The 288358-nt window shown below is 39.3% G+C and overlaps 1 protein-coding gene and 1 long non-coding RNA gene across 2 annotated transcripts; one reads left to right on the top strand and one right to left on the bottom strand.

The window, feature by feature from the left end:
* The first annotated feature begins 2172 nt into the window (after positions 1 to 2172).
* Positions 2173 to 2958, top strand: LOC101904573 (spectrin alpha chain, non-erythrocytic 1-like). Its single transcript, XM_059888815.1, has one exon. The coding sequence runs from the start codon at positions 2283 to 2285 to the stop codon at positions 2673 to 2675; it is 393 nt and encodes a 130-aa protein (XP_059744798.1). The 5' UTR covers positions 2173 to 2282; the 3' UTR covers positions 2676 to 2958.
* An 11260-nt stretch (positions 2959 to 14218) lies between these two features.
* Positions 14219 to 217786, bottom strand: LOC132345787 (uncharacterized). Its single transcript, XR_009495340.1, has 3 exons — positions 217642 to 217786; positions 207062 to 207197; positions 14219 to 20976 (listed from the first exon to the last, which is right to left on the bottom strand). It is a non-coding gene; the product is annotated as an uncharacterized lncRNA (long non-coding RNA).
* Between the last annotated feature and the right edge of the window lie 70572 nt (positions 217787 to 288358).

Raw genomic sequence — 288358 nt, forward strand, 5'->3', positions numbered from 1 at the left:
ATTTCTGCAAGAAACATGATCCTTTTTTCCGTATTAGTTTCCATTAATAAATTTGGGAGTTTCATTAAGTCTAGGAATGAGTTGTGCAAATAAATATCAGTCCCAGAGTTAATGATTATCTTTTCAAAAACAATATCATCTTCCAACCTCCAAAAGTGCTTTCCTGGAAAATAATTTAAACAATGATGTATGATTAAAACCCAATCCGTCTCCTTCCCAACCTCTGCCCACTATCACTTGGGGGTTGTTTAGTCACTAAATCTGTCTGACTCTTTTGCAACCCCATGGACTGTAGCCCACCAGGTTCCTCTGTCCATGAGATTTCCCAGGCAAAAATACTAGACTGAGTTGCTATTTCCTTCTCCAGGGGATTTGCCAGCTGAAGGATGGAAACTGCATCTCCTCTGTCTCCTGATTGGCAGGTGGATTCTTTACCAGGGCACTGCCTAGGAAGCCCATAGATTATAGATACATAAATCTGCATATGTATAACTTGATATAATAAAGCTGATGCCAGATGTGCATGCATGCTGTCTCTCAGTCCCGTTTGACTCTCTGTGACCCCATGGTCTGTAGCCCAGCAGGCTCTATTTTCCATGGGATTGTCCAGGCAAGAATACTGGAGTGGGTTACCATTTCCTCCTCCAGAGGATCATGCTGAGTCTCCTGCATTAGCAGGCAGATTCTTAACTACTGAACTACCAAGGAAGCCCCCATCTACCCTCACTATGCCTGCACTAAAGTAATTCCATCAAAGCAAAAGGTAAGTTGAATTTTAAATAATTCTAATATCTTCTTATTTGAGGTCCCACCAGGTTACTGCTAGCTTGTTTGTAATCTAGCTGCTTTTTTATTGCTTTCAGCAGATTTAATATCAACTGCCTATCTATTGTCAATGTCTTTAAAACTCTTTGACTGGGTCCCTAATGGAAAGACATTAGATGACAAGGCAAGTGATTTCCCCACCTTCATTTTGGTGTCTGACATCTTTAATGTGATTAATGATGTGACCAGGGAACCGAAATCACTTGTCACCACTGGATTGCTAATACAATAGCCAAAGCTCAAAGGTGAGGAAGGAATGAGAACAAAAGTCTTCTCTTATTTCTGTTCTCTACTTCATCAAGGAGATAAACAACCTACCTTGTGTGAACCTCTTTGTAATAGCAAACATTTTGTAACCTAGTCAACACTAAAGAAATGAAAAATGTGTTTCATTTGGTGTGTGCATGCTCAATTGTGTCCATCTCTTTGCAGTTCCAAGGGCTGTAGCCTGCCAGGCTCTTCTGTCCATGGGTTTTCCCAGCAAGAATACTGTAGTGGGTTGCTATGCCCTCCTCCAGGGGATCTTCCCAACCCAGGGATTGAACCCACTTCTCCTGAGTCTCCTGCACTGCAGACAGATACTTTACCACTGAGACACCAGGGAAAGCCAAAATGTCTTTATTTGGTTCCATTTTTGTGATGAATGAAAAATAATTATTTTAACTTTAAAGATTAAGAGTCAATTCTAGGTGATTGAATGATGGCTATAAAATAGAAAAGAAATAGCTGGATCTGCACCTTTAAAAAGGACTAAGAAGAAAGGTAGATTCACCAATGGAAGTGATTGGCTCATGTTGATAAAAAGCCCAGCAGAAGCTTTTGCTTCAGGCACACATAGTCTGTCTTGTTCCTCCTGTCTTTCTCTTCCTCTCTCTACTATTTCCCCTTTCTCCCTCCATTTCTCTGCTATAATTTTCTCTGTTGTTTTCATAAGTCTGGAAAATAACAGAGAGAGAGAGAGAGAGAGAGAACTTCTTTTCTCTCATAGTAGTAAAATCCCCAAATTGATGTAAATGTGGCTTGGACAACTTGCTTAGTCTTAGAGGATGAGAATATGTATATTGATGTGTTTATATGAGACCAGACATGGAGCAGGGAGAAGCAGCTCACTGAAATGTGCAACATACTCACAAGGGTGGGAAATTGTGATGGTTTTTCATACATAAGAGGAAAAACCAATCCTTAAGAGTCAAGCAATAAAAATAAACTATCTACCAAAGGAGGAACAAATGATTTTTTTCTTCTTTATTTTTTTAAATTATGAAAAATATGATAACACATTTATAGGAGACTTGGAAAATACAGAACAAAATTACATATAGTTCTACTATATATTACATTTATTTTTTTGGTGGGGGGGAGTCAAGTCATTTATTTGTCTTTTACATGAAAACAAAATTGAGGGAGGGTGAACAAGAGGGGAACTAGCTGGCTGCTTAGATTTTTCTGTAGTCGGAATGGGGCAGCCGGCCTTGAGACAGGAATTGGGGGAGCAGCACAACCTGGAGCAGCAGATCCAGGCCAGGAACACGACAGGAGTGACCGAGGAGGCCCTCAAAGAATTCAGCATGATGTTCAAACACTTCGACAAGGACAAGTCCGGCCGGCTGAACCACCAGGAGTTCAAATCCTGTCTGCGCTCCCTGGGCTATGACCTGCCCATGGTGGAGGAAGGGGAGCCCAACCCTGAGTTCGAGGCCATCCTGGACACTGTGGATCCTAACAGGGACGGCCACGTCTCCCTGCAAGAGTACATGGCCTTTATGATCAGCCGTGAGACCGAGAACGTCAAGTCCAGCGAGGAGATTGAGAGCGCCTTCCGGGCCCTGAGCTCCGAAGGGAAGCCTTAGGTGACCAAGGAGCAGCTGTACCAGAACGTGACTCGGGAACAAGCCCACTACTGTGTCTCCCACGTGAAGCCTTACGTGGACGGCAAGGGCCGCGAACTCCCCACTGCTTTTGACTACGTCGAGTTCACCCGCTCGCTCTTCGTGAACTGATCCTCTGCTCCTAGGTTAGCCTGGCCCACGCTGCTTGCCCTACCGTCGCCTTGCTGCATGTCAACTCCTCTCTGTGCTCTTAAGAAAAATATTCCAGACAGTGTTGCTTTCCAGTGTAACCTTAATTTGCTTAGCTTGGTTTAAGATTTAGTATATATTACAATTATTTTTTAAGTAAATTAAGATTTTTAGTTGGAGTTTTAATATCAAACTTAAAAAATAAATAGAATGAATGAACAGAGAAATAAAATTAATATTCACTCATTAACAGAATGAATATATAGTAGAAGGATATAGTAGACCTGAACTATGAACCAATTCAATACAATTAAGATTTATATAATTTCAGAGGACAGTAGGATCCTGACCCAGGGATCGAACCCACTTCTCCTGAGTCTCCTGCATTACAGGCTCTTTACACAGCTCTTTACTCTTTATCATTGCAGATACTTTACTGCTCCTAGATTACAAACTAGAAGACACTGGAACATATCTATGGACATAAAACAAGGTGAAAATTTTCATGGTCTAAAGGTATTAAAATCATACAGTCCATTCTTTTATCACTGTAGAATTATGTTAGAGATCAATATAAAAAAAAAGAAAAAGAAAGTTGCTCAGTCATGTCCGACTCTGCAACCCCAGGGACTATACAGTCCATGAAATTCTCCAGGCCAGAATACTGGAGTGGGCAGCTGTTCCCTTCTCTAGGGGATCTTCCCAACTCTGGGATCAAACCCAGGTCTCCCTCATTGCAGGCAGATTCTTTACCAGATGAGCCACCAGAGAAGCACAAATATCAAAAGATATTTGAAAATAACCCATATATTTTCAAGTTCAATGTGACATTTACAAAGAGAGATCTTTGACTTAGCCACTAAAGCCTAAACAAGGAACAAAGGACTTTTAAAAAGAAGCTGGGTTTGCATTTGGTGACACAAACTTTTTTCTGTAGAGTTATATGGACAGATGGGCATTTTCATTCATGGTCAATGGGAAAGTAAACAAGAATTTTCCTGGAGAGTAATTTGGAAACATTTTAAATATGAATATATACCATCCTAGAAATTTTTACTAAAGAAACAATAAACCTTCACAAAAATGCAATTAGAGATGATGTGTATCTCATTGTATACATGACCACAAAGAACTGGCAGCAATCTAAATGTCAAAAAAAAAAAAAAAAAAATAGAGGAGAAGATTAAAAAAAAAAAAGGAAAGTGCTATTTTAAAATTTACATGTTTATTTGTCTATTATTGATTTATTTGTATAATCTGAAAAGAGGTTAAGAGTATACATCAAGAGGCTAAGAGTATCAGGATGCTTGAAATATGGGTGGGTTTTTCCGCCTCCTTTCTGCTAATCTTTATTTGCTAACTTTCCCTCATTGATATAAAGATGTAGTTAACTGTATAGTATTTGTGTTCTGAGACGAGAGTAGCTCGAACACAGATTCTTGATTCACTGCAAATACCCTTTCTAAAGATGTCCTTTTCATTATAGGGGACTGGAATGCAAAAGTAGGAAGTCAAGAAACACCTGAGTAACAGGCAAATTTGGCCTTGGAATACGGAATGAAGTAGGGCAAAGACGAATAGAGTTTTGCCAAGAAAATGCACTGGTCATAGCAAACACCCTCTTCCAACAACATAAGAGAAGACTCTACACATGGACATCACCAGATGGTCAACATCGAAATCAGATTGATTATATTCTTTGCAGCCAAAGATGGAGAAGCTCTATACAGTCAACAAAAACAAGACCAGGAGCTGACTGTGGCTCAGATCATGAACTCCTTGAAGAAAGTGGGGAAAACCACTAGATCGTTCAGGTATGACCTAAATCAAATCCCTTATGATTATACAGTGGAAGTGAGAAATAGATTTAAGGGCCTAGACCTGATAGATAGAGTGCCTGATAAACTATGGAATGAGGTTCGTGACATTGTCCAGGAGACAGGGATCAAGATGATCCCCATGGAAAAGAAATGAAAAAAAGTAAAATGGCTGTCTGGGGAAGCCTTACAAATAGCTGTGAAAAGAAGAGAAGCGAAAAGCAAAGGAGAAGGAAAGATATAGGCATCTGAATGCAGAGTTCCAAAGAATAGCAAGAAGAGATAAGAAAGCCTTCCTCAGAGATCAATGCAAAGAAATAGAGGAAAACAACAGAATGGGAAAGACTAGAGATCTCTTCAAGAAAATTAGAGATACCAAGGTAACATTTCATGCAAAGATGGGCTAAATAAAGGACAGAAATGGTATGGACATAACAGAAGCAGAAGATATCAAGAAGAGGTGGCAAGAATACACAGAAGAACTGTACAAAAAAGATCTTCACGACCCAGATAATCACGATGGTGTGATCACTCACCTAGAGCCAGACATCCTGGAATGTGAAGTCAAGTGGGCCTTAGAAAGCATCACTACAAACAAAGCTAGTGGAGGTGATGGCATTCCCATTGAGCTATTCCAACTCCTGAAAAATGATGCTGTGAAAGTGCTGCACTCAATATGCGAGCAAATTTGGAAAACTCAGCAGTGGCCACGGGACTGGAAAGGGTCAGTTTTCATTCCAATCCCAAAGAAAGGCAGTGCCAAAGAATGCTCAAACTACTGCACAATTGCACTCATCTCACATGCTAGTAAAGTAATGCTCAAAATTCTCCAAGCCAGGCTTCAGCAATACATGAACCGTGAACTTCCTGATGTTCAAGCTGGTTTTAGAAAAGGCAGAGAAACCAGAGATCAAATTGCCAACATCCGCTGGATCATGGAAAAAGCAAGAGAGTTCCAGAAAAACATCTATTTCTGCTTTATTGACTATGCCAAAGCCTTTGACTGTGTGGATCACAATAAACTGTGGAAAATTCTGAAAGAGATGGGAATACCAGATCACCTGACCTGCCTCTTGAGAAATCTGTATGCAGGTCAGGAAGCAACAGTTAGAACTGGACTTGGAACAACAGACTGGTTCCAAATAGGAAAAATAGTACGTCAAGGCTATACATTGTCACCCTACTTATTTAACGTATATGCAGAGTACAGCATGAGAAACGCTGGGCTGGAAGAAACACAAGCTGGAATCAATATTGCCGGGAGAAATATCAATAACCTCAGATATGCAGATGACACCACCCTTATGACAGAAAGTGAAGAGGAACTGAAAAGCCTCTTGATGAAAGTGAAAATGGAGAGTGAAAAAGTTGGCTTAAAGCTCAACATTCAGAAAATGAAGATCATGGCATCCGGTCCCATCACTTCATGGGAAATAGATGGGAAAACAGTGGAAACAGTGTCAGACTTTATTTTGGGGGGCTCCAAAATCACTGCAGATGGTGAATGCAGCCATGAAATTAAAAGACGTTTACTCCTTGGAAGGAAAGTTATGTCCAACCTAGATAGCATATTGAAAAGCAGAGACATTACTTTGCCAACAAATGTCTGTCTAGTCAAGGCTATGGTTTTTCCTGTGGTCATGTATGGATGTGAGAGTTGGACTGTGAAGAAGGCTGAGCACCGAAGAATTGATGCTTTTGAACTGTGGTGTTGGAGAAGACTCTTGAGAGTCCCTTGGACCGCAAGGAGATCCAACCAGTCCATTCTGAAGGAGATCAGCTCTGGGATTTCTTTGGAAGGAATGATGCTAAAGCTGAAACTCCAGTACTTTGGCTACCTCATGCAAAGAGTTGACTCATTGGAAAAGACTCTGATGCTGGGAGGGATCGGGGGCAGGAGGAGAAGGGGATGACAGAGGATGAGATGGCTGGATGGCATCACTGATTCAATGGACGTGAGTCTGAGTGAACTCCGGGAGTTAGTGATGGACAGGGAGGCCTGGTGTGCTGCGATTCATAGGGTCGCAAAGAGTCAGACATGACTGAGTGACTGAACTGAACTGAACTGAAGTAATAACCATATTAAGATGGGAGGCTGGTGAGCAGGACATATAATACTTGTAAGGTGTCTTCAGGGTCTGAGAATCAGCTGGAAACTTTTCTCATTTATGATCTAAGCCAAGGGATCAGACCCAGGGGAGAGGACTTACCTATGTTTGGGGTTTCCAAGGATGCTTCAGGTTACTTAGTTTCTCAAAGAAAATCAGCAAACAGATGCCTGGGCTTCTCTTCCATAAAGATCACACCTGTCCACTTGGTGCATGTGGTCTTCTGACCTAGAGGCCTGAAGGAAATTACACAAAGGATAAAAATGCCCTGGCCCTGAAGTGGGGAAAGGATTGCCACTTGTACCCCAATTTCACATTGTGAAGTAAAATTGATTCCAGATGAGATGATGTAAGTATTTAAACACAAAATATACAATAGTTAAAACATTACAAGAAATTTAGGAAGAGTATTTGTATAACCTTGTGTGACACAAGGTTATCCTAAGCAAGGGTAAGGATAATGCCTAAAAGCCTTATGTAATATTCCATTATGTAAAAATTAAGCACCTTTCATGGCAAACATACCGTAAGCAGAATTTAAGAGAAATGAGAAACAGGAAAATATTTTTAATACCTATGTCAGATAAAGGGTTAATATTCCTTGTATTAAAAGATCTCCAGAAATAATTAAGAAAAAGAGAAGTGACTGAAGGTAAAAGTGACACAAAGGCAAAGACAAAAGAAGAAATTCTAAAGGCAAATAAATATACAAAAATTTTCTCAACTTCTCTATGGTTTAAAGGAATGCAAATAATAACAATAAGATGTCATTTTTTTTATTCATATCATATAGAAATAATGATATAGTAAGAATACAGCACTGATGGGAAAAAAAGGATATATAACCTCTGATAGGAAATAATTTGTGAATTGCAATGATCCCTCTTGGAAAGTAATCAGGCAAAGCTATTAAAATTGTAAATGTTTTTTACCTTTGACTTATGAATCTCATTTTGGGAATCTATCCATTAGAAATGAACATCCTGAAGAAGCAAGGAGAACTACAATCCCACAGTGGCTAGAACAAAAACCACATTACAGAAAGTTCATCAGGATGAACAAGGAGAAGGTTATGTCCCAGATGAAAGGACAAGATAAAACCCCAGAAAAACAACTAAATGAAGTAGAGATAGGCAACCTTCCAGAAAAGAATTCAGAATAATGATAGTGAAGATGATTCAGGATCTTGGAAAAACAATGGAGAAGATGCAAGAAATGTTTACCAAAGACCTAGAAAAACCAAAGAACAAACAGAAATGAATAATACACTGAGGGAATCAATAGCAGAATAACTGAGACAGAATGACCTGGAATACAGAATGGTGGAAATCACCGCCACAGAACAGAACATAGAAAAAATAAAAATCCATCTTTTCTATGAACAAAGATGTCTACTGCAACACCATAGTGAAAGATTAAAACAAAAAATAAAGAGACAACAATATGGGAAGTGCTTAGATAAATTACAGCACGTTTCCTCCATGCAATAGTCCATAGCTACCAAAGAATAGATTAGAGCAAAGATTCCCAAAGTGTGGCCTTTGAACTCAGCATCACCCAGCAACTTGCTAGAAAAGCATATTCTCTGGCCCCACACCAGGACTACTGAATTGGAATCTGTGAGAATGAGGCCTAGTAATCTGTGTCTTAAGAAGTCATCCATTGGCCAGCTCTATATCAATTGCCTTGAGAAGTCTATATTGCTAAATAAGAAGATTACATTTCAGAGCCATATATTTAATGTGATGTATTAAAACAAAGCAAACATCTATACAGCATTTACTTTTTTGACATGAACTTATAATTTTGTATGTAAAAGCAGAAAGCTATGCCAATAACATTTTTTAGGGTAGGAAAGGAGTAGGCTGGGAGAAATAGTGGCTCTTTTTATGTATCTTTGCTTATTTTTCACTGGAAACAGTGAACATAAACTTTCCTAATTTTAAAAAAGTGCTTACATAATAAAGAAAACAAAGTCATTGAGCCTAGATTTTCACCTGACCTAGATCAAACAGACTCCAAGCTATTTGGACATCAACTGGTAAGATCTTCCTTTCACCAAGCCTTCATTGGTCTTAAGATCTAGCTACTGATTACCCTGGCATAATCCTTTATTAAGCAAACTATTGAATAGGTAGGTGGGTCAGAGCAAGGATTTTTGGATTTTACATGAAGGGTCACAAAAGCATAATTTCTCCAAGTTGCCTTTATAAAATTAAGACTCATCCACTGGAACTTCTCAAAAGGTTACAATCACTGTAAGCAAGCTATATAGATGTCAACAGCTACAAGTTTATACATAGTTTACATAATGTAAAAAATTTGCCCACTAGTAATTTATCCCAATTTTTCTTTCCATCATATTTTCAATTTTAAGTTTGGAGAAACAATGGTTTCTTCTTTAAAGCCTTACTCATTTATTGAAATGCCATTTTTTAAGTCAGAATAAGTTAAATGTTAAACTGTTATGTTTTTTGGCTAAGATTTTCCCTCCAAGAACAACATATTCCAATACTGTTACTTGAGATTGGTTTTATCTATATCTGAAGTTTGTTAGTTTGTTAGAAAATGCAAGTATTAATATTTGCAAAGTTCTAGCAAATCACAAGTACATGATTGTGGGATCTAAAAGTTACATCCTAGGAAGTCACAAAAGTTACAATATGGGCCAGGATAATCATGGAGATGATATAAATTTAACTTGTAATGTTTACTTCTTTTAATTACTTAGCTCTTTTAATGTAGTCAATAGTCTGATGAGCTCTGATTATGGAGGACTCAGCTAAAAATACTTTTAATTAATCACCTGCAAAATTCTAAGATTTTAGTTCTCCTATGTACCCATTTTTTTCCATGGGGCATTTTGATTTGACTTTTGCATATTTCTGGAAAATTAAGAATATTAACTTTCCCTTTAAAAACCTATATTCCACTGAAAGGAAACAAGATTTAAAAGTCTCACAAGCTTGAGAGAAATACTTTCATTATCTGATATGCCATGGTGGTCTAAATGAGAATTTTCCAATTTAATCTGATAGAAAAGAAGCCTTTTGCCACTTGACTTAAAAAAGATTAGATATATAATTTAATTCCGTTAACAAGGTCCACTGTAATTCTTTAGAAGTGAATCTCTTTTAATCTTCCAAGTTTATTGGTTCATTACTGTTGCAAAAAATTTCTAACCCACGATTACATCTGTGCCTTTCTTCAGAGCTACTCAGCATGCTGAGAAAACCCAACTTTATTACATGTTTTAGTTCTCAGCAGATCCCAACAAATAGAGAAAATCCTTTCTGACTTTTATCTAAAATGTTTGCTCTGCATTAGCATATTTCACTAGGGTATTTTTCTTCTTTCAACCAAGTATTTGAGGACCTACTATGTGCCCGTGCTTGCTAAGCACTTGAAGTGCATAAGGAAAACCAAGACAAGGATTTGACATAAGTAGGTTACAGTGAAGGTCTCTCTCTATATATAATATTTTTTGCCAACTCAATATTTATTACTTAATCAGATGCTTGATTTAATACCCATGCTATTTGCTACCCTATTAATAACTGATTAATGCATTTTACTATTTTGCTCTAAATGTTTTACTACTCTCCAAGGGAAATTTTTGGATAGTTCCCTTCACTGAAGCCAGATAGTCATTGGCACCCAATCAAGGAACAGATCCTATGTTCCTTCCAAAATTATTTGACTTTATTTCTATAACACCTTTTCTTTTATCAAAAAGTATCTGGAAATGAGGAGAATATTTTTATTTAAATGTTAGGGATTTGTACTTGCATAATTTAAAGCAGGGCTTTCCAGGTGGCGCAGTGCTAAAGAATCTGCCTGCCAATGCAGGAGACACAGGAGACGCGGGTTCGATCCCTGGGTGGGGAAGATCCCCTGGAGAAGGAAATGGCAACTCACTCTAGTATTCTTGCCTGGAGAATTCCATGGACAGAAGAGCCTGGAGGGCTACAGTCCATGGGGTCAGGAAAGAGTCAGACATGACTGAGCTAGATCTAGAATTTAAAACACCATACCTTATCCTGAAAGGATTTATACATTGTGCTGAGAGAGCTTATCACTTTTATCTGAGGTGTTAATGGAAGCTCAAATTGTTAAATTAGATTCAGATAACATATTCATGGTTTGCATTAACAAGAAAATAAGCAGACAGTTGAATAGATTCAGAAACTGCTTGTTCAAAGCAGTGAGTATTTTAAGTGTCAAGAAAAAAATATTGTAATTTTAGTAAATAATCTTTCCAGTTTAAAGTCTCAATGATGATCATAGGATTTTTGTGCTCATTAAATCTTAGTTTTATCCTTAGTCCTAAAAAGACTTTCTAGTAGAGGGAGGAAGAAATCCAATTTTGAAGAATTCATGTTACTGAAATTCCCACTAGTTGTTAATTTCCCCCCTCCACCAGAGGCACAATCAGACTCTACAGGTGAGAGAAAGCAGCTCCTCCTACAAAGTTCATCCTGTTAACTAGAGGAAGGACAAAACTTTGGAGCTGAAAGAGTTCGGATTCACTACCCCAACCGATACTTCTCCTGCTAAGTTGCTTTGGTCGTGTCTGACTCTGTGCAACCCCATAGACAGCAGCCCACCAGGCTCTCCCATCCCTGGGATCCTCCAGGCAAGAACACTGGAGTGGGTTGCCATTTCCTTCTCTAATGCAGTAAAGTGAAAGTGAAGTCACTCAGTCGTGTGCAACTCTTTGCGACCCTGTGGACTGCAGCCCACCAGGCTCCTCTGTCCATGGGATTTTCCAGGCAAGAGTACTGGAGGAGGGTGCCATTACTAAATATCCCATATTTGTTGTAGGGTTACTCAAAAGATACTTCCATGCATCTGCAACAACAAACTTTTTAACAAGTCTGATGCCATTCAATAGGAATTTTTTCCTGGAAACTTTCTTTAACTAAAAAATACTTTAAAACTCTCGTTACAATTCTTAGAAGGGAGATTTATAGAACCCACACTGAGGTTTCCCAATAAAACTATGTGTGTGTGTATGTTAGCCCCTCAGTCAGGTCTGACTGTTTGCAATCCCATAGACTGTAGCCTGTCCCTTTGTCCATGGAATTCTCCAGGCAAGAATACTAGAGTGGGATGCCATTCCCTTTTCCAGGAGATCTTCCCAACCTAGGGATTGAACCCAGGTCTCCTTCACTGAAGGCAGATTCTTTACCACCTGAGCTACCAGGGAAGCCCTCCCATTAGAACGGTATTCAAAATAAATAAATAAGAACCACCATCTCCAATCAATGGTTAGGAATGAAGATGCTGAATATGATAACCTGGGTTTGACTTCTAGCTGTGTCATCTTGCACACATTACTTATTCTCACTAATCTCACTAAGCCTCGGGTTCTTCACAGGTTACATGAAGATAAAAGTAGTACCCATCTCAGAAGGCTATTCTTGATGATTAGATGAAATACGGTGCTTATCAGTACAATGCCCTGCACATAGTTCCCACTCCATAAATTAATGATTAAATAAATAAATATGTGCTTCTCTTTGGTCATTTTCAATATTTTTATACTCTATTATTTTTCTTAATAGACTTTAAGGGATAACAATGTTACTGCCATTTTCAAAGAACCAGATGAGCATTTATCTTCTCCAGCAGTTAAAAATTTTTTGCTCTCTTTTTTCATAAATAATATCTTTTCTATTTTTCCTCTTCTTGCTTTTTCTTTTTTCTGGCTTCTTTAATTTTTTGCTTTCTCTTCTGAGGTAAGCATTAGGACTCTGATTACAACCTGTAGGTTTGTGTATGATGTGTCTCATTAAATTGCTTTCTAAAGAGTTTGCAGTATTCACTGTCTTCTCTTGGATTAAAGAATAATCTGGGAGTGAGTTTCTTAGCTTCCACATAGTTGAGATTCTTTTTGATCATCTTTTAATATTTAGATTACTCCATTTGTTTGAGAACACTTTTTAATTTAGAGTCATCTTAAAAAAAAAGATTTTTCTCTTAATAGTTAAAATTTTTCTTATCATCTAAGGGAATTTGTTTTTATTTAATAATTCTGATAGACCTTAAAGATTTCCCAAGAAAAATTTCACAGGCTCAATGCTGAGAGGCATGCAACAATGAGTAAAATCAAAAGAGAGTCCATATTTAAATGTCTGGGCATTCAATCTATGTTGCTTTATTGTACATCTTAACTGTCTAAAAGGAACCAAGATGGAGAGAATTTAAAGTATTCCCACTTGCTTAAACGCCTTACTCTTCTCAGTTTTAATAGAAAGCGTTTATAATAGAAGCTTGTCCAAGGAATTTTCTGGAAATAAAGTTAATAAGAACTCAAGCACCAAAGCAGAGTGCTGAATGCAAAATGAGGCCAGCAGACTGGGTGCAAAGAGTATGGAGATGGTGAAAATCAAACCTATGTTTAAATAGACATTTCTCCAAAGAAGACATACAGATGGCTAACAAACACATGAAAAGATGCTCAACATCACTCATTATCAGAGAAATGCAAATCAAACCACTGTGAGGTACCATTTCACGCCAGTCAGAATGGCTGCGATCCAAAAGTCTACAAGCAATAAATGCTGGAGAGGGTGTGGAGAAAAGGGAACCCTCTTACACTGTTGGTGGGAATGCAAACTAATACAGCCACTATGGAGAACAGTGTGGAGATTCCTTAAAAAACTGGAAATAGAACTGTCTTATGACCCAGCAATCCCACTGCTGGGCATATGCACCGAGGAAACCAGAATTGAAAGAGACACGTGTATCCCAGTGTTCATCGCAGCACTGTTTATAATAGCCAGGACATGGAAGCAACCTAGATGTCCATCAGCAGATGAATGGATAAGAAAGCTGTGGTATATATTACACAATGGAGTATTACTCAGCCATTAAAAAGAATACATTTGAATCGGTTCTAATGAGGTGGATGAAACTGGAGCCTATTATACAGAGTGAAGTAAGCCAGAAAGAAAAACACCAATACAGTATACTAACACATATATATGGAATTTAGAAAGATGGTAACGATAACCCTGTATACGAGACAGCAAAAGAGACACTGTTGTATAGAACAGTCTTTTGGACTCTGTGGGAGAGGGAGAGGGTGGGATGATTTGGGAGAATGGCATTGAAACATGTATAATATCATATATGAAATGAATCGCCAGTCCAGGTTCGATGCATGATACTGGATGCTTGGGGCTGGTGCACTGGGATGACCCAGAGGGATGGTACAGGGAGGGAGGTGGGAGGGGGGTTCAGGATGGGGAACACATGTACACCCGTGGCGGATTCATGTTGATGTATGGCAAAACCAATACAATATTGTAAAGTAATTAATCTCCAATTAAAATAAATAAATTTATATGAAAAAAAGAAGAAACCAATAAAAAAATAAAATAAAAAAATAGTAAGTACACCATCTGAATCATATATATGAGATATCAGGATAAGGAAACCCTATCATTGTGGTGAGAAAGCCCAGGAACAACTAGTTTAACTTCCAAGATACAGCCAATAACTCTAGATGCAGAAACCTTTGTATTAGTTCTAGAAGTTTATAATTTAATCCTCAGTCCCAGAAAAGCAAAGCATTTTATCCTGGATTGAGAGTTCTCTCCAGTTTTATATTGGATTGTAGAAAGAAAAGACTAGTTTCACAACTTTAGGCAAGTGGTTCTCACTGATCTTATGTTTCCTCATCTGCTATATAACTAACAGGTGGCAAGAGCCCTGATTATATAATCTGTATGGCTAGTTTGTGCTCTAGCATTTTACAATTCTTTACAGGCAGGTTAACATGTGTCTATTCTAAGCTTTAAAGGGAACCCTCTTACACTGTTGGTGGGAATGTAAATTGATACAGCCACTATGGAAAACACTATTGAGGTTCCTTTAAAAACTAGGAATAAAACTACCATATTACCCAGCAATACCACTACTGGGCATATACCCTGAGAAAATAATAATTGAAAAAGACACTTGTATCCCAATGTTCATAGCAGCACTATTTACAATAGTTAGGATATGGAAGCAACCTAGATGTCCATCGACAGATGGATGGAAAAGAAGTTGTGATTATATACAATGGAATATTACTCAGCCATAAAAGGACAGCAAGGAGATCAAACCAGTCAATCCTAAAGGAAATCCAAATCCAAATCGTCAATATTCATTGGAAAGACTGATGCTGAAGTTGAAGCTTCAATAATTTGGTCACCTAATGTGAAGAGCACACTCATTGGAAAAGGCCCTGATGCTAGGAAAGACTGAAGCAAAAGGAGTACGGGGTGACAGAAGATGAGATGGTTGGATGGCATCATTGACTCAATGGACATAAGTCTAAGCAAACTCCAGGAGACAGTGAAGGACAGGGAAGCCTGGTGTGCTGTAGTCCACGGGGTCACAAACAGTCGGATGCAACTGAACAACAACAAAAAAGAAATGCATTTGAGTCCGTTCTACTGAGGTGGATGAACCTAGACCCTGTTATACAGAGTGAGGTAAGTCAAAAAGAGAAACATTTCATATATTAATTCATATATATGGAATCTAGAAAAATGGTACTGACAAACTATTCACATGGCAGGAACAGAGACACAGATATAAAGAACAGACTTGTGGACACAGCAGGGGAAGGAGAGGGAGGGGCGAACTGAGAGAGTAGCATACGCATTACCATATGTAAAATAGATAGCTGATAGGAGGCTGCTATATAACACAGGGAGTGCAACATGGTTCTCTGTGACAACCTAGAGGGGTGGGGTGGGGTGGGAGGTGGGGGAGGGGAGGTTTAAGAGGGAGGGGACATATGTATACCTATGGCTGATTCATGTTGTTGTATGGCAGAAGCCAATACAATAGTACAAAGCAATTATTCTCCAGTTAAAAATAAATTCTGATCCAAAATAGCAGGGCCATAATAGAATTTACTAAAATAGTTTTGGCCAAATACACAACACCCTGAAGTTTCAAGGAGATCCAACCAGTCCTTCTAAAGGAGATCAGTCCTGGGTGTTCTTTGGAAGGAATGATGCTAAAGCTGAAACTCTAGTACTTTGGCCACATCATGCGAAGATTTGACTCATTGGAAAAGACCCTGATGCTAGGAGGGATTGGGGGCAGGAGGAGAAGGGGACGACACAGGATGAGATGGCTGGATGGCATCACCGACTCAATGGACGTGGGTTTGGGTGAACTCCGGGAGTTGGTGATGGACAGGGAGGCCTGGCATGCTGCAATTCATGGGGTCACAAAGAGTCGGACACGACTGAGCGACTGAACTGAACTGAACTGAAGTATTACTTGATAAGACTAGTTTTCAATGAATCCTGTCACTGATAAATTAAGTATTTGCATATAAAGATTAATCATGTCAAGTTATTTTGTAATTCAGAAATTTTATTTTCCAAAAAGAATAAAAAGAAAGTAAACTCTGATTACTTAAAATGGGCTTGAGAAATATGTGCTAAGGGTTTTACATGTGCCAAATAAGTGGAAATCATGAAAATAAAAATTCTGGACTATCAGTCTAGAGCAGGTGCCGCTGGTTGCCTGCCCATATCCCTCGGGTCCTGTTACTTCAGTGTGCTCCTGTGCAAATACCAACTGGCAGAATCTGCAGTTCTTTGCCCAGGAACCTTTGAAGACTTGGAAGTCTGCCATGACTAACACTTCTACCCCAGGGAACAGTCTAAATCAACGGCTGAATGGAGTTGCACTGTAAATACCCAGCTTGCTCCCCCAGAAGGCAAGGTATATTTCACACTGTTTTTTCAGAATTTCCCAGAGGTGTTAAGATCAGTGACCAATAGCAGTGGCTGTCTTGATATATCACTGGCTTCATATATAGCCACCTCACCTTCCTTGAGTGTTTTCCCACCTTTCCTACTCATGTTTCCCGCACCTACCAAACAAACTACTTGCACTCAAGTCCTTCTCTTATCTCAAAATCTGGCCCTAGAGGGCTAGAGGGACCCAAACTAAGACTGACTACCAGAAACAGATTGATCTCATTGTGCAAATAAATCTTATGGTTTTGTCCTTTCATTTCAGTTCAGTTTAGTTGCTCAGTCGTGTCCAACTCTTTGTGATCCCATGAATCGCAGCACGCCAGGCCTCCCTGTCCATCACCAACTCCTGGAGTTCACTCAAACTCATGTCCATCGAGTTGGTGATGCCATCCAGCCATCTCATCCTCTGTCGTCCCCTTCTCCTCCTGCCCCCAGTCCCTCCCAGCATCAGGGTCTTTTCCAATGAGTCAACTCTTCGCATGATGTGGCCAAAGTATTGGAGTTTCAGCTTTAGCATCATTCCTTCCAATGAACACACAGGGCTGATCTCCTTTAGGATGGACTGGTTGGACTTCCTTGCAGTCCAAGGGACTCTCAAGAGTTTCTCCAACACCACAGTTCAAAAGCATCAATTCTTCGGTGCTCAGCTTTCTTACCACCCACTTAAATACACACTCAGGTTCTTTGCCCCAAATTAGGAACAAATTGTTCAGTTCAGTCACTCAGTCACGTCCGACTCTTTGTGACCCCATGGACTGCAGCATACCAGGCTTCCCTGTCCATCACCAACTCCCGGAGCTTGCTCAAACTCAGGTCCATCAAGTCAGTGATATCATCCAACCATTTCATCTTCTGTCGTCCCCTTCTCCTCCTGCCTTCAATCCTTCCCAGCATCAGGGTCTTTTCAATGAGTCAATTCTTCACAAGTGGTGGCCAAAGTATTGGAGTTTCAGCTTCAGCATTAGGCCTTCCAATGAATATTCAGGACTGATTTCCTTTAGGATTGACTGCTTTGATCTCCTTGCAGTCCAAGGGACTCTAAAAGACTCTTCTCCAACACCACAGTTCAAAAGCATGAACATTTTGGTGCTTAGGTTTCTCTATAACTCAACTCTCACATCCACACATGATGGAAAAACCATAGCTTTGACTAGATGGACCTTTATCAGCAAGGTGATGTCTCTGCTTTTTAATATGCTGTATAGGTTTGGCATAGCTTTTCTTCCAAGGAGCAAGTGTCTTTTAATTTCATGGCTGCAGTCACTATCTGCAGTGATTTTGGAGCCCAAGAAAATAGTCTGTCACTGCTTCTATTGTTTTCCCATCTATTTGCCATGCAGTGGTGGGACTGGATGCCATGGTCTTCATTTTCTGAATGCTAAATATAAGCCAGCTTTTTCACCCTCCTCTTTCACTTTCATCAAGAAGCTCTTCTGTACATCTTCATTTTCTACCATAAAGGTGGTGTCATCTGCATATCTGAGGTTATTGATATTTCTCCCTGCAATCTTGATTCCAGCTTGTGCTTCATCCAGCCCAGCATTTTGCATGATGTACTCTGCATATAAGTTAAATAAGTGGGGTGACAATGTATAGCCTTGATGTACTCCTTTCCCTATTTGGAACCAGTCCATTGTTCCATGTCCAGTTCTAACTGTTGCTTTCTGACCTGTGTACAGATTTCTCAGGAGGCAGGTAAGGTAGGCTGGTATTCCCATCTCTTCAAGAATTTTCCACAGTTTGTTGTGATCCACACAAAGGCTTTGGCATAGTCAATAAAGCAGAAGTAGATGTTTTTCTGGAACTCTCTTGCTTTTTCTTTGATCCAACAGATGTTGGCAATTTGATCTCTGGTTCCTCTGCCTTTTCTAAATCCAGCTTGAACATCTGGAGGTTCACGTTTGACATACTGTTGAAGCTTGGCTTGAAGAATCTTGAGCATTACTTTACTAGCACGTGAGATGAGTGCAATTGTGTCATAGTTTGAGCATTCTTTGGCATTGCCTTTCTTTGGGATTGGAATGAAAACTGACCTTTTCCAGTCTTGTAGCCCCTGTTGAGTTTTTCAAATTTGCTGGCATATTAAGTGCAGCACTTTCACAGCATCATCTTTCAGGATTTGAAATAGCTCAACTGGAATTCCATCACCTCCACTAGCTTTGTTTATAATGGTGTTCCTAAGGTCCACTTGACTTTGCATTCCAGGATGTCTGGCTCTAGGTGAGTGATCATACCATCATGATTATCTGGGTCATGAAGCTCTTTTTTGTACAGTTCTTCTATGTATTCTTGCCACCTCTTCTTAATATCTTCTGCTTCTGTTAGGTCCATACTATTTCTGTCCTTTATTGAGCCCATTTTTGCATGAAATGTTCCCTTGGTATCTCTAATTTTCTTGAAGAGATCTCTAGTCTTTCCCATTCTATTGTTTTACTCTATTTCTTTGCATTGATCACTGAGGAAGGTTGTCTTATCTCTCCTTGTTACTCTTTGGAACTCTGCATTCAAATGGGTATATCTTTCCTTTTCTCCTTTGCTTTTCACATTTCTTCTTTCCTCAGCTATTTGTAAGGCCTCCTCAGACAACTATTTTGCCTTTTTGCATTTCTTTTTCTTGGGGATGGTCTTGATAACTACCTCCTGTATAATGTCACAAACCTCCATCCATAGTTCATCAGGCACTCTGTCTATTATATCTGATCTCTTGAATCTATTTTTCACTTCCACTGTATAACCATAAGGGATTTGATTTAGGTCATTCAAGCTGGTTTTAGAAAAGGCAGAAGAACCAGAGATCAAATTGCCAACATCTGCTGGATCATAGAAAAAGCAAGAGAGTTCCAGAAAAACATCTATTTCTGCTTTATTGACTATGCCAAAGCCTTTGACTGTGTGGATCACAATAAACTGTGGAAAATTCTTCAAGAGATGGGAATACCAGACCACCTGATCTGCCTCTTGAGAAATTTGTATGCCGGTCAGGAAGCAACAGTTAGAATTGGACATGGAACAACAGACTGGTTACAAATAGGAAAAGGGGTTCGTCAAGGCTGTATATTGTCACCCTGTTTATTTAACTTATATGCAGAGTACATCATGAGAAACGCTGGACTGGAAGAAACACAAGCTGGAATCAAGATTGCAGGGAGAAATATCAATAACCTCAGATATGCAGATGACACCTCCCTTATGGCAAAAAGTGAAGAGGAACTCAAAAGCTTCTTGATGAAAGTGAAAGTGGAGAGCGAAAAAGTTGGCTTAAAACTCAACATTCAGAAAACGAAGATCGTGGCATCCGGTCCCACCACTTCATGGGAAATAGATGGGGAAACAGTGGAAACAGTGTCAGACTTTATTTTTCTGGGCTCCAAAATCACTACAGATGGTGACTGCAGCCATGAAATTAAAAGATGCTTACTCCTTGGAAGGAAAGTTATGACCAACCTAGATAGCATATTCAAAAGCAGAGACATTACTTTGCAAACAGAGGTTCGTCTAGTCAAGGCTATGGTTTTTCCAGTGGTCATGTATGGATGTGAGAGTTGGACTGTGAAGAAGGCTGAGCGCTGAAGAATTGATGCTTTTGAACTGTGGTGTTGGAGAAGACTCTTGAGAGTCCCTGGGACTGCAAGGAGATCCAACCAGTCCATTCTGAAGGAGATCAGCCCTGGGATTTCTTTGGAAGGAATGATGCTAAAGCTGAAACTCCAGTACTTTGGCCACCTCATGTGAAGAGTTGACTCATTGGAAAAGACTCTGATGCTGGGAGGGATTGGGGGCAGGAGGAGAAGGGGCCGACAGAGGATGAGATGGCTGGATGGCATCACTGACTCGATGGACGTGAGTCTGAGTGAACTCCGGGAGTTGGTGATGGACAAGGAGGCCTGGTGGGCTGCAATCCATGGGGTCGCAAAGAGTCAGACACGACTGAGCAACTGATCTGATCTGATATGATCTGACTAGTCTGGTGGGTTTCCCTACTTTCTTCAATTTAAGTCTGAATTTAGCAATAAGGAGTTCATGGTCTAAGCCACAGTCATCTCCCAGTCTTGTTTTTGCTGACTATATAAATCATCTCCAGCTTCAGTTGCAAAGAATATAATCAATTTGATTCCAGTATTGATCAACTGGTGATGTCCATGTGTAAAGTCTTCTCTTGTGTTGTTGGAAGAGGGTGTTGCTATGGGTTCTCTTGGCAAAACTCTGATAGCCTCTGCCTGCCTCATTTTGTACACCAAGGCCAAACTCGCCTGTTATGCCAGGTATCTCTTGACTTTCTACTTTTGCATTCCAGTCCCTTATGATGAAAACGACAACTATTGTTGGTGTTATTTCTAGAAGGTCTTGTAGGTGTTCATAGAACCATTCAACTTCAGCTTCTTCGTCATTTGTGGCTGGGGCATAGTCTTGGATTACTGGAGTCTTATATCTGCAATCCAAAAAGTAAAACCCACTTACAAAAGAAAAACAAACATGGATGCAAAACTTAACACTCACCATGAGAGCAAAGAACAGGACAGAAACTTTTTTCACAAATAAAGATATTATAGGATGGGGGAATGAAAGGAAGAGAATTAGCCCTTTGATTACCATGTTCCCTACTCTCAGGAGAATTCTGAAGATAAAAGACCTGGACAAGCATATTGTAGCAGGGTAGACATGAGTTAAGGGTTCATTCGGCTGAATAGTAGTTCTGAAACTAAAAGCAAAAATTGTGGCCGGGACACATGGATATAACATGCATGTAACACAAGTGGTTGGAACATAGTAGGAGCTCAGTGTGCATCTGTAAATATATAGTGAGAGATGGACCAGGCAGGTCTTAAAGGCTAAGACAGAGGAAGTCAACCCTCTATAACTAGCTCAAGACTAGTTAGAAAACTAAAAAGTCATTCATGTTGATCTATGGCAGAAACCAACACAATATTATAAAGCAATTATTCTTCAATTTAAAAAAAGTAAGTCAAAAAAATAGTTGAAAAAACCCATCAATACTTAGACTAAGATGCATCTGTAAAAATAGGTCACCCATATATGTTACAGGTACTCAGACTCTATAAGGTAGAACTTTTGTGTTCTAAAGTATTTTCATTGATTAAAAAAAGAAGAAGAAGAAAAAGTCATCCCATATTATCCCCTCCAGTTAGCAAGGAAGCCTGCTTGCTCAAAAACTCCACATTTATTGTATTTTAGAAACTTGGAAATAAGAATAGAAAGGGGACAGACATTCTCCAAAAGAAAGAAAGGGAAACTCCCATCATCCCAATGATGTTCTCATTATAAAGTACAAACCAAAGGCAAACTTAAAATGTTATCTTCAGAATGACTAAAGAATTAATTACTGTTGTAATATCTTAGTTCTTATGTATGAGAGCCAAAATTATAGCTTCCCAAATGTCTGTTCTCATATCTCTGAATAACTCATGAACACACTATAGGTCACAGGCATGCTACTTGTACCTGAGCATTATGGAGCCCCTCATATTAACAGGCCTGTTCCTAGGTCAAAATATTCTGAAGGAGGCAAAAGAAATATAACATTCAACCAATCCTAACCTTTTACATCACCTCTAGTTATAAAGACTTTGCTCATTCTCCTTCCCTTTCTTCTTCTCAGGTCTCTTGATAAATCTACTCCCCACGATTTTATCGTTGTGAATTTGGAGAACAGGTATAGTGGTATCTGACTGGAGGAAAGAGGATACCTCTAAAAGCAATGGACACATGGTTTGGGGCTTGGTAAGACAGGAAGTGAAAAAGTTGACTTAAAGCTCAACATTCAGAAAACGAAGATCATGGCATCCAGTCCCATCACTTCATGGGAATAGATGGGGAAACAGTGTCAGACTTTATTTTTCTGGGCTCCAAAATCACTGCAGATGGTAACTGCAGCCATGAAATTAAAAGACGCTTACTCCTTGGAAGGAAAGTTATGACCAACCTAGATAGCATATTGAAAAGCAGAGACATTACTTTGCCAACAAAAGTTCATCTAGTCAAGGCTATGGTTTTTCCAGTGGTCATGTATGGATGTGACAGTTGGACTGTGAAGAAGGCTGAGCGCCGAAGAATTGATGCTTTTGAACTGTGGTGTTGGAGAAGACTCTTGAGAGTCCCTTGGACTGCAAAGAGATCCAACCAGTCCATTCTGAAGGAGATCAGCCCTGGGATTTCTTTGGAAGGACTGATGCTAAAGCTGAAACTCCAGTACTTTGGCCACCTCATGTGAAGAGTTGACTCATTGGAAAACACTCTGATGCTGGGAGGGATTGGAGGCAAGAGGAGAAGGGGACGACAGAGGATGAGATGGCTGGATGGCATCACTGACTCGATGGACGTGAGTCTGAGTGAACTCCGGGAGTTGGTGATGGACAGGGAGGCCTGGTGTGCTGCGATTCATGGGGTCGCAAAGAGTTGGACACGACTGAGCGACTGATCTGATCTGATCTGATCTGAAGACAGGAAGTAAAGGGAGAGAATGAAACATTCAGGGATACTATGGTATATAAAAAATGAGAGAGGAAGGGGGATTTTATAACGTGTTGAATTACAGACTGTGATTCAAATATAAGTCATTCTAATATTTGTCTGGAAGTATAGGTTTAAAGTACAGTGTAGTATCAGAACAGTAACAGTATAGTATAGTATGGTACATACCTGCTCAGTGACTCAGTCATGTCTGACTCTTTGCAACCCCATGGATTATAACCCCCCAGGCTTCTCTGTCCGTGGGATTCTCCAGGCAAGAATACTGGAATGGGTTGCCATTTCCTATTCCAAGTATGGTGTGGTATGGTATATGGTATGGTATGGTATGGTATGATATGGTATGGTATAGTATTGTATAGTATAGTATAGTTACAGTATCATCTGGAATACTAGCCTAAGTTTCTTTCTCACCCGCTTCCTATCCTGAAACTATATACAATAATATTGATGGGTCCCCAGAGCACTATCAGGACAAGAAAAATAATTTATTAGAAAACCAAACTACCAAAGAGGCAATAAGCTATCATCTTTTCATCAACCACAATATCCCTCTGTCTCTAAAAGACAGATGTTTAAAGAGTGAAAATTTGAATATTTTATCTGGGAAAAGTGGGAATTTTATTTCAGCTTTCTGTGCATCACTAGGTTGCTGGAAATCATGGAAACCTAAATTACATAGGCAACAATTTCATGCATTGAGACCTCTCATAAGAAGAAACCAGCAATCCAATGTCAGCTCATATTATCCTCAACATTAACAAGGTGGCTGTAGAGTCATTCTAAGAAATGACTTTCTGCTCCTATTAGCAGACTTATTAGACTTTAGCTTCTGCTTCACAAGCATGTCACGAAACTAGTCTCCCAAAATGTGTATTAAAATGATACATCTTCCTTGCCAGTGTTTATACTCAAGTCAAAGTCTTTTTTAGAAAAGAACAAGAATACAAAAAATCTGAAGCCATGGCAGTTTGCACCTCTCCAGCAAAAGCAATCATCAAGGCAAATATTTATTGTTTGAGTTGTTGAATATAGATGTGTGGACAGAAGTTTAATGTCCATGCAATCTGTTTCCAGTGCATCAGCCATCACATTACAAATGACAAACAGGATTCTTTCTTGTTTAAAATGTGTCCCACACGCTCAGAATCAATCTTGATCAGCAGACTGTGGTATAATTTGGCAGTTCAGAGATGAGAAGATTATGGACACATTTCAATTAAAAAATAAATTCAGGAAAGACAACTTGTATGCATGATGTATCTAAAAATGCTTCTGAAAGACATTTAGAAATCTGCCAAGTCAACTCTGTGCAAAGAGTCTGGTCTACTTTGTCAAACAAGATAATGTAGATAAATTACGAGAAGCTACAGATAACCTTCCATTTTTTATACAACAAATTCCTGAAATATATTCAAAAACTGAATGTAAAAAAATAAAACCATCTGTGGAACCTTAGTTCTACCCATTACTAGTTAAAAGAACTTAAATTATTTAATGTCTCTAATTCATACACTTATACATTCAACACACATTTACTTCCTTCCTGTTATATGTCAGACACTGCTCTAGGGCTTGGGAAGTTAACAAGAGTTACAATCTCTGCCCTCACATTTTGAAATGAGAGAGGCAAAAAGGAGAACTGAAGACAAATGTATATCAGAACATGAAAATGTTAGAAAGAAAAATAAAACAGACTAGAGAATAGAATATGAATGATTGGATCGGGTATGTAGGTATTTAATAGATATTTTAGATATGTCCCGGTAAGGTGTCACCAAGATTACCCTGATGATAACCTGAAGAAAGTGAGGGAACAAGTGTGGATATTCATGGAAAGAAATGGCATTTCATGAGTGGCAAGTGCAAAGTCCCTGAGGCAAGACCATGAGGCAAAAAAAGAGATAAGGAAGGCAAAAGCAGAGAGGTAAAGGGCAAAGTGTTAGAAGAAGAGGTCAGGAAGTAATGGAATCAAACCTGGAAATAGACTTCTTAATTCATAGTAAAGACCCTAGAAAGAATAAGAAGTTATTAGAGGATTTTCAGAAAAGAGGTGATATCATCATACATTTGACAGGAATAATAATTTTTCCCCATGTGTGCTTAGTCATAAGTCATGTCTGACTCTTTGTGACCCCATGGTTTGTAGTCCATCAGGATTCTCCAGGAAACAATATGGAGTGGGTTTCCATTCCCTTCTCCAGGGGATCTTCCCAACCCAGGGATTGAACCTGGGTCTCCTGTATTACAGGCAGATACTTTATTGCCTGAGACACCAGGGAAGCCCATACATATGACAGGAATAATAACAATTCTTCCTCATAAGTTTACTGTAAAAATTAAGATAATTGACATAAAATGCTTCCTATAGTGCATAGCAAAGCTAAACATAAAACGTTAGCTGCTATAATTATTTTTGTTATTCAGATAGGGATTAGAAGAACATAATTAAAAAAGAAAATCATTGCACAGGTTGAGCTTTTTTAAATTTTTTCTTTATCCTTAAAAAATCAGAGTAACAATCCAAGGAAGGAAAGAAGAATGATAAAGAGATGCTTCAGTTCAAATATCAAGTGAAGATAATTTCTGATACATTTAAGGGCCTTTTTTAAAAAGTGGAGAAAAAGTTTTAAAGTACAAAGCAAAAGGATATGAAAATTTCCAGGTAAATGTCTCAATGCTCTAAGAACAAAAATAATTGGAAATCTATTTGAAGCAATTTGAATTGATGTTTCTTCCAACTTAGGGCCAAGAAGCAGCAGCAAAACTATTTGGAAGACTTTCAGCAAAGAGCAATACATAGTAAACAGAAAGGATTTGTTGTAAATAGATTCCAAGAAAGCTACTAATAGGCCTCCCTGCTGTGTGAGCAAGATGACTGAAACAAAATAAAGCAAACCTAAAGGTATTATTGCCGAGTTAAGCGGCCAGGCATAAAAATGTAGTAGCTGGATCTCAAAGAAAAAATAAACAGATCATGCTTAAAACATCATGAGAGTCAAAGGATGTTATATCTCTCCCAGTATATCATGACAGGTGTACAATAGGCATAAATGATATAAATATTGGAGAAGGATTTATGATTTGAACTCCCAGTGAACCTTCAAAGTACAGGATCGCACTTCACACACAGCCCAAGAAATAGTATATTGTATCTTTCGTTTTTATATCATTGTATGTATTTTATTGTTTTAAAAAGCATTTATTGATTACCTTTTATGTGCAAGGAGCTGTGGGAAAAAAAACTGCATAAGACACGGTTCTCATCACCCAAGAAACCCACAGATAACTAAGGGACACAAGGTATAGTCTCTATTTCACTGAACATAAGACACCATCAATTGGAATTAAAATAATAATTTTCTAGGAAAAAAAGAAAGTCAATAAATATACATGGTTTTTAAAATAAATTCCAATTTAAGACACATTAAAATCTGAAATAAATGGATACCTTAATATGTAAATATCTACATTGACAGGAAGCATAAGTGTCAAAGATGGGTTTTGAAATAACTGGATGTTATAGGAGCACAAAGGAAAAAGGTATTACTACTGGGTTAGAGGCGTTAGTAAAACCCAGATGATGCTAACATTTCAGCTGGGCTTTAAAAAAAAAGAAATAGAAAGTCTATAATGGTAATGATGGGGGAAAAAATATTTCAGGCAAGTTTAAATGGTAAGTAAGAAATGCATTCCAGGCAGATGAAATAGAACTTACAGAGTAAAAAATTACTTTGCACAGAGGAGCAGCTCATAAATTCAGATTGACTAAAGGAGGTTCATATTGGATTCAGTTGTAAGGGTTTTAAATATTAAATAAAGGACTGTAAACACTGCCTTGTCAGAAACTAGGAAGTTTTAAAACAAAGTATGCATTGTTCAAGAAGAATAACAAAACGCAATCCACAGTGAACTGGAGGGAGGCTGGGCTGCAAAGTTGAAGAGCAAAAGAGAATTTTCCATAAAACTCCAGGCCAGATAGGCCAAACCAGACCAGGCAGGTTAAAGACAGATGGTTGTGTCTATCTCTTTAGTGTGCTTTTACTCATATGCTTATAATTAATACATAATAACATGACATCAAAAGAATAAGAATTATGATTCAGATTTTAAAGAGGAAAAAGCCAAGAGAGAAAATTTGTGACTTTTTTTTTTACTACATACCATTCGAAAAATTCTTCAAGAGATGGGAATACCAGACCACCTGATCTGCCTCTTGAGAAATTTGTATGTAGGTCAGGAAGCAACAGTTAGAACTGGACATGGAACAACAGATTGGTTCCAAATAGGAAAAGGAGTTCATCAAGGCTGTATATTGTCACCCTGTTTATTTAACTTATATGCAGAGTACATCATGAGAAACGCTGGACTGGAAGAAACACAAGCTGGAATCAAGATTGCAGGGAGAAATCTCAATAACCTCAGATATGCAGATGACACCACCCTAATGGCAGAAAGTGAAGAGGAACTCAAAAGCCTCTTGATGAAAGTGAAAGTGGAGAGTGAAAAAGTTGGCTTAAAGCTCAACATTCAGAAAACAAAGATCATGGCATCCGGTCCCACTACTTCATGGGAAATAGATGGGGAAACAGTGGAAACAGTGTCAGACTTTATTTTTCTGGGCTCCAAAATCATTACAGATGGTGACTGCAGCCATGAAATTAAAAGACGCTTACTCCTTGGAAGGAAAGTTATGACCAACCTAGATAGCATATTCAAAAGCAGAGACATTACTTTGCAAACAGAGGTTCGTCTAGTCAAGGCTATGGTTTTTCCAGTGGTCATGTATGGATGTGAGAGTTGGACTGTGAAGAAGGCTGAGCACTGAAGAATTGATGCTTTTGAAGTGTGGTGTTGGAGAAGACTCTTGAGAGTCCCTTGGACTGCAAGGAGATCCAACCAGTCCATTCTGAAGGAGATCAGCCCTGGGATTTCTTTGGAAGGACTGATGCTAAAGCTGAAACTCCAGTACTTTGGCCACCTCATGTGAAGAGTTGACTCATTGGAAAAGACTCTGATGCTGGGAGGGATTGGGGGCAGGAGGAGAAGGGGACGACAGAGGATGAGATGGCTAGATGGCATCACTGACTCGATGGACGTGAGTCTGAGTGAACTCCGGGAGTTGGTGATGGACAGGGAGGCCTGGCGTGCTGCGATTCATGGGGTCGCAAGGAGTCGGACACGACTGAGCGACTGATCTGATCTGATGTTAAAAGATAAATTAAGTGATACTAAAAATTTTAAGTATATTTGAGCAAAAATAATCAGAATCGGGCAATGCCAAATCTTAAGCGGTTAAGAGTACTCTGCCAAGAAGATCCTGGAGAAAGACTTACAGAGAGAACATGCAGAAAGCAAAGTATTACATGGCTATAGCCTAAGGCTTAGTTGGCTGTGATTGGTTGTCCTTAGCATATTGATTTTGGAAACTTAAAAGCATTTATAGGCTTAGTTTGCTCATGTAGGCCACAACATTAGAGCCTTCTTAGTGTAAGGAGGCCCTTGTTTAATTAATTTAACAGTAGGCTAATTTCTAGTTAGCCCCAGAAAACAATTCAACTGCCCCCAGAGGGAAGATCTGATATTCTTATCCCAGCCTATCACCTAACTTCTATAATTTTCTGATCAGAAATTAAAGAGGGAATGCTTTAGGATGAACTGGATGTTCCAACTTGAAAGACAAAAAGGACTGTGAGCATAACGTGCGCAGTCCTTTGCTAAACAAGGATGGCTATAGTGACTCAGAGTTCAATCTCACGCTCTTGTTGACAATTTGGAGGGCTATGACAGCTTTTAAAGGCATTATCTCCATGCCCAGCCTGCAGCCATGTAATCAGAAAACTAAGACAGATGGCTGGGTGACTGCATAGGATGAGAGGTGAATCAAAATTTTGGCTATTTCATTAGTAAAATCAAGTTTATGGTGACCTGGAATTTCACGTTCCTATTTCAAAGAATAAAATATTTCTGAAGGAGATTAGATGTGTACATATGCTCAAAAGAAATTTCATTTAATGATGTTGGACAAATTACCAATCAAAACAGTCTAAATTCTCTAAGCATTGCTTGCATAGTGACACTGTTACTCAATTTGCAAGAGATTTCTTAGATAATAGAGCTAAAAAAAATAAGAGTCTTTGGGACAACTCTATCAGAGTCACCTTGTGTACTCAGTCACTAAGTTGTGTCTGACTCTTTGCAACCTCATGAACTATAGCCTACCAGGCTCCTCCATCCATGGGATTTTCCAGGCAAGTATACTGGAGTGGGTTGCCATATCCTTCTCTAGTCAGAGTCACTTTGAGTGATCCATAATTCAGATTGCAAATCAGGTGGAACAGAGTCAGGTTTGGAAATACATGTCAATCAGATTTGGAAAACACTGCCCCAAGATACACTGTGACTAACGGATAGTTCACACTGAGTCATGAGAAGAGACTAGGTTTTTTCTCTTCATGCTATAATAATTTACATCTTCAAATATATTCCAAGTCATATTCTTTGGCAAGAAACCAATCGCTATCTTTCAAAATAACTACACTAATTTTGATACTAAACACATAAAAAAACTGTGCATTCTTTTCTGTCTGGTATCTTTCATGATGATCCACATCAGGTTTTATAGAAGTAGCATGTTCCTTTTTATTGCTGAGTATAATAAGAAGGTTGGGAAGGAAGAGCAATCCAGACCACAAGTAGGGTTTTTCAATCATGAAAAGTATTTGTAATTAGTAAATATTTACATATTTGTGCACAAATATATGTACACTTTCATGTATATGCATCCTATAAGGCTCATATATGGATTCAAGATTATTCTATTTATAGTTATACAGTTTATGATGACATTTTATTGGTTTGCGACAACTTCTGTTTATACTAAGTCCCCCAAAAGGTGTTGTGTTCAATAAAGAAAAGAACAAAAAAGTCTCATTTTTGCCAAGTTCTTTGCAGGATGGCCCTGATAATCACTGCATTAATGATGGATCCACTCCATGGTTCTAGTAAAAGACCTATGGGTTCATGAGTATTCTAATGAACAAAACACAAATGTTTCATAGGAATTTTGTATAAATTCTAAAGAATTCATCAGGGAATATGCTGGAGAAAAAATATTCTAAAGCAAGTCTCTACAAACTTTTTCCATGGAAAGTCAGATAGAAAATAGTTTAGGCTTTGTGAGTCATACAGTGCCTATCACAACTACTCAACTCTGCCACTGAAGCATAAAAGCAGCCACAGATGTAGGTAAAGGGACAAGCACATCTATGTTCCAACAAAACTTTATTAAAACAGGCAATTACCAACACCCATTAGAACCTCCAAAATCTAAAACACTGGCAACACCAGCATCTGGCAAGTTCATGGAACATTAGGGATTCTCATTCCTTACTGGTGGAGATGCAAAATGGTAATCACTTTGGAAGACAATTTGGTGGTTTCTTACAAAAGTAAACACTCTTACCAGACAGTACAGAAATGATGCTCCTTGATATTTACTCAAGAGTTGAAACCTTATGCCCACACAAAAACCTGCACACAGATATTTCTAGCAGCTGTATTTATAATTGCCAAAAATTCAAAGTAAGCAAGATGTCCTTCAGTAGGCGAACTGCTAAACAAACTGTGGCAATACATACAATGGAATGAAAAAGTGAAAGTGAAAGTCACTCAGTCTTAGACTCTTCATGAGCCCATGGACTATACAGTCCATGGAATTCTCCAGGCCAGAATACTGAAGTGGGTAGCCTTTCCCTTCTCCAGGGGATCCTCCCAACCTAAGGATCAAAGCAGGTCTCTTGCATCACAGGCGGATTCTTTACCAGCTGAGCCACAAGGGAAGCCCAAGAATCCTGGAGGGGGTAGCCATTCCCTTCTCCAGGGGATCTTCCCAACCCAGGAATTGAACCGAGGTCTCCTGAATTGTAGGCAGATTCTTTACCAACTGAGCTATATTACTCAGAAATTAAACGAAATGAGCTATCAATTCATGACAAGGCATGGAGGAACCATAACTACATATTACTAAGTGAAAGAAGAGTTAGTCACTCAGTCGTGTCTGATTATTTGCGACCCCATGGACTGTAGCCTTCCAGGCTCCTATGTCCGTGGAATTCTCCAGGCAAGAATACCAGAGTGGGTAGCCATTCCCTTCTCCAGGAGATCTTTCCCACCCAGGGATCAAATGTAGTCTCCTGCATAGCAGGCAGATTCTTTATCATCTGAGCCATCAAAGAAGTCAGTTTAAAAAGGAGATATACTGTATGATTCCAACTATATGATCATTCTGAGAAAGACAAAACTATGGGAACAACAAAAAGATCAGTACTCAAGGGCTGGTGAGGAGAGATGATAAATGGGTGGAGCACCGAGGATTTTTAGGGCAGTGAAACTATGCTATATGATATGAACAGTGGATACATGACATAATGCATTTAGCAAAACTCACAAAATGTACAAGATAAAGAGTCAACTCTAGATTTTAGTTAATAAAAATGTATCAATATTGGTTAATCAAGTTCATCAAAGGTACTAAACCAATGTAAGATGTTAATAACAGGGGAAACTGTGAACGAGGTGAGAGAGGACATGAGAACTCTCTACTTCCTGTTCAACTTTTCTGTGAACCTAAAACTTCTCTGATAAAACAAAACAACAGGCAATGGGCCGGATTTGGCCATGGGCTATAGTTTGCTGCCCCCTGATCCATAGGATGAAGACATCATCAGAGAATACTTGCAGTTCATAAAGTTGTCTGTGTGAATGTCACTAACTTCAAAGAAATTCATTTAATATGGCTTTCAGAATTCTGTTTGGAAAAGCATGATAGCACTACTGCCAATTACATTCAGATTTTCATACTCGTATTTCGATAGCAAAATGTTAGCCATTATAGTCATGAAACTGAACCCATCCACTTTTCATAAAACTCAATGGTTAAGCATATTCTTTTTGCTCCAGCACTGAGAGGACCGCCCACAACCCACAGAGTTCCTGTGCAAGGGACCTAGCACATCTTAATGCAACACAAGCGGTGCTCCAAACACAGATGTCTTCAAGTCCCAGCTTCATCTAGGGGGCTTAAAAAGATTAGATATTTATTGCCATCTTAAATAGTCTCAGTGCCATATTTTATGCTTTAGAAATCTGTATCATCTAGAGCTTCCACCTGCCATGTTGCCATCAGTGGCACAGGAAAAATTCCTAGCATTTTTAAATTTTACTATAAACTCAGACTTCCTTAACTCCATAGTCACTTCATAGAATCAATGTCTATTCCATTTTTAAAATACTAATCAAATTTATTTTAGTTCACATAGTAACATGTATTCTTAGTAATAATCCTATAAATAATGTTTTATACTTAATGTTATAGTGAAAACATTCAATGGTGTCTTTAATATTTTAAATATTTATTTTTGTGTTTCAAAATATAGCAATAGAATTTACTTCAACCTCAATCACCAATGCAACTAAATCCTTTTATTTTCTTATAATTTGCCATAAGTAACAGATAATGCAACGCCTATAAAGGCACAACAACCTTTCTTGGGGAAAGTCGGCTTCTTATTGCTGCAATGTTTGTGAGATTTGTCAAGAGTCAAGACAGAATTTTAACTAACACAGGATCCATCTGCTGCTAAGTGATCTGAGACGTGTAGAAGACAGGCTACAGTTGCTCTGGGAATCATAAAATGCATATTTCTGCCCCCATTTTGTTATTTTCAACAGAGTATGCTCATTAACAATGGGATAGCAGCTGAACGTCAACCATTTTGTGTAAGGATCAGATTGATTCACTTCTAAGGGTACGATGGCTGAACTGGAATGAGAGACTTGGCGTTTCAGTATCTGTACACATAAGCTATTTACCACTCACAAAAGACGAAAAGCTTTCTTTCCTGATCGTATCTGTAACTAGGCCAGCAGCCATTTTGAAAAGAAACAGGTATGTATATTGTGGAAAGCGTAGAATAGAAAAGAGAGAACCAGAAAAAGCTCTTTTAGATAGAAGCAGCATCACTGAGTTATGAATTGAGTTATTTGTAAAGTGAACTCATCTTGAGAAAGTATAAATGACCTTTACAGAAGTAATAGAGACATCTGTGGGCTTCCCAAGTGGCTCAGTGGTTCAAGAGTCTGCCTACCAATGTAGGAGATACAGGAGACACAGGCTTGATCCCTGGGTCAGGAAGATTCCCTGGAGAAGGTAATGGCAACCCACTCCAATATTCTTGCCTGGAGAATTCCATAGACAGAGGAACCTGGTGGGCTACAGTCCATAGAAGCCACAAAGATTTGGACACAACTGAGCACTGAGCACGGGAGACATCTACTACCAGCTCCTGGCCACATACAATGCTAGAACAGAAGCCAATACATAAACAAAACAAGGTTAATGCATTAACAAGGACCCAGTGTCAGATAACTGCAGTTTTTCCCAATTCACCTCTCTCTCTCTTTTTGTCTCCAAATTTTATGTGTAGGAGGAAGGCAGGAGGGAATGAAAGCTTGCAAGAAGAATTTTGCCTTGTTATTTTGCTAATTTAATGTTCAGCATCTGGTCCACCTGCTGCTATGTATGAGCTACGGTGATCTGACACTGATCATGGAATGCTGATTGAAAAATAATGAAGAGTCGACTTCAGATTGAAATTCTTTGCGGGTGAACTATCAACATTCAAGCTTATTAAAACCAGTCAATAACTCACCAAATTTTTGCTTTTGAGTTATTTTAACAGATGGCTGCTTTATCTTCTTTCATGTATCTTTCATAAGCTCACAAACAGTGCTTATTTGCATTTTCTTTACATCTTAGAAAATAATTGCTGTGGTTCTTCACTTTTATTCCCTCCTGCATTTAAGTTGAATTTTTTTAGGTTGGAATTTTTGTCTGAGCTTTTCCATTTTATAGTGGCAAGGTTAGAATAAGTTAGTAATAATTAAGTGAGGGTCAGAGGCATATGTAATTTTCGACAGATGCTCAGAAACTCAAGTTGCCTTAGGAAAACATGCCACCCATTTCTTCAGCTGCAAAATGTGAGCTTCTGTGTTTGCCATACTCAGAATCTGCTTACATAAGACAATTTTTCAAAGTTAGAGAAAGTTTAAGGCATTATGGTGACTTTTTCTAATAGTGATGGTGACTTTTTGTAAATGCAAACAGATAGTTCAGCAATTATGACAAAGTCACGTCTCTGAGCGCTCCTAGGGCAAATTCTTCCAATGGCTCAATGCAATGTGCACATCATCCTAAATCTAGAAATATCTAGTGAATGTCATAGTGGCACATTACAGCAATATGAAATTTATTCCAATTAGTTGAAATTTTTTCTCCTTTTGTCTAGCCTAATTTACTTCTAGAAATACTTGAAAGAATTTTTTTCTCTCATGCACAAGGCTTTCCTTCAATCAAGGATAGTAAGTGCTATATGAGAGAAACAGGAGCCTTGATCTGTTGGGAAGTAACAGAAAGGCTTATATTGTGAAAGTGAAAGTCACTCAGTCGTGTCGGACTCTTTGCGACCCCATGGATAAGTCATGGGGTTCATGGAATTCTCCAGGCCAGAGTACTAGAGTGGGTAGCCTTTCCCTTCTCCAGGGAATCTTCCCAACCCAGGGATCGAACCCAGGTCTCCCACATTGCAGGCAGATTCTTTACCAGCTGAGCCACAAGTGAAGACCAAGAATACTGGAGTGGGTAGCCTATCCCTTTCCCAGTGGATCTTCCCAATCCAGGAATCAAACTGGGGTCTCCTGCATTGCAGGCGGATTCTTTACCAACTGAGCAATGAGGGTATATTGTGAAGACGTGGTCAATTAATTGCAATATTCATGAAACTTCTCAAAACAATAAAAAGGAAATTGGTAGTGGGTCTGAAAATATTATAATTACCATTCAAAAATACAAGCAAAGTAGTTTACCCATAAGCTAGTTTGCTAATTCTGAAGCCAATTAGTCACAATACAATCAAAATTACCTGAAGTACTCAGAAATTAGAGACTGTTCTTGTTACACTCCCCATTTGGTAGATTGGTTATATTAATGGTCCCAGATAATGCCTCCCTACACTGTGGCTCTTAACTACGTGGTCCTCTCCCACTCTGCCTCCTGCTGTAGCCATCTAACTTATCTTAGCCAATGGGATACTAGCCCTGGTGCTGCAAGGACAGGTTTTTGATTGGGCCAGATCACTCTTGGACTCTTGGACCACCAGATAAACATTCTTTGGCTAGGCTGATGAAGAGATATGAGATCTATGAACTAAAACCAAATTGTCCAGCTAAAGCCATCCTACTTAAGACAGCCTTCTGCTTACCTGCTCATGGACCAGAGATGCGTGAACCAGGGCAGTGTAGATCAACCCAGTGTCCATCAATAGAAAGAGTAGCCAACCCATAGACTTATGGGAAATAATAAATGTGTGTTTCAAATGTCTTTGTTTTGAGGTGATTTATCACACAGTATTATTATGGCAATAAATAATGGATACACCTCGTTATGGTCTGAAAATCTTTCTGAAAACTTACAAAACCACCTCTATGCCTGAATACATTGTGTTGCTAAACACAATAATTTTCTCCATTTGTCTCTTTTCCCTTCAATAAATTAAAATTAAATGTTTCATTACTTCCTGAAATATCTCTCTGTTATTACCATTACCTGCATTTCCAGTATAATACATCTGTTAACTGGAATTACTATTCAACTTTCAGGTCAAATTTTTGCAGTTATCTAATATGCTTTCTCCTAAAAGTAGTCTTAAGACTTGAAGGGGCACTTCTAAAAAAAGATGAGGTTTAATCAGAGAAAAATACCTTAAAGAGTTTTGAGGAAATAAATTAAAAAACCAAAGAAATAAAACTATTCAATATTTCAGGATATCAAATGCGAGTTTACATAGAGAATAAACAATTCCTTGTTGCTACATTTCTTTTCTCTTTTTGAGTTTTCAATAAAGGTCAGCCTGATGACAACTAGAACCAATCTGTTTCTTGTCATTATCAGTCAAAGGGTCCTTTAAAGGGACCCTCCATGCCTTGCCAAGTTTCTCATATCTTTCTCAAGCACAGTACTATATCAACATTAGTATGATATGCTCATTATACATCTTTGCATCAAGGGATTGGAAATCACCAATTTTTCTTTACAGAAGGGAAATCTGGGGCATTGAAGAGGTGAAGTCAATTGCTTCTTGCTCAGCCTCTCAGAATCTTGTTTTACCCTTTGATCACAGATCAGATGATGTTGTTGGGCACAGAAAGTTTTGGGCAATTTGATACTGTCCTCAAATACTAGTTTTCTTCCATATTTCTGTGAGAGTAGAGAATACAGAATCAGAAAACAGAAATGATTTGTCTTTATCTTAAATCCATCAACCCAAATACAGGCATATGCAGAATGGGTTTTAAAATTGGATTCTTTACCAACTGAGCTATCAGTGAAGCCCCACCTTATTTCTAGTGGGTTTATAGCATGCAAGGAGAGTGTGGGATACATACAAAGAGATATAAGATTGCCAAGCAAATGGCCACTCCTTATCAATAAGGATAAAACTTGTTAATGATAATGATAAAACTTTATACAGATTCTTACTCTAAGTCAGACTCTCTGCTAAGTGTTTTCCAAACGTTTAATTTAATGCTACAACAACCACGTGATTCAATGGCAAATACAAGTAGCTGGCATATCCAAGAGTCATTTCTCTCTCCTTTCTCTCATACTATCTTCAACTACTGTGGCGAGAAAAGTGAAATATTCAGTTTTTCCAGCTTTCCTTCTTGTAAGACACGGCCATGAGGTAATGTTCTGCCCAAGTATATGTAAACAGAAGTTGGTTCAGGAGATTTCTGGGAAAACTTTTGTTTTCTTGATTAAAAGAGACAGCCATAATTACATGATTCTTCCCCCTTTCTGTCTGTCTTAAGTGCAGATTTGATGCCTAGAGCTGTGGCAGCCATCTTGTCACCATATGGAAAAGGACAACAGGACTGCAGAGATGCCAACACTGTTATCACTGAACCACTAAACCAATCCCAGGAGCCACCTACCTCCTCATTTCTCACCATGGTATAGAAAATAAACCTCTGCTTACTCAAGTAACTGTTAGTCAAGAGTTTCAGTACTTCAACCCATAAACATTTCTGATACTAATTTCAAATCCCATATTTGTTTCTTTTTTTTTTTATTTTTGGCAAACCTGTAAATTAGTGTCTTTAATTCATCTCCAACCAGTCCATTTTGAAGGAGATCAGCCCTGGGATTTCTTTGGAAGGAATGATGCTAAAGCTGAAACTCCAGTACTTTGGCCACCTCATGCAAAGAGTTGACTCATTGGAAAAGACTCTGATGCTGGGAGGGATTGGGGGCAGGAGGAGAAGGGGACAACAGAGGATGAGATGGCTGGATAGCATCACTGACTCGATGGACGTGAGTCTGAGTGAACTCCGGGAGTTGGTGATGGACAGGGAGGCCTGGCATGCTGCGATTCATGGGGTCACAAAGAGTCAGACACAACTGGGCGACTGAAACTGAACTGAATGTTAAAGTCCAAAATAAATCAATACAGTCAATTAAAATGTATGTAATATCTAAATGTGAAACATATCAGCGAGGTTTAAACTGTGCTTCGTTTAACATTCAATAAATTGAAATTAGGCTATGAACAGATATCTTAGTAACTTCACGCATTAAAGCAGTCTCTTAATTTTGGACATCCATTCATTCTAAAATATATACAAAAGTATACAATGAAGTATTCATACTTTAGGGGGCTTCCCAGGTGGCTCAGTAGTAAAGAATCTGTCTAGAAATGCAAGTTTGATCCCTGGATTAGGAAGATTCTCTGGAGAAGCAAAAGGCAACCCACTCTAGTATTCTTGCCTGGGAAATCCCATGGACAGGGGAGCCTGGCAGGCTACAGTCCATAGCGTCACACATGATTGAAGCAACTTAGCATGCACACATGCATTAAAGGCATAGATTTTAAAATGTAAATAATTAAATAAAATATTAAATACCCATGCAAAATACCCCATATATTCATTCACCTGGTTTTCATACATATACTCAAGTCCTTATGTCTAGGAAGGTGCTTTGTATTTCTGTTTCTTATCCAATCCCATGTTCTTAAGCAAGCCCAGTACTGCCTCTCCCTCTGTACTCAACACTAAGGTAAACATTCTTTCAGTAATCTCTCCAAAACTTCCAACACCAATCTTATCCTAGATTCCAAGTGCAAGTAAGCTGCTGGTTATAAATTGAAATTAATTGATTGCTGATTTTAGTATAATGACTACCAAGAGAAGCAGAATTAGCAAATGGAATTACCAAAACACTTACTTTCATTCAGCCATAGGTGGATATAAAAGAACTGAGACCAAAACAGACATTAAAGTATAAAATGAATGACTTTCAGGGAGTGTATTTTCTCAGAGAAGACCTTGCATCCATCCCTTAACCTCTGAGGATGCTGTAATACTCAAACCATTCCTAATTTAGAGAACTTTAGAAATATCAGAATGATTTAATGTGGATTTTTAAGCATTTGCACTCGCAAATGCTGGTATCATAGAAAGAGTTTAGGTTTTAAAGCCAGATGAACACTTCGCCAGCTGACACACCTCGGGTGATTAACTTAAGCATCTTTGACCATCAGGGTCTCTTCTGTAACTCAGAGAGGCTGTAGAGTAAATATACCATTTTTAAAGTATTGTCACAAACTATGGTATATATTGTGTGTATGCATGTGTGCTCAGTCATGTGCGCATGTTCCTCTGTCCATGGCATTTTCCAGGCAAGAATACTGGAGTGGTTGCTATTTCCTACTCCAGGGGATCTTCCCAACCCAGGGATCAAACTATGTCTCCTGTGACTCCTACACGCTGCTGCTGCTGCTAAGTTGCTTCAGTCGTGTCCGACTCTGTGCGACCCCATAGACAGCAGCCCACCAGGCTCCCCCATCCCTGGGATTCTCCAGGCAAGAACACTGGAGTGGGCTGCCATTTCCTTCTCCAATGCATGAAAGTGAAAAGTGAAAGTGAAGTCGCTCAGCCGTGCCCGACTCTTAGCAACCCCATGGACTGCAGCCTACCAGGCTCCTCCATCCATGGGATTTTCCAGGCAAGAGTACTGGAGTGGGGTGCCATTGCCTTCTCTGGACTCCTACATGGCATATATTAAATATTCAATAAATGACTATTATTTTTATTCACTTATCATTTTGATACACTATCTCATTTTTAAGTATCTTTAGACACAGCTAGAAAAAAATTCACAGTATATGATTTTTATACTTACTCAAAATGACTTTTGGCCTCAAAATTAAATCCTCTTTTATAACCTATAACTTTTAAGTATGAGGCTAGAAAACTGGTGAGAGCAGCCACGGGTCATGATGAGATCCCTGACTGAGCTGAGTCAACACTGGGTAAACTCCAAGTTCAATGAGGACAGAGTGAAAATAAAATAAAATCACAGCAACTACTGTTTGCTCCATCTGCTTAAAATGTGAGGAAAGTGAATATGGGGTATCCTTTTAGCCTTCCCTTTATTTGTTTAGTAAATGTGAGACTGGTCAAGGAGCCCATGGTACATTTCTCAGCGTGGGTCACAAAATATTAGCTACAAATGAAAAAAAAAAAAAAAATCCAATACTCTCTTTTTAGCCATTCTTCCCTCTCAACTGTTCATGTAACAAGTATTTGAGCTCCTTCTGTTTGTTAGGCAGTGAGCATACAAAGGTTAATGAGATTTAGCTCCTGCCCCCATGAGAGCTCCCAGTCTGGTTATGATGAGAAACCTTTAAAATCTGACTGCTGGAGCAACCACGACGAGCAGCAAGGGGAGTTGAGAATGAAAGCCTGGAAAATAAAAGCACTGGAACTCAAGTTATTAATCAAAGGGATAACATGAAAGGTCTCTCCCTCCTCTGCCTCCCTGATAAAGCTTTTGGAGGCCAAATGTGGGAGAATGGATCAAGGCAGAGAAGACTAGCCAGGCTGGGATTGAACTAAGATTATGAAACCTGCCCAAGAAAAACAAACAACTATGGATAACGTGGCCCATCGAGGCTGATTCAGAAATCCCCAATGTCCACTCTGCCAAGCAGTCTAGGCGGCGAGCCTACAAACCCAGCTCATGTCCCCATGAGATGACCTTAGCCCAAGTAGAAGTGATGGCAACTGTGTCCTGGGGACATAGCAGAAGGCTCCTTGGTTATCAAAGCCAACCATGGATACTTTGTCTATGGTCACTGTGCTTCTCCCTGCAACAGCTGAGTGAGCAGAGATGGAGGAGTAAAAGTGAGATCATAGTGGGTAATAGTGACATGCAAGTAAGAAACTATAATGCAATGCATTGTGGAAGCTCTGATTAGAGAGCAATGACTTCACCTCAGTCCAGGGATCAAACACTCACAGAAAACTCAGAAGACTTGTCACCTGGTGGTACTTGGAGGAGGATGCAGAGATTTCATGAAGCTGGTGTGTGGAGCAGAGAGCCAAGGAGAGAGCATGCATGTCAGTGGAAGAGCAGGAGGTAGGAAAATGATTGAGGTGCTCTGGGAAAGATGCACAGTTTGACATAACTAGAGTGCAAATGCTCTGTGTGCAGGGGAGGTGGGGGCAGGGCATTGTAGGGGTGGGAGTGAGGAGAGCAATGAGATAAAAAGTTAAACCCACACTGGTTATGGCCTTTTACAAATAACTAAAGGGTCAGACCAGATATGCAGATGATACCACCCTTATGGCAGAAAGTGAAGAAGAACTAAAGAGCCTCTTGATGAAAGTGAAAGAAGAGAGTCAAAAAGTTGGCTTAAAGCTCAACATTCAGAAAACTAAGATCATGGCATCTGGTCCCATCACTTCATGGGAAATAGATGGGGAAACAGTAGACACAGTGGCTGACTTTATTTTTCTGGGCTCCAAAATCACTGCAGATGGTGATTGCAGCCATGAAATTAAAAGATGCTTACTCCTTGGAAGGAAAGTTATGACCAACCTAGACAGCATATTCAAAAGCAGAGACATTACTTTGCTGACAAAGGTCCATCTAGTCAAGGCTATGGTTTTTCCAGTAGTCATGTATGGATGTAAGAGTTGGACTATAAAGAAGGTTGAACACCGAAGAATTGATGTTTGTGAGTTGTGGAGGTGGAGAAGATTCTTGAGAGTCCCTTGGACTGCAAGCAGATCCAACCAGTCCATCCTAAAGGAGATCAGTCCTGGGTGTTCATTGGAAGGACTGATGTTGAAGCTGAAACTCCAATACTTTGGCCACCTGATGCAAAGAGCTGACTCATTTGAAAAGACCCTGATGCTGGGAAAGATTGAGGGCAGGAGGAGAAGGGGACCACAGAGGATGAGATGGTTGGATGGCATCACTGACTCAATGGACGTGAGTCTGAGTGAACTCCGGGAATTGGTAATGGACAGGGAGGCCTGGCATGCTGCGGTTCATGGGGTCTCAAAGAGTCGGACACAACTGAGCGACTGAACTGAACTGACTGAAAGGGTCAGACCGACTATGTGCCCATGCTACTCAAATATGTTCCCCAAAAGGCCATGTTTTTAATTTCCTTGGTAAAGAACCTGCCTGCCAATGCAGGATATGTAAGAGACATGGCTTGGGATGATCCCCTGGAGGAGGGCATGGCAACCCATTCCAATGTTCCTGCCTGGAGAATCCCATGGACAGAGGAGCCTGATGAGCTACAGTCCATGGGGCTGCAAAGACTTGGACATAACTGATGCAACTTAGCACGCATATATGGATTACATAAAGAATCATTTTTACATGAAAATCCATATTTGTTTTCTTTCTTGAAAACCCAGATGTGGTAATGATTTCAGAGCCACATGAGATCCAGCTGGCCATGGACCCTGCCCCACGCATGTCCCTTGTCCTTTTTCCTGCAGAGTCTGGAAGCCATGAGAGGTTTTCAATCCTGCATTCAATCGAAATGTAGCAAAAGTGTTTTATAAGAATACTGATAAGATAACATTCATTATCTGTTCAACAATGTGAGCAAAAAACAGAAGGGATATCACAGAAGCTCTACTACTGCCAGCATTTTAACAGTTTAAAAATTCTCTGTTGCCTGTGCAATTTTCAATAGTATATAAAATGGACTTCTGAAATACAACTATCTTACTATCAAATCCTTCTTTTCCTCTCCTTTTGTAAAATAATTTTTCCAATTCCAGAGCCTATTCCCCAGAAAGCCATGGAAGATAAATTATTTTATTGTGCTGAATGCACCTTAAATAATTCAAATCCAAACAAACTATAAACTTAAAATCACCCATCAATGATGTTTTAAAGCACATTAAACACCTAGCATTGCTCCAATTGTTTATATAAAAATTTATCCTAATTTGTAGTGTTTGCAAAGCCCTTCAGCATACATGTTGCTGTGGCATGTGGCCTCAATACTTAAGTTGAGTTTAATAGTACCAGCATATTTCATTGCAGTGCAGTGAATTAAAAATAAATTAATATTTCATCCTCAGGTAATTTTTAAAATCCAGAAAATCTTACTGAAAGAAATTTATTAAAAGAACTAGGAGTTTGGTTGGCTTAGTTTAGCTTTTTATTTATTTACTAACCAGAACAACTTAGACATTCTCCATGATGCATGCCTAAGTATAATATGTAAAGCTTCTTGAGAAACTGAGGTTAAAAAATCTTCTAAAGTAAAATAAATTAACCAATAAAGAATATGAACAGATGTGTCTTATGCCACCACAACAAATGAACTGGAGGAGGGGAAAACTGATTGACAAAAAGATAGATCTCTATTTACTGTGTGCGTGTGCTCAGTCGCTCAGTCATGTCTGGTTCTTTGCGACCCCATGGACTATAGAGTTCCATGCTCTTCTGTCCATGGAATTTTCCAGGCAAAAGTACTGGAGTGGGTTTCCTTTCCTACTTCAGGGGATCTTCCCCACCTAGGGATGGAATGTGCATCTCCTGCTTGGCAGGCAGATTCTCTACCACTGTGCCATCTGGGAAGCCCCTTCTATTTACTGAGCACATTCTAATATCAGGTACTATTCGGGGCTTCTTACATATTATACTTTTAAACCTTACAACAAATCTATGAGAAGTTTAGGTCCCCACACGGGTATACCTGTGGCGGATTCATTTCGATATTTGGCAAAACTAATACAATATTGTAAAGTTTAAAAATAAAATAAAATTCAAAAAAAAAAATGCAAGTCACATGACATTTACCCATGCTTATATAAAAAAAAAAAGAAACTAAGGCTCAGAGAGGTTAAGTAAGATGTGCAATGTGTCACAGATGCAAGCAGCACCCAATTTCGAACCCATGACAAAGCTATGATATGTATATATCTAAATGTAGCATGCCGCTGCTGCTGCTAAGTCGCTTCAGTCATGTCCAACTCTGTGCGACCCCATAGACGGCAGCCCACCAGGCTCCTCCATCCCTGGGATTCTCCAGGCAAGAATACTGGAGTGGGTTGCCATTTCCTTCTCCATAAATGTAACATACATACATATATATACCTATAACAGACTTACAGTAGTATATTAGTTTCAGATATATAACATAGTGATTCAGTTTTTTTATATATTATGAAAGCCTCATCATGATAACTCTAGTCACCATACAAAGCTATTATAATATTTTTGACTCTATTCCCTATGCTGTCTTAAATGAGATCAAATATTGGGCACCTGAACAGACACTGTCCCTGTAGTTGCACAGTTAAACGTGCACTTTCCTGCTATAAGAAACAGCAGTGAATACTCACAAGCTATCCATCCAGCTAATGCATTGAACTGAATTAGGGACCAGAGGCCATTGAAGAGAAATCCATAAACCAGAGACCTTCTTTACTTGTTTCTTTAATATTTCACTAGGTTTGAGGAAAAGCTGGCTAAACAACTCCACCAAAGTAGCAATAATTCCACCCAGACATTCTTGTAAGCAAAGGAGACAAAAAGACTCAAGGATAAGAATGATGAAGCTGCCAAACAAGACGAATGTAATGGCGTCATGGAGCAACGTGAGAAGTGAGTGAGCTACAGAGAGAGGGCTACACTGTGGAGGCCAGGAAACCAAAGGCGGCTTGCTGGGACTAAGCTCTGAACATTAAGACCAGGTCAGAAAAACTCAAAGAAAAGCTCTCTGAGAGCAGACCCCTTTCTGATGGCTTCATGTCATTTATAGATTTGCACAGGTACACAGTTATTTTCAAAACCTGCTATTAGCCTAGTACAAAAAAAAAAAAAAAAGGAAGAGCAGGAAATAATATCTTCCAAAAAAAAAAAAAAAAAAAGACAGGTAATAGCAGTTATCAGAATTTAAATGGAATCATTATCCTACTTGATGTCAACAACTCTGCTGTAAATGGGCACATTTCCAGAAACTTGACATTTATTTTATGTCCAGATTTCACAATTTTTCTCAGTTACAATAGCATTTGCAAGGAGCTCTTATCTTCCTGTCTATATATTGTCTTAGATTTTAAACCCTTAGAGGCAATGATATGTTTTACATTTACTTTTTTGAAATCTGCTGCACTTTCTTCTAAATAACTCATTGCCTTTATAAAGCAGATCATATATTTCAATAGATTTTTCTATTATATCATTATATTTCACTCTCACTGTCTTGTGGGGACATTGGGCATTATCCCAATTATATGCTTAAATTTCAAAAGAATAAATAGTTTCTCAAGAACCACAACTATTCAACCAGAGTGTTGGGGCAAGAAGCTGAATCTTCTAACCTATGGATAAATGAACCCAAATTGAGATTTATTTATTTTCCAAGAAGAAAAAAAGCTGCACTGATTCTCATGTAATCCTCTTAAGTGTGCTCAGCCTAAATCATGAGTCAAATGGCAGGAACCCATGAGCAAAATCTTTAGGACTTCTTTTATAGCCCAGATATTTTTATAAAGGGAAGTGTAACAAATTGCTTAAGCAGTTGGCAGAAATGTGAGTTAGATATTTTCTTTGTGGAAGAAATTAATTCTTATTAGGTAGGTGTTGAAGTTTCAATTAATACAGTGGCCTATTGAATAGCTTATATATAAAATAAAGCAAAAGTCATTGCTATGAACTGAATATTTGTGTGCCCTCAAAATTCATTTGTTGAAACCAAAACCCCAACATGATAACATGATGGTATATGAAGTCTTAGGTAATTAGGAATATGGTAACAAGATTATTAGGGTTAGACTGCATTATGAAGGTAGAGCCTTCATGATGTGATTCATGTGTTCATGCAAAGAAGATGAGACATGAGAGCTCCCTTTTTGGGCACTCACCCAAGAAAGCCATGTGAGGACACAGACAGGAAAAGGGCTCACACCAAAAATCTGACCATGCTAACACCCTGATCTTGGACTTCTAGGCTCCAAAACTATGAGAAATAAATGTTTCTTGTTTTATCCACTTAGTCTATGGTACTCTGTTGTAGCAGCCCAAGCAGACAGAGGCAATCACACAGTTAGGCAGGTGCCATGCGTGGCCACAATATACAAGCAGCCTAGCACCAGTTCCTTCTATCAGGTGGTCACTGTTATCATTTGAGATTGTGATCCTATAACCTAAACAACGAACCTCCCAAGTGGTGCTAATGGTAAGGAACCCACCTGCCAATTCAGGAGACATAAGAGATGCAGGTTTGATCCCTGGGTCAGGAAGATCCCCTAAAGGAAGGCATGGCAACCCACTCCAGTATTTTTGCCTGGAAAACCCCATGGACAGAGGAGCTACAGTCCAGAGGGTCACAAAGAGTTGGTCACAACTGAAGTGACTTAGCACGCACACACTGAACTCAAACAACAATTTGTTCTTAATTCTTTCAAAAGGCACTACACTGAAAATCCTAGTAATTATAGGTCCTAAAATGCCACAAAGTAAAGAACTTTACAAAACCATCTATCAATTGAATCACTCAAAAATTTTATAAGTAATGTTGGCTGGTTAAGTCCATTAGATGATTGCTTCAGTATATCATTCACTATTCAATTGGATGTTACATATTATTCTTGAAAATAAAAGCAAACATTTAAAAAATAAAAGACCCCCTTGGAAACACTCTTAGTGAGACATAATACCTAAACACATTGCTTACATAGTGAGAGTATTAATATATTTACAAGGAAAAAATATAGGAAGTATCTAAACACAATAAGCACAAGATTCGAGAATCCAAAGGGATAGATGGGTCAAACATTTTTCCATGCCATTATTTGAACGTCAACATGCACATAAATTAGTAAAATGTCTAAATTAAGTGCCAGTACTAAGTCATTCAACCAGAAACAAGGGGAGGTAAATACGAAGTCAGTACAAATCAGTGGGCCCTGCTGAGTGGAAAGAGGATGGGGTAAATCCCACATCTACCCTTCCTAAGGAGACTTTTCTCCCCGCTGGGTCATAATTAAAGTATTCAATATTTAATCAAAAATATTAACTGAACACTTACAATGTTCCAGGCATTGTCCTTGATACAAAGAATAAAGAAATAAGACAGAGTAGGTCTTTGATTTAATAGAACTTGCATTCCAGTGGGGGTAAATAGGTGAGAAAAATGTAAACAAATAAACAGGAATGAGACTCTGGGTTTGATCTCTGGAAGACCCCGTAGAGGAGGACATGGCAACCCACTCCAGTATTCTTGCCTGGAAAATCCCATGAACAGAGGAGCCTGGAAGGCTAGAGTCCATAGGATCACAAAGAGTTGAAGACGACTGAAGAAATCTAGCATGCATGCATGTTTCCAGTGACGGTACCTTTAGTTCACAAGTTAACTGACAGAGTATAGGCTGGTGAAGTGTATGTAGATAACCTGGTATCACCTATATCTCTCTCCTAAATTCCTATTTTATTCCACTCACTGCAGCTGCCCTAGCCTAATTTTCTGATAAAAAGCCTAACCTTTTCTGGAAGGAACCATAAAGAGCTGTCCTACGGCTACAGTATCAGAAAATGTAAATGTCATTTAACGCTTTACAAACTACATTCACATACATTGTCCAATTAAATCCTCACACCTAAGAAGATAAGCAGAATACATACAGAGAGAGATCCTGCCTCATTTCCATCTCCCTGTTCGTGCATGCTAAGTCATTTCAGTTGAGTCCAACTCTGTGCAACCCCATGGACTGTAGGCCACCAGGCTCCCCTGTTGATGGGATTCTCTAGGGAAGAATACTGGAGTGGGTTGCCATGTCCTCCTCCAGGGGATCTTCCTGACCCAGGGATCAAACCTGTATCTCTTGCATGTCCTGGATTGGCACGTGGGTTCTTTACCACTAGTGCCACCTGGGATGCCCCTTCCACCTGCCTCAGTTCAGTTCAGTTCAGTTCAGTCACTCAGTCGTGTCCAACTCTTTGTGACCCCATGAACCACAGCACGCCAGGCCTCCCTGTCCATCACCAACTCCCAGAGTTCACCAAAACCCACATCCATTGAGTTGGTGATGCCATCCAACCATCTCACCCTCTGTTGTCCCCTTCTCCTCCTGCCCTCAATCTTTCCCAGCATCAGGGTCTTTTCAAATGAGTCAGCTCTTTGCATCAGGTGGCCAAAGTATTGGAGTTTCAGCTTCAACATCAGTCCTACCAATGAACATCCAGGATTGATCTCCTTTAGGATGGACTGGTTGGATCTCCTTGAAGTCCAAGGGACTCTCAAGAGTCTTCTCCCACACCACAGTTCAAAAGCATCAATTCTTCTGTCCTCAGCTTTCTTCATAGTCCAACTCTCACATCCATACATGACCACTGGAAAAACCATAGCATTGACTAGATGGACCTTTGTTGGCAAAGTAATGTCTCTGCTTTTGAATATGCTGTCTAGGTTGGTCATAACTTTCCTTACAAGGAGTAAGTGTCTTTTAATTTCATGGCTGCAATCACCATCTGCAGTGATTTTAGAGCCCCCCAAAATAAAGTCTGACACTGTTTCCACTGTTTGCCTAACCATGCCCTATTTCCTACTGGGGAATTATCTGTATCCATTGTTTGTAGTCTGGGTAAGATTGTAAATTCAGGTTTTATAATTTATAAATCCAAGATTATAAATCTGCCACTAGAACCCAAATTGACTGGATTATTCCACATTGTCCTAGCACAACAAGCAGACGAACATATAACCTGAACCCTGTCAAAACTCTGTCACAGAAATTTTACTATTAAGTGATCAGTCCTCCTAATCTGACTCTTACCTACTTCTATAATATATAGAACTTGAGCACTGTTCACAGTTTACTTTAAAATGCCAATAACACCTTAATATGATAGCATACTATGAGAGTTGGACTATAAAGAAAGCTGAGCAACAAAGAATTGATGCTTTTGAACTGTGGTGTTGGAGAAGACTCTTGAGAGTCCCTTGGACTGCAAGCAGATCCAACCAGTCCATCCTAAAGGAAATCAGTCCTGAATATTCATAGGAAGGACTGATGCTGAGGCTAAAACTCCAATACTTTGGCCACCTGATGTGAAGAACTGACTCATTGGAAAAGACCCTGATGCTGGGAAAGATTGAAGACTGGATGAGAAGGGGAAGACAGAGGATGAGATGGTGGGATGGCATCACCTACTCAATGGAAATGAGCTTGAGCAAGCTCCGGGAATTGGTGATGGACAGGGATGCCTGGCGTGCAGCAGTCCATGGGGTTGCAAAGAGTCAGACACAACTGAGTGACTGAACTGAACTGATGGTAGCATATATTAACACATAGTAAAGATAAATAATTTCTTATTAATTGCCCTAAAATGGCATAAAAACATTTTCTGGGTCATAGATCCATTTATGAAACTGATAAAAGGTAAAGATTTCTTTGGGGCAAAAAAAATGCACGTTCATACAAATTTTTTACAATTTCTAGAGAATCAAAGATTCCCCTGAAGCCCATTCACAGACCTCTTAGAAATCCCTCGGCTCATTGAGGCTTTTTTGGTTCATTTCACATGGCTGTCATACCAGCCTACCTGTATACACAAAAATGGATAAAGTACATTGGCATTTGTGAGAACTGAAATTTACTTAATTTTCAGGTTGGAGATATTAGACAATAAAATAGATGACCGAGTTCCAAGTGGCAATTAGGAATCAAGAAAAACCTTGACATAACCAATTTTAAGTCTATCTTCCTTCTCTACTTTTTATTTAATTTCTGCTTTATTTATTGTTGGTGGTAGAAATGTTTGCGCTCTTGTTTTTCATGTGCTTTCTTAGTAATAACTTACTTCATCTGATGTAAAATGCAAATGCTTTTCTTCTGATGTTTCTTCGGATTCCCTTGTGATCTCTGATGCAAAATACAGGTGCTTACTCGCCACATTCCAAGTACTTTGTCTTCCTATCTATTGACTGTGAAGATGGGGCCGCACTTGAAATATTACACAGGTAATTCAAGATTGAACAGAGTACGGATTTTACATACTGAGTAGAGATTCTAAACTATCTTTACAACCAGCATCTTGCAAGACAATTTTTAGACTATTTCATAGTCTAACATTTGATAATACATTTTATGTATTTCCCAGGCAAGAATACTGGAGTGGGTTGCCATTTCCTTCTCCAGGGGACCTTCCAGACTCAGGGTTGAACCCAAGTCTCCCACATTGGCTGGCGGGTTCTTTACCACTGCACTATCTGAGAAGACTTTTTAAGGCCTGTTGACCTTCTTTATCTTTCTTACAGCAAACTGTTTCTAAGCAGTTTTCAGGTCTTCTATTTCTCAGGTAATTTTCACCAAGTATTTTGGTCAACATTATAACCTGCAGGTGACAAAGCCAACTCTGAGACATACTGCCTTAGGCAAAAATAGGAAAGGCAGTACTATTGTCTTAAAAAAAACTGAGGGGGTCGACGATGATTCTTCCTTCTGACACAGCTGAATTCAGGGTTTCAAACAATAATGTCAGAGATCAATCCTTCTGTAGTTTGCACAGTGTTTCTCTGTATTGGCCTCATCATTTGATGGGTTCTTTCCAAGCGGTGGCTCACAACACCTCCAGGCTTACATTGCCCTTGCATTCTCCTTCCCAATTTTACATTCTTGCATATTTCCAGAATTGAGTGCCATGTATCCAACTTTACTAATGTGCTCATCTCTGAACCAGTCTGGACATAGGGATCAACTCTATACAAATTACATGAGTCAAGCACTGAGAAAAGAGAGAGAGATCAAGATGGCAGAACAGAAGGACATGGTGGTCACCTCCTCCCACAAATACATGAAAAATACATTGACATGTGGAACAATTCTCACAGAATACCTACTAAATGTTGGTGGAAGATCCCATACAACCAAAACTACACCATCACTGCATAACCAGGTAGGATGGGCAGGAAAAAGAAAAAAGGAATCAGGATGGGATCTTTGAACCCCTGGTAGGGAACTATAAAAGAGGAAAGGTTCCCTCACCCTGGGAACCCTCTCCACCGCTGGGAGATCAGACAGGACAGAAGGGAAGCTGCAGAAGCGCAGAGGAAAGTGCAGCAGCAACAGACTGTGGCTGGCAAAACAGAGAGAGACCAGCACAGCTAGAACTGGCCACTCCCACACCCAAGAAATACATCTGCTGGAGCACACGTGGGCTGGGTACTGAAAATGGGGTTTCAGGGAACAAACCTGGAGAGAGGGCTATGGTTGGTGAGGAGAGACAGCCTGAAGTGGCTAGAGTGTACTCCAACTCACAACCCAGGGTATATGCAGGACGGAGCTTGGGTCTACCATAGGAGCCCCATGGTTAACTCATGTGCAAAGCAGTAGTGGCCTGCCCATAGCAGCTTCATTCTTCATGTGCTCACAGAGGGTGCGGCTCTATGAACTCGAGGAGCAGCAAGCACCAGGTGTTGCCCATGCATGAAGGTGGGGCTGAAACCTGATCCAGTCCCCAGGGACTGAGCAATTTAGGAAGCTGGGCTGAAATCTGAGCACAGAGGCTCTAAGATTCACTGATTGACTCTTGCCTGTGGCTGTGTAAGCCCTGCACCTGCGGGACATCCAAGCCCATTACTGTTGTTTCCATGGCTGGGGCGGACCTGGCGTTTGCAGCCGCAGGGTTTGCGGGCGCAGGCACGGAGAGGTGGGGCCGGTGTCTGGGCTGATACCACAGCTCCTACTGTGGCCGTGGCCCATAGGTGACTTCATGCAACTACAGCAGGTCCCAGGGCCTGACTTCAGTGGACATGTGCTAGTGGCTTTCTGAGCACAGTGCCTGAGGGACACGTGGGCTGATTGCTGGCATTCCTATGGTTGAGGGAGGGCCCAGGGCAGTGCCAACAACAGTGTATTTTGTAAGCCAACACAATGGGTGACAAGCAACACCACACAGAGCAGTTCCTGATGGACACCTCCTGTGTTGTGACAGATGAATGGATAAATATGGACCGATGTGGTACATATATACACTAGAATACTACTCAGTCATAAAAAAAGAATGAAATACCATTTGCCGCAACATGGAAGGACCTAAAGATTATCATGCTAAGTGAAGTCAAACAAAATACATGATGTCACTTATTTGTGGAATCTAAAACAATGATACAAATGAACTCATTTACAAAACAGAAACACGCTATATTGTGTGGGTGTTTGTGCCTTGTAATCAAATGGAACCTAAAACAGACACAAAATGATTCTTTATCTTCAGTCTTGAATGAGAGAGGATGCTCTATCAACCAAAGAGTATTTGCTATGTATGCACTTAAAGCTTGTAAACTCTATCTGGCTACGTGTTGTTCTCCTGCCTATGTTTCACAAACATAGAAAACAAACTTAAGTTTACCAAAGGGGAAAGAAGATCATGGGAGGGATAAATTAGGACTTTGGGATTAACAGATACAAACACCTATATATAAAATAAACAAAAAATCCTACTGTGTAGCACAGGGAACCATATTCAATATCTTGTAATAAACCATAATGGAAAGAATATCATATACACATAACAATTCTAACACAGTATTGTGAATCAACTATTCTTCAATAAGGAAAAAAAAAAAAAAAGAACTGAGAAAAGATACTGTGCTTAAGGGAAAATTATAGTGTGATTATCAAAAAATTGGAAATTATCAGACTAAAACTAGGTGCTAGACAGGAGTAAGTATATATCTACCCCACAGAGTTTACTAGATTTAAGTACATAGCAAACACTCTACGGTTGATACAGCATCCTCTCTGATTCAAGACTGAAAATAAAGAGTTTTTTTGTGTCTGTCCTAAACAGGCTTCATCTGATTACAAGGCACAAATATCCACACAATATAGTTCAAGTAAACATTGGTTTTATTTCATTCTCAAGCAATCTCACTGTCAGAATTACAGAAGGGTCCCCAGAAAACCTGGAGATTGTCAGGCAACTACAAGTATATGGGAGTGCTGGGGCACAATCCAGCAGGTAGAAGATAGGCAGTGTCTTCTACATAATATGTGTCTTTGTGCATATGTATGTCTCTTTCAGGCTAAAACCAAATTTTCATGTAAGGAAAATGGTAAAGAATGAGGCAATCTGAATAAAATAAGAATTTTGTTCTTCCATCTTAAAACAAGATAATTAAAAATGCTTAGTATTATAAAGTACATAATAATGGTTATAATTGGTAGAATTTGAAGTTTTAAGGGATAATGAAAGTAATGAACTTTTAACCCCCCACCACGTTTAAGAATTTCTAATATTAAAATACATTAATATTTACATATCTTTAAAATTCATACTGGAGTTAATACCAAGATAGTAGATATTCTATTTAATTAACTATTAATATGTATCTCCAAAAGCAGCAAAACAGTAAATATTATAGTCTCAGTTTCTAAAATTCACTAACAGTAAAAGAAAGGTTTTTATCATTTTAGCTATATTTTCCTTTTGCTCTGAATCTGTTGATATTAAAAAATGGAAATGAACACATTTTTCCATTAGATTCGAGTAAATTGAATCAACCACCCAGAAATGTGGGATTCTAGTGTATGTTATTTTTCAATATCCTGTGTAAAATTAACCAACTATCAAGAAAAGCCCAATGCTATTTACAACAGTACCTTTTAGAAGAGGGAAAACCAAAACTGATTACACAGCAGCATGTAGAAGATCTAGCAGTAGAAAATCTGCCAAATGTTGTCTATTTGTTTTTATGACTATGTGTATAGAAGTTTATATTCCTACACGGGGTTGGTAGCTATGAATAGAATACAATGAAATAATGCCTCTTTTAAATCTTAAATCTTTCCTTAATTTTGGCAGTTTAGGGTGATTAATTGTGGTCATAATAAGCCACATTGATGTGGCTATTGATGTGAAATCTCTATTGCATGAAGTAAAAAAGAAAAATTTCTAAGAGTCCCCCAGAAAATGCATTATCTCCAGTACCATAAGGTTTCTAGGATTACTTTTCTGAATTTGCATCTACTAGAACCCATAGAGACATTCATCTTCTTGGGGAAAACTACTTTTGCAAAGTAGTTAGGACAAAGAGTTTAACATCAGACAGAGTAGAGGTTAAATTCTTCCTTTTCCACTTACTGGCTATGAGATTTGGGACAAATTATTTAACTCCTCTCAGCCTGTTTTCCTTATCCACAAAGTGGGTACTTACCTTACGAGTTGTGTGGATTGACTGAGACAAAGTGTATGAAACACTTAAGATAGTACCTGCACACAAAAAATACTCAATTGGTAGCCATTGTTGAGAAGGAATTCATGATTAAAAACAATAACGTAAGAAAATGGGGCCATTCCTACTTCTGAGCTTATAAATTAGACTGCTTTTATAATACATACTGTAATTATTTTCCATATTTGTCCTACCCAACCTCTCAGTACAGTGAAAGTAGTGATTTTGTCTTATCTTTTCATCCTTAATTCAGATATTGGCACATACTATGTCTTAATTACTTGTAAATGGAACTGAAACTGAAAATTCCTGCAAGTCCATTTTTCCTTCTAGAACTATGCAGTTCTTCATTCTGTTTTATGTAGTTGAATTACATAACATATATTGCCCTTTGAAACCTTTATTCAAATGCCAGAAAAAAACAGGCATTTGTAAAACAAGCTATGCCATGATTTTTAACTTATAGAGGAGCTTAAAATCTCAAAGCAAGCACTGAGTTAATGTCTAACAAAACCTGACTGCTATTACATCTTATGTTCTTAGCACGTGATATAGCAAAAAGAAGCTGCAATATTTTTTGAGATTGTGCATCAGAATTTTTGGTTCTGGGCTCCAAACCTTGCTGCATCAATTTACATTCTGAAGGTTATCTTCAGAGCCAGAAGAGAAAAGAACAGAAAGACTTAAAAGACTTTCTCAGGGTTGAGTTACTGAAAACCCCTACATTTTAAATTTGGCTTCACCTTGATAATAGGACTCTGACTGTGGTAAGAAACAGCCTTAATTCTTTTCCCCTTGAAAATGTACTTTTCCAGTGTGGGAGAATGCATTGAACTATTTTTAAAGTTATGTTCATGGATATTTCACAGACTGCCTTGACTTGTGGTCCTGAAAGGGTTAGCGTTCCTCTCCTTGGGGATCCTGACTCAACTCTAGGACCAAAAATCAGCCAACTGAACTGCATCCTAGTAAGCAGCTTAGAGCACCTACCGCTTGTTTCTAAAGGTGCCTCAGAGACTTATCTGGCCTAGATAAAACTCAGCAAACATAGAAAAATGGGTGCTAAACTGCAGAGCAGGGAGAGGTTGAAGTCAGATAATCTAACACCTGCCTGGAGAGGAAGGAAGAAGTGTTTATTCTGATCTGGGGCAGAAAAGGGGGTGATAAGGTGAAGCTGCAATATTGAGGAAGAGAAGGAACTTCAAGGTGAAGGGCATAGTGGGGAAAAGAAGGTCATCAGTGGTCACTGTGGATAGGGATTCTAATCAACTTTTGTAAAATATTCCAAGTTACAAACCCAGAAAATCTCCTGCTTTGGATGAAATGAGTGTTCCTGTTTAAAACATGCACCAGCATTCTCAGACTGACAATGTTGGGATGTCCCTTAAGTTCTATCCTGGATCCTCTTTTCTTTTCCTTTTATAATCCTTCTGCCCTTGGCCAACATGTCCATGTCACATGACTTCAATTAATTTACATACCCTGATGATTCCAAATTTTTATCCTCTAAGCTTGACCTGCCTACCTAACATTTCAATATAAGTATCTCAGCTTAACCATCCCCTTTGAAGTGGAACCCTTGGTCATCCCACAAAATCTGCTTCACTTCAATTTTCCTTGACTTAGTAAATGATGCTACTATAATATCTATTTCCTTCTGTTTTCCCTGACAGCATCCACGTTGAAATAACTGTCCTACCTTGTCTGGACAACTCTTGTCACCTCAAATGGTCTTCCCTTTGACAGCCATCCTTGTCCTCCTGACATCTATTTTCCATACTGCTGCCATAGTGATCTCTATTTTCTTTCAGGGAATGGTGTTTGATACTGTCACAGTCCTAAGTAAAGGCTTTACATGGTTTAGCTTTCATGGTTTACATTTGCTCTTAGAATCTAATCTCAAATTCTTAATGTACTCTAAAGGCCCAGCACAACCTGGTCCCTTTCAATTACCAGTTTCCTCTCCCTTCTTAAACTCCAGGCATACCAGTGCCTTAAATATACAAAGACCCACCTGAGTGCCAGGGACTTTGCAAACACTGTTTTTCAACCTTAACCCTCAAGCATCTTTACAGGGTAACTCCTGCTCATCTCTTAAAACCTAATCTAAACGCCACTGCCTCAGGGAAGACTTCTCTACATCCTGGACCAGAATAAGCATGCTTTTAGTTTCCTTTTCCTTTTCCCATACTGTAAACATAAGATTCTTCATACAATTTTTGTGTACAATCAACCTTGTTTTATGGGACTTTGCTTTATTAAGCTTTACATATACTTGAAGATTTTTTACAAATTGAAGATTTGTGGCAACTCTGTGTCAAGCAATTCTATTAGTGCCCTTTTGTCAACAACATTTGCTCACTTCATGTCTCTGTGTCACGTTTTGGTAATTCTCCCACTGTTTCAAACGTTTTCATTACTACTACATTATCATTACATTTGCCATGGTGATTTGAGAGCAGTGGTCTTTGATGTTACTATTGAAACATCAACATTGTTTTGGAGCGTCACAAACCTCACCTGTATAAGACCATGAACTTAATAGATAAATCTTGTGTGTGTTCTGACAGCTCCACCAACTGACTGTTCCCCCATCTCCCTCTCTTCTCAGGCCTCCCCGTTCTCTGGCACCCAACAATATTGAAATTAGGCCAACTACTATGGCCTCAAAGTGGTCAAGAGAAAGGAAGAATCATGCATCTATTACCTTATCGTCAAAAGTTGGAAATGATTAAGCTTGGTGAGGAAGGCATGCCAAAAGCTGAAATAGCCCGAAAGCTAGGCCTGCTGTGCCAAACAGTTGACTAAGTTGTAAATTCAAAGAAAAAGTTCTTGTAGGAAATTAAAGGTGCTAACTCCAGTGAACACACAATGATTAAAAAAAAAAAAAAAAGTGAAACAGTCTTATTGTCAACATGGAGTAAGTTTTAGTGGTCTGGAGAGAAGGTCAAACCAACCACAACATTTCCCAAAGTCTAATTCAAAGCAAGACCCTAACTGTCTTCAATTCTATGAAAGCTTACAGAGGTGAGAAAGCTGCAGAAGAAAAGTCTAAAGCTAACAGAGGTTGGTTCATGAGCTTTAAGGAAAGAAGCCATCTTCATCACATAAAAGTACACGGTGAAGCTGCAAGTATTGATGGTAGAAGCCACAGCAAGTTATGCAGATAATCCAGCTAAGATCATTAACAAATGTAGATGAAACGGCCTTATAGAGGAAGAAGATGCCATTTGGGACTTCCATAGCCAGAGAAGAGAAATCAATGCCTGGCTTCAAAGGTTGAAAGAGTAGGCTTCATATTGATGTATGGCAAAACCAATACAATTTTGTAAAGTAATTAGTCTCCAATTAAAATAAATAAATTTACATTAAAAAAAAATTCCAGAGCAGAAAAAAAAAGAAAGAAAGAGTATGCTGCCTCTCTTGTTAGGGGCTAAGGTAGCTGGTGACTTTAAGTTGAAATCAATACTCAGTTACCATTCCAAAAATCCTAGGGTCCTTAAGGATTATGCTGAATCTACCCTGCCTATAAATGGAACAACAAAGCCTGGATGACTGCACATCTGTCTACAACAAGGTTTACTGGATACTCTTAGCCATTGTTGAGACCTACTGCTCAGAAAAAAAAAAAGTTCTTTCAAATTATTACTGCTCATTGATAATGCACCTGGTCACCAAAGAGCTCCAATGGAGATGTACAATGAGATGACTGTTGTTTTCATGCCTGCTAACATATCTGCAGCCTGTGGATCAAGAGGAAATAATTTCGAAGTTCAAGAATTTCAGTGTTAAGAAATGCATTTCATAAAGCTATGGTTGTAATAGACAGATGTGGGCAAACCATTCTAGATGCCATTAAGAACATTCATGTTGCTTAGGAAGAAGTCAAAATATCAACATTAACAGCGTTTGGAAGAAGTTGAATACAACCCCCATGGATGACTCTGAAGGATTCAAGACTTCAGTGGAGGAAGTCACTACAGATGTGGTGGAGACAACAAGAGAACTAGAATTGGAAGTGGAGCCAGAAGATGACTTAATTGCAGCAATCTCATGATAAACTTTTAACAGATGAGAAGCTGCTTCCAATGGATGAGCAAAGAAAGTGGTTCTTCGAGAAGGAATCTCCTGGATTCAATCATGAAGACTGTTGAAATGACAACAAAGGATTTAGAATATTACATAAAGTTAGTTGATAAAATAGCAGCAGGGTCTGAGAGGACTGACTCATATTTCAAATGATGTTCTACTTCATGAAAAGAAGAGTCAATCAGTGTGGCAAACTTTATTGTTGTCTTATTTTAAGGAACTGCCAGAGCCACTCCAACCTTTACAAATTACCACTCTGATCAGTCAGCAGCCATCAACATCTAGGCACAGATGATGACCAGAATTTTTAGCAATAAAGTAGTTTTTAATTAAGGTACATACATCATTTTATTAGATAAGGCTACTGCACACTTAATAGACTATAGCATAGTATAAACATAACTTTTATATGTATTGGAAAACCAAAAAATTTGCATGACTTGTTTTATTGAAAACCTCACTTTATTGCAGTGGTCTGGAACTGAACCCACAGTACCTGCGAGGTATGCCTACGCTGTCAATCTCTTCCTAATTAGCCTGTGAGCTTCGACAGAAACAGGCAATATCTGTAGTACCATATACTGAATGCTCAGTCACTGGCAAACCATTTGGCATGTACTTTGTAGAGAAACAGTAAATTTGGCATTTTTAGAAAACTCACTAATGAAGGAAGCAAGTATATTGAAAGGTTAACTAATGACAGCAGCTCTATTAGGGTTCTCCAGAGAAACAGAACCAACTGGATAGAGACAAAGAGAGATTTATTATGAGGAATTGGTGATGAAAACACCAAGTCTCAAGATCTGCAGGGTGAACTGGCAAACTGGACACCCAGGGGGGCTGGTGGTTTAGTTCCAGTCCAAGTGTGAAGGTCCAAGAAGCAGAGGACCAATGCCCTAGTTCAAGAGCCCCCAGGCAGGAAGAATTCTCTCTTGTACTGGGAAAAGTCAGCCTTTTTGTTCTATTCAGGTCTTCAACTGGTTAGATGAGGCCCACTCACATGATGGAAGGCAATCTTCTTTACTCAATCTACTGATTTAAATGTTAATCTCACCCCAAAACATCCTCACAGCAACACTCAGTACAATGTTTGACCAAGTAATCTGGGCACGTGTGGCCCAGTCATGTTGGTACATAAAGTTGCTATATTAGCCAAATAATCCCATGGGTTTGGCTTTTTATTGAACATTAAATGTCCTTATATCTCCAAAATATTAATGTCAAAGCCAAAATCCTAACACACAAAGGGTTTTAGGAAAGTCAATTTTCTGACACGTTATTGCACGACTTTATGATTTTCTTTTCCTAACTGCTGAACTGCATTATACTTCAAAAACATAAAAGCCTAAAAATGATAGTGGAACTAATCATTAGATGTTAGATGGCCCATGGACTCCCCCTACATCCTCCCACCACCACAGACAATGCCCAACAAATAACACAAGTCTTTGTTTTTCTGAAGCTGGACAGATAAAGAAAAAGAAATTTAGACCTAGATACTCAGTACAATTTTTCGCAGAGTCTAAGGGAAATAATTTTATTTTTTTTTTATTTTTTATTTTTTTGGGAAATAATTTTAAATAAAAAGTTAGCTGGGTTTCCCTGGTGGCTCAGCTGGTAAAGAATCTGCCTGCAATGCATGAGACCTGGGTTCAGTCCCTGGGTTGGGAAGATCCCCCAGGGAAGGGAAAGGCTACCCACTCCAATATTCTGGCCTGGAGAATTCCATGAACTGTATAGTCCATGGGGTCACAAAAAGTCAGACAGGGATTCTTTTAAAGTATGATCCACAGTCTCCAGCTTTGTTTCTCTTTAAGTCCTACCTCATCTTTCCATCCTCAAAATATAAACCCATACCCTCAAATTGAAGAAATGCTCAGTCTTGTCATAGGGTCCACTGCCTTCCCCTATCCATGGCTCACAGCAAAATACAATTACATATTCTAGTACATTTTCTGTGGAGAAGGCAATGGCACCCCACTCCAGCACTCTTGCCTGGAAAATCCCATGGACGGAGGAGCCTGGTAGGCTGCAGTCCATGGGGTTGCTGAGGGTCGGACACGACTGAGCGACTTCACTTTCACTTTTCACTTTCATGTATTGGAGAAGGAAATGGTAACCCACTCCAGTGTTCTTGCCTGGAGAATCCCAGGGACAGGGGAACCTGGTGGGCTGCCGTCTATGGGGACGCACAGAGTCGGACACGACTGAAGTGACTTAGCAGAAGCAGTACATTTTCTGAAGAGTATTCATTCTATAAAAGGGGGACAAAGAGCTCCAGCAAAACACCGCACAATGGAAGAGTTCTAACACTCCTAATCTAGCTGATCTCAATGACTTTAAATACATTGGGTTATTTCATTAGTGAGCTCTCCAAATGCTATGGACTGAATGTGTATGCTGTGGTGGTCAATGGGAGGGAGAAGGGTGGACTGGGAGTTTGGGGTTAGTAGATGCAATCTCTTATGCTTAGAATGGATAAACAACAAGGTCCTACTGTACAGCACAAGGAACTATATCCAATCTCCTGGGATAAGCCATGGCAGAAAAGAATATTTTCAAAGAAGAATGTATATATGTGTATAAGTGAATCTCTTTGCTGTATAGCAGAAATTAGCACAACGTTGTAAATCAACTATACTGCAATTTAAAAAAAAAAAAAAAGGTCACATGCTGAAATCCTATCCCCCAATATGATGGTATTTGGTTTGGCCTTTGGGAGGCAGTAGCAACCCACTCCAGTACTCTTGCCTGGAAAATCCCATGGATGGAGGGGCCTGGTGGGCTGCAGTCCATGGGGTCGCTAGGAGTCAGACATGACTGAGTGACTTCACTTTCACTTTTCACTTTCATGCATTAGAGAAGGAAATGGCAACCCACTCCAGTGTTCTTGCCTGGAGAATCCCAGGGACGGGGGAGCCTGGTGGGCTGCCATCTATGGGGTCGCACAGAGTCAAACACGACTGAAGCGACTTAGCAGCAGCAGCAGCAGCAACGAGGGTGGAGTCTTCATGAATGGGATTAGCGCCCTTATAAAAAGACATGAGGGAGCTTGCTCGCTCTCTCTCTCTCTACTCTCTGCCACTGTGAGGAGGCCATATACCATGGTGGCACACTGACCGTGGACTTCCATCCTCTAGAACCATGTGAAATAAATTTCTGATAAGCCATCCAGTTATGGTATTTATCTTAGCCCAAACTGACTAAGACACCAAATATACAATATTTATTGTGTCCCTACTACATGACAGGCACGATTCATTGTGAAGGGGCCACCACCACCATAAGGTAAAGACAAGCCCCTTTCACACTTTCAACTATCAGAATGCTATATATATGCCTGCCTGGCTCCTCTGTCCATTGGAATTCTCCAGCTATCAATACTGGAGCGCGTTGCCATTCCTTTCTCTAGATCTTCTCAACCCAGGGATTGAACCCCAGTCTCCCAAATTGCAGGCAGATCCTTTACTATCTGAGCTACCAGGGAAGCCCATATATATACACATATACATGCAAATACACTTTTCAGAAAAACAGTACTTCCCCAGATGTAAATTTACCTGCAAAAGTTTCCCCTTCCCACAGTGCAGATAGCCTTTTACAATTCAATACAGAGCAAGCTGTCTGCGTTTCTCTCTATGCCCTCTCTTGTTCATACCAAGTCAAGTTATACTTCTGCCTGAGAAACTTGCAGACAGCATCATGTACACACAACACAAACATCTACCTCACATCGCCACGTCTAGGTACAAAATGACCTGAAAAAAAAAAAACTTCGAAGTTAATTTTTTTGTTTCTCCTTCTACCATTGTCCAAACTTCCCACACCCCCACTTCCCTACAACTGGTCTCTATAGATAGAAGGGGAACAGAAGACAGTAAGAAGGATGGGCTTTCTTTACAGTTACACAAATATATACCATACATATATATACATATATATAAAACACTATATATTTTTTAAATTTATTTTTAATTGGAGGATAACTGCTTTATGATATTGTGTTGGTTTCTGCTATATAACAATGTGAATCAGTCATAAATATACATATGCCCCTTCCCTCTTGAACCTCCCTCCCACCTTCCACCCCATCCCACCCCTTTATATATACATATACATACATACATATATATGTATGTATTTACACAGTCAAATGATGTGTCTTAAAATAACATGTAACATTGTCAGAGAAAAGCTCTTTTCCAAATGCAACTCTGCATGACAGACTTTTCAAGTAGGCTGACACTGCAGTCCCTGAGTTCTTGAAAGGTGACCTTCACCCCCAACTACATTAGTCAGCAATTCGATTTTCTCAGTATCTTAAAGAGGTGATAATAGCTGCAAATTGTCCTGGCATATGCTACCAACTGCTTCTTTAAAGCAACAGTTACACAACTTGCTTTCTCTCAATTTGATTAAAAAATATATATATATACATATATATATATTCTTTTGTAACAGTTGTTTTACATTTTCAAACTCAAGTTTGGAATTGAAAGTTGGAAACTCACATATGCAGGAAGATCCAGTAGCAAGCTTCAACTAAACATATTAATCTTACAGATACATAATTTTGCCTTTTCTCAATCTCATTATTTTTTGATAACTTGAAACGCTATCCTATTTGATCATGTTTAGGTTGTCTGTCATTGCAATTTCACACTACATCTCAAATAACACCACATTTTTTTCACAGAATGTTCACATCTCTAATTTCCCAAAAGCCTCACAACCACTGTGAGTATAGTAGGTGGGGTGGCTAATATTAACCACAGTTTAGAAGAGATGAAATGGAAGCTTAAAGAAATTAGAGTGTGAATATTCTCAAAAACTCTGTCATGAGTCCCTGTTCTTCCACTACGCCAAAGAACTCTTCTACTATGTCATCCTAGATTCAACATGACATGATGGCCTCATAAAATTCTAACTTTAATTCCTCCTGTTTAGAGTGCTGAGCTTGTGAATCCAAAAGTCTCTTGACTATTTTTTGCTGTATCAGTTCAGTTCAGTCGCTCAGTTGTGTCCGACTCTTTGCAACCCCATGAATCACAGCACTCCAGGCCTCCCTGTCCATCACCAACTCCCAGAGTTCACTCAAACTCACGTCCATCGAGTTGGTGATGCCATCCAGCCATCTCATCATCTGTCGTCCCCTTCTCCTCCTGCCTCTAATCCCTCCCAGCATCAGACTCTTTTCCAATGAGTCAACTTTTGCATGAGGTGGCCAAAGTACTGGAGTTTCAGCTTTAGCATCTTCCTTCCAATGAGCACCCAGGACTGATCTCCTTTAAAATGGACTGGTTGGATCTCCTTGCAGTCCAAAGGACTCTCAAGAGTCTTCTCCAGCACCACAGTTCAAAAGCATCAATTCTTCGGTGCTCAGCTTTCTTTATAGTCCAACTCTCACAACCATACATGACCACTGGAAAAACCATAGCCTTGACTAGATGGACTTTTGTTGGCAAAGTAATGTCTCTGCTTTTGAATATGCTGTCTAGGTTGGTCATAACTTTCCTTCCAAGGAGTAAGTGTCTTTTAATTTCATGGCTGCAGTCACCATCCACAGTGATTTTGGAGCCCAAGAAAATAAAGTCTGTCATTGTTTCCACTGTTTCCCCATCTATTTCCCATGAAGTGATGGGACCGGATGCCATGACCTTTGTTTTCTGAATGTTGAACTTTAAGCCAACTTTTTCACTCTCCTCTTTCACTTTCATCAAGAGGCTTTTGAGTTCCTCTTCACTTTCTGCCATAAGGGTGGTGTCATCTGCATATCTGAGGTTGTTGATATTTCTCTGGCAATTTTGATATTAGCTTGTGCTTCTTCCAGCCCAGAGTTTCTCATGATGTACTCTGCATATAAGTTAAATAAGCAGGGTGACAATGTACAGCCTAGATGTACTCCTTTACCTATTTGGAACCAGTCTGTTGTTCCATGTCAAGTTCTAACTGTTGTTTCCTGACCTGCATACAGATTTCTCAAGAGGCAGATCAGGTGGTCTGGTATTCCCATCTCTTTCAGAATTTTCCACAGTTTGTTGTGATCCACACAGTCAAAGGCTTTGGCATAGTCAATAAAGCATAAATAGATGTTTTTCCAGAATTCGCTTGCTTTTATGATGACCCAGCAGGTGTTAGCAATTTGATCTCTTGCTCTTCTGCCTTTTCTAAATCCAGCTTGAACATCTGGAAGTTCATGGTTCATGTACTGTTGAAGCCTGGCTTGGAGAATTTCAAGCATTACTTTACTAGCATGTGAGATGAGTGCAATTGTGTGGTAGTTTGAGCATTCTTTGGCATTGCCTTTCTTAGGGATTGAAATGAAAACTGACTTTTTCCAGTCTTGTGGCCACTGCTGAATTTTCCAAATTTGCTGGCATATTGAGTGCAGCACTTTTACAGCATCATCTTTCAGGATTTGATGTAGCTTAATGGGAATTCCATCACCTCCACTAGCTTTGTTTGTAGTAATGCTTTTTAAGGCCCACTTGACTTCACATTCCAGGATGTCAGCTCTAGATGAGTGATCATACCATCATGATTATCTGGGTCTTGAAGATCTTTTTTGTACTATTCTTGTGTTGTATTCTTGCCATTTCTTCTTAATATCTTTTGCTTCTGTTAGGTCTGTACCATTTCTGTCCTTTATTGAGCCCATCTTTGCATGAAATGCTCTCTTGGTATCTCTAATTTTCTTGAAGAGATCTCTAGTCTTTCCCATTCTGTTGTCTTCCTCTATTTCTTTGCAATGATCACTGAGGAAGGCTTTCATATCTCTCCTCGCTATTCTTTGGACTCTGCATTCAAATGGGTATATCTTTCCTTTTCGCTTTGCTTTTAGCTTCTCTTTTTCTTACAGTTATTTGTAAGACCTCCTCAGGCAGCCATTTTGCTTTTTTGCATTTCTTTTTCTTGAGGATGGTCTTGATCTGTGTCTCCTGTACAGTGTCACGAACCTCCATTCATAAGGCACTCTGTCTATCAGATCTAGTCCCTTAAATCTATTTCTCACTTCCACTGTATAGTCATAAGTGATTTCATTTAGGTCATACCTGAATGGTCTACTGGTTTTCCCTACTTTCTTTTAGTTTTTAATTTTCCTTTTGCACACTAGTAATATCTCTATTTTGCCAAATCGAATGATCAGTTGTTAGCTATTTGACTGAACCTACTAGCAGCCCTTAAAATTATAGATCACTCTATACTTCTTTTGTTTGGGATTTTTTTCTTCCAGTTTCACTGAGATATAACTGACATATAGCACTGTATAAGTTTAAGGTATACAGTATAATGATTTGACTTGCATATATCATGAAATGGGTACTGCAATAATTTTAGAGAATATCCATGATCTCTTATAGTTACAAAATAAAACAAATTTTTAAAAATTCCCTTGTGATGATGACTCAGTAATTATTCTCAACAACGTTCATATATAACATAGAGCAGTATTAATTTTATTTATCATATTGTATATCACATTCCTAGTACTTATTTATCTTATAGCTGAAAGTTTGGATCTTTTGACCACTTTGATACAATTCCCTCTCCCCTGACTCCTTGCATGTTGCAACCACAAATCTATTCTCTTTTTCTATGTGTTTTGTTTTGTGCCTGTTTTCATGGTATAACTGATCTACAACATTATGTTAGTTCCTCTTATACAACATAGTGATTTGATATTTTTGTACAATACAAAATGGTCACCATGATAAGTCCAGTTACCATCTGTCACCACACAAAAATATCACAAATTATTGACTATATTCCTCATACTGTACATTTCATACCAGTGACTCATATATTTTGCAACTAGAGGTTTGTACCTCTTAATTGCCCATGTCTATATCTCTCTTCAGAGAAAAATGTCCTTCTTGAAATATATACTTAACCTGGCTTCTAGAATACCACACTACCCTGAGTCTTTCTCTAATCCTCTACCTATCAAGGCTCTATCCTCAATCTATTTATCTTTCCAATCTATGTTAATTCACTAGTCACACATTCAACTTTAAATATCATCTTACACATATACACTCAAACATAAACCTATTTGTAACCTTTCATTTACACTCCAAATTCATACACACTACTTATTGAACATCACCCCTTAGATGTCTAATAGGAAACTCACTTTAAAAATGTCCAAGATAAAACACTTTAACAAAACTTGCTTTAAAATCTCCAAATTTTCTCTTCCCTTATGCTTCCCCTTCTCAACAAATGGCAATACCTCTTCCTTCATCATGAAGGTCAAAATTACTGGAGACATTCTTGACTTGTCTCTTTTCTACAACCCATGCACCTTACCTATGAGCAAAGCCTATGGATTAAACTTCTGACTTATCCTGATTTCCTTCTCTTTTCACCACCTTCATCATCACAACTCTAGTAAAATGAAAGATGCTATTGGCCTAATGTTGTTATTGCACAAATTATTTAAAGGTACTCACTTTGAGCAGGAAGATATTTGGATGTGAAAACGAGACATCTGTGAGATTTAGAAAAAAATATGCACCTTCCATGAGCAAATGGCTTGGCCACAGATTACTCTGCAAAGATTGGGAAAAGGCTCTCCTTCCTGTAGGTGAAAACAACCCTGTGCCAGGGCACAAGGCTGGGAGAGCAGAGCTCTAATATAATATAATACAGAGCTCTCTCTGTATATTAGCCCCTAATTGATGCTCAACCTACACAACTATACTTAGCAGCTCTGAGTGAAACTACCAACACCCTTCATCTAGAAGACTGCAATCACTTCCTGTTCACCCAACAGGTGTCCCACCATATCCAGTTCTCCATGAAACTTCCAAAGTGTCACTTCTGAATTATAAAACTCACAGGACTCTCTCCTCGATCAAATTCAAGTCAGCTCCTCTCAGTCCACTTCTCCACTAGGCCCTAAACTTGGCCTCTGCCCTTGGCATACAGAGTCCAGTTTTAACAAGAAAACTTCTCGTTGGACATTTAGGTTGTTTCCTAAATGTCTTAGCTATTGTAAATGTTGCTCCAATGAACACTGGGTTACATGTGTCACTTTGAATTATGGGTATATGTCCAGTAAAGGAATGGAATTGCTGGATCATATGATATCCCTATTTTTAGTTTTTTAAGGACTCCATTCTGTTCTCAGTGGCTATATCAATTTAAATTCCCACCAACAGTGTAGGAGGGTTCCCTTTTTGGTGCTCTGTAATGACCTAGAGGGAATGGAGGGAGGCCCAATAGGGAGGTGAATATGTATATATACTTATAGCTGATTCACTTCATTATACAGTAGGAACTAACAATATATTGTAAAGCAACTATACTCCAATTTTAAAAAAAGAAGAAACCTGCTGGATCAATTTGGTAAGATTCTCTCATCCTCAATATCTAATCAAATTCCTCACCCTCCACCTTGGGTTCTGATCACCCTTGATATCGCTCTGGCCAGACTTCAGCAAGAATCCTGTCAAGTCAGTTAGCCAGTATCCCCCAATCCCTTGGGAATTTTCTATCCACTGATCCTCGCTCTGTTCCTTGGCTATAAATCTGTGCTTGTCCTTGTTATATTGGAAGTTGAACCCCATCTTTATCCCCTCCTGCAAAATTCCCCTTGCAGAACCCCCCTCTTGAATAAAGTCTTATTGTCTTTAACAACTATCATGATGAATTTTTCTTGAACAAAGTGGATCTTAGCATACCCTGACTTAAAGATTGCCAGTGACCTCCTACCACACTTAGAATAAAACGCAAACTCCTTATCATGGCCAACAAGGCCTTGCATGCTATTATTTTTCCTCTTTCTTCACTTCATCTTTCTACATTTTCTGCCATATTCACTCTTGTTTAGCCATACAGCTTTCTTGCTGTCTCTCCAGCACACCAAGCTTATTCTGCTCTGGGTCTCTATAGCTGTTGCTTCTTCTACACACAATCACTTTTTCTAAGACCTTTACAAATATTGTCATTTCAATTTACCCCAGTCCTCTTTAAAAAGTTGCTTCCTAAGTGCCCTATATCTAAAATAGCACACACATACACACACACACATAAACTTTCACTCTCTATCCCTCAGCCAGCTTTACTTGTTTTCATAGAATTTATTATAACATGATATATTTTATACTCATCCACTTTTTTTATTATTTGCTTTTCCTTCTAAGTTGTAGAGTTGTTAAAGGGGAAAGTATCCATCCTATCACTATATCCTCCAATGTCTAGAACACAGACTGGCACTAGTAGATACTCGATACTTAAATGAATGAATCAATGAATGATAACTGCCAGGCTTATAAACCACCTTTACAAATGTTTATTGACATCATTTTATTTAAACTGATGAATGTCTTTGTTACCTAAATGGCTATATTTTAAATGAGTTTTTTCATTTAAATTAGAAAATGAAGGTAATCGATTAGTAGTACATTTGACTCAAATAGAAGATAATATGAAAAATGTATATATTGAAAACAAAATAGCATCACAATTAGCTATTTTTCTAGTCAAAGATTCTGAGTGTGGGCCTTCCTCTATTAAAAAAGATTACATGGCACTGGAGAACTGATAACTCACTAGCACCAAACTGACTTTCTTCTTTTGCATAAACCAAAGCAATCAAGAGAAAAACTAAAACAGAGAAAGCTTGTTTTACTTATGAGGATCAAAGTCATTAAATTCCATGCCATTAAACTATTTAAAATTATCACACACACAATAGTCAGCTTCTATTGGTATGCCCTGTACTAGGTGGTTAAGCCTTTCACGCCTCTCGTTCTTTAAGGAATAAAAGCAATTTGCTCAGGTTCACACAACTGTTCAGGGTGGATTAATACTTGGTACAAGATTTTCTTTTCCTATCCCAGGGCTCTGTATACTAAATTAACCATCTCCCCCATTTGATATCAAAACTGTATTTGCCAGCTTTCTATGCACCTGAATCTGTCTCTGGCCTTCCCTAAAGTGATAAAATATTCCCAAGTCTCTGGCCATGAATTGCACTCAAAGCTTACCCATGGGTTAAATCAAGGTCTAAGAGAATAACAAATTTTACAGTCCTTAATGCAAAGTCAATTACACCACAGGGTTCTTTTTTTTAGAGCTTACATCATTTGCATATGTGAAATGAAGTTGATGTGCAGTTGAAATGACAGAAACAGATGCTTCTGCCATCACTTAATATGAAACATAATTTTCCATGCTGGTGAACAGAAGGCTCTCAGTTGCAGAGGCTATAGGTACAAAGGGTCTTACATTTTAGAATCTTATCAAGTATAAGAAGTCTCTAAACTTCTCCCCAAACACATTTTGTTTTGTTCATTTAATGCTGTGCATTCCAAGGTGTTCATTGGAAGAACTGATGCTAAAGCTGAAACTCCAATACTTTGGCCACCTCATGCAAACAGTTGACTCTTTGGAAAAGACCCTGATGCTAGGAGGGATTGGGGCAGGAGAGGGGACGACAGAGGATGATATGGCTGGATGGCATCAATGACTCGATGGACATTAGTCTGAGTGAACTCCAGGAGTTGGTGATGGACAGGGAGGCCTGGTGTGCTGTCATTCATGGGGTTGCAAAGAGTCAGACATGACTGAGAGACTGAACTGAACTGAACTGATTCCTATATTGGTTTGGGTTATAAACCTCACTGCTTAATGCTTGTTCCTAGGTTGGTAGTCCCACTCCTGTTTCTAAGATTCAAAGAACCTGATTGAAAACCTGAGCTTCTAACCACCCTGCTGCTGCTGCTGCTGTTAAGTGGCTTCAGTCGTGTCCGACTCTGTGTGACCCCATAGACAGCAGTCCACCAGGCTCCACCATCCCTGGGATTCTCCAGGCTAGAACACTGGAGTGGGTTGCCATTTCCTCTCCAATGCATGAAAGTGAAAAGCGAAAGTGAAGTCACTCAATTGTGTCCGACTCTTTGCAACCCCATGGACTGCAGCCTACCAGGCTCCTCCGTCCATGGGATTTTCTAGGTAAGAGTACTGGAGTGGGTTGCCATTGCCTTCTCTGACCACTCTAGGCCTGATAAACACTGCTTTGTTACAAATGGTCATCATAGCAATAAACAGAGTATTCCAAAATCAAGATAGATTAATATATTCACATAAAACTTAGACAACTTAAAATATCCAATTTGGGATCTTTAAGATAAAAAATATTCTAAATCCACTACAGTACAATGGTGAATTAAATGTCCATATTCAGCAGATTTTCCAGCCTTAATTTAGACATCATTCAAAAGTCATTTGTCATGAGGAAGCAATATAATAGGGTAAGAAATTTGGTAATATCAGTATATACTGCTGGGTTCATATCCTACTTCTCCCACTTACGAGTTCTATGGCCTTGGACTAGAAACCTGGCTCTTCTGTGACTCTGCTTCATAGTCTGTATTAAAAATAATAATAATGCCTTCCAAGGCTGTTGTAGAATTAAGTAACATGTGAGTCCATCTGGAAAACTCAGCAGTGAGTTCATTTGGAAAACATTTCTATTTTTGTTCTAACACTTTTGGTTGCCCATGCACCAGGTATTATGCCCCTTTTCCTATTTTCTGGAACAATCTGCCTTGCATTATGAAAGCTGGAAGCATCAGAGTCTCACCTTCTCATGCATTTTTGAAGCTCAGAGTTGGACATGTGACACAATGGGAATTCTGTTTAAAGGTTTGAGAATAGTTTGACTTCTTGTCAAAAGATCTGTGAGGAGAAACTTCCCACATTTCCACTTATATATATTTCATGGATGTAATTGTATGAGGACATGATGTCTGAAGCTAAAGCAGCCATGTAGCCTCTATGAAGGGATAATCCTAACAGTGAAAATCAAGCAACCCAGAATGGTGGTGCTCCAAAGGATAAAAAAGCTTTACCCTCTGACAGTATCAATGATCTTCTGAACTTGCTAATCCTAAAATCCGCCCTGTGTCCAGAATCCTTGTTGAATGGTTAATAGTCTTTTTATGGCTTCAGATTCTTTTAGCTGTATGTTGTTAGAGGGGAGAGCCCTGTAACTGTTACACGTCTAATTATACTGTTTCATAAATTTATGCTTCCCCAGACCAACTTATGTTTGTCTACTTGAACATTACCTTTATTATTCAAAGTCCAATGAAATTTTTAACACCTGACAATCTCATTCCAAGAGAAGATAGCCCTGCTCCAGTTCATTAACTTTTATTATCTATAGCAGTGGTTCAAACTGCTTGTTACTGAAAAGAATTATTTGAGGAACTCGTTAAACATTTAGCTTCCCAGACTCTACTTTCAGACTTATTAAATCAGTCTCTGGAAGAAAGAAATCTGGAAATTTGCATTTTTAGCAAGCTACGCAAATAATTGTGGTAAACCTCTAAATTTAGGAAGTTGCTGTTGTTGTTTAGTTGCTTATTTGTGTCTGATTCTTTTGTGACCTCATGGACTGGAGCTTGCCAGGCTCCTCTGTCCATGGGATTTCCCAGGCAAGAATACTGGGATTTCCACCTACCAATGCAGGAGACATAAGAGACATGGGTTTGACCCCTGGGTCAGGAAGATCCCCTTGAGAAGGGGCATGCAACCCATTCCAGTATTCTTGCCTGGGAAATTCCATGGACAGAGGAGCTTGGTGGGCTATGGTCCATAGGGTCGCAAAGAGTCAGGCACAATTGAAGTGACTGGAGTGGTTTGCCACTGGAATCTTTCTGACCCAGGGATCAAACTCATGTCTCTTGCCATGACAAGCAAGTCTGTACTATTGAACCACCAAGGAAGTCAAATTTAGGAAATACTGGTCCATATCGCACTAATACTTAGTTTATATGTTCATTATCTAACCCCATAACTAGGTTTGTAAGCTTCTAGAGGCAGAAACTCAGAGAAGGCAATGGCACCCCACTCCAGTACTCTTGCCTGGAAAATCCCATGGACGGAGGAGCCTGGTGGGCTGCAGTCCATGGGGTTGCTAAGAGTCCAACATGACTGAGTGACTTCACTTACACTTTTCACTTTCATGCATTGAAGAAGGAAATGGCAACCCACTCCAGTGTTCTTGCCTGGAGAATCCCAGGGACGGGGAGCCTGGCGGGCTGCCATCTATGGGGTTGCAGAGTCGGACGTGATTGAAGTGACTTAGCAGCAGCAGCAGAGGCAGAAACTAAGCCTTAAGTCAAATGTTTCAGTTTTCTGGGCATATTTTCTGTATTCTTCTAGAGTAGGATTACTCAAAAATGTAGCCCAAGACCATGTCAGGTCTAGAGATTATTTTAGGTGGAGCATTATATTTTGATAAAATGAATAATGTAATATGCTTATTTTAAAGATATGACCTGATATCTAATTTAAAAAGTCATTAAGCAGTAGCAAGGGAAAAATCATCCCTAGGAAACTAAATAATAATAGAGGTCCATGAGAATCACTTTGTTATATCAGACACCAGGAATTGCTCAGAATTTATTTTCATATTTACCTTTGCTTTATTGCACATAATATTCATTTAGACAAAAATAATATGTAAAAAGAGTTAAGGTAGAACTCAAGTTGTTGAATGTTGAGAAAGATTGCTCTGTGGGACTGTGGTATATAGATAACCTTAATTTTATTAGCCAGGACAGTAATCCCTTTAATTAACTGGGGGGAAAAAAAAGAAAGGCAATCTACCTTTCAACTTGGTGTGCTGCCTTGCACCAAGTATTGCACATAGTAAGAAATGCATTAGTATAAAGGAAAATAAAATTGCAAATTTTACCCCCTCAATAGTGTATCTCTAAGGTCATTCACATACTCAGTCCTTCAATCATTCAACAAATACTCACTGAGCATTGGCTATGCAGCAAGCTCTGTTCAACCAACTATTTGGATGCTACAGTGACTGTGTAAAAAAGCTTGAAATGTTCATTTTTAACAGGTGATCTGAATGACTGTGATGAGCCTTCAGGTTTAAGAAGCACTAGTCTGTGTTACATGAATGTTTAGTCATATATTCATTAACACTGTCCTCATGAAACATATATTTTCCATGTGGGGAAGTAGGCAATAAACAACTGAGCAAATACATACACAATATGACATAATAAATACTACAGAAAAAATGGACTTCCCCAGCGGCTCAGTGGTAAGGAATCCATCTACAATGCAGGAACCTCAGGAGACTTGAGTTGGATCCCTGGATAGGGACGATCCCCTGGAGGAGGGCGTGGCAATCCACTCCAGTATTCCTGCCTGGAAAATCCCATAGACAGAGAAGTCTTCTGGGCTATATAGTCCATAGGGTTGCAAAGAGTCAGACACAACTGCAGCGACCGAAAAAATAAACCATGGTAATACCAATTTCAGGCAGGTGTTATTCAGTATTCAGTTATTCAGTTATTTCAGGTGGTGTTATTCAGTAACCATGAAGGTGGTACTTGAACAAGATCTGAAGAAAGGAAGAGAGTGAGTCATGAGACATCTGGGGGAAGAGTGTTCCAGAAAGAGAGACAGAGGAAGGCCCTAGAACAGGAGCTTAAATGGAATGTTTAAGGAACAACAAAGAGGCCAGACAGGGAAGTTGAGCCACTGGATGGAAATAGGAAATGAGGTTAGTGAAGTAGCAGAGGGGCTGAACTTGAAAGACTATTTGGCCATTAATAAGATTTGGAATTCTTCCAGGTATAAAATAGATGGCTAGTGGGAAGTTGCTGTATAACAGGGAGCTCAGCTCAGTGCCCTGTGATGACTCAGAGGGGTGGGATGGAGGGTGGTGGTGTGGTAGGAGGGATGTTCAAGAGGGAGTATATGTATACTCTAGTATGTATACTATATTGTGTGTGTGTGTATTCCATATATATATATACATAGCTGGTTTATGCAGTTCAGCAGAATATAACATATTCAAGCTATTAAATATGTTAATAGCTACTAAATCTATTAAATATGTTTAAGCTACTCCAATTAAAAAAAACTAAAAAAAAAAAAGAATAGTCACACCACATACTTCTAATTGAAACTTTGCAACAATGGCACCCCACTCCAGTACTCCTGCCTGGAAAATCCCATGGATGGAGGAGCCTGGTAGGCTGCAGTCCATGGGGTCGCTAAGAGTCCAACATGACTGAGTGACTTCACTTACACTTTTTACTTTTATGCATTGGAGAAGGAAATGGCAACCCACTCCAGTGTTCTTGCCTGGAGAATCCCAGGGACAGGGGAGCCTGGTGGGCTGCCATCTATGGGGTCACACAGAGTCGGATATGACTGAAGTGACTTAGCAGCAGCAGCAGCAGCAACATTCATTTACATCCTGAGTTTGACTAATCTAAAAGGTACTTCCCAGGTGGAGCTAGTGATAAAGAACTCACTCGCCAAAGCAGGTGACAAAAGAGATGAGAGTTCGAACCCTGGGTCGTGAAGATCCCTTGGAGGAGGACATGGCAACCCACTATAGTATTATTGCCTAGAAAATTCTATGGACAGAGGAACCTGGTAGGCTACAGTCCATAGGGCTGTATAATCTAACTTATGTTTTAGAAAACTTATTTTGCCTGCAACGTTGAGTATAGACCATAGGAAGAGCAAGTGTGGAAGCAGGGAGACAAGTTAGATAAACAGGCTGTAATGTGCACAGAAAATAAAATTTTATCATAATAAAAACAGTAAGAAATGGATCAATTTTGTATGTGTTTGGACAGTAGAGCCAACAGGATATCCTGAAAAATTAGGAGTCGGTTTGGGGAAAATAGAGCAATTAAGGATTATTCTACATCTTTTGTTTTTGTTCTTAGTTTGCTCATATTTTATTTTTGCTAGGTTTTTTTGTTTGTTTTTATCTGAGCAACTGGAAAGAAGGAATTTCCATTTATTAAAATAGAGAAGACTCTTAGAAGATTAATGCTGGGGAGAAAAGGACAGAAATCAAAGCGTGGTTTGAGACATACAATACTAAGTTAAATAAGTCTGATCAGATCAGATCAGATCAGTCGCTCAGTCATGTCCAACTCTTTGTGACCCCATGAATTGGAGCACACCAGGCCTCCCTGTCCATCACCAACTCCCAGAGTTCACCCAGACTCACCTCCATCGAGTCAGTGATGCCATCCAGCCATCTCATCCTTTGGCGTCCCCTTCTCCTCCTGCCCCCAATCCCTCCCAGCATCAGAGTCTTTTCCAATGAGTCAACTCTTTGCATGAGGTGGCCAAAGTACTGGAGTTTCAGCTTTAGCATCATTCCCTCCAAAGAAATCCCAGGGCTGATCTCCTTCACAATGGACTGGTTGGATCTCCTTGCAGTCCAAGGGACTCTCAAGAGTCTTCTCCCACACCACAGTTCAAAAGCATCAGTTCTTCGGCGCTCAGCCTTCTTCACAGTCCAACTCTCACATCCATACATGACCACAGGAAAAACCATAGCCTTGACTAGACGAACCTTTGTTGGCAAAGTAATGTCTCTGCTTTTGAATACGCTATCTAGGTTGGTCATAACTTTCCTTCCAAGGAGTAAGCGTCTTTTAATTTCATGGCTACAGTTACCATCTGTAGTGATTTTGGAGCCCAGAAAAATAAAGTCTGACACTGAAGTACATTGAAATAGAAACAGTAAGTAGGCATTTGAATCTGAGTCTAGTGTTAGGAAGGAGTCAAGGTTGGAGACAGAAATTTTGGAGTTGTTAATACTGAGAAGGTATTAAAGCCATGCTGCTGCTGCTGCTGCTGCTAAGTCGATTCAGTCATGTCCAACTCTGTGTGACCCCATAGACAGCAACCCACAAGGCTCCCCCATCCCTGGGATTCTCCAGGCAAGAACACTGGAGGGGGTTGCCATTTCCTTCTCCAACGCATGAAAGTGAAAAGTGAAAGTGAAGTCGCTCAGTCGTGTCCGACCCTCAGCAAACCCATGGACTGCAGCCCACCAGGCTCCCCCATCCATGGGATTTTCCAGGCAAGAGTACTGGAGTGGGGTGCCATTGCCTTCTCCAATTACAGCCATGAGATCTGATGAAATCACAAAGTGAGACAGAATAGAAAGGGACATTCTAGGTATGTAGCCCTGAGATGTCCCAAATAAGTTAGGGAGATGAAAAGGAACTAACAGACTGAGGAAAAGTGCCCACTGATATAGAAGAAACATCAAGAAAGAATGGTGTCCCCAAAGCTAAACTGAAAATTAGGAAATGAGCACCTGGGTCAAATGACCTGAAAGGTCAAATAAGATAAGAACTAGGGATTGGCTACGAGATGAGCAAAAGGACAGTCACTGATGAGTCTGATAAGCACAAGTTTGATGGAATGAGCAAAGAAATGCAAAGGAGAATAGAAGGAAAGAAAGTGGTCACAGGTGACAGAAACTGTCTTTCCAGAAGTGTTGTTATACATGCATGCGTGCATGCTAAGTTGCTTCAGTCATGTCCAACTTTATGACCACAGCCTGCCAGGCTCCTCTGTTTGTGGGATTATCCAGGCAAGAATACTGGAGTTGGTTGCCATGCCCTCCTCCAGGGGATCTTCCTAAACCCAGGGATCAAACCCAAGTCTCTTATGTCTCCTGCATTGGGAGGCAGGTTCTTTACCACTAGCACCACCTGGGAAGCTCATTGTTATACAGGAGATATGGAATGAGAGAGGAGCCAGAGGAGAAAGTATAACCAAGCATTTTTTGGTGTATGATGAAACATAAGTCCATACAATTAGGTTAATAAAAATTACAATGGAAAAACTAATTTCTGGAAAAGAGAAGAATTGCTAAAATGATATTTTTGAGAAAGCACAGGAAAATAGGACTCTCTGCACTAAGGAAACCAGTTTTTCCATAGTAACAGAAAAGAAGGCAGGATAAGTGAACACAAATGCATACAAGCTCACACATGTAGTTCAGTTCAGTTCAGTTCAGTTCAGTCACTCAGTCGTGTCCAACTCTTTGTGACCCCATGAATCACAGCACAGCAGGCTTCCCTGTCCATCACCAACTCCCAGAGTTCACTCAAACTCACGTCTATCAAGTCGGTGATCCATCCAGCCATCTCATCTTCTGTCGTCCCCTTCTCCTCCTGCCCCCAATCCCTCCCAGCATCAGAGTCTTTTCCAATGAGTCAACTCTTCGCATGAGGTGGCCAAAGTATTGGAATTTCAGCTTTAGCATCATTCCTTCCAATGAACACACAGGACTGATCTCCTTTAGGATGGACTGGTTGGATCTCCTTGCAGTCCAAGGGACTCTCAAGAGTCTTCTCCATCACCACAGTTCAAAAGCATCAATTCTTCAGTGCTCAGCTTTCTTCACAGTCCAACTCTCACATCCATACATGACCACTGGAAAAACCATGGCCTTGACTAGATGGACCTTTGTTGACAAAGTAGTATCTCTGCTTTTTAATATGCTATTTAGGTTGGTCATAACTTTCCTTCCAAGGAGGAAGCATCTCTTAATTTCATGGCTACAATCACCATCTGCAGTGATTTGGGAGCCCCCCAAAATAAAGTCTGACACTGTTTCCCCATCTATTTCCCATGAAGTGATGGGACAGATGCCATGATCTTAGTTTTCGAAAGTTGAGCTTTAAGCCAACTTTTTCACTCTCCTCTTTCACTTTCATCAAGAGGCTTTTTAGTTCCTCTTCACTTTCTGCCATAAGGGTGGTGTCATCTGCATATCTGAGGTTACTGCATCAGCTAACACCCCGTGAAGTATGAAGTGAAAGTCACTCAGTCATATCTGACTCTTTGTGACCCTATGGACTATAGCCCTCCATGGAGTTCAGCAGGCAATAATAATGGAGTGGGTTGCCATTCCCTTCTCCAGGGATCTTCCCAACCTAAGGATGGTAACCAGGTCTCCTGCACTGCAGGCAGATTCTTTACTGTCTGAACGACAAGGCAAGCCCTAGTACCAGGCCTCAAATACCCAAAATAATCTATGTTTCATTTGACAAGAAGAAAAGATGAGCCAGTATTCTGTTTTTCCTCCAATAGCCTTTACTAGAAGATTTTAAATGGATCCAAGTTTTGAAGGAACTTAAATTTACAGAGGTGTTCTGATTCAATCAGAAAATAGCAATTTCAGGTATGTAATCAATCAAAACTATCTTTGCTTCAAAAGCTCCCTAACAATGAATGAAGGAGGAGCAAAGCTGGAAAGTTACTTCCACTTAAGTATATTACTCTTTCTTTTTATTGTTATCTATCACAACGAATCATAACATAATAATGAGTCATCTCCTTGACTGCAGTTGGTCCTAACTATAGGATGAGGTGATAGATCACGGCCTGGCTTAATCAATGATGATATATCCCTTTCAACTTTACAATGGAATTTGACTTAAGAGTCCCTGGTACCTTTGAAATTGAAATGACCATTTAAAAGCCTATAGAAATATGTAATACACTGAAACGGTGTACATCTGGATGGGATCCGAAAAGTGATTGGTTTAGCCTGTTACCCCACCTCAGGCCAAGGTCCCTAGAATGCTGAAGCATCAGTTCTGGATCAGGGTCGGACTCAATCCACATCCAAAATTAATTAATGATACAGGAAAACTTGAACAAGGTTGACCGTTAAGCCCTTGAGAACAACTGAGGCTTGCATTTCTTATTCTGATGAGCTAACAACAACAACAACAAATATAATAATGAAACTACACAATCTTCAACTTTAAGCTAATTTTTCCACTGACCACAAGTATACACAGCATTCTCTCAATATTCAATAGCTTAAAAATACTACTTCTAAGTGCAAAAACATCTTTACTTTATTTGAGAATATTTGATATTTACATATAGAATCAGAAACTTTGCACACTTGATCCAAAAATGATGGCTGAGCCAAGGCCTACAATTAATTTATTTTAATTAGTTGTTGGGAATCAGTCATTCTTCTGCTTCCGATGTTAGAGTTAAATCATTTCTGCCTCTTTTCAAATGAATGACGCAGAGTCACCCGACAAGCAGACCAATTCTTTTGGGCAATACAAAATTAAATTGTTTAACTTCCAAATATTGAAAACTTTTATAAATAGAACCTAAACTTTACTCATCATATCGTTACCAATCCTTCGTCATGGCTCAATGAGAATATAAAACACTTAACTCTGAAAAGATATGTCATGATGTAACACGTTTTGGTACATCACTTTCTGAGTCATTAATAAATATACAAATCTACACAAAGTACATGTCATTGGAAAACCAAGCACAGGAAGTATCTGATTGACTTGCAAGCACCTGATAATCAGGAGAGATGATGTCTTGAAGGACAAGTTGAGCTTTTGAAATGTTCTATCCTACATGAATCATTAATATTTCTTCAATTATTTAGGACACAATTTTTACTTTTCACTGGAGGCATCATGAGATTTATAATAGTCTCTTCAGTGGTCACATTACCACTTCTGTTTACCTAAATAAAACTGTATCTTCTTTTATGTATGTGCCCACGACCACATTGCAACACTTAAGACCAAATGCACAGTGCAGCAGGCTTTGTAACATCAACCACTTCATTTTTCTTAGTCCCCACGGATATCAAAAGAAAATATTTTAGCATTTTTAAATACCTGTGTCATAAAGAACTGCAGCAGAAATAACTGGAACTAGAATCATGTCCACTATAATTATCTGATATGTAATTCCACATGCAAACTAGAGTAACACAAATACATAAATGATTCTAGTCACAGTTTTCTATCCATGGAACCACATCTAGCTTTTCTTCACTTTTTTCCTAACTAGAAATTTCATGGGTGAGTCAGAACTCAAACTTAAAAGATAGTGAGGAGGGAAAAGAGTCAGAAAGTCTTTGAAAAAAGCTATTAAAAAAAAAAAAAATCCTGGACTTCCCTGGCAGTTCAGTGGTTAAGAATCTGCCTGTTAACGCAGGAGACATGAAGTTGATCCCTAGTCCAGAGGATCCCACGTGCAATGGAGCAGCTAAGCCTGTGCACTACAACTACTGAGCCTGTGCTTTAGAGGCTGAGAGCTGTACCTCCTGAAGCCTGCTCGCCCTAGAGACCAGGCTCTAGAACAAGAGAAGTCACCACAGTGAGAAGCCAGTACACCTCATAAGAGAGCAGCCCCTGCCCGCCAAAACCAAAGAAAGCCCTTGCACAGCAACGAATACTCAGTGCAGCCAAAAATAAGTAAATAAAGAAATAAAATAAAAAGTTTTAATCGTAATTTTCTTATCTATAGTAACAGAAAACAGTTCTGTCTCCATAATGTCATCTAATACTATACATGGGAAATTAACAGCATAAGTCAAAAGCTTTTCACTAATTCTAGAAGCACTTCTGGGTTCAGACCTTTCTTCACTCCTTATGTCCTGTTTATGGTTGGAGAAGGCATGGAGGGCACTGATTCTCAGAACTGATTATGCATCAAAAACAGGTCTGTTTATCTAGAATCTGCCCACCCCATCAGGAGAAGATTGGCCCCACAGCTCCTGAGGACTACATGGCTTTGATTTCATTATTCATGTTCAGTCTTCCTATTACAGCAGCGTTCAGAAAGCAGATTAAATGGAAACATTTTGAGTTTCCATTTTGTGGTATGAATACTGACAGTAGCTTGTAACACCTGCTGTAGCGAGCCCTGGTGACCATCCACACATTACCATGTGAAAGGTAGGAGCAAGATACTAGTATCTACCGACCCAACGTGTGAACACAGTTCCCTCTGCTCTTGCTTTCTGTTCTATGTTCCAAGAAGGTTACGGCTTTAGATAGTCAATAGATGACATATTCAATCTTCTGTAGACCCAAGTACACCCAGCAGTATTTTTCATGAAAAAATATCACTATATTGTTCCCTGAATTGATCAGTAATGCACTGAAAACTGGTTTTTATACATTCTAATGGCAACATAGTTTAGTAAAGATGGCCCTGATGATCAAAGACCTATAACTTACTCTAAGCCACCAAACATTTAGGATTGCAGAACTGTCATTTTTCAGGTTCCCTTGCGGGTATATGGGGATGGAATCTGATTACAAGCAAATGCTATGCGGTTCTGACTGAGAGAGTCCTGGATACACGTTTACAGGAGATGGTCAAGGGCAGCATGCTCTTTCCAGTCTATCACTATGATGCTCCTCCCCACAAGGCTACAGGAAATAAGGCAATGACATTGTGAGATAAGTTCACTGGAGATTGTGGATTGAGTCAAGTCTCAAAGCAGAATTTAAACAACTGTGTATCCCAGCAGGCCCAGTCTTTTTTAGAGCTTTTACCTGCATTTGCTTCAGCAGAAGCGGGGACCCTGCTGTCACCTTTCCATCCCACTCATGGTGGCAACTCTGGAAACCAGACGGCACATCTAATTGGCTTATTCACTCTGAAAACACACACACATACACACAAAGACAGAAAGAGAGTCTACTTTCAACAGCACAGTTTTTTGTTTGTTTGTTTGCTTTCCCTGCTTACTGAGGCAAAGCTCAGTACCTTTAAAAAATAAGAGATGTGTTAGTAAGTATAAGGCGCACTACAGTTCCTTCTCTGAGAACATTTTACTGTAGAAGTTCTCTAATTGACCTTTATTTAAATGAATCACTAGATTAAATGATCTGCTCCATTCCCTCTAACAGACTCACCAAACTGACTAATATCCATGGATTGACGAAATTTGGGGCATTTCTCTAATACTCTACCTAATTATGGGCCCACTAATTGGGCTGTAATTTTAGCAAGAGTCAACTATGTTTCTTTGTTCCTACTCTATTTAGACCAACAGAACTTGTTAAAGTAATTAAAGCACTTATTAAACTACTGTGGAGAGAATTCCCTGGTGGTCAAGTGGTTAGGGGCTTCCCAGGAGGTAGCACTAGTGATAAAGAACCTGCTGCCAAAGCAGGAGACATAAGAAACATGGGTTCAATCCCTGGGTCAGGAAGATCCCCTTGAAGAGGGCATGGCAACCCATTCCAGCATTCTTGCCTGGTAAATCCCATGGACAGAGGAGCTTGGTGGGCTACAGTCCATAGGGTCACAAAGAGTCAGACACAATTGAAGCAATTTAGCACACACACACTCCAGAGGTTAGGACTCATGGCCAGATTTGATCCCTGGTTGGGAATCTAAGATTTCACAAGCTGTGAGCTTAAAAAAAATTTTTTTAAATATCATGTAACCACAAAAATATGAGTCCAAAAGAATGAAAGGTGTTTTTTTATGACAACCAAGTTGAATGTTTTGAAAAGATTTTCTAAATAGGACCACAATTAAAAATTTTCCTATTAAGTATGAATGAGATTGTGGAGGGTCATAAAGAAATCTAGATAGAGTCTGGAAGCTTCACAAATATTTTTAAATCCTGACTCTTTAAAGAAATAGAAACTGGAAACAAGATATGAATGACACAGCCTCATGGGTGCAGGTTAGTCAAGAAAAAGAGAACTCCAGTCAGTGAAGCTCCCCTCAAAGGCCTCAGATTATATTAATGAGATCACCAAAGGAATATATATTTATTTTACACTAAAACAAAATAGTATGTACGCTTCATTTTTTCATGATCCCCTCTTTACATGCTATGCTATGCTATGCTAAGTCACTTCAGTCATGTCCGACTCTGTGTGACCCCATAGACGGCAGCCACCAGGCTCCCCCATCCCTGGGATTCTCCAGGCAAGAACACTGGAGTGGGTCACCATTTCCTTCTCCAATGCATGAAAGTAAAAAGTGAAAGCAAAGTCGCTCAGTCGTGTCCGACTCTTAGCGACCCCATGGACTGCAGCCTACCAGACTCCTCCGTCCTTCGGATTTTCCAGGCAAGAGTACTAGAGTGGGATGCCATTGCCTTCTCCACCTCTTTACAGGACTTTTTCAATTAATCCACCACCCATTGTTTCTACTTACTTTAGTAAGGTCCTCTTTTATTTTGCTAATTTAACCACATTTCACTTCCTCCTGTTACTCTACTTCCCCCAAGGCAAACCCCTCTGAATAGTATTTATTAAGAAAGCTCTCTATAGCATGACTAAAAAATGCTGGCAACTATAAAGATAGCAAGTCTTTGCATTGTAACTGTGAGTAGTGATAAGGAATCCTAACAACCTGCATACATTAAGATTTCATTCTGGCTTCAATTTACTTCTAACCCTGTTATCATCTCATGACATTTTGCACTACTAGGGGAAGAGGTTGGCTAAAGTTGTTGGTACAGATGTAATTTATGGCAATTTAAACTGAGTCAAGAAGTTAATAACTTTGAAATAATGCATGCACCTCACACTGAGTTTAATCAGGGCTTATTAAAGATGAGTTACATGTGCCTTTTCGCCCTTCATGTATCCTCATGTAGAAACAAGTTTACCTATAATTAAGCAAAAGCCCTCACAATGCTCTTAATATTTTCTAAATTGTGAGCTTTCTGTAAAAATGACTTGTCAGAACATAAATGGTTAAAATGAAGATTCCCGCAGCTCACCTTCATCACTCCTCAGGGACATTATCAGCTAAAAGCACATTTTTCTCCGCTCTGAAAGTACAGAAAATGACACTGTTGTGAAGCCTCCAGGACTCCTCACTAAACATGAATATTCAGTACCAAGAACAGAAGCTTCAGCACATCAAATTAAATGTAACCTTAAGAAGAGCTTATCATTTTTGAGTTATTTGCATCTTTTCCCCCTAGACTTCCCTTCCCAACTGTGGAGGATGACTGGGCATTTCTACCCAGTCAGCGTGAACTTCAAATGAATTCTTTTGCTGGGGCTACAGAGTGGGCACTCTGGCTGGTCACCTATAACAACCATGCAACCGCCAGTGAGTCAGTATTCTGTGGATAAGGTTATCACTGACAAGCCTCGAGATACTATTCAAGTTCTGTGAGAGTAAGTATGTGTTAGGAATTCTCAATTAGGATTGTTTGGTTACAAGTATCAGAAACCCCATTAAAGATGATTTAAGCAGCAGCAGGCACCCCACTCCAGTATTCTCGTCTGGAGAATTCCATGGACAGAGAAGCCTGGTGGGCTACAGGCCATGGGGTTACAAAGAATCAGACATGACTAAGCAACCAATGCTTTCACTTTTCTCAGGGATATACTACACTTAACCTGGAAGTTACAGGGGAGCAAACTGGCCTCAGGCATAGATGGTTGAGGGGTTCAAACAATGAGGTCGTATCTCTTTCTCCTTATGAATCTCTGCTCTCCCAGAAAACCCTCACTGTATAAGGGCAGCCATAATGCATGTTGTACTGAGAGCCTGCAAATTCAGTAAAAAGAACACCACTAATTGCCTGTGTCAGCCTCTGGATTGTTAAGGTCCCTGATTGCGTTACATGTTTTTGGCAGGGTACCCAGGGCCAAAGAATCAACCCTTTCGGAGACCAGGGTATGGGAAAAAGACCGTTCCCCCAAAAAACGGACGCAGGACAAACCAAAAATAAACTTAATTAAATAGTCAACATCCACAAATACCCCGTAAAAGAGTCATCAGACAGGGAGACAGCCAGGGAGGATACATATGAGTAAGGACAGGGATGCAAGCTTTGGAACCAGAGTTCTGTCTTTGAAAACTGTTTACCACCTACAAGCAGTGAGTCCCTGAGTCAGTCATCTCTCTAAGCCTATTCTCCCACCTGCAAAGCAAAAGCAAGTCCCAGCTGGCAGGCACTTGGCATAGGGCCTTCCAGAGAGTAGATATCCAGTACTGTGTGCTCAGTTTCTAAGTAGTGTCTGATTCTTTGTGAGTTGCCATTTCCTTCTCCAGGTGACCTTCCTGACCCAAGGATTGAATGTGCTTCTCCGGCAACTGGCAGGTGGAGTCTTTGCAACTGTGCCACCTGGGAAGCCCAGACATCAAGGGGTAGTTCTTATTTGGGTGCAGCAAAGGAGCCAAAATAAGGATATCAAACCAGTCAACCCTAAAGGAAATCAAACTTGAATATTCATTGGAGGGACTGGTGCTGAGGCTGAAGCTCCAACACTTTGGCCACCTGATGCAAAGAGATGACTCATCGGAAAAGACACTTATGTTGGGAAAGATTGAGGGCAGGAGGAAAAGGCGGTGACAGAGGATGAGATGGTTGTATGTCATCACTGACTCAATGGATGTGGGTTTGAGCAAGCTCCAGGAGATGTTGAAGAACAGGGAACCCTGGGATGCTGCAGTTTATCGGGTCACAAAGAGTTGGACATGACTGAGCAACTGAACAGCAATCAAAAAGAAGCAAACAGTTGGAGAGATGAAAAAAATGTAAGTTTACTCCCTCTGTGCTGTGCTTCAACACTGAGTTGTGTCCAACTCTTTGTAACCCCATAGACTCTAGCCTGTCAGGTTCCTCTGTCCATGGGGAATTTCCAGGCAAGAATATTAGAGTGGGTTGCCGTGCCCTCCTCCAAGGGATCTTCCCATCACAGGGACTGAACTCAGGTCTCCCACATTCCAGGGGATTCTTCACCATCTGAGCCACCAGGGAAGCCCCTACTTCTTCTCAGTTCAATTCAGTCACTCAGTCATGTTCGACTCTTTGTGACCCCATGAACTATAGCATGCCAGGCCTCCCTGTCCATCACCAACTCCCAGAGTTCACCCAAACCCATGTCCATTGAGTCGGTGATGCCATCCAAACATCTCATCCTCTGTCGTCCCCTTCTCCTCCTTCCCTCAATCTTTCCCAGCATCACAGTCTTTTCAAATGAGTCAGCTCTTCACATCAAGTGGCCAAAGTATTGGAGTTTCAGCTTCAACACCAGTCCTTCCAATGAACACCCAGGACTGATCACCTTTAGGATGGACTGGTTGGATCTCCTTGTAGTCCAAGGGACTCTCAAGTGTCTTCTCCCACACCACAGTTCAAAAGCATCAATTCTTCAGCTAGTCCAACTCTCACATCCATACATGACCACTGGGAAAACCATAGCCTTGACTAGATGGATCTTTGTGGACAAAGTAAAATCTTTGCTTTTTAATATGTATCTAGATTGCTCATAACTTTCCTTCCAAGGAGTAAGCGTCTTTTAATTTCATGGCTGCAATCACCATCTGCAGTGATTTTAGAGCCCAGAAAAATAAAATCAGCCACTGTTTCCACTGTTTCCCCATCTATTTCCCATGAAGTGATGGGACCAGATGCCATGATCTTAGTTTTCTGAATGTTGAGCTTTAAGCCAACTTTTTCATTCTCCACTTTCACTTTCATCAAGAGGCTCTTTAGTTCTTTACTTTCTGCCATAAGGGTGGTGCCATCAGCATATCTGAGGTTATTGATATGTCTTCCGACAATCTTGATTTCAGCTTGTACTTCATCCAGCCCAGCATTTCTCATGATGTACTCTGCATATAAGTTAAATAAGCAGGGTGACAATATACAGTCTTGATGAACTCCTTTTCCTATTTGGAACAGTCTGTTGTTCCATGTCCAGTTCTAACTGTTGCTTCCAGACCTGCATACTGCTTTCTCAAGAGGCAGGTCGGTTGGTCTGGTATTCCCATCTCTTTCAGAATTTTCCACAGTTTATTGTGATCCACACAGTCCAAGGCCTTGGCATAGTCAATAAAGCAGAAATAGATGTTTTTCTGGAACTCTCTTCCTTTTTCCATGATCCAGCAGATGTTGGCAATTTGATCTCTGGTTATTCTGCCTTTTCTAAAACCAGCTTGAACATCTGGAAGTTCACAGTTCACGTACTGCTGAAGCCTGGCTTGGAGAATTTTGAGCCTTACTTTACTAGCATGTGAGATGAGTGCAATTGTGCAATAGTTTGAGCATTCTTTGGCATTGCATTTCTTTGGGATTGGAATGAAAACTGACCTTTTCCAGGCCTGTGGCCACTGCTGAGTTTTCCAATTTGCTGGCATATTGAGTGCAGCACTTTCACAGCATCATCTTCCAGGATTTGAAAGAGCTCAACTGGAATTCCATCACCTCCACTAGCTTTGTTCATAGTGATGCTTCCTAAGGCCCATTTGACTTCACATTCTAGGATGTCTGGCTCTAGGTGAGTGTGAGTGAGCATACCATCATGATTATCTGGGTCGTGAAGATCTTTTTTATACAGTTCTTCTGTGTATTCTTGCCACCTCTTCTTAATATCTTCTGTTTCTGTTAGGTCCATACCATTTCTGTCCTTTATTGAGCCCATCTTTGCATGAAATGTTCCCTTGGTATCTCTAATTTTCTTAAAGAGATCTCTAGTCTTTCCCATTCTATTGTTTTCCTCTATTTCTTTGCACTGATCGCTAAGGAAGGCTTTCTTATCTCTCCTTGCTATTCTTTGGAACTCTACATTCAAATGGGTATATCTTTCCTTTCCTCCTTTGCTTTTAGCTTCTCTTCTTTTCACAACTATTTGTAAGGGCTTCCCAGACAGCCATTTTGCTTTTTTGCATTTCTTTTTCTTAGGGACAGTCTTGATTTCTGTCTCCTGTACAATGTCACGAACCTCCATCCATAATTCATCAGGCACTCTGTCTATCAGATCTAGTCCCTTAAATTTATTTCTCACTTCCACTGTATAGTCATAAGCCATTTGATTTAGGTCATACCTGAATGGTCTAGTGGTTTTCCCCACTTTCTTCAATTTAAGTCTGAATTTGGCAATAAGGAATTCATGATCTGAGCCACAGTTAGCTCCTGGTCTTGTTTTTGCTGACTGTATAGAGCTTCTCTAACAGGGAGTAAATAAAATGACCATATTTGCTTTGAAATATTTCAGAATAAAATTTATCATAAACTTATGAAATAGAATTATATTTAAATATCAAAGGAGTGTTATATGATGAGTATTACAATGACATTTACAAACCAAGCATGTGCTCAGAGTGTGTAGTTGCAATAAATACACGGCAAATTTTTTCAGTCTCAATATTCAAATTGATATTTAATATACACTAAATAATTATCACTACTCAAAATGTGTTTCTAAAAACAGAACTAGGAGAAGGCAGCAGCAAAGGCGTGTGGATGAGCAAGGAATAGAGGCTATTTAGAGGTTGAAATCCAATTTATGGCTCTCACAGTAATCTCCTCTATGATCTTGACTACCAGTCCATTAACTTCCCAATGCTCGCCTTATCTGGGAAAGAAAAAGCTAGTGAGCTCTAATCACCTCTAAAAGACAGTTTGTGTTTGAGGCCATGACACGAAAAAGAAAGAGGGTATATTTCAATCCTTAAATTTCACCTCAACTCCCAGGACAATTTTATTAAATGAGCAATTAATTAATACACACCTATTCTCATCAGTTGTACATCCATGTTAATTGGGCTTTAATAAGTAAGATCAAATCTATTAAATAGGCAAATTGTATAGTTAACAAAGGAATTCAAATCCACAGAATCACAGAGCTATAGAGACAGGTAATCCTAGAATTGAACTGCTGCTAAGTCACTTCAGTGTCCGACTCTGTGTGACCCCAGAGACAGCAGCCCACCAGGCTCCCCTGTCCCTGGGATTCTCCAGGCAAGAACACTGAAGTGGGTTGCCATTTCCTTCTCCAATGCATGAAAGTGAAAAGTGAAAGTGAAGTCGCTCAGTCGTGTCCGACTCTTAGCGACCCCATGGACTGCAGCCTACCAGGCTCCTCCATCCATGGGATTTTCCAGGCAAGAGTGCTGGAGTGGGATACCATTGCCTTCTCTAGCCTATTCATTTTATAGATTTGGAGAATCAGAACCAAGTTCATATCTTCCAAGCCTGAATTCTCTTCTACCATTCCACTTGTGAGATTTTCTTTTTAAGGTTCTAGAGTCTTCTTTTAAGGCAGTTATAGATCTCTCAACTACAAGGAGTGAAATTGAGTCCCCCTAAAATTGAGTTCCTGTGCAAAGTTTAGGACTAACCTCTCTATCCAAATTGTTCTTCTCTTTCTTTCCCAACACCTGTTCCTCTCAAGATTAAAAAATATCAAAGAAAAGGGGCAACTGAAACCAAGCAGGACTCTCTGGGGCCATCCCAGGCACAAAGTCCTTCCATGTCCCCCATTTCTTGTTTTAAAGGAAAAAGGTTTCTGTCTCTTAGACCTCCCGGGAGTTCCAAAGGGCAGATTTAAGTAGTCACTAATTAGGGAAGTAAAGAAGTGCAGAGAAAGAATAGTGCAGAGATGAGTCTTGGTCTTGGCTCCCTGCAAGAGCTATACAGAACCACCTGATACACAGTCCCTGAGTGCTTCCACAGGAACTAAGGCCCCCAGTCAGGCGGAGCAAAACCGGCTGGGACCAGAGGCTGATAACTGAGATAGCTGAAACACCACCTGGTTACCTCATCACCAGCAAATCAGAGGAAGGTCACACACCCTGCAGACCTCCCTGCAAACTTCTATTAAAACTGTTCCCTGAAAACTACTGGGGAGTTCAGGTCTTTTGAGCATGAGCCAGTCCTTTAATTTCTCCACTCCAAACTTCAACATTTCAGTTTGCTTGACCTCACTGTGCACTAAACACACAAACTTGGGTTCGACAAGAAAAAAAAAAAAGATGTAACAGGCAGTGCTGAACACTGATGGTCCAGATTAGGGTTTGGTTGAAAAGATGTCCTTGAGATGAGATACTGGGGAAAGCCATTAACCACGGGGACAAATGAAAGAGCAGAAAGATAAAGAGATATTCAGAGAACTTTAACTTAATAATCTCCACATCCCACAAGTACAGCACATGGTTATCTACAAAGTAAAGAATCAGGTAGATGGACATCAGTGTGAGAAATAAATGCTAGAATGCAATAGAAATGTTCACTTTACTAATCAATAAAAGGTTACTAAATTAGCAATTGGCAAGGAAAATATTCAATAAAATGTCATCATATCCACAATGATTTTGAGTACCTACAAGCAAATTCTAAGCAAAGAAAAGATGATTATTAGCAAGTAATATGTGCTAAATGCCTAGAAAATCAACAAACTCATTGTGTTTAATGATAGACAAAAATTATTTTTTAATCTTAAATATACAGCCTCTGTAACCTAATCTTTATGGCTCAGAGAACAACTGCTAAAAAGTGATTTGAGTAAAACTCTTGAGATTCTAGAGTAAAAAGCTAACAGATCCTCTCTCAAAAAGCATTGATAAGACTGAAAAATAAAATTATCCAAAACTAACATTTCAGAATTTTGAAATGGACCAAAGGTAAAATTTCACTGGAAATGGACTGATGGCATATCACAAATTGAGATGGGTTTATTCTAGAAAAAAAGCCTAAATCTTGGGTCATAACTGTAGGCGTCTGTGGGGTTTTAGCCTGGAACTGCTTCCAACCCCCCACCCAGCACCATCAGCTACATAGATCTACTAGGGTCAGGGCAAGCTGTGAAAACCAGCAGTTTTATTGCCTGAAAGGGACACTGACTTAGAGAAAAAGTTAAAAAAAAAAACAAAAGTGCTCCTAGGAACTGCCAAAAAGAGTAGTGCTCCCTTCAGCAGCACATATACTGGAAAAAAAAAAAAAAGAGTAGCCACCTTGATGTTAACAGGATGGGGAAGACCAAGATCACAGCTGACCTGAGTCAATGATCCTAGATAGCGCTAGTAAAAACAGGCGGACTAGCTAGAAATTTAACAGGATGATTCAGAGAATGAGAGTCATGTATTGGGTTTTGATAAGCTACTACATACCCCTGGTAACCTGAGACTGCACATAAGGACATGGTCAGGCAAGAGGGAAATCACACACACTTTGCTAATTAGGAGGTCATGCACACGTGCAGAGGTAAAACAAGAGGGCTGAGCAATGACACTTGCCCTGGTGGTCCAGTGGCTAAGACTTCGCCTTCCAATGCAGGGGATGAGGGCTTGATCCCTGGTTCTTAGGGAACTAAGAATCCCGCATGCCACAGGGAGTAGCCAAAAATTAAAAAAAATAAATAAATAAACACAACATTGTAAATTAACTGTACTTCAATTTAAAAAAAATTAGAAGAGGACTGAGCAGTAAATAAAAGTCAGGGAAGATTTGTAAACTGATAGAACTTTGAATGCATCACCCCAACCACACATATATCCATTGGCAAAGGGTGGAAACACTACCAATTTGAAATGTTTGAACATGAAGGAAATGTTACCCCTAAATATGCTACTTTGGCACAAGGATTATTTTGAATTGAAGGCAGTTGAGAAGCAGATAAAAGAAAAGATCCCTGCCTTCTTTCTCTCTGCCTAAAAGCAGGACACAAGTTTTCAAAGATGTCTCTCCTCTCCTCTCTACTACAAAGGATGAAAGTCTGTCATTGGAGACAACTTTAGACCCTATTAGCCCAATGCCTTTTATCTACCATTATTTTCCCATATATTTACATTCCTATAGTTTGATGCTCTTGAGGCCTATAATTGCTTTCCTTTGTCTGTCATTTCTTTACCAATTTATTGTACTTTGTTGGAGGTACATTATAAGTCTGAATTCTAAGCCAGGTCTCTGAGTTACTCTTCCTAGAACTATATATATATATATATATATATATATATATATATATATAAATTAACTTATGTTTTTATTTTATCTTATTAATCTTTTATTATAGAACCTCAGACAAGAATTTAAGATAAATAGAGGAAAAAATTTTCACCCCTACAAACAAAACTTTGGCCAAACACTGGCTGAATATCAAGTCATGCTTGCTTAAGAGTGACTCCAAGGAAATCAGATTTTAATATACATACAAAACTTAAGGAAAAACAGTGAAAAAAAAAAAAATGCTAAACAGAGACATCAATGGCTACACATCAAGGGGGAGACAGACTCCACAGAATTAGTCCAGGCAGCTTCCTTGAAAAACAAAAAAAAAAAAAGAGCAACAAAAAATCCAGAAAGGGAAAAATCAGAATACAAAATTATATTAAAAATTTCCAGTTTCAACAACAAAAAATATATGTGGAAAAAATAGGAAAGTTTGATTCTTCTTGGGGGAAGAAAAAAATAGGCAATTAGAAATGTTTCTGAAGGTTCCCAGATATTGAACATGGCAGAGAAAGATTACAAAACAGCTGATAAATATATTTAAGATACTAAAAGAACCATATTTAAAGAATTAAAGGAAGTTATTATGACAAAGACATATTAAATAGACAATTTCAATAGAAAGCATTTTTAATGAAAATCCTGGAGTTGACAAGTACAATAACCAACTACTAAATCTGACTTTAGGAAAAGTAGAAACAATATTCTTTCATTTACTCTTTCATAACATTCCCTAAGGCCAATATAAATAAAGACAACAAGAAAATAAATTACAGAACAATATCCCTTATGAATATAGATGTAAAATTTCCTCAACAAATATTAGCAAGTCAAATCCAATAATATTTGATAATGATTAAACACCATGGCTAGAAACAGGGAAAGGAGAACTACAAGGCTGCATATTGTCACCTTGCTTATCTAACTCCTATGAAGAGTACATCATGCAAAATAACAGGCTGAATGAAGCATAAGCTGACATCAAGATTGCCAGGAGAAATATCAATAACCTCAGACATGCAGATGATACCACCCTTATGGCAGAAAGCAAAGAGGAACTAAAGAGCCTCTTGACGAAAATGAGAGAGGAGAGGAGAGTGAAAGAGCTGGCTTAAAACTCAACATTCAAAAAACTAAGATCATGACATCTGATCCCATCACTTCAGGTCAAACAGAGAGGGAAATAATGGAAACAGTGACAGACTTTATTTTCTTGGGCTCCAAAATTACTGCAGATGGTGACTGCAGCCATGAAATTAAAAGATGCTTGCTCCTTAGAAGGAAAGTTATGACCAACCTAGACAGCATATTAAAAAGCAGAGACATTACTTTTTCAACAAAGGTTTGTCTAGTCAAAGCTATGGTTTTTCCAGTAGTCACGTATGGATGTGAGAGTTGGACTATGCAGAAAGCTGAGCACCGAAGAATTGATGCTTTTGAATTGTGGTGTTGGAGAAGACTCTTGAGAGTCCCTTGGACTGCAAAGAGATCCAACCAGTCCATCCTAAAGGAGATCAGTCCTGAATATTCATTGGAAGGACTGATGCTAAAGCTGAAACTCCAATACTTTGGCCACCTGATGCAAAGAATGGACTCCTCAGAAAAGACCCCAATTCTGAGAAAGATTGAAGGCAGGAGGAAAGGGGAGACAGAGAATGAGATGGTTGGATGACATCACTTGACTTGATGGACATGAGTTTAAGCAACCTCTGGGAGATGGTGATTTACAGGGAAGCCTGTTGTGCTACAGTCCACGGGGTCGCAAAGAGTCAGACATGACTGAGCAACTGAACTGAACTGAAATACCATGACCAAGTGGGATTTATCTTTGAAATGTAAAGTTGGTTTTCTATCTCAAGATCAATCAATGTAATACGTTTATTAAAGAACAAAAATCATATGACCATCTCAATAAATACAGAAAAGACATCTGATAAAAATTCAACATATTCACAACTTAAATTCAACCAAAAAGGAAAAGAAGACAGTCTTCTTCAACTTGATAAAGAGCATTTAAGAAAATATATGACTAATATCAAACTACACTTTGCTTTCCCATTAAGTTTGAGAACAAGGCAAGACTGTCAGTGTCTGCTCTGCTGTCATCTCTTCTATTTGACATTGTACTGGAGTTCTTGCCAGTGCAATAAAGCAAAATAATAATAAAACAATAATAGAAAGGAAGAAGTAAAATGAAAAAAGTAAAACTGTAAAAATTTCTTCCTGCACAGTAAAATCTTTATAAAATTCTAGCAAATACAAAAAACACTGCTACAACAAATAAACATATCAGCAGGTTCACAAAATACAAGACTAATATTTAATAACTCATTGTATTTTACACATTAACAATGAGCAATGAGAAAAGGATGAGGGGAAGGGACAGTTAGGGAGTTTGGGATTGACATGCACACACTGCTATATTTAAAATGGATCACCAATAAGGTCCTACTGTACAGCACAGGGAACTCTGTTCAATGTTACCCAGCAGTCTGGATGGAAGGGGAGTTTGGGGCAGAATTGAGACATGTATATGTATGCGTGTGCTCAGTCACGTCTGACTCTTCCCAGTTCCATGGGCTGTTGTAGTCTGCCAGGCTCCTCTGTCCATAAATTTTCCAGACAAGAATACTAGAACAGGTTGCCATTTCCTACTCCAGAGATCTTCACAACCCAGGGGTTGAACTTGGGTCTCTTTTGTCCCCTGTATTGGCAGGCAGATTCTCCACTCAGTAGAATACTATTCAGCAACAAAAAGGAACTAACTACTGATCCATGCTACAATTTGCTCAGAAATATTATCCAAAAGACAAAAAGATTATATATTGCATAAATCCACTTAACTGAACTGTTCCAAACAAAAAACTGAAGAAATAGGCAGTAGATCAATCACTTTCAAGCAAGGAGGTAGGAGCAGAAATTGACCAGCAACAGGCAAGAGAAATTCTTTGAGTTGATAGAAATGTTCTAAAATGGAATTATAATTGCAAAATCCTATAAATTGACTAAAATCATTAAATTTTACACTTAGAACAGATGGATTTGATGGTATGTGAATTTCACTTTAAGAAAGCTACTAAAGTAAATGATAGATAAAAAATTAAGTGACTAGGGGTATAATTCAAGCCACTTGCAAATAATATGGCCTGAAATTATGCATAGGACTCTATCCTTCCTTGATTTCCCTTACAGTAGGGGATGGTGCAATCAGTTCTCTGTCAACTTCAAATCATGATTTGGAAGAGATCTGGGAACTTAACTAAATAAAGGAAACAAGTGACACAAGTTGTTTTAAACAAGTCTTTAAAATAAAGTTTTAAAGACCAACTGAAAACCTAAACCACAGTGTATGACCATAAAAAGATTAAGATCACACACAGGTCACTGAGCACTAAATTTCATTACACTCCATTTTAATCACAGATAATAGATAAATGAAACCATGAATGCTGATATCTCTGAGCCCTAATGTGAGCATCAAAAAGAATCTGAGTCAATTGTTCTAAAAGTCAGAAAATTTAAATATTCACACTTTGCATCCTTCTCTCTTTCCACACAAAGAAACTGATAAACTGAGATTTCTGAAGTCACTGTTTTCCCAGATAAAATACTTCAGAAATTCTTTTCCCACATTTGTAACAATTTAATAATTCTCATTTCTTACCTGAGAAAGACAAATAAGACTTTTCCTCTTTCTAAGGATTAAATTGGGGTGAGGAAAGCAGGTTTCTCTAACCCTACATACATTCAAACAAAATATGGATGTTTTACTGATATTTATTGATACTGGACTTATAACCACAAAACTTTAAAATACTATCATATTAGGCATTGAAGACTTTGAAATGCTTAGACACAAATATTTAATGGGCAGTGTTGTACGCACTGAGCAAGGGTTTAAAAGCAAACAGTTGCTTACAGAATGTGTATTGTTATGGAAGCTGCAGTAAGGACAAAGAAAATAAGATTAGAAAACATTATCATAATGGATAAGAGCTCATTTACAAACTCCATACAAAACCTTTCTTCCTTGAGTTATGCTTAAAATCAACCTGATCTCCTATTGTTATCATCAAGTTCAAAATAACTCTCCTGAGGTTTTAGGAGCCAGGTTGATTTTTATATTTATCTTGCTTACCCAGGATTCTCATTGAGCCTGAGTTACAGGATGTGGGGAGGAGTATTACAGAATCTGTAACAAATTGACCTTATTTAACAATACTAAGAGATTACCAAAGATCTTTAATACTAGCGCTTGATTTCTATTTTTATAAAGATGGACTCATTCTGCTTTTCAAAACTAAGCTGGAAGGCGATCAGTTCAGTTCACTTCAGGTGCTCAGTCATGTCTGACTCTGCGACCCCATGGACTGTAGCACACCAGGCCTCCCGGTCCATCACCAACTCCTGGACTTTACTCAAACTCAGGTCCATTGAGTCAGTGATGCCATCCAATCATCTCATCCCCTGTCATACCCTCTCCTCTTGCCTTCAATCTTTCCCAGCATCAGGGTGTTTTAAAATGAGTTAGATCTTCGCATCAAGTGGCCAAAACATTGGAGTTTCAGCTTCAACATCAGTTTTTCCAATGAACATTCAGGGCTGATTTCCTTTAGGTTGGACTGGTTGGATCTCCTTGCAGTCCAAGGGACTCTCAAGAGTCTTCTCCAACACCACAGTTCAAAAGCATCAATTCTTCTGCATTCAGATTTCTTTATGGTCCAGCTCTCACATCCATACATGAATACTGGAAAAACCATAGATTTGACTAGATGAACCTTTTTTGCAAAGTAATGTCTCTGCTTTCTAATATGCTGTTTAGGTTGGTCGTAACTTTTCTTCCAAGGAGCAAGGGTCTTTTAATTTCATGGCTGCAGTCACCATCTGCAGTGATTTTGGAGCCCCCCAAAATAAAGTCTGACACTGTTTCCCCATCCTTTTGCATGAAGTGATGGGACCAGATGCCATGATCTTAGTTTTCTGAATGTTGAGCTTTAAGCCAACTTTTTCACTCTCTTCTTTCACTTTCAGCAAGAGGATCTTTAATTCTTCTTCATTTTCTGCCATAAGGGTGGTGTCATCTGCCTACCTGAGCTTATTGATATTTCTCCTGGCAATCTTGATTTCAGCTTCTGCTTCATCCAGCCCAGCGTTTCTCACAATGTACTCTGTATATAAGTTAAATAAGCAGGGTGAGAATATATAGCCTTGATGTACTCCTTTCCTGATTTGGAAACAGTCTGTTGCTCCATGTCCAGTTCCAACTGTTGCTTCCAGACCTGCATACAGATTTCTCAAGAGGCAGGTCAGGTGGTCTGGTATTCCCATCTCTTTCAGAATTTTCCACAGTTTGTTGTGGTCCACACAGTCAAAGGCTTTGGCACAGTCAATAAAGCAGAAGTAGATGTTTTTCTGGAACTCTCTTGCTTTTTCAATAATCCAACAGATGTTGGCAATTTGATCTCTGGTTTCTCTGCCTTTTCTAAATCCAGCTTGAACATCTGGAAGTTCATGGTTCACATACTGTTGAAGCCTGGCTTGGAGAATTTTGAGCATTACTTTACTAGTGTGTAGGACGAAAGCAATTGTGTGGTAGTTTGAGCATTCTTTGGCATTGCCTTTCTTAGAGACTGAAATGAAAACTAACCTTTTCCAGTCCTGTGGCCACTGCTGAGTTTTCCAAATTTGCTAGCACATTGCATTCAGCACTTTCATAGAGTCATCTTTTAGTATTTGAAATAGCTCAACTGGAATTCCATCACCTCCACTAGCTTTGTTCATAGTGATGCTTCCTAAGGCCCACTTGACTTCACAATGCCAGGATGTCTGGCTCCAGGTTGGTGATCATACCATAGTGATTATCTGGGTCATGAAGATCTTTTTTGTACAGTTCTTCTGTGTATTCTTGCACCTCTTCTTAACATCTTCTGCTTCTGTTAGGTCCACACCATTTCTGTCCTTTATTGTGCCCATCTTTGCATGAAATGTTCCCTTGGTATCTCTAATTTTCTTGAAGAGATCGCTAGACTTTCCCATTCTATTGTTTTCCTCTATTTCTTTGCATTGATTGCTGAGGAAGGCTTTCTTATCTCTCCTTGCTATTCTTTGAAACTATGAGCCATGTCATGTAGGGCCACCCAAGACGGTTGGGTCATGGTGGAGAGTTCTGACAAAATGTGGTCCACTGGAAAAGGGAATGGCAAACCACTTCAGTATTCTTGCCTTGAGAACCCCATGAACAGCATGAAAAAGCAAAAAGATAGGACACTGAAAGATGAACTCCCCAGGTCGGTACGTGCCCAATATGCTACTGGAGAACAGTGGAGAAATAACTCCAGAAAGAATGAAGAGAGAGAGCCAAAGCAAAAACAACACCCAGTTGTGGATGTTACTGGTGATAGAAGCAAGGTCCAATGTTATAAAGAGCAATATTGCACAGGAACCTGGAATGTTAGGTCCATAAATCAACACACGTTGGAAGTGGTCAAACAGGAGATGGCAAGAGTGAACATCAAAAATTTTAGGAATCAGCGAACTAAAATAGAGTGGAATGGATGAATTCAACTCAGATGACCATTATATCTACTACTGTAGGCAAGAATCCCTTAGAAGAAATACAGTAGCCATTATAGTCAACAAAAGAGTCCAAAACGCAGTATTTGGCTGCAATCTCAAAAATGACAGAATGATCTCTGTTCATTTCCCAGGCAAACCATTCAATATCACAGTAATCCAAGTCTATGCTCTGACAAGTAATGCTGAAGAAGCTGAAGCTGACGGTTCTATGAAGACCTACAAGACCTTCTAGAACTAACACTCAAAAAAGATATCCTTTTCATTACAGGAGACTGGAATGCAAAAGTAGGAAGTCAAGAGATACCTGGAGTAACAGGCAAATTTGACCTTGGAGTACAGAATGAAGCAGGGCAAAGGCTAACAGAATTTTGCCAAGAGAAGGTACTGGTCATAGCAAACACCCTCTTCCAACAACACAAGAGAAGACTCTACACATGGGCATAACCAGATGGTCAATACTGAAATCAGATTGATTATATTTATTGCAGCCAAAGATGAAGAAGTTCTATACAGTCAGCAAAAACAAAACTGGGAGCTGACTGTGGCACAGACCATGAACTCCTTTTTGCCCAATTCAGATTTAAATTGAAGAAAATAGAGAAAACCACTAGACCATTCAAGTATGACCTAAATCAAATCCCTTATGATTATACAGTGGAAGTGAGAAATAGATTCAATGGATTAGATCTGATAGACAGAGTGACTGAAGAACTAGGACAGAGGTTCATGGCATTGTACAGGAGGCAGGGATCAAGACCATCCCCAAGGAAAAGAAATGCAAAAAGGTAAAATAGTTGTCTGAAGAGGCCTTACAAATAGCTGTGAATAGAAGAGAAATGAAAGGCAAAGGAGAAAAGGAAAGATATACCCATTTGATTGGAAGGCAATGAGAAGTTTTAATAGAGAAATCCTTAGTCACATTCACTTTAAGACAGGAATGGGCTGTGAGCACAGACTAAACTTTCAAAATAAAGCTACTTGTGAAATAAAAGAAGCCCTCTTGATGTGCTGTTCTGTTTGTTAAAGGTACAGAGCTCAAAACTGCATCATCAATGCTACAAATAGCCAGAAGTATGGAGTACACGTCTGTGGGACATCTCTCATAAAGACCTCCTGTGTATTCTTAGCACAAGTGAAGAGGAGCAAACCTCTCTGTTCACTGACTGCTTTTCTAGATTATATCCTGTCCATATATTCATAAGATGATTTACTTTTCCCCTCCACTATATAAAATTACAGCCTCGTATTTTCATTTGTCTGTTTTTAGATGTTGATGTTATTACTGCTTTCTTGAGTCTTGAAGTTAGCCATCAATAAGAAGACATTAAGGTATTTGTGTTTATTTTGATCTTTCTGGATACTTAGGATAAATAATGTTTCAGTGCAAAGACCTCTGAGGTCAATTGACTTGAGTAGAAGTCTAGGTTTTGTCACTAACCAGCTGTGAAAACTGGGGAAATTTCCTTAATCTCTCTAAGCTTCTCTAGAGTGGTGGAGAGATGATTTTTTAAAATGGCATATATAAACTATGACAAAGCCTGACTGAGAGGGTTCATTCAGTAAGACAAACAAGAGGACATTTTCATAATTAAATCTGAGTGTTTGATCTTAGGAGTTACCTGACTCCTGCAATTCAGTTTATGCATTATGGAACAATTAAGGCTGTAGAAAAATGCATTATACTGAGAATTATCCAGATCTTAATGCCTGTTCTACCAAGGAAGGGGTGAGCAAACTATTGCCCAGAGGACAACCAGTCTACTACCTGTTTCTGCAAATAAAGTCTCATTAGAACACACTATATCTAATAATCACATACCACCTATGACTACTTTTACTTTGCAAAGGCAGAGTTAAATAATTATTACAGAAACTGTATGGCCTATAAAGCCAAAAATATTTACTATCTGATTTTTCTGAAAAAGTTTACTTACCCCTCCTGATATTAGAGCTTGCTATGCAGGCGCATACAGCAAAACCAGTACCAGAACCTATATAGTCAGAGATAATTTCAACCTTAATCATTCAAACTTAATCTACTAAGAAATTATAAGCAGGGAAAAAATAAACTGTGGCTGATAACACTTTGACAAAAAATTCCAGGAGAATATGCCATGATTATGATTCCAGTAGAATTTCTTAAAGATCCTACATTCTGATTGGAGGGTAGGGAGATGTTGAATGTAAAGTAAAACTTTCTTAATGTATTTTCCAACTTAAATTATCAACACTCAAGTAATTTGCAGAAGAACAAGTTTATTCCAAAACAGACTTATTTCCTGAGTGACAGCTAGGTATCAAAGAATCTACAGAAGTGTTATCTCACGGGCACTGAGACATTTTTTATGTATATCTGTTTTTAAAGTTTAAACAATGAACACTGCACAAAAGACAGAGACTCATGGAAAGATAGCAGTCTATCAGCCTTTCTTAATCAGTATTTCATGAGATCATTAAGAACTGATGGTCCAAGATATCCGTTATATATAGTGAATCAATTTATCTCCTATGTATCTAGAATGGTAGTAGTATACTATCCTTAGGAGAACTCAGAAACGAGTAGCTCAATCATTTTCTACACACCTTCCGTTCAGTTCAGTTCAGTTCAGTCGGTCAGTCGTGTCCAATTCTGTAACCCCACGGACTGCGGCACGCCAGGCCTCCCTATCACCAACTCCTGGAGTTTACTCAAACTCATTGAGTCAGTGATGCCATCCAACCATCTCATTGTCTGTCATCCCCTTCTCCTCCTGCCTTCAGTCTTTCCTAGCATTAGAGTCTTTTCCAGTGAGTCAGTTCATCGCATCAGGTGGCCAAAGTATTGGAGTTTCAGCTTCAGCATCAGTCCTTCTAATGAATACTCAGGATTTTCTATTATGCCTTAGTTTTTTCATAGAACACTAGTAGACAAAAGCTGGTACTTACTGGGTTGGACTATGATTTAGTCACACTTTCTTGACAAGATGTATAATGCCCTACTCTCTGTCTCCAGACTTGACCATCAAGGAATGTCTATGGGTTGTGAATTAGATCTAAACCAACTAGGATGACAGATTATAAAGAAACCACAGAATCATCACAGCTCTGGAGTTAAACACATACTAATGGTGAGACTTTGGTAAACTAAATATAATGCTTGCTGTGCTGTGCTTAGTCACTCAGTCATGTCTGACTCTATGTGACCCCATGGACTGTAGACCACTAGACACCTCTGTCCATGGGGATTACAGTCCATGGGGATTCTCCAGGCAAGAATACTGGAGAGGGTTGCCATACGCTCCTCCAGGGGTTCTTCCCAACTCAGGGATTGAACCCAGGTCTCCCACCCTGCAGGCAGATTCTTTACCATCTGAGCCACCAGGGAAGCCCCATAATGGGCTTACAACTTAGTAGGGGCTCAATAAATGATCATGGTTATTAATTTTTCCTACAACTACATCCAATTCTCAAAATCATCTAGTAGAAAGAACCATCTTGCTTTAAATGCACCATACCATAATAGCCAACCAAAGTCTTGTAAGAGAATGTTTAGAAGATGAGAATGAAGGAAATACTTGAGAATATTTTAGATTTTCAGTAAGTTACTGAGTCAGAAATCAAAGATGTAAGTGACTAAAGAATCACTATTCTTACCATCCTTACTTAGAAAATAATGCAATTTTATAATGCCTGAATTTTTAAACATGGATTTAAATCTTAATAGAAGAAACAATGTTTTACAATTCTAAGTAGAGTATAACCTTTATTTTTTTTAATTTATTTTATTTTTTAACTTTACAATATTGTATTGGTTTTGCCATATATCAAAATGAATCTGCCACAGGTATAAAAATTCTGAATCACCATTGTGTATACCTGTAACTTACCCAATATTGTACATCAACTTTTTCTCAATAAAATTAATTGGAGGACCAGAGCATATAGGTTTATTGTTATACGAAAGTGAGAAGACTCTTCATGCTACAAGAAAATTTACTGGTAATTAGGAAAATACAAATAAAATGAAAATGAGAGAACGTTTCCACACATTTTTATTTGTAAAAACTAAAAATAAATAATAAATATCGATTGTTACCAATGGATACAGATAAATACTCTCACACAGATAGAACTATATATTGGTTCAGTAGTTTCAGAGGGTAATTTAATATCTGTTTTTTGTGCACATCTTTTCACTCAGTAATTCCACTTCTATGAATCCGTGCTGCAAAATTCTGACATGTTTGAAGATATGTGTTCAAAAATATAATTGTATACTTTTTGCAATTAAAAACAAACAAAAATTCCATCAATAAGGAAATGTATACAGCAATTATGATTATACTATGTCATGGACACAATACAACCATTTTAATCATGAAATAATTTTTATATGCTACTTTGAAAAATCATCCCAGATATACTGTTAATTGTAAAGAGACTTTAAAAGAAACAAATTCCAGAACAATCTCCACAGTATACTATTATTTTTGTTGATAGGGTGCATTTGTGCACATGTGTGCACATACATAATTCCAACTGCAAAGAAAAGTATGAGGAAAGAGATATACCAAACAGATAATAGGATTCTATCTGGGAAAAAAAGGATGGACTTGGGAAAAGGTGAATAGAGAAGAGTTAATAGTTTTACACTCTACTTACTAATTATTTTAAAATTATTTAAAATTTCCATCAAGCACACACTACTTTTGCAATCATAAGTACTTTGAATCATTACTAACAGATATGGTATCTATTGTTCCTACTTAGTTCAAATATAGATCTAGAAGTTCCACCTAATAATGAAGGTTTCTATCAATATGTCAGAAAATCCAGTTTTTCAAAAGTAAAGAACAATAAACATTTTAGGATAACTATACCGACAAAGAAAAGGATGCCTAATTTTAAATTCAGCAAGCACTCATTTAGTACTAGCAATGTGTCAATCATTGAGTTCCTTGGCATTGAAAGATTAATAAAACATATAGACCCTTGCTTCAAGGAGTCCTCAGGTTAGTTGAAGCATCTGGCATATAGACAGATTGCTTCAATATCCTAGGACAAATGCAGAGATTGAATCATCAAAAGGCTATAACAACAGTGAAGAGGAGGCCCAGAAAGGAAGTCTGGATAATGTCTGCTCATAAACTCTAAGGAATTATCTCTAGGAACTGAGAGTCATCCATCTAACTGCAAATAAGCCCAATTAAAAACCAAAACACTAATAACTCTTCAGTATATTTTTCTACTTAAGGAGTAGAAAATTAAAGATCCATGTCAATACCATGTTACACTTTAGCTTACTAAGAACAAGTTAAAAGATTTGGAGTTACATGTTTATTTATTTCTTGTTGAGTTCCCACCAATATGTGTGTCACACTAAGTCACTTCAGTCGTGTCCCACTCTTTGCAATCCTATGGACTGTAGCCTGCCAGGCTCCTCTGTCCATGGGATTCTCCAGGCAAGAATACTAGAGTGGGTTGCCATGCCCTCTTCCAGGGGATCTTCCCAACCCAGGGATTGAACCCGAGTCTCTTACAACTCTTGCATTGGCAGGCAGGTTATTTACCACTAGTGCCACCTGGGAAGCCCTGCCACCAATACAGTCATAGGCAATTATTCAGTCATTTATAGTTTATAAAGCATCTACACGTACATCATTTCACGTCCTCCTTACAATTTTTGTGTTAGATGGGAGGAATCTTTTCCACTAAACAGATTAGAGAAGGGACGATTACAGAGGTTACAGTAGACTGTACCTAGTCAGATGACATTCTGCCAAAAAATGGGGCATTTTTCTTCATCTGAAGGAAGATTCTGGATTTGAAAATACAATATTTAATAATTAGAGAAAATATAATAAAGTGTTTCTGTTTTCTCCATAACAAACAGCAGGACTTTTTAATGCCTTGCTTACATGATTACAGTAATTATCGTGGTAACAAGAGTAAAACATACTGTTAGAAAAGGAAAAAAAAATATCACCCTAACTTCCCTGAGAACCTCTTAGAAAACACTTAAAATGGCACCTTATATTTTTTCAACTCTTAATTATTTCATGCAATTGTCCCTCCAACCAAAGCTCCTTTTACTGATAATTTAATTTTCCATTTCCATGAATTACTTCACCAAGTTACTACATCAACTGTGTGACATTCAGGAAACTAAACACAAAGTAGTTTATTTAAAAAAGGAAAGATTTAGAATCACTTAATATAAATTTCAAGAATATGTATGTTTCGGGTATGTATTGATCTAAGGGTTCAAATAATGACATAAGGACCCAGATCCTTTCTTCCCACTGGTTCTGACCTCCTCAATGTTGGCATCAAATCTCAGAGGGCAAAATAATTGCCAAGAGTTCCAGACTACAGGCTTCCAGGTTCAAATCCAATAGGAAAAGTGCTTATACTTATCTTAGCAACCCAAGAAATTTTTGTTTTGCCTCATTGACTTTTATTGAGTGACATATTTATTCCTAAACTTTGGTCAGAATAAAAGTGATGCTTTTAATGGTTAGGCATAAATCTCAAGTCAATCCCTGAAACTAGGGATGAGCCAATGTCACACAAAGTACACAGAACGAGAAGGAAAACAAAGTGTATCTCCCCAGGAAAATCAGCTTACAGTTGCCAGAAGGAAACTTAATGGATTTTGAAAGGCAGAAACAATAGTCATTCATGACAGATCCACATCGGTCTTATATTAAACTGCAAGCTCAATTTTGTATTAACTGAAGCCTGAATGCTGATTTTGAAGCATAAAGGTACATAAGGGTAAGAAAAGATGCTATAGATCAGGTTCCCTGAGAAGCAGACTCTGAAATGGAGATCACTTGTATGAATTTCACTGGGACATGCATTTATCAACTTGTAAGTGGGAAAGGAAAGAGTACTGAGCAGTGGAAAAGTTTGAGCTCTGAAAATGTTGGTCTTAGTCAATCCCACAGGGAACTCTGAAGCTAGTATGGTCTCCAGAGCTGTCCTGAATTGAGGCAAGTAATTGACTCCCCACATTGTCCAGTATTGAATATAGGTTGCTCCTATATCCAATTACTGGATATAACCTTAGGTGAGACAACAGCCTTCCCTGAATTGAGTTCCTGGGAGACACTCAGTTGCACCCTTCCAGCAGACAACACTACCAAAAGCTGGGGGAAAGAGCAACTTGATACTGATGTAGCTAATCTCGACAGCACACTGCAGCATTCAAGGGTTTACCTCGTGTGCTACCCAGATCCATTGGTAGTGATAGGCAGCCTCCCCGATAGCTCAGCAGGTAAAGAATCTGCCTGCCAATGCAGGACACACAGGACATTTGGGTTCAATCCTTTGGTCAGGAAGAACCCTTGGAGGAGGAAATGGCAACCCACTTCAGTATTCTTGTCTGAAAAATCCCATGGACAGAGGAGCCTGGAGGGCTATAGTCCAAAGAGTCAGACATGACTGAGTGCACAAACACACAAATATGCACTTGGAAACATCTCCTTTAGCATTTTGGTTGCTCTCTTTTCCTGGGAAAACTTTCAAGTAGAAAGTTAGTGGGACAAACTATAGCCCTCCACCACTGCAACTATTCTCGGGGCCTCAACCAATATTTATCATCTCCTTCCTTTACTACCAATTCAAGATTCTCCTCCGCCTGCCACAGCTAGTTCCTTTGCCAGTATAAGCCCATTTTCATCACACCTTTCTCAGGTTGCTGCCCTTGTCCACTTATGGTCAAAATTAGGCAGCAGAATACCAAGAGGTGCCCCCTGGATGTGTGTTTGAATCTGGTGTGTTCATTATATAAACACAATCCTACTTCCTCCTGATGATGATAGTCAATTATCCTTACCAGAGTGGTTCCCCCCCACCTCCGCTTTCTAATTTTTTGGCCCAAGGATATCACAGTGACTGGATCCTTAGTCATGGGTTAGAACTCAATGGGATGCTTTCTGGGTCTTCTGGTAGATGGATTCTCCCTCTGAGACCATAATCTCTAGACTCATAGAACCCAGAGGTATATGAATAAGAAAACAAATTTCTCAAAGGGTCTCAAAGTAATAGGAAGCAGGTCAACTCCTACTACCACTCTTTGGTTTCCAGACCTAAGCAGTTGACCTTGCTGGGGACACAGCATCATACAATGGTTATTGATTAAGAAAGATTGTATCTGATATTCTGTGCCCTTAGAAAGCTGTTCATTCATTACTTCATTACTCTGACAGGCCAGCAAATCTTGGTACAGGATGGAACAGTGAATAAATGGTCAAGCACTCACAGTTGCACCTCCTTTGTTGTAAAGTGGGTCTCTTGGTATGAAGCCATACTATGTGGAATTCTATGTCCATGGATTAAAGACTACTCACCCCTTGGATAGTGGAAATAGCTGAATCACTGTGGACAGGAAACTCAAAACCATACCCAAAATGTATTCCAATCCCAGTCAACATTAATCTCTCCTCATTCCATGGTAGAAGGGGTCCAATATAAACAACCTATTGTAATAACTATAAGTGGCTAGTTAATCTTTTCAAAGAATGGTGACAAATCAAGGGTCCAACATTGTCTCTGTTGCTGGAAGATTAGACATTAATCAGCAGCAACAAAGCTGAATTACCTGGGTGGTGCTGACAGGCTTCTAGACATCTTCAGGTATAATCACTGTTATCTATTTAGTTGTTTTATAAAATTTAGTACAAATTTTCTCTATCAAGCATTAATATAATGCAAAATCATTAATACAATGATTTCAGTAAAGGTGCAGTACACTAGATTAATATATCAGAAATAAACTGCTTTTTTATGCACTAACAATTTTAGCTATCAGGAAGAAAAATCAAGAAAAAAATTATATCCAAACTCTACTCTAGATTTTTAATTTTTGCTTTTATGTATTTGTTACCAATTTTGTACCTTTAAGAACCCAATCTTCAGTACCCATTTTTCACTAGGGAGCGAGATTACTGGCTTGACTGCTCTCTCTCCCTTTGGACTCTCCTTTTTCTCCACCAGGTCGCCTGTGTCTCCTCCCTAACCCCTCTCTACTCTACCCAACTCTGTGAATTTCTGTGTGTTCCAGACTGTGGAGAACACTTAGGGAACTGATTACTGGCTGGATCTGTCTCCCTGCTTTTCATTCCCCCCTTTTATCCTCCTGGCCACCTCTGCCTCCTTCCTCCTTCTTCTCTGTATAACTTCATGAACATCTCTGAGTGCTCCAGTTGTGGAGTGTACATAAGGAAGTGATTACTGGCTAGCCCACTCTCTCCTCTACTGATTCCACCTCATCTCATCTGGGTCACCTCTAACTCCCTCCTCCCTCTTCTCTTCTCCATGTAACGCTGTGAACCTCTCTGGGTGACCCTCACAGCAGAGAAACTTTTCATCTTTAACATAGATGTTTTATCAATGGTGCTGTATAGAAGGAGAAGTTTTGACACTACTGTAAAAATAAGACCGATAACTGGAAGCAGGAGGCTTAAGTCCAAACCCTGACTCCAGGGAACTCCTGACTCCAGGGAACGTTAATTGACAGGAGCTTATCAAACGCCTCCATACCTACACTGAAACCAAGCACCACACAAGGGCCAACAAGTTCCAGGGCAAGACATACCAAACAAATTCTCCAGCAACAAAGGAACACAGCCCTGAGCTCCAAGATACAGGCTGCCCAAAGTCACCCCAAAACCATAGACATCTCATAACTCAATACTGGACACTTCATTGCACTCCAGAGAGAAGAAATACAGCTCCACCCACCAGAACACCGACACAAGCTTCCCTAACCAAGAAACCTTGACAAGCCACCTGTACAAACCCACACACAGTGAGGAAATGCCACAATAAAGAGAACTCCACAAACTGCCAGAATACAGAAAGGACACCCCAAACTCAGCAATTTAAACAAGATGAAGAGACAGAGGAATACCCAGCAGATAAAGGAACAGGATTAATGCCCACCAAACCAAACAAAAGGGGAAGAGATAGGGAATCAACCTGATAAAGAATTCCAAATAATGATAGTGAAATTGATCCAAAATCTTGAAATCAAAATGGAATCACAGATTAATAGCCTGGAGACAAGGATTGAGAAGATGCAAGAAAGGTTTAACAAGGACCTAGAAGAAATAAAAAAGAGTCAATATATAATGAATAATGCAATAAATGAAATTAAAAACACTCTGGAGGCAACAAATAGTAGAATAACAGAGGCAGAAGATAGGATTAGTGAATTAGAAGATAGAATGGTAGAAATAAATGAATCAGAGAGGATAAAAGAAAAACGAATTAAAAGAAATGAGGACAATCTCAGAGACCTCCAGGACAATATTAAACGCTACAACATTCGAATCATAGGGGTTCCAGAAGAAGAAGACAAAAAGAAAGACCATGAGAAAATACTTGAGGGGATAATAGTTGAAAACTTCCCTAAAATGGGGAAAGAAATAATCACCCAAGTCCAAGAAACCCAGAGAGTCCCAAACAGGATAAACCCAAGGCGAAACACCCCAAGACACATATTAATCAAATTAACAAAGATCAAACACAAAGAACAAATATTAAAAGCAGCAAGGGAAAAACAACAAATAACACACAAGGGAATTCCCATAAGGATAACAGCTGATCTTTCAATAGAAACTCTCCAAGCCAGGAGGGAATGGCAAGACATACTTAAAGTGATGAAAGAAAATAACCTACAGCCCAGATTATTGTACCCAGCAAGGATCTCATTCAAGTATGAAGGAGAAATCAAAAGCTTTACAGACAAGCAAAAGCTGAGAGAATTCAGCACCACCAAACCAGCTCTCCAACAAATACTAAAGGATATTCTCTAGACAGGAAACACAAAAACGGTGTATAAATTCGAACCCAAAACAATAAAGTACATGGCAACGGGATCATACTTATCAGTAATTACCTTAAACGTAAATGGGTTGAATGCCCCACCAAAAGACAAAATGGCTGAATGGATACAAAAACAAGACCCCTACATATGTTGTCTACAAGAGACCCACCTCAAAACAGGGGACACATACAGACTGAAAGTGAAGGGCTGGAAAAAGATTTTCCATGCAAATAGGGACCAAAAGAAAGCAGGAGTAGCAATACTCATATCAGATAAAATAGACTTTAAAACAAAGGCTGTGAAAAGAGACAAAGACGGTCACTACATAATGATCAAAGGATCAATCCAAGAAGAAGATATAACAATTATAAATATACATATGCATCCAACACGGGAGCACCGCAATATGTAAGGCAAATGCTAACAAGTATGAAAGGAGAAATTAACAATAACACAATAATAGTGCGAGACTTTAATACTCCACTCACACCTATGGATAGATCAACTAAACAGAAAATTAACAAGGAAACACAAACTTTAAATGATACAATAGACCAGTTAGACCTAATTGATATCTATAGGACATTTCATCCCAAAACAATGAATTTCACCTTTTTCTCAAGCGCACATGGAACCTTCTCCAGGATAGATCACATCCTGGGCCATAAAGCTAGCCTTGGTAAATTCAAAAAAATAGAAATCATTCCAAGCATCTTTTCTGACCACAATGCAGTAAGATTAGATCTCAATTACAGGAGAAAAACTATTAAAAATTCCAACATATGGAGGCTGAACAACACGCTGCTGAATAACCAACAAATCATAGAAGAAATCAAAAAGAAATCAAAATTTGCATAGAAATGAATGAAAATGAAAACACAACAACCCAAAACCTGTGGGACACGGTAAAAGCAGTCCTAAGGGGAAAGTTCATAGCAATACAGGCATACCTCAAGACACAAGAAAAAAGTCAAATAAATAACCTAACTCTACACCTAAAGCAACTAGAAAAGGAAGAAATGAAGAACCCCAGGGTTAGTAGCAGGAAAGAAGTCTTAAAAATTAGGACAGAAATAAATGCAAAAGAAACAAAGGAGACCATAGCAAAAATCAACAAAGCCAAAAGCTGGTTCTTTGAAAGGATTAATAAAATTGACAAACCATTAGCCAGACTCATCAAGAAACAAAGGGAAAAAAATCAAATCAATAAAATTAGAAACGAAAATGGAGAGATCACAACAGACAACACAGAAACACAAAGGATCATAAGAGACTACTATCAACAATTATATGCCAATAAAATGGACAACTTGGAAGAAATGGACAAATTCTTAGAAAAGTACAACTTTCCCAAACTGGACCAGGAAGAAATAGAAAATCTTAACAGACCCATCACAAGCACGGAAATTGAAACTGTAATCAAAAATCTTCCAGCAAACAAAAGCCCAGGTCCAGATGGCTTCACAGCTGAATTCTACCAAAAATTTAGAGAAGAGCTAACACCTATCCTACTCAAACTCTTCCAGAAAATTGCAGAGGAAGGTAAACTTCCAAACTCATTCTATGAGGCCACCATCATCCTAATACCAAAAACTGACAAAGATCCCACAAAAAAAGAAAACTACAGGCCAATATCACTGATGAACATAGATGCAAAAAATCCTTAACAAAATTCTAGCAATCAGAATCCAACAACACATTAAAAAGATCATACACCATGACCAAGTGGGCTTTATCCCAGGGATGCAAGGATTCTTCAATATCCACAAATCAACCAATGTAATACACCACATTAACAAATTGAAAAATAAAAACCATATGATTATCTCAATAGATGCAGAGAAAGCCTTTGACAAAATTCAACATCCATTTTTGATAAAAACTCTCCAGAAAGCAGGAATAGAAGGAACATACCTCAACATAATAAAAGCTATATATGACAAACCCACAGCAAACATTATCCTCAATGGTGAAAAATTGAAAGCATTTCCTCTAAAGTCAGGAACAAGACAAGGGTGCCCACTTTCACCATTATTATTCAACATAGTTCTGGAAGTTTTGGCCACAGCAATCAGAGCAGAAAAAGAAATAAAAGGAATCCAAATTGGAAAAGAAGAAGTAAAACTCTCACTCTTTGCAGATGACATGATCCTCTACATAGAAAACCCTAAAGACTCCACCAGAAAATTACTAGAACTAATCAATGATTATAGTAAAGTTGCAGGATATAAAATCAACACACAGATATCCCTTGCATTCCTATACACTAATAATGAGAAAACAGAAAGAGAAATTAAGGAAACAATTCCATTCACCATTGCAACGGAAAGAATAAAATACTTAGGAATATATCTACCTAAAGAAACTAAAGACCTATATATAGAAAACTATAAAACACTGGTGAAAGAAATCAAAGAGGACACTAATAGATGGAGAAATATACCATGTTCATGGATTGGAAGAATCAATATAGTGAAAATGAGTATACTACCCAAAGCAATTTATAGATTCAATGCAATCCCTATCAAGCTACCAACGGTATTCTTCACAGAGCTAGAACAAATAATTTCACAATTTGTATGGAAATACAAAAAACCTCGAATAGCCAAAGCTATCTTGAGAAAGAAGAATGGAACGGGAGGAATCAACCTACCTGACTTCAGGCTCTACTACAAAGCCACAGTTATCAAGACAGTATGGTACTGGCACAAAGACAGAAATATAGATCAATGGAACAAAATAGAAAGCCCAGAGATTAATCCACGTACATATGGACACCTTATCTTTGACAAAGGAGGCAAGAATATACAATGGATTAAAGACAATCTCTTTAACAAGTGGTGCCGGGAAAACTGGTCAACCACTTGTAGAAGAATGACGGATTAAAGATCTCAACGTAAGACCAGAAACTATAAAACTCCTAGAGGAGAACATAGGCAAAACACTCTCCAACATACATCACAGCAGGATCCTCTATGACCCACCTCCCAGAATATTGGAAATAAAAGCAAAAATAAACAAATGGGACCTAATTAAACTTAAAAGCTTCTGCACAACAAAGGAAACTATTAGCAAGGTGAAAAGACATCCTTCAGAATGGGAGAAAATAATAGCAAATTAAGCAACTGACAAACAACTAATCTCAAAAATATACAAGCAACTCCTACACCTCAATTTCAGAAAAATAAATGACCCAATCAAAAAATGAGCCAAAGAATTAAATAGACATTTCTTCAAAGAAGACATACAGATGGCTAATAAACACATGAAAAGATGCTCAACATCACTCATTATCAGAGAAATGCAAATCAAAACCACTATGAGGTACCATTTCACGCCAGTCAGAATGGCTGTGATCCAAAAGTCTACAAGCAATAAATGCTGGAGAGAGTGTGGAGAAAAGGGAACTCTCTTACACTGTTGGTGGGAATGCAAACTAGTACAGCCACTATGGAGAACAGTGTGGAGATTCCTTAAAAAACTGGAAATAGAACTGCCTTATGATCCAGCAATCCCACTGCTGGGCATACACACTGAGGAAACCAGAAGGGAAACACACGTGTACCCCAATGTTCATCGCAGCACTGTTTATAATGGCCAGGACATGGAAGCAACCTAGATGTCCATCAGCAGATGAATGGATAAGAAAGCTGTGGTACATATACACAATGGAGTATTACTCAGCCATTTAAAAAGAATTCATTTGAATCAGTTCTAATAAGATGGATGAAACTGGAGCCTATTATACAGAGTGAAGTAAGCCAGAAAGAAGAACACCAAAAATACAGTATACTAACACATATATATGGAATTTAGAAAGATGGTAACGATAACCCTGTATACGAGACAGCAAAAGAGACACTGATGTATAGAACAGTCTTATGGACTCTGCGGGAAAGGGAGAGGGTGGGATGATTTGGGAGAATGGCATTGAAACATGTATACTATCATGTATGAAATAAGTCGCCAGTCCAGGTTCAATGCACGATACTGGATGCTTGGGACTGGTGCACTGGGACGATCCAGAGGGATGGTATGGGGAGGGAGGAGGGAGAAAGGTTCAGGATGGGGAACACATGTATACCTGTGGCGGATTCATTTTGATATTTGGCAAAACCAATACAATATTGTAAAGTTTAAAAATAAAATAAAATTTTAAAAAAATAAATAAAAAGTAAGCATTGAAAATATCACAAGAAAAAAAATTTTTTTTAATTAAAATAAAATTAAAAAAAAAAAGAATAAAGACTTAAATGTAAGACCTGAAATTGTAAAACTAGAACAAAACATAGTCTGTCCACTTTTTGACACTGATCTTAACAATATTTTTTTGGATATCTCCTCGGACAGGAGAAATAAAAGCAAAAATAAAGAAATGGTATCTATTCAAACTTAAAAAGTTTTTGCACAATGAAGGAAACCATCAACAAATCAAAAAGACAACCTAATGAATAGGAGAAGATATTGGAAAATTATGTTTGATAAGGGGTTAATATGCAAAATATACAGAGAACTCACACAACTCAATGTCAAAAAGACAATCCAATTAAAAAATGGTTAGACTTGATAAGCAGTTTTTTTAAAAAGGACACAGTTGACCCAACAAACATGTAAAAAATGCTGAGTACCACTAGTCATCAAGGAGATGCAAATCCAACCACAGAGAGATATAACCTATATTCCTCAGAATGGCTGCCGTCAAAAAGACAAAAAATAAACAGTGTTGCTGAGGGTGTGGGAAAAACGGAACTCTAGTACACTGTCGGTAGGGATGTAATTTGGCACAACTATGGAAAACAATCTGGAGGTTCCTCAAAAAGTATAAAATAGAACAACCATGTGATGCAGCAATTCCACTCCTGAGTATATATCTGAAGAAAATAAAAACACTAATTTCACAGTTCCATGTTTTCATTATTTACAATAGCCAAGATATGGAAGCGACCTAAGTGTCCACCAACAGATGAATGAATAAAAAAGACAATAGAATATTGGCCATAAAAAGAATAAAGAATGAAATTTTGACTTTGCAACAACATGGATGGATCTGGAGAATATTATGTTTAGTGAAATAAGTCAGAAAAATAAAGATAAATACTGTACATCTTCATTATATGTGGAACCTTAAAAATAAATGAATATTGTTAAAAAGAAACAGGCTCCTAAATATAGAGAACACACTAACTGTTACCAGTGGGAAGAGTGGTGGATGGAGGGACAATATAGGTGACAGGGATTAAGAGGTACAAACTACCAGGATTAAGTAACAAGGATGTAATGTATAGCATAGAAAATACAGCCAATATTTTATAATAACTTTATATGAGGTATAATATATAAAAATATTAAGTTACTATGTGGAACATTTAAAACTATTAGAATTAGAGTTTTCCTCTTTATGATTTAAATGATGAATGGAAGATGAACTAATTTTAAAAATTAGAGGATTTCTTATGCTTCTCTTAAAGAAATGTAAATGGTCTAAACATGCTAACAAGTCAGAGGTGGAAGAAATAAAAAAACTAGAGACAAATACCTACTGCTTATAAGAAATGAACTTTAAATACATAAAACAAATAAGCTAAAATAAAACAGATGGAAGATGATACTTTCCATAATTTTTGGATTAGATAACACTAGTCAAAAGAAAGCTGTGTTGAATATATTAACTTCAGCGTCACCTTCAAGAAAAGGGACTGCCCTGGAATATAAGAGGATGTAACTGACTTGATGGATGTGAGTCTGAGAGAACTCCAGAAGTTGGTGATGGACAGGGAGGTTTGGTGTGCTGCAATTCATGGGGTCGAAAAGAGTCAGACACGACTGAGCGACTGAACTGAACTGAACTGAATGAGTCTGGAATGTGAAGTCAAGTGGGCCTTAGGAAGCATCACTACAAACAAAGCTAGTGGAGGTGATGGAATTCCAGTTGAGCCATTTCAAATCCTGAAAGATGATGCTGTGAAAGTGCTGCACTCACTATGCCAGCAAATTTGGAAAACTCAGCAGTGGCCACAGGCCTGGAAAACGTCAGTTTTCATTCCAATCCCAAAGAAAGGCAATGCCAAAGAATGCTCAAACTACCGCACAATTGCACTCATCTCACACGCTAGTAAGGTAATGCTCAAAATTCTCCAAGCCAGGCTTCAGCAGTACATGAACCGTGAACTTCCAGATGTTCAAGCTGGTTTTAGAAAAGGCAGAGGAACTGGAGATCAAATTGCCAACATCCACTGGATCATCAAAAAAGCAAGAAAGTTCCAGAAAAACATCTATTTCTGCTTTATTGACTATGGCAAAGCCTTTGCCTGTGTGGATCACAATAAACTGTGGAAAATTCTGAAAGAAATGGGAATACCAGACCACCTGACCTGCCTCTTGAGAAACCTGTATGCAGGTCAGGAAGCAACAGTTAGAACTGGATATGGAACAACAGACCGGTTCCAAATAGGGAAAGGAGTACATCAAGGCTGTATACTGTTACCCTGTTTATTTAACTTATATGCAGAATACATCATGAGAAACGCTGGGCTGGAGTAAGCACAAACTGGAATCAAGATTGCCGGGAGAAACATCAATAACCTCAGATATGCAGATGACACCACCCTTATGGCAGAAAGTGAAGAGGAACTAAAAAGCCTCTTGATGAAAGTGAAAGAGGAGAGTGAAAAAGTTGGCTTAAAGCTCAACATTCAGAAAACGAAGATCATTGGCATCTGGTCTGATCCCTTCATGGCAAATAGATGGGGAAACAGTGAAACTGTTATTTTTTGGACTCAGGACTGAGCAACTGAGCTAACAAATGAGTCCCTTCTACAGACCCAGAGGATTCAGGAAGATGGTAAGTTTTAAGTTTCTCAGGTATTTTAACTTAAATGTCCCCATTCTAAGTCAGCATCCTGCTCCTTCCCAAACAGGATCTTTACTTTGCACAGCAGAACTGCTGGCCTTGAGAATATTGTGATTCTCTTAGGAGTCCCATTTTTATCCTGTATTCAGTTTTCTCATTTCTCTGGCTTTGAGAGATGAGAATTTCTTTACATCATACTACTGAGGTCCTTGAACTTCACACTTAAGTCAGTGATCAGTCACCTGCAGCCTCACACTCTCTTCAATGTTTCCATGGCACTCAGCAGGAGATAACCAACTCCACAAACCATATGACTACTACTTTCCCTAAGCCTTTCAAATGTCTGCAATATTGAATTTTGTAGTATTTCCTTCTCTCAGCATCTGATCTTGACTCACCACTAAAGGATATTTGAATACTTGCACTAATACCACAGGCTATCTACACTCTACCTACCGGTGGTGTTACAATATTTATTGCCAACCAACTGGTTCAGTTTAGTTCAGTCACTCAGTTTTGTCCGACTCTTTGCGATCCCATGAATTGCAGCATGCCAGGCCTCCCTGTCCATCACCGACTCCTGGAGTTCACCCAAACTCACATCCATCGAGTCCGTGATGCCATCCAGCCATCTCATCCTCTGTCATCCCCTTTTCCTCCTGCCCCCAATCCCTCCCAGCATCAGAGTCTTTTCCAATGAGTCAACTCTTCACATGAGGTGGCCAAAGTACTGGAGTTTCAGCTTCAGCATCAGTCCTTCCAAAGAACACCCAGGACTGATCTCCTTTAGAATGGACTGGTTGGATCTCCTTGAAGTCCAAGGGACTCTCAAGAGTCTTCTCCCACACCACAGCTCAAAAGCATCAATTCTTTGGTGCTCAGCCTTCTTCACAGCCCAACTCTCATATCCATACATGACTACTGGAAAAACCATAGCCTTAACTAGATGGACCTTGTTGGCAAAGTAATGTCTCTACTTTTTAATATGCTATCTAGGTTGGTCATAACTTTCCTTCCAAGGAGTAAGCGTCTTTTAATGTCATGGCTGCAATCACCATCTGCAGTGATTTTGGAGCCCCCAAAAATAAAGTCTGACACTGTTTCCACTGTTTCCCCTCTATTTGCCATGAAGTGATGGGACTAGATGCCATGATCTTAGTTTTCTGAAGGTTGAGCTTTAAGCCAACTTTTTCACTCTCCTCTTTCACTTTCATCAAGAGGCTTTTAGTTCCTCTTCACTTTCTGCCATAAGAGTGGTAACCAACTGGGATCAGTACCAAAATCTCATTTTAGGGTCTACTTGTCGTTTATATTCTGCTGATTTCAACTGTCTTAAGTCAAGCTCACAGACTCTGAGGTTAAATTTGCATTCAGGTAGTTTATTAGGAAATGCGTTCAAGATAAAATTCTGTAGGAGCAAAGGATATATGACTGAGTAGGAGAACTTGAACTGTGATGGAGTTGAAACAGACACTTTATCTGGTACCATGAGGACCTCTGAAGGTGAGATTTCCTGAACAGAAGCAAGAGAATGGAGCCCTTACTTCCCAAATTGGTAAATCTCTGGATGTGGGCTGTCCCTGAGGTGGGGCTTAATCTTGGGTGTAATTGCCTTTGCTGAAGGAAATGCCTTAATAGGCACTCAGCTGTGAGCTGTCAATAAGGAGTTTATGACAAATTATACATGTATACTATAAATTCTAATTCAACTTCTAAAATGAAGCTGATCATATAGATGCCTTGATGCTAATGGTAGAAGGTGCTAAGGAGAGACAGGAAGAGAAATTAGGTAGCACATCACAGATCTACCAACATAGTATTGAGTGAAAAGGGGTAAAACAGTTCACCTCATTCCTATTTTTAGTACTGTGAGCTTCGTTAAAAAAAAAAAAAAGTACCACTACTGCTTCACCTTCTTGGGAGAAGAGCCAGTGATAATAAGCAAACCCTTCAGTAGGAGTTTTTGGCATCTTCCTAAAAGAACCAGAAAGAATAGATCCCCCTTACTTGACAGTTGTCAAATGGTTACACACTTATTACAGACATGTAATTCTTTTACTTCAGATTGCTCAATGGATGCATCAGTCTATCAGGGATGGAAGAGAAAAGGTCAAGGGAACAAAGAGTCTAGCTGATATGCATTTTAAAATCAAACAAAACCATTTCCTGGATACCAATTTCTCTTCATTGTTAACATGGGCTCAACATTTCTGTTTTATCCTCATTGAACCCATATTGTAGGATTGGTCTACTCAATACATACTAATTCAGTGGAAAGAATTTTTAATGTGTAAACAGAAATGTGTGTCTGATCTTTTCCCCAATAAACATTATGTGGAATAAGTATTTTTGGATCACACAATTTCTTTTTACCTTCATATAACTCAAGTCCCTTCATAAGGAAGTTTATCTCTTTTAGAGTCATTATGAGCCAGACCTATGCAAAAGCAAAGAGCTGCCCTCCCAACAGGGATTGCTGCCTGACTATGTAACCTCACCTACACAACAGGGAGGGGGGCACAGTTCTTGAGGCACCAGCCTACTGTGTTCCTCCTTTGCCTGATAAAGAAATAAAGCCACTCTTTCTATCTCCTCCATAACTCTGTCTCTGTATTTCTGTTTGGCATTGGTGCAAAAAGAGCCAAGATTTTGGCAACACCCCCAAAGAAATGTATAAGTTTCATTTCTTTGACTAAAGCTGGCTTTACTCCAGATTCTAGTCCAAATTACTCACCCCATACATTCTCCACATGGTACCTAACAAAGTCAAAAGAAGCTATCCACACCCAACAATCACAGGTTCCACATACACCTATAAAGTAAGCATTGACAAAGTACATGCCATGAAATCCATATAATTCCACATCTTCAAAGAGTTTCAGAATAGAAAAACATCTGCCTTTACATCCCAAAGAATCACTGCAGGACTCTGATGCATGGGTTACTAACACCAGAGAAATGAGATAACTAACTGCATTTGTCTGCTCAGGCTGCCATAATGAAGTACCATATCCTGTGTAGCTTAAATATCACAAATTTATTTCTCATTGTCCTGAAAAGTACAAGATCAAGGTGCCACCCTATATAGTTCCTGGTGAGGGCCCTCTTCCAAGTTTGCAATTGGCCACCTTCTTGCTATGTCCTCACAAGGTGAAGAGAGAAAGAACTTTGGTCTCTCTTCTTATATGTACACTAATATTATGATGGGGCCCTTACCCTCATGAAATCACCTAAACCTAATTAACTTTCAAAGAATCATCCAAATACCATCACATTGAGCTTAGAGTTTCAACATGAATTCTGGAGAAACATTCAGTCTATATCACTAACACACTCAGATTCAAAATTATGTACTTTCTTCGTCCTAATTTCAAGACTGTTTTCTGTACATTAAACAAATGCCTACATTAGCTGCTTAATGAACAAGAATTAAAATTGGTCACAAAAGTATATTTTAATAATGATTTTTAAACACAGATTCAATAATAAATAACCGGTTAGATAAATGCTTTTGTGATATGGTCTTGAATTTAATTTTGTATTTTAATTGAACATTTTATCAGCTAAACATTTTACATTATACAGAAAGCTCATGCATTGAGAAAATATGGTTAACTGAATTGTTTGGTCAGCTAAATATTAAGGGAGAAGATCCTTTAATTAAATAATCTGTGTGCTTTGAATACAAACACACCCACCAATACACACTTTATCTATATCAATCTATATCTAGTTAGACATACATCAGTTGAGTTCAGTATCTCAGTCGTGTTCAACACTGCGACCCCATGGACTGCAGCATGTCAGGACTCCCTGTCCATCACCAACTCCTGGAGTTTACTCAAACTCATGCCCACTGAGTCCTGAGTCCGTGATCCAACCATCTCATCCTCCGTCATCCCCTTCTTCTCCCGCCTTCAATCATTCCCAGCATCAGTGTCTTTTCAAATGAGTCAGTCCTTCACATCAGGTGGCCAAAGTGTTGGAGATTCAGCTTCAGCATCAGTCCTTCCAATGAATATTTAGGACTGATTTCCCTTCAGATGGACTGGTTGGATCTCCTTGCAGTACAAGGGTATCTCAAGAGTCTTCTTCAACACCATAATTCAAAAGCATCAATTCTTCGGCGCTCAGCTTTCTTTATAGTCCAACCCTCACATCCATACATGACTACTAGAAAAATCAAGCCTTGAATAGATGGACCTTTGTTGGCAAAATAATGTCTTTGTTTTTTAATATGCTGTCTAGATTGGTCATAACTTTTCTTCCAAGGAGTAAGCGTCTTTTAATTCCATAGCTGCAGTCACCATCTGCAGTGATTTTGAAATCCAAAAAATAAAGTCTGTCACTGTTTCCATTGTTTCCCCATTTCCCATGAAGTGGTGGGACTGGATGCCATGATCTTAGTTTTCTGAATGTTGAGCTTTAAGCCAACTTTTTCACTCTCCTCTTTCACTTTCATCAGGAGGCTCTTTAGTTCCTCTTCACTTTCTGCCATAACGGTGGTGCCATCTGCATATCTGAGGTTATTGATATTTCTCCCAGCAATCTTGGTTTCAGCTTGTGCTTCTTCCAGCCCAGCATTTCTCATGATGTACTCTGCATATAAGTTAAATAAGCAGGGTGACAATATACAGCCTTGACATACTCCTTTCCCTATTTGGAACCAGTCTGTTGTTCCATGTTAGAACATGTTAGAACTGTTCCAACAGTTCTAACTGTTGCTTCCTGACCTGCATACAGATTTCTCAAGAAGCAGGTCAGGTAGTCTGGCATTCCCATCTCTTTCAGAATTTTTCAGAGTTTGTTGTGGCCCACACAGTCAAAGGTTTTGGTGTAGTCAATAAAACAGAAGTAGATGTTTTTCTGGAACTCTATTGCCCTTTTGATGGTCCAACAGATGTTGGCAATTTGATCTCTGGTTCCTCCACCTTTTCTAAAACCAGCTTAAACATCTGGAAGTTCATGATTCACGTATTGTTGAAGCCTGGCTTGAAGAATTTTGAGCATTACTTTACTAGCATGTGACATGAGTGCAATTGTGCAGTAGTTTGAGCATTCTTTGGCATTGCCTTTCTTTGGGATTGGAATGAAAACTGACCTTTTCCAGTCCTGTGGCCACTGCTGAGTTTTCCAAATTTTGCTGCCATATTGAGTATAGCACTTTCACAGCATCATCTTTTAGGATTTCGAATAGCTCAACTGGAATTCCATCACCTCCACTAGCTTTGTTTGTAGTGATGCTTCCTAAGGCCCACTAGACTTCATATTCCAGGATGTCTGGCTCTAGATGAGTGATCACACAATCGTGAATATCTGTGTCATGAAGATCTTTTTTGTAAAGTTTTTCTGTGTATTCTTGCCACCTCTTAATATCTTCTGCTCCTGTTAGGTCATACGTATAGCCATATATATGCTGTATAATTTAATATTTCTCAGTGCCTCAGTGTCTTTCAAGGCTTTTAGAAGACTTTGACCAATAATAATTATACCATAAATACAGACGATTAACATTAGGTTGGTTTGTACATATCAGAAAGTATATTTGTATATTTTTCATTTTATGAAAAAGAGGCAGAAACTTAGAGTCCTTCTTTAAATAAATGTAATACATATTGTGTAAGTCCAACCAATTAAATGCTCCAAGATTACCAAGAGAACACTCATCTGTTACCTAGAATGACAAAAACTTAACACAAATACAATATCATAAAGTACGAGGTGAATTTACTTGTAATGGCACAGTCATGCTGGCTTTGGTCTTCCAAGCTACAGAATATTCAGTAGGTTTTGATAATAACTATAAAGGGGTTGTTCAATCTTGAAAGATACAACAACCTTGAACTAAAAGGCATAAATCGTCTTTCTTTGACTAGCACTTACACTTCCCAAAAGCAAGGATTTTATTGATGTCATTCAATATGAAACATGTCTTAAATCCCCTTCTTATCCTCTCATCTCTTACTCAGAGCTACTTGGGAAATGACAAATTGCCTTTATATCCATCCCATATACAGTGCCTAGCTCCTGGCCCAATTTGTGATTCCCAGTCCTTGGTCCAGTCATCGGTCTTAGTCTAACAACTGGCTCCATCTCTGCAAGACAGAATTCTGCAAGTATGACTGGGGCTGAGATAGAAAAATAAATAGTCAGGATGCCGGTATAAGAATGAATGGAATCCAATAAATCAGGTTTACATGTAATGAAAGTTAATTCACAGTAGTCTACTTGACCAGTTTTTCAATGTATGAGGTCCTCAAGAACAATATGTTTTTCCAAAGCCCTTTTCTCCTGAGCCCACCAAACAGAACAAACATAGTCTTTCTCTTTACCAGACCATAAGTCCATCTTTTATGCAGCATCCAGGTTTCTCACTGTTCAACTGACAACTCTTCCATCCCAATTTCATTTGATTTTCTTCTTCTCAGGGGCATAATTCTTGACTCAACAGTTTTCAGAAGCATATATCAATTAATCTTCAATAATAACTAACTTCATTTAGAAAAGTCTTTTTATTTTTCATATACCCTTGAGCTAATTCTGAAAATCACTGGCTACTCATACATATGATTCCTCAGCTGGGTGCTTAACTGTTAGTCTCTGAACACATTGAACAAAACAGAGAAATCATCAGTCTATATTCATGTCTGATCCTCCCGTTCCCTATTCTGCAATAAACAATGGGCTTGTAAATTTTTATTGGAACTGACAGATGAAGGTTGTATTTTTCTTATGTCTCCAAAAGAATCCCCTTCCCCAAAAAATATTGGTTAAAAGTTATAGTTGGTTAAAATTTTTTGTCAGTTTGCTTTAACTTTAAATAAAATAAAAAAATATTCTCACCCAAAGCAAGATAGAGAAAAATAGGCAATTACAGCATATTCTTGGCTTTTGATGTATTCAACTTCAAATTTTTCATCCTTTCTGTACAATTGCTATGCTGAGAACCATTTTTTTGTTTCTGTTTAACATTCAGGACAAAGAAATGTACATGCCTATAGACCTATTTTGTCTAGAAATAAAAGTAATGAATGAGAGCCACATTTGAATAACAAGAGTGGACTAGACATGAGAGAATAGAACAGGCCTAGGCAGCTTCAATTCTCCATCTTAAAATTACTTACTATTGTTGAGAATAATAGAACATCAAAAGGATAAATTCAAAACTCAAATTAGTTCCTGTCCTCCCAGGAGAGACTGCCTGCCTGATTCTGATCTGTCTTTCATGAGTCGTTTCTCACTCAAAGTTACAATTTCAAGGGCTAGAGTGTCATTCCAATATGCAAAGGAGCATTGGCATTAATGAGAGTTATATTTAGAAATCCTTCTACTGTGAGATAGAATGTAACATTAAACTTGTGAATTGTAAGGTCACGACAAGGACATATTGACAAGCTAAAGTTATAAAACTATGTAAATTAGCTACTTGGGTAATCACAGGCTCTACAAATCTTTTGCTCAAATTAAGAGACAAGTTTGTTCATTTCTCCCACAACTCAGGATCTGAAAGAATACGGCTATGCTATATTCTGCTAACAAACCATCCCCAAATCTTACCAATTGATTCATAAAAGCCAAGGTCTATTTCTATCTCACACCACATGGCTGCTTTACAGGGCTTCTCATTCTGGATGGAAAGTGATTGAGAAGAACCCATCTCAAATGTTGCTAGTCACTTTGACAATGGGAAAATATAGCTAGGGTGTGTTGCACCAGTGATTAACTGTTTCTGCCTAGAAATGACTCTCACTCTTCTCTAACAAGTCATTGGCTAAAACAAGCCATAGGCATGACAACCAACCATAATAGGGGCAGGGAGGTACAATCTCTCCAGGTATCCAGAGTAAAAGATGACCACCAGAGCAGTGGTCACAAGAACAAAAGTCCCTTAGAAATGTATTAGTTAAAGGAGTCATGCAAATACAAAATATACAAATAAGTAAAGGAGGTATGTACCCCACTGGAGTAAGGATACGGAGGAGATAACCAACAATGTGGTAGAGTAATGTGAGGGGAGCAAAATTAATTAGAAAGTCCATTTTAGACAAGCTGGTCAGTTGACCAGATAAAGTTAACAGCAGATACAATTTTGATATTTTCCCATTGTCTTTTACTCAGGGAAATGTTAACCAAAACTACACGACTTGGCCAGGCCCACTTGTCTGAACTGTTTCATAACATAAGGTCCCAATAAAGAACATGGTGCTGCCACAGAACACTAACAAAAAGAATTCTGGAAGGACCAAAAGAGGGAGGAAATGACCAGCCTCCCAGAGTCCTTTTCGCTGGAATCCATCTTGGCTGAGCAATGCTACACACCAGGAAGGACTCTGAGTCAGAGTGATTGGCCAGAGACAACCTGGAAACTAACCCCCTTACTGTAAAACCGGAGCTGTAAACCAGGTGGCACAGCAGTTCTGCTGGGCTCCCTTGCCCTGCTGCTCTCTGCCCAGGTCGCCTCAAAGAATTACTCATTTTCCCCTAGGTATCTCTCATGTATATGAGATATATATGTCAACAAACTTCTGTTTGATTTTCTCTTGTTAATCTTTTATTATGGACATCTTAGTTAAGAACTCAGAAGAGCAGAGAAAAAAATATTTTTCTTCCCCTTGTGGACTTAAAAAATATTCACAACCTAAAAGTTGAGAGTTATGTTTTATTCTGTGGGAATTTTTAAGACAGCAAGCCCAGAAGACAGCATCACAAGTAATCCTGAGAGAACTGTTCTGAGGAGGCAACGGGAAGAGCCAGATCATACAGAAGTTTTGCAACAAAGAGCAGGTAATCTGAATGTCAAAAGATTATTGTTAATTAAAGAAAACCAGATATTCCAAGTTAAGGAATTTAGTGTTTTTCTATGTATGGGAAGATGGAAAATTCTGGGCTCAATGAAATCATTCCTTTGATATGAACCTCAGCTATCTGGGGTCAGTATCCTGTGTTTTCACATCTTGAATTTCTTTGGGGCACACCGTAGTGAGTGGCTACAGGCTGATGACTGCTAGATCACAGGTATTCTTCTTGAGTTCCCTCAGGGTTCACCAATTCACCATCTGTGATGACTGTGATATCCTTTGTTTATTGATATGGCAGGAAATATTCCATTTCTCACCCTGTATATGTATGGACTTCATCAGTGAAATTCCTTCCCTCCATCCCACCCCCACTGGCTTCTAGATAGGTTCCTCTTCTGAGAGACACAAGGGTGAAATCAGAGAGAGGTACAATAGGGAAGTCACCGAATCTTTCCTGATGGGACTGCTGCTGGCTGAGCGCATCCCACAACTATGGTTACAATTCCATAGCTGTAGCCAAGTAGCCCTCACTCCATGCATTCTCTTTCTTCCCACAGAACTGGCCAAACCCTCACAGTTACTTCAGGCCCAAGAATGGTAACTTCCTAATGTTTCTAGCCACTGGGTACTGCACTATCTGATGTGGTTTCCCTCATTGCGGTGAACTGAATTGAGTCCCCACAAAACTCACGTGAGAGGACACTGAGAAGGCAGACTTCTGCAAGCCAGGAAGAGAGCCTTCATCACAGCCCAACCACGCTGGCAACCTAATCTCAGACTTCCAGCCTCCAGAACTGAGAGAAAATAAATACTTGCTGTTTAAACCACCTTGACCACGGTACTGTGTTATGGCAGCCTGAGCAGTATTAGACACTAACCTATACTCTTATAATAATCCCTTTATTAAACTCTTCTCAAATTATCCCACACAAGCATCTCTTTTCCTGCTGAGATTCTTACTCATACAAAATATGTATTTTGAATTCTCATTTGTTTGCACCTATAATTTCTCTCCAACTTATAATTTCCTATATACATGACAGCTTAATTATGACTTAGAAAATTAGAACAAACTTTAGTTTTAAAGGGTAAAATATTTAAGCAAATATACCATTTATGTTTTATTTAAGGCACAGTATAGCATAATTATTCAGAGAACAGGACTAGAGGTTTAGGCAGACTTGGAGTTCACTCCCATTTCTCTACATAGTAGCAGAGTTACTCTGCCAAGTGACTTCTCTAATGTTCAAGTTCCTCATCTGTTAAATAATAATCACAATCTAAATTATACTCCAATTAAAAACATTGAAAAAATCTTAAAAAAATAATCACAATCTGTTTTATAACCAATATGATTATCATAGGGTTGCAAAAATAGCCCAAAATGAAACAGAAAAAGCTATTACTATTAATCATTATTACTATTATTCTCTTATCATTAATCCTTTTATGATATTGCCATTTTGGGATGCTCCTTGAAACCTGAGCATATCCATGGATACTAGTTTTCACAACCCTCAAAGCCCATGGGATTCTTACATCAAGGAGAATAGATTAGTACCCATATAAGTGCTCCAAAGGTAGCATGAACTAAGGCCAGGAGGCATCCTGCATCTTGCCTAATAACATTCCCTTTAGAAGGGAAGTTAATCAATGCCTTATCACCCTTAATGAAGTTCTCATATTAAATGCAGGACACTTGATATAATTTACTTTAATTAATTACTTTTCTATGCTTAGAGAAAGTGCTTGAGGAATTATTTGTTCTGCCTGAACTTTGTCTTTTTATCTTTTTTGTCTGCTGCCACATCAGACATGGATATGTCCAGAACAGAGAGCTGAAAAATACTAACAAGCACCAACTACTACCTCAGCAACTAACATAAGACTTATTCACACATCACTTAATTTTTCTTTAATAACATAGAATTTTCTATGGCTCAGGCAATAAGCATCTTATAGGAAAGTCAAGTTAGGCTCTGCAGTCTGCACATATTATGAGCCTCTGCAATAGGAAAAAAGATTTCTCAGCAGGCAGACTGAATCATGAAAAGTCTGAAAACCAACAATTTATGCAACAAGGTTATGCAACAAGGAAGGTTTAGCTTTTTAAATTCAATATTCAAAAATAATTTCTAATAAATTGCTGCTATGCATGACCTTGAAAGATACCTAATCAACCCAACTTCCAAGATGAGAATATTAAACAAATGAGATGTATGACCTTGATCAAGTTCCTTAGCCTCTCTGATTTTTAGATATCTCATTAAAATGGGGCAAAAAATGGAACACAGACCAAGGGCTGATGAGAGAATGACATGAAATAAGGCATACAAACTAGTTTCCTGATGTACAGGAAAATGCTCAATTATTGTTAGATGTGTGTGTGTGTGTGTGTGTGTACTCAATCATTCAGTTACATCTGACTCTTTTCTGCCCCATGGACTGTAGCTCACCAGGCTCCCCTGTCCATGGGATTTCCCAGGCAAGAATACAAGAGTGGGTAGCCATTTCCTTCTCCAGGGGATCTTTCCAATCCAGGACTCAAAACTCAAACATCTCTTGCATCTCCTGCATTGGCAGGGGGATTCTTTACCACTATTGCTACCTGGGAAGCCCAGTTGTTCAATAGGCTATTATTATGATATCTTATATCCATTCTAGCCCTATTACACTATGATCCATTGCCATTTAGAAAATCTGACTCATCCTACAATAAAAATGGGCTACTCATATTGCTATATGACTACTCTTTCAGTTTAAAGCTTTCAAATAAACATTTGTATCCCAAGAAAGATTTGACAGTTTTCAGGTTTTAAGGTTATCCCATGTGGGTATGTCCATGAAGATCACTGGCTTATTACAAACAGCTGTGAAAAGAAGAGAAGCGAAAAGCAAAGGAGAAAAGGAAAGATATAAGCATCTGAATGCAGAGTTCCAAAGAATAGCAAGAACAGATAAGAAAGCCTTCCTAGCAATCAATGCAAAGAAATAGAGGAAAACAACAGAATGAGAAAGACTAGAGATCTCTTCAAGAAAATTAGAGATACCAAGGGAACATTTCATGCAAAGATGGGCTCAATAAAGGACAGAAATGGTATGGACCTAACAGAAGCAGAAGATATTAAGAAGAGGTGGCAAGAATACATAGAAGAACTGTACAAAAAAGATCTTCACGACCCAGATAATCACGATTATGTGATCACTGACCTAGAGCCAGACATCCTGGAATGTGAAGTCAAGTGGGCCTTAGAAAGCATCACTACAAACAAAGCTAGTGGACGTGATGGAATTCCAGGTGAATTTCTAATCCTATTTCAAATCCTGAAAGATGATGCCGTGAAAGTGCTGCACTCAATATGCCAACAAATTTGGAAAACTCAGCAGTGGCCACGGGACTGGAAAAGGTTAGTTTTCATTCCAATCCCAAAGAAAGGCAATGCCAAAGAATGCTCAAACTACCGCACAATTGCACTCATCTCACACGCTAGTAAAGTAATGCTCAAAATTCTCCAAGCCAGGCTTCAGCAATACGTGAACCGTGAACTTCCTGATGTTCAAGCTGGTTTTAGAAAAGGCAGAGGAACCAGAGATCAAATTGCCAACATCCGCTGGATCATTGAAAAAGCAAGAGAGTTCCAGAAAAACATCTATTTCTGCTTTATTGACTACTCCAAAGCTTTTGACTGTGTGGATCACAATAAACGGTGGAAAATTCTGAAAGAGATGGGAATACCAGACCACCTGATCTGCCTCTTGAGAAACCTGTATGCAGGTCAGGAAGCAACAGTTAGAACTGGACATGGAACAACAGACTGGTTCCAAATAGGAAAAGGAGTACGTCAAGGCTATATATTGTCACCCTGCTTATTTAACTTATATGCAGAGTACATCATAAGAAACGCTGGACTGGAAGAAGCACAAGCTGGAATCAAGATTGCTGGGAGAAACATCAATAACCTGAGATATGCAGATGACACCACCCTTATGGCAGAATGTGAAGAGCAACTCAAAAGCCTCTTCATGAAAGTGAAAGGGGAGAGTGAAAAAGTTGGCTTAAAGCTCAACATTCAGAAAACGAAGATCATGGCATCCGGTCCCATCACTTCATGGGAAATAGATGGGGAAACAGTGGAAACAGTGTCAAACTTTATTTTGGGGGGCTCCAAAATCACTGCAGATGGTGACTGCAGCCATGAAATTAAAAGACACTTACTCCTTGGAAGGAAAATTATGACCAACCTAGATAGCATATTCAAAAGCAGAGATACTATTTTGCCAACAAAGGTCCGTCTAGTCAAGGCTATGGTTTTCCCTGTGGTCATGTATGGATGTGAGAGTTGGACTGTAAGAAAGCTGAGCGCTGAAGAATTGATGCTTTTGAACTGTGGTGTTGGAGAAGACTCTTGAGAGTCCCTTGGACTGCCAGGAGATCCAACCAGTCCATTCTGAAGGAGATCAGCCCTGGGATTTCTTTGGAAGGAATGATGCTAAAGCTGAAACTCCAGTACTTTGGCCACTTCTTGCAAAGAGTTGACTCATTGGAAAAGACTCTGATGCTGGAAGGGATTGGGGGCAGGAGGAGAAGGGGATGACAGAGTATGAGATGGCTGGATGGCATCAATGACTCGATAGATGTGAGTCTGAGTGAACTCCGGGAGTTGGTGATGGACAGGGAGGCCTGGCATGCTGCGATTCATGGGGTCGCAAAGAGTCGGACACGACTGAGCGACTGAACTGAACTGAACTGAAATAGAGTATAATAAAACTAACATAAATTTAACCTTAAAAAGCTTGGAGAAACAGGGAAACCAGGTTTTAAACATTAAATATTAAGTATCTACTAATTTGCCCAAGGATTCATTTTAACTGTTAAGTTTATAACTTCAAAAAATGATCCAGTAAAAATTAATCAATAAACTAATAAAGAAGTTCTCATTCATATTTTGAGGTTTCTGAGTTTTATGATTTGCATTTGTTGTTCAGTCACTCAGTCATGTCCAACTCTTTCTGACCCCATGGACTGCAGCACACCAGGCTTCCTTGTCTTTCACCATCGCCCAGAGCTTGCTCAAAGCCATGTCCATCAAGTCTGTGATACCATCCAACCATCTCCTCCTCTGTCATTCCCTTCTCCTCCTGCCTTCAATCTTTCCCAGCAAGAGGGTCTTTTCGGATGAGTCAGCACTTCGCATCAGGTGGCCAAAGTATTGGAGCTTCAGCTTCAGCATCAGTCCTTCCAATGAATATTTAGGACTGATTTCCTTTAGGATTGACTGGTTTGAACTCCTTGCAGTCCAAGGAACTCTCAAGAGTCTTCTTCAACACCACAGTTCAAAACATCAATTCTTCAGTGCTCAGCTTTCCTTTGGTCCAACTCTCACATCCATACACAACTACTGGAAAAACCATAGCTTTAAATAGATGGGCCTTTATGACCCAGCAATCCCACTGCTGGGCATACACACTGAGGAAACCAGAATTGAAAGAGACACATGTACCCCAATTTTCATTGCAGCACTGTTTATAATAGCCAGGACATGGAAGCAACCTAGATGTCCATCAGCAGATGAATGGATAAGAAAGTTGTGGTACATATACACAATGGAGTATTACTCAGCCATTAAAAAGAATACATTTGAATCAGTTCTAATGAGGTGGATGAACCTGGAGCCTATTATACAGAGTGAACTAAGCCAGAAAGAAAAACACCAATACAGTATATAATGCATATATATGAAATTTAGAAAGATGGTAACAATAACCCTGTATACGAGACAGCAAAAGAGACACTGATGTATAGAACAGTCTTTTAGACTTTGTGGGAGAGGGAGAGGGTGGGATGATTTTGGAGAATGGCATTGAAATATGTATAATATCATATATGAAATGAGTCGCCACTCCAGGTTCGATGCACGATACTGGATGCTTGGGGCTGGTGCACTGGGATGACCCAGAGGGATGGTATGGGAAGGGAGGAGGGAGGAGGGTTCAGGATGGGGAACACATGTATACCTGTGGCAGATTCATTTTGATATATGGCAAAACCAATACAATATTGTAAAGTTAAATAAAATTAAATTAAAAAAAAAGACTAGAATATGACTTAGTCACACCTGTCCAGTTCAGAATACATATTATTTTATGGACTTTTCTTCATTATGCTGACAATGATAACCGGTAGGAAATAAATAACAAAGGAAGAAAGGCTTTTAAAAAGAAAATATGTCAAATACATTACATTTTTGTAAATCTGACTTAAGAGTAATCTTATTTTAAAAGAATAAATAAATTTATATGAAAATTAAATAAATAAATAAATAGATGGGCCTTTGTCAGCAGGTAATGTCCCTGCTTTTTAAAATGCTGTCTAGATTTCTCACAGCCTTTCTTCCAAGGAGCAAGTGTCTTGATTTCATGGCTGTAGTTAACCATCTACAGTGAATTTGGAGCCTAAGAAAATAAAGTCTCACACTGTTTCCATTGTTTTCCCATCTATTTGCCATGAAGTGATGGGACCAGATGCCATATTATTTTTTTGAATGTGGAGTGCTAAGCCAGCTTTTTCACTCTCCTCTTTCACCTTCACCAAGAGGCTCTTTAGTTCCTCTTCACTTTCTGCCATCAGGGTGGTGTTATCTGCATATCTGAGGTTATTTATATTTCTCCTGGAAATCTTGATTCCAGCTTGTGCTTCATCCAGCCTGGCATTTCGCATGGTGTAACCTGCATATATGTTAAATAATCAAGGTGACAATATACAGCTTTGACGTACTCCTTTCCCAATTTTGAACCCAGTCTATTGTTCCATGTCTGGTTCTGTTCCTTCTTGACTTGCACACATGTTCTTCAGAAGGCAAGTAAGGAGGTCTGTTGTTCCCATCTCTTTAAGAACTTTCCATAGTTTGTTGTGATACACACAATCAAAGGCTTTAACGTAGTCAATGAAGCAGAAGTAGATGTTTTTCTGTAATTCTTTAGCTTTTCTGTGATTCAATGGATGGTGGCAATTTTATCTCTGATTCCTCTGCCTTTTCTAAATCCAGCTTGTAAATCTGCAAGTTCTTGGTTCACATAATGTTGAAGCCTAGCTTGAAGGATTTTGAGCATTACCTGCCTAGCATGTGAAATGAGTCTGGTTGTGCAATAGTTTGAACACTCTTTGGCATTGCCCTTCTTTGGGTTTGGAATGAAACTGACCTTTTCCAGTCCTGTGGCCACTGCTGAGTTTTCCAAATTTGCTGGCATATTGAATGCAGTACTTTAACAGCATCAGCTTTTAGGATTTGAAATAACTCAGCTGTAATTCCATCACCTCCACTAGCTTTGGGCATCGTGATGCTTCCTAAGGCCCACTTGACTTGGCACTCCAGGACATCTGGATGTAAGTGAGTGATCACAACAGCGTGATTATCTGGATCATAAAGATCTTTTTTGTATAGTTCTTCTGTGTATTCTTGCTACTTCTTAATATCTTCTGCTTCTGTTAGATCCATACCATTTCTGTCCTTTATTGTGCCCATCTTTGCATGAAATGTTCCCTTGGTATCTCTAATTTTCTTGAAGAGATCTCTAGTTCTTTCCCATTCTATTGTTTTCCCCTATTTCTTTGTATTGATCACTTAGGAAGACTTCCTTATCTCTCCTTGCTATTCTTTGGAAGTCTGCATTCAGACAGGTATATCTTTCCTTTTCTCCTTTGTCTTTAGCTTCTCTTCTTTTCTCAGCTATTTGTAAGGCCTCTACAGACAACCATTTTGCCTTTTTGCATTTCTTTTTCCCGGGATGGTTTGATCACCGCCTTATATATAATGTTATGAACCTCCATCCATAGTTCTTCAGGCATTCTATCAGATCTAATCCCTCGAATCTATTTGTCACTTCCACAGCATAATTGTAAGGGATTTGATTTAGTTCACACCTGAATGGCCTTCTGGATTTCCTTACTTTCTTCAATTTAAGTCTGAATTTTGCAATATTATTTTTTAATAATTCTGAAATACATTTTCAAAAACATTTTTTAAATAAGGAGGGGTTATAATCCCAAGGAGCCTACTATATAAAGAAATGTTTCTGAAGTGGATTCACTCATGCCAGATAGTTGGGTTGCCCTCAGACAGTGCACAATCCAGTTTTTATTTCCCCAAACAGGACCCAAAATGTAAGGAAATAAGCAGATGATATTCCAGCCCTTTTCAATATTTTTTAATTTTTTAAATTTTCTTTGGAAAGAAAAGGAATGTCTTAAAACAAAAGTAACTATTTCTGCTTTGGAAGTTAATTGTAGTTATATAACTTAAGGAATAAAGGCTGTCATATAAAAATACAATTCAAGCAAATTTGGGATGCTAGTCAAGATAGTCCACTTCTACAATGAAATCTAAAGCTGGATGAATTTTGAGCTTTCCTATAAGATCAGAATAAAAAAATGATTTAATATTGATTTTCCCAGGATAAATGTTCACAAGACAAATTCTCAGTATTATGCCATGAACAAATCCCTCACACCTACACCCATTCTCAGCTGGAGTTAACAACTATAGAATTAACAAAGTGATTGTCCCTCAAAGGCTGTGAAATAAAAGGGCTCAATATAGGATCCTTTAAAACACTTTCAAAATCTCCTGAATGTGGACTGTTCCACAGGATAACCTTCCTGGACTCTTCAAAAGTCAATTTCATGAGAAACAACCACACACACCAAAAAAAAAAAAAAAAAAGATTTTAAATAAATAAAACAGAAGCACATCTATTAAACAGCTAAAATTTATAAAAACTTATTTTACATAAAGTAATTAGCCTCCAATTAAAATAAATAAATTTATATTTAAAAAACTTATTTTACAAAGTGTTGGCAAGGAGGAATGGGAATGCTCATACACTGCTACTGAAAATGTAAAATAGTACAACCACCTTGGAAAACTGTTTTGCAATTTCTTCAAAGATTAAATATACATCTGCTACATGATTCAGCCATTTCAATCCTAGAAATACACCCAAGACAAAAAAAAAGAAAGCATATGTCCATACAGAGACTGGCACACAAATATTCCCAGCAACTTTATTTGAAACAGTCAAAACACACAAACAACCCAGGTGTCCATGAACAAGTAAATGGAAAAACGGCTTGCAGTTGATAGACCCACAAAACGGAATGCTATGCAGCAATAAAAGAATGAACTACTAATATATGCAAAAAACAGGGAGGAATCTCAAAATAATGATGCTGAAGTCAGACACAAAATGGTACCTACTGTATGACTCCATTTATATGAAATGTGAGAAAATGTCACTAATCTCTAGTGACAAAAAGATCAGTTGTTGCCTGGGGGGTGAGAAAGGGAAGCAAAGAGGGCATACAGGGAAAGATCAGAGAGGGGAATGAAGCTTGAAGGATGATGTATATGTTCACTGTCTTGATTGTGGTGACAGTTTCACAGTGCAAACAAGTCCAAACGTTTAAATTTACCAAATTGTACAGTTTAATGCGTAAACTTTCATGTCAGTTATACTTCAGTTTTTTTAAAAATGAATTTCTTTAGAATAAAAAGACTGAAAAGCCATTACAATGTGTGATCATTCACTGGACCCTTCTTTAAAAAATCATATAAGATAATTGTAGGACATTGAGGAAATTTATCTATGGATTACATAGATGTATAGAATTCAGGACTTTTTTCTTAGGTAAAACTACAGTAGTATAAGAGATTCACTCAAAAAGATTTAGGATGAAGAGCGATTTCTACAGATTAAATAAAAAATACTGAGAGAAAGGAAGAGAAGCAGTAAATCTGATACAATATTACCTGCTAAATCTAGGTTAAAGCTAAATAAATGTTTATTTGACAATTCTTTTAATTTTTGTATTTTTGAAATTTGTCATAATAAATGGATTAACACCCTACATTATTTTCTTTCATTTCATTTTTGTCTTCATTCAGGAAGCAATAACCCTCAGTAGGGAGTATTTTTTAAATATCCTCCTATGTAGCAGAAAACGATAGCCATAAAATCTTCAATCGTTTAATTGGTAAAAAATCATTTTCTCTTTGAGATCTCTCCACAGATGTCAGCATAGGTTGTTAATAAAGCAACTAACAATAATAATGATCACAGCAGTGAACTACCGTTGGCACTAACCATGTTAGACTGTTCCACAGTCTTTACATACATTTGAGCTCTCTCACCTCTCATAACATAATTCACTTAACAATCTGATACTGTAGATACTACTGTCCTCATCCCTATATTGCAGGTGAGAAAACAATAGAAAGAGGGTTAACTAGCTCATTCAGAGTTACACAGGATAACAGGAGGAGTGGGTACTCAAGACCAGCAGTCTGAGACTAGAGCTTTTGCTCTCAAGTTTGAGGTCACAAATTACAATGCCACTAAGTAGAGGCCAAAAGGGAATAACCAGGTAGGAACTCTGACAAATTGGTGCATGTGTCCTCTGCTTCTTGGCCAATATTGCCATGATTTTTTTCAAGAAAAGCCAGAAATACGGATTTTTAGGTGAAGTGTCATGTTGCTTTTGTTTGATTATTGGTTTGTTTACATTCATGACATTCCTTTTTAACAAACAGTGCTGTTAAAAAAGCAAAATTTTTTAAAGAATTCATTTGGCCCATACATGCCGGTTTGCAATCTATGGCAAAACAATTAAAGTTCCTTAGCACTGTGGCCTTAAGAAATAATTAGGAATTTCCCCCAAAAAAATCTCTTTTGAGGATTCGTGATCCAAACTGTTGATTCACAAACTGTCCCTCATATATGGAGGGCACACATAGAAAGAGGCAGATCACTCCAGATGGCAGGCAGCTGTTAAAATAAGCAAGGGAGCCCTTTCTGCCTCAGCTGCTGCCATGGCCTGTGAAGGAGCTTGTGGTGAAGGTGGGGCAAAAGAAAGAAGCAGGTGCTGAAGTTTACTCTGGACTGTACCCAGCTTCCCAGGTGGCACTAGTGGTCAAGAACCTGCCTGCCAATGCAGGAGACTTAAAAAATATGGGTTAGATCCCTAGGTCAGGAAGATCCCCTGGAGAAGGAAATGGCAACCCAGTCCGGTATTCTTGCCTGGAGAATTCCATGGACAGAGGAGCCTGGCGGGCTACAGTCCATGGGGTTGCAAAGAGTCAGACACAACTGAAGCATACCCACCCTGTAGAGAAGATAGAAACATAGATGTCACCAGTTTTGAGCAGTTTCTTCAGGAGAGGATCAAGGTGAACAGAAAAGCAGACAATCTGGGCAGCAGTGTCGTAACAATCAAAAGAAGCAAGATCAAATAAATAAATAAATAAGAAGAAACAAGAGCAAGATCACTGTAACTTCTGAAATGCTCTTTCCAAAAGGTATTTGAAATATCTTACCAAAAAATGTTTGAAGAAGGATAATCTACATGATTTGTTACGCGTAGCAGCTAACAGCAAAGTTACAAATTGTGCTGTTTCCTCATTAATAAAGATGAAGAAGAGGAAGAAGATGAGGATTAAAACTCAATCTGGAATATTTGGATAAAATTTATCAACCAAAAAAAAAAAAAAAGCCAGGGAACTAACAGAGATTTGTCTTGAGGGACTGCATGATGAGTAGCTCTCTGCACCTGCTTATATAGAGCTTATCTAGAGGCCTTTTTCATTCCAATCCCAAAGAAAGGCAATGCCAAAGAATGCTCAAACTACCGCACAATTGCACTCATCTCACACGCTAGTAAAGTAATGCTCAAAATTCTCCAAGCCAGGCTTCAGCAATACGTGAACTGTGAAATTCCAGATGTTCAAGCTGGTTTTAGAAAAGGCAGAGGAACCAGAAATTGCCAACATCTGCTGGATCATGGAAAAAGCAAGAGAGTTCCAGAAAAACATCTATTTCTGCTTTATTGACTATGCCAAAGCCTTTGCCTGTGTGGATCACAATAAACTGTGGAAAATTCTGAAGGAGATGGGAATACCAGACCACCTGACCTGCCTCTTCAGAAACCTATATGCAGGTCAGGAAGCAACAGTTAGAACTGGACATGGAACAACAGACTGGTTCCAAATAGGGAAAGGAGTATTTCAAGGCTGTATATTGTCACCCTGCTTATTTAACGTACATGCAGAATATATCGTGAGAAACGCTGGGCTGGAAGAAGCACAAGCTAATATCAAGATTGCCGGGAGAAATATCAACAACCTCAGATATGCAGATGACACCACCCTTATGGCAGAAAGTGAAGAGGAACTCAAAAGCCTCTTGATGAAAGTGAAAGAGGAGAGTTAAAAAGTTGGCTTAAAGCTCAACATTCAGAAAACGAAGATCATGGCATCTGGTCCCATCACTTCATGGGAAAGAGATGGGGAAACAGTGGAAATAGTGTCAGGCTTTATTTTGGGGGGCTCCAAAATCACTGCAGATGGTGACTGCAACCATGAAATTAAAAGATGCTTACTCCTTGGAAGGAAAGTTATAACCAACCTAGATAGCATATGCAAAAGCAGAGACATTACTTTGCCAACAAAGGTCCATCTAGTCAAGGCTATGGTTCTTCCTGTGGTCATGTATGGATGTGAGAGTTGGACTGTGAAGAAGGCTGAGTGCCAAAGAATTGATGCTTTTGAACTGTGGTGATGGAGAAGACTCTTGAGAGTCCCTTGGACTGCAAGGAGATCCAACCAGTCCATCCTCAAGGAAATCAGTCCTGGGTGTTCTTTGGAAGGACTAATGCTAAAGCTGAAACTCCAATACTTTGCCCACCTCATGCAAAGAGTTGACTCATTGGAAAAGACTCTGATGCTGGGAGGGATTGGAGGCAGGAGGAGAGGAGGACGACAGAGGATGAAATGGCTGGATGGCATCACTGACTCAATGGACATGAGTTTGGGTCAACTCTGGGAGTTGGTGATGGACAGGGAGGCCTGGCGTGCTGCAATTCATGGGGTCTCAAAGAGTTGGACGTGACTGAGCAACTGAACTGAACTGATAGAGGTGTTAACAGGATTCTCATACTCGGTTAGGATGGTCTCAACCACACACACTGCTCTCTCAAGTCTGCATCCCTGAATGCCTCTGGCTGTGCCAGGTGTGGGCAGAGTGGACATTCTGGGGTAGGACATGGGTAGGAATGAAGAGCCTCCAAGTGTCTCCGTCCAGTTCACATGTCAAAAGTCAGTCACATCCTCTATGACCTCCTCCAACAGAAGTTAAGAACTAAGTTCTTTGCTCCCATCCGTTGATCCTGTTCAGTGATCAGTCTGAAACTGGAATCTCCATCATGCCAAAACACTGGATGGGTAACAGATTTGGTGGAAGGCACACCAGTACACACAGAACCTAGAGTGTGCCTTATCTCACCACCATTGCACCAAGGCCCTAGGACTACAGTACACAGCAGGGACAGCTAACAAGAAAATCCTTTTCTAAACTCTGTCCTTGCCCAGCCTGGCCTTATCAACTTTTCCAGAAGGAAAGGCAGAAATGAAACAGATCACAGTCTCTACTTGCTCTGCTCAGTGAGCCCAACAGACAACACAAATGCTCAGACACCATACCTTTATCTCACCTTGAGCTGTCGTCCTCAGCACCCTGTGCAGGATTAGAGCCTTCTGGGAGCCTCACTGCCTACATACCCTTTGCTCTGCTGTCAGTCTCACAGCTCTCCTCTTTCTCCTTCCATGACAGAGCTCAGCAACTCTCCAATGGGCCTTCATTCACAGCCAAGAATAAAGGGGAAAATGGGAGTGAAAGAACATAAAAACTATCCTAACATGAGCATGATCACATACAAACCTCCACAAGCTAACACTAGCAGATGGTGACTGCAGCCACGAAATTAAAAGACGCTTACTCCTTGGAAGAAAAGCTATGACAAACCTAGACAGCATATTAAAAAGCAGAGACATTACTTTGCTGACAAAAGTCCATCTAGTCAAAGCTATGGTTTTTCCAGCAGTCATATATGGATGTGAGAATTGGACCATAAAGAAGTCTGAGTGCTGAAGAACGGATGCTTTGGAACTGTGGTGTTGGAGAAGACTCTTAAGAGTCCCTTGGACTGCAAGGAGATCAAACCTCTCAATCCTAAAGGAAATCAGTCCTGGATATTCATTGGAAGGACTGACATTGAAGCTGAAACTCCAATACTTTGGCCACCTGATGTGAAGAACTGACTCACTAGAAAAGACCCTGATGCTGTTAAAGATTAAAGGCAGAAGGAGAAGGGGATGACAGAGGATGAGATGGTTGCATGGCATCACTAACTTGATGGACATGAGTTTGAGCAAACTCTGGGAGTTAGTGAAGGACAGGGAAGCCTGGCATACTGCAGCCCATGGGAATGCAAACAGTCAGACACAACTGAACAACTGAACTGAACTGAACTGAAGTTAACACTTCAGAGCTGGCAGTGCCAAGTAAAAACGAAGTTCATAGTAACAGTAATGTCTAAGCACTTACTATTTGCAAGATATTAACGCAGGAACTCTCTGAACACCATCATCATAGAGTCATTTCACAGATGGAGAAACTGAGTCAGAATGAATTTATATGCCTGTGGTCAAGAGTTTACCTTTAGTAGATGCAGCACCTAGGATTCAAATCCAGATGTCATTCCAGTGCCTGAATTTTTTTCTATAGCTTTGTATCTCAAAGACCAAAGGTTTGTGGTGAAGAGGCGAGAAATGAGAATTAGAAAAGAGAACTAAACTTTCAGAGTGGAGATGGATACCTCTCTATCCTTTGCTCCAGCCCCCAGCCTGCCAAAAAGACTGAGCTATTTCTCCCAGGCTTACCTAGTATCTCTGCTTCAGAATCAGCCGGGGAGATAATTTAAAATGCAGATTCCTGGGCCCCACTCCAACCCTAATAAATTTACATCTCTAAGGCAGAGACCATCAATGTGTATTTTTAATTGCTCTTCCAAGGTGAATGTTCTCCAGGTAAACTTCTGGATTTGATGATTCAGAAAAGGACCAAGGCAGAGTCTAAAAATCTTGAACAGAAATTTAAAGGCAGAAGGAGACTTTTTAAAGTTGCAACACAGAAGGGAGATTTTGCTGTCAGACATATAATTTTTAATTCTCTAAGAGAACAATTATTATCGACAAACATCTGAAGGAAATATAGGCCATTTATTTTACATGTTTTGACATCTGAAGAAAATGACAAGCTAGAGGGAATAACAGGTTTAAGTTTGGCAGCAATTAGTTAATTTGTGACTGATTATTAAAAAATAATATATGCACCTCTGTGCTTCTCCAGAGGGGAGAGTTACAAATTACTATGGCTGTTGTTGCTGCTGCCATTGCTGGTGTTATTGTTGTTTTTAAAAGATTGCAGCCTTCAGATGTTTGTGAATATTAATATTATTTGAGGTTTGTCAGGTTGCCATAGCTACCTTGGTTCCCTTCTGCCAGCAGGACGTGATGCCCTGGGAATTAGAACTGAGTCCACAATGTAAATGCAACCTGGGGAGCTGCCTCACTTTTTCCCACAACTCCACACCTTGTTCTTCAGATACACTGACCAAAATACAGCTGCCTCCAGCCTGCCAGCCTTCTCACGCTTGTGTTTTCTCCACTCAGTTGTCCTCCCCATCTCCCCTCCATTCCTCTAGGAACCCTCCACTGCTCTTTTAAACCCTTGGACATGGATTCTCACTCAACCCTTCTGGCAACACTTCTTCTACCTTCTCTCCTAAGCTGAAACCTGGCTTTTCCCAGATAATCATAACACTGAGCTCTTGTGTACACAGATGCTGGTGATGTCATGTTTCCCCGCTAATCCACCCCTAGTTCCATCTTCCCCATATCTTAGGAGCGAGAAGTAGATAAGTATCAATCTCAGTGTTTCTGCTGCTTCTGCTGATTCACCATTTTCATTCCAGGACCCCACCCTCCTTTGTACTTCCTCATCTGGTCATGCCATCCTCCTCTGGTCTTCCTCTTTGTTTTCTAACCTCTGGGGGACCTCCAGGCTTTCCGGTCGGTCCTGTCCCCTCGCCCGCACTGAGAGATTACACAGGACTACACTAGACCCCAGCCACTGCCACTCTGGCTCCTCTACTCCGAAGCTGCTACATTTCCATCTTCAGTTCCATCTCTTGCTGATTTAAGTTTCACCTACAGGCCCTGAGCCAATGCTGCCAGCACTGATCACTTTTCCTACAACTTGACTGCATTCTTTGTACAACCCAAAGCAACAGGGTGTGGTACTTTAAGAATTTGGTGTCTGGATTAAACCCCACAGGCAAAGTCCTGGCTTTACCACTTACTACTTCTGTGGTTGGGGCAAGCTAACAAACCTTTCCAGGCCTCAACTTCCTCATCCATAGAATAACAATAATATCACCTATTTCACAAGGCTGTTACCAAGACTGAAAAAGAAATCTCCTTTGCATAATTTAGACTGTTTGAAGGTAAGAGAAAACCCAACTCAGACTAGCATAAGAAACAAGTATTTTATTGGTTCATTTTCCTCAAAGTCCAGAGCAAAGATAGGCTTCAGGCTGGGATTGATTCAGTGGTTCAGCCACAGAACAAGGATATTATATCTCTCCCTCTGTTCTGTCTTCTAAGTGTCAGGTTCAGTTTAAGACTGGTTCTCCCTCATGGCTATAAGAGACTATCATTGGGTTATAGGCTTTCTCATCCAAAGCCAAAAAAGTAAAGAAAATGATCATTTCCAAAAGCTCTCCCAGAATAGTAACAGAGAACTTTTCCAGACATTCTCAGGAAACCCCTCAGTTCCCATTGTCCAGATGCGAATAACAACTCCATTCCTGAGCCAATGCCTGAAGCAGAGGAATTACTAATTGGCTCAGACCTGCTCAAATGGACCAATTGCTGTAGCATAGAGAAGAGATTACAAATCCTGGAAAGTATTTATCTGCCTATAAACTGTACATTAAATATGAGATAATGGAGAAGGGAATGGATGCTGGGGAAATGACCTAACACCCACTGCACAGAGGCAACTCCTTGGCTAATGATGGGCAATTGCGATTCATTGCAAAGAGTCGGACACGACTGAGAGACTGAACTGAACTGAACTGAAAGCTAACATCAGCATGTATTATTATGTCATTTTTACCTTTGAGGACTACTTCTGATTCTTCTGTGTATTATCATTTATTATTCACATGATTGTTTCTCTATATTCTCCCATCCTCAACTTGTCAATCCTTAAGGCAGTGTGCTTTACTGATTTTTACTGGCAGCTTCCCAGGTCCCAAATGCTGTACATAGCAGAATGCATAAGAAAAACTGAGCTTCAGTAAATGCTAATTAAATACATGAATACGCAATAAAAATGGTTCTACCCAGTGACAAAGCCTCTCTGGCGGGAGTTAAAGATTATGCAATGTTCCTATGCCCTTCAGTAAAGAACAACTTAATACATTTAACAAATATTCTTTCTTGTACAAAATAATATTACTAACCCACCGCTGGTTATCCAGGCACAGAGAGTGAATGTCTTTGCTATTTTCTAACTGATCAGTAAGAGCTTATTCTTTACCACAACTACACACAATTTACTCTTTTCTCAGGTTTCTTTCACAATAACTTTTGAAGTAGGTGACTCCATTTGACCGAACTATATGAAATATAAAGAATACTGTGAGACATGTGATTTGCTTTGGTCACGGTACCCTCATGATGAAAGCTAAGAAACCTTCAAGTCAGTATGTTTTAACTAAGAGTTATATGTCTCAAAACCAAAAATTACCAGGAAAAACTCCCATACTACACAGCACAAAGTTATAAGATATTTATGTAGGAAAAAAATTTCCCTGTTCGGATTATTATTTTAAATGTCCCATTTTCCATAAAATAGGCTTCAATTTTAAAACCATATAGATATATATGCCTTATTCTGCGTTGTTTTTTTCTCTTAGTAAATAAAATCACTTCCAAAAAAGTTTATTTTAGTGCTTTTAAAATTAGGTAGTATTAGCAATTCCATAATAATGCAACTTAATGTAATTTTTAGATAGACGTGGTAAATGGCTCAATATGTGAGTTTTTTAAATTTTTTTGTATTTCTTTTAAAGACTGCAGGATTCCAAAATTTTATTGTTACCCAAAAATTATCTGACTTAAGAAAACTTGAAAATGTCTTTGAGAGAAGAAAAGCATGTGGGAGACTATGAAACATACTGGCAGCCTAACAGTAAAATATGGGGAAATGCGGATTCCCTATCTTTTAACTGAGAGGCTGCAGCAATGAAGAACCTTTACTTCTTGTCCGTGGAGACCATGCAGTGAATTTTAAGAGTGAAACCTGATGAAAGAGTAAAACAAGAAATGTTCAGAGAATATAAATTACTCAGACTAGCTGAACTTCATGTAAAAGATAGTAATAAATTTAAAATCATAATTATAGCACATGAGTTCAATCCAGGTAATACTACGTATATAAAGCTTTCTTACACGTTTTATATCTAATTACCCACATGCATGACCAGTCACGTTTTTATTTCATGTGCCTCTTAAAACTGCCACCTTGCTTACCTCTAGCCACAAGCTTTTCACCATCCAATACAAAATAAAGCCCCAGAAAATAATGAAACAACAGGATGGATAGTTAATGCAGTGAACAGTACTATATCCCCAAAGAATTGGATGCCTGATGCAACTCCATGGAGTAGATATTGTTACCTGAGGCCATGATGTTAAATGATCTTTCTTTTTGGTTCCGAGTATTGGAAATCGGGTCCCAAAGCTCCTGATTGCACTGTAATGTGAGGTCTAGCCAATAACTCTCTTTCCCAAAGCAAAATCCAGCAGAGAAAGTGGGCACCATTAATTTCACACATCCAGCTAAACAGCCACAAGGCTGTGTGATGTAAGTTATCCTATTATCTCTGTTGGATTTGGGTGATGAATCACTCCAGTGAAGCTTCTGGTGTTTCCCCAGTGATCAGCCTGCTTGGTGGAGCGATCAAAGTTCATTCAAACCCCTGCAGTCTCCACTCTGGCTTCTTGGAAGACCCTAAGCACAGAAATAATTTAGGATGCAACCAATACAACAGAAAGAGCCTTAACCTCAGTCATGTTTACAAATGAACTCTTTGAGATGCTCAATATCACTCAGTATTTAAAAGGAAAAATTAAGAGAAAAATTAAATACCTTTTTTGCCCATAAAATTTGCATACTATGAATTTTTTTAAATGTCTCATTTGTCAGTAGGTAAATTGATGCACTCTTGATGGATTTAAATTTTAAATATGCATACACTTTGAGCCAGTAATTCCATTTCTATAAATGTATCCCTACAAAAATATTCACAGACATATGCAAAAAATATTATAGTGTTGAATAAGTAGCTACATTTATTATAGTAAATCCATGCAATAGAATGTCTTGAAACCTTTAGAAAAAATAGGGTGAATCTATCAGACTTCCCTGGTGGCTCAGACGGTAAAGCGTCTGTCTATGATGCGGGAGACCTGGGTTCGATCCTTGGGTTGGGAAGATCCCTTGGAGAAGGAAACGGCAATCCACTCCAGTACTATTGCCTGGAAAATCCCATGGACAGAGGAGCCTGGTAGGCTACAGTCCATGGGGTCTCAAAAAGTCGGACACGACTGAGCGACTTCACGTTCACATTCATATAGATAATGATATGGAAAACAGCCCAATTTTATTACAGAGTGAGGAGAAGCAGTTTGATAACAAATCTATAACATGATTCCATTTTCACATGATGAGATTCTATTTGTAAAAAAGTTGTATACATATTTTTTCCTTGAATACGTATAAATTTCTGGATGTACTCACAAAATACACACAAAAAATGATAGTCTGTGGAGTGGGAGGAGGGTCAATGTTGGATACAACAGGACCTTAACTTTTCATTGAAAATTTGAAAATTTTTGAAAATTTTTATGATGAGAAGGGCAAGAAATTCTCTTCTCCAATGTCTTGGTTATATGAGGGTGAATATAGATGATATAAATGTCCAGCATAAAGAAACTGTCAGACATCAGGAACCCATGACTGTTGGTTTTCCCATTCAAACATGAGTGTTTATGTACACACACACATACACACAACTCACTCCTTTCAACACCTTCTGAACCCTGACATCATTTTACATGCCACCAATCTTTCCATATGTCTCCATTATCTTTTAGATATCCTTATTTCCAGATAGAATTGAAGAAAAGCAGCACAGGGAGATGATTTAATTTGGACACTGTTGTCCCCTAATACCTAGCTTAAGTTTTTTCAAAAGAGAAAGGTAGTATTTTATTTTCCATTTTCAAAACAGAGGGAAATAAAATGTTCCCAGGTATTATCAGTGACATAGGAAAATGCTTCATCCTGCTCCCTACTTCAATCAATCTCGAAAGAAATACTGGGTGGGAACACTTAAAACATGCCTTGACTGTTATTGAAAACCACAAGAATGATGAAACTTTATGCATAATGATGTTGAAATAACCCTCTGTGAATTGTGGGGATTCTGACAGGCAGTGAGATTTATGACTCCTTTCCTCCATTCCAAATCACAGAACAGTAAAGAGAGTAAAAAGCTAACTTCCAGGTCAATCATCTACAAAATAGATGTTGATTTCACAAGCCAGTGGTGAAGAAAGCTTGAATAAGCATCCTCAACATATTTTTACTTATTTATAGATCATATAATCACACCATTGTACTAATAATTTAAAACATTAGCAAATATAAAAGTAGACATTAAAATGGATAAAATTGAAAATATATTGAAAATCAAGCATCTAGTATTTTTTTCCCTCATTCACCCAATAAGATACTATTCAAATAGCTCAAATAGCAGCTATCATGGTGTCTCATACGTAATTAAGAAATTTACATTCATAGTATCACTCAATATAATAATGAGTTATTATACCAATGAAAATTTTCAGGACATGCTTTCAGCTGAAATGCCTCCTCAGATGGACTAGGAGTATATTATTTAATTGAGAAAACAAATAATTCTACATCATTTGTTGTGAGTGGGGGGAGAGTATAAAACAAAGAGGTCTCCTTCCCAAAATGTCAACAGTGCCAGGTTTGAGAAACTTTGCTCTAAAGAAGTCATCAGTGGTATGTCAAAGAGGACTATCAGATGAGTTCATTAGCACTGTTTGTGACAGTTTCATAATCTGAGACTCATTACATTACAGTGTATCCATTCATTGGAATGCTGTAAACATTAAAATTATGTTGTGCAAGAATTTTTAAGACTATAGAGAAATGCTCATTATATTTATCCTAAAATAATATATTTCGTATGATCAGAGCATTGTACAAGTATACACACACTTGTGTATAGTACTGGAAAATACTTTGAAAGAGTACCAACCAAAATATTAATATCATTTATTTTACCATTTATTTCTGAAGAGTGGTAAGGAGTTTGTGTGAAAGATACTTCACAATTAATGTCATTATAAATATCTACACTATTTACCATCCTGAGGAGGACAGTTGATATAAGCCATTACCTCAAAAGCTGTACAAGCTTCCTAAGTATATAAGACTTTGTACCCTCTCTTCAGAATGTGTCATTGGAAGAGTTTTACTTCCTGACATCCAGTTCTTCTACGGTAGAAAAGAGGACCTGCAGGTGTTTCTCACCAGGTGCCTTTGCGATGGCAGCAGGCAGAGTACACTGGGCATTTTTGCTCAGTGCCAAAATAGTACCTACTATTCTCATTCCTTCTCTTTAAAAGCCTTCATTGTTATACTATGATTCAAAAGTAGATTTACTCGCTTCCACCCACATCAAAAACAGTACGGTCATGACACTCTGCAAATTGAATAACTGTTTCCAACATCATGAACATTCATCCCCAGTTGAGAAGGTTTTCTGAGTAAGAGACATTATGATATCATTTGCTATGCAGCCTTATAGCTTCCATATTGGGATTTAAACTGCTGGTGTTGCCAATAAATTACTGCTATTTTAGTGACCAGTAGCCTTATGTGACAGAGACGGCAATGCTTGCTTGGAAAATCCCATGGACGGAGGAGCCTGGTAGGCTGCAGTCCATGGGGTCGTAAAGAGTCGTACACGACTGCACGACTTCACTTCCACTTTTCACTTTCATGCATTGGAGAAGGAAATGGCAACCCACTCCAGTGTTCTTGCCTGGAGAATCCCAGGATGGGGGAGCCTGGTGGGCTGCCGTCTATGGGGTCGCAGAGAGTCGGACATGACTGAAGCGACTTAGCAGCAGCAGCAGCAGCAGCCTTATGTGAAGAAGAAAGCAAAATGGCAACAAGTTCTCATAAATTACACAATATTTATATCAACCAACAAAACTGATTAGTTTTGCTCACCAGTATAACAGAACGTCTAATCTCCATTTGGCCACTTTATTTGATGTCAATATAATACAGTTAGAATTTTAAACATTTTACAGTACAGCAAAGGAAAAAAGAAAAAACCTCTCCAAAAGAGATAGATATAGATTTACAGAAAATTCCAAATAATTTGAGTAGACACTGCTGCCCTCAAGGAGGTGGAGCTCAACTCCCACCTCTGAATGTGAGCTGCTTAGTGACTTGCTTCCAAAGATTAAGAGTGCGGAAGGATAACATAAGCAACTTCACACTGGAGATCCGGACAAGTCCTACCCCTGCCAGTGGATCAAGGTTAACACTATCAGTGATAAGTTATGCTCACAGTACACTCTCTTCATACGATATGATGACAATGGCATTTTACGTCTATGATCTTCCTTCCACAACCATATACTAATCGGGGGAAAAAGCTTCAAACAAACCCCCAAATGAGAGACACTCTATAAAAAAAGCTTGATGTAAAAACTGTTAAGGCCGTTAAAAAACAAACAAAAACCCCAACACAAACAACTAAACAAGAACAGAAAGTCTGAGAAACTATCATAGACCTGAGAAGGTCAAGGAGATATGTAATTCGTACCCTGAATGATTCTGTAACAGGAGAGGGTAGTATTGAAAATCTATTAAAATTTGAATAAAGTATGGAGATTAGTTAGTAGTAATGAACTGATGTTGGTTCCTTAGTAACAAAGGTACTACAGTAAAATAAGATGCAAATAATAGGAAAAACTTCGTGAAGAGTAAATGGGAACTCTTACAATATTTTTGCAACTTTTCCATAAATCTAAAACTATTTGAAAATTAAAAGTTTATTTAAACAAAAATAAATTTTAAATTATAGCAAAAAAAATATGTCTTATTCAGTTCAGTTCAGTCGCTCAGTCGTGTCCGACTCTTTGCGACCCCATGAATCGCAGCACACCAGGCCTCCCTGTCCATCACCAACTCCCAGAGTTCACTCAGACTCACGTCCATCAAGTCAGTGATGCCATCCAGCCATCTCATCCTCTGTCGTCCTCCTCTCCTCCTGCCCCTAATCCCTCCCAGCATCAGAGTCTTTTCCAATGAGTCAACTCTTCGCATGAGGTGGCCAAAGTACTGGAGTTTCAGCTTTAGCATTATTCCTTCCAAAGAAATCCCAGGGCTGATCTTCTTCAGAATGGACTGGTTGGATCTCCTGGCAGTCCAAGGGACTCTCAAGAGTCTTCTCCAACACCACAGTTCAAAAGAATCAATTCTTCAGCGCTCAGCCTTCTCACAGTCCAACTCTCACATCCATACATGACCAGAGGAAAAACCATAGCCTTGACTAGACGGACCTTTGTTGGCAAAGTAATGTCTCTGCTTTTCAATATGCTATCTAGGTTGGTCATAACTTTCCTTCCAAGGAGTAAGCGTCTTTTAATTTCATGGTTGTAGTCACCATCTGCAGTGATTTTGGAGCCCAAAAAATAAAGCCTGACACTGTTTCCCCATCTATTTCCCCTGAAGTGATGGGACCAGATGCCATGATCTTCGTTTTCTGAATGTTGAGCTTTAAGCCAACTTTTTCACTCTCCTCTTTCACTTTCATCAAGAGACTTTTGAGTTCCTCTTCACTTTCTGCCATAAGGGTGGTGTCATCTGCAAATCTGAGGTTATTGAGATTTCTCCCGGCAATCTTCATTCCAGCTTGTGTTTCTTCCAGTCCAGCATTTCTCATGATGTACTCTGCATAGAAGTTAAATAAGCAGGGTGACAATATACAGCCTTGAAATACTCCTTTCCCTATTTGGAACCAGTCTGTTGTTCCATGTCCAGTTCTAACTGTTGCTTCCTGACCTGCATACAGATTTCTCAAGAGGCAGGTCAGGTGGTCTGGTATTCCCATCACTTTCAGAATTTTCCACAGTTTATTGTGATCCACACAGTCAAAGGCTTTGGCATAGAATTTTTTTTAAATTCTAGGTAAAACTGAACATTAAATCTGGAATTAATTAGATAACAAAAGAAGAGCAAGAATCATTTTATGCTAGCAAATTTAGTAACTAAGATGAACAAATTTCCTGAAAAATGACAACTTACCATGACTGAAACAAAACAGAAAATATGAATTCTGCTATTAAATAAAATAATTTGACTTAAAAAAGAAGAGATATTGATTTGTGTTTTTCTTTTTTTATAGTCTTTATCAGGTTTGCTATTAAGATTATGTTAGCCTCATAAAATAAGAAGTGTTTTGCCTTTTTAATTTATGATAGAGTTAGTATGAGATTTGTGTTACATTTTCCCTAAATGTGTGACAGACTGCATCAGTCAAACTATCTCAGTCTAAAATTTGGGATGATGTTTAGTAATGAATTCATATTTTCTGTTTTGTTTCAGTCATGGTAAGTTGTCATTTTTGTAAATTATTTTCAGAAATACATAAAAAGAGTAACACACTATTAGCAAATAGGTTTATCTGAGGTATGTAAGGTTGGTTTAACTCTTGAAAATCAATATATATAATTAACAATGTTCAAAGTAAAAACAAAAATTCATATGACAATCTCAATAGATGAAGAATAAGCATCTGACACAACATAACACCCATTCATGGGCTTACCCAGTGGATCAGTGGTAAAGAATCTGCCTGCACAGGAGTCATGGGTTTCATCCCTGGAGTGGGAAGATCCCCTGGAGGAGGGCATGGCAACCCACTCCAGTATTCTTGCCTGGAAAATCCTGTGGACATAGGAGCATAGCGGGCTATAGTCTATGGGGTTGCAAAGAGTCAGACACAATTGAAGCAACTGAACACAGACATACACACGCACACACACAACATCCATTCATGATTAAAACCCTTAGTCAACTAGGAACAGGAAAGAACTTCCTTCATCTGATATAGGGAATATATGAAAAATCAATAAGTGACCTCATATCGAATGGTGAAATACTGAGCACTTTCTCACTAAACAAGGACTAAGACAAAAATGGCAATTCTTACTATACCTATTCAATAGAGAGCCCATCTATTGTAATAAGGCAAGGAAAAGAATTAAAGGGCATACTGATTAGATAGGAAGAAGCAAAACTGTCCCTCCTATTTGCAGCTGACATAATTGCTTACTTGGAAAATTCTAAGGAATCTATAAAACAGCTATTAAAGAGTAAACCTGAAAATTTTGCATGCTATAAGAATAATTTACAAAAATAATTTGCATTTACATACATGGCATTCAAATAATTTTTAAAATGACTTTTAAAATTATATTTACATAGCATTAGAAAATTAGAAAACAACTGGGACTTCCTTGGTGGCCTAGTGGCTAAAACTCTGAGCTCCCAGTGCAGGGGGCGCAGGTTTAATCCCTGGTCAGGGAGCTAGATCCCACGTGCTACAACTAAGACCCAGGGCAGCCAAATAAATAAATAAAATTTTTTAAAAAAGATAATTAGAAAATAATTAAGAATAATTTTAACAGAGTAACATCAAAATCCTGGGCCAAATAAATAAATAAAATTTAAAAAAAATAAAATTAGAAAATAATCAAGAATAATTTTAACAGAGTAACATCAAAATCCTGGGTAAAAAAATACAAAGCATTGTTGAGGGAAATTTTAAATTAAAATTATATATTGAATAATTTATATGTATCTATTTATATATATATGAAATCATGAACTGGAAAACTCAATATAGTTTAGATGTCATATTTTCCCAAACTGATGTACAGATTTAATACAACCCTGCTTAAATTTCAGATGACGTTTTTGTAGAAATTAACAAGCTATGGAAATTCAATGACCTAGAATAAACAAGGCAATTTTAAAATAGAAAGAACAAACGGAGGACTTGACTACCTAATTTCAAAACTTACTACAAAGTTAAGCAACCAAGCTAGGGTGGTACTGGCATAACTTACATAGTTATTGGATACTTCACAGAGGAACCAAAGCAAACTAATGGAGAACTGAAAATCTTTTCAGTAAATGGTGATGAAACAACTGACATGGGAAAAAATAAACCATGACTGCTACCTAATACAGCATTCAAAAATTAATTCAAGGTGCGTCAAAGACCTAAAGTAAAAGCTAAAACAGTAAAGCTTTTAGAGAAAACATAGGAGAATATCTTCATGACTTTGGTTAGGCAAATATTTCTTGGGCAAATCATAGAAAGTAATAAGTATTAAATTTTGTGTGGCATGGTGAGTTTAACCCTCACACACTTTTCAGGGAAAGAATAATCAAGTCCAGGATTATGGACAGCAACTCAAATCTCACTACTCTCTTGGGCAGCATTAAGATATATGGTTAGAATAAAGCTGAAGAAAGGGGGAAAATAGGATTAATCAGAAAAATATCAGAAATTATTAGAAAATAAGAGAAGCTTTAAAGATGACTGATGAAGCAATGAAAAAAGACTGATTCTTTGGAAAGATTAATAAAATAGACAAACTTCTGCAGTCTTCACAAGGAAAAAAAATGAAGGAATTTTTTAAACAACCAATATTAAGTCATGAAAAGGAAAACATAGAAATACAAAGATAATTGGGGGTTTTCGAAAATTTCAAATATGTACAGACGACCCAGAGGGATGGTATGGGGAGGGAGGAGGGTGGAGGGTTCAGGATGGGGAGCACGTGTATACCTGTGACGGATTGATTTTGATGCATGGCAAAACCAATACAATATTGTAAAGTTAAAAAAAAAAAAAGACATTTGATGATATTATGGAGTTGTGAAATAAGATTGACCATATTATGAAAATTGTGACTGGAAGATGGGTACATGGTAGTTCATTATACCGTTTTCTGTACTGTCATAAATGTTTGAAAATCTATTTTGCAAACTTAAAAATAAATTATTTTTTTTAAAAAAAGTAAAAAATAAAATAAAATAAAATATCAATGTAGTTTTCACCAATAAAAAAAAAGTATGCTAACAAACCTTGTATCCATTGGTCAGTCTCAATAATTGCTAACTCCTGGATAATTTTGTTTCATCTCTGTCTCCTATCACTGCCCCCAGCCTAGATGATTTCGAAGCAAATCTTAGACATCAAATGATTTTATCTGTAAATATTCAGTATGTACCACTAAAATGTATCTCTTTTTAAAGATAGCCACCATATCATCATAATGCATTCAGTATTTAGGTTTCTGTTTTTGTATTTCCCCAATCATCTTAGAATTTTTTTTTAGTGTGCTTGAAACAGAATCCAAATAATCTCTATATTGCTATGAGTTGATAGGTTTTCCCTTTCTCTTTTAATACATGTTTCCCTTCTCTTTTTATCTCTCTTTTCTTCCTTGTAATTTTTTCCTTTTTTTTTTTTTTTTTGCTGAAGAAATTATCTTTTGTCCTGTGGTTTGACCATAGTCTGGATTTTGTTGATTATATCCTGCAGTGTCATTTAGTATGTTTCTTTGTTCTCTTCATTTGTTAAAAACTGGCAGTCGAATCCAAAAAACACAGAAAATTCAAGCTTCACTTCCATCAGGATCTGATTCTCTGCTTTTGTGATGTAACAGCCATTGATAACCACTGGCCACATTAATTCATTGATTGGAGATGAAAACTGGTGATATTCTATCATCAAAATAATGATCAGAGAATATTCTGTACAGCTTCATACTGAAAAATCAATAACTCTAAATTAAATGAACTGTTCTCTTGGAATATCTATTATGAAAACAGTCTTAAATCAGTAAGAAACTTTAACAGACTAGTTACCACACAAGAAATTTAGAAGGTAATTAATGAAACACCCGTGTTTTAGGTACTCATTTACCCAAACCTTCAAGGGACAATTAATTCCTTTGTTATAAACAACTTCAAACCATAGAAAAAGATGAAAAACTTCACAGTCCATTTTATGAAGCAATAACCATTTTGATATGAAACCCAATAAGAGTAATGAAAATGACAAACCAGTTTCATTGTGAAGATAAAAGATTATTATTAGCAAAATGAGCACAGCAATATAGTAAAATAATTTAAAATCATAATGAATTGGGATAGATCCAGAAACAGAGAGGTGGTTAAATGTTAGAAAATTATTTATATAAAAAAATGGATGTTCCCCCTCATTTCAATTGTTAAATATTTTTCTGGATATTCTAGTTAGGGCAAATAAAATATACAGTTGTTTAAAGTTTGGAGATGATATAACTATACACCAGAAACATCTAAGATTTCAGTCTAAAATTTGTTACCAAAAAACAAACAAACAACTAAGTAGGCTGAAATAAAATCAATATACAGAAACATTTTGACTTTCATATTTCCAAACAACCAGATTGAAAGAATAATGGAGTAAAGAATAAATACTGTAAAGTCAATAACAATTAAAATACAAAATATCTAAGAATAAACATTTCATAAGATTTAAATAAAAAATGTTTTAAATGTAAAACTCTAAAAAGTTTTAAATCCCTTGAATTCTTGAGGGAAATCTAAAAGGTGAACAAATAATAGCATACCATATTCCTAGACAGGAAGATCACACATCATAGAAATGTTATTTCTTCTTAAATTAATCTATAAATGTAGGGTAAGCTTAACTCCAAAGTTTATATGGAACAATAAACAAGCAAGAATAGCCAGGAAAAAGATATGAGGAGGGAAAAGGCAGAGTACTGAAAGGGACTGGCCCAAAGAGGCATGAAAACATTATGAAGCCACAATTACTAAAACAGAGCAGTAGCAACACATGAAGAGATAATCAGATCAATGGATTAAAACAGAAGTGTAAAAATGAACCAAATGAATACAAAAATATAGTATTAATAAAGAGTTTCTTAAATCGGTAAGGAAAAGATGGCTTACGCAATAAGGGCAATGGGTTAGCTATCTGGAAAACTGGATTCACCCTTATACTTAGATAAAATCCCCCAAAGATGAAGGATTTTATAAACATAAAGTGTTAGAAGAAACCATTTGCAGATTCTTTTAGAATCTCAAATTGGGAAAGATAACTATGACACAACATCTAAAGAAAAACTTGATAAAAAGACAAACTAGGCAAAGGCACTTAAAACTAATAATATAAAAGCCTAAAGGCTTTTCAAGTATGTGAAATATAGAAAGAGTTTCTCAGAGCTTGAAAGTGTCTCCTCTGTGACACCCTTGTCGAAACAATGTGCTAATTACTTTTGCCATATTGATAGGTGAAAAATAATCTTTCCATGTAACTTAAGTTCATGCTATGTATTTTTAAGTTAACATGTAAATTCATTCAAGGAAAAAAAGACTACTTTCCATAGTCTCCATAGCTTCTGTTGCAGGGGTACACAAAGTTTTCAAAGTGATTTCAGTGGAAATACACCCCAAATTAAACTCTGAGCTGGGCCCAAATCTCACTCTGCAACTTCATAAATTAATTATTATTGTTACTGAACTTGAGAATATCCATCTGCAAAGGATTGCTGGTAATATCTACTGTGAACCCTGTGAGGGTTCTCACTAAAAAGAAAAGGAGACATTTGTGAAGTTCTGGGCACGGAAAGAGGATTTGACAGGTATTACCTTTCTTACCTCTTTCTTTTCCTTGCCCTCACACCTGGGCAGTTACATTTCTTCAAAGCTGATGTGGGTGGGGAACACTTTAAAAACCACCTCAGACTCGCAGAATGTTCTAAGGGGAAAGGGGATCAAGGAACAGCTAGTGGAAACCTTTAGCTTTACAGGCAGTAAAAGAGCCCTTTCAGGGATGTTTCTGGAAGAACATCCTACGAAGATGTGAAGGAATAATGGCTAAGTTTTCTCCTATCTTCCCGAAACTGTCAAAAACACAAGTCATCGCCAAAACTCCAACTCCAAAGGTCATAGGAGTTTGGCTGCTTTTCCCATGTCCCATGAAATCTATAAATTAGTCTCCTCCACAAACTATCTAAGGCAGCAATCCAGAAGTTAAAAAAGAGTCACAATTTTTTGCTTGCTTGTCTTTTCTAGAAATGCATAAACAAGCTTAGAAGAGTTAAAGCTGAGAATGCCTCTTGGACACAGCACAAGGGCTCCACCTTCAGCTCTCAGACTGAAGAGGAATTCTTCAAAAATTCTGCTGCCTGAGTCCTCAAAAAGTAGATGTAAAATATAATCTTTTCTCATGAAATTGAAACCACAGAACCTTTCACTTTTAAATATTTCAGTCCAGAATATGTATCTACTGTCCATAGATGAAATGAAAGGTAAGAGTCTTACTGTGTATTATATTGATATTAAATAGACAAGATTTTAAAATATATTATGTTTTCTTTCAGTTTTTCAGAATGCCTGTCTTGATGTCATTTTCTTTATAGCTGCAGCAGAGTCTGATAAGATCTTTCATTGTAATTCTCCCATGGTTTCACTCCACTGGACTTATGGTCTTGTAATAAAGGGAAAGGTTAATTCTTGCCTGGCAGGACTATCCATAAATTACCAGCAGTTTTTTAATATCCCATTAAATATATGCCAGTTTTTGAAAGGAAATTCTATTTTGACAAAGAAAAGCAAAATTAAATTCTATAAAAAGGCATTAGTTGGGCCTTGAAGATTGATATCTACCAATTTATAATGGTAAGGAATACAAATTTACACACACACACAAATAAAAAGCAAACTACCTAAAGATATCCACATCATTTCACAGAAAAAAAACTCCCAAATCTAAACTCAATTCTAAAACAGTTGACATAATTACATAACAGAGTGAACTTATCTTCCACCGCATAATCTGTTAAAGGAAGGTGACCAAGTACCCACTTCTTTACAAATTATAGCATGTAGGAAGGAAAACAGTCATTTTCTACATTAAAAGGTATCAATAGATTCAGATTATACAAATACACAAACACTATGTCTTTCAAACTCCAATCATAAGAGTAAATTTGTTGTTAATTTTCTCCCCCTCACTTTCTTCTTGGCTTAACCCAACTCGGATTTCTGTCTCAGCAAAAGAAAGTCATAGACCTTCAGGGTTAGAGAACTGCGTCTGGGTAAGGAAAACTAGAAAATTAAACTTAAGTTATACCCTGGAAAGTTTTTACATGCATCCTAATGACACCCAGAATTCTCATCTTTTTTGCCCTTAAGCTATTTACAAGCCTGAAATGAGATGCTGACACAGAGAAATGTGAGTTTTGTGTGTTTTGAAGTGGGGGTTACAGCAAGGACTGAAACTAAGTTCAAACTTCTGTTTTTTCAACACCCAAAACGTTTCCAAATTGTAGGCAGTTTTAGGTTGTAATGGTGAGAACTCTGAACTCTGAACCCAAAGTTTCTGAGTCCTTGGCCATATAAAATCTCTTCTGTAAGAGTGAACGGTTGAAATCTGTAGAACATTGCTATGCGCCTAGATTCTTTTCAAATATATTAAATGTTTCTAATTTTCATAATCATCCAATAACTTAGTTTTCTTTTCCTTTTTCTTTAAAGTATAGTTGCTATGTAATATTATTTAAGTTATAGGTGTACAAGATGGTGATTCGCAATTTTAAAGTTTATGCTACATTTATAGTTATTATAGAGTATTGGCTGTATTCCCTGTGTTGTACAATACATCCTTGTAGCTTATTCTATACATAATAGATTGTACCTAGTTCTTTTACTCGTTGTTCTATCATTGAGAAAACCAAGGTTTAAATAAATTAAATAATCCCAGAGTCACGTAGGTTGACTAAACAAGCCCAAACTCTAAACCCCATGTTCTGTACACAATAACCCTGGATGTAGATAAGTATCCATTAAATAATTTTTTATAAATTTATATTTGGCAGACAATATACCGGATGAAAATGAAGCACAGAACTGTTAAAGGACTTGCCTAAGATCTCAGAGCAACTTCACAAATGCTAGAACTAGAGCTCTTGCCCTGAATCTCAATCCTAAAGAGTAAAAACAGGATAATAAAATGAAAGAGCCCCAGCTCTGAATGCAGGTCCACATTCACATCCCAGATCTACCATAGGCTAGCTATGTAACCTAGATGAAACTACCCATCATTTCTTTTCAGTAAGTTCTTTTTAGTGATTTGAGAATAATAACAGTTTTTCAAGCTGTTAAAGTATTAAAGCTACTATAAAAAAATCTAGAACAAAGTATTTATGCAAGTACTATTACTTTTCATTCCAGGGAAACTTCAGTTCAGTTCAGTTCAGTTCAGTCACTCAGTCGTGTCCGAATCTTTGCGACCCCATGAACCGCAGCACACCAGGCCTCCCTGTCCATCACCAACTCCCAGAGTCCACCCAAACCCATGTCCATTAAATTGGTGATGCCATCCAACCATCTCATCCTCTGTCATCCCCTTCTCCTCCTGCCCTCAGTCTTTCCCAGAATCAGGGTCTTTTCAAATGAGTCAGCTCTTCACATTAGGTGGCCAAAGTATTGCTGTTTCAGCTTCAACATCAGTCCTTCCAATGAACACTCAGGACTGATCTCCTTTAGGATGGATTGGTTGGATCTCCTTGCAGTCCAAGGGACTCTCAAGAGTCTTTTCCAACACCACAGTTAAAAAGCATCAATTCTTCAGCGCTCAGCCCTTTTTATAGTCCAACTCTCACATCCATACATGACCACTGGAAAAACCATAGCCTTGACTAGACGGTCCTTTGTTAGGAGATCTCTTAGGTCTTTTGCCCACAGTGAAAAATTGTCCCTCAACTTTCAGCAACCTTGGTTTTTCCACTTGCTCCAAACATGAGAAATTTAAATCATTCTTTTCTTCAGTCAGTTGGCTGATATGTCCCGTCAGCTCAGTATTTTGTCTTAGTAGTCTTTCAGTTAATGAGCCGCAAGAAGTACCTGGAGACATTAAGGTAGGCTCTTCCCCTGGCTGGCCAGTTAATTTTTGTAGTTGTAAAACAGTTCTATCAATATTTTCCTGAACCCAAACAAAATCTTCATCATCTGCTGTTTTAAACTGTAGTCTGTTGGAGGCTTTCTGGGCTAGATGTAGTTTTGAAGCCACACACTGAAGTTTTTGTCTGATTATTTCCAATTCATGATTATAGCCAGTTCCTCCTCCATTCACTTCATTTTAGGATAGCTTGGTTCCTTTGTCTCTCCCATTTTCTGCTGAAGAACCCAATTTCTGGTTCGATCATTGGTTAAACTCCATGTGGTTGGCTCATTAAGATTCTGATACAGAATTCTTCTACTTTCTCGTTTTTCTTCTCGTTCTAGTTCTTGCTTCTGGAATTCCTGCATAATTCCTTGCAGTCGTTTTCCTTCCAGGTCTAGCTTATAAACTTGCTGCCTTTTTTGTCAAGTACTGAAATAAAAATGACTTCACCGTTTTAACTCAAAAAAAAAGAAAAAGAAATTTAACATCCTAGAACAATGAACCTGGAGAATGGTTGTCCCCAAGTATCTAAAGAAAATACTGTGGTAGGTGGAAAAGTAACAATATATGCCCAAGCTCCCTTGCTTGAACCTATCTTCTTCTTCCTTGCCTTATTCTTCTCCCTCCTCCTTTATTTCTCTCTCTCTTTCATCTACACACACAGTGTCCCAAATGTGAGAAAAAATAGTAAATTACATTGTTTCACTCAATGGAAATGAGAAGAAATACAAACCATACAGAAAAATAATTCAAGTGTTGCTATATTTTTGAAGATTAAAAAAAGTTTTACAAAGACAAATAATTACCCTAAGGCTAATTATTTCAATTAAAAAAAAAGGAGTTATGATATTAATGCCTTTTAAAGTTCTCTCCTCACTAGATTCATCTCAGATTTGGAAAACAGCCACATCTACACAGGTCCTTTATAAAATGAGAAAGAATCCAGAAGTGAGTAGTTAGATTTCCATTACTGAGACAAGATAAAGAAAGAACTGTTCACCACTCTGAAATCTATCATCAAGACCATTCCTTAGCAGAAAACCTCTGCTGCTGCTAAGTCACGTCAGTCGTGTCCGACTCTGTGCGACCCATAGACGACAGCACACCAGGCTCCTCCATCCCTGGGATTCTCCAGGCAAGAACACTGGAGTGAGTTGCCATTTCCTTCTCCAATGCATGAAAGTGAAAATTGAAAGTGAAGTCACTCAGTTGTGTCCGACTCTTAGCGATCCCATGGACTGCAGCCTACCAGGCTCCTCCATCCATGGGTTTCCAGGCAAGAGTACTGGAGTGGGTCACCAGTGCCTTCTCCAGAAAACCTCTGGATTACATTAAAAATACATTTCCTTTCCACATCACGATTCATCCAATTTTGAGAGCAGGACGAGACCTTACGGATTATCTAGCTACAGTAGAACCTGCCTAACTTTTGTCCCGTTTCTCTGAGAATTAACTCCCTCCAAATAATAGAGTGGACCTCTCAGTTATGTTTCTAACAAATGACTCTCCCCTACCTGTTCACAGGCATGGATTCCTGAAACAAGGTGAGAGAATCTGATTAGACCTGAACTTCCTGAACCTCGCAAAGGTTCCCTTTACCCAAACATGCTAATTAGCCTCTGGAATAAACTAGAAGCTAAAGAAGCCATTTTTTATCATGGGCATACCAACTCAGGGAAAAGAGTCTACAGTATTGAAGGGAAAAAAGAAAACGGATAATTTAAAAAGAGAACATATATAGAGTGAGAGATGGGAAAAGATGAAAAAAAAAAAAAAAAAACCTCTTCAGATCCTACCACTTTTCTACTTCCAGGTATTAATGTTTCAGAAAATAAACACTACTTTCTTCTCTTGATTTCCATGCCAACTCGTGATTCATCATGGTCACTTCTTTCACCTTAATTTATAGTTTCTGTTTCTAACAACTAAATGATCCCTCACTAAAATAGTAGATCAGTGCTCTCTTCCATTGACATTTTACAGATCAGAGAGAGGCCCAGAAAGGCAATGCTCCTGCTTACTCTCACACACATAATTAGCAGAACCAAATTCAGCTCTTTTGTTTGCAACTCAAGTCTTTCTACAAGACAGATTTCCATTTAATTCCCTTAAATGCTGAAATAAAAAGTATGCCAACCTCAAATACCATATTTCATAAAAACCTCAGGTCCATCAATTGTATGACACATCAAACATTACAAATATGACACACTGCTAAGATACCAGTGATAGTAATAGACATACCTATTTCATATATATTAACATGTGAAATAAAAAGCTCACTTGAGAAGTTGTGAAAACAGTAAAATAAGGGATTAGGGGCAAGTTTAAATGTACTAGTTGTGGCCTCTGTTTGGGAAGAACTAGACGTAAAATTTCAAGTAGCAAAATAAAAATTGTGAAATTCCTGTTTTGAAACCCACTTATGTTGCCAACAGCAGAGAATCTTCAAGTCAAGAATGTTTCAAAGATGGACAGAAAAGGCACTTTTGAATTCTCTCTTGATTTTTAAATCCCCAATTTGGTTGATGTAAGAGTCATAATGCTGTGCTATGCACTGAAATAGGGGAAATCAAGGTGGGAAGAGAATATGAGGAGAGAGAGAAAAAGTAGAAACCCCAGTCTAGCCCTCACGCATTACTCTTTAATTAATAATATTTATGATGTCCCCACTCTGGCTCAGGCACCATTTTAACACTGGTCCTATAGCACAGAGCAAGAGATGACATGTCAGTCAGCACTAATATTGTAGGAGAGGAAAGAGATGATAAATAACAAAATAAAATCAAAATGTCATGGAAAAATATTAAGTAGTATATGCACTCAAGAAAAATAAAGCATAGTAAGGAGAAATATCAATAACCTCAGATATGCAGATGACACCACCCTTATGGCAGAAAGTGAAGAGGAACTCAAAAGCCTCTTGATGAAAGTCAAAGTGGAGAGTGAAAAAGTTGGCTTAAAACTCAATATTCAGAAAACAAAGATCATGACATCTGGTCCCATCACTTCATGGGAAATAGATGGGGAGACAGTGCAAATAGTGTCAGACCTTATTTTTTTGGGATCCAAAATCACTGCAGATGGTGACTGCAGCCATGAAATTAAAAGATGCTTACTCCTTGGAAGAAAAGTTATGACCAACCTAGATAGCATATTGAAAAGCAGAGACATTACTTTGCAAACAAAGGTCTGTCTAGTCAAGGCTATGGTTTTTCCAGTGGTCATGTATGGATGTGAGAGTTGGACTGTGAAGAAAGCTGAGCACCGAAGAATTGATGCTTTTGAACTGTGGTGTTGAAGAAGACTCTTGAGAGTCCCTTGGACTGCAAGGAGATCCAACTGGTCCATCCTAAAGGAGATCAGCCCTGGGATTTCTTTGGAAGGACTGATGCTAAAGCTGAAACTCCAGTACTTTGGCCACCTCATGTGAAGAGTTGACTCATTGGGAAAAACTCTGATGCTGGGAGGGATTGGGGGCAGGAGGAGAAGGGGACAACAGAGGATGAGATGGCTGGATGGCATCACCGCCTTGATGGACATGAGTCTGAGTGAACTCCGGGAGTTGGTGAGGGACAGGGAGGCCTGGCGTGCTGCGATTCATGGGGTCACAAAGAGTCGGACACGACTGAGCAACTGAACTGAACTAAACTGAAGGAATCACTCCCTGAAAAAACATACACTTTAGAAGTAAGTTTCACATGCATGATATACTTATCAAATCCTATGAGAAGCAGGTAACAAAATGCCAATGTGAATTGTTTGGACACTTAGTATACCAGAATTCAGAGATACTCTCCCAAAGTTTCCCTTTACCCCAAAGGTTCCCTTTACCCTTGAACTTTGATCTACCAGCCAAAACTCAGCAAAAGTCAATTCAAAAGTCCAGTACTTGGCAAAGAACAGCTGCTGAGGTTGTCAACCCAGCAAGCAGGAATCAGTTGCACAGAAACTCAACACCTAATTTCCATGGGTACCCAGGACCAGTCACTAGCCTTTCTTGCTCTATAACTGAATCTTCAAATATTCTGTAAGGCAAGGTTTTGCATATGCATCTATGCATTCACAGTCTCAAATTCAGTGTTCCTCTGTGTCCTTCATGTCACATAGTGCTTTCCTTACTAAGACCACCTCTTCCTAATTGGTTATCCAAAAGGTTCTCTTCATTACCACTCAGAGTAACTTATGCAATTCTTAGGACAGCACGCTGAAGACAAGTCATACCTCTGTCACCTTTTAGCAAAGATTACTTTGCTAAACATAAGGTTTAGCAAAGATTATTTAATTATCAATTATGGAGAAAACAAAATTCAAAACTTCTCAGAGACTGAAATTTCTTTCCAGAAGCACTGAAAATAGTTTTTACTTAAAAACCACACTAACATTTATTAATTTGCAAAACCTCAAGCAACAAGGACAATGAAATAGCATTCACGTTGCCCTAATTTTCCAATCTCCAGAGAAAATTACTCTTAGAAGTCTCATGTGGATTCTTGTACAGTGATAAGGTGCATTGTTTAACACATATATAAATGGACATGGGATTTTTTTGTATTTACTGTCCTCTGTAATTCACTTGTTCATTCAAACATTAATTGTAGATATCTTTTTCAGTAAGTAAATATATATGTTTTCTGGCTACATAGAACTTAATCATATGGGGATACTGTAATACATTAAACTACTGCCATATTGATGAGAGTTTGAGTTCTTTCCAATTTTCACATATATAAAAATGCTACAAAGAACATTTATTTGCTTGGTTGATGTATGCCTGAAACTTGAACTTCTAGGTCAAAGGAAATGTACATTTTAAGTTTATCAAGAGAGTCATATGTCTGTAAAAATGACTGTACTAATGTGGATACCATTGTCATTATAACAGACAGCCTATTGTCCCATAACTGCACCCACACTGGTTACTATCAATCATTTTCATATTTAAGTATCTGATCACTGAAAAACAATTATATTATTACAATGTTTCCCCAAAAATCATAGTATTCCTCACAATAATTATTCCATTTAAATTTTAAAAAAAAAACCATTTTGCCCTTACAAATAACAGATGTTGATGGTAGAAGATTAAGAAAATAAAGACTTACAGGATAAAATATCAAGGGACTTCTGGGGCAGCTAAGATGGAAAGCTGACAAAGGTTCTTTCTCCTACTGATTTACAACTAAATATTCTGAACAGAATGCAAAATATACTACTTGAGGACTCTGAAAAATAAAAAGTAACAGGTGGACTGAGGACTAAAATCAAAATACAAATGTCTTAAAAGTGGGAGGCACCAGTCACAAGGAACCTCCTAAGAGGAGAGAAAGCTAAAAGTCTGAGAAAAATAAATCTTTCTGATCAGAGGTGCAAGGAAAAGAGAACCTTGGGATCCAGGAAATATGGAAGAAATCTCAGAGGAGACAGTTGAAGAAAGAGATTCCTCTAACTGTGTAAATGAAGTCACATAAGGTCTGGACTTGCCTCTAAGCTGTGCACACACAGAACAGACCCAAAGAAAAGAGCAAAGGTTTCAAGAGGTGAACTACCATTAAAAACCTTTGCGCCAATCCAAGACTAACCCCAAGAGGCATATGTGCCAGACTGATCCAAAAAGCACAGCAAGGGCTTAAAATCCAAACTGACCTTGGAAACACCACCATCAGAAGGAGCTCAGAACTTGTGATTTGGATGTAACTAGGTTTGACTGATTGCCTACTTGAACGACAACAAAAATAACACTCTGAGAATTTAATAGGACCCGAGTCTATCAGCACAATATTCAAAACCTCCAGGATACAATGCAAAATTATTCAACATACAAACAACCAAAATTATCTGACCAATACTCAAGAGAATTAACAGCCAACAGAAAACAAGCCTGAGGTGAGCAGATGTTGGAATTATCATAGACTTTAAGGTAGCTAGTATAACAATCTTCCATGAGACAAAGGTAAACACTACTGAGATTAAGGGAAAGGTAAAAGTTCTCAGAAGCAAAATTAAAACTATAAAAAAAAAAAAGGACTTCCCTGATTGTCCAGTGGCTAAGATTGCTGCCAGTGCAGAGGGTCCAGGTTCAATCTCTGATCAGGGAACTAGATTCCACATGCTATAGTGAAGATTCTGTGTGCCGCAACTAAGACCCAGGGCAGCCAAATTAATGAAATAACTTTTCAAAAACAAATGCAAATTTTAAAACTGAAAAACACAATAATTTAAATTTTTTACATTAACTGCATGGCTCAATAGTAGAATGGAGGTGAAAGAGGAAAGAGCTAGGGAAATTAAAGATAGAGCAATAAAACGTAGGCAAACTATAGGACAACACTAAAAGATTTCATATATTATTTCACATATTATTAAAGTCCCAGAAAGAAAGGAAAAAGAAATGGGTGCAGAAAAATATCATCAAGAATCCTGTCATCCATAATCAGTTTTAATATTTGATATAGACTCTTCTAGACTTTTTTCCATTTATATAAACACACACATATATACACATACACATACACATACATACACACACACACACACACACACACACACACACTACATATTAGATTACCTGCTGCTGATAAAATGTTTTTTCCTTTGTTAATAAATTATGAATATTTTTATATTTCAATGCTTATATGTACATCTGCATAATAACTTTTATTAATTGGTTAATAGTTCAATTGGGCTTCCCAGGTGACTCAGTAGTAAAAAATCCACCTGCCAAGCAGGAGATGAGGGTTCGATCCCTGGATGGGGAAGATCTTCTGGAGAAGAAAATGGCAACCCACTCCAGTATCCTTGCTTGGAGAATCTCATGGACAGAGGAGCCTGGTGGGCTACAATTCATGGGATCACAAACAGTTGGACATGACTTAGCAACTAAAAAACAAAAATAGTTCATTAAATAATGAAGCCATAATTGTGTTATTCAGTAAGCTACCACTATTTATTTCCCCCTCTTTTTTAATTATTATAAAAATTCTACACTTATCCTTAATGCTAAATCATTGCCACATCTTTATTATTTCATTTATATTCCTAAAAATAAAATTACTGCATAAGAGGATATTAATCAACCAACATTCAGTCAACTAATATTTATTGAGCATTTAGTATAAAGTAGGCACTTTCTCTGAACACTTGCCAAATCTAAATATAATCAACAACAGTCAATCTTGAATGACAAAGTTGAAAAACATGCATATCTTTGGCTTCAATGGCACAAGAAAATTTTCTCTCAAGGGGACACTGATGGTGCAAGACCAAATATCCAAAAAATTCTTTAAGAGTCAACAATGAAACCACTAAATTAAAAATACAGGGAACACACTGATTCACTTTCTTGCATATTCTTTACTTAATTAATATGAAGTGTTTTTTAGCATCTTCAAAATTGGCTCATGTCAGAGCTACCCATTTTGTCTCAATCAAAATTGGCTGCAATTATTTAACCAATTCTGCCAAACAACCAAGTGAGTGAGAGTCACTCAGTTGTGTCTGACTTTTTGTGACCCTGTGGACTGTAGCCCACCAGGCTCCTCTGTCCATGGGAGTCTCTAGGCAAGAATTCTGGAGTGGGTTGCCATTTCCTTTTCCAAGGAAACAACCAAATTCTACTAATTTTAAGATTGCTTTCTAAAGGTTCTATAAAAGGGCAAGGAAATCATGTAACTCAAATTGGGACTTGAACCCACTCGGCTGGGATTCAACCAGTCCAACACCAGTCTTCCACCTGAAATTACATACCTGGTTTCAGGACTTAATGAAGCTCAGGTTCTTGATGTCTCATTGCAGAAAGAATTCAGTGAGAGACAAAGTGATAGGTAAGAAGTGGATTTATTTGGGGAAATAGACTCCACAGAGCATGGGCCATGTTGTAAGGAGACAGCAACCTTGAAATATGGTGTGTTAGCTTTTATGGGCTGGGTAATTTCATAGGCTAATGAGTGAGAGGATTATTCTAACTATTTGGGGGAAGGGACAGAGATCTCCAGGAATTGGGCCACTGCCCACTTTTTGATCTTTGATGGTCAGCCTTGTAACTGCCTCCGTGCCTCTGGGTGTGTCATTTTGTGCTGATGTGTTACAATGAGGATGTACTGAGGTTCAAGATCAATGAACCTCAATTTGTCCACCATTTTGGATCCATTTGGTTCTAATCAGTTTATGTCCTGTCCTTGGGTTATGTTATTCTTTCATAGGCTGCAACTTACTCTGTGGCCTGTGGGATCCTCCCAGACCAGGAATTGAACCTGTGTCCCCTGCATTGGCAGGCACTGTGGCCTGATGTTATTCTTTCATAGGCTGTGCTCTGCCCCTCTTGTTTCATTAGTTAGTTAGTTCAGTCTCTCAGTCGTGTCTGACTCTGTGACCCCATGAATTGCAGCACGCCAAGCCTCCCTGTCCATCACCAACTCCTGGAGTTCACTCAAACCCATGTCCATCAAGGTGGTGATGCCATCCAGCCATCTCATCCTCTGTTGTCCCCTTCTCCTCCTGCCCCCAATCCCTCCCAGCATCAGAGTCTTTTCCAATGAGTCAACTCTTCGCATGAGGTGGCCAAAGTACTGGAGTTTCAGCTTCAGCATCATTCCTTCCAATGAACACCTAGGACTGATCTCCTTTAGGATGGACCAGTTGGATCTCCTTGCAGTCTAAGGGACTCTCAAGAGTCTTCTTCAACATCGCAGTTCAAAAGCATCAGTTCTTTGGTGCTCAGCTTTCTTCACAGTCCAATTCTTACATCCATACATGACCACTGGAAAAACCATAGCCTTGACTAGGCGGACCTTTATTGGCAAAGTAATATCTCTGCTTTTCAATATGTTATCTAGGTTGGTCATAACTTTCCTTCCAAGGAGTAAGCGTCTTTTAATTTCATGGCTGCAGTCACCATCTGCAGTGATTTTGGAGCCATTATTACTACCTAAAAGCTGATTCCCAATAAAGTAATCCATTCTTCTGTATTATTTTAAGAACTAATCTTTATGAAGATAAAATGTAATGTTAGTGGGAGAAGAGCATAAAACATATTATTAAGTTGTGATATTATTATCTTTTGGATGGGACACAAGTCCTCAGTCATGTCTGACTCTGCAACCCCATGGACTACAGGCCGCCAGGCTCCTCTGTCCATGGGATTCTCCAGGCAAGAATACTGGAATGGGTTACCATTTCCTCCTCCAGGGGATCTTCCCAACCCAGGGATTGGACTCAAGTCTCTTGCATCTCCTTCACTGGCAGGTGGGTTCTTTACCACTAGCGCCACCTGGAAAACTAGATGGGATCGGAATGCACAACTATTTTGGTGTCACTTCTTCCTTTGTGACCTCACTTTATCTTGGATATACCACTAGTACACGACATACTCAACAATTATCAGATGATATTCTTTGAAGTCTGTCTCTCGTAGTGTACACTGAACCCTATGAGGGCAGGAAATAAATCCTATTCATTTTTATATTCCCACCAGTTAACTCAGAAAATGCTAGGTATGTGTATGCTGATTTTTTAAAACATATTTTGGTCTCCTTTCTCTCTGCAAATCTAGAAGATATTCCACTTAAAAATAAAGTTAACTAAAACAATGTATGGTTGCCAGATAAAATACAGAACACCCAGTTATATTTGGATTCAGAAAACTTTTTTTTTTAGGAACATGTTATGTCCCAAATACCGCATGTTTATCTGAAATTCAAATTTAACTGGACGTCTCATATTTTTATTCACTAAATCTGGCGACTGAAATAACTGGAGATTTCCTAGAATATCACTCAGACCAGAGTAAAACTTTCTCCCTGATCTAGAAAGTAAGGGTTCCAAAAATCTCCATAATTGGACTGCAGGACTTTTCGTCTAACATGGGGCAACATAAGCCACCTTATCAGGGATGCTATATTGCTTAACAGTTTGGACAATGTCACTTTTGAGTCTTTGCCTTTTTTCACATTATCCCTGTGTCCCTGTGCTTCAATTTCTGGAGTCCTTTTTGCTGGAAGAATTAGAAAAGTTTTGGATTTTATCAACTCATCTGAACCAGTGAATCTTGCGGCTTTGAATGGTCCATCTCTCCATGGCCGGTTCCCTACCTTGCTCTGGGACAAGACCCTGGTGGGTACCCCCAGGGGAGATTCTTTGTACAAGACGCATATGTATATCACAGAAGCCACATTAGTGCACAGCCAGGCTCCGTCTCAGAAGCTATTTTGTAAGCACAGATTTATTCTCCCGCAGACAATTCTTTCTCGATTACCTTCCCCAAATCCCCAACTGCTGCCAAGGTTAATGCAGGCCCTGACTCTGGCTGTTGATTCTTATTAATTAAGCCAATCAATGATCTTCTATCATAAAGTGTCTGTTTTTAATATAACCTATTTGATGAGGCTGTATTAATTTAGAAGAAATATGCACTGGCATTCTGGCATGCACTTTTCCTAATTATCTTACAGCCCTTGTTCAGCAGTGAAATTAGTCTCTGGTTATCACAGTTAATGGATGCCCACAGCTCTGAGCTAAGTGATCTCCACCAGTCACCTGATCTTTTCTTGCTCTCAGCTGCATAAATATGATGGCACTATCTATGCCGTCCCTAGTGAATGCATAATTTGAACGTGGGTGTGAATGTTTTAACAAAATCTTCTGCTTCAGGGCAACAAGATGACACTCTATTCTGGTATATTTCTTTAAGTGGATGGATAACAAGATTGGGAAAACAAGGCTGTGAGAGGAAAAGTTACACCGTAACAGGGGCAAGACCAGGAGACAGCTTCTGAGGATACATGGCACACTTGAAACTGGACCAAGCAGTTAAAGGTCAGAAGACAGATTCTCCATCAGAAGCAGAAAAGGGCATAAAATTCACCATGTCTTCACTGACAGTGTTCTTGAGCTCTACAATGCCTCTCCTGCGTTTTCTACCTTTCTCTTAGAAACTCGGTGAAGGGCTTCCCTGGTGGTCCAGTAGTTAAGAATCCACCTGCCAATGCAAGGACCATGGGTTCCATCCCTGGTTCAGGAAGATCCCACATGTCTCAGAGCTACTAAGTCCGTGCACCACAACTACTGAGGTTTCACAAGGGAAGCCACTGCAGCAGGAAGCCCACACATCACAGCTAGAGAGCAGCCCTCCGTCAGTGCAACCAGAGAAAGCCTGCAGAGCAACTGAAGACCCAGCACAGCCAAAAAAAAGGAACTCCATGGAGTGCTTAGTCAAATTATTAACCTTTCCTCTACATTCCCATTCCCTACATTCATTCATTCACTCATTCATTCAATAAGTATCTACAAGACACCAAACACTGTCAAAGGCACTGGAAGTAAACCTGATGATAAAACAGAAATAGTCCTTCTCTCATAGAACTTCAGTCTAGTCAATGAGACAGACAATCCAACAAGTTAATTAAAACCACTAATTACAAATTGTTAAAATGCTAGAAGACTCTTTTTTTTAATTAATTTAATTGGAAGCTAACTACTTTATAATATTGTAGTGGGTTTTGCCACACATTAACATAAATCAGCCATGGGTTTACATGAGTTGTTCCCCATCCTGAACCCCCTTCCCACCTCCCTCCCCATCCCATCCCTCAGGGTCATCCGAGTACACCAGCCCTGAGCACCCTGTCTCATGCCTGGAACCTAGACTGGTGATCTGTTTCACATATGGTAATATACATGTTTCAGTGCTATTCTCTCAAATCATCCCACCCTCGCCTTCTAGGAGAAGAATCTTGAGAGTCCCTTGGACTGCAAGGAGATCCAACCAGTCCATCCTAAAGGAAATCAGTCCTGAATATTCATTGGAAGAACTGATGCTGAAGCTGAAACTCCAATACTTTGGCCACCTGATGCAAAGAACTGACTCATTGGAAAAGACTCTGACACTGGGAAAGATAAAAGGTGGGAGGAGAAGGGGACGACCAAGAATGAGATGGTTGGATGGCATCACCGACTTGATGGACATGAGTTTGAGTAAACTCTGGGAGTTGGTGATGGACAGGAAGGTCTGGCATGCCATAGTCCATGGGGTTGCAAAGAGTCGGACACGACTGAGTGACTGAACTGAACTGAAAATGCTAGGAATAAAAAAAAACTAATTAAAAAAAATTTAACAGGGTTCTCTGATAGAAAGGGCTTCCCTTGTGGCTCAGCTGGTAAAGAATCTGTCTGCAATGCGGGAGACCTGGGTTCGATCCCTGGGTTGGGAAGATCCCCTGGAGAAGGGAAAGGCTACCCACTTCAGTATCCTGGCCTGGAGAATTCCATGGACTATATAGTCCACGGGGCTGCAAAGAGCTGGACACAACTGAACAACTTTCACTTTACTTCTGATGGAAAATGACCAGGAAGAACCAACTTTTGAAAAGGTTCTCCGGGAAGGGCTGTCTGAGGAGGTGATTAGACCCAAATGACCACAAGGAATCATCCCTTCTAAGCACTGAGATAGAACAATCCAGCAGAGGAACAGCAAATACAAAGGCCCTCGGGCATGAATAGGCATGGTATGTTCCAGAAGCCAAAGGTAGGCTATAGTAACTGAAAAAGAAGAGAGAGGCTAAGAATATGACCCTCTAATAAGCCCTCTGCCTTTGGAATCTGGGGTGGAAATGGCTGTCTCCTTCCCTTTCCCTCACTAGACAATAAAAACTTAAGGGCAGAAATGATACATTACTTATTATTCATTACCCACAACTTCAAGTGTGATACCTCATATAAAATATAATAGATGGCCAAGAAATGTAGTTAAATTTATGTATATTTATTTAAATGTACTACAAATTCCAATTCTATCTGTGAAAAGACAAAGCTACTTAGTTGTTGACAATTTTGCTAATTATAATAGTTAATATTTTTTAAATAGTTAATATATTTTATTGAGCTATTATCATTTACCAGGCACTCTTCTAAGGTCATTATACATATTCATTTCTTTAAGGCTTACAAAGACCCCATAAGTAATATTATGTTTGTTCTCATTCCAAACATGAGAATCTGAACAGCAAACAGGTCAATAATAAACTAAAATTGAGAATATAATAATTGTTCAAGCCAGGATATGAATCTAGGCAGTCAGCTTTTACAGTATGTCCTTAATCATGATGTTAATGCTCCTAAGCAGGCTAAATGTGTCTTGGAAAACTAATTAAGCCATTGAGATTCTTCAGTATTTAACACTCTGGGATTTAAGTCAGATGTACAATATGACACAGAAGGAATATGTGCTGTGCTGTGCTAAGCCGCTTCAGTTGTGTCTGACTCTTTGCAATACTATGCGCTGTAGCCCACCAGGCTCCTCTGCCCATGGGATTCTCCAGCCAAGAATACTTGAGTGGGTAGCCATTTCCTTCTCCAGGAGATCTTCTGAACCCAGGGATTGAACCCACATCTCTTGACATCTCTTGCACTGGCCTATGGGTTCTTTACCACTACCACCCCCTGGGAAGCCTCAAAAGGAATATACTTTCCCTGAACATGTATTTGAATATATCTGAAATATACCTTTAATAAATTTCCATCTCTGCTTCCTTGGTTATAAGAAAGGATTATCTAGTCTTCCTTCAAAAGGTTTGAGTGTTGCTATAGAAACTGCTTTTCCTTAATTTGTAAGGTGCCTGTCTCAGCTGGTAAGACACTCAGCTATGAAAACAGTAGATCACCACAGTTATACTCACAATGCCAACACCAAGGGGTGGCTTAGGGAAATCTTTAATTTTTCCCAATATTCTCCATCTTTTTCTCTCCCTCTTCCCCTTAACCAATTCAAATACAGAATCTAAATAAAATTAGTGTGCTTGCTATGGAAACATAATTTTAAGACAAATCTCTAACTCCCTCTTCTTCCAACAACCTGCTTACTTCCCCTAAAATGATCTTAAATAAAGCTCTGGCATATCCACTGGTCATGGAAGATGAGGTAGAGCTATCTCTCAGAAGACTCCTGTTCCCTGGTTATCACCTTCCCTTAGGACGCTTTCCTAACACACAGGCTAAGGCAAATGCAAAATACACTAAGGGTGTTCACAAGAGCAGGAATGTAAAGTCCTCTGGAAATAAATGAGAAGGATGTACTGAAGTTTTGGCAAAGTGATTCACCTGTCCTGAGAAACCCACATCTTACTTCATCCTCTTATTCACAGTATCAAGTACAGTTTCTAGTACCAATTAAGTGTGCAATAAATGCTACATAGATGTAAGACATCTCTGGTCCTTTGGGGACTAGTGTATGAGGGAAAGATACAGACAATGCATAAGGCTCCTTCCCTGATGACTCTAGTCACAGCCATCTCTAAGTCCTTGTGCACAGATTGTCAGACCTGCCCAATCAACATCCAAGATTATCTTTGTAATTATTTTGAAATGCTTCTATTTTGTAATCAAGCATGTTAACTATGCACTGACATATTTTATTTATTTTTATTTAGGTTTATGTACTCTCTCTCTAAGCGGACATTAAGACACATGTGGAGCCAATTCCCTTAATAACACAGTGCTGAGCACATTATAGAGGTTCAATAATATTCAGTCAGCAGCTGATAAATGCAGAAAGATGGAGAGCTTCCTGAGGGGTCTTACCTTGTTCTTCCAATAAATATTTTGTCACACAAGCTGGGAAATTCCCACAGAAATTTTTCATTCACTTTTCACACAAGGAATCTTGAAAAGGAAGGAGAGAGAGAAGAAGAAGCTAGAAGAAAGAAAGAAAGAAATTGGAAGCAATTTTCATATAGGAAGAAGGAATTTTAATGGGACTGAAAGAATACGAGTTTGGAGTAAGATATCTGAGATTTAATAACATAAGACCTTGGGCAATAGATTGAACTATCTCTCTCTCTGAAACATGAATATTAATACCTTTTCCAGAAAATACAAATAATAATGAGAATTTAAAAGAGGCAGAATTCTGAGTTGCAAGTGGGAGGAACACATCTAGCAAAAGCTACAGCCAAGGTTGTATGGGTGCTCATAGAACCCAAGGGCTTAGGGAAGGGGGAGGGTACAGCGACCACAGAGTCTTCTAAAGCTTGACAAGTGTTGTAATACAAAAACTACAGAATAAACATTTAAGTTTAGACAGTCATCTATAATGATTTTCCATGCAGGGAAGTGAGAAAGAGAAAAAAAACATAGACCACATGTAGAGAGCTCAACTCTCTCAGCTCCACCGTAACCTGAAGTTACAAATGTTCTTATATACATCTTCATGTAGCATTAGGCTAGTTACCTAAGGAAGCCATTGTGTCCTTTTCCAATCCACCGTTTCCTATGTTAGGAATTTTCTCTTTTTAAATTCACTTTTACTGGGGTATGGTTGATTTACATTGTTGTGTTCATTTCTGCTGTACAGTATAGAGAATTTTCTCATGATACAGGCTAGCCATGGGCAAGGCAACCTTGAGACAAGGAAGACTGAGTGGGCCTGAGAGCATCTCCTCTGGTTTCTCACTGCTGGGCCTCCTCAATGCTATCCTTAGACCCTGTTATGTGGCCCTCTCCACAACACAGCAGTTTGCTTTTTCAAAGCCAGTAAGAGAATCTGTCTCATCCTTTGAAACTTTTCAGAAAGATCAAGATCACTTCTCCATTTGTCTCTGCTCCCATACTACCTGCTTGACTTAGTTGTTGTTCAGTCACTAAGTTGTGTCCAACTCTTTGAGACTCCATAGACTGCAGCACAAAGGCTTTCCTGTGCTTCACCATCTCCCAGACTTTGCTTAAATTCATGTCCATTGAGTTAGTGATGCTATTCAACCATCTCATCCTCTGTCATCCCTTTCTCCTCTTACCCTCAATCTTTCGCAGTATCAGGGTCTTTTCCCTGCATAAGTACACGAGCTTGAATAAGTACATGAGCCTTAAATCCAAACTGTGCCACAAAATATCTGATTGGTTCAGATACTTATCTGTGACCAGATGAGGCAAAGTTTTCTCCATTCCACCCCTCACCACAGAAGACTATCACACAAAACACAGGCCAGCTTTTGAACTGGTGACTTGGGATCAGGTGTTCATCTCGAGTCCAATTTCTTGTGCTCAGATGGTAAAGTAATGGAGACTTATGTTAAAGAAACCACCTTGGAAATGGATTGTGGCAGGCTTGGATTAATGGGTACACTTCTCCAACCAAAGGATAATTTCAGGTACAGAACTAGTGTTTTCCTTAGATAGTGGGGTTTTGCATTCATTATTTCTTTTTAACTTTAAAGTCACAAAATTCTGCCATATGTATGGAGAAGGTATTCTAACCTTCATTTTAAAATAAGAAAACTTAGGTCTGACAATATGAAGCCATTTAGCCAAAGGAACCCAAAAGACAGCTGGTGTGAAAGCCTGGACCATACTCTGTGACTCTAGATTATTTTTTGATCCTTTCACTCGATTACATGATCACTGTGGTCCTCCATTGCTTTATATTTTCATTATTCTTTAAAACAAACAAACTCTTGTTTTCATCATCTCGAAAGCAACTATGACCAGAGGAGATAAAGATGTCAATAAAGGAAGAGAGAGTGTTGCTGCCTTAAGACTAATAGAAGGGGGGACAATCTTAGATCATGCTCCAGGACAATCTTAGATCACCCTCCAACTAGGATCAGTTGGTAGCAGATGTTTGTAACTCTGTGTCAAGAACTCTAAAAATCGTGTCTGGTTTCTCCTGGGTGAAGGGAAAGCTTCCTGATAGGTTAATAATGTTTGGGGGGAGGAGACTATTTTGTGATTGCTTAGTGATATCTGTGTGGACTCTGGAAATAACAGGGGAGAAAGAAAGAGGTTATTTACCATGCCAGGCTGGGAGTGTCAACATCATTCATTTGAGATTATGGCACAAAATTTATTATTCTGGTGCTTTTAGTAAAATGAAGGGAAATAATTCTTGAGAGTTGATCTTTGTAAGGGCATAACATTTATTCAGGGCTTCCTATACATTCAAATTAAATTTAAAATGGATCATGTGAAGAGAAATTAAATATAAAATTTAGGGATCACAATATTTGACAAACTATGGCTGGATTTGGTTCAAAGTAACAAATGAGCAATGATGATGTTGATGATGATAGTAACAAAGATGAGAACAATAAGTCATAGTGTCTAAATATTAGTATAAACATTCTCTACAGAGAAGAAAGCTGATGAAGGAGAATTTATCTGAAAAATTTATACACAGACCTTCCAAAATATAAAGCATCTTTCAAACTTGTGAAAAAATAATATTCTGCAGCTGGTTTTCATCTCTAGAAGAGTGCTGAAGAGCTATAGGAAAATTAGAACATCATTCAATTTCATTTTTAATTGAAAAAAATTCAACTAAGACACATAACTGTCCTTGCACAGAAATAACACTGCAGATGCAAAATTTTCTAGATTCTAAATTTATTTCATGATTTCTAATTTGAGATGGTGTTTGTTGTTATTGTTGTTTTTTTTCTTACTTTGAGGTTGTTTTTCACTATAAAGCATCATCCTAGAATATCTCCTATTGGAGAGAAAATTAAGAATCCATTTCAGATGATTAGCTTGAGAGTCATAGAAAACACGGGAAGTATAACCAGTGATTCAGAAGCCTTCACTGCACGCAGATCAGCGTGAGGTTAGGAATAAGACAGGGTAAGATAGTCTGGGAAGCTAGGCAGCAGTATTCTGAGTGTTCTGCGGCAGAAAACAAACCTGAAGGCCATATCCCAAGGGCAACCGACTTATGAGAGAACAAAAAACAAAACAAAAACAAATCAAAAAAAAAAAAAAAAATCAAATAGCACTGAATTTTATTGTCAGATAAATTGCAATCTTGTGGAAAAGCTATTTACCTCAAATAACAAAAACATAGAAAAATAAACTGACAATAAATCAAACTTGTTCATCTGGAAGAACTCCATGGGGACCAACTAAAGATAACTAATATCCTAAGTAAAAGTCAATTTATATATACAAATTAAAATATATATAGTATATATTTTTGTACACTTTGGGTTTTATATAGGATGCTATATGTTATAGAGAGAATATATACTTCTTAGTGTATATACACACACATATATATACACACTAAGAAAAATTCTAAAATGTGTGTATGTATATATATTTATAAGTATTATAAGAAGACTTTATGTAAAATAGAAGCAAAATTAAGCACAGTACTCATATGTCTTATTAAAACAATGTAGGACATCTAAAACTGGGCTTGCCATTTCTCAGGCAAGAAAAGAAATTTAGCCAATTTAAGATTGAAAAGAAAAACGGGCACTTTACATACATATCAGGTGGAAAGTCAAATAGAAATAAGGTGACCGAATCTAGGAATTTCAAATGGAGCTCACTGGAAAAAGAGAAGCCAGATAAAAACAGACTTGAAGCACATACACGATTACAAGCATGCAATGATGGAGCCTCTCTCCTAGTTAGGTCTGCCTCTGCACTGGGGGTGGGAAGGGTGGTCTGGACAGCACAGTACACCTCAGACAGGCTGGAGGCACATGTTCTTCTGGATGCCTCTGCTTCAGGTCTCTTGCATAGATCACGAGTCAGAGCATCCCCCTCTGTCTGGATCTCTCTGAACAGAAACTCTATTCAGATCCCTAATCCATTGCTTCTTATTCATTCAACCACCCAAGACTCCATGTTTAATCTCTGTAAATTCAAGGCACAGTATACTTCTCTTTGCCTCCGAATTGTTCTGGTCTATGGACACTATCCTTCGTTATTCAGTTATTATGCCAACCTGGTCCCTCCAGCCATTGGTTATACCTCTGTAATTCACTTCCAGTCCCTCTGGCTCACAATCAATGAAATGCTACATGATACAGTAGAAGAAAGTTTCAGAGTCAGATGGACCTTGGTCCATGCTTGTTCCTCCACAAACTGCTGTGTGAGTCTTAGCAAGTTGCTTCACCTCTCTGCATTTCAGGTTCACACTAGTAGAATTACTGTCTAGATTTACAGTAATTTTTAAAACACAATTCACTGGCATATCACATACAAAGTTATACTAATTATCATTATCTGAACTCCAGAGCTGACATTTCATTCCATTCTACTATTGTGTCATTTCTGATCTTCTGTGGAATTATGCAAAAAAAAAAAAATCTCCCTTACTCTTCACTAATTCATTCATTCAACAGTTATTTTACTGGATGTCTACTAGGATATCAGCCTCTATGGTAGGTGCTGGAAACGCAGCAAGGAGCAACAAAGAGATACAGATACAATGCCTGCCCTCATCAATCTTTTAGTGGAATAAAAAGTATATTTGTAAATGTCAAATTGATAATTTTATGTGCTCTTAATTGTTATGTAATAAGTGCATGAAAAAAAAAGTACTGTGACACCTAACCTACTGTAGGAAAGGGATTGTTGTTCAGTTGCTTAGTCGTGTCCGACTCTTTGTGGCCTATGGACTGCAGCATGCCAGGCTTTCCTGTCCTTCATTACCTCCTGGAGTTTACTCATATCCATGCCCATTGAGTCAATGACGTCATTATCTTGTCCTCTGTGGTCCCCTTCTCCTCCTGCCTTCAATCTTTCCCAGCATCAGGGTCTCTTCCAGTGAGGAAAGGAGTAGATCAGAGAAATTCCTAAGAAAAGCTGCTTCAAACTGAGACTTAAACTATGAGTCAGATGATTTATTCAAGCACAGACAGCAGAAGCCACGTCAAGAGGATAGATACGTGAGAAAGCCCGAAGGAGGAAAGGTTTGGCACATCTGAGGACCAGGAGACAGAGTGACTGCAGAAGTCGCGTGCTCAGGGGAGAGAAGATTGCAGTTAAATGTAAATAGCAAACCGATCCAATATGGACCACAGAAAGAGTGCAGCAAGAAACTGTTCCCAAGTCTCTTAATTACTCAATGAGCCAAAGAACAAGGGGGGACCGAATCTCTGAGACAACATGGTAGTAGCAGGTTTCTTGCACAGGATTGAGCTGTAGGTGGTGAATGTTGCAGCAATGTTGGGGAAACACTTGTGCCCTAAAGAATTCTTGCCTTGTAAATAGATCTCAAGCTATTTTAGGGACACCTTAAGGTAGCAACTGACAACTACACACATGATTCTCAGTCACCACATATCAGTCAACCTGATAATATTCCAGCCATAAAATATTTCCCTCCTCTGTGCTGCCACAGAAATGTGTCCCTGAACCTCTTTTAACAGTTCACAGGTTTGACTGTGAAGGGTATGTCTCCATGTAAACTGGATCAGTGTTATCTCCAATGCCTAGAACAGTGGGACACAAACAAAAATAATTGTTTGTTGTTTAGTCACTGAGTCATGTCCGACTCTTTCATGACCCATGGACTGCAGCCCACCAGGCTCCTCTATCCATGGAATTCTCCAGGCAAGAATACTGGAGTTGGTTGCCATTTCCTTCTTCAGGGGATCTTCCTGACCCAGGGATCAAACCCAGGTCTCCTAATTGGGAGGCAGATTCTTTACCACTGAGCTATTAGGGAAGCCCTGGGACACAAATTACATGCTCAATAAAAACTGTATTCAGACTTTTTCTTTCATATTTGGAATATCCTTCCCCTCCCATTGTTTTTTTTTTGTGTGTGTGTGTGTGTGTGTGTGTGTGTGAATAACTTCTCTATCAAATAAATAGATGGACTTTCTGTGTATTTCCTCTAAACTTCACTCATCACTCTCAACTATCCACCTACATTATAGTTGTCTCTTTTCTTCTTTCTATCCCATCATATAGAAACCTCCAGGAAACAGTCACATTTATTTTATTTGCTATGCCCCTAGGACCAATAAAAGATGCTTAATAAATATCAGTTCAGTTCAGTCACTCAGTCGTGTCTGACTCTTTGCAACCCCATGAATCGCAGCACGCCAGGCCTCCCTGTCCATCACCAACTCCTGGAGTTCACTCAAACTCACGTCCATCAAGTCAGTGATGCCATCCAGCCATCTCATCTTCTGTCGTCCCCTTCTCCTCCTGCCCCCAAACCCTCCCAGCATCAGAGTCTTTTCCAATGAGTCAACTCTTCGCATGAGGTGGCCAAAGTACTGGATTTTCAGCTTTAGCATCATTCCTGCCAAAGAACACCCAGGGCTGATCTTCAGAATGGACTGGTTAGGTCTCCTTGCAGTCCAAGGGACTCTCAAGAGTCTTCTCCAACGCCACAGTTCAAAAGCATCAATTCTTCGGCACTCAGCTTACTTCACAGTCCAACTCTCACATCCATACATGACCACTGGAAAAACCATAGCCTTGACTAGATAGTTTGAATTAATTAAAGTGTTGAATTTGTAAAAAATGAACTTACTCATGAGGCCAATTAGCCTCGTGTTCATTTTATAGACAATGAGATCTGTCCAGTCAGCAAACTTAAAGCAGCACCAGATTCACAACTCACCAAGCCTGAGTTATAACTATGGAACTCATCCTACTGACTTTGGCTAATTCCCTGTGGCAGACATTAAGGAAGAATTATTGGCATTTAGATTTTATTTCTTTGTTTTATTCTATTTTGTTCTGCAGAGGGAAATGCTTTGGCATTAGTATCAGCCATTAAAAAAACAACAGAAAAGACATAAAGGCAAAGTATCCTAAGTACCTAGAAAAAGGTAATCAAGCAAGAAACAGAATAAAATCAATTCATCACAAAAGAACAGAAAACAACAAATTAATTCTAAAGCTCTCTGGGGGCTAAAAACAACACATGAATGAACCCTAGCAGTGCTACAAAATATTCAACAATCATGAGCCTGAATTTGTTCTTTTAAGAAAGAATTGGGTCATTTATTCCAGCAGTGTTTGCCTCAACATACTACATGGAACACTCTCTGTGAGGGTCCCTGGTTGAGTAGGCTTGAGCTGAACGATTCATCTTCCTTTATGATTAACATGTATGACAGTGAAGAATCTGGCTCCACCTGTTTAATCCAGTGCTTACCAAACTTATTTAGCTTAAAAAAATTATTTTTGCTCCTCCCTTTAACATCAATTAATACTTAGAGAAAGTGAGTGTATACTCATGTCTGACTCTTTGTGACCCTATGAACTGTAGCCTGCCAGGCTCCTCTGTCCATGAATCTGATTCTCCAGGCAAGAATACCAGAGTGAGTTGCTATTTCCTCCTCCAGGGAATCTTCCCAGCCCAGGGATCAAACTGGCGTCACCTGCATTGGCAGGCAGATTCTTTACCACTAAGACATCTGGGAAATGCTGTAATGGTCCCCAAAACACCCTTTGGGAAATACTTATGTATGTAGCAGGAGAGAGTAGATGAAAGGGAAAATCTGTCCTAAGAGTGGATCCACACTGACAGGTCTCTGTGCTGTGCTGTGCTTAGTCACTACCCAGTTGTGTCCGACTCTTTGCAACCCCATGGACTGTAGCCCGCCAGGCTCCCCTGTCCCTGGGGATTCTCCAGGCAAGAATACTGGAGTGAGCAGCCTATCCTTTCTCCAGGGGAACTTCCTGACCCAGGAATCTAACCGGGCTCTCCTGCATTGCAGGCGGATTCTTTACCAGCTGAGCAGGTAAGCCCCATAGGTCTCTGCTGCTGCTGCTGCTGCTGCTGCTGCTGCTAAGTCGCTTCAGTCGTGTCCGACTCTGTGTGACCCCATAGACGGCAGCCCACCAGGCTCCCGTCCCTGGGATTCTCCAGGCAAGAGTACTGGAGTGGGGTGCCATTGCCATAGGTCTCTAAATACATGTAAATGTAAAGCTTTTCTAAAGAGTACTCTCCCATTACTGCTTTCTATTCTGCTACTTGGGATATTTCTGTGTCTCCTAAAATCAAGACAAGTTAGACCACAAGGAGGACTGCAGAAGATGACCGTCCTTTCCCAAGATGAAATAAAACCAGTTTGATATGAAGTTAGAAATTCCAGCTGCTTTAATAACACAGTTTTCATTGTCAATCACACATTTTAATGGATGCATAGCCCCCAGCAACCTCCTAGTCCATTTTTTGGATGGTTAGTGCAAAATGTGCTGAGAATTTCTTTTTCTCCCTTGTTGCTCTAACTCAGTATGGCATGTCTATTTCAAACACATGTCTAATGACATTTCTAGGGATTTAGAGGTAGGAGATACAGAAAGGCCCACAGGAAAAGTGACAGTCATCAAGTCCTGAAGACATGCACTATGCAGGTAGCAGGCAGTTTCTCATATCTGAGCTGCAACTTAAAAAAAAAAAACAACAACAACAACAACCTTAGCATCATGGTCTGAAGGTGTGTTCTCCCCAAAACTTGTATGTTAACCCCTACCTCTCAGTGTGGTGGTACTAGGAGGTGGGGCCTTTGGGAGCTGATTAGGATTAAATGAGATCATGAAATGAGCCCTCACAAATGGGATTAGTGTGCTTATAAGAGTCATGAGAGAGCTTACTTCCTGTGTGCTCTCTGTCATGTGAGGATAACATTGAGAAGATACCAGCCTGCAACCCAGAGGCTAGTCCCCACCAGAACCCAACCTAGCTGTCACCCTCATTTGGGACCTTCCAGCCTCCAGAGCTATGAGAAATAATTTTCTGTTGTTTATAAAGTATCCATCCATTTTGTTACAGCAGCCTGAATAGACTTAGTAGCATGATCCAAAAGTATATTAATAGTGGAGAAAAAATGATTTAGAAAGCATACCACTGTGAAATAAGCTTAACATTTTCCAAAAAGTTTTAAACCTACAGAGAATCTGTGACAGAGTTCCTTTAAATGGTAAGATTTCTTGGTAATTTTGTCAAGGTGTGCTCAATATTTTTTAAGCATTTTCAATATGACAAAATAGAGATGCAAAAATGCAAGGGGCTTCCCTATGGAAGGTCACAGTCGAATAATGGAAATGAACTTGTAGTTAAATAACTGAAATACTGTGTAATATATCTTCTAATAAGATAAGATCACATCGATTAACATGATGAGACAAAATGATCAGCTATACTTAGAACAGTAAGGGAAGAAAAGTTGTTGGAATGAGATACTGGAATGAGATGTTGGAGGATTAATAGACGTTTGCTCAATGGGCATGTTAGAGAGAGGCATTCACAGAAAGGACAATTATATAAGATACTTAAAACAGTCTGATTAATTCAAGACCCTGTGAGGCAATGAGAATTGGAGGTTATCAAGAGGTGCTCAGGAGAGGAGGGAGTAAGGAAGTGACTTGTGTCTACCTGCTCTCCCCTAGGACATAGTAATGACTTTAACCATTTTAAGTTTTTTCACATCTGTCAATCAAGACTATTTTCTTCCTCATTTAAAAGATAAATGACAAAAGACAAATTTAACTTTTTAGAGTTGTATAACAATAAGCTATTACCAAAAGTCAACTCTTTGGCCTACATTCCTTTCTATTGGACAAGAGGAGTTTCTGAGTGAAACAAGAATTTATTTTTACCAAAAAAAATTAACTTTTCAGGGGCACAAAATGGTAAATGGCTGTTTGCAGGGAAGAACAAAGTCCTTATCAGTTCAGAGGAAGAAGGCAACAGGCCCCAAACTCCCAAGCACCTTTCCTTCAAGTCGTGAACCCCCATCCTGGTGTTCCAACCTGAACTGATAGAGGCCCTCCCCCAGCACCACTATGTCAATTTCATGAAAGAGAGACAGTTGTCAGGGATCCAATATGGTTCTCTGGTTGCAAGCAAAACATACAGAATCTGATTCTCTTAAGGCAGAAAGGAAACCTGGGACAGCTCACAGGGTGAAGGAAAACAAACATAATACACTTCTAAGAAGGCCCAGCCAGAGGAGCTTCAGGAATCCTGATGAACTGCAAGAGCTCTGTTCAGTCTTCTCCTGACACCCTCATCAAGATGGAAGAACTGAGCTGTTTTGGTCCCATACCTGTGAAGATTCAAAATATAGGAACAGAGGATCTGACCCCACTAGTTTGCATCCCGAGTCTATCCTTTAGCCAGGGGAATCCAGGGCACTCAAACAAAGATAATGATGGAGAGATAGTTTCCCTAAGCAAAATAAGCATGCTGATACCAACATAAGAGAGAGGAGACACTGAACAGATGAAATCAATAAAGGCCACCATAATCCATTATAAATTTTCTACAAGTGGTATCATGCATCTGGAAATTTATAGTCATCCCACTTATTCACTGAAATCTACACCCTGTACCCATATAAATGGGAAGAGATGGAAGAGGTATTACAGAGGAGAGAGGTAGGAGAGTAGAGAAGTAAAGAGTAAGATTCAGGGGGCCAAACTATGGGACCAAGTCTCAGTTCCACCATTTACTAGTGGTGAGAATTCAGTCACATTTCTTTTTTTTTTTCCTCAACAGGATCTCACGTTTCTTAAATTCTCTGTGCTTCAGTTTTTGCACCTATAAAAACAAGATGATATTAGCGCTATTGGTAGAAAATATGAGCTAAGCAGCAGTTCCAAACCTTTTTGGCACCAGAGACCACTTTTATGGAAGACAATTTTTCCACCAACCAGGGCTGTGGGGGGATGGTTTTAGGATGAGTTTGGTGCATTACTTTTATTGTGTGCATTATTTCTATTATTAATACACCAGTTCCACCTCAGATCATCAGGCATTAGATGCTGGAGTTTGGAGACCCCTGAGCTATGACATGTGATGCATTTAGTGCTATGCTGGCATTCTCTAAGTACTCAATAAACATCAGTTATTATCATTTAACTGTCTGGCACTGTGACATCTATAGCTATTTTTCTTTCTCTTTTAAAATGTCTTGTTTTGATCCTTGTTTTCTCCAGATCCTCTTACATAGCATCACAATGTCATAACAGAAATTCAGAGTGAGAAGCATCTTTGTTCCTTTACCACCTTGTTTCTCTCCTACCTGAAAAGAATAGTCAAGACACCGTTTAGATCTCAAACTAATGTTCTGTGGCAACTGCTCAACATGGGCAGCATTCAAAATACACCTCCAGTGATTTTTTTTCTCTGAAAGGTATACAAGTAAGGTTAATAGAGGTGCCATTTCCAAAATATATCTGCCCTGAGCAACATAAAATGATTATTTAAGAGGGCACAGGGCATACGACACACTCTGATATTAAAAGGCCTAGCAACTAAAATTAATTTTACAAGCTCCCCCACATACAAATTTTCATTGACTCTGAATTTTCTATCTGAATTACTTTTTTCCTCTAGTTCAGGGAGATCTAAAAAAAATGAGTAGGAAGAAGAAAAATCTTTTCATTTGCAAACCATTGCACAGACACCTGCACCTTTTGAGCATTTAAAGGTAAATGACTCTGTCCTTTTCTTGTTCCTTTTTTCTCTGTAGAGTTGAGTGACAGCAGCATTGGTACAGAAATAAAATACCTATTTCCCCTCATCAAGTCTCACTGCTTTTTAAATTATCTTGGGTAGTCTTCATTTGTAAATATCTTATCTATGAGAACAGATGCCTTGAAATTTGCTGAAGAAAATAATAGCTTTCTTTGCTCTTTTATCAAAAAACATATCTTCAACAAAAGTAAAACTGAGAAAGATTTCTGGTTTTTGAAAAAATTTATGGCCCTAAAATACTTATTTTTTTAGCTTGTTCAAACTTTAAAATAGAGGATAAAGTTAAAAATTAGATAGTTTTTTGTTTTTGTCTCAATAACACTCCTGGGATTGACATTTGAAATAAATTTCAAGCTAACAAATTATTGGTCAAAATGTTCTCAGAAGTATTTCAAAGTCCAAGATTATGTCTTTATTCTCTTATAATTATTTAAAAGTTTATCTGCATTAAATCATTATAATTATTATTCAAAAGCAGCTACATTTTTTTGTTTCCTAACTGATTCTGTTGGCTTAGTATTTTAATGAATAATTTTTCTTTTAATGTTCTTTAAATGGACATGGACTGGTTCAAAACAGAGAAAGGAGTACATCAAGGCTGTATATTGTCATCCTGCTTATGTAACTAAGATGCAGAGTACATCATGAAAAATGCCAGACTGGATGAATCACAAGTTGGAATCAAGATTGCCAGGAGAAATATCAATAACCTCAGATATGCAAATGATACCTCTCTAATGGCAGAAAGCGAAGAGGAACTGAAGAGCCTCTTGATGAAAGTGAAAGAAGAGAGTGAAAAAGCTGGCTTAAAACTCAGTGTTCAAAAACTAAGATCATGGCACCCAGTCCCATCACGTCATGGCAAATAGATGGGGAAAAAATGGAATCAGTGACAGCTTTTATTTTCTTGGGCACCAAAATCATTGTGGATGGTAACTGCAACTATGAAATCAAAAGACGCTTGCTCCTTGAAAGAAAAGCTATGACAAACCTAGACAGCATATTAAAAAGCAGAGACATCATTCTGCTTACAAACATCCATATAGTCAAAGCTATGGTTTTTCCAGTAGTCATATACAGATATGAGAACTGGACCATAAAGAAGGCTGAGTGCTGAAGAATTGATGCTTTCTAATTGTACTGCTCGAGAAGACTGTTGAGAGTCCCTTGGACTGCAAGGAGATCCAACCAGTCAATCCTAAAGGAAATCAGTCCTAAATATTCATTGGAAGGACTGATGCCGAAGCTGAAGCTCGAATACTTTGGCCACCTGAAGTCAAGAACTGATTCATTTGAAAAGACCCTGATGCTGGGAAAGACTGAAGGCAGGAGGAAAAGGGAATGACAGAGGATGAGATGGTTGGATGGTATCACAGACTTGATGGACATGAGTTTGAGCAAGCTCTGGGCAATGGTGAAAGACAGGGAAGCTTGGTGTGCTGCAGTCCATGGGGTTGGAAAGATCAAGACATGACTGAGCAACTGGACCAAAAATAATAATTTTTTAAAAGATTAAAATAAAGATGAACAGATATGGTATTTCCAAACTTTCACAATATTCAGTAAAGTTCAGTTGAGTCGCTCAGTCGTGTCCAACTCTGTGACTCCATGGACCATAGCACGCCAGGCCTCCACTGTCCATCACCAATTCCCGGAGTCTACTCAAACTCTTCTCCATTGTGTCAGTGATGCCATCCAACCATCTCATCCTCTGCGGTCCCCTTCTCCTCCTGCCCTCAATCTTTCCCAGCATCGGGGTCTTTTCAAATGAGTCAGTTCTTCGCATCAGGTGGCCAAAGTATTGGAGTTTCAGCTTCAACATCAGTCCTTCCAATGAACACCCAGGACTGATCTCCTTGAGGATGGACTGTTGGATCTCCTTGCAGTCCAAGGGACTCTAAAGAGTCTTCTCCAACATGACAGTTCAAAAGCATCAATTCTATGGTGCTCAGCTTTCTTTATAGTCCAAATCTCACATCCATACATGACTACTGGAAAAACCATAGCCTTGACGAGACAGACCTTTGTTGGTAAAGTAATGTCTCTGCTTTTTAATATGCTGTCTAGGTTGGCCATAACTTTCCTTCCAAGGAGTAAGCGTCTTTTAATTTCATGGCTGCAATCACCATCTGCAGTGATTTGGGAGCCCCAAAAAATAAAGTCTGACACTGTTTCCACTGTTTCCCCATCTATTTCCCATGAAATGATGGGACCAGATGCCATGATCCTAGTTTTCTGAGTGTTGAGCTTTAATAACACATTTTTCACTCTCCTCTTTCACTTTCATCAAGAGGCTCTTTAGTTCTTCTTCACTTTCTGCCATAAGGGTGGTGTCATCTGCATATCTCAGGTTATTGATATTTCTTCTGACAATCTTGATTCCAGCTTGTGCTTCCTCCAGCCCAGCGTTTCTCATGATGTACTCTGCATATAAGTTAAATAAGCAGGGTGACAATGTACAGCCTTGACACACCCCTTTTCCTATTTGGAACCAGTCTGTTGTTCCATGTACAGTTCTAACTGTTGCTTCCTGACCGGCATACAAATTTCTCAAGAGGCAGGTCAGGTGGTCTGGTATTCCCATCTCTTTCAGAATTTTCCACAGTTTTATTGTGATCCACACAGTCAAAGGCTTTGGCATAGTCAATAAAGCAGAAATAGATGTTTTTCTGGAACTCTCTTCCTTTTTCAATGATCCAGTGAATGTTGGCAATTTGATCTCTGGTTCCTCTGCCTTTTCTAAAACCTGCTTGAACATCTGGAAGCTCATGGTTCACATATTGCTGAAGCCTGGCTTGGAGAATTTTGAGCATGACTTTACTAGCGTGTGAGATGAGTGCAATTGTGTGGTAGTTTGAACATTCTTTGGCATTGCCTTTCTTTGGGATTGGAATGAAAACTGACCTTTTCCAGTCCTGTGGCCACTGCTGAGTTTTCCAAATGTGCTGGCATATTGAGGGCAGCACTTTCACAGCATCATCTTTTATGACTTGAAATAGCTCAACTGGAATTCCATCACCTCCACTAGCTTTGTTCATAGTGATGCTTCCTAAGGCCCACTTGACTTCATATTCCAGGATGTCTGGCTCTAGGTGAGTGATCACACCATCGTGATTATCTGGGTCGTGAAGATCTTTTTTGTACAGTTCTTCTGTGTATTCTTGCCACCTCTTCTTAATATCTTCTGCTTCTGTTAGGTCCATACCATTTCTGTCCTTTATCGAGCCCATCTTTGCATGAAATGTTCACAATATTATGGCTTATAAAATTGGATAAAGAAAATAAATCTCTTCCCCAGGCTTTAGTTCTTTATATAGAGCAACCCAGAGAGCAGATAGGAAGACATGTGATTCCTTTTCCACTCTGGCCTGATTCCTATAAGACCCAGAATCTGGTCATTAAGAAAACAGGGTGAGCATCCAGCTGCTGAAAGAGTGCTACTGGGAGATGGGCAGGACACTGTCTCTTTCTACCATCTCCTTACTGGGCCACTGGGTTTCTGATATTGGCCAGCATCCACTGCCACCTTTACAGTTTCAGAAGAAATCTCCCATTGCGTGTTGTATTCATTTCCTAGGACTCCAAGAACAAAAGAAACCATCACATGGCTTAAACAACAGAAATTTATTCACTTATGGTCTGAGAGTCTGAGAAATCTGGGAAAGTGTGAGAAATCAATGCTTTCCCTGAAGGCTTTGGAGGAGGGTCCTTCCTTACCTCTTCCTCGCTTCTAGTGGTTGCCAGCAATCCTCGCAGCTATGTCATTCCAGTCTCTACCTCTATTATCACAGGGTGTTTTCCTGTGCAGCTGTCTCCAAATTTCCCTCTTTCCATTAGGACACCAGTCCTTGGGTTAGGGCTCACACTAATCCAATATGACCTCATGTTAACTGGATTACCTCAGTTAATCAGACCCTATTTCCAAATAAGGTCACCTTCACAAATACCAAGGATCAGGACTTCATCATATCTTTTGAGGGGACACAATTCAATCTACAACATGTGTGTTTTCATGTGAGACAGGGCCCTGGAGCCCTGCACTACACAAGGAGAAATCAGACTTTCCCACTTTCTAGCCAGACATGTGACCTGGTCTCAGCCCAGTTGGATACTCCCAGCCCCTATATGACAGTCGGACCAGGAGTCACAAAGGTGAAGGACATTGAAACTTCATTCCCTCATGAGTACTGATGCCCAACTAATATCCCAATAATGGTACCATTCTCTCATTTCTTCCAAAATATCAAACCCCTTTGGCCTGACATAGCTAGTCAATTTGTTATTTGAGAAGAACAGCTCTCAAAAATATAAATAGGAGACAAAGGAAGAAAGAAGGCAGAGAGATACCTCCCCTAGAAGGTGTAGATTCTCCAAGAAAAGAATTCTCCAAGAAAAGTCTTAGAAAGGCTAAGAAAGGAAGATCTTAAAGGAAGTATCTACTGAAGTATGTATATGGAATCAGTTCAAAATGTTATGGTTATAGGCAGTAGGATTTAAGAATTCCTGTATTTAGGAATTACACACATGGGATGAACATGTGCATAGTACTATATATAAGACAGAGAACCAGAAAAAACCAACTGTATAGCACAGAGAACTCTACTCAACATTCTGTGATAACCCATGAGAAAACAAATCTTTAAAAGAATGAATATATGTATATCTGAAACATTTTGCTATACACCTGAAACTAACAACATTGTAAATCAACTGTACTCCAATGAAATTAAAATATTAAAATTTAAAAAAAGAATTCCTGTATTAAAATCTGTAAAGCATTGGGAAAAAAGCTAATTTCTTATTGTTAATTTGATAGAAGAATTTAACAAGCAGGGAAGAAACATAAGAAATGTGCACCAATCTCTGCTGGTAAACACTGAATCTGGATAAGTTTTTCCTAACTGAGGAATAGACATATAGAGAGAGCTGTCCTCAAAGAATGATGATATATGCAAAACATTAAGAAGAAAAGTCACACTGAAGAATCATGAGACCATAACTCTGAAAGTGATTTACTAGTAGAAACAAAGGAAAAAACATTATAAATGGTATAGCACTTCTCAGTAGGATGCCAGAATATATAACCTGTGTAAAACAAGAGCAGAAAAGCAAATATAAAGTAGACGGAGAAGAAAAAAAATAGCAAAATGGCAAGAAAATATAATTGAAATCAATGAAATTAAAATCAAAGAATTTAATAACCATGGACTAACATATTTTTAAAGAATAGAAGTGACAATATTGTGAAAATTGAGCTAGAGATACGTTAAGTTTAGTTTGGTTTGATTTTCCATGAAGTCAAAGGTAAAAGTGCAAGTCAAGTGAAACAAGGATGAAATACCAGAGTTGGCTACTACTCCTAAATTCAACACTTACCATGCATCTCTTAATAGATATGTCTCCTAAAATTAAAGTAAGAACCAAGTGAGAAAAAATTCCTTTGTTTCTTGAAACGCTACGCACTGTCTTATAAACTGACAATTTGTTTGCATACTTATCTGATACTTTGAAAGGACAGCATAAGGTCTTAGCTCTAAATCTATGAACAAGTCAATTTGTAAAGATGAGTTTAACTGAGCACACATTTGAATGGAAATGTATAAACTGCATCTCAACATTCTGTGAAAAGACAGTATACAGTAAAGCCTCATAGAAACATCTTATATCCTTTCTTCCTAGTCTCACCTTGTCCCATAAAATAGAAACTTGGGCCTAAATTTCAGCTTTCTCTAGGAAGAGAAGGATTAAAAAGCTTCTACACTCCTCTTCAGCCTTTACTGGATTCTCCCCTCAAGAAGAAAGGCTGCAACTGGTTGGAGAGTTTGGTGACAGTCTGACATGCGTCTATTTACTTTCTGATTCTGAAGTCCTCGACTATGGGCAATTTTGGATGCCAGGGGAGATTTGGAAACATCTGGAGATATTTTTATTTCCATGACTTTGGATGGGGGTTGAGGGGAGATACCACTTGCTTCTGGTAGGTTGAGGCCAGGGATGTTGCTAAGCCCCATACAACACACAGGACAGCCTCTCACTACAAAGAATCATCCAGCTCAAAATGTCCAGAGTGCAGGGCTGCTACACCAGTTGGGAGAGCTTTGCTTCTTCATGAACTTGTCTCGTTTTCTTCCTTCTTCTTGCAATTTCTAACTCCCCTCTTGTGAAATAAGAAAATCAAGGAGGATTTACATTTTCCACCTTTACCTGAGTTGGTAAGTTGTATCTGCATGAGAACCAGGAGGCCCTGTTTGTACCTGGGCCTTTCCTCCTAGTGTCACCTTATCTTATAAAATTGAAACTTTTTCAGCTCTCTCTAGAAAGAGCTGCATAAAAGAAGCTTCCACACTCCTCTTCACCCCTTATTGGGGTGAAGGGTATAAGAAAATGTTTCTATGAGGCTTTACTACATACTATGGCTTTGTTAGTCACAGTCTGAATCTCACAAACGATAAGCAGGTGGATGGCCACTGTTGCTGTGATAGGATCACTCTGATAGAATATTTGATCTGCCAGAACATTTTCCTCTAATCATGGGAAAGATTCAGAGAGACAGATGAGTTTGGAAGGTGGGATCAAGATTTCTACTAAGTGTGATAGAAATGCCACTTCTATCATTGAGGGTGCAAATTGCAAGGAGGCAACTGGACATCTGAGTTTGGGACTCTAGGAGAGATGAAGCTGGAGATGAAAACTTGGAAATTATCAGTGAAAGCTGTTTAAACCATGTAACTGGGTGGAGTCTTCAGGGAATGAGGATAGATTAAAAAGACAGGACTTAGAATTTAGCATTCCAGCATACCAACATTTAGAGGTCAGAAAAAAAGGGAGAAGAATCAGCAAAAAAACTGAGAATCAGGGGCTATGCAAGTTAAGGAAGCTGTCTTCCAAGAGAAGAATGAGACATACATTCAGAGAAAGGAAAGGACTGAAGGAACCCTGGAGAGATGAAGAAAAAGATCTCAGTTCTTGTTTAGAATGGACATCAATTATTTTCCCTGTCCAACATCCAGCCCTAAATCTTAGTTTAGGTTCCCCAGAAACAGAGCCAGAGAAGGAGTTATCAATTAAGGCTGTGCTCTCAGGAGCAAGGGAGTGAGGGAAGCAGGATGGACACAGGAGTGAGCTAATCAAGGTGGTGCTCTCTTCTGAACTCTGGAGCATGACGTGCATTATTACCTTACTCCTTCCCTGAGAAAAGAGGTGGCCCTCTGTGCCCTTGAATCAAATAGTGACTAGGTGCAAGCTGCTGGAGAAAGGGGTGATTTACTTTCCAGATGAGCTGCTTCCTCTGCTGAAGGCAATTATCTGGAGAAGAGGGAAGCTCCGCACTGTGAGCAGCCAACATGCAGAGCAGCTCAGGGATGGATGCTCCAGCTTGAGAACAGGATCTGGAAGGAGCACCAACAGCATCGACTGCACTTCTCTTAACAGAACTCATTGTTCCTTCAGAGAACCACTCTTTCTTTATTCCCAACTTGTTCTGCTGGAGTTGTCTCTGCTCTTCCCACCTCAACTGTAGTGATCAGTAGTTGAGAGAGGCTTCCCAACCAATGGGGTCATAATTATAGGTGTAGCCACCAGCTCATGACTCAATTTGAAATGGTAAGGGCCAGATCCAGAATTTTTGCAAGAACTCTTAGGAGAGGGAATGTCTCTTCCCAGGGTTGCTAAGATCTGAGGATGTAAAGGTAAAATTGCAACTTTATCACCAGGAGGAAGCAGCCTACCTAAGAATGAAGCCAAATGAGAGGAAAGCTCAGCTTAGGGACAGAGACAAACTCCTGACCTTATCTATGCACCTGGATACAAATGTATTGATTCACCTGGGCTTTTTAGGTTTGTGAAATAATCGTTCTTTTGCTTTGGCCAGTTTGAGTTGAGTTTCTGTCTCTTCTACTCACCTGAATGTCTAGTTATACTGCCTGAAACTGCCTGCTCTGTGATTCCCTTCTATTATTTACAGTAAGTCCTGAAGCAAATTTGATTAGCTCTCTTTTCTTTGCAACCAAACATGCACTAAGACACATTTAACACATAGAGATTAACAGTTCAAAGATTATAATACAATTAAGTGAACAACCTCAAAATAGCACCAAACATACTTTGATCTTTCTTGGGTGACTTAGAAGGTCATTCAGAATAATCCAATGCCTTTGGGTTATGTTTTCTAAAACCAAGTATCAATATATTTCCTATTTGGAATAAATGTTTAAGAGAGAAAATAGATTTTTTTTTACTGGCATTTCCCCAAAATTTTTATTTTTATTTTTATTTTATTTAATTTTATTTTTAAACAAAGAAAAACAACTATCCCTCGATCCACTGTTGTGTGAAAAGCCAATACTGGACTAGAGATTGTATTCTACTTTGGTTATCTATGGTCTTTTGTCTGATTTAACTTCTATAAAATGCTATAAATAATCAGTTATTTCTTCTATACCTGTTAAAGAATGCCAGTTAGAAATCACTTACTTCCTCTACTTAACCTATTGTCCACAAAACACTTATCAAAATTTTGCTAATAAACACTGATCCAGCACAAATCCAGGGAGTAAATATATCACAACTGACCTTGTTGAAATCTGACAGTTTCATTTAAACTTTTATTCATATCTGTGTGTGTGTCTTTCTGCATTACAGTTTCAACATACTGCGGCTGTTCTTTGACCCCTAAATGGTCACGTTCATTCATAGTGATTTCAACTCCAATTGTGGCAAAGGTTGAATACTGAGTCCTCTGCCCAAGCCTTGTCTCTCATACACGTTCACAACTGTCTGATTGGGCATTAAGCTACTGCTGGAACTACACAAGTTTAACTTTTTATAAAGAGAGATTAATGGGAGCAAATAGATCATAAAGAATCTTAACAGATACTTAGTGCAAAAATAATAATAATAATAATATCATGCAGCTAGATAAATGCTATGAAGGCAATTAGAAAGATTATACATGACGAAATAAAAAGGCTACTGGGAAAATTGTGACGATAGATTTTTGTGCCTGTTGTTTTTTTATTAATATGACATCACTCAATAACAAGAGTCCTTTACTCTCTGCATTTTGTAACCAGAGGCGAACCTTCAGAAGAGATGACTTTTCTTTGATTCCACCTCCCCACAATCCTCTGAGCTCCTTGGGGAGCAATGTCAATTATACCATCGTCAATGCAAATGGCATTTTAAGGAGTTAGTACAGCAGGCAGAGAATGTTAATGCTGCTCAGAAGTGCCAATGTGCACTGCAGACTATCCCCTGAAGTCTGCAGCCCATCACATGTCTTTATTCAGTCAGATCTAATCCTATCAACTGAGAGGACAGGCCACTGGCTTGCTCTCTGCCTTTGTCACTCAAACTTACCCATTAAAAACAATCCATTTGCTAAAGTCGGACAGTGTGGAATTCAAGTTTGGCAGCCAAAAGATAAACTCCTCTACATAGAGAATGATAATGAGGAGCCTGCTGGCTTTCTTGCTTGGTAGGTTATTCTTATTAAGATAAAATGCGTTCCAGAAGTGACTCAGAGACATGGAAATCAGCTAGTTCTTAAAAAGTTATGGGAGCTTAGGCTTTCAAATTAAGGAAACAAATATGATGAACATAAGCTGAAACTCAGTAGAAAAGTGGCACCACTAGAAAGTCCTCCTTGTACTATGTTTTCTAATGTTGCAGTATTATAAAGAAGAGTCTCACAGTTACATCATTATGAGAATTTAGATGGCTCGATAATTGGAACATCTCTACTAAGTTTTTATTTAATGAACATTTCATTTGTGGTAATCAATTAAGCCTATAAATAAATCATTCTATTGCTTTAATGAAGCATCTACCATGTACAAAACACTGTGCTTGGTGTGGGAAAGGGCATAAGAAACTGTAAGATTGAAAAAGAATAGATACATGTATATGTATAACTGAACCACTTTGCTGTATACCTGAAACTAACACAACATTGTTAATCAACTTTATACTAAAACCTAGAATAAAACCTTTTAAAAAAGAACAACAACAACAAAAAAACCACAGGTCTTTTTCCAAAATAAAAATAGTATATTAGAAAAAACCAATAACCAGAATTCAAGAAAAGATACAAAGCTGTGGAATGTCATACAAATCACATGTGTATATATGGCTGTCATATAGAAACTCAAAAAGCAATAAAGACAGAGGAACAGCCCATACTGAGGCTGACTAGTACTAATATGACTTCAACAGCTCTATTATAACACTTAGTAATATCTCTTTTAAAAAAGACAGAAAACAACCACATCCACTTGAAATTCAATAAAATTGTTCTCATTAAATTTGCATTTACTTTTATATTTACCATCTATTCATGTCAAGTGGCACTCTTTTCCTATTTATATAAATAAGTAGAAATAATACTATAAAGCTTCCATTGTAAACAAAATAAAACAGTTAATTTAAGGAGAAAATTAAGTATAGAATAGTACACATAAGTGGAAGAAAAGTTATGTGAAAACTATTGAATTATAATATAGCTTAATAAGATTTTACATAATAATATGCTTTGGGCTTAAACAGTTATGTAGATATATTTAAAAAAAAAGAAATTGAATGCAATTGAGTTAAGTTTGGAAAACACAGACCTAGGCTAGGAGCCAGTGAACATTTTCATAAGGAAATACTTGTGCAAGTGCAAAGAAAGTTTATTCAAATATGTTTGCTACAGCCTTGTTATAATACAGAAAAACTGAAAAAAATAAATATTCCCAATAGAGAAGAAGTTAAATAAAATATGGCACCACCATTTAGATTGCAGCTTTTCAAAGAATGGCAAAGAACTACATGTATTTATGTGGAAAGATCACCCATTTTTAAAAAATAAGCAAACAAAACAATATAAAATCATGTGTTTAATACTATCCCAATTATTTTCTGAGACATATAAGTAAGCATATGTAAATGCACAGAAGAAAAACTGGGAAAATAATCATTATTATAGTTAATACTGTTCAGCTCAGGAGAAGTGAGTGTGAAATCCAAAGGTAGGGGAAGAGCAAAGATAGCCACGTCTTCTTTGATATACTCATGGGTTGTTTGAATTTTAATTTCATGTATCTTTGAATTATTGTTGCAATATTTTAAATACTTAAGAAAACAAGGGGGACTTTCAGGTGAATTTCCATTTGTTTAACTCCCTTCCCAAACTACACTAAAACATCAGAACAGAACTTTTTTAAAGGGCACAAACCTTAAGGACAAAGGAAAAAGGTACAAGTGCAGCACAATTTCGAAAGCTGGATGGCTGAGTGGGAAAGAATCTAAGGGGAAGGAATCTAAAGGAAGCTCAGTCCTAAGTTTGCAGTGGAAGGAGCCAAGAAGAAGCTCAATATGCTTTGCAGAATCTACAAAGGCTCTGGAATTGGCAACATTAGGTCCTCTGGGAATGCACATGGACGTGAAATTAAAAACAAGAGGGCAGCTGGAAAGACTTAAAGCAGTAGTTAGAGAATCCTGGGATTAGCTACATCCCGCTCCCTTCCCTGTTCTATGGTTAGTTTGGGCATCATCTCTGCCCAACAGGACGAAGGGTATTTATCCTCTAGAGGACATAAGATAGGTTTACTCTCTAGATGGAGAGCAGAAGGCATAGATAACTAAGGCAGAAGATAATAGATGGAAAAAAGGAGTTCTCCATCAGGAATTGTCTTCATGAAAGGGCCCACTGAGATCAAACTATAAGGAAGCCCACAGTCCAGAAGCCCCACACATGCACTCAGGAGCTTCCTGTCAGTTGTTTATTGTCCTATTCTTGAAGAATCACCAACATTGGAAACAAGACTCAAACATATAAGGTAGAGTTGGAAAGAAATAAAAGCAACTTGAAGGAAGCAGAGTCTTTGCAAGGAGAAGAAAACTTTAAATAAACTATCCCAGCTTTACTCAAAAGATAAGGCAAGCTATAATATACATTAAATAAGAACATGATACTATTAAAAGAAGGAGGAGGAGGAGGAAAAGAAGTGGGAGGGAAGGAGGAGAGGGAGAAAGGAAAGAAAGAACAGAACAAAAGAGAGCTATGGGGAAAAATAAATATATACATACTTACAGTTATATGTATATAGTACATATACGGGGCTTCCCTCATAGCTCAGTTGGTAAATCATCTGCCTGCAAAGTAGGAGAGCCGGGTTCGATTCCTGGATGGGGAAGATCCCCTGGAGAAGGAAATAGCAACCCGCTCCAGTATTCTTCCCTGGAGAATCCCATGGACAGAGGAGCCTGACAGGCTAGAGTCCATGGGATCGCAAGAGTCAGACATGACTTAGCAACTAAACCACCACCACCAACCAAACCACCACCACCACCAGTACATATATAGGTGTGTGCTTATATACAGGGGTATGTGTGCACACATGCGTGTAACTCAATGGAAGAGATGAAAAATGAAGGTGAGAAATCTTCCAGAAATTGAACAAGACTTCAGATAATAGTTGTGCCTGTATTTATTATATTTATGTGCTTATGCGCTTTTTTCCCAGAGTGGTTTTTGCTCACAGCTTAACACAGTATAACTCACTAACCCATTCACTTATCTTGATCTTTCAATGTCCCAGTTTCCGTTAACACTTTTTACTGTTCCACTATCATCTCAAGAGCTAATTTTTTCTATAGAAAGTACGAATTTTTATTTCCCATTTTGATTTCCAATCCAATTTCCCAATTTCAAAAAAAAAAATTTAGAATGTAAATCACTTCTCTGCTTTTGGTCCCAGAAGAGGGTGAAGTCAACCCTCATAAAAGAAAGGAAAGAAAAAATATAGTTTTTATTTGTTTATGTCAATCTCTCCCACTTGAATGTAAATTACATTCCATGATCAGGGACTCTTTTGCTTTCTCACTGTCTAGAACTGTGCCCAATGAAATAAAAGAGATTAGAAAATACTTCTTGAATGAATAAATGAACAAACATAGCCCAGGGGGATGTGGCTTTTGGAAGCGCCATTGCAACTTAGAGAAAGAATGGATATAGTAATAAAGCAGCAGTGAGAAATATTCTGACAACCAAGATTTCATCTCTTACGATACTTGCTTTGAAAAGTCTCAAATAAGGTATCTCTGCAATTAAATCCATTTCCCCAGTATAACTCTGATAGGACCATACTTGGAGGTACAACAGTCAATCTCTATAATGACTTTCTTTATATACATATTTGTGACCAAAGGATTCCCATCTGTGATAGGATACCCTTGGGAAAATTCCCTGTATGGTCTATGAACCCTCATTCCTGCCTCATGACAAGTATCTGTGTGTTAGAAGCAGATGGTTTAACAGGCTGTGAGTTATTCTTTTTTACTTAATGTTTTCTTAATTTTAGCAAACTAATGCATCCACATGGCTTTCAAGTCACAATCAGATGGTGGGCTAGAGAGTGAGCCATTTGGTTGAGGAGCACCCAACTGTCAGCACTCGTGGGTTCCTCCTGTTGGGGGTGTAAGCCTAGCTGTCAGTATTCTGAAACATTTCAGAATAGGGACAGGGGATCTCACCATTCAAGCTGCAGACTTTCAGTATCTCACTGTGATCCCCAGCTGTACAAATCTCGCCAGTGGGAACTTCCCACTTTTTACCACGGTGGACAAGGAGCAGCTTCTAGGTAAGAGAGCTAAGAGAAGTCATCTCATGACGCAAAAGTTTAACCTATCCCGATTTTCCACTTCTTGCCATTCTCACTTTTAGAAACTATCTGGCATCTCTGATTCCTACGCCTTTCTAGATGCTAGGATATAATTTTCCTTTTCTCTCATTGGCTTCATTCACTGCAGGCTTTAGTTTCAGCTTTTCCAGGTTGGCTAATTCAGTGTCTTTTTTTAGAAATTGTGTGTCTTTGCTTTTCAAGATTTTATAAAAAAAAAAACAGTGATCCAAATACGTAAAACAAATGTCATGAGTGGTTGTCACCAAAGGTCCATAATTTCTGCCATAAGGGAAACAATAAAGGAGAGATTCACTCCCCCACCTCTCTTTCTCTGTCTCTCTCCAATTTCACAAAACTGGTAGCATTGCTAGAAATGCATCTCCAATTACTTGTTCATGTCCATTCTCTTGAAGGTACATCAGTTCAGCAGCAAAGACTTTTCAGAAAATTCAAGAATCCCAACTTCAGACAGGAATTAAATAGAGAATGAAATCTCTGACCAGTCTCAGTCTCTTAGTGTCCTGCAATTTCTGTTTCATTTGGGATCAAAAAAGGATCCAAGTAAGACCTTCTCTAGTGAAGTAGAAGCCTTGGCCCAAAATAAGGGGCAGATTGGAGGGGCTTCCTGAATTATACTTCCAGTGCATCGATCTTGATCCTATCAGACATCTTGGAGTAAGTCCATTGCTGTGGTATACTCCTGATAATACTGACCATCAAGTTTCTATGCCTTCTTTCCACTTTATTTAGCAGTGTTGTTCTTGGGTATTAATCTGGATCCCTAATACTCTAGGTTTTCCCAATTCGACCTCTATTTCCTGACTCACAGACCTCAAGCTGCCTCTGAACATTGATAAATCTGAGGCCTCCCACTGCCCTCACTGCCAACATCAGCAGTTCTATGGCACTAGTCATATTCCCTCTCTTGTTTTCTGATTCACACTTAAGAAGTGTTAGCCTGATGCCAACCATGTCTGTGACAACATCACTCTTGCTTAAAAAACTGTGAAGATAAAACCCACTGTGTGGATTTCAGCCTATAAATAAAGCCATGCATAAAATATCTTCACCTAAAAATTACCCAAATAGGTGAAATCACTTCATAACCAGCTACTTTTCCCATCACATTTACCTAAATATCACCCTCAGGTGGGCTTCACAGGTCATGCTAGTGGTAAGAACTCACATGGCAGTGCAGGAGGTGTAAGAGATGTGGGTTCAGTCCCTGGGTTGGGAAGATCCCTTGGAGGAGGGCACGACAACCCACTCCAGTGTTCATGACTGGAGAAACCCATGGACAGAGGAGCCTGCAGGTTATGGTTCATAGCATCAGAGTTGGACACAGCTGAAGTGATGTAGCACGCATGCACATCTTTTAGGTCTGTTCAATCCTATACATACTAAATCACATGTTACCCTTTCTAACAGCCTCAAGTAATATTTTGAGTTTATTCTCACGTCTCCTTTTCCACTTCTCTCAATTTTACATTTAACTGTATACTGCCTTACATTGCTGTTAAATGTTCCTGATTAAGTACAGGACTCACGAGAGAGAAAATAATGGAAGAGAGAATCAAGCTAAGAATTATACATATTCCCAAGCAACAAAACACAGAAGTGGGACAAAAGTAATTCTTAATGTATATTGCCACAGTAGTATGCTGCTGCTGCTGCTAAGTCACTTCAGTCATGTCCAACTCTGTGCAACCCCATAGATGGCAGCCCACCAGGCTCCCCTGTCCCTGGGGTTCTCCAGGCAAGAACACTGGAGTGGGTTGCCATTTCCTTCTCCAATGCATGAAAGTGAAAAGTGAAAGTGAAGTCGCTCAGTCATCTCCAACCCTTCGTGACCCCATGGACTGCAGCCTACCAGGCTCCTCCATCCATGGGATTTTCCAGGCAAGAGTACTGGAGTGGGGTGCCATCGCCTTCTCCGACAATACTGTAAGCTTGATATAAAAGGGAAAAGCTCATATTATGCTGCTAAGTCGTGACTCTATGATGACTCTTCAGCTTATTTACCAACCCTTCCATCCGCACATATATAGTCCTCTTACCACCAGGAACCTAGGTTTTCTTCTAGCATTAAAGTTATATCATTTGGGTGTTCTGGAACAAGAGATTTATCTTGGATTCCAATATTAAGAGAAAAATGCCCTTAGGTATGTCTACCATGTATGTCAAAAAAGAATATGACTCTGAAAAAATATGGAACAAAAAAACACACAAAAAAATTCTCCTTCCAAACAACCAGTTTCTTCCTCCTTGTTCAGGAAAAAGTATTTATGTAATCTATATATACTTTTAAAGTATGTTTTCAACCATCATATGTCTCATGGTAAAGTTAATTAAATTTCCTTGGGTCACTAAGAACAAGTTTACTATCTTTTCTGGGTAAACTCATATCTATTAAAAACACACACACACACAGGGGACGATTTCTGATGTTCAAATATTAATAATCAAAGAAAAATTTCCCTTGCTGGAAAAATAAATATGGCCTGAGTATGCAGTATGAATGCATTCACCATGTTCAATGCAATCAATAGAGAGACACTCAGATCCAAGCACACAACAAATATTTCAGCTTATAAGAATAAAGAAAACATCTTAAAAGTATTCAAGCAAGAAGAAACACGCCACCTATAATAAATAAAAGCTAAGATTTAACACTAAATTTTATTGTGAAGGGAAATTCAGTGACTCAGTAATTTAGTATCCAGATCACTTGTTTTAAATGAATGTATAAAGACATTCTCGGTGCAAAAAAATCTCTAAAAAACACACAGAAAACCAAATTTGAGGAGACAGTCGAGTCAACTGAAAGATAACATCAAAATTAGGAACTAAATTGAAAAAGATATGAAATAAAATTGATCCCAGTACTTAATTTGCAGCAAACCTTGGGACTCCACTTTAATTATGTATAACTGACTGCATCCAAGGATGAGACTTGACCATACAGTGCCTTGGGCCACGAGCTCAGTTGTGTCCAGCTCTTTGCTACCCCATGGACTATATAGCCCTCCAGGCTCTTCTGTCCATGAGATCCCCCAGGCAAGGATCCTGGAGGGGCTGCCATTTTCTTTCTCCAGGGGCTCTTCCCACCCCAAAGATTCAACGTGTCTCTCGCATCTCCTGCATAGGCAGGCGGGTTCTTTACCCACTGAGCCATCAGGGATGTTCCATATAGTGCTTTGCCCACAGGTTTCTCTTCTGTGTGTCTCCTTTCCTCATTCCAAAAATACATGTTTCTTGAGCCCTCTAAAAAATTCAGCAAAAAAGGCTGTGGATTTGGAATCATCTTCTCTAAAAGTTTCACAGTAATTTATGGCAATCTACAGCAAAGGAAACAACAGTAAGCACTTAAATAATTTGCCCAACCTACTGAATTTGTTATTCTCCAAAACATAAAACACTATTTTAATACTAAGGCCTTTTTTAATATAAATAAATAGGAAAGTTAGAAAGATAATGGGAAATCACTGATCATTGTTCAAAGCAGAAATTATAGGGTTTAAGGAAAAACGTGTTATATCTATCCTCCAAAACCTCTAATATGATGTTTACATATCCATTTAAGCATGAAAAAGATCTATTACCAAAATTATTGAGCTTTGATACTGGCCACAAGGACTCAATTTGGGAGCTTGTGTTGTTATTCAACATGAAGCTACCCAACATAATTGGAAAGCATTGTAGTATAGAAAATACTTGTCATTTGCACAGGGAAAGTGAATTTATTCGCAATAGCACTGTTCTTTTCATTGATTTTAGGGGGAAAAGTTGCCATTTGAATTATGTGTATCATTTCCCAAGCTATTTATTGAAGTTTTATAGCAGGGGAAAATATTTTTAAGAAGCAAATAAGGGACTTCCTTGGCGGTCCAGCGGTTAAGATTTTGCCTTCCAATGCAGGGTTCGATTCCCTGGTCAGGGGACTAAGATCCCAAATGCTTTAGGGCCAAAAAAACAAAACATAAAACAGAAGCAATATTGTAAAAATTCAGTAAAGACTTAAAAAAAGAAGAAAATTGTTTGCATATGGGTGTTCTATTTGGTTCTTTTTGCAGATGCCACAGGCACATATGTACCCCATGAGCAGAGCTGTTTAAAAAGATTTACTCTACCTATAATGCTCTCTCTTGCTTCTCTAAGAAGTTTCTAGTTGTCTAATGATGTTCACAATAAGAAGAGGGATATGGACAAGAGACTGCGTCTCACCTGAAGTCTCTGAACAGAAGAGAGAAATCTGAGTCCCTTCCACTGCTCACAGGGACCCAGAATCATTATGAAAGGGCTGCCAAGGAGAGGCTGGGGATGTTGCAAGTTTGTGCGTGTGCTAAGTCGCTTCAGCCGTGTCTGACTCTGAGACCCCATGGACTGTAGCCCACCAGGCTCCTCTGTCATGGAATTTTCCAGGCAAGAATACTGGAGTGGGTTGTCATTTTCTCCTCCAGGGGATCTTCCTGAACCAGGCATCAAACCCACGTCTTCTGCATTTCCTGCATTGGCAGGTCAATTCTTTACCACTACGCCACCTAGGAAGCCCCAAAAGCCTACAGCATGTAGTATTCCCAGGCAGTTTATCCAAGTACTAACCAGGCCTGACCCTGCTTAGCTCCCTAGATCAGACGAGACTGGGCACATTCAGGGCAGTAAGGGATGAACTAATTTAGTAATGAAAAATATTCACAGAGAAAACATGCTCAAAAGCCATGACTGAGAACCCTAAATACATTTTCATCACAAACTTATTGGAAAAATCATATAATATGGGAGAGTTTAAGTTTTAGAATCAGAAAGACTTCCCTGGTGGCCCAATTGATAAAACTTCATGCCCTCATGCAGAGGGCCTGGGTTCGATCCCTGGTTGAGGAATTAAGATCCCACATGTTGTGACTAAGCCTGCATGCCACAGCTACAGAAGCCTCAGCACCACAAGGGAGACCCAGCACAGCCGGAAAAAAAAAAGAAGAATCAGAAAGACCTGAATTCAAATCATAACAATCCACCCCTGGCATATAATTTGGACAAGTTATTAAAAATCTCTCTGTTTGCTCTTTGGCAAAATGAGGATAACAATACCTGTCTTATGAGTGCTTTTGAAGAACTGAGTTAATATGTGTAAATTGTACATATGTGTGCTCTCAAGTCACTCAGTCGTGTCTGACTCTTTGCAACCCATGGACTGTAGCCCACCAGGCTCCTCTGCCCATGGAATTCTCCAAACAAGAAAACTGAAGTGGGTTGCCATCTCCTCCTCCAGGAGATCTTCCCGACCCAGGGATCGAATCCACGTCTCCTGCATTGGCAGGTAGGTTCTTTACTGCTGAGCTACCAGGGAAGTAAGGATTCTTTACCACTGTGCCATAATGATGTCCCCAGGTCAACTTAGAAAAAAGAAGAAATCCAGAGACTTTGTACTGAAGTGAAAAATAATATCAATCAGTAAAATTTATTGTAAACTTACTGTGACCTTCAAAGCTGGGGTGTTGTGGAATATTTTAAAATTCTGGTTTTGCCATATAAATCAAATAATAAACTCCTGAGGGTCATGGATGAAACTATGAGCACTACAAAAAGTAAAAAGGAGACATCTATGTAGAAAGAAGGACAATAAGAAGGCAATGGGAGCTGAGCCTTACAGAATGAGCAAATGAGAAACAGAAAAAGCAAGAGAGGAGATAGCAATTCATAGAGGAATTTCACAGTGTGTGTGCATGTGTGTGTGAGAGACAGCAACAGAAAGGGACAGAGATAGACAGAGTAGATCAAGGAGAGGGAGAAGAGAGACAGAACCGTGAGTTGGGTACCCAGTGAAGGCCAGTACTGCATTCATTGCCTTACATGTGGCTGTGCTATGCTTAGTTGCTCAGTCATGTCCAACTCTCTGCAACCCCATGGACTGTAGCTTACCAGGCTCCTCTGTCCATGGGGATTCTCCAGGCAAGAATACTGGAGTGGGTTGCCATGCCCTCCTCCAGAGGATCTTCCCAACCCAGGGATCCAACCCATGTCACCCACATTGCTGGTGGATTCTTTACCATCTAAGCCACCAGGAAAGCCCAAGAATACTGGAATGGGTAGCCTATTCCTTCTCCAGGGTATCTCCAGGGTATCTTCCCAGCCCAGGAATTGAACCTGGGTCTCCTGCATTTCTCCTGCAAGAATCTCCGGCGGATTCTTTATCAGCTGAGCTACCAGAGAAGCCCAGCCTTACATAGTAATCACATTTAATCATCAGAACACATCTGCAGGTATTATCTCCATTTTAGAGATAAAGAAACTGAGGTTATAGAGGTTAGAACACAGAGCTATCCAGCAGTGACAGAGGCAGGATTTGAATCCAGGTTTGCCCAATGCAGTACTTAGGCTTTTCCCAACATCACAGTTGTCAAGTCATGATAAACATGATCAGACTGGAGTGTTCTGTTGTTGAGGAAGGCATACATTTTTATTCAGAATGTCCGTCTTGTGACAAAAACTTCAATTTTCTTGAATTCCAAGATTGAAATAAATATCCCACTCTCTTTAAAGTATAGGAATTCAGCTCTTTCCCCCTTAAGCAAAAATTGCTTTGCTGTTGTTCAGTTGCTTAGTCATGTCTGACTCTTTGCCACCGCATGGACTACAGCATGCCAGCCCCCCTGTCTACTCTCTTCTGGAGTTTGCCCTGATTCACATCCATTGCGTTGGTGATGCTATCTAACCACCTCATCCTCTCCTGCTCCTTCTCCTTTTGCCATCAATCTTTTCCCAGCACCAAAGCTTGCTTAGCAGATCCAAAAACCCCTGCAAAGACTACTTTTCTTTTGATAAACTAAATTCCCTTCTCATCTACCTCCTAGCCCCAGCAAATTTTGCTTCTCACTCAGAGAGGAATTGATTTTCATTGGTATTCAATTGAAGTAGGGAAGGTCACAGCTTAGAACACTGGAAATGTATTGTCTAAAGAGCACAGTTTGTATCTTGCTTCCGAGAGAAGATCTTTAAAGATGCCTTGGCTTCGCTGACTTTTCTTCCCCTCCTGCATCCAAGAAACACCCTCCAGGGAGAAAGGCGATTTCAAATCTCACACTGCAGAGGCTCTGGGGCAGTCAGCTGCTGAATGCAGATTAGCCTAGTCCTTCTCTTTTGAGATAAATGGAATCTAAGGAGAGTTTTAAAAGTTTTTAAGCAATCCTTAGGGCCTAGACTACGTTTTGATCAGACCAAGAAACAAGGTTTCTTGTTTTGATCAGACCAAGACCAAGGTTCCAATCTGAAAGCCAAATAGGAGCCTAGATCTTCATTGAGTTTATTTTTATTTTCCAGATCCTCCTTTACATTGAGAATATATAAACATTTTCAATTACTGTAAGTCCCCTATATACTAATCTTCACATTTTGAACTTTCAAAGACACGAACATGCATGCCAGCCTCTGTATGCCAGCTGTTATACTGTACTACTGTACTTTTCAAGGTACTGTACTCGAAGATTTAAAATGTTTTCTTTATTTTTGTGTTTGTTTTTTATGTGCATACTATTTGTGTGAAAATTATTACAAACCTATTACAGTATAGTACCATATAGCCAATTGCGTAAGTTGGGTACCTAAGCTAATTTTGTTGAACTATGAACAAACTGGACTTACAAATGGGCTCTCAGAATAGAACTTGATGCTTATGTAGGGGACTTATTATATTCTAGCCATTAAGTTGTTCTCCTTTGCTAAAGTGCATCCTGGAAAGGAGGTTTGTCCTTAAAATGGTGAGCATGAGGACTGAATTATTCTGCAGTTTCCTGAGAAAGAGCTCAGTAAAATCTGGAAGCATTTGAGGGTATTCTTAATTACTCAGACAGAATTATCAAAGCACACAGTGGCTCCATCTATCCCTTCCTAGTATCTCACTCTAATTTTCTTTTTTACAATGTAGATATTTTACATAAAATTGTCTGAAGAAAAACAGACTATACTTGAGGGAGCAAATGTTAGGCCAGCCTTTCTCTGCTGTGACTGGTACTGGTGAAGGTCTTGAATATTCATGAGGAATACTTTTTAAAAATCACAAGGAGTGATTATCACTTCTTTTTCCTTTTCCTCAACATTTTCCCACACTGACTAGAATAATTCAAAGCTTTGGGCTGGGCACAAACCAGATTACATAATTTATAAGTTTCAGTTGCAATGAGTAGCCAAGTTTGAAGCTCACAGGAGCTTCAAAGGAGCTCCTTTCTGAGTGAATATTCCTGGGAACACAGGAAGCTCTCCTTCACCTGCAGCTCCACTGAGGTAGAGAGCAAATGAAGACGATCTAGGAAGTTGACTACCAATAGCTGTAAACCAAAGATTCAAAAAGAAGGCTAACCTTGGAAAAACGATGCTATGTACTAACACATGTGCCAGGCCAATGGCAAAAGTTTTGCATTCATTTCCTCACTTAACTCTTACAACTCTATGAGAGGCATCACTATCATCCACTTTTCACACATGAGGAAATAGGCATAGAGTGAGAGGTAAGTAAGTGGAAGAGCCAAAGTTTATGCCAGGCAGTATAACCCTGAAACAGGAGGGAAGGGGCAGGCACAATCCCTAAAGAATGACAGAGCCCTTGAGGATACAACAAAATCTGATTAGAACCAATTAGGCCCAAGATGGTGGAAGATTTAACTTCCAGTAGACCTTGAGCCTCATTGTACGCTTACTGTAAAACATTAGCTAAATGACTTACCCACAGGTGCCAGGACAGTTCTGAGGCTAACTGTAAGGTCAAAAAGTGAGCAGTGGCCTAATTCCTGGAAATCTCTATCTCTTCTCCAAAATAATTAGAAAAATCCTCCCACTCATTAGCCCATGAAATTACCCAGCCCATAAAGCTAACTATTCCTCTGGGCTTCTGAGATGGCCCACACACTGTCTGTGGAATGTGTTTCTCCCAAGGCTGTTCTCGCCTTTTAAGACAGACCACATTCTGTCTATGAGATGTGTATTTCTCAAAATAAATTCTCTTCTTACCCTACTGGCGTTTTGTCTCATTAGAAAGTTCTTTCTGTGCTGAGATGTAAAGAACCTGAACTTCGGTAGGTCCTGAGACCAGCTTTGTGGGTTTCATTAAAAGACAGTGGGTAAGGCCCGTGAGTTAAGGACTTGAGTCATCCTGCTCACTTGTATACCTCCAAAATCCTAGAACAGTGTGTGGCACACAGTAGGTGTCTAATGATTGTCTAACTATTTAATTATATAGTTAAATGATGAAAATATGAATAAATGAAGTTTTCAATCTAGCTTGTTCCCTTGATCTTCAGATTTCTTGGGTACAGAAAACAGGACACTCTGGGAAGCATGAACGATACCACCAAGTGAAGAATCCCTCCCCCAGCTATTTCTCTGGTATCGACTCAGCCACCAGACATGTATGGTGGCAGTGCAGCCCCCGCCCACATCCCTGCGGATATTTTTTTCTTATTATTCTGTAGTGCTAATTAGTCTCCGTCGTGTGATTCCCTGACATCATTCTTTTCCAGCATTTAACACAGTGGGATTTGAGAGCAAGAGAAGAGGAAAAATTTGCCTCTGCACATTTGTCCACAGTCTCAACAGGAAGTCCACGGAATTGCTGCCTCAGAACTGCCTGAGGTATCTGCCGCAGACGGGATTCCAGGGGCCAGTTTCAGACTTTCGGCCTCAGGATCTCAGGGCATGGGGCCCAGGAAACTGAATGTTTAACCAGCTTCCCATGTAATTACTGTACAGATCCATGTCAGTGAAGCACCACTATCAAATCTCTTCCCCCACAAAGGAGGCTACAAGTTCTTTTTAAAAATCCCTGATGTTGGGCTCCAGCATTTTAGGAGATCTCTTCGAGGAGAGTCTATTTCCCTCCATGATGAAATTATCTACTCTCTCCCAACATCTTCTACTATGGGACCTCCCTAAGACCTGCCCAGCTTCCCTGGGTTAATCCTCTGGCTGAGCAGTGTGCCTGACCTGAAGACAGCATCCTTCCTGGGTGCCTGTTGATCATCTTCCTTGGTGCATCCTTGGTAGTCCAAGAGCAGCAGTGGCCCATCCAGACCAAGCCCAAGCACATAGAACTCCAGGTCCATCCGCTCCTGGCCTCCACCTGTAGGGCAAGAATTTGAACATCTGTGAACCAGTCTAGGTCACTTGCATTCCCCTTCTCCCAAATGCTGTTATTCAAAGGTAAGTATAAGACTTCCCTTCAGGTGCAGTGGATGAGTCCACCTGCTGAGGTAGGGGACACAGGTTCTACCCCTGTTCTAGGATGATCCCACAAGTCTCAGAGCAACTAAGCCCATGTGCCACAATACTGAGCCCATGCTCTGGAGCCCAAGAGCCACAGCTGCTGAAGCCTGTGCGCCTAGAGCCTGTGCTCCACAACAAGAGAAGTCACCACCATGAGTAGCCTATGCACCCCAGCGAAGAGCAGCCCCCACTTGCTGCAACTAGAGAAAGCCTGCTCACAGAAACAAAGACACACACACACACACACACAAAAAAAAATAAAGGAAAGTTTAGCATCAGGTTTAAGAATGTAGATTCTGGACCCTGACCAAACCCACATCTCAGCTTGGCAACTGACTAACTGTGAGCTAATTTTGTTCTTTGCCCTAAGTTTCTCCACTTGTAATAGTACCTCCCTCTTAGGATGACCACAAGATTAAATGAACATGCTTAAAGCATGTAAGTGTGTAAGTGTGAATTGCTGCTATTCTTGATATTGTTGTTGTTACCATTATTCAGGTAAAATAAGATATCAAAAGCATCTAAGGAGAGGCTTAGAGTGGGGAAAATATACAATGAATATGAACCCTAAGGGGAACTCAGTGAAAAAAAGAGGAGTTCATCACCCCTGTCTTTGTATATATGCGATGTGAATAAGGGCAGTTTACACATATGACAGTGTCCTTTTCTCCCAGTGATATCAGCTGACCTTTCACCACATTAACTCCTTAAGTACAGAAGCCATACCCTAAAGACAAGTTTACATCTTCCTTTACCCCTGAAGAAGGGATAGGCTATCCATTCCAGTATTCCTGCCTGGAAAATTCCATGGATAGAAGAGCCTAGCAGGCTACAGTGCACAGGGTCACAGAGTCAGACATGACTGAGCGACTTCCACTTCCACTTTAATATGAAATATATTCAGATTTTTTTCAGTCTTTTTGTGACTCTTTGAGTAAGAAGATAAGAATCTGAGGGAACTGGGAAACAGAAATTTTCCTAGGCCTCAGTTTACCATTAAATAAAAGGGTTGAATTTAGACTACCCAGCTCTGGTATCTTACAATGCACTGTGCTGCCAGCTTAGCTGACTCAGCTGAGCTGCAGAAAGTTAAGCCTCCTGATCATCACTGCACTACTGCCTTAAGAGCAAAGCATGGCCCTTGATTTTCAATCACATGCCAAAAATGTGGTGAGGAGGCTATAGATGGGAAGTTATGGCAAAGAGACTAGAACAAAGAATGGGTAGAAAGAGAAAGAATGTACACAGAACATTGGTCTCAAGGCATTCAATTTTAAAAACTGTACTACAGACTTAGAATGTATGCAAGATATATCATACAGCAACAAAAGATCGAAAATACATGTGCAGCAATAGAAGTGGGTTAAACAAATTATGGCCTTCCCAGGTGGCGCTAGTGGTAAAGAACCCGCCTGCCAAGGCAGGAGACATAAGAGATGTGAGTTCAGTCCCTGGGTTGGAAAGATCCCCTGGAGGACAGCATGGCAACCCACTCCAGTATTCTTACCTGAAGAATCCCATGGACAGAGGAGCCTGGCAGGCTACAGTCCATGGGGTTGCAAAGAGTCAGACACAACTGAAGCAACTTAGCACACACGCACACAAATGAGTTGAGGTAGAATCACAAAATGAAATGCTAAGCAGCCTTTAACAATAATTAGGCAGCTCACATTTTATAAATCTTGTTAAGAAAAGATGTCCAAGGCATACTGTTATATGAAAAAAACAGTATATAAAATATTTTATCTCTCTGTCACATACAAACACACACGTACTTTTATACATACATAGACTATCAATGAACAATGCATAAACCAGCCTTTTTATGAATATCTTTTCAAATCTTTAGAACTTTGAACCACATACTACTTGTTAAAAAGTAAATAAACATTAATTTAAAATTTAAATGTATTACAATTCCCACAGTGGTGATAACAGATAGAAAAGTATGCTATTTGGGAACACAATGTATATTATATACTATATGCATGTAAAGCAAGCATATGAAAATCTACTGATGTAAATTAAAGCAAAAATAGCCTCAATAATATGATACCTGGGAATTTCTTTAATATGAAAGGAGAGGTAATGGATCGAGGTTTAGATGAAAACATGACTGGTCATGAATTGGTAAATGTTGAAGCTGGTGATGGGTACACAGGGATCTTTTCACTTTCTTAAAGTATATAGGGGTTCTGTCTATATTTGTAAATGACTAAAATTTTCACAAGAGAAAGTATTTTTAAATGGGTTCATTAGGAGTCTATAAATAAGTAGACAGACTATATATAGGGCTCTGAGGTCGATCAAATTGATTGCAGAATATGAAGTTTGTGAGTGCAGATCTAGTAAAGAGAAAGAAAGCTTTTAGTGTTTAGAACAAGGAGCACTGGCTCACAGGCAGCCTTGAGAGTCAGACTAGGCTGGAAGTGACCTAACTCAGGAAGAAGCTGACAACATGTTACCCTGGAGACAATACTTAAAATGACAATTTTTTAATTAGGATTATTTTTAGACAAGTTCTAGGTTCATTTAAAAATACAGGGGAAGGTACAGAGATTTCCCACATCTCTCCTGCCCAAACACATGCATAACCCTCCCCACTACCAACATCCCCCACCAGAGTGGTGCATTTGTTACAACTGATGCACTTATACTGACACATGATAATCACCCAAAGTCCATCATCCACCCTAGGGTTTACTCTCGGTGTTGTACATTCTATGGATTTGGACAAATGTATATTGACATGTACCCATCATTACAGTACCATACAGAGAAGTTTCACTGTCCTAAAAATCCTCTGTGCTTTGCCTATTGATCTCTCCCTCTCCTTTAACCCCTGGAAACCAATGATCTTTTCAATCTCCATAGTTTTTCCTTTCCTAGAAGGTCATATAGTTGGAATCATACAGTACGTAACTGACATCATTTAAAATATATTGTAACTAACTTTTTTAGATCTTTCTAAACCTGGACCACCATCCCAGCAAGGTGTTCAGGCTTTAAAAATAGAAAATAATCCAGTTTTTTTTAAATTGGGTATTTCTTACAGCTTCCATGCTCCATCTGCATGTATACAAGGGTAAGAAATAGCAGTAGAATATGTTGCAATTTATTTCAATATTTTTACATCTTGAACAAATTCAGATATTCTGATCTTAAAAGGAATTGAATTATGTCAAATTTGAATTATGTCAAATTCAAGGAATATGACATAAAAAATGGTATTTCTATTTTAAACTCAAGGTGCTCAAGAGTTCACCAGATGCATTTCCTACATCTGGCTCACACAATTTCTCACTGTGTTTCTATTGAACTCCTGAGTGACCAAAATGTACCATGTAAGACCATAAAGGTATATCAGATCCTGATACCTGGAGGACCCAGCACTTCTTGTCAGTATCATTGAAACAAGAAAGATGAGCGTCTCAGATGCTAGTTTAGTGTTTTAAATTTTCTTCCATTGCTTGTTGTTGTTCAGTCACCCAGTCGTGTCTGACTCTTTGCGCCTCCATGGACTACAGCATGCCAGGCCTCCCTCTCCCTCACCATCTCCCAGAGTTTGCCCAAGTTCATGTCCATTGCATCAGTGATACCATCCAGCCACCTCATCCTCTGATGCCCTCTTCTCCTTCTGCCCTCAATCTTCCCCAGCAGCAGGGTCTTTTCCAATGAGTTGGCTGTTCTCATCAGGTGACCTAAATATTGGCACTTCAGCATCAGTTCTTCCAGTGAGAATTCAGGGTTGATTTCCTTTAAAATTGACTGATTTGATCTCCTTGATGTCCAAGGGACTCTCAAGAGTCTTCTCCAGCACCACAGTTTGAAGGCATCAATTCTTTGGCACTCTGCCTTCTTTACGGTCCAGCTCTCACAAACATATGTGACCACGGGAAAGACCAAATCCTTGACGATACGGACCTTTTGTCGGCAAAGTGATGTCTTTGCTTTTCAACACACTATCCAGGTTTGTCATTGTTTTCCTTCCAAGAAACAGTCGTTTTCTGCTTTCACAGCTTCAGTCACCATCCACAGTGATTTTAGAGTCTAAGAAGAGGAAATCTGTCACTGCTTCCCTCTTTTCCCCTTCTATTTGCCATGAAATGATGGGGCTGGATGCCATGAATTTACAGCTATCTAAATGGTGATTCTTCAAATTTTCCTTTAGAAATACACCATTTTCAATATGCAATGAACTTAAGGGCTCCTTTCCTCTACAAAGAATTAGACATGTTCGATCCACCATTTTATTCACTTACAAAAAGTAGGAACCAACTGTAGGTTCCATTAGAGTGGAGAATTTTGTTCACTGAGTATTGATTCTTTGTTCCTGGGTTCCTTTCTCCTCTCCCAAACATTGCTTCCCTTTTTATATGTGTTGTAAGAAAAAGGGGCACTGGCTTTGCTTTTGCAGACCTAGTTGCAAGCACTGGCTTCTGTTACTCAGTGCTGACTTGCTTTATATCTCTAAGTAACTGATTATCTATTTCTTTATCAATAAAAATGGAGATAAAAGACTTATCTAACTGACTAGATAGAAGTCTTGGAAATGAAAATGGAAAGCCCTACAAAATCATCATGTGTTACATGCTGATACAAGCTGCTTTCCTGCTGCTTAAAAGATACATGCTGCCTCTTTCAAGTCCTGAATCTACCTGCTGTATACCTTTTCCTCCACACAGACTTACTTTGCCTTTCCCACTTCCCAAAGAGCCTCACCCAGACTGGCCTCCATCTCCACCATTTCACCGAAACTGGTTAGATGAAGATCACCAGTCACTTCCATGCTGTAAAGATCTATTGGCTGTTTTCAGTCAATACCTTTCCAGACATCTCTCCAGAACTGATCAATTTCTGTAAACACTCTTTCCTAAATTTACGCTCTGATCTTCCACTCTTCTAGTATTTCACAGGCCAATCTGGTGACTCTTCAACCTCCTTTGCTAGTTCTGTCTGTTAAATTAAATTTTTTTTAATTTCTGAAATATTTTGTTTAAATAAGAAATTAGCAGAGATTGAGGTTTCTCTTGGTGGTGGTGGTGTACCTTCATACATGCAGAGGAAGAACATTCTCCTGGTTTAACAAAGAAAATTCTTGAATATTTACACTTCTTCAAAAGTAAAGTCAACAGAAATATTATTTGCAGGGGAGGGGGCAACACATTCTCCAGAAAAAGTAAGGAGATTTATAGACATTTTAGAAGTTAGAGGTTATTCTCATAGGGCCTATCAATATGTGAAGTCTCAGTGTTTTACAAGATGCTATTGTTAAAAGTATCTATTGCAAGGAGAAATATATGATGCAAAACAGAATCTGCTTTTCGTCAGTGACAAGATAAGGTAGAAATTTTTCTCCTCGTGGCATAAAGGTTTCTTGCACCAACAATTGGAGGGGCTAGAGTTTGAGGTCTAATTACTGGAATTCCATTAGCTAGTTAGCAAAAGAAGCATGACTGATACTATGAAACTTAAAGGGCAGAGGGAAGGTAAAACAAGATTTTTAATAAATGTGAACACACAATGTTTTGCAATCTGGGGGGCCAGATTCAAAATATTTAAGTCCCTCTGTGCTCAGTCCCAGACCCCCTACTACTTCTTGTGGCCTCAATTAACACCTCTTTACAAGTGACTACCAGATTATATCTCTAACCTAACTTCTCTTCTAAGCTCCTGACTAGAATCTCAAAATAGAAGAGTTACAAGCACCTCAGTATTATCAGATCCAAAACAGAACTCCTGGTTTCTGGTCCCTATAACCTCTCCCTCCCCTCTGTCACTGATATCTAACCTGATGGCACCATTCAGCACCTACCCATCCTTGACTCTCCTATTTTCTTCACACTCCTCTAAAGTTATGCACTCTCTCATCAAGTCTTATCTATTCTACTTTTAACCTGTGTCTGGATTCTATGAGCTTTTTCTTCAGCTCTACTGCCACTATCCACATCCAGGCCATGATTATCTCTTCTCTGGACTATTACAATCAACTTCTAATCGATTTTCTGCTCTTATCCTTGCCCCAGTACGATTCATTCTCCCTAGAACATCAGCGGGATCCTTTTAAAATCATAAATAACAACATTTAAGGCCCTTGCTTAAATCCTCTCAATGGCTTTCCCTTGTATTTACAAAATGATCCAAGATCCTTAAAGAGCCCCCATGCTCCGGTGGCTGGCTCTCTATTCATTCTGACCTCATTTCACCCCCTCTCCCTCTCACGAACACATTTCACTCATAACAGCTTTTTTTCAGGTCCTCTAACATGCCACGTTCTTTTCTACTTCAATACCAGTAAACATACTCATCCCACTACCTGGAATATCCTTCTACTCAAAACTTTAAAACTGGGGTCCCCAACCTCCAGAACCTAATGTCTGATGACCTGATGTAATAATAATAGAAATAAAGTACACAATAAATGTAATGTGACTGCATCGTGTCGAAACCATCCCCCACCCTCAGTCCATGGAAAAACTGTCTTCCACGAAACCTGCACCTGGTGCCAAAAAAGTTGGGGACCACTGCTTGAAAGACGAGAACCATCTTACCATTCAAGGTTCAGCTCAGCTGTCACCTCTCCAGAGAGGCTTCCCTGTTGTTTTCCCTTATGACAATGTGTTTCCATTTTGCTAAGTATTTCTTTGTTTACTTGTCACTGTCTGATTCACCCACAAGGCCACACTGTGTGAAGACACAGACCACAACTTCTTGGTTCTTCATTGCACACCAGCACCCAGCATTGAGCCTGGAGTGGAGGAGGATGCTTCTCTAGTCTGCTCATAAAAATCCTGTTTGCAAATGAATGTACAAATTTTAGGATGATAAAAAGCAGAGAATCCTCATAAATAATATTTTTCCTAATTCTTCAATGGTAAAAAGAGAAAAATCTTCAACTAATCTCATGATCATGGTAATTCTTTAATATGGCAGGATGAGGGCAGCGTGAGGCCTGTCCTGTTCACTGAGGATGTTTTTCATTATTTATTGCCTTCATCCATCAGTTGCCCATAGCACAGCCCTAATGACAACCAACTGCGTCTCCAGATATGGCCACATGTCCACTAGGGAGTAAAATCACACCTAACTGGAAACCATTGACCTGTGTCATCAACACTTAATATGTCATTTAATCCCCCACAAAGATAAAAATAAAAACATTAAGTGAGGAAGTTAATGAACCAAGAGCATAAGTTACCTGTTTAAGGCCTCAAAGAATTAGGAGTAGAAAGGGGAGCAAAATTCAGCAAACAAACCTCCCAATTAATGCTGAAGTAGACTTCCGGTTCATAAACACCTGGTTGATCTGCTTTTGTGAATATGAATATATTTGTTTTGAAAGAAAACAGTAATTATATTCCCATCAAAGTTAACATTAATTAATGTCAAGTCATTGGAAAGACAGCTACATTGAACTGACAAAAATTCTTTGAGGCTGGAATTGTTTTCTCCAGTCTTTAAGAAGCCTTACATCTAATGCTTGGCTTCTAACTCTACTGATACATCAGTGCAGCTTTTAAACAAAATTATTTTAAATAAAATGTTATGTCTCATTGTTATCTTTTCCCAATAAAATCTCAGAATCACATAAGTATTCTAGATTTTAGCTACTTTTTTGATAATTCATACAATGTACAGTCTGGGCTTTAATGAGTGCTTAAAACACTCTGAATGTGAATTTATTTTCTCATATTTCATGCGTCAGCTTTTCTTATTTCTTAATCAGATTCATTTGTCTTCTGGACCAGGTACAGCTTCTGTTGTCTTAGAGGTAAACCCAAAGTTGTGTTAAGAAAATACTGTCATTATTAAACCTACATAAGCAGAAGATAGAAAGCCCTCACCATAGAATAATATCTACCTACTGTAAATGATTGACTGCTATGAGCCTAGTGCTGTAGTAAGTGCTTCACATACTTTATATCATGAAGGTTTTATAACAGCCCTTTGGTATAAGAACTATTATACCATTTCACCAATGGGATAAACAAGTAAATTAGGTAACTCACCTATATTAATAACCAAATGATATGTCCTACTCGGTGTGACTGAGAATCAACCAATATTGATCATCTCTGATGGCCATTCTAGTTATGAAATCTGATCACTGATTTTCTGAGGGAAAAAAAATCTGAGGATTAAGAAAATCCTCATCTCTCATTCTAGAGGAGCCACAAACCAGAGGTGCTCTGACTCAAGTGGTGACCTTGTATTGAACTAGATATGACATCTAGGAAGTTGAGAAGGAATGCCATCCACTCCTGCTAGTACTCCCAGAATTAGACCTTTAGTTTTTGGCTCTGTGGGAAAGGATGACCAACTATCCAGGTGTACCCAGGACCATCCTGGTGCTAGCCCTGAAAGTCCTGCATCTGGGAAACCCTACCTATAGATGTGTTCCCTCTCCATTCTCTACCAAATCTCCGTGATGCTAGCTGCCTCTCTACATCTCTAAATCCTCACTTTTTGAAGAAACATTAAGACTTTACTGTGGCAAGACTTGACTACATTAAGACTATGCCAGATACAAAGGATATCAAGGCAAAACTTCCAAATCTCTAAACAGGTACCACCTGGCTGCTGTATTATCTTTCATACTGATAGCCATCCTTTCAAATACTAACTGGGACTAAGACCTACCATCTACCATTATACTCTATAAATAGCATGTCCAGCCTGCCCGGCTCTTCTTCCTCTACCTAGTTACTCTAGCAGCTCTCTTGTGTCCACCTGCTGTTCCCATATGGTCTGGTCTATCCACCCAGTGTGCTATGTGCGTGCTCAGTCACTTAGTCATGTCCAGCTTTTTGTGACTCCAAGGACTATAGCCCACCAGGCTCCTCTGCCCCTGAAATTTTCAGGCAAGAATACTGAAGTGGGTTCCTATTCCCTACTCTAGAGGATCTCAACCCAATGACTCAACTCCTAATTCCACACTGACAAAAGCCTCAGTACCTCTTTTCTGGACATACTCATCTTTTCCACTTTGAGAGTGCCATGTTTTGTATGATCATAGGAAATGCAATCATTTTCTTTAGTGTTGATAATCCTTGACCCTCAATTATTCTGAGAAGAATTGAATTGTTAAGTGGTTTCCCACACATTGATATAGACACTTCTTATGAAAGAAAGTAGGAATGATTGAAAAGAGAAAACAAAGAGAATTAGATTCTAAAAAGAAGCCACTTGTCTAACTGGCCTACCTAGCTAAGAGGGCAGCTAGAAGTGGCTAAAAACCTCATGCCGCAGGAGAGCTGTTGAGTCAATGACGTAAGTGCTTTTTCAAGTTCCGGACCATAGATCCTCAAGCAAAACACCAGAAAAAAGGTTATCAGAGGATTTCCATTTTCAAATATAATTGGGAAATCTGGAAATACTGTTTTCTCATCCTCAGTACTTTCATTTCTCTGCCTCCTTAGTTCTATGTTCATTTTTTCCCCTCAACTTCTTGAACTGAACAGTTGGCCCTTATAGCTACTTCCCATAACTGGTTTTCATAAGGAATATATATATATGAATATATTGGTATCAGCTCAGCCATTTATTATCTCTGCTTCCTTAAAGGCATCACTTCATCTTTTAGGACCCCCGTTTATACAACATGAATGGGATGAGAATATCCTAACAAACTAACATATATTAGGATACCTGTCACGGATACCTGTTGCTTTGTCTACCTTATATACATCCCTTCACCTTCTGTCTAGTACTGAGATCTGGCTTATGAGTGAGAAAGGCATTCCTAGTAGCCTGCACTGAGTTTGTGTCACCATAATACACTTCTATCCATCATTTAACTCCCTTCCTCACCAATATTACCCTGAAATTCTTTATGGAACACGCATCTTCCCATTCTTAGTCGTATCCTAGCTGAATAAGCAAGCTATGCTTGCTTAATGCAATTGATATATTCCATCCTTCAGACCACAGGAGGAGGCATGTGACCCAATGCCAGCCATTAATAGGATGGACAAAAGTTAGAAATTGTGTGGGAGCACTGAAAGAGTGCTCTCAGCCTGAAGCAGTGTGAGAAATAAAATCATTTTGATTCGGCAAAGAGAGAAACTCTAGTTGCCAGGGTCATGTACGGAGCCTGAGAATGAAATTAACAATATGGGACACAGCATGGAGAGGTGGGGAGAAATCAGGGATCACCCTGATGACTCTGTTTGTAGGCTGAATCCCACCTGAAATCAAATCTGTGTGAGCCATTTGATTCCCTTTTATTGTTTGAGGTAGTTTAAATTGAATTTTCTGTCTCCTGCAAACAAAAAACATTTGAAAGATCATGAGACCCATACCTGGCCAATCAGAGCACATCCATCCCTCAGTTTACAGATATCAGGGTTCAAGTGCACACAGAGAAGCCAAGGCAGGAGCTCCCTAGGACCATTCAGCCAGTGCTCTTAGAGAAAGATGTTTCTTTCCTTCCTAGGGGTTGCTAAGCAATCGTTGCCCTCTGCAAGGAAAGAATCTACCTCACAAATGGGTCCCTCTTTGTAATCACATTCTTTGAATTGCAGAATCAAGCAATACCAAAATCCAGGTCTGGCCTTGATTTTTAGTTATGTAAAACATATTCCTTTTGCTTAATAAGTTTGAATTGTATTTCTGCTATTTATAACCGAAAAGGTCTTGACTAGCCCCTTTATACTAGATTCTTTGGTAACACTTTTATGTATGTGAGAAATCATAATCAACCTCATTTCATAGATGAAGAAACTGTAGCTCAGAGAAGCTCAGTGAGTTGTTCAAGGTTATAGACCAGGAACTTGAGAGCTCATTAAGTTAAAATTTGCTGTTAGTAATTGTGTTAAATGGCTTGCAGATGCTTTCATAAGGTTGGTCACAATTCTCAGACTCTGATTTAGCAGCTAAGCTCTGTGAAACAAAAGGAATGGGGTAGTCTTGATGGATGACCTCACTGGCATGTCCCCAGAAAAGATTTCATCAAAGGTTTACTCTACTAATTCCTTTAAAAAAATTCTTAACAACTATGGATTCTGCTTCTCATGGTCAAATTCAAGTAGTTCAGCATGATTCACTTCCCTATAAAACCAAAGGCGCCTTGCAGGTGGATATTTACCACCTGGTTTAAAGGAATGCATGATATTGGTACCTAAAAGCAGAGTCAGCAACATTTACATTCCACTGCTTACAGACAAAAACCAGGCAGCTTAAGGACGTCAAACAGCAGCATCTTCTGGTGTTCGTTTTTCATTGGTGGTGGTGGTGGTGAGGCTATTGGTGCAGCAGTGCTACTATCTGAAAACAGACATTTAAATCCAAGCAGGAAAAATCCTACTAAGAAAATAAACAAACAAACAAAAGCCAGCTTCTATAAAACCACCTAAATGTTAAAAGTCCATCCCATTCCATGGTACATTATGATATCATGTTCCATCAGTCTTTCCCTCCTTTCCAGAATAAAGAAAATTGCAAGTGGACTGTGACTTTGGTTTTACATTTTTCTTGTACTGCCCAATTACTACTGCTCAGACACTGGAGGGCATTTAGGGCTGGGACTCTTATTTATTCAAAACTTTCAGATGGATTCATCTCTTCTGGATTGGGGAGAGTATGGGTGTAGTACAAGCAGTTGGTCTCAGTCTTGACCCTCAGCCTCTGGACATGGGTAAATCCACAGAACTCTGTCTTAGTGCATTAGTCCCCTGTGGCTGCCATAACAAATTACCACATACTTAAAACAACAAAAATGTATTCTCTTATTACAGTTCGGAGGTCAGAAGTCAAAATGAGTTTTAAAGGACTAATATAAAGGTCTTGGAAAAGCTTGCTCCTTCTAGAGGCTCCAGAGAGAATCCATTCCTTGCCTCTTCCAGGATATAAGGCTGTAAATTCCTTGGCTCCTGTGGCATCACTCCAATACCTGCTCCATTATCACACAGCCTTCTCTACCTCTGTTGTTCTTGCCTCCCACTTATAAAGACCATGGTGATCATCTTTAGGATCCACAGGATAATACATGACAATCTTCCCATATCAAGGCCCTTAACTTAATCATACATCCAAAATGTCTTTGCAACACTGGCAGTCTTCATGGGTTCTGGGAATAAGGAGGTAGGCATCTCTGCTGCTGCTGCGAAGTCGCTTCAGTCGTGTCCAACTCTGTGCGACCCCACAGATGGCAGCCCACCAGGCTCTCCCGTCCCTGGGATTCTCCAGGCAAGAACACTGGAGTGGGTTGCCATTTCCTTCTCCAATGCATGAAAGTAAAAAGTGAAAAGGAAGTCGCTCAGTCATCCGACTCTTTGCAACCCCATGGACTGCATCCTACCAGGATCCTCTGTCCATAGGATTCTCCAGGCAAGAATACTGGAGTGGGGTGCCAATGGGAACCATAATTCAGCCCACTACAATACCACAATATGCCACTGGACACTTGGATAGAGAGGCATAATCTAATACAGGAATTTTTAAACAGTCCAGTGAATGAAATCCTAGGTCACTTTCCATACAGAGTAGAATGGGTATAGATGAAAAACAGCCCCACATCTTCCATTGTAGAAACAGTCTAGTTCACAACATGGTACAAATAGGCCAGATCTAGAAAAGGCAGACCCAGGATTTTTTGGTTTAAAAAAAAAAGCTGTAGCTATTCCACTTCTTCTCACCAGCTCTGTGAGGCCTTATATATAATATGAATTAATCAGTCTCTCTTTTCTCCTTTGCCTTTTTCTTCTCTTCTTGTCTCAGCTATTTCTAAGGCCTTGCTCCCTGGAAGAAAAGCTATGACCAACCTAGACAACATATTAAAAAGCAGAGACATTACTTTGCCAACAAAGGTCTATCTAGTCAAAGCTATGGTTTTTCCAGTAGTCATGTATGGATGTGAGAGTTGGACTGTAAAGAAAGTTAAGTGCTGAAGAATTGATGCTTTTGAACTGTGGTGTTGGAGAAGACTCTTGAAAGTCCCTTGGACTGCAAGGAGATCCAACCAGTCCATCCTAAAGGAAATCAGTCCTGAATATTCATTGGAAGGACTGATGCTGAAGCTGAAACTCCAATACTTTGGCCACCTGATGCAAAAAACTGACTCATTGGAAAAGATCCTGATGCTGGGAAAGATTGAAGGTGGGAAGAGAAGGAGACGACAGAGGATGAGATGGTTGGATGGCATCACCGACTCGATGGACATGAGTTTGAGCAAGCTCCAGGAGATGGTGAAGGACAGGGAAGCCTGGAATGCTGCAATCTATGGGGTCGCAAAGAGTTGGACACGATTTTGCGATTGAACAACAACAATCCTCTGAACCTGTTATACTCTCTCTAAAGTGGGGAATACTTACCTACCTCCTAGTGCTGTTGTGAGTATAAAATAATCACATAAAACAATAGCTCAATGCAAAGAATGCAGCTGGTAACACATTAACTATTTGTATAATGTTAATAACAATAATTATTTCTGATTGTTAAACTTGTGAAATAGTTGACTAAATTTCCCAGAAAGGTTTGCAATTTCATAGGTTTTTATAAAAAGCAAGACTAGAAAGCACTTTTTCTCAGAGAATGCTGTAACTTTCAGAAGCAAAGGGGATCATTTTTGCCTGAGGTCTGTCTCTAACAAATAAGAAGAAGTTATTGATCCACAACTGGTTATGCAACCCTGCCCACACTCTTCATAGCAGGAGATTAAAAAGACTAAGATGTATCCTTCATCCTCAGGAGCTTTGCAGTGTAGTTAATGTTGACAAGACTAACTTATTTAAAACACAGAGCAAAATAAGAGATGTTATCAAGTCCAAATTTCATGGAATGAGTTATAAATGCTATAAAACCCCAGAAGAAAAGCAGATTAGTATGGGATAGAGTGGTCAGGCAAGAGAGAAGGTATAAACTAGAACTTGAAGGGTGAGTTATATTTGGAGAGCCAGGAAGAGGGCATTATGAGGCATGAAAAATGGAAAGAACAGAGAAGCAAAGGCTAGAGGCCAAAGAGAGAGCAATCGCTGTAACCTGGTGCCAAGCCTATGAATGTTAAAGAGGCAAGAGCGGTGAAAAAGAAAAAAAATCATGGGGTAATGGTCAAGAGTAGGGACTCAGGAGTCAGAATATTTGGGTTTGGATCATGTCTTCCCCACTTGCTAGCTTTGTGACCTTCGACAATTCCTTTAACTTCTCTGATGCTCAACTTTCACGCCTACAAAATCAGTGATAGTATCACCTCGTAGCATTGCTTCAAGATTACAGAACAGGAATGTGAAATGCTTAACACAACGGCTGGTACACACGAATAATTCAGTATATGACATTTCCAGTAATAGTTGTAATAGTCGTGGTAGAATAATCATGCTTGACTCTAGAATCATAGATATTTAAACACAGAACAGACGCCAGGGGTTATTTTATCTGAGCCTCTCATTTAAGAGGGAAGATAACTGAAGTGTAGAGATGAGATGACACTCAGCTTCTCATCGGCAAACTAAGAATCACTATTCGCCCCTCCACACCTGTCAGATTCAGCATTCCTATTCCAAAATAACTCGTGGTTGGTGCTCGTGAACATGCTAAATTAGTGCTGATTTAGGATTCCTTTTTAAAGGACTGCTGAGTGTTAGCTGCCTCCAGTCAGAGGGAGAATATGAGAAAGCCAAATTCTACAAATAGAAGTTTTCAACCCTCTAATAACTACTCCACCAAAAGTAGAAGCCGAGCAAGGACACTTTGGACTTAAACTCGTTTGCCTGGTCTTCCTCCAGTCAACTTTTTACCCGATCTTTGCTAGAAAACTTCCACTTTGGTCTCCTAGAGTTTAAATGAAGTCTATTAAACATCTCTTGTATATGTTGCAGGGTTCTTTTTTAATGCCCTGGAATTTTTCAGCCCTGGAAATATATGTAAAAGTAAGTTCACAAAGCACTTGGTGTGATTTCTAATAAAAAAAAAAAAATTCTAAAATGCAGATTCTTCAGAGTTTGTACAGTTAGGGATAAGCAAACCATGTTCTTATATTGCCCCCTTCTGGTTGATGCAGCAAAGAGACAGCCTGTATGGTATAAGAAACTAGCTCAATTTCATTGTAAATAAAATCTTTATAATCACTTAGCCCTGCTGATAGGCAGCTGCCGGTAATTTACTTGCTAGAACTAGTTACGTCGGATGAGTAACTCATTAATGTTAAAGTGAAAGCAGCTTTTGTGCTTTGGAAGGGCAATAGGTAGGGGAAAAATTACTCAGCTGTCTTAGCATCAGGCAGAAGCATTGAAGCCGAAAAGAAACAGAACTTGCTCCATGGTTGCTGAGAACGGATGATGTGAAATTTCTTCAGATGCCAAGTTTAGCCAAATTGCAGGAGGATTCCATTATACATAAGGTAAGCAGCAGGAATATCCACCTGAGCTTTCTTTTTTGATGAGATGGAGGCAAGGGAAGGCTGATTTCTACAATATTGTGGCCAAATAGAGACCAATTTGAGGAAAGAATCCTGGCCTCTGAAAATATCTTTCTTCCTGAAACATGAAAAAAAGGCTTGAGAGACAATTTAGGCAGGTATAATTCCTCTTATCCAGGTACAGTCTGCTAGTTATGATAAGATAAGCTATGCCACAGTGACAACTGGAAAATCTCAGTAGCTTAATTCCAAAAGAAGTTTATTTCTCACATAAAATCCACATGGCCAAGGCTCACTGTCCATATCATAGTGTGTAGTATTGCTATTTGGTTTTCATAGCAAACTGTATGATCAAGTCACTTAAGATGGCTATTCTCTTGCTCTCTGTACATTCCCTGCTCAGCGTACACCTATTCACATTACTATCCAATCCTCTTTATTATAGGGCTTAATCAGTAACTGCCTACATGCATGGCCCCTGCCCCAGCTTCTGGTCTCCCTGATAACTGATAAGCCAAACTGCTGTCCATTCCCCCTGTAACTGGTAGCCTCCTTCTTACACCCCCTTTCTCCCTCCCCAGTAGCGAACACTGTTGCTGTGTCCTGTCTGCCAGCGGCTGTACACAGTGAGCTGTCATTCTAGGACTTTGCTTTCGACTTGTAAGAGTCTCTATCTGATAACCCCATTGATGTCTCTGTCACTGTCCTGGGTTCTTTCTCCAGACTCTCCGCTAAACAATTACAAGGCATGAATGCCTGCAGGATGCAGCCAACAAGACCATGAACTATCTTCTGATAGAAACTATGTCTATTCAGGTCTATGCTATATCCGCAGTACTTGGCACACCACCTGACACATAGGTACTCAAGGAATATTTGTTGAATGGTGAAAGAAGGAAGGGACAAATGAATGAATGAATCAAGTTAAACACCTCTGGGCATCACTTCCAGGAGCTCTGACTTCTCTTTCTCCCTCTGCCTATCTTAGGTACAGACCTAAAGCAAATGCCATTCTATACTGCAGGAGAGTTACCTTTTCCCCTAGGGCTCCATCATGGTATCATGCCCATGTAACTGCACGATCTCTTTTAAAAAGGTCTTTTTGGTGAGCCCTTGACACATTGGGGATGTAAGTCAACAAGGGTGGGAAGTAAATACTCTTAGCAACTAAGCTTTGTAATGCTTGGCTTAGGGAGAAGCTGATGGATAGAGGACACATGGAGACCTTACAGATGGGTTTCTTGGGGAGACACTTCACAAAATGAAGCCAGCACAAAGCACTAAAAATTAAAAAGGCAAGGTCTTCTCTGGTGGTTCACTGCTAAAGAATCCGCCTCCCAATGCAGAAGACGTGGGTTCAGTTCCTGATCAGAGAAGATCCCACTTGCGCGGAGCAATTAAGTTCGTGTGCCACGGCTGTTGAGCCTGTGCTCTAGAGCTCTGACCACAACTACTGAAGCCTGCATGGCCTAGAGCCCACGCTCTGCAACACAGAAACCACTGCAATGAGAAGCTTGAGTGCCAAAACTACAGAGTGGCCCCTGCTCTCTGCAACTAGAGGAGCCTGGGCAGCAGTGAAGACCCAGAACAGCTAAAAGTGAAAAAAAAAAAAAAATTAAAGGAAATGCAAGTAGCACTGAGATCACAAGGAGAAAGACAAGGGGAGGGGGGCAGAGAGCCTAGTTAAAGAAAGAAAGGAGAAGAAAATTGCACTTTAAGATGTGATTCTCATCAAAACAAAACATATCTAGATGTCTTACCAGCCATGCAGAAGACCCCAGAAGATTTTTTTTCCTTTTGCTTTTCTCTTTCTTTTCTATAGAGTTTTACCATTTTTCACTGATCAAATACTAACTGAAATAATACTGTGACAACTCTCTTGAATCCCCATCCCTAAAGTTCTTACCATTTCTGCCTGTTTTTTAGCAAAGACCCTTCTAACCAGTACACACTGATGGATACCAAGCTGGCAGCTTTGGCTCTCTAAATTCCTCAATCACTTATGTATTCATTGGAGAATTAATAGATTATTATTTTGCACCTAAAGCAAGATAGGGAGTGTTTTTGAAATCACAAAAGGTGCTGGGACATAAACTCTCTGAACCATAAATCTTGCAGTTTAATTAGAACTGTACCCAGGGGTACTGAGTCTGACTGTATGTGAGGTTTTGGAAAAAAGATCCAGTTCTATCGACCACAGCCCCATTCTTTGAGACTGAGGATCAGCCTACAAGTTGTGCTGAACTGCTAAGCTACTAGCTCAAATTTCTTCCTCCTTCCTGGCTCCCATTCGCTTGATCCTGCATCTCAGAGAAGGTACAGTTCCCCACCCCCACCCCGTGGTTAGAGGGAGAAGTGTACTGTCACTAGGGCTTATATTTGCCTTGACCTTTGCATACTCACATTAGGCAGTGATGACTATTTCTGGACTGCAAAATACTAACTGAAGAACAGATAGATTATATAGTGTGCCTCCTAAGTGGCATGTTGCTATGGTTTCCCACTGAAAGAAGAGAATTCTCGCCATTAGGTTATCTGAAATCTGCAGGATTGCTCCGCACTGTTTCCGCAGAGCAATAGACTGTCCTTTGAACACAACTCCATCTGTATGATCAAATGCAGTCTCCGACTAGCAGAGAATGAGGTGTGTTTTCGAAGACTGTCTTCACAGAATGCAGTGGGATCTGCAGGACATTTATGAGACTAAAACAGGCACTGACTTCTGTTGATAAGGCACCCTTCCTGTATTTATTAACTATGACCCTTATACCAAAAAAGTTATTGAATCTGAACCACCTGAGCATGCAAATAGGGTGCTTTAAACCCGCCAAAAGCTTCCCATTGCTCTGAAGATAAAATCCAAACCCTTTCTCATGGCCTGTATTCCTTATAAGGTCAAACTCTGAACTACTTCTCTACCCTCAGCTCACCCCACTCTTTCTCCCAATTCAGGATCTGCTACACTTACCTTCTCTTACTTCCTTGAACGCATCCTCTAAAACACCAACTTTTTCCCTGCAGTAAGGTCTATGCACATGCTCTTTCTTTTGCTTAGAATGCTTCTCCCCATTTCTGGCCTGCCTTAACTCTTACAAATCCTCCAGTTCTCTAATGCCACATACTAAGATACTCATCACCCCAATTTCAATTCGGTTCCCATTTATACGCTCTGACAAGACTCTGCACTGTCATTTCACAGCACACACAAAAATTTGAAATTAACTGTATATTCTTGTGGTTGTTTAATATATATCTCCTCCACCAAAATAAATCCTGAAAGTCATGGGTGATGCCTTTTTGGTCTGCTATATCCCCAGAACTTACTATAATACAAAACTTGGCACATAGTAGGCTGCTGCTGCTGCTACTAAGTCGCTTCAGTCGTGTCCAACTCTGTGTGACCCCACAGACGGCAGCCCACCAGGCTCTCCCGTCCCTGGGATTCTCCAGGCAAGAACACTGGAGTGGGTTGCCATTGCCTTCTCCATGGTATGAAAGTGAAAAGTGACAGTGAAGTCGCTCAGTCGTGTCCAACTCGTAGCGACCCCATGGACTGCAGCCTACCAGGCTCCTCCATCCATGGGATCTTCTAGGCAAGAATACTGGAGTGGCTTGCCATTGCCTTCTCCGACATAGTAGGCATTCAATACTAAATGAATGAATCAGCCCACTGATTCCAATTCCCATTTACTTAGTAATGAGGAGGGACTGAATGTCTGCTTACTCAATGATCCATTGAACAAGTATTAAAACTGATGAAAATTCAAGGAAGTTTACCCTCAAGTAGCTTATAAATGCAATATGGGGCAATACAACAGGGAAATACAACAAATAACCATATATAGGTGAAATAGCAATTTATATGCAGTGTTTCTTGTCTCATGGAAACCTGATGATCATGGGCAATTAAGGTCCATACACAAAACAATTGTACTAGACACACCTCTGAAGAAATTGGTATCCTGTCCGGTAGTAGCTCTTGGGTCATCACATACCCAGGATAAAGGAAGCCCAGAGATACAATAAGGAAGAGAGAATACACTTTGAAGGGTATTTGTGGAAACAGAGTCATCCTCCAACAAATATCCACTCACTCTCCTCACATCCCATGAAGTGCCCACAAGATAATCCTTCAGGGAGACTGGGGAAAACAAATCCAGAGTGTTGCAGGGAGGGTGGGCAGGTGAGCACACAGAATGGTAGCTGAGTTAGGACAAAGGGAACACAGGAGTGCACTGCCAGTGGACAGGCACTAAGGGGATGTCAGTAGCCTGAGAGGGCAGCACTTGTTCCTCATGGGATATCCAAAGAGTCATTAAAGTGCTCCTTGGTAGGGAAGAGCCAGAAGGTTATCCTCGTCATGAAAGAAAGCACCAGCAATCAAACTGACCCAGCATCAGAGAAGTAATACCAAAGAAAGTATACCCTTTCTCTTTAAATTCAGCACATACACACACACACACACACACACACACAAGTACACTTATACATGTTCTCTGCTCAACTCTAGAAGTGCCATAAGCAGCAGCGTGAAAGGAAGGACCAGGTGGAACAAGCACAATTGAAACATGAACCGTGTTGCCCTTCCCACTGGGGGACTAGGACTCAGTGGTCAGGCCTGGGGGAAGAAGTTGGATAGAGAGAAACCCTGACTTAGATGAGCAATTAAAGTTTTGATTTGGTTTGTACACAAACTGATAATACCTAATAATGAGACTGTTCAAATACCTGAAAGTGTCCGAGATTCACCAAAGAAATCCTCTGAATTGGGGAAGGTGATCCAAAGAGTCTTGCTAAAGGCAGTGTTTAGAAAATAATGAAGCTGATTCCTCACTGTACCCTCTCAGTCCAGTCTATCCAATAAACCATCTACATAAAACAGAAAATGATAAGTTCAAGTAGAGGAGTAAAAATAAAGTCCAATAGTGGATGTAATCTGCTCAGTCCCTTCTCTACTTAAGAAATTACTTAACCTATCAACCAGTGTCCTAGAAATATTAGGAATAATAGAATCATACTTTACTATTACTTTGCAAAGTACATTCATATTTTTTCTTCCTTCAGCAAAAATTATTCCTTGAAAAGATAAATTTCTCATTAGCTCTCAGTAAAAGTGTGCATCCTGCTACTATGGATAATTCAATAATTTTTCTGAATGTCAAATGACAGTATATCACATCTGAACATGTCCTATGCAAAAAACTTCAATGACAAATGTCTTTCACTCATCACCACCCTAGGTGGTTGGTAGAGAAAATATCCTCCCATTGTACCAGCAAAGAATAATCTCTCTGTCTTTGTGAGACCAAAAACAGGGGTCCGCAAATTATGACTTACCAGGTAAATTCATCCCACCAACTGTTTTGGGATCGCCCATAAGCTAAAAATAGCTTTACATTTTTAATTCACTGAAAAAATCAGACAATAATACTTCATAACACATGAAAAAAATATGAAATTCAAATTTCACTGTTCATAAAGTTTTATTGAAACATAGCCAATGCTCATTCATTGACATATTGCTTATAGCTGTTTCCACACTACAACAACAGAAATGGGTAGTTGTGGCAGAGATTGGATGGCTGGCAAAGCTTAAAATATTTACCACTTTCCCATTAAGACAAAAGTGTGCTGATCCCTGCTCTAAAAGGTTAAATGGCATCTAGTTACATATGCTTAATTAGCCACACCAAAAAAGTCATAAAACCACTGATTCAGAACATAAATAATTTTATCATATTTAATATATAATAATAATAAATATTGGTAGTATACATGCTTTTATTTTCCCTTTCTATTAGGTCACCACATTTGGGGAGAAAATAAAATCTCAGAAATTTGGCTTAGAATGCCCTTCCCCTATTCTTGGTCTGCCTTACCTCTTACAAATACTGCAGGTCTCAGATTAAATATTACTTCCTGAGGAGTCCAGTGGTTAAGAATCCACCTGCTAGTGCCAGGCACATGGGTTTGATCTGTGGTCCAGGAAGATCCCATATACCAAGGGGCAACTAAGTCCGTGCACCACAGCAACTGAGCCCTTGCACCTGCAACTGTGCTCCACAAGAGAAGCCACAGCAGTGAGAGGCCCCTGCGCTGCAGCGAAGAGTAGTCCGCAGCTACAGGAAGCCCGCATGCAGCAACAAAGACCCAGCTGAGGCAGAAATCAAATAAACAAATAATTTAAAAACAAAAAACTTTCTCCCTCATAATTCCTCTGTAAATAGTCTGCGGAGGCTTTTGTTGTCATGGAAATTGAACTTCTATAATTAATGGTAAAGATGTTATGATTTCATGGGAAAGACTGTTCAGTAGAGAGTAAATAAATGTCAGTATGTCCAACAGTATCGTTTTCTTGCTAATTTTTTTCAAGTGTATATTTTTCTCCTGTATCTTCCAGACGCTGTTCCCCTTATCAGAGTTCAAGTTTTTAAGATAAAGATTGAATGTTGTTTTATTTTGAAGCCATTTTTATAATCTTGAAAAAAATCAGTTTCTTAAATATGCAGCGTATCAAGAATTCAGAGAATCTCTTCATATTTGGTAGCCCAAATTGCTGACAAGGTCCACTAATGATCATTATCAATAAATGTACACCAGATACCAATGCCGGTGGGGTGGGAGGTGGTGCGCACAGAATTTAAGAACTTAAAGTTTCCATTCTCCCTATTGTCCAGCAAAATGTTCCCTACTGAAAGGCATTATCAGCCATCACATTGGCAAGCACTGATCACTGAACCGGACTACACTATTAGCATGTATGCCTGTCCAGATGCTCATGAACAAAATACTGACTCTTCTGACCCCCTCCTAAAAATAAAGAACCAATTCTTCCTGTTTTAATGGGGAAAGACCTGGAGCCACAATGACAAAAGCTAACTAACTGAGCATTTACTATGGACCAGACACCATATTCAGCACTTCAAACAAATATCAATATCCATTTGTTGTCAAGATGGTCTGTGATGGAGTTTCCATTATCATCCTAATTTTACAGAAGAGAAAACAAGGTTAACTGTCCCAGGTCACATAGCTATTAAATAACTGAGATGAGATTAGACTTGGGATCATCTGACTCCAAACTCTGTGCTACAGATTTTCCCCAAAGCTATTATATCCAGGAATAAGCACAGAGCTGAGGTAAATGTTCTTGTCTCAGCTGTGATACAAAGTAAGTGGGTAGTTCTGACTATGGTATTTCGCCTCTCTGGGTTTCCAATTCCTCTTCTACAAAGAGTGGTAATTGGACTACAAGATGAATAATAAAATTGCTTCCAAGACTAATATACAATGATTTGAGAGCAGACACTTTGCACAAAAAGAGGACTAGAAAGACAATGGCAGCCATCTGGATGTGAAAATGATGAATGGCGAAAGCTCTTGGAGGGGATAGTCTCAGATTAGCATTCCATGCCACGGGGTCCACACACCACATTGCCAGTCTCCTGCAAATTGCCTGCAGCTGCACTGATCTAGAGGCCATTTGGAGTGCAGAACCCTTAACTCACTGTTCAAGGTATTTAGTCTTGGGTTTCCCAGGAGCTCATCTAGCCACATTAAACTAAGTATCTTGTGGTTTGCCAACTTTGCTGTTAGAAGCATAACAAAGTTTTGGTTGTTGTGGTTTGAACTCCATTATCCCTTCATTCTGGATAGAAAGGATGTCTTTGTAAATTCTTTCTTGAGTAGCTGACTGAAAGATTTTCACATCAGTCAAAAAAAATGAAAACCATCTAAAGAAACCACCTCTGTTGATGATGGGAGAAACCCTGTGGTATTCTCATAATCTACTTGTCTGCTTCCACTTTACAGAGTCATGCCTCCGGTGTTCATGCCCCCAGTCCATATTGCCCTTCCCAAGGCTTCCACAAATTTTTAAGAATTTATAGTCTCATTATTACTACTTATTTTTATTTGGGGATCCTACAGAAGTTCTTATTTTAGCTTCCAATAGCTATCATTTTCTCTGTCCAGTATTAACTGTGTACCTCCCTAAGTATGTCTCCCACAGGGTGGTGTTGGACATAACAAAGGAGGGTTCCCTCACAGCATACACAGCAGAGCAACAGTTCTAAACCTAACATTGGTGGTGGTGATTATGTCGCTAAGTCGTATTCAACTCTTGCATATCCATGAACTGTAGCCTGCCTGGCTCTTCTGTCCATGGGATTCCCCAGGCAAGAATACTGGATTGAGTTGCCATTCCCTTCTCCAGGGGATCTTCCCGACCCAGGGATCGAACCCGGGTCTCCTGCAATTGCAGACAGATTCTTTACTAAGCTACAAGGGATGCCCCATCCCTGTCCTTAAATTTCTCTGAGCCATCTTCACTACTGGGAATTTTGCAGTGGTCATATTTTGCCTTGAAGCCCTGGTCCTGGCCCTTTTGTCATGCTGCAGGACCCTCTCTCTATCTTGCTGGTTCCTTTAACCTTAAGATACTCTCTCAAAAATCATATGCCAGGCTTCCCTGGGGGTTCAGTGGTAAAGAATCCGCCTGCCAATTCAGGAGACACAGGTTCAATCCCTGATCGGGGAAGATTCTACATGCCACGGAATAACTAAGCCCATACGCCACAAATACTGAGCCTGTGCTCTAGAGTCAGAGAGCTGCGACTACTGAAGCCCATGGATCCTAGAACCTGTGCCCCACAACAAGACACCACAATGAGAAGCCTGCACACCACAACTAGAGAGTGGCCCCCACTTACTGCAACTAGAGAAAAGCCCATCAGCAACAAAGACCCCGCACAGCTAAAGATAAATACATAAATTATTCTTTTAAAAAATCATAAGCCCATGATGTTTTCATGCAGAAAAACTGGTCGTTTCTACTGCCCTCTCCTTCCAGACCATGCCCAGAGCCTATTTCTTTAAACTAGCAAAGAACTCTACCACTAGCATGATTTACCAAATAATAATAACTTGGAGCTCCATCTGCTGTTTCCCAATCTTAGTACAAATTACAAATCTATTACTACTCAAGGTTCTGTAGTGAGGTTCTGTATGAACCAGTCTCACAACATTCAAAGAAAAAAATACTAATTCTTATTCTTCAAATTACTTTTTAAAATAAACTGACCACTGCTGCTGCTAAGTCACTTCAGCTGTGTCCGAGTCTGTGTGACCCTATAGACGGCAGCCCACCAGGCTCCTCCGCCCATGGGATTTTCCAGGCAAGAGTACTGGAGTGGGGTGCCATTGCCTTCTCCGAAACTGACTGCATCACATCTTAAAATTCTTCTCACATTTCTCTTCACCCCAAATTTCATGTTAACTGCCCCAAATTGTTCTCCCCATTCTTCACTCTTCATTTTCTGGAAGAAAAAAAATTTTTTAATTACCCAAAAGTCCTATCCTCACAGACAGTTCTGTTTCCTTGTTCCTCTCCTGAACTCTCTTTGGGAATAGCATTTGAGGATGGGGGGAGGGGATGCATTTTTGCTTTTGCAATACCTCTTACCTCCTTTTGAACAATCCCCTCCCTGTCCTCAGTTCACTGATTGGTCTGATCAGCACCACAGGTGAAAGGAGAAGTGTAGACAGGCACAGATGTTCAGGTTCAGGTAAGGGGGAGGGGAAAATGTGATCCTCATCCATCATGAATTTTTGCCCCTTTTACAAATAAAAATTTTTAACAAACAGAAACAAGATGACAAAAGAACTGCAACTGAATCATGCAGTGACAATTGTCATGCCTGAAGTTCTTAGGACTTAAAAGAGATAACATGCCAGAAACAAATTAAAGTTCTTTTTGACATAGTGAAAGACATGCTTGAAAAGAGATTTAACTTGAGAATTGTACCTGAAAAATGACAGCTGTGAATGGATTTGAGTGCAACAACAGCTATTAAAGGGAACCAAAAACAACTAGATGTTAAAAATACAAAAGAAGCTTTTGAACAGTGTATTTGTAGCTTTAGGCAATATTCAGACAACAGAATAAAACAGGACCCAGTATAATGAAATCCAGTCCAACTGAGTGTTGACAACAGAATGCAAATCAAGAGCACTCTGGAATCAGTTAAGCTTCATTGAATGCAAACAATAGCAAAGATCCTGACTAACTAATCAAAATAGAACGTTATTATTTTTTAAAGTGAAGGAATGCAGATAATGGAGTGAAAGGTTTAAATCTGGCCATCTCATTCCCCAGCTGGAAATGCTTAAGTGAATTTAACTATCATTAAGAATAAGTCTATAGAATAGAACGGGACCAAACAATAGAATGGGAAAGAATCTTGAAAGATCTCTTCAAGAAAATCAGAGATACCAGGGGAACATTTCATGCAAAGATGGGCTCAATAAAGGACAGAAATGGTAGAGATCTAACAGAAGCAGAAGATATTAAGAAGAGCTGGCAAGAATACACAGAAGAACTGTACAAAAAAGATCTTCACGACCCAGATAATCATGACGGTGTGATCACTCACCTAGAGCCAGACATCCTGGAATGTGAAGTCAAGTGGGCCTTAGAAAGCATCACCACGAACAAAGCTAGTGGAGGTGATGGAATTCCAGTTGAGCTATTCCAAATCCTGAAAGATGATGCTGTGAAAGTGCTGCACTCAATATGCCAGCACATTTGGAAAACTCAGCAGTGGCCACAGGACTGGAAAAGGTCAGTTTTCATTCCAATCTCAAAGAAAGGCAATGCCAAAGAATGCTCAAACTACCGCACAATTGCACTCATCTCACACGCTAGTAAAGTAATGCTTAAAATTCTACAATCCAGGCTTCAGCAATATGTGAACCGTGAACTTCCTGATGTTCAAGCTGGTTTTAGAAAAGGCAGAGGAACCAGAGATCAAATTGCCAACATCTGCTGGATCATGGAAAAAGCAAGAGAGTTCCAGAAAAACATCTATTTCTGCTTTATTGACTATGCAAAGCCTTTGACTGTGTGCATCACAATAAACTGGAAAATTCTGAAAGAGGTGAGAATACCAGACTACCTGACCTGCCTCTTGAGAAACCTGTATGCAGGTCAGGAAGCAACAGTTAGAACTGGACATGGAACAACAGACTGGTTCCAAATAGGAAAAGGAGTACATCAAGGCTGTGTACTGTTATCCTGCTTATTTAACTTACATGCAGAGTACATCATGAGAAATGCTGGGCTGGAGGAAGCACAAGCTGGAATCAAGATTGGCCAGGAGAAATATCAATAACTTCAGATATGCAGATGACACCATCTTAATGGCAGAAAGTAAAGAGGAACTAAAAAGCCTCTTGATGAAAGTGTAAGAGGAGAGTGAACAAGCTGGCTTAAAGCTCAACATTCAGAAAACTAAGATCATGGCATCCCATGATGCTATCTCCCAAGTCCCAAGACCCATCACTTCATGGCAAATAGATGGGGAACCAGTGGAAACAGTGGCTGACTTTATTTTGGGGGGGCTCCAAAATCACTGCAGATGGTGATTGTAGCCATTAAATTAAAAGACACGTACTCCTTGGAAGGAAAATTATGACCAACCTATACAGCATATTGAAAAGCAGAGACATTACAAAGGTCCATCTAGTCAAGGCTATGGTTTTTCCAGTGGTCATGTATGGATGTGAGAGTTGGACTATAAAGAAAGCTGAGAGCTGAAGAATTGATGCTTTTGAACTGTGGTGTTGGAGAAGACTCTTGAGAGTCCCTTGGACTGCAAGGAGATCCAACCAGTTCATCCTAAAGGAGATCAGTCCTAGGTATTCATTGGAAGGACTGATTTTGAAGCTGAAACTCTAATACTTTGGCCACCTGATGTGAAGAGCTGACTTGTTTGAAAAGACACTGATGCTGGGAAACATTGAGGGCAGGAGGAAAAGGGGATGACAGAGGATGAGATGGTTGGACGGCATCACTGACTCAATGGGCATGGGTTTGGTTGGACACCAGGAGTTGGTGATAGACAGGGAGGCCTGGTGTGCTGTGGTTCATGGGATCCCAAAGAGTCAGACACGACTGAGCAACTGAACTGAACCAAATGGCATTGTATTTGTGTTAAAAATATGCCATTATATGTCAGACATATTATGCATATAATGTACATAATAAACTAGTAACTGTAGTTAGATGACATGATAATTGGGATTTTCTTTAAAGGCTGAAATATACCAGCAAAAACAATGGCAATGTCATCAGTCATAGTAGTAGTAATAAGAATGGAAAAAAAAAATAAGAGTAACAAAATCTTTTACAACATGGAAACTTAGTGATAGGTACACTAGGGTTCATTACATTCTTCTCTCTACTTCTATAGAAATTTTTGAATTTTTTTGAAATTTAAAAAATTTTTACAAATTGTTTGGAATTTGCTATAATAAAAATAATTTAAGCCTCAAATAATTTGAAAGCAAGTCTCATGAGTGCAGTATTGATTAAAATGGATTATTCCATTTTGGTTGAAAACTATATTTGTCTCTACCACAATGATTGGCTTTCTTGTGTGTTTCTGAAATGAAGGCAATTTCACAAAGAACTAGGTGACCTTGGGCACCTTGGCCTCCACATAGCTAGCTTTCCTTATCGGTCAGCTAAGAATGACTCGATCACCACGGTGTTTTTCCCACACTATTCTGGAGCTGCTTCCTTGGTGGCTCAGCTGGTCAAGAACCCACCTGCCAATGCAGCAGACAAGAGACATGGGTTCGATCCCTGGGTCAGGAAGATCCCCTGGAGAAGGAAATGGCAACCCACTCCAGTATTCTTGCCTGGAGAATTCTATGGACAGAGGAGCCTGGTGGGCTACAGTACAGGGGGTCGCAAAGAGTTGGACACAACTGAGAGCACAGACACGCATACATTCTAGGGCTGTTTCACTCTGAAACACAGTAACTGGATAAGAGAATGACTTTTAATGCAATAACAATCAGTTGATTTTATAAGTATTCATTTTTAAAATAATTTTTAAAACAGCTTCATTACGAAATTCCCTGGCTGTCCAGTGGTTAGAACTCCACATTGTCACTGCTGAGGGCATGGGTTCCATCCCTGGTCCCTAAGATCCCTCAAGCTGAGGTGCAAGATCAAAAATAAAATATAAAATAAAATAGCTTCATCACCTGTAATGACTATATTTAATATTCAACCACAGTGACTGTGATTATACAAGGTCAGAAATGCCCAAAAGCAATCAATGCTATGAACAATATCTTATGAGGAAACTGCTTTAATTTGTACTTTTCCAGTAAGAGTACAAACCCATAACACCTAGAAATTTTTACCTGTTAATACTAATCCAGTCATGATTGTCTATATGGCTCAGATCACCAGATAAGAGATTCATTTACTTTAATGAATAGATTGGTTGCCTTATCACATACCAAAGATTCTTCAAAATAGTACTTGATTCTGTATAGATTAAAAGAAAAATCTGGAGGTCTCATACTCTTTTAACAGTTTGTGCTGATGACTTGTGGATCAAATATTACAACTGAAAAACCATCCACCTTCCATACATACAGAAGTGAAGCAATCCAGTGTGGGGTTTAGTTTATCGTTTTTGTTTCCGTTTTTATCATTCTCAGTCCATTATTTTTTCAACAACTCCACTCTATACACTTACTTCCTAGAAACATTTCCAATTTAGGATCAAACAAATCACTCATTAAGAGTAATGTTTCCATTTGAACCTCCCTCCCACCTCCCCACATCCCACCCCTCCAGGTTGTCACAGAGCACTGAGTTTGAGCTCCCTGGGTCATGCAGCAAATTCTCACAGGCTCTCTATTCACATATGGTAATGTATATGTTTCAATGTTACTCTTTCAATTTATCCCTCCTTCTCCTCTCTCCACTGTATCCAATAGATTGTTCTCTATGTCTGCCTTCTCCATTCAGTTCAGTTCAGTTCAGTCGCTCAATCATGTCCGACTCTTTGCGACCCCATGAACTGCAGCACGCCAGGCCTCCTTGTCCATTACCAACTCCCAGAGTGTACCCAAACTCATGTCCATTGAGTCGGTGATGCCATCCAACCATCTCATCCTCTGTCATCCCCTTCTCCTCCTGCCTTCAATCTTTCCCAGCATCAGGGTCTTTTCAAATGTGTAGTTCCCATCAGGTGGCCAAAGTATAGGAGTTTCAGCTTCAGCATCAGTCCTTCCAATAAACACTCAGGACTGATTTCCTTTAGGATGGACTAGTTGGATCTCCTTGCAATCCAAGGGACTCTCAAGAGTCTTCTCCCACACCACAGTCCCAAAGCATCAATTCTATGGTGCTCAGCTTTCTTTATAGTCCAACTCTCAAATCTATACATGACTACTGGAAAAACCATCAAATCAGATCAGATCAGTCGCTTAGTTGTGTCTGACTCTTTGAGACCCCATGAATCACAGCACGCCAGGCCTCCCTGTCCACAAAGATGGAGAAGCTCTATACAGTCAGCAAAAATAAGACCACAGCAAACAAGACTGTGGCTCAGACCATGAACTCCTTATTGCCAAATTCAGACTTAAATTGAAGAAAGTAGGGAAAACCACTAGACCATTCAGGTATGACCTAAATCAAATCCCTTATGATTATACAGTGGAAGTGAGAAATAGATTGAAGGGCCTAGATCTGATAGATAGAGTGCCTAATGAACTATGGAATGAGGTTCATGACACTGTACAGGAGACAGGGATCAAGACCATTCCCATAGAAAAGAAATGCAAAAAAGCAAAATGGCTGTCTGGGGAGGCCTTACAAATAGCTGTGAAAAGAAGAGAAGTGAAAAGCAAAGGAGAAAAGGAAAGATATAAGCATCTGAATGCAGAGTTCCAAAGAATAGAAAGAAGAGATAAGAAAGCCTTCCTAGCAATCAATGCAAAGAAATAGAGGAAAACAACAGAATGGGAAAGACTAGGGATCTCTTCAAGAAAATCAGAGATACCAAAGGAACATTTCATGCAAAGATGAGCTCAATAAAGGACAGAAATGGTATGGACCAAACAGAAGCAGAAGATATTAAGAAGAGATGGCAAGAATACACAGAAGAACTGTATAAAAAAGATCTTCACGACCCAGATAATCACGATGGTGTGATCACTCACCTAGAGCCAGACATCCTGGAATGTGAAGTCAAGTGGGCCTTAGAAAGCATCACTACGAACAAAGCTAGTGGAGGTGATGGAATTCCAGTGGAGCTATTCCAAATCCTGAAAGACGATGCTGTGAAAGTGCTGCACTCAATATGCCAGCACATTTGGAAAACTCAGCAGTGGCCACAGGACTGGAAACGGTCAGTTTTTACTCCAATCCCAAAGAAAGGCAATGCCAAAGAATGCTCAAACTACCGCACAATTGCACTCATCTCACACGCTAGTAAAGTAATGCTCAAAATTCTCCAAGCCAGGCTTCAGCAGTATGTGAACCGTGAACTTCCTGATGTTCAAGCTGGTTTTAGAAAAGGCAGAGGAATCAGAGATCAAATTGCCAACATCCGCTGGATCATGGAAAAAGCAAGAGAGTTCCAGAAAAACATCTATTTCTGCTTTATTGACTATGCCAAAGCCTTTGACTGTGTGGCTCACAATAAACTGTGGAAAATTCTGAAAGAGATGGGAATACCAGACCACCTGATCTGCCTCTTGAGGATAAACCATAGCCTTGACCAATCGGACCTTTGTTGACAAAGTAATGTCTCTGCTTTTTAATCTGCTGTCTAGGTTGGTCATAACTTTCCTTCCAAGGAGTAAGCATCTTTGAATTTCATGGCTGCAATTACCACCTTCAGTGATTTTGGAGCCCCAAAAAATAAAGTCAGCCACTGTTTCCACTGTGTCCCCATATATTTGCATGAAGTGATAGGACTGGATGCCATGATCTTAGTTTTCTGAAGGTTGAGTTTAAGCCAACTTTTTCACTCTCCTCTTACACTTTCATCAAGAGACTCTTTAGTTCTTCTTCACTTTCTGCCATAAGGGTGGTGTCATCTGCATATCTGAGGTTATTGATATTTCTCCCGGCAATCTTGATTCCAGTTTGTGCTTCATCCAGCCCAGCATTTCTCATGATGTACTCTGCATGTAAGTTAAATAAGCAGGGTGACAATATACAGCCATCTCTATCGCTGCCCTGCAAATAGGTTCATCAGGGAGGTTCAAAAGGGAGGGGACATACATATACCTCTGGTTGATTCATGTTGATGTATGGCAGAAACTAACACAATATTGTAAAGCAGTTATCCTCCAACTGAAAATAAATCTTAAAAGAGCAGTGATATTTTCATACCTTTCTTTGGATGATAATTTTAACTTATTTCAATTACCAAATTGCCACTGCATTATTTGATTTTATGCTATTTTTATCAGGCAAAGAGAGATTTTTCATATCCAATGTTGTCCCTCTTGTTTTAAAACTCCAAGTTATGGCTTTCACAAGGGAGGAAACATAATTTACAGTCAGTAAAATAATGCAATGTTTATATCAGCACATGGTAGATATAATTAACTGATAAGGTTTAAATCTGAAATATTTGAGCAATGGCTAATTACTTTAAAAACTAAAATCATTACTCAACATGAGTACTTTTTTTGTTAATTACAAATAATGACCCAGTCTGTCAACAATTTTACATGTTAAAAGATGTCAGACTTCGAAAGGAGCAGAATGAAATGATTCAGTTTTGAAGTTTTTAGAAGTATCTTTGGTTTCTTGCCCTGATTTAGGAAGAAAGTAATCGCACTCTCAGATTTAGAATTTTGAAAGAGTTTATGCCATCAGCTTTTGTTTCATTCTTCTAAGCCCTTTCAAGGTAAAATTTCTCTATTGCTTCAGGAAAGAAGTCTGATGAATCTGAAAGTATTGCTTTTGAATTCCTTCATTAATTCATATCAGGCTCTAAAACCCCTACTAGATAATTCTGGGTTGTAATGTTTGAATTTCCCTTGAAATAAACTTCCAAGTGCAAATTATCACTGTTTGCAAAAGCCCGGTGGGGCATCATTTGAAATTTTTTTATACTTTAACTGCTAAACCCAAAAATACATATTTCCACTTCTAACAGGCCACCACACTGCATACCTTGGAGCGGTACTATGGTATCCCAGTCCATGTGAAAGATGACCCTTGACTGTTCGGCACTGAATTGCCTCTGGCAACTCTGCTCAACTTCATGCAAATGCTCTACCAAGAGTAAACACTCAAGAAATATTTGCTAATTAATTAGTAGTATCTGCAGAGGCAGATTTAGTTGAATATTGGTAGGATATTAGAAGACTCCAATTCCATAATTTCTTAATGATCAAGTAGTGCCCGTGAAACTAGGAATTTGGTATTAACATATTCACATGACTATACATAAAATAGATAATCAATAATGATCTACTGTATAGCACACTGAACTCACTCAATATTCAGTAATAAGTTATATTGGAAAGAAATCTGAAAAAAAATCTCAGGAAGAATGGATATATGTAAATATGTAACTGAATCACTTTGCCATACACCTGAAACTAACACAACATTGGAAGTCAACTATAATCCAATATAAAGTAAAGAATGTTTTAAATAAGAACTCTGCACACTGCCTCACAACAACCCTACCAAGAAAACACTGTCATCCCAGAACCTGACCTTGGAGGCCCTGAGGTCTGCCCATTACTGTAACAGCAGTGTCCCTTCCTCCCACAGGAACCAGTGTCCACCGCCAACATACACCTGAGAAGCAGAAAGAGATCCTCCATCAGAAGCAGTGTGTGTTTTTCAAAGGCATGATCTGCATAATGGGACTAATAATGTTTCCTAGATTTATTGCAAAGAGTAAACATAATAACCATAACCAGATAACATGTATGAAAGTATTTGACCATTTGGGGTCATATAGAGAAGGGATTCTGCTGAGGTAAATCCTGTTTCTCCTTTAAATCTATTCCGTGGACACGTGGACACTTTTTCAGAAATAACACTCTGTACATTGGTTGTCTGAGCTTCCAGCTCAGAGGCTTTCCTTTCCATTGGGGTCAATGGGGTCTCGTCCTGTCATAAGTCCATGAGATGGAAGTAAAGTCCCCACCAGGGCATCCTGTTATGACCCCTCTAGGGTTCCTTTTTTGTACTGTGCTTTACACTGGACTATACAATCCTGAAGAACAAGGGCGATGCTTTTCAACCTCAGTGTCTAGGATGGTGCTTGGCACAGACTAAATGCTCAAAATGTGTTTAATTAATGAAACCAACAAGAAAAGTCTTCAGTTAAAAAAAACACAAAACAGCAGTGCATGTGAACTAGTTTTTATTATATTAAACTCTCCCATCATGCATTGGAGAAGGAAATGGCAACCCACTCCGTATTCGTGCCTGGAGAATCCCAGGGACAAAGGAGCCTGGTGGGCTGCCATCTATGGGGTCGCACAGAGTCGGACACTACTGAAGTGACTTAGCAGCAGCAGCAACAGGCTATGTTCACATAGTACAAAGTGAGTAAATATTTGGCAATCTTTGCATTCATTTGTTAGGGAGAAATAGACAAACTAGATTTGTAATTCAAACCAGCAGTGTGATAGTACGCACTGACCAAGCAAATATAATACATAACAAAATTCTGTTTTGTTCTTATAGCCAGGAAATTATAAGATGCTTGCTCTTTGGAAGGAAAGATATCACAAACCTATACAGCATATTTAAAAAACAGAGACATCATTTGCCAACAAAATTCTATGTAATCAAACTATGGTTTTTCCACTAGTCATGCACAGATGTGAGAGTTAGACCATAAAGAAGGCTGAGCACCAAAAGGCTACTTTTGAATTGTGATAACTGGAGAAGACTCTTGAGAGTCCCTTGGAAAGAAAGGAGATCACATGAGTCAATCCTAAAGGAAATCAGCCCTGAATATGCATTGGAAGGACTGTTGCTGAAGCTGAAGCTCCAATACTTTGGCCACCTGATGCGAAGAGTTGTCTCATTGGAAAAAACCCTGATGCTGGAAAAGATTGAAGGCAAAGGAGAGGAGACATGAATGTGAGCAAACTCCAGGAGATAATGGAGGACAGAGGAGCCTGGTGTGCTGCAGTCCATGGGGTCTCAAAGAGTCATACACGACTTAGTGACTCAACAACAACTTGGAGAAAGACCTCATCAGTACTCCAATGTCCAACACAACATAGTATCTTCTATCTGTAAGTGCCTTGTTCTAAACAAAATGCTGCCACAGACATCTTATCTTTTCTTTCCCTTTTAAACAACAGTATTAATGATATTATTATCCATATTAGTGTCACATATTGGATGAGAGTGAGCTTTGGAGAATTTAAATAGCTTAACCACAGCCACTAAGAGTAGTAGTACCATAACTTATATCTATGCCTTCTAATTCCAAAACTTGAGGACATTCCACCACCATGGTCAAGGTCAAATTCTATTTCAATCATTTTTCTCTACATAAATCACAATCTTTAACTTTTTGATACATTTCTGAAGCTTTTTTTTTTTTTTTGGCCACACCATGTGGCAAGCGGGATCTTCGTTCCTAACCCATGTTCCCTGCAGTAGAAGCACCAAGTCTTAATCCTTGGGCCACCAGGGAAGTCCCTCAGTCATTCTTTAATTCTTCCAACCTGCTGTCTTATCACCTAAATGTAACAGCATAATGAGAAGAGAATCAGGTCATTTCAAATAATTGTGATGAATAAAATTGCCAAAAATAAAGATAGGCAAGTCATTTGATTTGCGAGCTTTTGATTGTAAAGTTTACAAAGTAAATGGCATGAAACATGGAGCCCATAAGTTGCCCTTTCTCATTAAGAATCTTTCGCTTCAGAAATTGGCTACAGTGTGAGGGCATGGAGAGGTAGTGAAGAATGGGAGAGCTGGAAGCATTCTTTGAAGCCCAGACTTATTCCAAAATCTGGGCTTTAATGCAATGATGTGTCCTTGACTGTCTCTGAGCCTCAGTTTCTTCATCTATAAAATATACAGACCAATATACCTACTCGCAGAGTAGGTATTATGAGATTAAATGAGGTAGCATATGCATGGCATTAGTACATGACAACTGTTCAATGTAACTGCATCTAGCTAGATACTTCCCAAATGCTTAAGGACATTGTTTTAGGTATTTTTTTTAACCATCTCTATCAATACTTTAGCCACCTGATGTGAAGAGCTGACTCATTGGGAAAGACCCTGATGCTGGGAAAGATTGAGGGCAGGAGAAGAAGGAGGTGACAAAGGATGAGATGATTGGATATCATCACCAACTCAATGGATGTGAGTTTGAGCAAACTCCGGGAGATAGAGAAGGACAGGGAAGCCTGGCCTGCTGCAGTCCAGGGGGTCAAAAAGAGTTGGACATGACTTAGTGACTGAACAACAACCACTACCACCACTGAATCATTGTGTAAACCAACTTCAGCTGCTGGTCTGTTTTCTCAAGGGTTAATCAGATGCCTTGAACAATGAACATGATGAGTCTTTCAGGCTTAGTCCACTTAGCATTATTTTGTGGGAGAATAAAGTACAAGTCAGTGTGTTCCCGGTTTGCAGTCTCTCTTCTATTTTAGAATTTGAATTTGTCCAACAAGCCTGCAAAGATGAGCAGCTACGACAGAAAGAAAGTTGGTTCAGTGCCATGAAGACAAGAGATAAGTAACTCTGAGACCTGGATTCTTCTTGTGGCCAAAACAAAACTCAGAAGTTCCTAGAAAAAGAAAACTTTCCAATATGCTCACAAGAAGATGCAAAGGACTAATTTCACAGACTTTCCTTCCTTCTTTCTCAACAAAACTGCTCTTGGGAAAAAACTGGGGCACTAGTGACCCACTGCCTCCTCTCTCACTTATTAACTAGTCTTAGACAAGTCAGTTAAGCTTTATGAGCCTCAGCACTCTCCCCATTTGCAAGAGATATTACTTACTGTTAGTGTGAGAATTCAATGAGAGAATACATCTAAAGAATTTAGCAATATGCCTGGCATACAGCCCAATAAATAACACTTATTATTTGTATTATGATGTATGGCAATGGCAGTATTGCTAGAAAATACTTGAAGATTACTCAAGCTAGCTTACACCTGGTGAAGGAGAAAAGCAAAGGTAAAAAGTTAAAAAGACAGATCACGTTTCCCTTTCTTTAAGATTTTGCTAAAGAATGCTTCCAAACAGTTGGCAGCCAAGTACTAAGGATGTTTTCTTAATTTTTCTTATAAAATCCAACCAGTCCTCATAAGAATAGACCCTATGTCGACCTAAGTAGGCTAGGGTTGCCAGATTTAGTAAATAAATATACTGGATGCCTATTTAAACTGGAATATCAGATAAATACTGAAAATTTTTAATTTGAGTATTCCATGAGATGTTTGAAATATCTTTATTCAAAAAGTATTTGTTGTATAGCTGAAATTAAAATCTAACTCGGCATCTTTTATTTAATCTGGGAACCCTAATAACCTCCTAGGTTCCAGAAATCAGAAGAATCCAAATGGTGTACCTAGAGCAACCTGCAGACACCACAAGTGTAAGCCTATGGGCTGATAAAGGTATTTAAAGGAAATGGAAAATTTATATTTACCTCCAAGTGGCTTGACAGGGCTTCAACTCCTCCCAATCAAAATGATTTGAATACCAAAACACTTACCTTGTCTGTTTTAGTTTTACTATCTTAAATGATAGAGGAACAACAATCATAAGGCTCTTGTAAAGACAAAATAGAAACCGAATGTGAAAGTACTTTTAAATTAGGTTTGGGGGACTTCCAGGGAAAAACACTAGATTGAATACATGCTCCCTTCAGCACCCCTTCTAAAAAAAGAGGAAAGGGACTTTTTTTCAAGCATGAATCCAAAAGAAAAAGGAAAACAGAACCCAAAAGGACGCTCAGGAGACAACAGCAGTAGCAACCCCTCCATGGTGCCAGACTGGTGAGTGACGCTATCTTGGACCTTTTAGACTAGACCAGCTAAATACCAGCAAGTGACCTCAGTCATCAACAGATGGAGAATAATCCCCAGCTAAGTCCTATTCAAATCCCAACCAAAAAAATGATGAGTTATAATAAAAGAGTGGGTATTTTAAGCCATTCATTTGGGGTGATTTATTCCACAACACTGGAACACATAACAGATGGGATAGGTATCATTAAGACATAGGGTGATATGGGACACAGGTAAAGATCCATTTCTAAGTAAGAAAATTGGAGAAAAGTTCAATCTCAGCTCATCTTAAAGGATAAGTAGAAAACAAGAAGCATTTCATATAGCGTATAGCATAAGCTTGAAGCCATTCTCTCTTTCAGAAGGCTTCTGAGAGCCCTAGATACTACTCTGAAGGTCCCCTCAAATTACGGGAAATGCAAGGATGAAGTGAGAAGTAAAATCCCAGGTGGTAATGGAAGAGTAACTCCATGAAAAATACTAGCTTCAATTCTAAAAAATAAGATTATGAAAAATATACAATTCCTAATATCAAATACTGCTACCTACAGAAAGTTTTCTTTGCCAGTGAAAAGATAAATCTGAACATTTATTACAAGTATTATTGCTTTTTCTTTTTATGAACTGTCTTAGAAAAAGACCATTTCTGTCACAACTGACAGAATGCCAATTGAAACCAACGTAAGCAATTGGACAACTTTATCCACTCAAGTAACTTTTTAAAGTTCACACACGAAACTGACCTTCTCTAAGCATTCAAATGATAATTTCATTCTCTCTTTCTTTCTGTGTGTCTATATGTTATCTGATTCTTTCCTATCATACAAAGTCTTTGGTCATAAGATGTTGAGCAGGCTATGACTTCAGAAAAGACTAAATCACCCCAGCTTAGTTAAGCTCAGAGAAAAATGATAGCTTTTTTCCCCTCAACCTCTTGTTACTAGTATTGAAAATCCCAGGGAAGATCTCTGATTGGCTGACTTGCTCACATTCCTTGGTCCAATTATTGTCCAATCATTGTCACCAGTTGATAGGGTAATATGATTGGTCAGTGACAATAAAGATTTCTACAAAATAAAGGGTAATATCACTATAAATCAGAAGAAGCAAGGTGAAAATGTTGCTGGACTGATAAAAAATAAAGATGGCTACTATATGGATATAATGGCTGACTTGTTTGTGGAGTTACACTTTGAATAATGAACCCTCACACTTTTAAGCGTGGCATAACTTCATCCCTAAAGCATTCTTTCCTCATCCCTGCTCAGTCTAATCTGACTGACTCTAAACTTAAGAAATCATAATCCTTGAGGAATTAAACAACTTGCACATTACAAAGAAGATCAATGAATAGACCTAGAAACATAATTCATCTTTTCTGAATTCATGACATGTGCAGGAAAGAAACACAAGTAAGAATACATACCTCTTGAGAATGCAAAATAAGAATATAGACAACAGAAATAAAGTGAGGAATGGATAAATTTTCCACTCTTGCACAGCAGGTTTTATTTCCAAACATCTCATTCCTTCTCAAAAACTGCAGTGCAGATTTTGCAAACATGATGGGTTACATAAATAGGATTATGTACTCTTCATGCAAACTCTGAAGCCAGCTGTCCATCCGGTTCTATTTCCCAGATAGGAAAAAGGATTACTACACAGCTCCAACACAGTACTGAATAGATATCGATAAATTCTGATTCTCTCATTTCAACTTAAGAGGGAATGCGTGTATTTGAAAAGTTTATTCAACCAGACTCTTAATGAAGGCAATGGCATGTTGATTATATAATTATAGTTTTACAATTATATATTCAGTGTGTATATCAGGGATCCACACAATATATCCAAGTATTATGGGTTTAATTGTGTTCTCCAAAAATTCATATGTTGATGTCATAGTACACCCCATACTTCAGAATGTGGCCATATTTGGAAATAGAGTCTTTATGAAAATATCAATTTAAAATGAGGTCATTAGCATATGACTGCTATCTTTATAAAAAGGGGAAATTTGAAGACTGTCATAGGGAGAATGCTATATGAGGATAAAGGCAGCAAGCAAGGTAATGCTTCTACAAGGCAAGGAACACCAAAAATTGCTGGAAAACCAACAGACGCAGGGCAAGACTCATGGAACAGATTCTCCCTTTTAGCTTCAGAAGCAACTAACCTTGTTGACTCAGAACTATGAAACAATATATTCCTATTGTTGAAGCCACAGTTTGGGGTACTTTGTTACAGCAGCTATAGGAAACTAATACATAAAGCAAGAAATGTCGCATCACAAGAGTGGAAATGAAAGGGGGATTATATGACCTCTGAGAATTTTAAATTTTCATTTTTTGCATACACTCTAATAAAGAAAGGGTTTAGTCTATTCTCAGACCAAATGAAAGTCAGAAATTGAGATAAATACCTTGATAACCCAGGCCAAAACTTCTACTATTCTTTATTCAGTAAAATCAGATTAATTGAAGCAAAATTAGGTTCCTTCCTACTGACTAAATAATCCAGATAATGGTCTCAGTCCTCAACTTTGGTTGATCACTATGTAGTAAACTTGATTTCAGGTAAAGGAGTTTAGATTATCTTTAACCAAAAAGACTTAACACCTTCATCCCTCTCTATTCACTGATACAGGGAAGAGACCACTGAAAGGCAGGGTTTTCCCTTTCTAACCTGCTAAGCAATTTAGTCCTAGTTTCAGTGTCTAATCTACTCCCCCTTTCAGTTCCATGTGGGTTCATGTACCTTTCTGTGCAAGTGGGGGAGAACAGGGCTGGAGGGAGGGATGAAGATAATGCTGGAAATGCAAAAGTAGCAATTCCATTCATCTGCCTCTATGTGTCACATGAAGGTCAAGACCCAGAACTGCCTGGAAACATATCTAAGCTTCTGAACTTTTCCATTTCAGAAGCATTAGCCTCCCATCCACCCAAGAAAAGGAATGAGAGCTTTAGTGAAGAGAATGTATCTGATAAAATGATACCTTGATCCCATGACTCCAACAAGTTCCTTTTCTAGGACAGTGTACAGCTTTAGCAGAACTATATAGCCCTTAGCTTCCTATTCACTGGTCAATCTGAGCATGAAGTTCAATTGTTTCTCCAGTAGGTATCAAGAATGCAGGATGAAGTAAAGGTAGTTATTAACTGGTCCTAAAGTAGCCTGAAAAGTCTAGAATTTGTTGTCATTTCAACTTCAGTAGGGTGGCCTTCCCTCATAGTTCAGAATCCTCCTGCAATGTAGGAGATGCAGGAGATGTGGGTTCAGTCCCTGGGTGGGGAAGATCCTCTGGAAGAGGAAATGGCACTCCACTCGAGTATTCTTGCCTGGAAAATCCAATGGACAGGGAGTCTGGAGGGCTGCAGTCTATAGGATCATGAAAGAGTCAGACAAGACTGAGTGAGTAGAAACTCAGTAGGAAAGCAACCTCAGTAGAAAACCACAGAAAGTAAAATGGGGTTAAGGTTACTGCATTGCTCAAGAAACAAAGGTTGTAGGAGAAGCATGTTGTCCTGTTCTTGCCTCCATTATTTACAGAAACATGACTGTTTACTCAATTTCAGAAGCCCACTTAGGAATGCAAAGAGCATGGCAAGTGTGCCAACCTATACATTGAAAATGGCAAATGCCAAGTTGCTTTATGGAGGCACACGGTGAGCATTTTGGAAAGGCTGTGAAGTACATTTTGAGCAGAAGTAAAGCTACAAAGCCTCAAGAAATCTCTAACCTTTCAGCCCCATTTACCCTCCCAAACCTGCCCAGTCCCAAAAGAAGGTACTCCCTTCACTCTAGGCTTGGTTACTGTCTCTTTGCATGCTCCATTCCCTTATAACTCAAACTTTCATACTGCCTTGTGGTTTTGAAACTTTATTCACTTAAATTACTCTATTAATACCACACTCCCACCTCTACCTTGACTTCACCCCAATATCCAGAGATCATCTCTGTCTCATTCCTATATCCCAGCACCAGCTTACCAGCCTGATGTTTCAAAGCCTTGATGTGCTGTTGTTATTTTAAACTTCCTCTATATCAAGAAAGATACGTGATTTTACTCCAAATGCCACTTTATATTAATCGATAGAGCTTGTTTCATGTGCTGTGTTAAGAAAGATTCTGATGTCTTGTCCTAATTTGGTTGGAATGGATGCCTCAGCAATTAGCGATATCTGCTACAGTCGCTAAGAGAGAAATGGAAAAATGCCTGCAATATGTTCGCCAACTCTCCTGTGAATCACTAAATCCTGTGTTTTGGTTTAGTTATTTCTTCAGACACAAACACACACATGCATACACACACACAGAGTCATTTTAAAAGAACTATTTTAGTTACATATCCTTACATCTATAGCTCAATGCATATGATCAAGTCAATTTTAACCACATGGTAGCAACCTGGGATTGCAGGCCCATACATTTAAAAATGGAATTTGCAAATTTAACTTGTAAAAAGATAACAGTAACATGACAAATTATAAAACATTAGCACATACACTTACATTTATTAGCTATACTGTTTTTAAAAATCCTGAATAAAGAGCACAGAATGAGTCATTTTGATGTGTCTAACAGGGAATGGAAGTAAGATCTATAGCATGGGGTGGGATCTAAAAGGTCAAGCCTAGAGGAATGGAGGGTCTCTGGCACACCAGGCTTAGAAACATCTGAGGAGATGCTGAAAAGAAAAAAAAAAAAAAAGGAAATTCTGAAAGAAACAGGCACCAGAACCAAGTTGCCTTGTTTCAGGGCTTTTGAGGGTAGATGCTAACTATAGGGAAGGTCTCGTGAATGAGATGGTATTACACTCTGTCCCAAAATGAATAACCTTGAAACTGAAATCCACAGAAGGAAAAATCACATGAGTTAAAGCTTCCGTAGGCTATCTTTAAACACAATTTGGTTGGGGGGTGGGGAGGAATCTATTTAAAACAAGCATCTAGAAAAGCATCATTTCTCTGGCATGATTATTATGTGCTTCATGTTGGCAGGAAGACTTCATTTCCAGTGATATTTTCCAATTGTTAAAATTAAAAAAAAAAATCCCCGCCGCTTTCTTTGCAATCCATAATTTTGTATCTTTAATTTCAATAACTGAAGTGTCTCTAAGCAGAAATAAACTGCATATTCATGAGTTCTGATTTGCTGTAATCATTATTTCTGACGCTCTCTATCTATGAAGATTCCAAGTACTTGAGTCCTTGTTCTCAGGCAATTATATCAGAGTGGCTTGGAGCTGAGGAAGCTGGGAGACTCCACTTTTTTCTTTTCGCTTTGAAGGGCTCTGTTACTCTATCTGAGGTCAACTTTCCTTGCTCCCAAACGGGACTGATAATTAGTTGCCTCAACATTGGCAGGAAGGATAAAAGTCTATTTAATATGCTAACTAGAGAATTGTTAACTTTTCATCAATCAGCCTTTGGTCACAGACAGCAAAGGAAAATCAAAGAGGGGGGGGGGGAAATATATATATATATATCAGCTGAGCAAAGAGTAGAGGAAAGCAAAGGTGTATCAACAATGTTTTGTGTATGTGAAAGATATGGATGCAGAAGTAAAAAATAAAATGAAGATGGCCAAAGGGTAAGGAACTAGAAAAAAACATCTGGAAGTCATATATCTTCCTCTCTAGAACTTGGCTTCTCTTAGTGGAAATAGCCCAGGTTTGGTGTTCAAAGAAACAGGAGTTTGAATGTTACCCCTGAGGCTTACCTACTCTGTAAAGGGCAAAGTTTTCTAATCTCTTAGCCTTACTTTCTCAGTCAGGACTGATATGCTCAGCAACAAAGGGATGATCACTAAAGTTTTGCTGGAAGACTTAAGAGGTAAGTTGAGATGTGTTGACAGCATATAGTATTGAGTCTAGTACAAAGTATATACTCAATAAATGTTACTGACTTGCTTTGCCTGATTTCTCTTTATTTCTCTTCTGGCTAAATATAGCTTTTCTGTTAAAAATCTAACAGCTGTCTTTAGCAACCACTCCAGACTATAGTAATCATCTCATTTAGGAAGTTCTTTCTAAAAGATGAAACCAGAAAAGATGTCCCTGGTCATCTACTGATGTGCCTCCCATGGGGCTGCCTTTAGATATAATAGAAAGTATGCAAACAAGAGTTCCAAATCTGGCTCCACCGTTCAGTAGGTATATGGCCTTGGGCTTTCTAAACTTCAGTTTCCTCATCTGCACTTTTTAGATTTAAAAGAGATAAATTGAATAAAGGGGCTTACCACAGTAGCTGGACAAAGTAGTAGATTACCAAATATTATTTGTTGTCATGTCTCCTAAAGTCCTTCTACTTCCCCTGAGAAGATGCCAGCAGGAAGTAAGTGCACATTTGGGAAATGTGTCCTTCCTTTCTGCATTTTTTTGGCAACAGTTCCATGGTCATATATCATTCAGTTGCAGAATTAGCTTGGATCAACAGCCAGATTCCACCCAAACCCTCCATTTTTCAGATGTTGTGGGTGAAGTTAATGTCCCCATTGGAGGTCACACAGCAGAAGACGTCTGAGTTTTAAAGCTATTAGATTAAAATAAAATAGTGTGTCTTGGGTCAACTGCTCAGCTTCTTGGAGCAACTCAAGTCTACATCTTTAAAAATGTGACCCCCCACCCACTCCCACCACAGACCATTTTCTCTGCCTGTCAGTTGGTTTGTTTTTTCAGGATAAGTTAAATTTGAGATATATGTTACCAGCACTCACAAAGCTATAGTTTATTTATTTATTCATTGACTAAGAGAGTGAATCTCTACCAGGGAAAATAATAACATTTTTTATACAAATTCCTTTAGGGCAAGGACTATGTCTTCATCTTTGTATCCCTAAAAGTACTTAGTAAAGTACCTCCTAATCACTATTTGTTAAAGGATTATCTAATTGAGTGGAGGGAGTTTGCCAGGTGATGCTAGTGGTAAGGAATCCATCTGCCAAGGCAGGAGATGCAAAAGACTCAGGTTTGAGTCCTAGGTTGGGAAGATTCCCTGAAGTAGGAAATGGAAATCTACTCCAGTATACTTGCTTCCAGTGTTTGGCAACCCACTCCAGTATTCTTACCTGGAAAAAAGTCATGAATAGAGGAGCCTGGTGGCTACAGTCCATGGGGTTGCAAAGAGTCAGGCACAACTGAGCACACACATACACACACACACAGTTGAGAGGAGGGTCCCTCCTGCTTTTCCCTGGCTCCTTCCTTTACCATTCATGAAGGACAGAGGTGCATTTTCCACCTTTGAACCTTTGCACCTGCTGTTCCTTCCCCTGCGATGCTCTTCCCCGTCTCTTCAATCAGCTGGCTCGTTCTCAGCCTTCAGCCCCTGGCTTACATGCCACTACTTCCCAGAGGACAGCCCAGATCATTCTTTGTAAATTCCAGTGACTCACTATCTGACACTCCTGGTAGCTTCTTTAATTGTGCCCATCACAATCGGAATGACCAGATAGTGTGTTTCACATAAGCCAAATGAGAACACATTGCTTATCTGACTTGTTCTTTGCTAGATGTCCAGGGTCTAGCATTGTCCCTGGCCGCTAGATAAGGCTCAATGTATATTTACTGGAAAAGTGAGCAAAAGAATACAAAGCAGGAACCCAGAGTGGATTTCTGATCCAGTGTTAGGAATACATGAATTGGTTCCTACTTGTCTCTCATTAGAGACAGAAAATGTGGACTGGATGCTCTTGGTATTTTTTTTTTTTCCTTATTTAAAATACTAATCAATGAATTAAATTCATTCCAGGGTGCAAGAGCACATGTGAGCTCTGAAGGCTTTACTTCCCAACCCAAGGCTTCATCTTGATCCCAGGCGAGGCCCCTAAAATCAAGATCAGCAATTGCACCAAGGAGTTTCGTGTTTCATTTGAAAATGAAGCCCTACCTGGCTATTCAAGAGATCAGCATTTGTACCTCAGTTTTCTCTTGTTAGGTTACAAACAGCGGGTCGATTCCTAGTAGGATGATTAAAAGGACATTTTGTCCCTCTCCTAGTCTTTCTGTGTAGTTGAATCAGAGCTGACAGGCCAATACAGCAGTACAGTACTCAGCTGACAATATTGACTGAGAACAACTACCTTGCTTACTTTGCATTGACTTAATGATGGGACAGGCACACATGGAGCTTGCTGTCTTAGCTTTTAGTCCTTAATCCTGTCAGAGAGCTTAACTATGACCACCTTGGTCATGCAGAAAGAGATATCAAGCTAAAAATAAAAGCCTGCCCAGAATATTTTGAGACAATCACACGACCATTTCACTCTCACACTAGAGTTTTCTCCCTAACATCATGTTAATGAATTATATGAGCATATAACTACAAATGCTTCATTAAAGTAATTTTTGCTATATAAACATTTTTAAACACTTCACAAATTTTGCTTCTTAAAATATTTGGCTCTGGATAACACATTTAATTTTATGAGCAATCATCACACCTACTTAGGAATTCCTACCAGGTGAGCAAATTAATTTTTTAAAGTTTTCAAACTGAATAAAATTTTATGACTGATACATTTAAGATTATTAACATTGACAAAATATTATACTTTGTGAATACCTGATTTAATATTTTTCCATTATGACTTTTCAGCTTTCTATTGCATTTTGGAGCCAGTTCAAAGAATTCTTTTTCAGGTCTCAAATGCAGTCCTTTAAAAAGCCCACACAAGATAACCATTTTCTCCACATACTCCCTAGCATTTACTGTTTGTAGACTTTTTTTGATGGCCATTCTGACCTGGTGATATGATACCTCATTTTGGTTTTGATTTGCATTTCTCTAATAGTGAATGATGTTGAGCATCTTTTCATGTGTTTGTTAGCCATCTGTAAGTCTTCTTTGGAGAAATGTCTGTTTAAATGGCCCACTTTTTGATTGGGTTATTTGCTTTTCTGGTATTGAACTGCAAAGCTTCTTGTATATTTTGGAGATTAATTATTTGTCAGTTGTCTCATTTGCTATTATTTTCTCCCATTCTGAGGGCTGTCTTTTCATTTTGCTTATAGTTTCATTGTGCAAAAGCTTTATTGCAGCACTATTTACAATAGCTAGGATATAACAACCTAGATGTGCATCAGAAGATGAACGCATACAGAAGTTGTGGTACATATACACAATGGAATATTACTCAGCTATAAAAGGAGCACATTTGAGTCAGTTCTAGTAAGGTGGATGAACCTAGAGCCTATTATATGGAGTGAAGTAAGTCAGAAAGAGAAAGACAAATACCATATATTAACACATATATATGGAATCTAGAAAGATGGTACCGATGATACTATCTATAGGGCAGCAAAGAAGATACTTAAAGGACAGACTTTTGGACTCAGTTTGAGAAGGAGGATGGGATGATTTGAGATAGTAGCATGGAAATATATACATTACCTTATGTACAATAGACAACCAGTGTGAGTTCAATACATGAAGCAAGGCACCCAAAGCTGGTGCTCTGTGACAACCTAGAGGGTTAGGGTGGGAAGGGAGGTGGGAGGGATATTCAGGATGGAAGGGACACATGTATACCTATGGTTGATTCACAGTGATGTATGGCAAAAACCATCACAATATTATAAAGCAATTATCCTCCAATTAAAATAAATAAATAAAATAAAAAGCCTGTAGACCCTAATATCTTAGCAGGTAAATTAGCCCTGAAAACAGTGAAAGTATTAGTCATCCAGTCATGTCTGACTCTTTGCAACCCCATGGACTGTAGCCTGCCAGGTTCATCTGTCCATGGAATTCTCCAGGCAAGAATATTGGAGGGGGTTGCCATTCCCTTCTCCAGGTGATCTTTCTGACCCAGGGATCAAACGTGAGTCTCCCACACTGCAGGCAGATTCTTTACTGTCTGAGCCACCAGAGAAGCCCCCTATCTAATCCATTCAAAATTCAGATTTCAAACTGATCAACTTTCAATAGATAATCATACCTCTAGAGTAAAATCACTGGTGGATTATCCTGAAATTGTGCCCCAAAATAAAATAAATAAATAACACTGGATCTATGGGGTAGAAAAACGAGTAGGTTCTTGACCCTCTTCAGAGAAACACTTAATGGAAATGAAATGTTTTGACAGACCTAAATATAGAACCTACTAAATAGTCAAGGCTATGGTTTTTCTAGTAGTCATGTATGGATGTGAGAGTTGGACTGTGAAGAAGTCTGAGCGCCGAAGAATTGATGCTTTTGAACTGTGGTGTTGGAGAAGACTCTTGAGCATCCCTTGAACTGCAAAGAGATCCAACCAGTCTATCCTAAAGGAGATCAGTCCTGGGTGTTCATTGGAAGGACTGATGTTGAAGCTGAAACTCCAATACTTTGGCCACCTGATGTGAAGAACTGACTCATTTGAAAAGACCCTGATGCTGGGAAAGATTGAGGGCAGGAAGAGAAGGGGACCACAGAGGATGAGATGGTTGGATGGCATCACCGACTCAATGGACATGGGTTTGGGTGGACTCCAGGATTTGGTGATAGACAGGGAGGCCTGGCGTGTTTCGGTTCATGGGGTCACAGAGCCAGACACGACTGAGCAACTGAAACTGAACTGAACTGAATAGTAGCTACTCATAATATTTTTACTCATGTGAGTTTATACTTACTCATGTAAGTAGCTAGAAACAGCTCTGGTTTTTCTGCCTAAACCAAATACCCATGCATTTTCACTTGGTGGTGGAAGAGACACACTAAAATATCTTACTTTAAATTCATGTTTCTTTTATATACAACCATTTGTAAATTTCTGGTATCCTAGGAATTTTTGCAGAAGTTACTATAACTAGTTTCAAAGAGAATTCCCTCGTGGACCAATGGTTAGGACTTCACACTTTCACTGCAGGGGGCATGGGTTTGATCCCTGGTCAGGGAGCTTAGATCCCATAAGTCGTGAGGTGTGGCCAAAATTTTAAAGAAAGAAACAAAGAGTTTGCACACTATACATTCTCTAATACATACACACTGAAAGAGCTCCTAGTCACTGATATTTTCTGAGAAGGTGTCTATGGGGCGCAGTTAAGAAGATGAAATAATTTAGGGCATGATCCATATTCTCATTCCCTAACAGTTCAGTATTAGTATTCAGTATAATTTGAAACAACCTTTTTAAATCACACTGGTGATTAGGTAATTTTCCTCTTCAGCTATCCAATTTTTTGAAGTTCATCTCTTGAATTGACTGCATTAATATTAAAGTTTGCAAAACAGCAACCTTGGAAAAAATGTATGCTGACTTTTCCCCTTTTGGAAGTGACTTCACCAGTGACTGCAGCCATCGGATGCTCAATCAGCTGAATAACAATGATGATAATTAATAGTTATGCAGCACTTGTCATATGCTAACACTGGGCTGAGCACTTTACATACATTGAATTTCTACAGCAACTATGAGACAGATATTATTATCTCCAGTCTAGAGATGAGGGAACAGACTTTAAGAGGTTAAGTAAACTACAGAAGTCCCATAGTTGGCAAACAGTATAATAGGAATTCAAAGCCAAGCAGTTTAACCCAAGAGTTCAAACTCTTACCCTCAAGGCTACTTCTTTTCTTAAATGGATAGTTTAATTCAACTGAGTATTTAACAGGCATTGGCATAATTCTAGAAGATAATGGATTTTTTTTCTAACTAGATCAACAATCCTGACATTATGATGATAAAACCACTAGAGCCTGACTCCCAAGAACTAAAGTGACTATTTCTTATTGTCAATTGTTCAATATGATTTAATGCTTAGTGAATGCAGATGAAATCTTTCCAGATGTGGGGTCAGAGTCCAGACAGCCTCATATGGCACCAACTTAAAAGACATACTCTAAAAAAGCTACAGCACTTAATCTTCAAAGTAAATATTGATTGATTTGGTGTTCTTTCCCTAACTTTTGAAAAAGCTTTAAAAAGAGAATAAAAGGATAAGCTAAAGAGAGAACATGACCAAGAAGGAGAGGATAAAGGAGAAAAGGGAAAAAAATGTCACCACTATTCTGTGTTTTTCAGCTGTATATTTTTCCAATAAACTAATCTACTCTGATATCTACCTGAATAACTCCACCTGACTTGTGTGATTTGTCAGAGAAATTGATAGAGAACTGGGAATATTCTCTTTTACATGAAAAACTCTGTATTGCTTCTTGAAGCCTTCTTTTGTGGTCTTTATTAAGCACTAGCGAGGGATGCACAGAAAAGGTTCACTGGAACTCAGTGGAGCTCTTCATTTACTCTGTCATCATCCATTCCAGCTGCTGCAACAAATCCCACATATCAGTGCCTTATCAACAACACAAATGAATTTCTCAGAGTCTAGGAGGCTGCAAGTCCCAGATGAGGGTGCCAGTATGATTGGGTTCTGGTGAAGGCCCTTTCCAGGTTACAAACTAACATCTTCTCATTGTGTCCTTACAGGTCTGAAACCTCTTTTATAAGGGCATTCATTTCATTCATGAGGGCAGAGCGATCATGCCCTAATCCCAAAGGCCCCACCTCCTAACGTCATTATATTTCAGCTTGTAACTTTCAGGGGTGAGGGGACACAAACATTCAGACCATAGTACTTTCCTGCTGCTGCTAAATCCCTTCAGTCGTGTCCAACTCTGTGCGACCCCAGAGATGGCAGCCCACCAGGATCCCCCGTCCCTGGGATTTACACAGAACACTGGAGTAGGTTGCCATTTCCTTCTCCAATGCATGAAAGTGAAAAGTGAAAGTGAAGTCGCTCAGTTGTGTCTGACTCCTAGTGACCCCATGGACTGAAGCCTATCAGGCTCCTCCGTCCATGGGATTTTCTAGGCAAGAGTACTGGAGTGGGGTGCCATTGCCTTCTCCTAGTACTTTCCTACTGCTGCTGCTGCTAAGTCGCTTCAGTCGTGTCTGACTCTGTGCAACCCCATACACAGCAGCCCACCAGGCTCCCCCGTCTCTGGGATTCTCTAGGCAAGAACACTGGAGTGGGTTGCCATTTCCTTCTCCAATTCATGAAAGTGAGAAGTGCAAGTGAAGTCACTCAGTTGTGTCTGACTCTTCACGACCCCATGGACTGCAGCCCACCAGGCTCCTCCATCCATGGGATTTTCCAGGCAAGAGTACTGGAGTGGGGTGCCATTGCCTTCTCTGAGTACTTTCCTAGATGGGTATAATCTCTTCCTCTCTCTCTCTCACACACACCACTTACACATAAAAGTGACCTTTATTTACTTCACAATTGTACCCACACTTCAGAACTTAGGGCTTGTATGAATTCAGTATTTATTTCTAAATGTTCTCATCACAGATTTATTGAGTATCTGTTGTGTCCCAGATACACCCTCTTCCAACAACACAAGAGAAGACTCTACACATGGACATCACCAGATGGTCAACACCAAAATCAGATTGATTATATTCCTTGCAGCCAAAGATGGAGAAGCTCTATACAGTCAACAAAAACAAGACCAGGAGCTGACTGTGGCTAAGATTATGAACTCCTTAATGCCAAATTCAGACTTAAATTGAAGAAAGTAGGGAAACCCACTAGACCATTTGGTATGACCTAAATCAAATCCCTTATGATTATACAGTGGAAGTGAGAACTAGATTTAAGGGACTAGATCTGACAGATACAGTGCCTAATGAACTATGGAATGAGGTTCGTGACATTGTACAGGAGACAGGATCAAGACCATTCCCATAGAAAAGAAATGCAAAAAAGCAAAATGGCTGTCTGGGGAGGCCTTACAAATAGCTGTACAAAGAAGAGAAGTGAAAAGCAAAGGAGAAAAGGAAAGATATAAACATCTGAATGCAGAGCTCCAAAGAATAGCAAGAAGAGATAAGAAAGCCTTCTTCAACAATCAATGCAAAGAAATAGAGGAAAAGAACAGAATGGGAAAGACTAGGGATCTCTTCAAGAAAATTAGAGATACCAAAGGAACATTTCATGCAAAGATGAGCTCGATAAAGGACAGAAATGGTATGGACCTAACAGAAGCAGAAGATATTAAGAAGAGATGGCAAGAATACACAGAAGAACTGTACAAAATAGATCTTCATGACCCAGATAATCACAATGGTGTGATCACTCACCTAGAGCCAGACATCCTGGAATGTGAAGTCAAGTGGGCCTTAGAAAGCATCACTACGAACAAAGCTAGTGGAGGTGATGGCATTCCAGTTGAGCTATTTCAAATCCTGAAAGATGATGCTGTGAAAGTGCTGCACTCAATATGCCAGCACATTTGGAAAACTTAGCAGTGGCCACAGGACTGGAAAAGGTCAGTTTTCATTCCAATCCCAAAGAAAGGTAATGCCAAAGAATGCTCAAACTACCACACAATTGCACTCACCTCACACGCTAGTAAAGTAATGCTCAAAATTCTCCAAGCCAGGCTTTAGCAGTATGTGAACCGTGAACTTCCTGATGTTCAAGCTGGTTTTAGAAAAGGCAGAGGAACCAGAGATCAAATTGCCAACATCCAATGGATCATGGAAAAAGCAAGAGAGTTGCAGAAAAACATCTATTTCTGCTTTATTGACTATGCCAAAGCCTTTGACTGTGTGGATCACAATAAACTGTGGGAAATTCTGAAAGAGATGGGAATACCAGACCACCTGATCTGCCTCTTCAGAAACCTGTATGCAGGTCAGGAAGCAACAGTTAGAACTGGACATGGAACAACAGACTGGTTCCAAATAGGAAAAGGAGTTCATCAAGGCTGTATATTGTCACCCTGCTTATTTAACTTCTATGCAGAGTACATCATGAGAAACACTGGGCTGGAAGAAGCACAAGCTGGAATCAAGATTGCCGGGAGAAATATCAATAACCTCAGATATGCAGATGACACCACCCTTATGGCAGAAAGTGAAGAGGAACTCAAAAGCCTCTTGATGAAAGTGAAATTGGAGAGTGAAAAAGTTGGCTTAAAGCTCAACATTCAGAAAATGAAGATCATGGCATCTGGTCCCATCACTTCAGGGGAAATAGATGAGAAAACAGTGGAAACAGTGTCCAACTTTATTTTGGGGGACTCCAAAATCACTGTAGATGGTGACTGCAGCCATGAAATTAAAAGATGCTTACTCCTTGGAAGGAAAGTTATGACCAACCTAGATAGCATATTCAAAAGCAGAGACATTACTTTGCCAACAAAAGTCCATCTAGTCAAGGCTATGGTTTTTCCAGTGGTCATGTATGGATGTGAGAGTTGGACTGTGAAGAAAGCTGAGTGCCAAATAATTGATGCTTTTGAACTGTGGTGTTGGAGAAGACTCTTGAGAGTCCCTTGGACTGCAAGGAGATCCAACCAGTCCATTCTGAAGGAGATCAGCCCTGGGATTTCTTTGGAAGGACTGATGCTAAAGCTGAAACTCCAGTACTTTGGCCGCCTCATGCAAAGAGTTGACTCATTGGAAAAGACTCTGATGCTGAGAGGGATTGGGGGCAGGAGGAGAAGGGGATGGCAGAGGATGAAATGGCTGGATGGCATCTCTGACTCGATGGACGTGAGTCTCAGTGAACTCCGGGAGCTGGTGATGGACAGGGAGGCCTGGCGTGCTGCGATTCATGGGGTCGCAAAGAGTTGGACACGACTGAGAGACTGAACTGAACTGAACTGAACTGTTGCGTCCCAGTCACCATGAACAACACCAAGTATACAAGATGAGTAATCTATAATTCCTACTGGATTATAAAGGATCCTCAGTTAAGAAGACAAACATTTTTTTTAAAAGCTACCATTTTTTGAGCACTTAGATGCCTAGCTACCTGATTTTCATTTGTTCTCTCAGTCATCACAAGAGCCTCATGATACAAGTACTGCTGCTTTTTCCATATGCCACTTAGGTAACTGAAGTTTAGATAAGCAAGTAATTTACACAGGATCATAGTGATGGAACTACTACTATTATTAGTGTGTGTGTGCTCAGTCACTCAGTCCTATGGGACTCTAGAAGGAGTATGCATATACAGCATTTACAATGTATCAAAGAATTCTCTAAGCACTTTATATAGATTAGTTTATTTACTCATTATCCTTCTTTAGCCAAGGAAGCAACAGCAGCAGAGAGATGTGAAATTCTCCAAAGTTACCCAGCTAATAAAACAAAGTGTTAGAGCTGAGAGGCAAACCCCGCACTAAAATACCAGTCATTCTTAATACCTTATTGACTCAATATGACCATCCCAAACCCATGCTCATAACCACTATGAAACTGGAAAACAATGTATGGTATCCTTGATTATGAGAGTGTGTTGATTTTCCTGTTCAGAAAACCAATGGAGGAAGAGGAGGTAAGGATGATGGTTTATATCAATAATCAAACTTCTTTCAGAATATTTTCTGATCTCAATCTGCAAATTGTACTCAGAAGTTATAAAAATTCAGTAGAGAAATAGGGCTCCATTAAAGCACTATTAATGGCTCAGTTTGCCACCTGTTTTTCCTGTTTTTAACAAAGAAGTGAGTAACTAATAGTCATGTACTGCATTAGAGTGCTTTTCAAGTTTACATAGGAAAAATAAAGTTCCATGTGAGAGAAATTTAGGTACATCTTTGCTCATCATTTTGTTTAAAAAACTGAGCACAGTGATTGGCATGTATTAATCACTCAGTAAAATTTTATTGGATAAATAATGAGAAAACCCATCTGAATAAGCACTTAGGAGTATTTCCAGGGCTGGGACTAGGGTAAAGCAAGCGAGGCACCCATGTGAGTACAATATTTAAGGGGGCATGAAAAAACCTTTTGGAGCCTTTTGCCTCAGGCTCCAAGATAGGACAGCATGCACTGATGCTGGTCCTATCTAGACATAAAGTTTGATATTTTCTTTATAAGGATTATTTTGCATTTATTTTGTTTCTTATCTGATTACATACATTCTGACTATACCCAACTCAATAAGTCAATATAAGGCCAGAATATAATGAAATGACTCAGGTATGGATCCTATCTTCCTGGACTCACAGGGAAATAGATAATTTTATCTGTGTACTACTTTATATTACAAAGTAGAAAATTATTATTACATATCCTAAGAAAATCATGCCTATATTTCCATTTGTTTTGAAGCAAAAGAGTTAGTTCTAATGTCCAGCTGGAATTGGAGATGTTTTATACCTAAATTCCAATTAAACCTTATTCTTTTCTATAATATCTAGAAAAGGCTAAATGCCATCCCAAAAGGTTCATTTAAAGCCTTATGTATGATTCCCATCTTAGAAAACTTGGGGTTGAGTCTAGCTGTAATTTGAAGTGAAAGTGAAAGTCGTTCAGTCATGTCCAACTCTTTGTGACCCCATGGACTATACAGTCTATGTTAATTCTCCAGGCCAGAATACTGGAGTGGGTAGCCTTTCCATTCTCCAGGTGATCTTCCCAACCCAGGGATCAAACCCAGGACTCCCGCATTGCAGGCAGATTCTTAACCAGCTGAGCCACAAGGGAAGCCCATGAATACTGCAGTGGGTAGCCTATCCCTTCTCCAGAGGATCTTCCCGACCCAGGAGTTGAACCAGGGTCTTCTGCATTGCAGGCAGCTTCTTCACCAACTGAGCTATCAGGGAATGCTTTAATTTACTGAGGTTTTAAAAACGTATTAACTGCAGTCAACTTTTTCTCAAGAATTAAGCGGGAGTGTTTTACTGGCAAGTTAAACTAACCTGGGTTCCAAACTCAGTTCTACCTTTTGGCTGCGTAGTCTTGGGCTCATCACTAAACTTCATGACCCTGAGTTTTCTCCAATGTAAGATGAGAGGTAATAAAACTTAATTCATGGGGATATAATCAGAAGTAAATCAAATAACTCATGTTAAGTGTGTGGTACATGGTAGTTACTAAAGCAGCGCCCCCATGGGTTTAATTAAAACTTTGATTCTTTGCTTCTCTGAGAACAAAGAACTTTCAGTGTCATAATTAATGGAGGAAGTCCAAAAAAAACCAAAACAAAACAAATAGAATTCCAGAACCACGCACAGGTTAGAGATGAATGGGTTGGCATCCTTTAAGCTTAAGTTTTTCCTCCTAGACTTTGCTGTTTGAAAAGTGACATGAGACTGCCATCTTGTGGTTGAATGAATGAAAGCCAAACCCTTTGTATATTGAGAATCTTTCCAAAGGCACCCCTATTTTTAAAAATACCCCCTCACCACAAGACTGGATTGGCCGTAAACAGCTAACATCCTAAGTACAGCAACAAAGCTACTGACACAGACCCTTTCTTTGAGTTCTGCCCAACCGGGTGCCCAACCCCTTCCATCAAAACCTGCTGTCAGCCAGCCACCTCACTAGAAAGAATTCAACTAAATTCCAGTGTTCTTTTATTTTTACAAATTTCTAATGCAGGGTCATCGGAGAAGGCACTGGCAACCCATTCCAGTGTTCTTGCCTGGAGAATCCCAGGGACGGGGGAGCCTGGTGGGCTGCCGTCTATGGGGTCGCACAGAGTCAGACACAACTGAAGTGACTCAGCAGCAGAATGCAGGGTCATTTCATGGGAGACTTGCATTTTAATTTTGATTTAATTTGGATTTTATTTTCCATTTCATCTTATTCTGTTCAGTTAAGGGCACAATTGCTTAGGCAGGGTCTCTCAAACTTTGGTGTGCATCAGAATCCCCCTGAGGGCTCTATAAAACTGAATATTGGCCCCACTGCTACACTCTGGAAACAAGGATTTCTAACGATTTCTGGGATGTTGTGATGTTGCTGGTCTGGGGATCACACTCTGGACCCTAATTTCTATGACAGAATTTCATAATGGGAGACAGTTAATGAGGGAGAGGATTTTTTTATAATTAAATTTGTTTATTTTTAATTGAAGGATAATTCCTATACAATATTCTGTTAGTTTCTGCCAAACATCAACATGAATCAGCCATAGGCATACCCTATATCCCCTCCCTCTGGAACCTCCCTCCCATCTCCCCTGCCATCCCACCTCTCTAGGTTGTTACAGAGCCCCGGGGTGTTCCTGAGTCATAAGGCAAATTCCACTGGCTATTTTACATATGGTAATATATATGGAGCCAAGGAGCCGTGGCTGTGCGGGCACAGGAGGACCTAGAGGAGCTACCCCACACTGAAGGTCAGGAAGGGCGGCGGTGAGGAGATAACCCTCGTCCAAGGTAAGGAGCAATGGCTGCGCTTTGCTGGAGCAGCCCTGAAGAGATATCCCACGCCCAAGGTAAGAGAAACCCAAGTAAGACAGTAGGTGTTGCAACAGGGCATCAGAAGGCAAACACACTGAAACCATACTCACAGAAAACTAGTCAATCTAATCACACTAGGACCACAGCCTTGTCTAACTCAATGAAACTAAGCCATGCCTGTGGGGCAACCCAAGACGGGCAGGTCATGGTGGAGAGATTTGACAGAATGTGGTCCACTGGAGAAGGGAATGGCAAACCACTTCAGTATTCTTGCCTTGAGAACCCCATGAACAGTATGAAAAGGCAAAATGATAGGATACTGAAAGAGAAACTCCCAGGTCAATAGGTGCCCAGTATGCTACTGGAGATCAGTGGAGAAATAACTCAGGAAAGAATGAAGGGATGGAGCCAAAGCAAAAAGAATGCCCAGCTGTGGATGTAACTGGTGATAGAAGCAAGGTCCAATGCTGTAAATAGAAATATTACATAAGGAACCTGGAATGTCAGGTCCATGAATCAAGGCAAATTGGAAGTGGTCAAACAAGAGATGGCAAGAGTGAATGTCGACATTCTAGGAATCAGCGAACTGAAATGGACTGGAATGGGTGAATTTAACTCAAATGACCATTATATCTACTACTGTGGGCAGGAAGCCCTCAGAAGAAATGGAGTGGCCATCATAGTCAAAAGAGTCCGATTGCAGTTTTTGGATGCAACAAAAGAGTCCGAAATGCAGTTTTCGGATGCAATCTCAAAAACGACAGAATGATCTCTGTTCATTTCCAAGGCAAACCATTCAATATCACAGTAATCCAAGTCTATGCCCCAACCAGTAACACTGAAGAAGCTGAAGTTGAACGGTTCTATGAAGACCTACAAGACCTTTTAGAACTAACACCCCAAAAAGATGTCCTTTTCATTATACGGGACTGGAATGCAAAAGTAGGAAGTCAAGAAACACCTGGAGTAACAGGCAAATTTGGCCTTGGAATATGGAATGAAGCAGGGCAAAGACTGATAGAGTTTTGCCAAGAAAATGCACTGGTCATAGCAAACACCCTCTTCCAACAACACAAGAGAAGACTCTACACATGGACATCGCCAGATGGTCAACACCGAAATCAGATTGATTATTTTCTTTGCAGCCAAAGATGGAGAAGCTCTATACAGTCAGCAAAAACAAGGCCAGGAGCTGACTGTGGCTCAGACCATGACCTCTTTATTGTCAAATTCAGACTTAAATTGAAGAAAGTAGGGAAAACCACTAGAGCATTCAGGTATGACCTAAATCAAATCCCTTATGATTATACAGTGGAAGTGAGAAATAGATTTAAGGGACTAAATCTTGTGATATGTGATAGATAGATAGATAGATAGATAGATGTGATAGATAGAGTGCCTGATGAACTATAGAATGAGGTTCATGACATTGTACAGGAGACAGGGATCAAAACCATTCCCATAGAAAAGAAATGCAAAAAAGCAAAATGGCTGTCTGGGGAGGCCTTACAAATAGCTGTGAAAAGAAGAGAAGCGAAAAGCAAATGAGAAATGGAAAGATATAAACATCTGAACGCAGAGCTCCAAAGAATAGCAAGAAGAGATAAGAAAGCCTTCTTCAACGATCAATGCAAAGAAATAGAGGAAAACAACAGAATGGGAAAGACTAGGGATCTCTTCAAGAAAATCAGAGATACCAAAGGAACATTTCATGCAAAGATGAGCTCGATAAATGACAGAAATGGTATGGACCTAACAGAAGCAGAAGATATTAAGAAGAGATGGCAAGAATACACAGAAGAACTGTACAAAAAAGATCTTCACGACCCAGATAATGACGATGGTGTGATCACTCACCTAGAGCCAGACATCCTGGAATGTGAAGTCAAGTGGGCCTTAGAAAGCATCACTACGAACAAAGCTAGTGGAGGTGATGGCATTCCAGTTGAGCTATTCCAAATCCTGAAAGATGATGCTGTGAAAGTGCTGCACTCAATATGCCAGCACATTTGGAAAACTTAGCAGTGGCTGAGTTTCCAGGACTGGAAAAGGTCAGTTTTCATTCCAATCCCAAAGAAAGGTAATGCCAAAGATGCTCAAACTACCACACAATTGCACTCACCTCACACGCTAGTAAAGTAATGCTCAAAATTCTCCAAGCCAGGCTTTAGCAATATGTGAACCGTGAACTTCCTGATGTTCAAGCTGGTTTTAGAAAAGGCAGAGGAACCAGAGATCAAATTGCCAACATCCACTGGATCATGGAAAAAGCAAGAGAGTTCCAGAAAAACATCTATTTCTGCTTTATTGACTATGCCAAAGCCTTTGACTGTGTGGATCACAATAAACTGTGGGAAATTCTGAAAGAGATGGGAATACCAGACCACCTGATCTGCCTCTTCAGAAACCTGTATGCAGGTCAGGAAGCAACAGTTAGAACTGGACATGGAACAACAGACTGGTTCCAAATAGGAAAAGGAGTTCGTCAAGGCTGTATATTGTCACCCTGCTTATTTAACTTCTATGCAGAGTACATCATGAGAAACGCTGGGCTGGAAGAAACAAGCTGGAATCAAGATTGCCGGGAGAAATATCAATAACCTCAGATATGCAGATGACACCACCCTTATGGCAGAAAGTGAAGAGGAACTCAAAAGCCTCTTGATGAAAGTGAAAGTGGAGAGGGAAAAAGTTGGCTTAAAGCTCAACATTCAGAAAACGAAGATCATGGCATCTGGTCCCATCACTTCATGGCAAATAGATGGGGAAACAGTGGAAACAGTGTCAGACTTTATTTTTCTGGGCTCCAACATCACTACAGATGGTGACTGCAGCCATGAAATTAAAAGAAATTTACTCCTTGGAAGGAAAGTTATGACCAACCTAGACAGCATATTGAAAAGCAGAGACATTACTTTGCCAAAAAAGGCCATGGTTTTTCCTGTGGTCATGTATGGATGTGAGAGTTGGACTGTGAAGAAGGCTGAGTGCCGAATAATTGATGCTTTTCAACTGTGGTGTTGGAGAAGACTCTTGAGAGTCCCTTGGGCTGCAAGGAGATCCAACCAGTCCATTGTGAAGGAGATCAGCCCTGGGATTTCTTTGGAAGGAATGATGCTAAAGCTGAAACTCCAGTACTTTGGCTGCCTCATGTGAAGAGTTGACTCATTGGAAAAGACTCTGATCCTGCGAGGGATTGGGGGCAGGAGAAGGGGACAACAGAGGATGAGATGGCTGGACGGCATCACTGACTCAATGGACGTGAGTCTGAGTGAACTCCGGGAGTTGGTGATGGACAGGGAGTCCTGGTGTGCTGCGATTCATGGGGTCGCAAAGAGTCGGACACCACTGAGCAACTGATCTGATCTGAATGTATATGTTTCCATGTTACTCTTTAGGGAGAGAATTTTTAAAGGCACACCTCTGTAAACCATTCCTGTGCTATCTCCTCTTATTTCTGACATCCATCCACCCTCTCCATCCCTTCTGCTACCTCTGTGCTTGAAGTAACTATTGCCTCTCTCCTCCATTTCTTCAACAGCCCTCTTCAATTTTGTCCCTTGGAGATAGATTCTCCATAACAAAAATACATCACCATCAAGACCCATCAGGAGTTTCCAATGGACCTCAGGACCCAATTCAAACATCACCTCTTAAAAATATTTATTGATTTGGCTGCACCAGGGTCTTAGTTGCATCTGTGCTCTCTGCTGTTAGTTCCAGCATGTGAGATATAGTTCCCTGACCAGGGATCAAACCTGGGCCCTTTGCATTGAGAGCTTGGGGTCTAGACCACCAGGGAAGTGCCTCAAACATCATCTTTTTAAGACCCTTTATAATCTAGTCCCTGCTTCACATCCAGCCTGAAAAATGTGAAAGTCACTCAGTCCTGCCTGACTCTTTGGGACCCAATGGACTGTGTTTCACCAGGTTCTTCTGTCCATGGGATTCTCCAGGCAAAAATACTAGAGTGGGTAGCTATTCCCTTTTCCAGGGGATCTTTCTGACCCAGGGATCAAACATAGGTTCTCCTGCACCGCAGACAGATTATCATCTGAGCCACCAGGGAAGGCCCACATTCAGCCTATCTCTAGCCAATTCTGTACCTCACTCATTGTGCTCTTTCTAGACTAATGTTTTTCAAACTGTGGTCATCAGACCAGCAGCATCAGCATTACCTAAGAGCCTTTAGAAAAACAAGTTTTCCAACCTTGCCAAACCTACTGAATTGCAAACTTTTGGAGTAAGGCCCAGCTACATGCATTTAGCAAGGTCTGATGCTGCAAAGAGCAATATTGCATAGGAACCTAAAATGTTAGGTCCATGAATCAAGGCAAATTTAAGTGGTCAAACAGGAGATGGCAAGAGTGAACGTTGACATTCTAGAAAGCAGAGAACTAAAATGGACTGGAATGGGTGAATTTAACTCAGATGACCATTATATCTACTACTGTGGGCAGGAATCCCTTAGAAGAAATGGAGTAGCCATCATGGTCAACAAAAGAGTCCGAAATGCAGTACTTGGATGCAATCTCAAAAACGACAGAATGATCTCTGTTCATTTCCAAGGCAAACCATTCAATATCACGGTAATCCAAGTCTATGCCCCGACCAGTAATGCTGAAGAAGCTGAAGCTGATGGTTCTATGAAGACCTACAAGACCTTTTAGAACTAACACCCCAAAAAGATGTCCTTTTCATTATAGGGGACTGGAATGCAAAAGTAGGAAGTCAAGAAACACCTGGAGTAACAGGCAAATTTGGCCTTGGAGTACAGAATGAAGCAGGGCAAAGGCTAATAGAGTTTTGCCAAGAGAATGCACTGGTCATAGCAAACACCGTCTTCCAACAACACAAGAGAAGATTCTATGCATGGACATCACCAGAGGGTCAACACTGAAAACACATTAATTATATGCTTTGCAAACAAATACGGAGAAGCTCTATACAGTCAGCAAAAACAAGACCGGGAGCTGACTGTCGCTCAGATCATGAACTCCTTATTGCCAAGTTCAGACTTAAATTGAAGAAAGTAGGGAAAACCACTAGACCTAGTATGACCTAAATCAAATCCCTTATGATTATACAGTGGAAGTGAGAAATAGATTGAAGGGATTAGATCTGATAGACAGAGTGCCTGATGAACTATGCACAGAGGTTCGTGACACTGTACAGGAGACAGGGATCAAGACTATCCCCAAGAAAAAGAAATGCAAAAAAGCAAAATGGCTGTCTGAAGAGGTCTTACAAATATCTGTGAAAAGAAAAGCACAGGAGAAAAGAAGCAAAAAGCAAAGGAGAAAAGGAAAGATATACCCATTTGAATGCAGAGTTCCAAAGAATAGCAAGGAGAGATAAGGAAGCCTTCCTCAGCAATCAATGCAAAGAAAAAGTGGAAAACAACAGAATGGGAAAGACTGGAGATCTCTTCAAGAAAATTAGAGATACCAAGGGAACATTTCATGCAAAAATGGGCTCAATAAAATACAGAAATGGTATGGACCTAACAGAAGCAAAAGATATTAAGAGGTGGCAAGAAGATACAGAAGAACTGTACAAAAAAGATCTTCATGACCCAGATAATCATGATGGTGTGATCAAGAGCCAGACATCCTGGAATGTGAAGTCAAGTGGGCCTTAGGAAGCATCACTATGAACAAAGCTAGTGGAAGTGATGGAATTCCAGTTGAGTTATTTCAAATCCTGGAAGATGATGCTGTGAAAGTGCTGCACTCAATATGCCAGCACATTTGGAAAAACTCAGCAGTGTTTGGAAAACATTTGGAAAAGGTCAGTTTTCATTCCAATCCCAAAGAAAGGCAATGCCAAAGAATGCTCAAACTACCGCACAATTGCACTCATCTCACATGCTAGTAAAGTAATGCTCAAAATCTCCAAGCCAGACTTCAACAATACATGAACTGTGAACTTCCAGATGTTGAAGCTGGATTTAGAAAAGACAGCGGAACCAGAGACCAAATTGCCAACATCTGCTGGATCACTGAAAAAGCAAGAGTTCCAGAAAAACATCTATTTCTGCTTTATTGACTAGGCCAAAGCCTTTGACTGTGTGGATCACAATAAACTGTGGAAAATTCTGAAAGAGATGGGAATAGCCTCTGACCTGCCTCTTGAGAAACCTGTATGCATGTAAAGAGGCAACAATTAGAACTGGACATGGAACAACAGACTGGTTCCAAATAGGAAAAGGAGTTCATCAAGGCTGTATATTGTCACCCTGCTTATTTAACTTATATGCAGAGTACATCATGAGAAACGCTGGGCTGGATGAAGCAAAATATGGCATCAAGATTGCTGGAAGAAATATTAATAACCTCAGATATGCAGATAACACCACCCTTATGGCAGAAAGTGAAGAAGAATGAAAGATCCTGTTGATGAAAATGCAAGAGGAGTGTGAAAAAGTTGGCTTAAAGCTCAACATTCAGAAAACTAAGATCATGGCATCTGGTCCCATCCCTTCATGGTAAATCGATGGGGAAACAGTGGAAACAGTGGCAGACTTTATTCTGAGGGGCTCCAAAATCACTGTAAATGGTTACCACAGCCATGAAATTAAAAGATGTTTACTCCTTGGAAGAAAAGTTATGACAAACTTAGACAGCATATTAAAAAGCAGAGACATTATTTTGCCAACAAAGATCCATCTAGTCAAGGCTATGGTTTTTCCAGTAGTCATGTCTGGATGTGAAAGTTGGACTATGAAGAAAGCTAAAAGTGCTGAAGAATTGGTGCTTTTGAACTGTGGTGTTGGAGAAGAGAAGACTGTTGAGAGTCCCTTGGACTGTAAGGAGATTCAACCAGTCCATTCTAAAGGAAATCAGTCCTCAATATTCATTGGAAGGACAGATGCTGAAGCTGAAACTCCAATACTTTGGCCATCTGATGTGAAGAACTGACTCATTTGAAAAGACCCTGATGCTGGGAAAGACTGAAGGTGGGAGGAGGAGGGGATGACAGAGGATGAGAGGGTTGGATTGCATCACAGACTCAATGGACATGAGTTTGAATAAACTCTGGGAGTTGGTGATGGACAGGGAGGCCTGGCGTGCTGCAGTTCAGGGGGTCGCAGAGTCGGACACAACTGAGTAACTGAACTGAACTGAACTGAACCTGCATTTAACAAGCCAGCAGGTGATTCTGATGCAGCCAGAACCACTACCTGTCCATCCTCAGCCATTTCTCAAGCAGGCTACCCCTTCTCTGTCATTGCCACCATTGTGCACATTGCCTCTCCCAGAACACTCCAGCCCTACCCCTCACCATCAAAACTCCTCAGTGTTGCTCAGGTCTCAGCATTCAGGGCACTTCTCCCTGGGTAATTTCCCTGCCATCTAGGTTCTGGGCTCATGTTAGAAATTTCACAGTGTCCTGAACTTCATTCAGCACTCAAACAATTACCATAATACAAGTTGAGCGTTCACATGTTCCAGTCCTAGTCTGCATACGGACTGCTTTATTGCAAGTACTCTGTGAGGACAGGGCCTGGCTCCGAACAGGTGTTCAGTGTTTGTTGAATGAATAAGTATCACATGAACAGTTGCCATCTCCACTTGGTTCCATATCTAAGATGTAAAACAGATGAGTAAAATGTTTTCTAGTTCAGAGAAGATATCTGGTCTTGGTAGGAACTCACCCATTTCACAATGGATTGTGAGCAGCTCTGGTCTGAGTAACATACTGCTGTTGTAAGACAGCCTGAGAATGACAGTGTGACATGAGCAATGCTTTAAGTAACAAGCACACTAAGGTCTTACGATACTTCAGGCACTGTGCCAAGAACAGCAAGTCTAAGGAGCTCCTCATCTCCCAGGTGAAACAGGCACACAAGTATTAGAATAGTGCCACAGAATCACAGAAGAGGAGGAACAGTGTGGGCTGATCAAGAAGGACTGCAGTGAGAACAGTGAGTAAGGCTGCTCTAGTGAGTCATGGCTAAGTCGCTCCGTTGTGTCTGACTCTGCAGCCCCATGACTGTAGCCTGCCGGGCTCCTCTGTCCATGAGATTCTCCAGGTGAGAATGCTGGAGTAGGTTGCCATGCCCCCCTCCAGGGGATCTTCCCAACCCAGAGATCAAACCCACATTTCTTGTGTCTCCTGCATTAGCAGGTGGGTTCTTTACCACAAGTGCCACCTGGGAAGCCTGTGGCTTCCAGCCCCCAAAAGAGATAGCCAAGTCTTAGTTTCCAGTGTTCGTGACTGTGATAGAAATGGAAAAAGGATCTTTGCAGATGTAATTATGTGATGGATCTTGATATTATCCTGAATTTAGAGGGGAGCCCTAAATGCCATAACTGGGGTCCTTATAAAAGAGAGAGGAGGGAAGCCTGAGGGTGAATAAGGAGAAGGCCATGTGAAATGGAGGCGGGGACTGGAGTGATAAGACAAGGAAAGTCAAGGATTGCCTGCCACGACGCCAGGAGCTGGGAGTGAGGCATGGAACTGAATCCTCCTCAGAGCCTCCAGAAAGAAACAAAATTGCCAACACCTTGACTTTGGATTTCTGGCTTCCAGAACTGCGGGAGAATCAATTGCTGTTGTTGTATGTCACCGAATAATTTGTTACAACAGCCCTAAGGAAACCAATACAGCCTTGGAGGATGGGTTAAAAGTAAACCGTTAGATAAAGAAAACGAAAAGAACAAAAGTGCAATCTCATGAAGGTATCATGTGTTCCAGGGACAGGAAGAGGTCTGATGAGGGAACACCAAGCAAAACAAGTCAACTGGAAAGGTAGATGGCTGCCATGTTGAGAGTGGGAGTGACCCTCATGCAGTTAGAAACTGGAGTCATACTGAGAGGTATCTGGATGTTGTTATGGCCAGCAAACTCAGGAATAAGGTAATTATCTTAGCTATTGTCCTTGCTCTTACTCAGATGTTGAAAAGGAATGGGACACTTTAGTACCAGACAGAGCCTTGGACCCAGTCTCCATACAGAAATCTAATGATCGATTTGGACCATATGGAAGCTTTCCCTCACCTAAGCCTCAGCCCAAAGCAGACTCTGAGGTATGGTGCTCCCTCTGGCCCCTGCCCCCACCTCCAATACTCATTACTGCTATGGTGCAATAAAAGCTGTTAAAAGGTAAACTGAGGCACAGTAAATTTTTCGAGTTTATTTAAGCACACGTCCATGTAAATCAGGCACTGCCAAACCAGAAGTTGTTAGGAACACACCACTGACAGGAGCAAGGGGAGAGGTTTTATGCTTTACAAAAGCAAAACAAAGAATTATTATATGGATATAACTGAAGTGAGTGCCTTGCTGGGAAAGCCTAGGTGCTGTCTGTGACTGGTTGTTCTTCAAGTCCATTTTCTAGGATTCAAGTGCATCGACTCTGGCTTAGGGTTTGGTTTGCTTGCTTCCCTGGGCTGCCAAAGGATTAAAGCCACCCCAGTCTAATGGCCTCCTCACTTAATTACTTCAGCAAAACCAAGCCTGCGCTCTGAAGCATCACTGGAAATGAAGCTAGTGAGTCCCAGAAATATCAGGTTTACCCCTCATGCACTGAGGTCCACTGGGCCACTGTTCTGGGACCAGCTTCAAAGTAGAAGAGAGAGGACGCATGACTATGCATCCCACTCCCCTACATGTCACTGTCCTTATCAAACTCCACACAGGTTGCCTGCGGTAAATTTTGAACTGAACTGAACTGAACTGAACACATACATACATACTTATAAACCAAATGAAATTTGCTTTAATAAAATTCTTTATTATTTTCTATTTTTTCCCTATTTATTGAAGTTTTTTCTTTTTACCATAACATCACAGTCATTTCATAACTAGTGTCACTGTGGTATCTATATAGTTGAATTTGAGGCTTTTGAATATGCTCAGTTGTTAGTAAGATACCCTCTGTCTCCTTTGACAGATCCTGCAAAATGCTGAGTTGCTAAATGTTGTTTGCTCATAGCATCTCTTCATAGGTAGCTGTGCAAAATATGCTATTTCAAATGAAAACCAGATAGACAACTATATTTTTAAGCTACAGAAGACCTCCTCAGTCTACTTACTTTGAAATTCATGATTTGCCTCAGCCAAAATTAATTTTACTTGGAAGACATTCTCAGCCTCCAGGTCAAATGCCCCCATCATCCTACCCTCAGAAACTGTACTCACACTACACCCAGGGTCCCAGAGTTCACCAGTCTGGATGTGATCCACTTCCCAGACAAAGCTGTGTGGAGTTCAGACACCCCTAATCCTCCTTTGTCTATGAGGCTGGAAGGCAGAACACAGAAGCACTCAATCAGCACAAGACCTCAGAGGCAAGAGAAGTGGGTCCACTCTGAGCCAGTTCCTGAAATTACAAGGTAGAACCAAACTAAAATGGAGTCATCCATGTCAGGGACAAAATGGAGACAGTCAATGCAAGTACTTAAAGAAAAACAAAACTACCTCCAGAAACAGAAACTTACATCTCTTCTCAGAGATCCGCAGAGAACTCCAGCTAATCCCCGAATGCCACGCCTGCTCTCACTATCTCTTGACTTCCTTGTTCCCCTGATCCAAATAAGGAAGAAGGCCACCAGGCAACCAGTCAGCTGGAAAAGCCAAACAGCTACTGCATTTACCCCACAAAAATCCCTTAGTCTGGGCAACTCGGAATTCACTGCTCACATAAGCCTGTGTTTCCCAGCTTCAGGTTGAAACCCTCACAGTAAATTCATCTTCCTACTTCATTTTATTCAGCACACAGAGTTTGTTTTTTGACAACAGTCGGCTCACTGCTCCAACACATGCAGAGGGCAGTGGTGGCCCATACTGCTCTGTATCATCTAGATTCATCTTGCTCTTAACTTCTCTTTCAATTGTGCTGTTTCAGTTTCTTTCATTTCTACTTCCTCATCACTGTAATGTCTGCCTGGAGTTCTGAATGTCTTGGGGTCAACATATTGAAATTTTCATATTCTTTCATAGTCTCCATAGTCTGTGCAATGAAAAAGATCAACTCTGTTTCAGGACCCCAACAAACCTTGAAAACAACTTAGTTTCATATTAGTTTATAACATGTCAGGCCATAGTGAGTCAGTAGAACAATATTTCAAACATATATATTATATGTGACACCTTATTCACCAACTCAAATGTATATGAAATCTCACATTTATTTTTCTTTATCCCAATTCTGCCATTTATTTCCTTCTCTAGACATAGATGGAAATCTGGGGAGCTTACAGGTACCTGAAAAATCAACAAAACTCATCTACTCTTCTGTCCACTGTGATTGCCAAAATGATCCTCAGTGGCTGATTTTGCAGGGTCCCTTAAAGTGTGGGAGGTTTCACCACCACCATGTCAATGGGGCACAGGGGACTCCCCCTAGCCAAGCAGCCCCAGAACTCAGCTTCATGGGCCCACCAAGGGCAGTTCCTTTTGAGGCTTTTCCACTCTCTGGGTGGGGGCTAGGGCTGTAACCAAGACTCTATCACATTACATTTCTGTTGAATCCTAGCCTCTTCCCTTTGGAAGCAGGGCAAGTGTTTCTTTAATCATGCAGCTGGAAGTCTCTCTCATGCAATCTGATACCTGACTTGACTGGATCTCTGTGCTGCCCTAGAGGGGATAAACAAGACACCTGCCTGCCTGCTACTTCTGTCTCCATACTGTTCTCCAGTGAACACTGCAGTCTTGGGTTTGGTATACGTGCTCTCTGGCTACTGCTTGCCCGTCACACACCCTAGGCCAGAAAAGAAGATGAATCTCTAGAGATCACTCTTTGGTTTTGTTTTTTTATTAGAATACTTCAAAACCAAGCAAAAGGACTGAGGGCATTTTGGACTTCTTTTAACAAGGCAGACTGAATACATGCGTTTTTTACCACACCTATCTGACACTCACTAAAACAACAATAAAAGAAATGAAAACAATATAATTCCAAAATGCAAAGAGAATGGGAGACAGTGAAGAAGTAGTTAACATGTATTTGAAGGATGAAAAGTAGATAGAAGAATGGTTACTGATTTACTAGAGTGAAGAAAGCTCAAAAGAGGACTTCAGGAAAGAGGTTTCCCACCATCGCCACTGCTCCTGCAGAAAAGCTGCATGCTAAGTCGTTTCAGTAGTGTCTGACTCTTTGCAACCCCATGGACTATAGCCTGCCAGGCTCCTCTGTCCAGGGGATTCTCCAGACAAGAATACTGGAGTGGGTACTCACTCATTCCCTTCTCTAGAGGATCTTCCCCACCCAGGGATAGAACCCTAGTCTCATTTCTCCTGCATTGGCAGGCGTGACCACTAGCGCCATCTGGAAAGCCTGCAGAAAAGCTGCTGCTGCTAAGTCACTTCAGTCGTGTCCGACTCTGTGCAACCCCATAGATGGCAGCCCACTAGGCTCCCCCATCCCCGGGGTTCTCCAGGCAAGAACACTGGAGTGGGTTGCCATTTCCTTCTCCAATGCATGAAAGTGAAAAGTGAAGTGAAGTCACTCAGTGGTGTCCGACCCTCAGCGACCCCATGGACTGCAGCCTTCTAGGCTCCTCCATCCATGGGATTTTCCAGGCAAGAGTACTGGAGTGGGGTGCCATTGCCTTCTCCGTGCAGAAAAGCTATTCAGTCAAAAAAAGAAAGAAAGAAAGAAAGAAAGAGGGCTTCCCTGGTGGTCCAGTGGTTAAGAGTCTCCTTTGCAATGCAGGGGACATCAGGTTGATCCCTGGTCCAGGAAGATCCCACATGCCTTGGAGCAACTAACCCTGTGTCCCACAACTTCTAAGCCTGCGCTCTAGAGCCCAGGAGCCACAACAGCTGAGCACACGAGCAACAACTACTGCAACATCCATCCCTAGAACCCATGCACTGCAACAAGAGAAGCCACCGCAAGGAGAAGCCTGAGATGGCAACTAGAGGGTAGCCCCCACTCACCACAACAAGAGCCCACTCAAAGCAACGAAGACCCAGTGTAGCCAAAAATAAACAAATATTTTAAGAAAGAGAGAGGGAGAGAAGAAGGGAGGGTGGAAGGAAGAGGAGGCAAGAGAGAGAAGCACAGGAATAAAAAGCTTCCGGTATCAGAAGATAGAGTGAAATCTGGGTGATTGTCTGGAACTCTGTAAAAGGAGCAGTAAACCACCCACTTCCCCATCCCCAAGTGACAGCCAGGTAATTGCTTCTCCCAGACCCCCATAGACACTGCTGGGCTTATTGTCTAAAGACACTGAGGCAGAGAGATCCTGGGCTCTGGAACACAAGCCACTGAGGAGATGGAGTGAGGCCCCTTACTGAAAACAAGCAGACTTGCCTAACCTCGCCTGGAGGAGGAAATGGCAACCCACTCCAGGATTCTTGCCTGGAGAATTTCATAGACAGAGGAGCCTGGCAGGCTACAGTCCATGGGGTTCCAATGAGTCAGACACCAAAGAGCAACTAACACTCCCTACCTCACTCCCTGTCAGCGAAACTTATTATTATTTTTTTAAATTCTGCAGACAGACTATTAGAGGATCCCTTGGTGGAGAAAATGAATGCTCCCCAAGAAGCATGTCCATAGATAATAGTTTTTCAAAGAGTTTTGTGAATAAATCTCCCAGTTGTCCTATCACTAACATAGCAAAGGCGATTATACCCAATCACTTTGACATTACTGGCATTTTGGACCCTATAATTCTTTGTTGTGGGATCTGTCCTGTACTTCATAGGATGTTTAGCAGCATTCCTGGACTCTAGCCAGTAAAAGGTATAGATCTTCCCCAGCAGCAACAGTCATGAATGTCTCCAGATGTAGGCAAATGCCCCTAGAGGGCGAAATCACCCCTAGATGAGGATCCTTGCCCTCCATTTACAAAAAAAAAAAAGTATGGATGCAAATGTAAGAAAAAACGTACTGAAAATGTTCAGGGCTTTTATCTTTAATGAACAGATGTGAGGGATAGGAAGAAGTGGGGCAGGGATTTGAGTCACATCCATAGATAGGAAATTAGCTGTTAACATTAGTGCTAAGAAGACAGAAGGTGATAACTGCCAAATGGAGGAGACAAATGATGTTTAAAAAAAAAAAAAAACACTTAAGAGAGAAAAAGTTGCTTTTCTTTGGGGAACTGAGGAATTGGCAATATCTTCACATGGTGGCTCAGATGGTAAAGAATCTTCCTGCAATGCAGGACACCTGGGTTTGATCCCTGGGTTGGAAAGATCCCCTGGAGAAGGGCATGGCAACCCACTCCAGTATTCTGGCCTGGAAAATTCCATGGACAGAGGGGCCTGGCAGGCTACAGTCCATGGGGTTGCTAAGAGTCGGCAGGACTAAGCGACTTTTACTTCACTTCACTAAAGAAGGTGTGTTTGAAAACTATCTTAAAAAGCCAAAAGAATTGAGAACGTGGAGATAAGAGGGTGGGAGACATTTCAGACAAAGGAATTTACGTTTAAGCGAGATTGAATATGCAAGCCAGAGAGAAGAGAATGGCTGTTACTTGAGCAGTTACAGGGAAACAAGAGGAAGAGTTCAGTTTCCTCAGCTAGCAGACAAAGGGCGCACTGTTAGGTGCAGGGCATGCTGCTGCTGCTGCTAAGTCGCTTCAGTCGTGTCTGACTCTGTGCGACCCCATGGACTGCAGCCCACCAGGCTCCCCCGTCCCTGGGATTCTCCAAGCAAGAACACTGGAGTGGGGTGCCATTGCCTTCTCCAATGCATGAAAGTGGAAAGTGAAAGTGAAGTCGCTCAGTCGTGTCTGACTCTTCACGACCCCATGGACTGCAGCCTACCAGACTCCTCCATCCATGGGATTTTCCAGGCAAGAGTACTGGAGTGGGGTGCCATTGCCTTCTCTGGCAGTGCATGCTACAACATGGCAAATTCTAACATTCCAGCCATTGCTGTAATTCTCCAATATTTTAAGAGGGGGATGTCAACCCAGGGGGTTCTAGTCTTGGAGGGAGAATTACTGTATTAATATCCAGGTGTTTAGGAAACTACCTAGAGGAAGAGCATTGATTTTAGGATGTCCTCATTATCTGTAGATAATTAATAATAAGAAAATTATATCTACTTAAAAGGAGAATATCATTTCATATTAAGTAGTGAGAAACTTTTATAAGGACATTCGTCATGAGAAGATAAACCAAAGATTATGAAATAATTTTATGTCACATTTAAGAATGAGTTTATAATTACAATTAAATTCTAACACAACAAACAAAAAATTAATTAAGGGTAGACTTTATTTTATTTGGGGCATAATTCTTTTGATAAAGTTGCCTGAGAGTCATAAACCAGTCTTTCTTTCATCTTCAATTTTCAGAGTTTTTGCAAAACATTACAGACCTTCATCAATTTTCCCAAGGGCCTCTCCTTATCCTTTGATATTCAAATCACTCCATTCTGAATCATCTATCCTGCCATCATCCTTTTCACAAGGTCTGCAATTTCATTTTGTAATCCGTGTGTGTCCCATATACATTATATATTCTGCTTGACAAAGACACTGACCTGATGGGTGAGCTAGACACAAGTGCTAATGAGTGAAAGAATCTTTAAGATGAGACTGATTTCAGGAGTTCAGCTCATTAGTGAGTATGTTCATATTACCATCCGCAACTGCAACTGCGGGGTATCTTTTAATAAGCACTTGTTTAACAAGAACTCCTTGTACCTACCACAACAGTCTTGAGCTTACATATGAAATAAAGGCTCTATTGTCCAGGGAATGATAAAGGAAAGTTACGAAAACATTCTGGTTAACTGATAACATTCGCGTTTCCTTAACCTTTAACCCACAATTCAGGAGAGTAAATAAGGAGAAACACCACCAGTAACATCATGTGACTAAGAGAACGAAGTAACAGTGTCTTTCTTCTCAAATCAAAGTGATAACTAACTGCAGCAACTCAACATTCACTTAATGCTTTATTCCTGTGAGGGTCAGCATTTATACCAGTAATTACACTGAAGTTCAAATAAAAATATAAAATATATCTAATTAGAGAACTTTCTGTTTAGCAAAGTAACAAACAATAAAATTTGGAGTAGGTTTCCACACCACCCACCCCACCTCAGTTATGAGTAACTTCCTCAAAAGGCTCACATTGACCATGGAAATAATCAGATCTGGTTACACAAATGTAAATCACTGTAAGTTCAAAAAGAGCATAAATAAAAGTACTGACCATATTCTGGCAATACAGTCACTCTTTCTCTATAGAATTCTAAATGAACTTCAAATCCAATGTCTTTTTCTGACTTTCCTTGACATATTACTTTGTTCAACATTTGTCTTTCAAACTGTCTAACCTTTCCTAATTTTATAATTTGGTGGTTTCGAAGTTTTAAAAAAGAACCCACAGTGATAACATCCAGACCATTTTGGATAGCGATATTTCTGTACAAGCTTAAATAAAATGATTAAAAAAACTTATTAGACCATCTCATTCAAATCCTAAGATTAATGAGTCTGCAAAAATAAATTCTACTTTGCAACACTTATCATGAAAACTTGGCTCATTTAAGGCTTAGAAAACTTCATGGTTCCCTTTCAGAACTCTGCCTGAAATTACCACTTGGACAATCATTTCTTTAGATTTTGATGTTGCCTTTCTAAAATATGTATATTACCATGGAGAAGTACAGAGATTATATATTTCAAAAACAACCACAACCCTATTTTTCATTTTACATGCTCTTCCAGAACTTGGAAGCTCTCCATTAAGAAGAGGAACCCATTTTCCCTGTCCTTGAATTGGGCTAGGCTACCAATACAAAGGGGTTTCCCTGGTGACTCAGAAGGTAAAGAATTCACGTGCAATGCAGGAGACTGGGGTTCTATCCTTGGGTTGGGAAGATTGCCTGGAGAAGGGCATGGCAATCCACTCCAGTATTCTTGCCTGGAGAATCCCATGGGCAGAGGAGCCTGATGGGTTATAGTCCATGGGTTGCACAGAGTCGGACTCAACTAAGCACATGCATGCCCACAGACTCCACTGCAAAACAGAAGGAATGTAGCATGACTTCTAAAACTAGTTGAGACAAGACAATATAGCTTCTGCCTGCTCTCTGTCTCTAAGTCATCACCCTTGGAATCCAGCCTCTGTGCTGTGAGAAAGCCCAGTAGCCACAAGAAAAGGTCACATGTAAGCATTCTGACCACAGCCAAACCTGATGTCCCACACGGCATTAAGGCCACAAATGTGAGTGAGTGAGTGACCCTGCAAAGGATTCCATCTACCAACCTCCAACCCACTCGAGCCAAGAGTAGCTGAGAACATTATTTTACATACTTATCTTTGAGAGTTTTTCAAGTACCCATAGATAAGAAATAGGAGCAACACATTAATACTGATACAGGTTAACTTTTCAGATTAGCTAGTCATTTTGTAGTAGATATAAAAATTATGAGAGATTACAACATGGAGAGAATAAGGAAGAAGAGAGATACTGAATCTAAGGCAAGATTTTTCTGCTTATGTTTGGGTAGGCTAAAACTAAAACTTTTAGAAGAAAACACAGAGGGAAAGTTTCTTGACATTGAATTTAGCAATAATTTCTTGGATATGAAACCAAAAGTGCAAGCAACAAAACAAAAAAATTAAAAGTTGGGCTGTATCAAAATGAAAAACTATTGTGCATCAAAGCTCACTACCAAGACAGTGAAAAGGCAATCAATCCATGGAAGGGGAGAAAAAAATATGCAAATTATATATATGACAAGGGGTTAATTTCCAGAATATATAAGAAACACTTACAACTCAGCAACAGCAACAACAGAAATCTGATAAAAAAAAAAAATGGACAAATGACTTGAATAGACATTTCTCCAAAGAAAATACATAAATGGTCAGTCATAACATAAAAAGGCAAAACATCCTTGTGAAATGGATGTTCTTACTTTTACAGAGAAGAGAGAATGGATGTTAAGATAAGTTAAAAATGTTCCCAAGGTCACACAGCTAGAGCCAACCTAAATCCAAAAAGATCGTAAGCACTACTAGTATCCCAGTAGCATACTCTACTAAGAAGAGTTTCTTGAGGTCCAAGATTATGATGTACTTTGTTTCTGTATATTCAGACTTAGGTCTTGGAAGACACCTAATAAACATCAGTTGAATTTTAAAAACAATGAAAAAGAATATGAAAAGATGCTTAACATCACTAATCATTAGGGAAATGCAGTCAAGACCACAAAAATACCACTTTATATCAATTAGGATGGCTCTTATCAAAAACAAACAACAGGGGAAAAAAAGAAAGAAAGAAGAAAAAGACACACAAAAAGAAACTATCAAGTGTGGCAAGGATGTGGAAAAACTAGAACTATTGTCTGCTACTGGTGGGAGTGTAAAATAGTGCAACCATTATACAAAACAGTGTGATGTTTCCTCAAAAATTAAAAATAGGCTTTCCATATGATCCAGCAGTCCCACTTCGGAATACCCAAAAGACTTGAAAGCAGAGTCTCAAAAAATATTTCTACAGCAATCTTCATAGTAGCACTATTCACAAAAGTCAAAAGATGGAAACAACCCAAATGTCCACTGATGTATAAATAGATAAACAAATATGGTACATACATACAATGGAATACTATTTACTCTTAAAAAGGAAAGAAATTTTGACACATGCTACATGAATGATCTTTGAGGACATTATGCCAAGTGAAATAAACCAGTCACAAAAAGACAAATACTGTATGATTCAATTTACCTGAAATACTTAGAATAGTCAAATTTAGAGACAGAAAATAGTATGGTGGTTGCCAAGAACTGGGGAAGAGGATTCAGGCAGTTAGGTGGTGATAGACGCACAGCAGTGTGAATGTACTTAATGTCACTGAACTGTACACTTAAAATGGTTAAAATGGTAAACTTTATCTAATGTATATACTACCACAATTTTAAAGCTGGGCAAAGAATTTGAATATTTTCCAAAGAACATATTAAATGACCAATAAGCACATGAAAAGATGCTCTATATCAGTAATTATTGTGTTGTTGTTATACCACTAGGTAAATGCAAACCAAAATTATTAAATACCAAGCCCATACCCACTAGGATGGCAGTCATCAAAAAAACAGATAATAACAAGTGTTGATGAGAATGTGGAAAAATGGGAACCCTTATACATTGCTGGTAGGAATGTACTGTGGTGCATCTACTTTAGAAAACAGTCTGGCAGTTACTCAGAATGTTAATATAGAGCTACTACGTGTGTGAATGTGTGTGTGCTCATTCGCTTCAGGCAGGTCTGACTGTTTGTGACCCTGTGGACCATTGCCTGCCAGGCTCCTCTGTCCATGGGATTCTCCAGGCAAGAATACTGGAGTGGGTTGCCATGCCCTCCACCTGGGGATCTTCCTGACCCAGGGATCAAACCTGCATCTCTTATATCTCCTGCATTGGCAGGCATGTTCTTTACCCACTAGCACCTCCTGGGAAGTCCACTTATATCTATAGGTTCAGTAAATTCCTCTTAGTTATGATCTCAAGTTAGAGGTAGGAAAAAGGAAGCAAATGTGCCTTGTGTGTGGGCACTGTTCCGCAGAATATTGTTATGATGGCCTCTTCTTGGAAGAAAGGGGATTATAGTCATACTGGCTCTATCACTTCTCAGTCTTTTAGCTAAGATCAAGCATAGTCATACCGGCTATGAAAACACCTTCTGTTTGAAATGTACAATGAATCAGAGATAAGTCTGTATGAAACATCTTTTTTTTCAATATACAATGAATCAAGAATAAATGTGAATGTGTAAGTGTAATAAAATGTCTGATTAGAAAGATGCTTTGAGTTCTCAAATATTAACAAATTCTGTTACCCAACATGCTATGAATTTTTGAGCCTTGTAGGAGAGAGAGGAATCAAAACAGGCTCCTCCTGATGTAGTGAGGGGTGGGAGAAGCTAGAAGAACTTAGACTCTGTATTCCACAGAGGACATTTCATTTGTATCGATACTCACAAGATGTCCCTATTCATTACCCTGTTTTAAAAAACTGAAAATTTGGAACCACAACAATTATTAATTCACAGCCCCAAAGAGGTTCTTAACATCACATTCCTTACCAGCAGTTTCATAACAGGTTCTTTCTTTTTCAAGTCCTTATTGTTAAGGGGTGTGTATGGTAGGAAGTATTTAAGTAAGCTAGCCCTTAATTTCGGAGAAGGCAATGGCACCCCACTCCAGTACTCTTGCCTGGAAAATCCCATGGATGGAGGAGCCTGGTGGGCTACAGTCCATGGGGTCATGAAGAGTCGGACATGACTGAGCGACTTCACTTTCAATTTTCACTTTCATGCATTGGAGAAGGAAATGGCAACCCACTCCAGTGTTCTTACCTAGAGAATCCTAGGGATGGGGGAGCCTGGTGGGCTGCCGTCTATGGGGCCGCACAGAGTCGGACACGACTGAGGTGACTTAGCAGTAGCCCTTAATTTCTCAAGCTGGTTCAAAAGCTATTGTGAAATGACCACCTAAAATTAACAGTAGTGAACTCTAAGACAGACAGTTTAGTTGAATAAAGAAAACCTTATAATCAAGCAATGAAATTCTGAGCTTAGAGTTCAACTGTGGATAAAATACCCTTATTCAGTTCATGAACCAAAAATCATCTTTATAAACACATGCCATCAAGAAAGCATTTCTGGAGAAATAATTCCAGAAGGGAATGTGGGACATTCAATGGGGAAAAATAGGATGAGGAGTCCTGCCAAGTGACCCTAAATAAAATCATTTAACCCCTTTGGCCTTATGGCTCTCCCCAAGAAAATATGAACCACAGTCTGTTATGGACTGAATTGTACCTCCCTCAATTTCATATGTGACTATATTTTGAAATCTAACCTTTAAAGAGATTTGTGTTCAGTTGCTCAGTGGACCCCATGGACTGCAGCCCACCAGGCTCTACTGTCCACGGAATTTTCCAGGCAAAAACACAGCAGTGGGTTGCCATTTCCTACTTGAAGTTAATTGAAGCTGTTAAAGGTGTGTCCCTAAAAGTTAATATGACTGTTGTCCTTAGAAGAAGAGGAAGAGACACCAGGAAAATGCAAGCACAAAGTCCACATGAGGACACAGTAAGGAGGTGGCCACATGCAAGCCAAAGCAAGGCCCTAGGAGAAGCCAAACCTGCTCTCATCTGGATCTTGGACTTCAGCCTCCAGAATCATAAGAAAATGAATTTCTGTTGTTTAAAGCAGCCAGTCTGTGGTATTACTATTTTGTGATGGTGGCTCTAGCAAACTAACACACAATCTCTGCCCCAAAAATCTGGCAAGGACTTTAGGGAGCTTGAGAAAATAAATATAAAAACCCTGTGTCCATAGAATTCTTTAAGCCAAAATACCAGAGTGGGTAGCCTTTCCCTTCTCTAGCAGATCTTCCCAAGCCCGGAATAGAACTGGGCAGGCTGATTCTTTACCAGCTGAACTAAAGGGAAGCTCAAGAATACTGGAGTGGGTAGCCTATCCCTTCTCTAGGGGATCTTCCTGACCTAGGAATTGAACTGGGGTCTCCTGCATTGCAGGCTGATTCTTTACCTGCTGAGCTACTAGAGAAGCCCCTTGTTAACTACAGAGTTTGCTAAAAATTTCTTCCTTGGAAGAAAAGTTATGACCAACCTAGACAGCATATTAAAAAGCAGAGACCTTATTTTGCCAACAATGGTCCGTCTAGTCAAGGCTATGGTTTTTCCAGTAGCCATGTATGGATGTGAGAGTTGGACTATAAAGAAAGCTGAGTGCTGAAGAATTGATGCTTTTGAACTGTGGTGTTGGAGAAGACTCTTGAGAGTCCCTTGGACTGCAAGGAGATTCAACCAGTTCATCCTTAAGGAAATCAGTCCTGAATATTCATCAGAAGGACTGATGTTGAAGCTGAAATTCCAATCCTTTGGCCACGTGATGTGAAGAACTGACTCACCTGAAAAGACCCTGATGCTGGGAAAGATTGAAGGTGGGAGGAGAAGGGGATGACAGAGGATGAGATGGTTGGATGGCATCACCAACTCAATGGACATGAGTTTGAGTAAGCTCTGGGAGTTGGTGATGGACAGGGAGGCCTGGCATGCTGCAGTCCATGGGACCGCAAAGAGTTGGACACGACTGAGCTACTGAACTGAACTGAACTACTATCTCTTGATGGGAATCACCATACACTTTTATACGTAAGGGAGAGTCCACTTATGGAAAATGCTTCACAGAAGACAGTCTAAAGGAAAATGTATAATATTGGTTTATGTCTGTTAGCTGATTTGTGTTAAGCCAACCACTCCCAGTTTATGAGGTCGTATATCGGGCATACTAGGAGATGAATTGCCACTTTAAAGTGAAAACAACTGGAAGACTATTTTATTATTGTAAATAAAAAAGAGCAAAGACCTTGCTAGTTTAAATATACTTAGTCATTGACGTCAGTGCTACCGTGGGTTGTAATTTATTTATCTCACAGAAGGTTACTTATTTCTCCAAATAATAATATCTAACATTTATTGAGTTCTCACATATGCTATTTCTGAGTATCATTTCAATTAATTAAACCTCAGATGTAGTACTGTTACTATTTTTCCAATTAAAAAATGAAAGTATTGAAGTTGGGAGATGGGAAAAATGAGACTCAGACTATGGTCTGTCACTTGACGTCTCAACCAAACCACTGCTTTTAGTTATTAAAAGTTCTTTTAAAGGCCAAGATTGACAGGAAATATGTTATAGAAAATTGTTTATCAAGGCTATTTGGCAGTATTAGTTATCACAACCATGTATTTCCATACTCATGAACATTCATGGTTGTTTGATGTAAATATATGTATATTTCCATTAAAAATAGAAACTTCCATAATGTGCCTAAAGCTTTTATTCTATTTGATTCAATCTATGTATGGCTGACTTCCAACAAAAGCTCGATATTTAAAGCTTGAGCAAATAGATGCCTTGTTCTGTCATATTTTAACTACACATGGATACATAAAATGCATGTTTTTATTTATTACTCTTACTTCAACACTGATATAAAGTTCCTAAAACTGACAAGTCAGAATATTTTAAATCAAGAGGAATGCTTTGGATAATTTGAAACTGGAAATGCTGAATATAAAATAGCTATAAAAAACAAACATTTATCAAGCATGTAGCAATATTTCTTAACATCTATTTAGAAAATTTTAAGCATGCTAAACACATAGAATTTCTGCCCCTTTGTGTGGTTTGCTTCCATTGTAGTCTGTGAGTATTTGACTAGAAGCTTCCATAACAATACAGCTGACTAAATGCAAATTGACTAGTGTCATATGAGGACTTAGATTGTTGCAGTAGTCAGATCCTTCTTTTTCTCTGCTGGCTCTTTCCTGTTACTGTACAAACATGTGCAAGTTTAGTTCATCTTTGAAAAATAAAATCTCTCTCTCAACTCCACATCCACTCCCTCTCCAGGGCCTCTATCCTAGTTCAAGTTCTTTGCAAGAGTGGGTTACACATTCATTGATTTCGTTTCCTCTCTTGGTTGTTCAGTATAGCATCAGACACTGGTGTTCACTCTCTTCTTGAAACACTTTCTCTTGAATCCTGCAACAAGTCCTTTCCTTCAAGATCCCTTCACAGACTCCTGTTCCCTAGACTCCCTCCTCAGGCTTCTCTTACAATCTCCAATGGTCCCTAACTATTCTACTTCCATGAGTCAATCACCACCACCCCCCCATATTCTAATGAGTCTCAAAGATATCTGTGGCACCAATGTTTCTCTGGATGCCTTTGGACATCTCCCCCTGGAATTTCCTCAGGCATCACTACTTCAACGTCTTCCCCCACAAACTTGGTCTCTTTTCTGGTATATTCTGATCTTAGCACATAAATAGACTTCTCCATTCAATTTTTGCCTGAACCAGAAATGTGAACATTATTCTTGACTCTTTCATCCTGATCTCCTAACCAATCAAATCTAATAAATCACCACAATCCATCAGCTGGACCTTCTAAGGTCCCTTGAATCCATCTCCTTTCCATTCCCACTCTCACTCCCTCAGTTGAGTCTTCCGATTTTTTCCTAGGTTAAGGCCATGGCTCCTAAATGTTCTTCCTAACTCTACTCTTTCCTGTGGTCATGTATGGATGTGAGAGTTGGACCGTGAAGAAGGCTGAGCACCGAAGAATTGATGCCTTTGAACTGTGGTGTTGGAGAAGACTCTTGAGAGTCGCTTGGACTGCAAGGAGATCCAACCAGTTTATTCTAAAGGAGATCAGCCCTGGGATTTCTTTGGAAGGACTGATGCTAAAGCTGAAACTCCAGTACTTTGGCCACCTCATGCGAAGAGTTGACTCATGGGAAAAGACTCTGATGCTGGGAGGGATTGGGGGCAAGAGGAGAAGGGGACGACAGAGGATGAGATGGCTGGATGGCATCACTGACTCGATGGACGTGAGTCTCAGTGAACTCTGGGAGTTGGTGATGGACAGGGAGGCCTGGCATGCTGCGATTCATGGGGTCACAAACAGTCGGACACGACTGAGCGACTGATCTGATCTGAACTCTACTCTTGGTTCCCTCTTTCCAGTTTTCACACTGATGCCAACTGGTCATTCTAAAGCACAAATCCAACGTGGTATTCTCTTTAAATTCCATGGATGGTTCCTAGAAGCCTTTAAAGTTCAAAATCCCAATAATAGTATATATGACTACCTGGTCCTTTAGGATAAGCAACTGCTTCATTCCCCATCTCATTGCTAAACACCCCCCAGACACCCTCCATGCT

The sequence above is a fragment of the Bos taurus genome, chromosome 7, assembly GCF_002263795.3.
Source record: "Bos taurus isolate L1 Dominette 01449 registration number 42190680 breed Hereford chromosome 7, ARS-UCD2.0, whole genome shotgun sequence".
Taxonomy (NCBI): domain Eukaryota; kingdom Metazoa; phylum Chordata; class Mammalia; order Artiodactyla; family Bovidae; genus Bos; species Bos taurus.

Excerpts from the sequence above, each read along its gene's own strand:
- LOC101904573 (XM_059888815.1), top strand. The coding sequence starts at position 2,283 with ATGGGGCAGCCGGCCTTGAGACAGGAATTGGGGGAGCAGCACAACCTG.